Raw genomic sequence first — 280,929 nt, 5'->3', positions numbered from 1 at the left:
TAAGTCGCCTCAGCCAGAAGCCACAGGCCCTGATGTGGTGTAAGTGGCCCCAGCCGGTCACTCAGGCCCTGGTGTGGTGTAGGTGGCATCAGCTAGCAGCACAAGACATTGGAAAACAGCCAAAAGCAATGTCGTTAATGTGCCCTCATTAATGGGGAGCTGCTTTTGGTCTTTTAATACACCCCTTCTCTGGATCAAAAGCGGTTCAATGACATGAAAACGAAAGGCTTACAGCACCAGGTATTCCCAGGTAGTCTCCCATCCAAGTACTAACCAAGCCCAGCCCTGCTTAGCTTCCGAGATCAGACGAGGTCGGGCGTGCTCAGGGTGGTATGGCCGTAAGCTGCTGGCCCCAGCACAATGTCTCAATTTATGGATTCAAGTGATTAGGTGGCAAGTACCTGAAGTTACGAAGACAATCCTATAACCATACCTGCATGTTTGCATAATACCCTAACCCAAAGGCTCAGTTTGGCATTTATCCAACAGCACAGGCCCTGGATTGTTGAAGATGGCCTCAAGAACCAGCACAGGACCTGGTGTGTTTTACATGGCCACAGCAAGCAGCACAGGGCCTGGTTTGGTGAAGATGGCCTCAGCAAGCAGCCACAGGCCCTGGTTTGGTGTAAGTGGCCTCAGCCAGCAGCCACAGGCCCTGGTGTGTTGTAAGTGGCCTCAGCCAGCAGCCACAGGCCCTGGTGTGGTCTAAGTGGCCTCAGCCAGTGCCACAGGCCCTGGTGTGGTGTAAGTGGCCTGAGCAAGAGCCACAGGCCCTGGTGTGGTGTAAGTGGCCTCAGCCAGCAGCCACAGGCCCTGGTGTGGTGTAAGTGGCCTCAGCCAGCAGCCACAGGCCCTGGTGTGGTGTAAGTGGCCTCAGCCAGTGCCACAGGCCCTGGTGTGGTGTAAGTGGCCTGAGCAAGAGCCACAGACCCTGGTGTGGTGTAATTGGCCTCAATAGCAACTAATGCCCTGGTGTGGTGTAGGTGGCCTCAGCCAGCAGCCACAGGCCCTGGTGTGGTGTAAGTGGCCTCAGCCAGCAGCCACAGGCCCTGGTGTGGTGTAAGTGGCCTCAGCCAGAGCCACAGGCCCTGATGTGGTGTAAGTTGCCCCAGCCGGTCACTCAGGCCCTTGTGTGGTGTAGGTTGCATCAGCCAGCAGCCACAGGCCCTGGTGTGGTGTAAGTGACCTAAGCCAGAGCCACAGGCCCTGGTGTGGTGTAAGTGGCCTCAATAGCAAATAAGGCCCTGGTGTGGTGTAAGTGGCCTGAGCAAGAGCCACAGGGCCTGGTTTGGTGAAGATGGCCTCGGCCAGAAGCGCAGGGCCTGGTGTGATGTGAGTGGCCTGAGCAAGAGCCACAGGCCCTGGTGTGGTGTAAGTGGCCTCAGCCAGCAGCCACAGGCCCTGGTGTGGTGTAAGTCGCCTCAGCCAGAAGCCACAGGCACTGGTGTGGTGCAAGTGGCCTCAGGAACCAGCACAGGGCCTGGTGTGTTGTACATGGCCACAGCTAGCAGCAGAGGGCCAGGTTTGGTGAAGATGGCCTCGGCCAGAAGCGCAGGGCCTGGTGTGGTGTAAGTCGCCTCAGCCAGAAGCCACAGGCACTGGTGTGGTGTAAGTGGCCTCAGCCAGCAGCAAAAGGGCCCTGGTGTGGTGTAAGTCGCCTCAGCCAGCAGCCACAGGCCCTGGTGGGGTGTAGGTGGCCTCAGCCAGCAGCCACAGGCCCTGGTGTGGTGTAAGTGGCCTCAGCCAGCAGCCACAGGCCCTGGTGTGGTGTAAGTCGCCTCAGCCAGTGCCACAGGCCCTGGTGTGGTGTAAGTGGCCTGAGCAAGAGCCACAGACCCTGGTGTGGTGTAATTGGCCTCAATAGCAACTAAGGCCCTGGTGTGGTGTAAGTGGCTTCAGCCAGCAGCCACAAGCTCTGGTGTGGTGTAACTGGCCTCAGCCAGCAGCCACAGGCCCTGGTGTGGTGTAAGTGGCCTCAGCCAGAAGCACAGGGCCTGGTGTGATATGAGTGGCCTGAGCAAGAGCCACAGGCCCTGGTGTGGTGTAAGTCGCCTCAGCCAGCAGCCACAGGCCCTGGTGGGGTGTAGGTGGCCTCAGCCAGCAGCAAAAGGGCCCTGGTGTGGTGTAAGTCGCCTCAGTCAGCAGCCACAGGCCCTGGTGTGGTGTAGGTGGCCTCAGCCAGCAGCCACAGGCCCTGGTGTGGTGTAAGTGGCCTCAGCCAGCAGCCACAGGCCCTGGTGTGGTGTAAGTGGCCTCAGCCAGCAGCCACAGGCCCTGGTGTGGTGTAAGTGGCCTCAGCCAGTGCCACAGGCCCTGGTGTGGTGTAAGTGGCCTGAGCAAGAGCCACAGACCCTGGTGTGGTGTAATTGGCCTCAATAGCAACTAATGCCCTGGTGTGGTGTAGGTGGCCTCAGCCAGCAGCCACAGGCCCTGGTGTGGTGTAAGTGGCCTGAGCAAGAGCCACAGGGCCTGGTTTGGTGAAGATGGCCTCAGCCAGAAGCGCAGGGCCTGGTGTGATGTGAGTGGCCTGAGCAAGAGCCACAGGCCCTGGTGTGGTGTAAGTGGCCTCAGCCAGCAGCCACAGGCCCTGGTGTGGTGTAAGTCGCCTCAGCCAGAAGCCACAGGCCCTGGTGTGGTGTAGGTGGCCTCAGCCAGCAGCCACAGGCCCTGGTGTGGTGTAAGTGGCCTCAGCCAGCAGCCACAGGCCCTGATGTGGTGTAAGTGGCCCCAGCCGGTCACTCAGGCCCTGGTGTGGTGTAGGTGGCATCAGCTAGCAGCACAAGACATTGGAAAACAGCCAAAAGCAATGTCGTTAATGTGCCCTCATTAATGGGGAGCTGCTTTTGGTCTTTTAATACACCCCTTCTCTGGATCAAAAGCGGTTCAATGACATGAAAATGAAAGGCTTAAAGCACCAGGTATTCCCAGGCAGTCTCCCATCCAAGTACTAACCAAGCCCAGCCCTGCTTAGCTTGCGAGATCAGACGAGGTCGGGCGTGCTCAGGGTGGTATGGCCGTAAGCTGCTGGCCCCAGCACAATGTCTCAATTTATGGATTCAAGTGATTAGGTGGCAAGTACCTGAAGTTACGAAGACAATCCTATAACCATACCTGCATGTTTGCATAATACCCTAACCCAAAGGCTCAGTTTGGCATTTATCCAACAGCACAGGCCCTGGATTGTTGAAGATGGCCTCAGGAACCAGCACAGGGCCTGGTGTGTTGTACATGGCCACAGCAAGCAGCACAGGGCCTGGTTTGGTGAAGATGGCCTCGGCCAGAAGCACAGGGCCTGGTGTGATGTGAGTGGCCTGAGCAAGAGCCACAGGCCCTGGTGTGGTGTAAGTGGCCTCAGCCAGCAGCCACAGGCCCTGGTGTGTTGTAAGTGGCCTCAGCCAGCAGCCACAGGCCCTGGTGTGGTCTAAGTGGCCTCAGCCAGTGCCACAGGCCCTGGTGTGGTGTAAGTGGCCTGAGCAAGAGCCACAGGCCCTGGTGTGGTGTAAGTGGCCTGAGCAAGTGCCACAGGCCCTGGTGTGGTGTAAGTGGCCTAAGCCAGAGCCACAGGCCCTGGTGTGGTGTAAGTGGCCTCAATAGCAAATAAGGCCCTGGTGTGGTGTAAGTGGCCTGAGCAAGAGCCACAGGGCCTGGTTTGGTGAAGATGGCCTCAGCCAGAAGCGCAGGGCGTGGTGTGATGTGAGTGGCCTGAGCAAGAGCCACAGGCCCTGGTGTGGTGTAAGTGGCCTCAGCCAGCAGCCACAGGCCCTGGTGTGGTGTAAGTCGCCTCAGCCAGAAGCCACAGGCACTGGTGTGGTGTAAGTGGCCTCAGGAACCAGCACAGGGCCTGGTGTGTTGTACATGGCCACAGCTAGCAGCAGAGGGCCAGGTTTGGTGAAGATGGCCTCGGCCAGAAGCGCAGGGCCTGGTGTGGTGTAAGTCGCCTCAGCCAGAAGCCACAGGCACTGGTGTGGTGTAAGTGGCCTCAGCCAGCAGCAAAAGGGCCCTGGTGTGGTGTAAGTCGCCTCAGCCAGCAGCCACAGGCCCTGGTGGGGTGTAGGTGGCCTCAGCCAGCAGCCACAGGCCCTGGTGTGGTGTAAGTGGCCTCAGCCAGCAGCCACAGGCCCTGGTGTGGTGTAAGTCGCCTCAGCCAGTGCCACAGGCCCTGGTGTGGTGTAAGTGGCCTGAGCAAGAGCCACAGACCCTGGTGTGGTGTAATTGGCCTCAATAGCAACTAAGGCCCTGGTGTGGTGTAAGTGGCTTCAGCCAGCAGCCACAAGCTCTGGTGTGGTGTAACTGGCCTCAGCCAGCAGCCACAGGCCCTGGTGTGGTGTAAGTGGCCTCAGCCAGAAGCACAGGGCCTGGTGTGATATGAGTGGCCTGAGCAAGAGCCACAGGCCCTGGTGTGGTGTAAGTCGCCTCAGCCAGCAGCCACAGGCCCTGGTGGGGTGTAGGTGGCCTCAGCCAGCAGCAAAAGGGCCCTGGTGTGGTGTAAGTCGCCTCAGTCAGCAGCCACAGGCCCTGGTGTGGTGTAGGTGGCCTCAGCCAGCAGCCACAGGCCCTGGTGTGGTGTAAGTGGCCTCAGCCAGCAGCCACAGGCCCTGGTGTGGTGTAAGTGGCCTCAGCCAGCAGCCACAGGCCCTGGTGTGGTGTAAGTGGCCTCAGCCAGTGCCACAGGCCCTGGTGTGGTGTAAATGGCCTGAGCAAGAGCCACAGACCCTGGTGTGGTGTAATTGGCCTCAATAGCAACTAATGCCCTGGTGTGGTGTAGGTGGCCTCAGCCAGCAGCCACAGGCCCTGGTGTGGTGTAAGTGGCCTCAGCCAGCAGCCACAGGCCCTGGTGTGGTGTAAGTGGCCTCAGTCAGAGCCACAGGCCCTTGTGTGGTGTAGGTTGCATCAGCTAGCAGCACAAGACATTGGAAAAGAGCCAAAAGCAATGTCGTTAATAAGCCCTCATTAATGGGCAGCTGCTTTTGGTCTTTTAATACACCCCTTCTCTGGATCAAAAGCGGTTCAATGACATGAAAATGAAAGGCTTACAGCACCAGGTATTCCCAGGCAGTCTCCCATCCAAGTACTAACCAAGCCCAGCCCTGCTTAGCTTCCGAGATCAGACGAGGTCGGGCGTGCTCAGGGTGGTATGGCCGTAAGCTGCTGGCCGTAAGCTGCTGGCCCCAGCACAATGTCTCAATTTATGGATTCAAGTGATTAGGTGGCAAGTACCTGAAGTTACGAAGACAATCCTATAACCATACCTGCATGTTTGCATAATACCCTAACCCAAAGGCTCAGTTTGGCATTTATCCAACAGCACAGGCCCTGGATTGTTGAAGATGGCCTCAGGAACCAGCACAGGGCCTGGTGTGTTGTACATGGCCACAGCAAGCAGCACAGGGCCTGGTTTGGTGAAGATGGCCTCGGCCAGAAGCGCAGGGCCTGGTGTGATGTGAGTGGCCTGAGCAAGAGCCACAGGCCCTGGTGTGGTGTAAGTGGCCTCAGCCAGCAGCCACAGGCCCTGGTGTGGTGTAAGTCGCCTCAGCCAGAAGCCACAGGCACTGGTGTGGTGTAAGTGGCCTCAGCCAGCAGCAAAAGGGCCCTGGTGTGGTGTAAGTCGCCTCAGTCAGCAGCCACAGGCCCTGGTGTGGTGTAGGTGGCCTCAGCCAGCAGCCACAGGCCCTGGTGTGGTGTAAGTGGCCTCAGCCAGCAGCCACAGGCCCTGATGTGGTGTAAGTGGCCCCAGCCGGTCACTCAGGCCCTGGTGTGGTGTAGGTGGCATCAGCTAGCAGCACAAGACATTGGAAAACAGCCAAAAGCAATGTCGTTAATGTGCCCTCATTAATGGGGAGCTGCTTTTGGTCTTTTAATACACCCCTTCTCTGGATCAAAAGCGGTTCAATGACATGAAAAGGAAAGGCTTAAAGCACCAGGTATTCCCAGGCAGTCTCCCATCCAAGTACTAACCAAGCCCAGCCCTGCTTAGCTTGCGAGATCAGACGAGGTCGGGCGTGCTCAGGGTGGTATGGCCGTAAGCTGCTGGCCCCAGCACAATGTCTCAATTTATGGATTCAAGTGATTAGGTGGCAAGTACCTGAAGTTACGAAGACAATCCTATAACCATACCTGCATGTTTGCATAATACCCTAACCCAAAGGCTCAGTTTGGCATTTATCCAACAGCACAGGCCCTGGATTGTTGAAGATGGCCTCAGGAACCAGCACAGGGCCTGGTGTGTTGTACATGGCCACAGCAAGCAGCACAGGGCCTGGTTTGGTGAAGATGGCCTCGGCCAGAAGCACAGGGCCTGGTGTGATGTGAGTGGCCTGAGCAAGAGCCACAGGCCCTGGTGTGGTGTAAGTGGCCTCAGCCAGCAGCCACAGGCCCTGGTGTGTTGTAAGTGGCCTCAGCCAGCAGCCACAGGCCCTGGTGTGGTCTAAGTGGCCTCAGCCAGTGCCACAGGCCCTGGTGTGGTGTAAGTGGCCTGAGCAAGAGCCACAGGCCCTGGTGTGGTGTAAGTGGCCTGAGCAAGTGCCACAGGCCCTGGTGTGGTGTAAGTGGCCTAAGCCAGAGCCACAGGCCCTGGTGTGGTGTAAGTGGCCTCAATAGCAAATAAGGCCCTGGTGTGGTGTAAGTGGCCTGAGCAAGAGCCACAGGGCCTGGTTTGGTGAAGATGGCCTCAGCCAGAAGCGCAGGGCCTGGTGTGATGTGAGTGGCCTGAGCAAGAGCCACAGGCCCTGGTGTGGTGTAAGTGGCCTCAGCCAGCAGCCACAGGCCCTGGTGTGGTGTAAGTCGCCTCAGCCAGAAGCCACAGGCACTGGTGTGGTGTAAGTGGCCTCAGCCAGCAGCAAAAGGGCCCTGGTGTGGTGTAAGTCGCCTCAGCCAGCAGCCACAGGCCCTGGTGTGGTGTAGGTGGCCTCAGCCAGCAGCCACAGGCCCTGGTGTGGTGTAAGTGGCCTCAATAGCAACTAAGGCCCTGGTGTGGTGTAAGTGGCTTCAGCCAGCAGCCACAGGCTCTGGTGTGGTGTAACTGGCCTCAGCCAGCAGCCACAGGCCCTGGTGTGGTGTAAGTGGCCTCAGCCAGAGCCACAGGCCCTGATGTGGTGTAAGTGGCCCCAGCCGGTCACTCAGGCCCTGGTGTGGTGTAGGTGGCATCAGCTAGCAGCACAAGACATTGGAAAAGAGCCAAAAGCAGTGTTGTTAATGTGCCCTCATTAATGGGCAGATGCTTTTGGTCTTTTAATACACCCCTTCTCTGGATCAAAAGCGGTTCAATGACATGAAAAGGAAAGGCTTACAGCACCAGGTATTCCCAGGCAGTCTCCCATCCAAGTACTAACCAAGCCCAGCCCTGCTTAGCTTCCGAGATCAGACGAGGTCGGGCGTGCTCAGGGTGGTATGGCCGTAAGCTGCTGGCCCCAGCACAATGTCTCAATTTATGGATTCAAGTGATTAGGTGGCAAGTACCTGAAGTTACGAAGACAATCCTATAACCATACCTGCATGTTTGCATAATACCCTAACCCAAAGGCTCAGTTTGGCATTTATCCAACAGCACAGGCCCTGGATTGTTGAAGATGGCCTCAGGAACCAGCACAGGGCCTGGTGTGTTGTACATGGCCACAGCAAGCAGCACAGGGCCTGGTGTGGTGTAAGTGGCCTCAGCCAGCAGCCACAGGCCCTGGTGTGGTGTAAGTCGCCTCAGCCAGAAGCCACAGGCACTGGTGTGGTGTAAGTGGCCTCAGCCAGCAGCAAAAGGGCCCTGGTGTGGTGTAAGTCGCCTCAGTCAGCAGCCACAGGCCCTGGTGTGGTGTAGGTGGCCTCAGCCAGCAGCCACAGGCCCTGGTGTGGTGTAAGTGGCCTCAGCCAGCAGCCACAGGCCCTGGTGTGGTGTAAGTGGCCTCAGCCAGCAGCCACAGGCCCTGGTGTGGTGTAAGTGGCCTCAGCCAGTGCCACAGGCCCTGGTGTGGTGTAAGTGGCCTGAGCAAGAGCCACAGACCCTGGTGTGGTGTAATTGGCCTCAATAGCAACTAATGCCCTGGTGTGGTGTAGGTGGCCTCAGCCAGCAGCCACAGGCCCTGGTGTGGTGTAAGTGGCCTCAGCCAGCAGCCACAGGCCCTGGTGTGGTGTAAGTGGCCTCAGCCAGAGCCACAGGCCCTGATGTGGTGTAAGTGGCCTGAGCAAGAGCCACAGGCCCTGATGTGGTGTAAGTGGCCTGAGCAAGAGCCACAGGCCCTGGTGTGTTGTAAGTGGCCTCAGCCAGCAGCCACAGGCCCTGGTGTGGTGTAGGTGGCCTCAGCCAGAAGCCACAGGCCCTGGTGTGGTGTAAGTGGCCTGAGCAAGTGCCACAGGCCCTGGTGTGGTGTAATTGGCCTCAATAGCAACTAAGGCCCTGGTGTGGTGTAGGTGGCCTCAGCCAGCAGCCACAGGCCCTGGTGTGGTGTAAGTGGCCTCAGCCAGCAGCCACAGGCCCTGATGTGGTGTAAGTGGCCCCAGCCGGTCACTCAGGCCCTGGTGTGGTGTAGGTGGCATCAGCTAGCAGCACAAGACATTGGAAAACAGCCAAAAGCAATGTCGTTAATGTGCCCTCATTAATGGGGAGCTGCTTTTGGTCTTTTAATACACCCCTTCTCTGGATCAAAAGCGGTTCAATGACATGAAAATGAAAGGCTTACAGCACCAGGTATTCCCAGGCAGTCTCCCATCCAAGTACTAACCAAGCCCAGCCCTGCTTAGCTTACGAGATCAGACGAGGTCGGGCGTGCTCAGGGTGGTATGGCCGTAAGATGCTGGCCCCAGCACAATGTCTCAATTTATGGATTCAAGTGATTAGGTGGCAAGTACCTGAAGTTACGAAGACAATCCTATAACCATACCTGCATGTTTGCATAATACCCTAACCCAAAGGCTCAGTTTGGCATTTATCCAACAGCACAGGCCCTGGATTGTTGAAGATGGCCACAGCAAGCAGCACAGGGCCTGGTTTGGTGAAGATGGCCTCGGCCAGAAGCGCAGGGCCTGGTGTGATGTGAGTGGCCTGAGCAAGAGCCACAGGCCCTGGTGTGGTGTAAGTGGCCTCAGCCAGCAGCCACAGGCCCTGGTGTGGTGTAAGTCGCCTCAGCCAGAAGCCACAGGCACTGGTGTGGTGTAAGTGGCCTCAGCCAGCAGCAAAAGGGCCCTGGTGTGGTGTAAGTCGCCTCAGTCAACAGCCACAGGCCCTGGTGTGGTGTAGGTGGCCTCAGCCAGCAGCCACAGGCCCTGGTGTGGTGTAAGTGGCCTCAGCCAGCAGCCACAGGCCCTGGTGTGGTGTAAGTGGCCTCAGCCAGCAGCCACAGGCCCTGGTGTGGTGTAAGTGGCCTCAGCCAGTGCCACAGGCCCTGGTGTGGTGTAAGTGGCCTGAGCAAGAGCCACAGACCCTGGTGTGGTGTAATTGGCCTCAATAGCAACTAATGCCCTGGTGTGGTGTAGGTGGCCTCAGCCAGCAGCCACAGGCCCTGGTGTGGTGTAAGTGGCCTCAGCCAGCAGCCACAGGCCCTGGTGTGGTGTACGTGGCCTCAGCCAGAGCCACAGGCCCTGATGTGGTGTAAGTGGCCCCAGCCGGTCACTCAGGCCCTTGTGTGGTGTAGGTTGCATCAGCTAGCAGCACAAGACATTGGAAAAGAGCCAAAAGCAATGTCGTTAATGTGCCCTCATTAATGGGCAGATGCTTTTGGTCTTTTAATACACCACTTCTCTGGATCAAAAGCGGTTCAATGACATGAAAATGAAAGGCTTACAGCACCAGGTAGTCTCCCATCCAAGTACTAACCAAGCCCAGCCCTGCTTAGCTTCCGAGATCAGACGAGGTCGGGCGTGCTCAGGGTGGTATGGCCGTAAGCTGCTGGCCCCAGCACAATGTCTCAATTTATGGATTCAAGTGATTAGGTGGCAAGTACCTGAAGTTACGAAGACAATCCTATAACCATACCTGCATGTTTGCATAATACCCTAACCCAAAGGCTCAGTTTGGCATTTATCCAACAGCACAGGCCCTGGATTGTTGAAGATGGCCTCTGGAACCAGCACAGGGCCTGGTGTGTTGTACATGGCCACAGCAAGCAGCACAGGGCCTGGTTTGGTGAAGATGGCCTCGGCCAGAAGCACAGGGCCTGGCGTGATATGAGTGGCCTGAGCAAGAGCCACAGGCCCTGGTGTGGTGTAAGTGGCCTGAGCAAGAGCCACAGGCCCTGGTGTGGTGTAAGTGGCCTGAGCAAGAGCCACAGGCCCTGGTGTGGTGTAAGTGGTCTCAGCCAGCAGCCACAGGCCCTGGTGTGGTGTAGGTGGCCTCAGCCAGCAGCCACAGGCCCTTGTGTGGTGTAAGTGGCCTCAGCCAGCAGCCACAGGCCCTGGTGTGGTGTAAGTGGCCTCAGCCAGTGCCACAGGCCCTGGTGTGGTGTAAGTGGCCTGAGCAAGAGCCACAGACCCTGGTGTGGTGTAATTGGCCTCAATAGCAACTAATGCCCTGGTGTGGTGTAGGTGGCCTCAGCCAGCAGCCACAGGCCCTGGTGTGGTGTAAGTGGCCTCAGCCAGAGCCACAGGCCCTGATGTGGTGTAAGTGGCCCCAGCCGGTCACTCAGGCCCTTGTGTGGTGTAGGTTGCATCAGCTAGCAGCACAAGACATTGGAAAAGAGCCAAAAGCAATGTCGTTAATGTGCCCTCATTAATGGGCAGCTGCTTTTGGTCTTTTAATACACCCCTTCTCTGGATCAAAAGCGGTTCAATGACATGAAAATGAAAGGCTTACAGCACCAGGTATTCCCAGGCAGTCTCCCATCCAAGTACTAACCAAGCCCAGCCCTGCTTAGCTTCCGAGATCAGACGAGGTCGGGCGTGCTCAGGGTGGTATGGCCGTAAGCTGCTGGCCCCAGCACAATGTCTCAATTTATGGATTCAAGTGATTAGGTGGCAAGTACCTGAAGTTACGAAGACAATCCTATAACCATACCTGCATGTTTGCATAATACCCTAACCCAAAGGCTCAGTTTGGCATTTATCCAACAGCACAGGCCCTGGATTGTTGAAGATGGCCTCAGGAACCAGCACAGGGCCTGGTGTGTTGTACATGGCCACAGCAAGCAGCACAGGGCCTGGTTTGGTGAAGATGGCCTCGGCCAGAAGCACAGGGCCTGGCGTGATATGAGTGGCCTGAGCAAGAGCCACAGGCCCTGGTGTGGTGTAAGTGGCCTGAGCAAGAGCCACAGGCCCTGGTGTGGTGTAAGTGGCCTGAGCAAGAGCCACAGGCCCTGGTGTGGTGTAAGTGGCCTGAGCAAGAGCCACAGGCCCTGGTGTGGTGTAAGTGGTCTCAGCCAGCAGCCACAGGCCCTGGTGTGGTGTAGGTGGCCTCAGCCAGCAGCCACAGGCCCTTGTGTGGTGTAAGTGGCCTCAGCCAGCAGCCACAGGCCCTGGTGTGGTGTAATTGGCCTCAATAGCAAATAAGGCCCTGGTGTGGTGTAAGTGGCCTGAGCAAGAGCCACAGGGCCTGGTTTGGTGAAGATGGCCTCGGCCAGAAGCGCAGGGCCTGGTGTGATGTGAGTGGCCTGAGCAAGAGCCACAGGCCCTGGTGTGGTGTAATTGGCCTCAATAGCAACTAAGGCCCTGGTGTGGTGTAGGTGGCCTCAGCCAGCAGCCACAGGCCCTGGTGTGGTGTAAGTGGCCTCAGCCAGCAGCCACAGGCCCTGGTGTGGTGTAAGTCGCCTCAGCCAGTGCCACAGGCCCTGGTGTGGTGTAAGTGGCCTCAGGAACCAGCACAGGGCCTGGTGTGTTGTACATGGCCACAGCTAGCAGCAGAGGGCCAGGTTTGGTGAAGATGGCCTCGGCCAGAAGCGCAGGGCCTGGTGTGATGTGAGTGGCCTGAGCAAGAGCCACAGGCCCTTGTGTGGTGTAAGTGGCCTCAGCCAGCAGCCACAGGCCGTGGTGTGGTGTAAGTGGCCTCAGCCAGTGCCACAGGCCCTGGTGTGGTGTAAGTGGCCTGAGCAAGAGCCACAGACCCTGGTGTGGTGTAATTGGCCTCAATAGCAACTAAGGCCCTGGTGTGGTGTAAGTGGCCTCAGCCAGCAGCCACAGGCCCTGGTGTGGTGTAGGTGGCCTCAGCCAGCAGCCACAGGCCCTGGTGTGGTGTAAGTGGCCTCAGCCAGTGCCACAGGCCCTGGTGTGGTGTAAGTGGCCTGAGCAAGAGCCACAGACCCTGGTGTGGTGTAATTGGCCTCAATAGCAACTAAGGCCCTGGTGTGGTGTAAGTGGCCTCAGCCAGCAGCCACAGGCCCTGGTGTGGTGTAGGTGGCCTCAGCCAGCAGCCACAGGCCCTTGTGTGGTGTAAGTGGCCTCAGCCAGCAGCCACAGGCCCTGGTGTGGTGTAAGTGGCCTCAGCCAGTGCCACAGGCCCTGGTGTGGTGTAAGTGGCCTGAGCAAGAGCCACAGACCCTGGTGTGGTGTAATTGGCCTCAATAGCAACTAAGGCCCTGGTGTGGTGTAAGTCGCCTCAGCCAGCAGCCACAGGCCCTGGTGTGGTGTAGGTGGCCTCAGCCAGCAGCCACAGGCCCTGGTGTGGTGTAAGTGGCCTCAATAGCAACTAAGGCCCTGGTGTGGGGTAAGTGGCTTCAGCCAGCAGCCACAGGCTCTGGTGTGGTGTAACTGGCCTCAGCCAGCAGCCACAGGCCCTGGTGTGGTGTAAGTGGCCTCAGCCAGAGCCACAGGCCCTGATGTGGTGTAAGTGGCCCCAGCCGGTCACTCAGGCCCTGGTGTGGTGTAGGTGGCATCAGCTAGCAGCACAAGACATTGGAAAAGAGCCAAAAGCAGTGTCGTTAATGTGCCCTCATTAATGGGCAGCTGCTTTTGGTCTTTTAATACACCCCTTCTCTGGATCAAAAGCGGTTCAATGACATGAAAATGAAAGGCTTACAGCACCAGGTATTCCCAGGCAGTCTCCCATCCAAGTACTAACCAAGCCCAGCCCTGCTTAGCTTCCGAGATCAGACGAGGTCGGGCGTGCTCAGGGTGGTATGGCCGTAAGCTGCTGGCCCCAGCACAATGTCTCAATTTATGGATTCAAGTGATTAGGTGGCAAGTACCTGAAGTTACGAAGACAATCCTATAACCATACCTGCATGTTTGCATAATAACCTAACCCAAAGGCTCAGTTTGGCATTTATCCAACAGCACAGGCCCTGGATTGTTGAAGATGGCCTCAGGAACCAGCACAGGGCCTGGTGTGTTGTACATGGCCACAGCAAGCAGCACAGGGCCTGGTTTGGTGAAGATGGCCTCGGCCAGAAGCGCAGGGCCTGGTGTGATGTGAGTGGCCTGAGCAAGAGCCACAGGCCCTGGTGTGGTGTAATTGGCCTCAATAGCAAATAAGGCCCTGGTGTGGTGTAAGTGGCCTGAGCAAGAGCCACAGGGCCTGGTTTGGTGAAGATGGCCTCGGCCAGAAGCGCAGGGCCTGGTGTGATGTGAGTGGCCTGAGCAAGAGCCACAGGCCCTGGTGTGGTGTAAGTGGCCTCAGCCAGCAGCCACAGGCCCTGGTGTGGTGTAAGTCGCCTCAGCCAGAAGCCACAGGCACTGGTGTGGTGTAAGTGGCCTCAGCCAGCAGCAAAAGGGCCCTGGTGTGGTGTAAGTCGCCTCAGTCAGCAGCCACAGGCCCTGGTGTGGTGTAGGTGGCCTCAGCCAGCAGCCACAGGCCCTGGTGTGGTGTAAGTGGCCTCAGCCAGAGCCACAGGCCCTGATGTGGTGTAACTGGCCCCAGCCGGTCACTCAGGCCCTGGTGTGGTGTAGGTGGCATCAGCTAGCAGCACAAGACATTGGAAAAGAGCCAAAAGCAGTGTCGTTAATGTGCCCTCATTAATGGGCAGCTGCTTTTGGTCTTTTAATACACCCCTTCTCTGGATCAAAAGCGGTTCAATGACATGAAAATGAAAGGCTTACAGCACCAGGTATTCCCAGGCAGTCTCCCATCCAAGTACTAACCAAGCCCAGCCCTGCTTAGCTTCCGAGATCAGACGAGGTCGGGCGTGCTCAGGGTGGTATGGCCGTAAGCTGCTGGCCCTAGCACAATGTCTCAATTTATGGATTCAAGTGATTAGGTGGCAAGTACCTGAAGTTACGAAGACAATCCTATAACCATACCTGCATGTTTGCATAATAACCTAACCCAAAGGCTCAGTTTGGCATTTATCCAACAGCACAGGCCCTGGATTGTTGAAGATGGCCTCAGGAACCAGCACAGGGCCTGGTGTGTTGTACATGGCCACAGCAAGCAGCACAGGGCCTGGTTTGGTGAAGATGGCCTCGGCCAGAAGCGCAGGGCCTGGTGTGATGTGAGTGGCCTGAGCAAGAGCCACAGGCCCTGGTGTGGTGTAATTGGCCTCAATAGCAAATAAGGCCCTGGTGTGGTGTAAGTGGCCTGAGCAAGAGCCACAGGGCCTGGTTTGGTGAAGATGGCCTCGGCCAGAAGCGCAGGGCCTGGTGTGATGTGAGTGGCCTGAGCAAGAGCCACAGGCCCTGGTGTGGTGTAAGTGGCCTCAGCCAGCAGCCACAGGCCCTGGTGTGGTGTAAGTCGCCTCAGCCAGAAGCCACAGGCACTGGTGTGGTGTAAGTGGCCTCAGCCAGCAGCAAAAGGGCCCTGGTGTGGTGTAAGTCGCCTCAGTCAGCAGCCACAGGCCCTGGTGTGGTGTAGGTGGCCTCAGCCAGAAGCGCAGGGCCTGGTGTGATGTGAGTGGCCTGAGCAAGAGCCACAGGCCCTGGTGTGGTGTAATTGGCCTCAATAGCAACTAAGGCCCTGGTGTGGTGTAGGTGGCCTCAGCCAGCAGCCACAGGCCCTGGTGTGGTGTAAGTGGCCTCAGCCAGCAGCCACAGGCCCTGATGTGGTGTATGTGGCCCCAGCCGGTCACTCAGGCCCTGGTGTGGTGTAGGTGGCATCAGCTAGCAGTACAAGACATTGGAAAACAGCCAAAAGCAATGTCGTTAATGTGCCCTCATTAATGGGGAGCTGCTTTTGGTCTTTTAATACACCCCTTCTCTGGATCAAAAGCGGTTCAATGACATGAAAATGAAAGGCTTACAGCACCAGGTATTCCCAGGCAGTCTCCCATCCAAGTACTAACCAAGCCCAGCCCTGCTTAGCTTAAGAGATCAGACGAGGTCGGGGGTGCTCAGGGTGGTATGGCCGTAAGCTGCTGGCCCCAGCACAATGTCTCAATTTATGGATTCAAGTGATGAGGTGGCAAGTACCTGAAGTTACGAAGACAATCCTATAACCATACCTGCATGTTTGCATAATACCCTGACCCAAAGGCTCAGTTTGGCATTTATCCAACAGCACAGGCCCTGGATTGTTGAAGATGGCCTCAGGAACCAGCACAGGGCCTGGTGTGTTGTACATGGCCACAGCAAGCAGCACAGGGCCTGGTTTGGTGAAGATGGCCTCGGCCAGAAGCACAGGGCCTGGTGTGATATGAGTGGCCTGAGCAAGAGCCACAGGCCCTGGTGTGTTGTAAGTGGCCTCAGCCAGCAGCCACAGGCCCTGGTGTGGTGTAGGTGGCCTCAGCCAGCAGCCACAGGCCCTGGTGTGGTGTAAGTGGCCTCAGCCAGTGCCACAGGCCCTGGTGTGGTGTAAGTGGCCTGAGCAAGAGCCACAGACCCTGGTGTGGTGTAATTGGCCTCAATAGCAACTAAGGCCCTGGTGTGGTGTAGGTGGCCTCAGCCAGCAGCCACAGGCCCTGGTGTGGTGTAAGTGGCCTCAGCCAGCAGCCACAGGCCCTGGTGTGGTGTAAGTGGCCCCAGCCGGTCACTCACGCCCTGGTGTGGTGTAGGTGGCATCAGCTAGCAGCACAGGGCCTGGTTTGGTGAAGATGGCCTCGGCCAGAAGCGCAGGGCCTGGTGTGATGTGAGTGGCCTGAGCAAGAGCCACAGGCACTGGTGTGGTGTAAGTCGCCTCAGCCAGCAGCCACAGGCCCTGGTGTGGTGTAAGTCGCCTCAGCCAGAACCCACAGGCACTGGTGTGGTGTAAGTGGCCTCAGCCAGCAGCAAAAGGGCCCTGGTGTGGTGTAAGTCGCCTCAGCCAGCAGCCACAGGCCCTGGTGGGGTGTAGGTGGCCTCAGCCAGCAGCCACAGGCCCTGGTGTGGTGTAAGTGGCCTCAGCCAGCAGCCACAGGCCCTGGTGTGGTGTAAGTCGCCTCAGCCAGTGCCACAGGCCCTGGTGTGGTGTAAGTGGCCTGAGCAAGAGCCACAGACCCTGGTGTGGTGTAATTGGCCTCAATAGCAACTAAGGCCCTGGTGTGGTGTAAGTGGCTTCAGCCAGCAGCCACAAGCTCTGGTGTGGTGTAACTGGCCTCAGCCAGCAGCCACAGGCCCTGGTGTGGTGTAAGTGGCCTCAGCCAGAGCCACAGGCCCTGATGTGGTGTAAGTGGCCCCAGCCGGTCACTTAGGCCCTGGTGTGGTGTAGGTGGCATCAGCTAGCAGCACAAGACATTGGAAAAGAGCCAAAAGCAGTGTCGTTAATGTGCCCTCATTAATGGGCAGCTGCTATTGGTCTTTTAATACACCCCTTCTCTGGATCAAAAGCGGTTCAATGACATGAAAATGAAAGACTTACAGCACCAGGTATTCCCAGGCAGTCTCCCATCCAAGTACTAACCAAGCCCAGCCCTGCTTAGCTTCCGAGCTCAGACGAGGTCGGGCGTGCTCAGAGTGGTATGGCCGTAAGCTGCTGGCCCCAGCACAATTTCTCAATTTATGGATTCAAGTGATTAGGTGGCAAGTACCTGAAGTTACGAAGACAATCCTATAACCATACCTGCATGTTTGCATAATACCCTAACCCAAAGGCTCAGTTTGGCATTTATCCAACAGCACAGGCCCTGGATTGTTGAAGATGGCCTCAGGAACCAGCACAGGGCCTGGTGTGTTGTACATGGCCACAGCAAGCAGCACAGGGCCTGGTTTGGTGAAGATGGCCTCGGCCAGAAGCACAGGGCCTGGTGTGATATGAGTGGCCTGAGCAAGAGCCACAGGCCCTGGTGTGTTGTAAGTGGCCTCAGCCAGCAGCCACAGGCCCTGGTGTGGTGTAGGTGGCCTCAGCCAGCAGCCACAGGCCCTGGTGTGGTGTAAGTGGCCTCAGCCAGTGCCACAGGCCCTGGTGTGGTGTAAGTGGCCTGAGCAAGAGCCACAGACCCTGGTGTGGTGTAATTGGCCTCAATAGCAACTAAGGCCCTGGTGTGGTGTAGGTGGCCTCAGCCAGCAGCCACAGGCCCTGGTGTGGTGTAAGTGGCCTCAGCCAGCAGCCACAGGCCCTGATGTGGTGTATGTGGCCCCAGCCGGTCACTCAGGCCCTGGTGTGGTGTAGGTGGCATCAGCTAGCAGCACAAGACATTGGAAAACAGCCAAAAGCAATGTCGTTAATGTGCCCTCATTAATGGGGAGCTGCTTTTGGTCTTTTAATACACCCCTTCTCTGGATCAAAAGCGGTTCAATGACATCAAAATGAAAGGCTTACAGGACCACGTATTCCCAGGCAGTCTCCCATCCAAGTACTAACCAAGCCCAGCCCTGCTTAGCTTACGAGATCAGACGAGGTCGGGGGTGCTCAGGGTGGTATGGCCGTAAGCTGCTGGCCCCAGCACAATGTCTCAATTTATGGATTCAAGTGATTAGGTGGCAAGTACCTGAAGTTACGAAGACAATCCTATAACCATACCTGCATGTTTGCATAATACCCTAACCCAAAGGCTCAGTTTGGCATTTATCCAACAGCACAGGCCCTGGATTGTTGAAGATGGCCTCAAGAACCAGCACAGGACCTGGTGTGTTTTACATGGCCACAGCAAGCAGCACAGGGCCTGGTATGGTGAAGATGGCCTCGGCCAGAAGCACAGGGCCTGGCGTGATATGAGTGGCCTGAGCAAGAGCCACAGGCCCTGGTGTGGTGTAAGTGGCCTGAGCAAGAGCCACAGGCCCTGGTGTGGTGTAAGTGGCCTGAGCAAGAGCCACAGGCCCTGGTGTGGTGTAAGTGGCCTGAGCAAGAGCCACAGGCCCTGGTGTGGTGTAAGTGGTCTCAGCCAGCAGCCACAGGCCCTGGTGTGGTGTAGGTGGCCTCAGCCAGCAGCCACAGGCCCTTGTGTGGTGTAAGTGGCCTCAGCCAGCAGCCACAGGCCCTGGTGTGGTGTAAGTGGCCTCAGCCAGTGCCACAGGCCCTGGTGTGGTGTAAGTGGCCTGAGCAAGAGCCACAGACCCTGGTGTGGTGTAATTGGCCTCAATAGCAACTAAGGCCCTGGTGTGGTGTAGGTGGCCTCAGCCAGCAGCCACAGGCCCTGGTGTGGTGTAAGTGGCCTCAGCCAGCAGCCACAGGCCCTGGTGTGGTGTAAGTGGCCTCAATAGCAACTAAAGCCCTGGTGTGGGGTAAGTGGCTTCAGCCAGCAGCCACAGGCTCTGGTGTGGTGTAACTGGCCTCAGCCAGCAGCCACAGGCCCTGGTGTGGTGTAAGTGGCCTCAGCCAGAGCCACAGGCCCTGATGTGGTGTAAGTGGCCCCAGCCGGTCACTCAGGCCCTGGTGTGGTGTAGGTGGCATCAGCTAGCAGCACAAGACATTGGAAAAGAGCCAAAAGCAGTGTCGTTAATGTGCCCTCATTAATGGGCAGCTGCTTTTGGTCTTTTAATACACCCCTTCTCTGGATCAAAAGCGGTTCAATGACATGAAAATGAAAGGCTTACAGCACCAGGTATTCCCAGGTAGTCTCCCATCCAAGTACTAACCAAGCCCAGCCCTGCTTAGCTTCCGAGATCAGACGAGGTCGGGCGTGCTCAGGGTGGTATGGCCGTAAGCTGCTGGCCCCAGCACAATGTCTCAATTTATGGATTCAAGTGATTAGGTGGCAAGTACCTGAAGTTACGAAGACAATCCTATAACCATACCTGCATGTTTGCATAATAACCTAACCCAAAGGCTCAGTTTGGCATTTATCCAACAGCACAGGCCCTGGATTGTTGAAGATGGCCTCAGGAACCAGCACAGGGCCTGGTGTGTTGTACATGGCCACAGCAAGCAGCACAGGGCCTGGTTTGGTGAAGATGGCCTCGGCCAGAAGCGCAGGGCCTGGTGTGATGTGAGTGGCCTGAGCAAGAGCCACAGGCCCTGGTGTGGTGTAATTGGCCTCAATAGCAAATAAGGCCCTGGTGTGGTGTAAGTGGCCTGAGCAAGAGCCACAGGGCCTGGTTTGGTGAAGATGGCCTCGGCCAGAAGCGCAGGGCCTGGTGTGATGTGAGTGGCCTGAGCAAGAGCCACAGGCCCTGGTGTGGTGTAATTGGCCTCAATAGCAACTAAGGCCCTGGTGTGGTGTAGGTGGCCTCAGCCAGCAGCCACAGGCCCTGGTGTGGTGTAAGTGGCCTCAGCCAGCAGCCACAGGCCCTGATGTGGTGTATGTGGCCCCAGCCGGTCACTCAGGCCCTGGTGTGGTGTAGGTGGCATCAGCTAGCAGCACAAGACATTGGAAAACAGCCAAAAGCAATGTCGTTAATGTGCCCTCATTAATGGGGAGCTGCTTTTGGTCTTTTAATACACCCCTTCTCTGGATCAAAAGCGGTTCAATGACATGAAAATGAAAGGCTTACAGCACCAGGTATTCCCAGGCAGTCTCCCATCCAAGTACTAACCAAGCCCAGCCCTGCTTAGCTTACGAGATCAGACGAGGTCGGGGGTGCTCAGGGTGGTATGGCCGTATGCTGCTGGCCCCAGCACAATGTCTCAATTTATGGATTCAAGTGATGAGGTGGCAAGTACCTGAAGTTACGAAGACAATCCTATAACCATACCTGCATGTTTGCATAATACCCTAACCCAAAGGCTCAGTTTGGCATTTATCCAACAGCACAGGCCCTGGATTGTTGAAGATGGCCTCAGGAACCAGCACAGGGCCTGGTGTGTTGTACATGGCCACAGCAAGCAGCACAGGGCCTGGTTTGGTGAAGATGGCCTCGGCCAGAAGCACAGGGCCTGGTGTGATATGAGTGGCCTGAGCAAGAGCCACAGGCCCTGGTGTGTTGTAAGTGGCCTCAGCCAGCAGCCACAGGCCCTGGTGTGGTGTAGGTGGCCTCAGCCAGCAGCCACAGGCCCTTGTGTGGTGTAAGTGGCCTCAGCCAGCAGCCACAGGCCCTGGTGTGGTGTAAGTGGCCTCAGCCAGTGCCACAGGCCCTGGTGTGGTGTAAGTGGCCTGAGCAAGAGCCACAGACCCTGGTGTGGTGTAATTGGCCTCAATAGCAACTAAGGCCCTGGTGTGGTGTAGGTGGCCTCAGCCAGCAGCCACAGGCCCTGGTGTGGTGTAAGTGGCCTCAGCCAGAGCCACAGGCCCTGATGTGGTGTAAGTGGCCCCAGCCGGTCACTCAGGCCCTGGTGTGGTGTAAGTGGCCTGAGCAAGAGCCACAGGCCCTGGTGTGGTGTAAGTGGCCTGAGCAAGAGCCACAGGCCCTGGTGTGGTGTAAGTGGTCTCAGCCAGCAGCCACAGGCCCTGGTGTGGTGTAGGTGGCCTCAGCCAGCAGCCACAGGCCCTTGTGTGGTGTAAGTGGCCTCAGCCAGCAGCCACAGGCCCTGGTGTGGTGTAAGTGGCCTCAGCCAGTGCCACAGGCCCTGGTGTGGTGTAAGTGGCCTGAGCAAGAGCCACAGACCCTGGTGTGGTGTAATTGGCCTCAATAGCAACTAAGGCCCTGGTGTGGTGTAGGTGGCCTCAGCCAGCAGCCACAGGCCCTGGTGTGTTGTAAGTGGCCTCAGCCAGCAGCCACAGGCCCTGGTGTGGTGTAGGTGGCCTCAGCCAGCAGCCACAGGCCCTTGTGTGGTGTAAGTGGCCTCAGCCAGCAGCCACAGGCCCTGGTGTGGTGTAAGTGGCCTCAGCCAGTGCCACAGGCCCTGGTGTGGTGTAAGTGGCCTGAGCAAGAGCCACAGACCCTGGTGTGGTGTAATTGGCCTCAATAGCAACTAAGGCCCTGGTGTGGTGTAAGTGGCCTCAGCCAGCAGCCACAGGCCCTGGTGTGGTGTAGGTGGCCTCAGCCAGCAGCCACAGGCCCTGGTGTGGTGTAAGTGGCCTCAGCCAGTGCCACAGGCCCTGGTGTGGTGTAAGTGGCCTGAGCAAGAGCCACAGACCCTGGTGTGGTGTAATTGGCCTCAATAGCAACTAAGGCCCTGGTGTGGTGTAAGTGGCCTCAGCCAGCAGCCACAGGCCCTGGTGTGGTGTAGGTGGCCTCAGCCAGCAGCCACAGGCCCTTGTGTGGTGTAAGTGGCCTCAGCCAGCAGCCACAGGCCCTGGTGTGGTGTAAGTGGCCTCAGCCAGTGCCACAGGCCCTGGTGTGGTGTAAGTGGCCTGAGCAAGAGCCACAGACCCTGGTGTGGTGTAATTGGCCTCAATAGCAACTAAGGCCCTGGTGTGGTGTAAGTCGCCTCAGCCAGCAGCCACAGGCCCTGGTGTGGTGTAGGTGGCCTCAGCCAGCAGCCACAGGCCCTGGTGTGGTGTAAGTGGCCTCAATAGCAACTAAGGCCCTGGTGTGGGGTAAGTGGCTTCAGCCAGCAGCCACAGGCTCTGGTGTGGTGTAACTGGCCTCAGCCAGCAGCCACAGGCCCTGGTGTGGTGTAAGTGGCCTCAGCCAGAGCCACAGGCCCTGATGTGGTGTAAGTGGCCCCAGCCGGTCACTCAGGCCCTGGTGTGGTGTAGGTGGCATCAGCTAGCAGCACAAGACATTGGAAAAGAGCCAAAAGCAGTGTCGTTAATGTGCCCTCATTAATGGGCAGCTGCTTTTGGTCTTTTAATACACCCCTTCTCTGGATCAAAAGCGGTTCAATGACATGAAAATGAAAGGCTTACAGCACCAGGTATTCCCAGGCAGTCTCCCATCCAAGTACTAACCAAGCCCAGCCCTGCTTAGCTTCCGAGATCAGACGAGGTCGGGCGTGCTCAGGGTGGTATGGCCGTAAGCTGCTGGCCCCAGCACAATGTCTCAATTTATGGATTCAAGTGATTAGGTGGCAAGTACCTGAAGTTACGAAGACAATCCTATAACCATACCTGCATGTTTGCATAATAACCTAACCCAAAGGCTCAGTTTGGCATTTATCCAACAGCACAGGCCCTGGATTGTTGAAGATGGCCTCAGGAACCAGCACAGGGCCTGGTGTGTTGTACATGGCCACAGCAAGCAGCACAGGGCCTGGTTTGGTGAAGATGGCCTCGGCCAGAAGCGCAGGGCCTGGTGTGATGTGAGTGGCCTGAGCAAGAGCCACAGGCCCTGGTGTGGTGTAATTGGCCTCAATAGCAAATAAGGCCCTGGTGTGGTGTAAGTGGCCTGAGCAAGAGCCACAGGCCCTGGTGTGGTGTAAGTGGCCTCAGCCAGCAGCCACAGGCCCTGGTGTGGTGTAAGTCGCCTCAGCCAGAAGCCACAGGCACTGGTGTGGTGTAAGTGGCCTCAGCCAGCAGCAAAAGGGCCCTGGTGTGGTGTAAGTCGCCTCAGTCAGCAGCCACAGGCCCTGGTGTGGTGTAGGTGGCCTCAGCCAGCAGCCACAGGCCCTGGTGTGGTGTACGTGGCCTCAGCCAGCAGCCACAGGCCCTGGTGTGGTGTAAGTGGCCTCAGCCAGCAGCCACAGGCCCTGGTGTGGTGTAAGTCGCCTCAGCCAGAAGCCACAGGCACTGGTGTGGTGTAAGTGGCCTCAGCCAGCAGCAAAAGGGCCCTGGTGTGGTGTAAGTCGCCTCAGTCAGCAGCCACAGACCCTGGTGTGGTGTAATTGGCCTCAATAGCAACTAATGCCCTGGTGTGGTGTAGGTGGCCTCAGCCAGCAGCCACAGGCCCTGGTGTGGTGTAAGTGGCCTCAGCCAGCAGCCACAGGCCCTGGTGTGGTGTAAGTGGCCTCAGCCAGAGCCACAGGCCCTGATGTGGTGTAAGTGGCCTGAGCAAGAGCCACAGGCCCTGGTGTGGTGTAAGTGGCCTGAGCAAGAGCCACAGGCCCTGGTGTGTTGTAAGTGGCCTCAGCCAGCAGCCACAGGCCCTGGTGTGGTGTAGGTGGCCTCAGCCAGAAGCCACAGGCCCTGGTGTGGTGTAAGTGGCCTGAGCAAGTGCCACAGGCCCTGGTGTGGTGTAATTGGCCTCAATAGCAACTAAGGCCCTGGTGTGGTGTAGGTGGCCTCAGCCAGCAGCCACAGGCCCTGGTGTGGTGTAAGTGGCCTCAGCCAGCAGCCACAGGCCCTGATGTGGTGTAAGTGGCCCCAGCCGGTCACTCAGGCCCTGGTGTGGTGTAGGTGGCATCAGCTAGCAGCACAAGACATTGGAAAACAGCCAAAAGCAATGTCGTTAATGTGCCCTCATTAATGGGGAGCTGCTTTTGGTCTTTTAATACACCCCTTCTCTGGATCAAAAGCGGTTCAATGACATGAAAATGAAAGGCTTACAGCACCAGGTATTCCCAGGCAGTTTCCCATCCAAGTAGTAACCAAGCCCAGCCCTGCTTAGCTTCCGAGATCAGACGAGGTCGGGCGTGCTCAGGGTGGTATGGCCGTAAGCTGCTGGCCCCAGCACAATGTCTCAATTTATGGATTCAAGTGATTAGGTGGCAAGTACCTGAAGTTACGAAGACAATCCTATAACCATACCTGCATGTTTGCATAATACCCTAACCCAAAGGCTCAGTTTGGCATTTATCCAACAGCACAGGCCCTGGATTGTTGAAGATGGCCTCAGGAACCAGCACAGGGCCTGGTGTGTTGTACATGGCCACAGCAAGCAGCACAGGGCCTGGTTTGGTGAAGATGGCCTCGGCCAGAAGCGCAGGGCCTGGTGTGATGTGAGTGGCCTGAGCAAGAGCCACAGGCCCTGGTGTGGTGTAATTGGCCTCAATAGCAAATAAGGCCCTGGTGTGGTGTAAGTGGCCTGAGCAAGAGCCACAGGGCCTGGTTTGGTGAAGATGGCCTCGGCCAGAAGCGCAGGGCCTGGTGTGATGTGAGTGGCCTGAGCAAGAGCCACAGGCCCTGGTGTGGTGTAATTGGCCTCAATAGCAACTAAGGCCCTGGTGTGGTGTAGGTGGCCTCAGCCAGCAGCCACAGGCCCTGGTGTGGTGTAAGTGGCCTCAGCCAGCAGCCACAGGCCCTGATGTGGTGTATGTGGCCCCAGCCGGTCACTCAGGCCCTGGTGTGGTGTAGGTGGCATCAGCTAGCAGCACAAGACATTGGAAAACAGCCAAAAGCAATGTCGTTAATGTGCCCTCATTAATGGGGAGCTGCTTTTGGTCTTTTAATACACCCCTTCTCTGGATCAAAAGCGGTTCAATGACATGAAAATGAAAGGCTTACAGCACCAGGTATTCCCAGGCAGTCTCCCATCCAAGTACTAACCAAGCCCAGCCCTGCTTAGCTTACGAGATCAGACGAGGTCGGGGGTGCTCAGGGTGGTATGGCCGTAAGCTGCTGGCCCCAGCACAATGTCTCAATTTATGGATTCAAGTGATGAGGTGGCAAGTACCTGAAGTTACGAAGACAATCCTATAACCATACCTGCATGTTTGCATAATACCCTAACCCAAAGGCTCAGTTTGGCATTTATCCAACAGCACAGGCCCTGGATTGTTGAAGATGGCCTCAGGAACCAGCACAGGGCCTGGTGTGTTGTACATGGCCACAGCAAGCAGCACAGGGCCTGGTTTGGTGAAGATGGCCTCGGCCAGAAGCACAGGGCCTGGTGTGATATGAGTGGCCTGAGCAAGAGCCACAGGCCCTGGTGTGTTGTAAGTGGCCTCAGCCAGCAGCCACAGGCCCTGGTGTGGTGTAGGTGGCCTCAGCCAGCAGCCACAGGCCCTTGTGTGGTGTAAGTGGCCTCAGCCAGCAGCCACAGGCCCTGGTGTGGTGTAGGTGGCCTCAGCCAGCAGCCACAGGCCCTGGTGTGGTGTACGTGGCCTCAGCCAGCAGCCACAGGCCCTGGTGTGGTGTAAGTGGCCTCAGCCAGCAGCCACAGGCCCTGGTGTGGTGTAAGTCGCCTCAGCCAGAAGCCACAGGCACTGGTGTGGTGTAAGTGGCCTCAGCCAGCAGCAAAAGGGCCCTGGTGTGGTGTAAGTCGCCTCAGTCAGCAGCCACAGACCCTGGTGTGGTGTAATTGGCCTCAATAGCAACTAATGCCCTGGTGTGGTGTAGGTGGCCTCAGCCAGCAGCCACAGGCCCTGGTGTGGTGTAAGTGGCCTCAGCCAGCAGCCACAGGCCCTGGTGTGGTGTAAGTGGCCTCAGCCAGAGCCACAGGCCCTGATGTGGTGTAAGTGGCCTGAGCAAGAGCCACAGGCCCTGGTGTGGTGTAAGTGGCCTGAGCAAGAGCCACAGGCCCTGGTGTGTTGTAAGTGGCCTCAGCCAGCAGCCACAGGCCCTGGTGTGGTGTAGGTGGCCTCAGCCAGAAGCCACAGGCCCTGGTGTGGTGTAAGTGGCCTGAGCAAGTGCCACAGGCCCTGGTGTGGTGTAATTGGCCTCAATAGCAACTAAGGCCCTGGTGTGGTGTAGGTGGCCTCAGCCAGCAGCCACAGGCCCTGGTGTGGTCTAAGTGGCCTCAGCCAGCAGCCACAGGCCCTGATGTGGTGTAAGTGGCCCCAGCCGGTCACTCAGGCCCTGGTGTGGTGTAGGTGGCATCAGCTAGCAGCACAAGACATTGGAAAACAGCCAAAAGCAATGTCGTTAATGTGCCCTCATTAATGGGGAGCTGCTTTTGGTCTTTTAATACACCCCTTCTCTGGATCAAAAGCGGTTCAATGACATGAAAATGAAAGGCTTACAGCACCAGGTATTCCCAGGCAGTCTCCCATCCAAGTAGTAACCAAGCCCAGCCCTGCTTAGCTTACGAGATCAGACGAGGTCGGGCGTGCTCAGGGTGGTGTGGCTGTAAGATGCTGGCCCCAGCACAATGTCTCAATTTATGGATTCAAGTGATTAGGTGGCAAGTACCTGAAGTTACGAAGACAATCCTATAACCATACCTGCATGTTTGCATAATACCCTAACCCAAAGGCTCAGTTTGGCATTTATCCAACAGCACAGGCCCTGGATTGTTGAAGATGGCCTCAGGAACCAGCACAGGGCCTGGTGTATTGTACATGGCCACAGCAAGCAGCACAGGGCCTGGTTTGGTGAAGATGGCCTCGGCCAGAAGCACAGGGCCTGGTGTGATATGAGTGGCCTGAGCAAGAGCCACAGACCCTGGTGTGGTGTAATTGGCCTCAATAGCAACTAAGGCCCTGGTGTGGTGTAGGTGGCCTCAGCCAGCAGCCACAGGCCCTGGTGTGGTGTAAGTGGCCTCAGCCAGCAGCCACAGGCCCTGATGTGGTGTAAGTGGCCCCAGCCGGTCACTCAGGCCCTGGTGTGGTGTAGGTGGCATCAGCTAGCAGCACAAGACATTGGAAAACAGCCAAAAGCAATGTCGTTAATGTGCCCTCATTAATGGGGAGCTGCTTTTGGTCTTTTAATACACCCCTTCTCTGGATCAAAAGCGGTTCAATGACATGAAAATGAAAGGCTTACAGCACCAGGTATTCCCAGGCAGTCTTCCATCCAAGTACTAACCAAGCCCAGCCCTGCTTAGCTTCGGAGATCAGACAAGGTCGGGCGTGCTCAGGGTGGTATGGCCGTAAGCTGCTGGCCCCACCACAATGTCTCAATTTATGGATTCAAGTGATTAGGTGGCAAGTACCTGAAGTTACAAAGACAATCCTATAACCATACCTGCATGTTTGCATAATACCCTAACCCAAAGGCTCAGTTTGGCATTTATCCAACAGCACAGGCCCTGGATTGTTGAAGATGGCCTCAAGAACCAGCACAGGACCTGGTGTGTTTTACATGGCCACAGCAAGCAGCACAGGGCCTGGTTTGGTGAAGATGGCCTCAGCAAGCAGCCACAGGCCCTGGTTTGGTGTAAGTGGCCTCAGCCAGCAGCCACAGGCCCTGGTGTGTTGTAAGTGGCCTCAGCCAGCAGCCACAGGCACTGGTGTGGTCTAAGTGGCCTCAGCCAGTGCCACAGGCCCTGGTGTGGTGTAAGTGGCCTGAGCAAGAGCCACAGGCCCTGGTGTGGTGTAAGTGGCCTCAGCCAGCAGCCACAGGCCCTGGTGTGGTGTAAGTGGCCTCAGCCAGCAGCCACAGGCCCTGGTGTGGTGTAAGTGGCCTCAGCCAGTGCCACAGGCCCTGGTGTGGTGTAAGTGGCCTGAGCAAGAGCCACAGACCCTGGTGTGGTGTAATTGGCCTCAATAGCAACTAATGCCCTGGTGTGGTGTAGGTGGCCTCAGCCAGCAGCCACAGGCCCTGGTGTGGTGTAAGTGGCCTCAGCCAGCAGCCACAGGCCCTGGTGTGGTGTAAGTGGCCTCAGCCAGAGCCACAGGCCCTGATGTGGTGTAAGTGGCCTGAGCAAGTGCCACAGGCCCTGGTGTGGTGTAAGTGGCCTGAGCAAGAGCCACAGGCCCTGGTGTGTTGTAAGTGGCCTCAGCCAGCAGCCACAGGCCCTGGTGTGGTGTAGGTGGCCTCAGCCAGAAGCCACAGGCACTGGTGTGGTGTAAGTGGCCTCAGCCAGCAGCAAAAGGTCCCTGGTGTGGTGTAAGTGGCCTGAGCAAGTGCCACAGGCCCTGGTGTGGTGTAAGTGGCCTCAATAGCAAATAAGGCCCTGGTGTGGTGTAAGTGGCCTGAGCAAGAGCCACAGGGCCTGGTTTGGTGAAGATGGCCTCGGCCAGAAGCGCAGGGCCTGGTGTGATGTGAGTGGCCTGAGCAAGAGCCACAGGCCCTGGTGTGGTGTAAGTGGCCTCAGCTAGCAGCACAAGACATTGGAAAAGAGCCAAAAGCAGTGTCGTTAATGTGCCCTCATTAATGGGCAGCAGCTTTTGGTCTTTTAATACACCCCTTCTCTGGATCAAAAGTGGTTCAATGACATGAAAATGAAAGACTTACAGCACCAGGTATTCCCAGGCAGTCTCCCATCCAAGTACTAACCAAGCCCAGCCCTGCTTAGCTTCCGAGATCAGGCGAGGTCGGGCGTGCTCAGAGTGGTATGGCCGTAAGCTGCTGGCCCCAGCACAATGTCTCAATTTATGGATTCAAGTGATTAGGTGGCAAGTACCTGAAGTTACGAAGACAATCCTATAACCATACCTGCATGTTTGCATAATACCCTAACCCAAAGGCTTAGTTTGGCATTTATCCAACAGCACAGGCCCTGGATTGTTGAAGATGGCCACAGCAAGCAGCACAGGGCCTGGTTTGGTGAAGATGGCCTCGGCCAGAAGCGCAGGGCCTGGTGTGATGTGAGTGGCCTGAGCAAGAGCCACAGGCCCTGGTGTGGTGTAAGTGGCCTCAGCCAGCAGCCACAGGCCCTGGTGTGGTGTAAGTCGCCTCAGCCAGAAGCCACAGGCACTGGTGTGGTGTAAGTGGCCTCAGCCAGCAGCAAAAGGGCCCTGGTGTGGTGTAAGTCGCCTCAGTCAGCAGCCACAGGCCCTGGTGTGGTGTAGGTGGCCTCAGCCAGCAGCCACAGGCCCTGGTGTGGTGTAAGTGGCCTCAGCCAGCAGCCACAGGCCCTGGTGTGGTGTAAGTGGCCTCAGCCAGTGCCACAGGCCCTGGTGTGGTGTAAGTGGCCTGAGCAAGAGCCACAGACCCTGGTGTGGTGTAATTGGCCTCAATAGCAACTAATGCCCTGGTGTGGTGTAGGTGGCCTCAGCCAGCAGCCACAGGCCCTGGTGTGGTGTAAGTGGCCTCAGCCAGCAGCCACAGGCCCTGGTGTGGTGTAAGTGGCCTCAGCCAGAGCCACAGGCCCTGATGTGGTGTAAGTGGCCCCAGCCGGTCACTCAGGCCCTGGTGTGGTGTAGGTGGCATCAGCTAGCAGCACAAGACATTGGAAAACAGCCAAAAGCAATGTCGTTAATGTGCCCTCATTAATGGGCAGATGCTTTTGGTCTTTTAATACACCCCTTCTCTGGATCAAAAGCGGTTCAATGACATGAAAATGAAAGGCTTACAGCACCAGGTATTCCCAGGCAGTCTCCCATCCAAGTACTAACCAAGCCCAGCCCTGCTTAGCTTCCGAGATCAGACGAGGTCGGGCGTGCTCAGGGTGGTATGGCCGTAAGCTGCTGGCCCCAGCACAATGTCTCAATTTATGGATTCAAGTGATTAGGTGGCAAGTACCTGAAGTTACGAAGACAATCCTATAACCATACCTGCATGTTTGCATAATACCCTAACCCAAAGGCTCAGTTTGGCATTTATCCAACAGCACAGGCCCTGGATTGTTGAAGATGGCCTCAGGAACCAGCACAGGGCCTGGTGTGTTGTACATGGCCACAGCAAGCAGCACAGGGCCTGGTTTGGTGAAGATGGCCTCGGCCAGAAGCGCAGGGCCTGGTGTGATGTGAGTGGCCTGAGCAAGAGCCACAGGCCCTGGTGTGGTGTAAGTGGCCTCAGCCAGCAGCCACAGGCCCTGGTGTGGTGTAAGTCGCCTCAGCCAGAAGCCACAGGCACTGGTGTGGTGTAAGTGGCCTCAGCCAGCAGCAAAAGGGCCCTGGTGTGGTGTAAGTCGCCTCAGTCAGCAGCCACAGGCCCTGGTGTGGTGTAGGTGGCCTCAGCCAGCAGCCACAGGCCCTGGTGTGGTGTACGTGGCCTCAGCCAGCAGCCACAGGCCCTGGTGTGGTGTAAGTGGCCTCAGCCAGCAGCCACAGGCCCTGGTGTGGTGTAAGTGGCCTCAGCCAGTGCCACAGGCCCTGGTGTGGTGTAAGTGGCCTGAGCAAGAGCCACAGACCCTGGTGTGGTGTAATTGGCCTCAATAGCAACTAATGCCCTGGTGTGGTGTAGGTGGCCTCAGCCAGCAGCCACAGGCCCTGGTGTGGTGTAAGTGGCCTCAGCCAGCAGCCACAGGCCCTGGTGTGGTGTAAGTGGCCTCAGCCAGAGCCACAGGCCCTGATGTGGTGTAAGTGGCCTGAGCAAGAGCCACAGGCCCTGGTGTGGTGTAAGTGGCCTGAGCAAGAGCCACAGGCCCTGGTGTGTTGTAAGTGGCCTCAGCCAGCAGCCACAGGCCCTGATGTGGTGTAAGTGGCCCCAGCCGGTCACTCAGGCCCTGGTGTGGTGTAGGTGGCATCAGCTAGCAGCACAAGACATTGGAAAACAGCCAAAAGCAATGTCGTTAATGTGCCCTCATTAATGGGGAGCTGCTTTTGGTCTTTTAATACACCCCTTCTCTGGATCAAAAGCGGTTCAATGACATGAAAATGAAAGGCTTACAGCACCAGGTATTCCCAGGCAGTCTCCCATCCAAGTACTAACCAAGCCCAGCCCTGCTTAGCTTCCGAGATCAGACGAGGTCGGGCGTGCTCAGGGTGGTATGGCCGTAAGCTGCTGGCCCCAGCACAATGTCTCAATTTATGGATTCAAGTGATTAGGTGGCAAGTACCTGAAGTTACGAAGACAATCCTATAACCATACCTGCATGTTTGCATAATACCCTAACCCAAAGGCTCAGTTTGGCATTTATCCAACAGCACAGGCCCTGGATTGTTGAAGATGGCCTCAAGAACCAGCACAGGACCTGGTGTGTTTTACATGGCCACAGCAAGCAGCACAGGGCCTGGTTTGGTGAAGATGGCCTCAGCAAGCAGCCACAGGCCCTGGTTTGGTGTAAGTGGCCTCAGCCAGCAGCCACAGGCCCTGGTGTGTTGTAAGTGGCCTCAGCCAGCAGCCACAGGTCCTGGTGTGGTCTAAGTGGCCTCAGCCAGTGCCACAGGCCCTGGTGTGGTGTAAGTGGCTTGAGCAAGAGCCACAGGCCCTGGTGTGGTTTAAGTGGCCTCAGCCAGCAGCCACAGGCCCTGGTGTGGTGTAAGTGGCCTGAGCAAGTGCCACAGGCCCTGGTGTGGTGTAAGTGGCCTAAGCCAGAGCCACAGGCCCTGGTGTGGTGTAAGTGGCCTCAATAGCAAATAAGGCCCTGGTGTGGTGTAAGTGGCCTGAGCAAGAGCCACAGGGCCTGGTTTGGTGAAGATGGCCTCGGCCAGAAGCGCAGGGCCTGGTGTGATGTGAGTGGCCTGAGCAAGAGCCACAGGCCCTGGTGTGGTGTAAGTGGCCTCAGCCAGAGCCACAGGCCCTGATGTGGTGTAAGTGGCCCCAGCCGGTCACTCACGCCCTGGTGTGGTGTAGGTGGCCCCAGCCGGTCACTCACGCCCTGGTGTGGTGTAGGTGGCATCAGCTAGCAGCACAGGGCCTGGTTTGGTGAAGATGGCCTCGGCCAGAAGCGCAGGGCCTGGTGTGATGTGAGTGGCCTGAGCAAGAGCCACAGGCACTGGTGTGGTGTAAGTCGCCTCAGCCAGCAGCCACAGGCCCTGGTGTGGTGTAAGTCGCCTCAGCCAGAAGCCACAGGCACTGGTGTGGTGTAAGTCGCCTCAGCCAGCAGCAAAAGGGCCCTGGTGTGGTGTACGTCGCCTCAGCCAGCAGCCACAGGCCCTGGTGGGGTGTAGGTGGCCTCAGCCAGCAGCCACAGGCCCTGGTGTGGTGTAAGTGGCCTCAGCCAGCAGCCACAGGCCCTGGTGTGGTGTAAGTCGCCTCAGCCAGTGCCACAGGCCCTGGTGTGGTGTAAGTGGCCCCAGCCGGTCACTCAGGCCCTTGTGTGGTGTAGGTTGCATCAGCTAGCAGCACAAGACATTGGAAAAGAGCCAAAAGCAATGTCGTTAATGTGCCCTCATTAATGGGCAGATGCTTTTGGTCTTTTAATACACCCCTTCTCTGGATCAAAAGCGGTTCAATGACATGAAAATGAAAGGCTTACAGCACCAGGTATTCCCAGGCAGTCTCCCATCCAAGTACTAACCAAGCCCAGCCCTGCTTAGCTTCCGAGATCAGACGAGGTCGGGCGTGCTCAGGGTGGTATGGCCGTAAGCTGCTGGCCTCAGCACAATGTCTCAATTTATGGATTCAAGTGATTAGGTGGCAAGTACCTGAAGTTACGAAGACAATCCTATAACCATACCTGCATGTTTGCATAATACCCTAACCCAAAGGCTCAGTTTGGCATTTATCCAACAGCACAGGCCCTGGATTGTTGAAGATGGCCTCAGGAACCAGCACAGGGCCTGGTGTGTTGTACATGGCCACAGCAAGCAGCACAGGGCCTGGTTTGGTGAAGATGGCCTCGGCCAGAAGCGCAGGGCCTGGTGTGATGTGAGTGGCCTGAGCAAGAGCCACAGGCCCTGGTGTGGTGTAAGTGGCCTCAGCCAGCAGCCACAGGCCCTGGTGTGGTGTAAGTCGCCTCAGCCAGAAGCCACAGGCACTGGTGTGGTGTAAGTGGCCTCAGCCAGCAGCAAAAGGGCCCTGGTGTGGTGTAAGTCGCCTCAGTCAGCAGCCACAGGCCCTGGTGTGGTGTAGGTGGCCTCAGCCAGCAGCCACAGGCCCTGGTGTGGTGTACGTGGCCTCAGCCAGCAGCCACAGGCCCTGGTGTGGTGTAAGTGGCCTCAGCCAGCAGCCACAGGCCCTGGTGTGGTGTAAGTGGCCTCAGCCAGTGCCACAGGCCCTGGTGTGGTGTAAGTGGCCTGAGCAAGAGCCACAGACCCTGGTGTGGTGTAATTGGCCTCAATAGCAACTAATGCCCTGGTGTGGTGTAGGTGGCCTCAGCCAGCAGCCACAGGCCCTGGTGTGGTGTAAGTGGCCTCAGCCAGCAGCCACAGGCCCTGGTGTGGTGTAAGTGGCCTCAGCCAGAGCCACAGGCCCTGATGTGGTGTAAGTGGCCTGAGCAAGAGCCACAGGCCCTGGTGTGGTGTAAGTGGCCTGAGCAAGAGCCACAGGCCCTGGTGTGTTGTAAGTGGCCTCAGCCAGCAGCCACAGGCCCTGATGTGGTGTAAGTGGCCCCAGCCGGTCACTCAGGCCCTGGTGTGGTGTAGGTGGCATCAGCTAGCAGCACAAGACATTGGAAAACAGCCAAAAGCAATGTCGTTAATGTGCCCTCATTAATGGGGAGCTGCTTTTGGTCTTTTAATACACCCCTTCTCTGGATCAAAAGCGGTTCAATGACATGAAAATGAAAGGCTTACAGCACCAGGTATTCCCAGGCAGTCTCCCATCCAAGTACTAACCAAGCCCAGCCCTGCTTAGCTTCCGAGATCAGACGAGGTCCGGCGTGCTCAGGGTGGTATGGCCGTAAGCTGCTGGCCCCAGCACAATGTCTCAATTTATGGATTCAAGTGATTAGGTGGCAAGTACCTGAAGTTACGAAGACAATCCTATAACCATACCTGCATGTTTGCATAATACCCTAACCCAAAGGCTCAGTTTGGCATTTATCCAACAGCACAGGCCCTGGATTGTTGAAGATGGCCTCAAGAACCAGCACAGGACCTGGTGTGTTTTACATGGCCACAGCAAGCAGCACAGGGCCTGGTTTGGTGAAGATGGCCTCAGCAAGCAGCCACAGGCCCTGGTTTGGTGTAAGTGGCCTCAGCCAGCAGCCACAGGCCCTGATGTGGTGTAAGTGGCCCCAGCCGGTCACTCACGCCCTGGTGTGGTGTAGGTGGCCCCAGCCGGTCACTCACGCCCTGGTGTGGTGTAGGTGGCATCAGCTAGCAGCACAGGGCCTGGTTTGGTGAAGATGGCCTCGGCCAGAAGCGCAGGGCCTGGTGTGATGTGAGTGGCCTGAGCAAGAGCCACAGGCACTGGTGTGGTGTAAGTCGCCTCAGCCAGCAGCCACAGGCCCTGGTGTGGTGTAAGTCGCCTCAGCCAGAAGCCACAGGCACTGGTGTGGTGTAAGTCGCCTCAGCCAGCAGCAAAAGGGCCCTGGTGTGGTGTAAGTCGCCTCAGCCAGCAGCCACAGGCCCTGGTGGGGTGTAGGTGGCCTCAGCCAGCAGCCACAGGCCCTGGTGTGGTGTAAGTGGCCTCAGCCAGCAGCCACAGGCCCTGGTGTGGTGTAAGTCGCCTCAGCCAGTGCCACAGGCCCTGGTGTGGTGTAAGTGGCCCCAGCCGGTCACTCAGGCCCTTGTGTGGTGTAGGTTGCATCAGCTAGCAGCACAAGACATTGGAAAAGAGCCAAAAGCAATGTCGTTAATGTGCCCTCATTAATGGGCAGATGCTTTTGGTCTTTTAATACACCCCTTCTCTGGATCAAAAGCGGTTCAATGACATGAAAATGAAAGGCTTACAGCACCAGGTATTCCCAGGCAGTCTCCCATCCAAGTACTAACCAAGCCCAGCCCTGCTTAGCTTCCGAGATCAGACGAGGTCGGGCGTGCTCAGGGTGGTATGGCCGTAAGCTGCTGGCCCCAGCACAATGTCTCAATTTATGGATTCAAGTGATTAGGTGGCAAGTACCTGAAGTTACGAAGACAATCCTATAACCATACCTGCATGTTTGCATAATACCCTAACCCAAAGGCTCAGTTTGGCATTTATCCAACAGCACAGGCCCTGGATTGTTGAAGATGGCCACAGCAAGCAGCACAGGGCCTGGTTTGGTGAAGATGGCCTCGGCCAGAAGCGCAGGGCCTGGTGTGATGTGAGTGGCCTCAGCCAGCAGCCACAGGCCCTGGTGTGGTGTAAGTGGCCTCAGCCAGCAGCCACAGGCCCTGATGTGGTGTAAGTGGCCCCAGCCGGTCACTCAGGCCCTGGTGTGGTGTAGGTGGCATCAGCTAGCAGCACAAGACATTGGAAAACAGCCAAAAGCAATGTCGTTAATGTGCCCTCATTAATGGGGAGCTGCTTTTGGTCTTTTAATACACCCCTTCTCTGGATCAAAAGCGGTTCAATGACATGAAAATGAAAGGCTTACAGCACCAGGTATTCCCAGGCAGTCTCCCATCCAAGTACTAACCAAGCCCAGCCCTGCTTAGCTTCCGAGATCAGACGAGGTCGGGCGTGCTCAGGGTGGTATGGCCGTAAGCTGCTGGCCCCAGCACAATGTCTCAATTTATGGATTCAAGTGATTAGGTGGCAAGTACCTGAAGTTACGAAGACAATCCTATAACCATACCTGCATGTTTGCATAATACCCTAACCCAAAGGCTCAGTTTGGCATTTATCCAACAGCACAGGCCCTGGATTGTTGAAGATGGCCTCAAGAACCAGCACAGGACCTGGTGTGTTTTACATGGCCACAGCAAGCAGCACAGGGCCTGGTTTGGTGAAGATGGCCTCAGCAAGCAGCCACAGGCCCTGGTTTGGTGTAAGTGGCCTCAGCCAGCAGCCACAGGCCCTGGTGTGTTGTAAGTGGCCTCAGCCAGCAGCCACAGGCCCTGGTGTGGTCTAAGTGGCCTCAGCCAGTGCCACAGGCCCTGGTGTGGTGTAAGTGGCCTGAGCAAGAGCCACAGGCCCTGGTGTGGTGTAAGTGGCCTCAGCCAGCAGCCACAGGCCCTGGTGTGGTGTAAGTGGCCTCAGCCAGCAGCCACAGGCCCTGGTGTGGTGTAAGTGGCCTCAGCCAGTGCCACAGGCCCTGGTGTGGTGTAAGTGGCCTGAGCAAGAGCCACAGACCCTGGTGTGGTGTAATTGGCCTCAATAGCAACTAATGCCCTGGTGTGGTGTAGGTGGCCTCAGCCAGCAGCCACAGGCCCTGGTGTGGTGTAAGTGGCCTCAGCCAGCAGCCACAGGCCCTGGTGTGGTGTAAGTGGCCTCAGCCAGAGCCACAGGCCCTGATGTGGTGTAAGTGGCCTGAGCAAGTGCCACAGGCCCTGGTGTGGTGTAAGTGGCCTGAGCAAGAGCCACAGGCCCTGGTGTGTTGTAAGTGGCCTCAGCCAGCATCCACAGGCCCTGGTGTGGTGTAGGTGGCCTCAGCCAGAAGCCACAGGCACTGGTGTGGTGTAAGTGGCCTCAGCCAGCAGCAAAAGGTCCCTGGTGTGGTGTAAGTGGCCTGAGCAAGTGCCACAGGCCCTGGTGTGGTGTAAGTGGCCTCAATAGCAAATAAGGCCCTGGTGTGGTGTAAGTGGCCTGAGCAAGAGCCACAGGGCCTGGTTTGGTGAAGATGGCCTCGGCCAGAAGCGCAGGGCCTGGTGTGATGTGAGTGGCCTGAGCAAGAGCCACAGGCCCTGGTGTGGTGTAAGTGGCCTCAGCTAGCAGCACAAGACATTGGAAAAGAGCCAAAAGCAGTGTCGTTAATGTGCCCTCATTAATGGGCAGCTGCTTTTGGTCTTTTAATACACCCCTTCTCTGGATCAAAAGCGGTTCAATGACATGAAAATGAAAGACTTACAGCACAAGGTATTCCCAGGGAGTCTCCCATCCAAGTACTAACCAAGCCCAGCCCTGCTTAGCTTCCGAGATCAGACGAGGTCGGGCGTGCTCAGAGTGGTATGGCCGTAAGCTGCTGGACCCAGCACAATGTCTCAATTTATGGATTCAAGTGATTAGGTGGCAAGTACCTGAAGTTACGAAGACAATCCTATAACCATACCTGCATGTTTGCATAATACCCTAACCCAAAGGCTTAGTTTGGCATTTATCCAACAGCACAGGCCCTGGATTGTTGAAGATGGCCACAGCAAGCAGCACAGGGCCTGGTTTGGTGAAGATGGCCTCGGCCAGAAGCGCAGGGCCTGGTGTGATGTGAGTGGCCTGAGCAAGAGCCACAGGCCCTGGTGTGGTGTAAGTGGCCTCAGCCAGCAGCCACAGGCCCTGGTGTGGTGTAAGTCGCCTCAGCCAGAAGCCACAGGCACTGGTGTGGTGTAAGTGGCCTCAGCCAGCAGCAAAAGGGCCCTGGTGTGGTGTAAGTCGCCTCAGTCAGCAGCCACAGGCCCTGGTGTGGTGTAGGTGGCCTCAGCCAGCAGCCACAGGCCCTGGTGTGGTGTAAGTGGCCTCAGCCAGCAGCCACAGGCCCTGGTGTGGTGTAAGTGGCCTCAGCCAGCAGCCACAGGCCCTGGTGTGGTGTAAGTGGCCTCAGCCAGTGCCACAGGCCCTGGTGTGGTGTAAGTGGCCTGAGCAAGAGCCACAGACCCTGGTGTGGTGTAATTGGCCTCAATAGCAACTAATGCCCTGGTGTGGTGTAGGTGGCCTCAGCCAGCAGCCACAGGCCCTGGTGTGGTGTAAGTGGCCTCAGCCAGCAGCCACAGGCCCTGGTGTGGTGTAAGTGGCCTCAGCCAGAGCCACAGGCCCTGATGTGGTGTAAGTGGCCCCAGCCGGTCACTCAGGCCCTTGTGTGGTGTAGGTTGCATCAGCTAGCAGCACAAGACATTGGAAAAGAGCCAAAAGCAATGTCGTTAATGTGCCCTCATTAATGGGCAGATGCTTTTGGTCTTTTAATACACCCCTTCTCTGGATCAAAAGCGGTTCAATGACATGAAAATGAAAGGCTTACAGCACCAGGTATTCCCAGGCAGTCTCCCATCCAAGTACTAACCAAGCCCAGCCCTGCTTAGCTTCCGAGATCAGACGAGGTCGGGCGTGCTCAGGGTGGTATGGCCGTAAGCTGCTGGCCCCAGCACAATGTCTCAATTTATGGATTCAAGTGATTAGGTGGCAAGTACCTGAAGTTACGAAGACAATCCTATAACCATACCTGCATGTTTGCATAATACCCTAACCCAAAGGCTCAGTTTGGCATTTATCCAACAGCACAGGCCCTGGATTGTTGAAGATGGCCTCAGGAACCAGCACAGGGCCTGGTGTGTTGTACATGGCCACAGCAAGCAGCACAGGGCCTGGTTTGGTGAAGATGGCCTCGGCCAGAAGCGCAGGGCCTGGTGTGATGTGAGTGGCCTGAGCAAGAGCCACAGGCCCTGGTGTGGTGTAAGTGGCCTCAGCCAGCAGCCACAGGCCCTGGTGTGGTGTAAGTCGCCTCAGCCAGAAGCCACAGGCACTGGTGTGGTGTAAGTGGCCTCAGCCAGCAGCAAAAGGGCCCTGGTGTGGTGTAAGTCGCCTCAGTCAGCAGCCACAGGCCCTGGTGTGGTGTAGGTGGCCTCAGCCAGCAGCCACAGGCCCTGGTGTGGTGTACGTGGCCTCAGCCAGCAGCCACAGGCCCTGGTGTGGTGTAAGTGGCCTCAGCCAGCAGCCACAGGCCCTGGTGTGGTGTAAGTGGCCTCAGCCAGTGCCACAGGCCCTGGTGTGGTGTAAGTGGCCTGAGCAAGAGCCACAGACCCTGGTGTGGTGTAATTGGCCTCAATAGCAACTAATGCCCTGGTGTGGTGTAGGTGGCCTCAGCCAGCAGCCACAGGCCCTGGTGTGGTGTAAGTGGCCTCAGCCAGCAGCCACAGGCCCTGGTGTGGTGTAAGTGGCCTCAGCCAGAGCCACAGGCCCTGATGTGGTGTAAGTGGCCTGAGCAAGAGCCACAGGCCCTGGTGTGGTGTAAGTGGCCTGAGCAAGAGCCACAGGCCCTGGTGTGGTGTAAGTGGCCTGAGCAAGTGTCACAGGCCCTGGTGTGGTGTAATTGGCCTCAATAGCAACTAAGGCCCTGGTGTGGTGTAGGTGGCCTCAGCCAGCAGCCACAGGCCCTGGTGTGGTGTAGGTGGCCTCAGCCAGCAGCCACAGGCCCTGATGTGGTGTAAGTGGCCCCAGCCGGTCACTCAGGCCCTGGTGTGGTGTAGGTGGCATCAGCTAGCAGCACAAGACATTGGAAAAGAGCCAAAAGCAGTGTCGTTAATGTGCCCTCATTAATGGGCAGCTGCTTTTGGTCTTTTAATACACCCCTTCTCTGGATCAAAAGCGGTTCAATGACATGAAAATGAAAGGCTTACAGCACCAGGTATTCCCAGGCAGTCTCCCATCCAAGTACTAACCAAGCCCAGCCCTGCTTAGCTTCCGAGATCAGACGAGGTCGGGGGTGCTCAGGGTGGTATGGCCGTAAGCTGCTGGCCCCAGCACAATGTCTCAATTTATGGATTCAAGTGATTAGGTGGCAAGTACCTGAAGTTACGAAGACAATCCTATAACCATACCTGCATGTTTGCATAATACCCTAACCCAAAGGCTCAGTTTGGCATTTATCCAACAGCACAGGCCCTGGATTGTTGAAGATGGCCTCAGGAACCAGCACAGGGCCTGGTGTGTTGTACATGGCCACAGCAAGCAGCACAGGGCCTGGTTTGGTGAAGATGGCCTCGGCCAGAAGCACAGGGCCTGGTGTGATGTGAGTGGCCTGAGCAAGAGCCACAGGCCCTGGTGTGGTGTAAGTGGCCTCAGCCAGCAGCCACAGGCCCTGGTGTGGTGTAGGTGGCCTCAGCCAGCAGCCACAGGCCCTGGTGTGGTGTAAGTGGCCTGAGCAAGAGCCACAGGCCCTGGTTTGGTGTAAGTGGCCTCAGCCAGCAGCCACAGGCCCTGGTGTGTTGTAAGTGGCCTCAGCCAGCAGCCACAGGCCCTGGTGTGGTGTAAGTGGCCTGAGCAAGAGCCACAGGCCCTGGTTTGGTGTAAGTGGCCTCAGCCAGCAGCCACAGGCCCTGGTGTGTTGTAAGTGGCCTCAGCCAGCAGCCACAGGCCCTGGTGTGGTGTAAGTGGCCTGAGCAAGAGCCACAGGGCCTGGTTTGGTGAAGATGGCCTCGGCCAGAAGCGCAGGGCCTGGTGTGATGTGAGTGGCCTGAGCAAGAGCCACAGGCCCTGGTGTGGTGTAAGTGGCCTCAGCCAGCAGCCACAGGCCCTGGTGTGGTGTAAGTCGCCTCAGCCAGAAGCCACAGGCCCTGGTGTGGTGTAAGTCGCCTCAGCCAGAAGCCACAGGCACTGGTGTGGTGTAAGTGGCCTCAGCCAGCAGCAAAAGGGCCCTGGTGTGGTGTAAGTCGCCTCAGTCAGCAGCCACAGGCCCTGGTGTGGTGTAGGTGGCCTCAGCCAGCAGCCACAGGCCCTGGTGTGGTGTAAGTGGCCTCAGCCAGCAGCCACAGGCCCTGGTGTGGTGTAAGTGGCCTCAGCCAGCAGCCACAGGCCCTGGTGTGGTGTAAGTGGCCTCAGCCAGTGCCACAGGCCCTGGTGTGGTGTAAGTGGCCTGAGCAAGAGCCACAGACCCTGGTGTGGTGTAATTGGCCTCAATAGCAACTAATGCCCTGGTGTGGTGTAGGTGGCCTCAGCCAGCAGCCACAGGCCCTGGTGTGGTGTAAGTGGCCTCAGCCAGCAGCCACAGGCCCTGGTGTGGTGTAAGTGGCCTCAGCCAGAGCCACAGGCCCTGATGTGGTGTAAGTGGCCCCAGCCGGTCACTCAGGCCCTTGTGTGGTGTAGGTTGCATCAGCTAGCAGCACAAGACATTGGAAAAGAGCCAAAAGCAATGTCGTTAATGTGCCCTCATTAATGGGCAGATGCTTTTGGTCTTTTAATACACCCCTTCTCTGGATCAAAAGCGGTTCAATGACATGAAAGGCTTACAGCACCAGGTATTCCCAGGGAGTCTCCCATCCAAGTACTAACCAAGCCCAGCCCTGCTTAGCTTCCGAGATCAGACGAGGTCAGGCGTGCTCAGGGTGGTATGGCCGTAAGCTGCTGGCCCCAGCACAATGTCTCAATTTATGGATTCAAGTGATTAGGTGGCAAGTACCTGAAGTTACGAAGACAATCCTATAACCATACCTGCATGTTTGCATAATACCCTAACCCAAAGGCTCAGTTTGGCATTTATCCAACAGCACAGGCCCTGGATTGTTGAAGATGGCCTCTGGAACCAGCACAGGGCCTGGTGTGTTGTACATGGCCACAGCAAGCAGCACAGGGCCTGGTTTGGTGAAGATGGCCTCGGCCAGAAGCACAGGGCCTGGTGTGATGTGAGTGGCGTGAGCAAGAGCCACAGGCACTGGTGTGGTGTAAGTCGCCTCAGCCAGCAGCCACAGGCCCTGGTGTGGTGTAAGTCGCCTCAGCCAGAAGCCACAGGCACTGGTGTGGTGTAAGTGGCCTCAGCCAGCAGCAAAAGGGCCCTGGTGTGGTGTAAGTCGCCTCAGCCAGCAGCCACATGCCCTGGTGGGGTGTAAGTGGCCTCAGCCAGCAGCCACAGGCCCTGGTGTGGTGTAAGTCGCCTCAGCCAGTGCCACAGGCCCTGGTGTGGTGTAAGTGGCCTGAGCAAGAGCCACAGACCCTGGTGTGGTGTAATTGGCCTCAATAGCAACTAAGGCCCTGGTGTGGTGTAAGTGGCTTCAGCCAGCAGCCACAAGCTCTGGTGTGGTGTAACTGGCCTCAGCCAGCAGCCACAGGCCCTGGTGTGGTGTAAGTGGCCTCAGCCAGAGCCACAGGCCCTGATGTGGTGTAAGTGGCCCCAGCCGGTCACTCAGGCCCTGGTGTGGTGTAGGTGGCATCAGCTAGCAGCACAAGACATTGGAAAAGAGCCAAAAGCAATGTCGTTAATGTGCCCTCATTAATGGGCAGCTGCTTTTGGTCTTTTAATACACCCCTTCTCTGGATCAAAAGCGGTTCAATGACATGAAAATGAAAGGCTTACAGCACCAGGTATTCCAAGGCAGTCTCCCATCCAAGTACTAACCAAGCCCAGCCCTGCTTAGCTTCCGAGATCAGACGAGGTCAGGCGTGCTCAGGGTGGTATGGCCGTAAGCTGCTGGCCCCAGCACAATGTCTCAATTTATGGATTCAAGTGATTAGGTGGCAAGTACCTGAAGTTACGAAGACAATCCTATAACCATACCTGCATGTTTGCATAATACCCTAACCCAAAGGCTCAGTTTGGCATTTATCCAACAGCACAGGCCCTGGATTGTTGAAGATGGCCACAGAAAGCAGCACAGGGCCTGGTTTGGTGAAGATGGCCTCGGCCAGAAGCACAGGGCCTGGTGTGATATGAGTGGCCTGAGCAAGAGCCACAGGCCCTGGTGTGTTGTAAGTGGCCTCAGCCAGCAGCCACAGGCCCTGGTTTGGTGTAAGTGGCCTCAGCCAGCAGCCACAGGCCCTGGTGTGTTGTAAGTGGCCTCAACCAGCAGCCACAGGCCCTGGTGTGGTCTAAGTGGCCTCAGCCAGTGCCACAGGCCCTGGTGTGGTGTAAGTCGCCTGAGCCAGAAGCCACAGGCACTGGTGTGGTGTAAGTGGCCTCAGCCAGCAGCAAAAGGGCCCTGGTGTGGTGTAAGTCGCCTCAGCCAGCAGCCACAGGCCCTGGTGTGGTGTAGGTGGCCTCAGCCAGCAGCCACAGGCCCTGGTGTGGTGTAAGTGGCCTCAATAGCAACTAAGGCCCTGGTGTGGTGTAAGTGGCTTCAGCCAGCAGCCACAGGCTCTGGTGTGGTGTAACTGGCCTCAGCCAGCAGCCACAGGCCCTGGTGTGATGTGAGTGGCCTGAGCAAGAGCCACAGGCCCTGGTGTGGTGTAAGTGGCCTCAGCCAGCAGCCACAGGCCCTGGTGTGGTGTAAGTCGCCTCAGCCAGAAGCCACAGGCACTGGTGTAGTGTAAGTGGCCTCAGCCAGCAGCAAAAGGGCCCTGGTGTGGTGTAAGTCGCCTCAGTCAGCAGCCACAGGCCCTGGTGTGGTGTAGGTGGCCTCAGCCAGCAGCCACAGGCCCTGGTGTGGTGTAAGTGGCCTCAGCCAGTGCCACAGGCCCTGGTGTGGTGTAAGTGGCCTGAGCAAGAGCCACAGACCCTGGTGTGGTGTAATTGGCCTCAATAGCAACTAATGCCCTGGTGTGGTGTAGGTGGCCTCAGCCAGCAGCCACAGGCCCTGGTGTGGTGTAAGTGGCCTCAGCCAGCAGCCACAGGCCCTGGTGTGGTGTAAGTGGCCTAAGCCAGAGCCACAGGCCCTGGTGTGGTGTAAGTGGCCTCAATAGCAAATAAGGCCCTGGTGTGGTGTAAGTGGCCTGAGCAAGAGCCACAGGCCCTGATGTGGTGTAAGTGGCCCCAGCCGGTCACTCACGCCCTGGTGTGGTGTAGGTGGCCCCAGCCGGTCACTCACGCCCTGGTGTGGTGTAGGTGGCATCAGCTAGCAGCACAGGGCCTGGTTTGGTGAAGATGGCCTCGGCCAGAAGCGCAGGGCCTGGTGTGATGTGAGTGGCCTGAGCAAGAGCCACAGGCACTGGTGTGGTGTAAGTCGCCTCAGCCAGCAGCCACAGGCCCTGGTGTGGTGTAAGTCGCCTCAGCCAGAAGCCACAGGCACTGGTGTGGTGTAAGTGGCCTCAGCCAGCAGCAAAAGGGCCCTGGTGTGGTGTAAGTCGCCTCAGCCAGCAGCCACAGGCCCTGGTGGGGTGTAAGTGGCCTCAGCCAGCAGCCACAGGCCCTGGTGTGGTGTAAGTCGCCTCAGCCAGTGCCACAGGCCCTGGTGTGGTGTAAGTGGCCTGAGCAAGAGCCACAGACCCTGGTGTGGTGTAATTGGCCTCAATAGCAACTAAGGCCCTGGTGTGGTGTAAGTGGCTTCAGCCAGCAGCCACAAGCTCTGGTGTGGTGTAATTGGCCTCAGCCAGCAGCCACAGGCCCTGGTGTGGTGTAACTGGCCTCAGCCAGAAGCCACAGGCACTGGTGTGGTGTAAGTGGCCTCAGGAACCAGCACAGGGCCTGGTGTGTTGTACATGGCCACAGCTAGCAGCAGAGGGCCAGGTTTGGTGAAGATGGCCTCGGCCAGAAGCGCAGGGCCTGGTGTGATGTGAGTGGCCTGAGCAAGAGCCACAGGCCCTGGTGTGGTGTAAGTGGCCTCAATAGCAACTAAGGCCCTGGTGTGGTGTAAGTGGCCTCAGCCAGCAGCCACAGGCCCTGGTGTGGTGTAAGTGGCCTCAGCCAGCAGCCACAGGCCCTGATGTGGTGTAAGTGGCCCCAGCCGGTCACTCAGGCCCTGGTGTGGTGTAGGTGGCATCAGCTAGCAGCACAAGACATTGGAAAACAGCCAAAAGCAATGTCGTTAATGTGCCCTCATTAATGGGGAGCTGCTTTTGGTCTTTTAATACACCCCTTCTCTGGATCAAAAGCGGTTCAATGACATGAAAATCAAAGGCTTACAGCACAAGGTATTCCCAGGCAGTCTCCCATCCAAGTACTAACCAAGCCCAGCCCTGCTTAGCTTACGAGATCAGACGAGGTCGGGCGTGCTCAGGGTGGTATGGCCGTAAGATGCTGGCCCCAGCACAATGTCTCAATTTATGGATTCAAGTGATTAGGTGGCAAGTACCTGAAGTTACGAAGACAATCCTATAACCATACCTGCATGTTTGCATAATACCCTAACCCAAAGGCTCAGTTTGGCATTTATCCAACAGCACAGGCCCTGGATTGTTGAAGATGGCCACAGCAAGCAGCACAGGGCCTGGTTTGGTGAAGATGGCCTCGGCCAGAAGCGCAGGGCCTGGTGTGATGTGAGTGGCCTGAGCAAGAGCCACAGGCCCTGGTGTGGTGTAAGTGGCCTCAGCCAGCAGCCACAGGCCCTGGTGTGTTGTAAGTGGCCTCAGCCAGCAGCCACAGGCCCTGGTGTGGTCTAAGTGGCCTCAGCCAGTGCCACAAGCTCTGGTGTGGTGTAACTGGCCTCAGCCAGCAGCCACAGGCCCTGGTGTGGTGTAAGTGGCCTCAGCCAGAGCCACAGGCCCTGGTGTGGTGTAAGTGGCCTCAATAGCAACTATGCCCTGGTGTGGTGTAAGTGGCCCTAGCCGGTCACTCAGGCCCTGGTGTGTTGTAAGTGGCCTCAGCCAGCAGCCACAGGCCCTGGTTTGGTGTAAGTGGCCTCAGCCAGCAGCCACAGGCCCTGGTGTGTTGTAAGTGGCCTCAACCAGCAGCCACAGGCCCTGGTGTGGTCTAAGTGGCCTCAGCCAGTGCCACAGGCCCTGGTGTGGTGTAAGTCGCCTGAGCCAGAAGCCACAGGCACTGGTGTGGTGTAAGTGGCCTCAGCCAGCAGCAAAAGGGCCCTGGTGTGGTGTAAGTCGCCTCAGCCAGCAGCCACAGGCCCTGGTGTGGTGTAGGTGGCCTCAGCCAGCAGCCACAGGCCCTGGTGTGGTGTAAGTGGCCTCAATAGCAACTAAGGCCCTGGTGTGGTGTAAGTGGCTTCAGCCAGCAGCCACAGGCTCTGGTGTGGTGTAACTGGCCTCAGCCAGCAGCCACAGGCCCTGGTGTGATGTGAGTGGCCTGAGCAAGAGCCACAGGCCCTGGTGTGGTGTAAGTGGCCTCAGCCAGCAGCCACAGGCCCTGGTGTGGTGTAAGTCGCCTCAGCCAGAAGCCACAGGCACTGGTGTAGTGTAAGTGGCCTCAGCCAGCAGCAAAAGGGCCCTGGTGTGGTGTAAGTCGCCTCAGTCAGCAGCCACAGGCCCTGGTGTGGTGTAGGTGGCCTCAGCCAGCAGCCACAGGCCCTGGTGTGGTGTAAGTGGCCTCAGCCAGTGCCACAGGCCCTGGTGTGGTGTAAGTGGCCTGAGCAAGAGCCACAGACCCTGGTGTGGTGTAATTGGCCTCAATAGCAACTAATGCCCTGGTGTGGTGTAGGTGGCCTCAGCCAGCAGCCACAGGCCCTGGTGTGGTGTAAGTGGCCTCAGCCAGCAGCCACAGGCCCTGGTGTGGTGTAAGTGGCCTAAGCCAGAGCCACAGGCCCTGGTGTGGTGTAAGTGGCCTCAATAGCAAATAAGGCCCTGGTGTGGTGTAAGTGGCCTGAGCAAGAGCCACAGGCCCTGATGTGGTGTAAGTGGCCCCAGCCGGTCACTCACGCCCTGGTGTGGTGTAGGTGGCCCCAGCCGGTCACTCACGCCCTGGTGTGGTGTAGGTGGCATCAGCTAGCAGCACAGGGCCTGGTTTGGTGAAGATGGCCTCGGCCAGAAGCGCAGGGCCTGGTGTGATGTGAGTGGCCTGAGCAAGAGCCACAGGCACTGGTGTGGTGTAAGTCGCCTCAGTCAGCAGCCACAGGCCCTGGTGTGGTGTAGGTGGCCTCAGCCAGCAGCCACAGGCCCTGGTGTGGTGTAAGTGGCCTCAGCCAGTGCCACAGGCCCTGGTGTGGTGTAAGTGGCCTGAGCAAGAGCCACAGACCCTGGTGTGGTGTAATTGGCCTCAATAGCAACTAATGCCCTGGTGTGGTGTAGGTGGCCTCAGCCAGCAGCCACAGGCCCTGGTGTGGTGTAAGTGGCCTCAGCCAGCAGCCACAGGCCCTGGTGTGGTGTAAGTGGCCTAAGCCAGAGCCACAGGCCCTGGTGTGGTGTAAGTGGCCTCAATAGCAAATAAGGCCCTGGTGTGGTGTAAGTGGCCTGAGCAAGAGCCACAGGCCCTGATGTGGTGTAAGTGGCCCCAGCCGGTCACTCACGCCCTGGTGTGGTGTAGGTGGCCCCAGCCGGTCACTCACGCCCTGGTGTGGTGTAGGTGGCATCAGCTAGCAGCACAGGGCCTGGTTTGGTGAAGATGGCCTCGGCCAGAAGCGCAGGGCCTGGTGTGATGTGAGTGGCCTGAGCAAGAGCCACAGGCACTGGTGTGGTGTAAGTCGCCTCAGCCAGCAGCCACAGGCCCTGGTGTGGTGTAAGTCGCCTCAGCCAGAAGCCACAGGCACTGGTGTGGTGTAAGTGGCCTCAGCCAGCAGCAAAAGGGCCCTGGTGTGGTGTAAGTCGCCTCAGCCAGCAGCCACAGGCCCTGGTGGGGTGTAAGTGGCCTCAGCCAGCAGCCACAGGCCCTGGTGTGGTGTAAGTCGCCTCAGCCAGTGCCACAGGCCCTGGTGTGGTGTAAGTGGCCTGAGCAAGAGCCACAGACCCTGGTGTGGTGTAATTGGCCTCAATAGCAACTAAGGCCCTGGTGTGGTGTAAGTGGCTTCAGCCAGCAGCCACAAGCTCTGGTGTGGTGTAATTGGCCTCAGCCAGCAGCCACAGGCCCTGGTGTGGTGTAACTGGCCTCAGCCAGAAGCCACAGGCACTGGTGTGGTGTAAGTGGCCTCAGGAACCAGCACAGGGCCTGGTGTGTTGTACATGGCCACAGCTAGCAGCAGAGGGCCAGGTTTGGTGAAGATGGCCTCGGCCAGAAGCGCAGGGCCTGGTGTGATGTGAGTGGCCTGAGCAAGAGCCACAGGCCCTGGTGTGGTGTAAGTGGCCTCAATAGCAACTAAGGCCCTGGTGTGGTGTAAGTGGCCTCAGCCAGCAGCCACAGGCCCTGGTGTGGTGTAAGTGGCCTCAGCCAGCAGCCACAGGCCCTGATGTGGTGTAAGTGGCCCCAGCCGGTCACTCAGGCCCTGGTGTGGTGTAGGTGGCATCAGCTAGCAGCACAAGACATTGGAAAACAGCCAAAAGCAATGTCGTTAATGTGCCCTCATTAATGGGGAGCTGCTTTTGGTCTTTTAATACACCCCTTCTCTGGATCAAAAGCGGTTCAATGACATGAAAATCAAAGGCTTACAGCACCAGGTATTCCCAGGCAGTCTCCCATCCAAGTACTAACCAAGCCCAGCCCTGCTTAGCTTACGAGATCAGACGAGGTCGGGCGTGCTCAGGGTGGTATGGCCGTAAGATGCTGGCCCCAGCACAATGTCTCAATTTATGGATTCAAGTGATTAGGTGGCAAGTACCTGAAGTTACGAAGACAATCCTATAACCATACCTGCATGTTTGCATAATACCCTAACCCAAAGGCTCAGTTTGGCATTTATCCAACAGCACAGGCCCTGGATTGTTGAAGATGGCCACAGCAAGCAGCACAGGGCCTGGTTTGGTGAAGATGGCCTCGGCCAGAAGCGCAGGGCCTGGTGTGATGTGAGTGGCCTGAGCAAGAGCCACAGGCCCTGGTGTGGTGTAAGTGGCCTCAGCCAGCAGCCACAGGCCCTGGTGTGTTGTAAGTGGCCTCAGCCAGCAGCCACAGGCCCTGGTGTGGTCTAAGTGGCCTCAGCCAGTGCCACAAGCTCTGGTGTGGTGTAACTGGCCTCAGCCAGCAGCCACAGGCCCTGGTGTGGTGTAAGTGGCCTCAGCCAGAGCCACAGGCCCTGGTGTGGTGTAAGTGGCCTCAATAGCAACTATGCCCTGGTGTGGTGTAAGTGGCCCCAGCCGGTCACTCAGGCCCTGGTGTGGTGTAGGTGTCATCAGCTAGCAGCACAAGACATTGGAAAACAGCCAAAAGCAATGTCGTTAATGTGCCCTCATTAATGGGGAGCTGCTTTTGGTCTTTTAATACACCCCTTCTCTGGATCAAAAGCGGTTCAATGACATGAAAATGAAAGGCTTACAGCACCAGGTATTCCCAGGCAGTCTCCCATCCAAGTACTAACCAAGCCCAGCCCTGCTTAGCTTCCGAGATCAGACGAGGTCGGGCGTGCTCAGGGTGGTATGGCCGTAAGCTGCTGGCCCCAGCACAATGTCTCAATTTATGGATTCAAGTGATTAGGTGGCAAGTACCTGAAGTTACGAAGACAATCCTATAACCATACCTGCATGTTTGCATAATACCCTAACCCAAAGGCTCAGTTTGGCATTTATCCAACAGCACAGGCCCTGGATTGTTGAAGATGGCCTCAAGAACCAGCACAGGACCTGGTGTGTTTTACATGGCCACAGCAAGCAGCACAGGGCCTGGTTTGGTGAAGATGGCCTCAGCAAGCAGCCACAGGCCCTGGTTTGGTGTAAGTGGCCTCAGCCAGCAGCCACAGGCCCTGGTGTGTTGTAAGTGGCCTCAGCCAGCAGCCACAGGCCCTGGTGTGGTCTAAGTGGCCTCAGCCAGTGCCACAGGCCCTGGTGTGGTGTAAGTGGCCTGAGCAAGAGCCACAGGCCCTGGTGTGGTGTAAGTGGCCTCAGCCAGCAGCCACAGGCCCTGGTGTGGTGTAAGTGGCCTGAGCAAGTGCCACAGGCCCTGGTTTGGTGTAAGTGGCCTCAGCCAGCAGCCACAGGCCCTGGTGTGTTGTAAGTGGCCTCAGCCAGCAGCCACAGGCCCTGGTGTGGTCTAAGTGGCCTCAGCCAGTGCCACAGGCCCTGGTGTGGTGTAAGTGGCCTGAGCAAGAGCCACAGGCCCTGGTGTGGTGTAAGTGGCCTCAGCCAGCAGCCACAGGCCCTGGTGTGGTGTAAGTGGCCTGAGCAAGTGCCACAGGCCCTGGTGTGGTGTAAGTGGCCTAAGCCAGAGCCACAGGCCCTGGTGTGGTGTAAGTGGCCTCAATAGCAAATAAGGCCCTGGTGTGGTGTAAGTCGCCTGAGCCAGAAGCCACAGGCACTGGTGTGGTGTAAGTGGCCTCAGCCAGCAGCAAAAGGGCCCTGGTGTGGTGTAAGTCGCCTCAGCCAGCAGCCACAGGCCCTGGTGTGTTGTACATGGCCACAGCTAGCAGCAGAGGGCCAGGTTTGGTGAAGATGGCCTCGGCCAGAAGCGCAGGGCCTGGTGTGATGTGAGTGGCCTGAGCAAGAGCCACAGGCCCTGGTGTGGTGTAAGTGGCCTCAATAGCAACTAAGGCCCTGGTGTGGTGTAACTGGCCTCAGCCAGCAGCCACAGGCCCTGGTGTGGTGTAAGTGGCCTGAGCAAGAGCCACAGGCCCTGGTGTGTTGTAAGTGGCCTCAGCCAGCAGCCACAGGCCCTGGTGTGGTGTAAGTGGCCTCAGCCAGCAGCCACAGGCCCTTGTGTGGTGTAAGTGGCCTCAGCCAGCAGCCACAGGCCCTGGTGTGGTGTAAGTGGCCTCGGCCAGTGCCACAGGCCCTGGTGTGGTGTAAGTGGCCTGAGCAAGAGCCACAGACCCTGGTGTGGTGTAATTGGCCTCAATAGCAACTAAGGCCCTGGTGTGGTGTAGGTGGCCTCAGCCAGCAGCCACAGGCCCTGGTGTGGTGTAAGTGGCCTCAGCCAGCAGCCACAGGCCCTGATGTGGTGTAAGTGGCCCCAGCCGGTCACTCAGGCCCTGGTGTGGTGTAGGTGGCATCAGCTAGCAGCACAAGACATTGGAAAACAGCCAAAAGCAGTGTCGTTAATGTGCCCTCATTAATGGGCAGCTGCTTTTGGTCTTTTAATACACCCCTTCTCTGGATCAAAAGCGGTTCAATGACATGAAAATGAAAGGCTTACAGCACCAGGTATTCCCAGGCAGTCTCCCATCCAAGTACTAACCAAGCCCAGCCTTGCTTAGCTTCCGAGATCAGACGAGGTCGGGCGTGCTCAGGGTGGTATGGCCGTAAGCTGCTGGCCCCAGCACAATGTCTCAATTTATGGATTCAAGTGATTAGGTGGCAAGTACCTGAAGTTACGAAGACAATCCTATAACCATACCTGCATGTTTGCATAATACCCTAACCCAAAGGCTCAGTTTGGCATTTATCCAACAGCACAGGCCCTGGATTGTTGAAGATGGCCTCAGGAACCAGCACAGGCCCTGGATTGTTGAAGATGGCCACAGCAAGCAGCACAGGGCCTGGTTTGGTGAAGATGGCCTTGGCCAGAAGCGCAGGGCCTGGTGTGATGTGAGTGGCCTGAGCAAGAGCCACAGGCCCTGGTGTGGTGTAAGTGGCCTCAGCCAGCAGCCACAGGCCCTGGTGTGGTGTAAGTCGCCTCAGCCAGAAGCCACAGGCACTGGTGTGGTGTAAGTGGCCTCAGCCAGCAGCAAAAGGGCCCTGGTGTGGTGTAAGTCGCCTCAGTCAGCAGCCACAGGCCCTGGTGTGGTGTAGGTGGCCTCAGCCAGCAGCCACAGGCCCTGGTGTGGTGTAAGTGGCCTCAGCCAGCAGCCACAGGCCCTGGTGTGGTGTAAGTGGCCTCAGCCAGCAGCCACAGGCCCTGGTGTGGTGTAAGTGGCCTCAGCCAGTGCCACAGGCCCTGGTGTGGTGTAAGTGGCCTGAGCAAGAGCCACAGACCCTGGTGTGGTGTAATTGGCCTCAATAGCAACTAATGCCCTGGTGTGGTGTAAGTGGCCTCAGCCAGCAGCCACAGGCCCTGGTGTGGTGTAAGTCGCCTCAGCCAGTGCCACAGGCCCTGGTGTGGTGTAAGTGGCCTGAGCAAGAGCCACAGACCCTGGTGTGGTGTAATTGGCCTCAATAGCAACTAAGGCCCTGGTGTGGTGTAAGTGGCTTCAGCCAGCAGCCACAAGCTCTGGTGTGGTGTAACTGGCCTCAGCCAGCAGCCACAGGCCCTGGTGTGGTGTAACTGGCCTCAGCCAGAAGCCACAGGCACTGGTGTGGTGTAAGTGGCCTCAGGAACCAGCACAGGGCCTGGTGTGTTGTACATGGCCACAGCTAGCAGCAGAGGGCCAGGTTTGGTGAAGATGGCCTCGGCCAGAAGCGCAGGGCCTGGTGTGATGTGAGTGGCCTGAGCAAGAGCCACAGGCCCTGGTGTGGTGTAAGTGGCCTCAATAGCAACTAAGGCCCTGGTGTGGTGTAAGTGGCCTCAGCCAGCAGCCACAGGCCCTGGTGTGGTGTAAGTGGCCTCAGCCAGCAGCCACAGGCCCTGATGTGGTGTAAGTGGCCCCAGCCGGTCACTCAGGCCCTGGTGTGGTGTAGGTGGCATCAGCTAGCAGCACAAGACATTGGAAAACAGCCAAAAGCAATGTCGTTAATGTGCCCTCATTAATGGGGAGCTGCTTTTGGTCTTTTAATACACCCCTTCTCTGGATCAAAAGCGGTTCAATGACATGAAAATCAAAGGCTTACAGCACCAGGTATTCCCAGGCAGTCTCCCATCCAAGTACTAACCAAGCCCAGCCCTGCTTAGCTTACGAGATCAGACGAGGTCGGGCGTGCTCAGGGTGGTATGGCCGTAAGATGCTGGCCCCAGCACAATGTCTCAATTTATGGATTCAAGTGATTAGGTGGCAAGTACCTGAAGTTACGAAGACAATCCTATAACCATACCTGCATGTTTGCATAATACCCTAACCCAAAGGCTCAGTTTGGCATTTATCCAACAGCACAGGCCCTGGATTGTTGAAGATGGCCACAGCAAGCAGCACAGGGCCTGGTTTGGTGAAGATGGCCTCGGCCAGAAGCGCAGGGCCTGGTGTGATGTGAGTGGCCTGAGCAAGAGCCACAGGCCCTGGTGTGGTGTAAGTGGCCTCAGCCAGCAGCCACAGGCCCTGGTGTGTTGTAAGTGGCCTCAGCCAGCAGCCACAGGCCCTGGTGTGGTCTAAGTGGCCTCAGCCAGTGCCACAAGCTCTGGTGTGGTGTAACTGGCCTCAGCCAGCAGCCACAGGCCCTGGTGTGGTGTAAGTGGCCTCAGCCAGAGCCACAGGCCCTGGTGTGGTGTAAGTGGCCTCAATAGCAACTATGCCCTGGTGTGGTGTAAGTGGCCCCAGCCGGTCACTCAGGCCCTGGTGTGGTGTAGGTGTCATCAGCTAGCAGCACAAGACATTGGAAAACAGCCAAAAGCAATGTCGTTAATGTGCCCTCATTAATGGGGAGCTGCTTTTGGTCTTTTAATACACCCCTTCTCTGGATCAAAAGCGGTTCAATGACATGAAAATGAAAGGCTTACAGCACCAGGTATTCCCAGGCAGTCTCCCATCCAAGTACTAACCAAGCCCAGCCCTGCTTAGCTTACGAGATCAGACGAGGTCGGGCGTGCTCAGGGTGGTATGGCCGTAAGCTGCTGGCCCCAGCACAATGTCTCAATTTATGGATTCAAGTGATTAGGTGGCAAGTACCTGAAGTTACGAAGACAATCCTATAACCATACCTGCATGTTTGCATAATACCCTAACCCAAAGGCTCAGTTTGGCATTTATCCAACAGCACAGGCCCTGGATTGTTGAAGATGGCCTCAAGAACCAGCACAGGACCTGGTGTGTTTTACATGGCCACAGCAAGCAGCACAGGGCCTGGTTTGGTGAAGATGGCCTCAGCAAGCAGCCACAGGCCCTGGTTTGGTGTAAGTGGCCTCAGCCAGCAGCCACAGGCCCTGGTGTGTTGTAAGTGGCCTCAGCCAGCAGCCACAGGCCCTGGTGTGGTCTAAGTGGCCTCAGCCAGTGCCACAGGCCCTGGTGTGGTGTAAGTGGCCTGAGCAAGAGCCACAGGCCCTGGTGTGGTGTAAGTGGCCTCAGCCAGCAGCCACAGGCCCTGGTGTGGTGTAAGTGGCCTGAGCAAGTGCCACAGGCCCTGGTTTGGTGTAAGTGGCCTCAGCCAGCAGCCACAGGCCCTGGTGTGTTGTAAGTGGCCTCAGCCAGCAGCCACAGGCCCTGGTGTGGTCTAAGTGGCCTCAGCCAGTGCCACAGGCCCTGGTGTGGTGTAAGTGGCCTGAGCAAGAGCCACAGGCCCTGGTGTGGTGTAAGTGGCCTCAGCCAGCAGCCACAGGCCCTGGTGTGGTGTAAGTGGCCTGAGCAAGTGCCACAGGCCCTGGTGTGGTGTAAGTGGCCTAAGCCAGAGCCACAGGCCCTGGTGTGGTGTAAGTGGCCTCAATAGCAAATAAGGCCCTGGTGTGGTGTAAGTCGCCTGAGCCAGAAGCCACAGGCACTGGTGTGGTGTAAGTGGCCTCAGCCAGCAGCAAAAGGGCCCTGGTGTGGTGTAAGTCGCCTCAGCCAGCAGCCACAGGCCCTGGTGTGTTGTACATGGCCACAGCTAGCAGCAGAGGGCCAGGTTTGGTGAAGATGGCCTCGGCCAGAAGCGCAGGGCCTGGTGTGATGTGAGTGGCCTGAGCAAGAGCCACAGGCCCTGGTGTGGTGTAAGTGGCCTCAATAGCAACTAAGGCCCTGGTGTGGTGTAACTGGCCTCAGCCAGCAGCCACAGGCCCTGGTGTGGTGTAAGTGGCCTGAGCAAGAGCCACAGGCCCTGGTGTGTTGTAAGTGGCCTCAGCCAGCAGCCACAGGCCCTGGTGTGGTGTAAGTGGCCTCAGCCAGCAGCCACAGGCCCTTGTGTGGTGTAAGTGGCCTCAGCCAGCAGCCACAGGCCCTGGTGTGGTGTAAGTGGCCTCGGCCAGTGCCACAGGCCCTGGTGTGGTGTAAGTGGCCTGAGCAAGAGCCACAGACCCTGGTGTGGTGTAATTGGCCTCAATAGCAACTAAGGCCCTGGTGTGGTGTAGGTGGCCTCAGCCAGCAGCCACAGGCCCTGGTGTGGTGTAAGTGGCCTCAGCCAGCAGCCACAGGCCCTGATGTGGTGTAAGTGGCCCCAGCCGGTCACTCAGGCCCTGGTGTGGTGTAGGTGGCATCAGCTAGCAGCACAAGACATTGGAAAACAGCCAAAAGCAGTGTCGTTAATGTGCCCTCATTAATGGGCAGCTGCTTTTGGTCTTTTAATACACCCCTTCTCTGGATCAAAAGCGGTTCAATGACATGAAAGGCTTACAGCACCAGGTATTCCCAGGCAGTCTCCCATCCAAGTACTAACCAAGCCCAGCCCTGCTTAGCTTCCGAGATCAGACGAGGTCGGGCGTGCTCAGGGTGGTATGGCCGTAAGCTGCTGGCCCCAGCACAATGTCTCAATTTATGGATTCAAGTGATTAGGTGGCAAGTACCTGAAGTTACGAAGACAATCCTATAACCATACCTGCATGTTTGCATAATACCCTAACCCAAAGGCTCAGTTTGGCATTTATCCAACAGCACAGGCCCTGGATTGTTGAAGATGGCCTCAGGAACCAGCACAGGCCCTGGATTGTTGAAGATGGCCACAGCAAGCAGCACAGGGCCTGGTTTGGTGAAGATGGCCTTGGCCAGAAGCGCAGGGCCTGGTGTGATGTGAGTGGCCTGAGCAAGAGCCACAGGCCCTGGTGTGGTGTAAGTGGCCTCAGCCAGCAGCCACAGGCCCTGGTGTGGTGTAAGTCGCCTCAGCCAGAAGCCACAGGCACTGGTGTGGTGTAAGTGGCCTCAGCCAGCAGCAAAAGGGCCCTGGTGTGGTGTAAGTCGCCTCAGTCAGCAGCCACAGGCCCTGGTGTGGTGTAGGTGGCCTCAGCCAGCAGCCACAGGCCCTGGTGTGGTGTAAGTGGCCTCAGCCAGCAGCCACAGGCCCTGGTGTGGTGTAAGTGGCCTCAGCCAGCAGCCACAGGCCCTGGTGTGGTGTAAGTGGCCTCAGCCAGTGCCACAGGCCCTGGTGTGGTGTAAGTGGCCTGAGCAAGAGCCACAGACCCTGGTGTGGTGTAATTGGCCTCAATAGCAACTAATGCCCTGGTGTGGTGTAGGTGGCCTCAGCCAGCAGCCACAGGCCCTGGTGTGGTGTAAGTGGCCTCAGCCAGCAGCCACAGGCCCTGGTGTGGTGTAAGTGGCCTCAGCCAGAGCCACAGGCCCTTGTGTGGTGTAGGTGGCATCAGCTAGCAGCACAAGACATTGGAAAACAGCCAAAAGCAATGTCGTTAATGTGCCCTCATTAATGGGGAGCTGCTTTTGGTCTTTTAATACACCCCTTCTCTGGATCAAAAGCGGTTCAGTGACATGAAAATGAAAGGCTTACAGCACCAGGTATTCCCAGGCAGTCTCCCATCCAAGTACTAACCAAGCCCAGCCCTGCTTAGCTTACGAGATCAGACGAGGTCGGGGGTGCTCAGGGTGGTATGGCCGTAAGCTGCTGGCCCCAGCACAATGTCTCAATTTATGGATTCAAGTGATTAGGTGGCAAGTACCTGAAGTTACGAAGACAATCCTATAACCATACCTGCATGTTTGCATAATACCCTAACCCAAAGGCTCAGTTTGGCATTTATCCAACAGCACAGGCCCTGGATTGTTGAAGATGGCCTCAAGAACCAGCACAGGACCTGGTGTGTTTTACATGGCCACAGCAAGCAGCACAGGGCCTGGTTTGGTGAAGATGGCCTCAGCAAGCAGCCACAGGCCCTGGTTTGGTGTAAGTGGCCTCAGCCAGCAGCCACAGGCCCTGGTGTGTTGTAAGTGGCCTCAACCAGCAGCCACAGGCCCTGGTGTGGTCTAAGTGGCCTCAGCCAGTGCCACAGGCCCTGGTGTGGTGTAAGTCGCCTGAGCCAGAAGCCACAGGCACTGGTGTGGTGTAAGTGGCCTCAGCCAGCAGCAAAAGGGCCCTGGTGTGGTGTAAGTCGCCTCAGCCAGCAGCCACAGGCCCTGGTGTGGTGTAGGTGGCCTCAGCCAGCAGCCACAGGCCCTGGTGTGGTGTAAGTGGCCTCAATAGCAAATAAGGCCCTGGTGTGGTGTAAGTGGCTTCAGCCAGCAGCCACAGGCTCTGGTGTGGTGTAACTGGCCTCAGCCAGCAGCCACAGGCCCTGGTGTGGTGTAAGTGGCCTCAGCCAGTGCCACAGGCCCTGGTGTGGTGTAAGTGGCCTGAGCAAGAGCCACAGACCCTGGTGTGGTGTAATTGGCCTCAATAGCAACTAATGCCCTGGTGTGGTGTAGGTGGCCTCAGCCAGCAGCCACAGGCCCTGGTGTGGTGTAAGTGGCCTCAGCCAGCAGCCACAGGCCCTGGTGTGGTGTAAGTGGCCTAAGCCAGAGCCACAGGCCCTGGTGTGGTGTAAGTGGCCTCAATAGCAAATAAGGCCCTGGTGTGGTGTAAGTGGCCTGAGCAAGAGCCACAGGCCCTGATGTGGTGTAAGTGGCCCCAGCCGGTCACTCACGCCCTGGTGTGGTGTAGGTGGCCCCAGCCGGTCACTCACGCCCTGGTGTGGTGTAGGTGGCATCAGCTAGCAGCACAGGGCCTGGTTTGGTGAAGATGGCCTCGGCCAGAAGCGCAGGGCCTGGTGTGATGTGAGTGGCCTGAGCAAGAGCCACAGGCACTGGTGTGGTGTAAGTCGCCTCAGCCAGCAGCCACAGGCCCTGGTGTGGTGTAAGTCGCCTCAGCCAGAAGCCACAGGCACTGGTGTGGTGTAAGTGGCCTCAGCCAGCAGCAAAAGGGCCCTGGTGTGGTGTAAGTCGCCTCAGCCAGCAGCCACAGGCCCTGGTGGGGTGTAAGTGGCCTCAGCCAGCAGCCACAGGCCCTGGTGTGGTGTAAGTCGCCTCAGCCAGTGCCACAGGCCCTGGTGTGGTGTAAGTGGCCTGAGCAAGAGCCACAGACCCTGGTGTGGTGTAATTGGCCTCAATAGCAACTAAGGCCCTGGTGTGGTGTAAGTGGCTTCAGCCAGCAGCCACAAGCTCTGGTGTGGTGTAACTGGCCTCAGCCAGCAGCCACAGGCCCTGGTGTGGTGTAAGTGGCCTCAGCCAGAGCCACAGGCCCTGGTGTGGTGTAAGTGGCCTCAATAGCAACTAAGGCCCTGGTGTGGTGTAAGTGGCCTCAATAGCAACTAAGGCCCTGGTGTGGTGTAAGTGGCCCCAGCCGGTCACTCAGGCCCTGGTGTGGTGTAGGTGTCATCAGCTAGCAGCACAAGACATTGGAAAACAGCCAAAAGCAATGTCGTTAATGTGCCCTCATTAATGGGGAGCTGCTTTTGGTCTTTTAATACACCCCTTCTCTGGATCAAAAGCGGTTCAATGACATGAAAATGAAAGGCTTACAGCACCAGGTATTCCCAGGCAGTCTCCCATCCAAGTACTAACCAAGCCCAGCCCTGCTTAGCTTCCGAGATCAGACGAGGTCGGGCGTGCTCAGGGTGGTATGGCCGTAAGCTGCTGGCCCCAGCACAATGTCTCAATTTATGGATTCAAGTGATTAGGTGGCAAGTACCTGAAGTTACGAAGACAATCCTATAACCATACCTGCATGTTTGCATAATACCCTAACCCAAAGGCTCAGTTTGGCATTTATCCAACAGCACAGGCCCTGGATTGTTGAAGATGGCCACAGAAAGCAGCACAGGGCCTGGTTTGGTGAAGATGGCCTCGGCCAGAAGCACAGGGCCTGGTGTGATATGAGTGGCCTGAGCAAGAGCCACAGGCCCTGGTGTGTTGTAAGTGGCCTCAGCCAGCAGCCACAGGCCCTGGTGTGGTGTAGGTGGCCTCAGCCAGCAGCCACAGGCCCTTGTGTGGTGTAAGTGGCCTCAGCCAGCAGCCACAGGCCCTGGTGTGGTGTAAGTGGCCTCAGCCAGTGCCACAGGCCCTGGTGTGGTGTAAGTGGCCTCAATAGCAACTAAGGCCCTGGTGTGGTGTAGGTGGCCTCAGCCAGCAGCCACAGGCCCTGGTGTGGTGTAAGTGGCCTCAGCCAGAGCCACAGGCCCTGATGTGGTGTAAGTGGCCCCAGCCGGTCACTCAGGCCCTGGTGTGGTGTAGGTGGCATCAGCTAGCAGCACAAGACATTGGAAAAGAGCCAAAAGCAATGTCGTTAATGTGCCCTCATTAATGGGCAGCTGCTTTTGGTCTTTTAATACACCCCTTCTCTGGATCAAAAGCGGTTCAATGACATGAAAATGAAAGGCTTACAGCACCAGGTATTCCAAGGCAGTCTCCCATCCGAGTACTAACCAAGCCCAGCCCTGCTTAGCTTCCGAGATCAGACGAGGTCGGGCGTGCTCAGGGTGGTATGGCCGTAAGCTGCTGGCCCCAGCACAATGTCTCAATTTATGGATTCAAGTGATTAGGTGGCAAGTACCTGAAGTTACGAAGACAATCCTATAACCATACCTGCATGTTTGCATAATACCCTAACCCAAAGGCTTAGTTTGGCATTTATCCAACAGCACAGGCCCTGGATTGTTGAAGATGGCCTCAGGAACCAGCACAGGGCCTGGTGTGTTGTACATGGCCACAGCTAGCAGCAGAGGGCCAGGTTTGGTGAAGATGGCCTCGGCCAGAAGCGCAGGGCCTGGTGTGATGTGAGTGGCCTGAGCAAGAGCCACAGGCCCTGGTGTGGTGTAAGTGGCCTCAATAGCAACTAAGGCCCTGGTGTGGTGTAACTGGCCTCAGCCAGCAGCCACAGGCCCTGGTGTGGTGTAAGTGGCCTGAGCAAGAGCCACAGGCCCTGGTGTGTTGTAAGTGGCCTCAGCCAGCAGCCACAGGCCCTGGTGTGGTGTAAGTGGCCTCAGCCAGCAGCCACAGGCCCTTGTGTGGTGTAAGTGGCCTCAGCCAGCAGCCACAGGCCCTGGTGTGGTGTAAGTGGCCTCGGCCAGTGCCACAGGCCCTGGTGTGGTGTAAGTGGCCTGAGCAAGAGCCACAGACCCTGGTGTGGTGTAATTGGCCTCAATAGCAACTAAGGCCCTGGTGTGGTGTAGGTGGCCTCAGCCAGCAGCCACAGGCCCTGGTGTGGTGTAAGTGGCCTCAGCCAGCAGCCACAGGCCCTGATGTGGTGTAAGTGGCCCCAGCCGGTCACTCAGGCCCTGGTGTGGTGTAGGTGGCATCAGCTAGCAGCACAAGACATTGGAAAACAGCCAAAAGCAATGTCGTTAATGTGCCCTCATTAATGGGGAGCTGCTTTTGGTCTTTTAATACACCCCTTCTCTGGATCAAAAGCGGTTCAATGATATGAAAATGAAAGGCTTACAGCACCAGGTATTCCCAGGCAGTCTCCCATCCAAGTACTAACCAAGCACAGCCCTGCTTAGCTTACGAGATCAGACGAGGTCGGGCGTGCTCAGGGTGGTATGGCCGTAAGCTGCTGGCGCCAGCACAATGTCTCAATTTATGGATTCAAGTGATTAGGTGGCAAGTACCTGAAGTTACGAAGACAATCCTATAACCATACCTGCATGTTTGCATAATACCCTAACCCAAAGGCTCAGTTTGGCATTTATCCAACAGCACAGGCCCTGGATTGTTGAAGATGGCCTCAAGAACCAGCACAGGACCTGGTGTGTTTTACATGGCCACAGCAAGCAGCACAGGGCCTGGTATGGTGAAGATGGCCTCAGCAAGCAGCCACAGGCCCTGGTTTGGTGTAAGTGGCCTCAGCCAGCAGCCACAGGCCCTGGTGTGTTGTAAGTGGCCTCAGCCAGCAGCCACAGGCCCTGGTGTGGTCTAAGTGGCCTCAGCCAGTGCCACAGGCCCTGGTGTGGTGTAAGTGGCCTGAGCAAGAGCCACAGGCCCTGGTGTGGTGTAAGTGGCCTCAGCCAGCAGCCACAGGCCCTGGTGTGGTGTAAGTGGCCTGAGCAAGTGCCACAGGCCCTGGTGTGGTGTAAGTGACCTAAGCCAGAGCCACAGGCCCTGGTGTGGTGTAAGTGGCCTCAATAGCAAATAAGGCCCTGGTGTGGTGTAAGTGGCCTGAGCAAGAGCCACAGGGCCTGGTTTGGTGAAGATGGCCTCGGCCAGAAGCGCAGGGCCTGGTGTGATGTGAGTGGCCTGAGCAAGAGCCACAGGCCCTGGTGTGGTGTAAGTGGCCTCAGCCAGCAGCCACAGGCCCTGGTGTGGTGTAAGTCGCCTCAGCCAGAAGCCACAGGCACTGGTGTGGTGTAAGTGGCCCCAGCCGGTCACTCACGCCCTGGTGTGGTGTAGGTGGCCCCAGCCGGTCACTCACGCCCTGGTGTGGTGTAGGTGGCATCAGCTAGCAGCACAGGGCATGGTTTGGTGAAGATGGCCTCGGCCAGAAGCGCAGGGCCTGGTGTGATGTGAGTGGCCTGAGCAAGAGCCACAGGCACTGGTGTGGTGTAAGTCGCCTCAGCCAGCAGCCACAGGCCCTGGTGTGGTGTAAGTCGCCTCAGCCAGAAGCCACAGGCACTGGTGTGGTGTAAGTGGCCTCAGCCAGCAGCAAAAGGGCCCTGGTGTGGTGTAAGTCGCCTCAGCCAGCAGCCACAGGCCCTGGTGGGGTGTAGGTGGCCTCAGCCAGCAGCCACAGGCCCTGGTGTGGTGTAAGTGGCCTCAGCCAGCAGCCACAGGCCCTGGTGTGGTGTAAGTCGCCTCAGCCAGTGCCACAGGCCCTGGTGTGGTGTAAGTGGCCTGAGCAAGAGCCACAGACCCTGGTGTGGTGTAATTGGCCTCAATAGCAACTAAGGCCCTGGTGTGGTGTAAGTGGCTTCAGCCAGCAGCCACAAGCTCTGGTGTGGTGTAACTGGCCTCAGCCAGCAGCCACAGGCCCTGGTGTGGTGTAAGTGGCCTCAGCCAGAGCCACAGGCCCTGATGTGGTGTAAGTGGCCCCAGCCGGTCACTCAGGCCCTGGTGTGGTGTAGGTGGCATCAGCTAGCAGCACAAGACATTGGAAAAGAGCCAAAAGCAGTGTCGTTAATGTGCCCTCATTAATGGGCAGCTGCTTTTGGTCTTTTAATACACCCCTTCTCTGGATCAAAAGCGGTTCAATGACATGAAAATGAAAGACTTACAGCACCAGGTATTCCCAGGCAGTCTCCCATCCAAGTACTAACCAAGCCCAGCCCTGCTTAGCTTCCGAGATCAGACGAGGTCGGGCGTGCTCAGAGTGGTATGGCCGTAAGCTGCTGGCGCCAGCACAATGTCTCAATTTATGGATTCAAGTGATTAGGTGGCAAGTACCTGAAGTTACGAAGACAATCCGATAACCATACCTGCATGTTTGCATAATACCCTAACCCAAAGGCTCAGTTTGGCATTTATCCAACAGCACAGGCCCTGGATTGTTGAAGATGGCCTCAGGAACCAGCACAGGGCCTGGTGTGTTGTACATGGCCACAGCAAGCAGCACAGGGCCTGGTTTGGTGAAGATGGCCTCGGCCAGAAGCACAGGGCCTGGTGTGATATGAGTGGCCTGAGCAAGAGCCACAGGCCCTGGTGTGTTGTAAGTGGCCTCAGCCAGCAGCCACAGGCCCTGGTGTGGTGTAGGTGGCCTCAGCCAGCAGCCACAGGCCCTGGTGTGGTGTAAGTGGCCTCAGCCAGTGCCACAGGCCCTGGTGTGGTGTAAGTGGCCTCAGCCAGCAGCCACAGGCCCTGATGTGGTGTATGTGGCCCCAGCCGGTCACTCAGGCCCTGGTGTGGTGTAGGTGGCATCAGCTAGCAGCACAAGACATTGGAAAACAGCCAAAAGCAATGTCGTTAATGTGCCCTCATTAATGGGGAGCTGCTTTTGGTCTTTTAATACACCCCTTCTCTGGATCAAAAGCGGTTCAATGACATGAAAATGAAAGGCTTACAGCACCAGGTATTCCCAGGCAGTCTCCCATCCAAGTACTAACCAAGCCCAGCCCTGCTTAGCTTACGAGATCAGACGAGGTCGGGGGTGCTCAGGGTGGTATGGCCGTAAGCTGCTGGCCCCAGCACAATGTCTCAATTTATGGATTCAAGTGATTAGGTGGCAAGTACCTGAAGTTACGAAGACAATCCTATAACCATACCTGCATGTTTGCATAATACCCTAACCCAAAGGCTCAGTTTGGCATTTATCCAACAGCACAGGCCCTGGATTGTTGAAGATGGCCTCAGGAACCAGCACAGGGCCTGGTGTGTTGTACATGGCCACAGCAAGCAGCACAGGGCCTGGTTTGGTGAAGATGGCCTCGGCCAGAAGCGCAGGGCCTGGTGTGATGTGAGTGGCCTGAGCAAGAGCCACAGGCCCTGGTGTGGTGTAAGTGGCCTCAGCCAGCAGCCACAGGCCCTGGTGTGGTGTAAGTCGCCTCAGCCAGAAGCCACAGGCACTGGTGTGGTGTAAGTGGCCTCAGCCAGCAGCAAAAGGGCCCTGGTGTGGTGTAAGTCGCCTCAGTCAGCAGCCACAGGCCCTGGTGTGGTGTAGGTGGCCTCAGCCAGCAGCCACAGGCCCTGGTGTGGTGTAAGTGGCCTCAGCCAGCAGCCACAGGCCCTGGTGTGGTGTAAGTGGCCTCAGCCAGCAGCCACAGGCCCTGGTGTGGTGTAAGTGGCCTCAGCCAGTGCCACAGGCCCTGGTGTGGTGTAAGTGGCCTGAGCAAGAGCCACAGACCCTGGTGTGGTGTAATTGGCCTCAATAGCAACTAATGCCCTGGTGTGGTATAGGTGGCCTCAGCCAGCAGCCACAGGCCCTGGTGTGGTGTAAGTGGCCTCAGCCAGCAGCCACAGGCCCTGGTGTGGTGTAAGTGGCCTCAGCCAGAGCCACAGGCCCTGATGTGGTGTAAGTGGCCCCAGCCGGTCACTCAGGCCCTTGTGTGGTGTAGGTTGCATCAGCTAGCAGCACAAGACATTGGAAAAGAGCCAAAAGCAATGTCGTTAATGTGCCCTCATTAATGGGCAGATGCTTTTGGTCTTTTAATACACCCCTTCTCTGGATCAAAAGCGGTTCAATGACATGAAAATGAAAGGCTTACAGCACCAGGTATTCCCAGGCAGTCTCCCATCCAAGTACTAACCAAGCCCAGCCCTGCTTAGCTTCCGAGATCAGACGAGGTCGGGCGTGCTCAGGGTGGTATGGCCGTAAGATGCTGGCCCCAGCACAATGTCTCAATTTATGGATTCAAGTGATTAGGTGGCAAGTACCTGAAGTTACGAAGACAATCCTATAACCATACCTGCATGTTTGCATAATACCCTAACCCAAAGGCTCAGTTTGGCATTTATCCAACAGCACAGGCCCTGGATTGTTGAAGATGGCCTCAGGAACCAGCACAGGGCCTGTTGTGTTGTACATGGCCACAGCAAGCAGCACAGGGCCTGGTTTGGTGAAGATGGCCTCGGCCAGAAGCGCAGGGCCTGGTGTGATGTGAGTGGCCTGAGCAAGAGCCACAGGCCCTGGTGTGGTGTAAGTGGCCTCAGCCAGCAGCCACAGGCCCTGGTGTGGTGTAAGTCGCCTCAGCCAGAAGCCACAGGCACTGGTGTGGTGTAAGTGGCCTCAGCCAGCAGCAAAAGGGCCCTGGTGTGGTGTAAGTCGCCTCAGTCAGCAGCCACAGGCCCTGGTGTGGTGTAGGTGGCCTCAGCCAGCAGCCACAGGCCCTGGTGTGGTGTACGTGGCCTCAGCCAGCAGCCACAGGCCCTGGTGTGGTGTAAGTGGCCTCAGCCAGCAGCCACAGGCCCTGGTGTGGTGTAAGTGGCCTCAGCCAGTGCCACAGGCCCTGGTGTGGTGTAAGTGGCCTGAGCAAGAGCCACAGACCCTGGTGTGGTGTAATTGGCCTCAATAGCAACTAATGCCCTGGTGTGGTGTAGGTGGCCTCAGCCAGCAGCCACAGGCCCTGGTGTGGTGTAAGTGGCCTCAGCCAGCAGCCACAGGCCCTGGTGTGGTGTAAGTGGCCTCAGCCAGCAGCCACAGGCCCTGGTGTGGTGTAAGTGGCCTCAGCCAGAGCCACAGGCCCTGATGTGGTGTAAGTGGCCTGAGCAAGAGCCACAGGCCCTGGTGTGGTGTAAGTGGCCTGAGCAAGAGCCACAGGCCCTGGTGTGTTGTAAGTGGCCTCAGCCAGCAGCCACAGGCCCTGGTGTGGTGTAGGTGGCCTCAGCCAGAAGCCACAGGCCCTGGTGTGGTGTAAGTGGCCTGAGCAAGTGCCACAGGCCCTGGTGTGGTGTAATTGGCCTCAATAGCAACTAAGGCCCTGATGTGGTGTAGGTGGCCTCAGCCAGCAGCCACAGGCCCTGGTGTGGTGTAAGTGGCCTCAGCCAGCAGCCACAGGCCCTGATGTGGTGTAAGTGGCCCCAGCCAGTCACTCAGGCCCTGGTGTGGTGTAGGTGGCATCAGCTAGCAGTACAAGACATTGGAAAAGAGCCAAAAGCAGTGTCGTTAATGTGCCCTCATTAATGGGCAGCTGCTTTTGGTCTTTTAATACACCCCTTCTCTGGATCAAAAGCGGTTCAATGACATGAAAATGAAAGGCTTACAGGACAAGGTATTCCCAGGCAGTCTCCCATCCAAGTACTAACCAAGCCCAGCCCTGCTTAGCTTGCGAGATCAGACGAGGTCGGGCGTGCTCAGGGTGGTATGGCCGTAAGCTGCTGGCCCCAGCACAATGTCTCAATTTATGGATTCAAGTGATTAGGTGGCAAGTACCTGAAGTTACGAAGACAATCCTATAACCATACCTGCATGTTTGCATAATAACCTAACCCAAAGGCTCAGTTTGGCATTTATCCAACAGCACAGGCCCTGGATTGTTGAAGATGGCCTCAGGAACCAGCACAGGGCCTGGTGTGTTGTACATGGCCACAGCAAGCAGCACAGGGCCTGGTTTGGTGAAGATGGCCTCGGCCAGAAGCGCAGGGCCTGGTGTGATGTGAGTGGCCTGAGCAAGAGCCACAGGCCCTGGTGTGGTGTAATTGGCCTCAATAGCAAATAAGGCCCTGGTGTGGTGTAAGTGGCCTGAGCAAGAGCCACAGGGCCTGGTTTGGTGAAGATGGCCTCGGCCAGAAGCGCAGGGCCTGGTGTGATGTGAGTGGCCTGAGCAAGAGCCACAGGCCCTGGTGTGGTGTAAGTGGCCTCAGCCAGCAGCCACAGGCCCTGGTGTGGTGTAAGTCGCCTCAGCCAGAAGCCACAGGCACTGGTGTGGTGTAAGTGGCCTCAGCCAGCAGCAAAAGGGCCCTGGTGTGGTGTAAGTCGCCTCAGTCAGCAGCCACAGGCCCTGGTGTGGTGTAGGTGGCCTCAGCCAGCAGCCACAGGCCCTGGTGTGGTGTAAGTGGCCTCAGCCAGCAGCCACAGGCCCTGGTGTGGTGTAAGTGGCCTCAGCCAGCAGCCACAGGCCCTGGTGTGGTGTAAGTGGCCTCAGCCAGTGCCACAGGCCCTGGTGTGGTGTAAGTGGCCTGAGCAAGAGCCACAGACCCTGGTGTGGTGTAATTGGCCTCAATAGCAACTAATGCCCTGGTGTGGTGTAGGTGGCCTCAGCCAGCAGCCACAGGCCCTGGTGTGGTGTAAGTGGCCTCAGCCAGCAGCCACAGGCCCTGGTGTGGTGTAAGTGGCCTCAGCCAGAGCCACAGGCCCTGATGTGGTGTAAGTGGCCCCAGCCGGTCACTCAGGCCCTTGTGTGGTGTAGGTTGCATCAGCTAGCAGCACAAGACATTGGAAAAGAGCCAAAAGCAATGTCGTTAATGTGCCCTCATTAATGGGCAGATGCTTTTGGTCTTTTAATACACCCCTTCTCTGGATCAAAAGCGGTTCAATGACATGAAAATGAAAGGCTTACAGCACCAGGTATTCCCAGGCAGTCTCCCATCCAAGTACTAACCAAGCCCAGCCCTGCTTAGCTTCCGAGATCAGACGAGGTCGGGCGTGCTCAGGGTGGTATGGCCGTAAGCTGCTGGCCCCAGCACAATGTCTCAATTTATGGATTCAAGTGATGAGGTGGCAAGTACCTGAAGTTACGAAGACAATCCTATAACCATACCTGCATGTTTGCATAATACCCTAACCCAAAGGCTCAGTTTGGCATTTATCCAACAGCACAGGCCCTGGATTGTTGAAGATGGCCTCAGGAACCAGCACAGGGCCTGGTGTGTTGTACATGGCCACAGCAAGCAGCACAGGGCCTGGTTTGGTGAAGATGGCCTCGGCCAGAAGCACAGGGCCTGGTGTGATATGAGTGGCCTGAGCAAGAGCCACAGACCCTGGTGTGGTGTAATTGGCCTCAATAGCAACTAAGGCCCTGGTGTGGTGTAAGTGGCCTCAGCCAGCAGCCACAGGCCCTGGTGTGGTGTAGGTGGCCTCAGCCAGCAGCCACAGGCCCTGGTGTGGTGTAAGTGGCCTCAGCCAGCAGCCACAGGCCCTGGTGTGGTGTAAGTCGCCTCAGCCAGAAGCCACAGGCACTGGTGTGGTGTAAGTGGCCTCAGCCAGCAGCAAAAGGGCCCTGGTGTGGTGTAAGTGGCCTGAGCAAGAGCCACAGGCCCTGGTGTGGTGTAAGTGGCCTGAGCAAGAGCCACAGGCCCTGGTGTGGTGTAAGTGGCCTCAGCCAGCAGCCACAGGCCCTGGTGTGGTGTAGGTGGCCTCAGCCAGAAGCCACAGGCACTGGTGTGGTGTAAGTGGCCTCAGCCAGCAGCAAAAGGTCCCTGGTGTGGTGTAAGTGGCCTGAGCAAGTGCCACAGGCCCTGGTGTGGTGTAAGTGGCCTCAATAGCAAATAAGGCCCTGGTGTGGTGTAAGTGGCCTGAGCAAGAGCCACAGGGCCTGGTTTGGTGAAGATGGCCTCGGCCAGAAGCGCAGGGCCTGGTGTGATGTGAGTGGCCTGAGCAAGAGCCACAGGCCCTGGTGTGGTGTAAGTGGCCTCAGCTAGCAGCACAAGACATTGGAAAAGAGCCAAAAGCAGTGTCGTTAATGTGCCCTCATTAATGGGCAGCTGCTTTTGGTCTTTTAATACACCCCTTCTCTGGATCAAAAGCGGTTCAATGACATGAAAATGAAAGACTTACAGCACAAGGTATTCCCAGGCAGTCTCCCATCCAAGTACTAACCAAGCCCAGCCCTGCTTAGCTTCCGAGATCAGACGAGGTCGGGGGTGCTCAGGGTGGTATGGCCGTAAGCTGCTGGCCCCAGCACAATGTCTCAATTTATGGATTCAAGTGATTAGGTGGCAAGTACCTGAAGTTACGAAGACAATCCTATAACCATACCTGCATGTTTGCATAATACCCTAACCCAAAGGCTTAGTTTGGCATTTATCCAACAGCACAGGCCCTGGATTGTTGAAGATGGCCTCAGCAAGCAGCACAGGGCCTGGTTTGGTGAAGATGGCCTCGGCCAGAAGCGCAGGGCCTGGTGTGATGTGAGTGGCCTGAGCAAGAGCCACAGGCCCTGGTGTGGTGTAAGTGGCCTCAGCCAGCAGCCACAGGCCCTGGTGTGGTGTAAGTCGCCTCAGCCAGAAGCCACAGGCACTGGTGTGGTGTAAGTGGCCTCAGCCAGCAGCAAAAGGGCCCTGGTGTGGTGTAAGTCGCCTCAGTCAGCAGCCACAGGCCCTGGTGTGGTGTAGGTGGCCTCAGCCAGCAGCCACAGGCCCTGGTGTGGTGTAAGTGGCCTCAGCCAGCAGCCACAGGCCCTGGTGTGGTGTAAGTGGCCTCAGCCAGCAGCCACAGGCCCTGGTGTGGTGTAAGTGGCCTCAGCCAGTGCCACAGGCCCTGATGTGGTGTAAGTGGCCTGAGCAAGAGCCACAGACCCTGGTGTGGTGTAATTGGCCTCAATAGCAACTAATGCCCTGGTGTGGTGTAGGTGGCCTCAGCCAGCAGCCACAGGCCCTGGTGTGGTGTAGGTGGCCTCAGCCAGAAGCCACAGGCCCTGGTGTGGTGTAAGTGGCCTGAGCAAGTGCCACAGGCCCTGGTGTGGTGTAATTGGCCTCAATAGCAACTAAGGCCCTGGTGTGGTGTAGGTGGCCTCAGCCAGCAGCCACAGGCCCTGGTGTGGTGTAAGTGGCCTCAGCCAGCAGCCACAGGCCCTGATGTGGTGTAAGTGGCCCCAGCCGGTCACTCAGGCCCTGGTGTGGTGTAGGTGGCATCAGCTAGCAGCACAAGACATTGGAAAACAGCCAAAAGCAATGTCGTTAATGTGCCCTCATTAATGGGGAGCTGCTTTTGGTCTTTTAATACACCCCTTCTCTGGATCAAAAGCGGTTCAATGACATGAAAATGAAAGGCTTACAGCACCAGGTATTCCCAGGCAGTCTCCCATCCAAGTACTAACCAAGCCCAGCCCTGCTTAGCTTACGAGATCAGACGAGGTCGGGTGTGCTCAGGGTGGTATGGCCGTAAGATGCTGGCCCCAGCACAATGTCTCAATTTATGGATTCAAGTGATTAGGTGGCAAGTACCTGAAGTTACGAAGACAATCCTATAACCATACCTGCATGTTTGCATAATACCCTAACCCAAAGGCTCAGTTTGGCATTTATCCAACAGCACAGGCCCTGGATTGTTGAAGATGGCCTCAGGAACCAGCACAGGGCCTGGTGTATTGTACATGGCCACAGCAAGCAGCACAGGGCCTGGTTTGGTGAAGATGGCCTCGGCCAGAAGCACAGGGCCTGGTGTGATATGAGTGGCCTGAGAAAGAGCCACAGACCCTGGTGTGGTGTAATTGGCCTCAATAGCAACTAAGGCCCTGGTGTGGTGTAGGTGGCCTCAGCCAGCAGCCACAGGCCCTGGTGTGGTGTAAGTGGCCTCAGCCAGCAGCCACAGGCCCTGATGTGGTGTAAGTGGCCCCAGCCGGTCACTCAGGCCCTGGTGTGGTGTAAGTGGCCTCAGCCAGCAGCCACAGGCCCTGGTGTGGTGTAAGTCGCCTCAGCCAGAAGCCACAGGCACTGGTGTGGTGTAAGTGGCCTCAGCCAGCAGCAAAAGGGCCCTGGTGTGGTGTAAGTCGCCTCAGTCAGCAGCCACAGGCCCTGGTGTGGTGTAGGTGGCCTCAGCCAGCAGCCACAGGCCCTGGTGTGGTGTACGTGGCCTCAGCCAGCAGCCACAGGCCCTGGTGTGGTGTAAGTGGCCTCAGCCAGCAGCCACAGGCCCTGGTGTGGTGTAAGTGGCCTCAGCCAGTGCCACAGGCCCTGGTGTGGTGTAAGTGGCCTGAGCAAGAGCCACAGACCCTGGTGTGGTGTAATTGGCCTCAATAGCAACTAATGCCCTGGTGTGGTGTAGGTGGCCTCAGCCAGCAGCCACAGGCCCTGGTGTGGTGTAAGTGGCCTCAGCCAGCAGCCACAGGCCCTGGTGTGGTGTAAGTGGCCTCAGCCAGAGCCACAGGCCCTGATGTGGTGTAAGTGGCCTGAGCAAGAGCCACAGGCCCTGGTGTGGTGTAAGTGGCCTGAGCAAGAGCCACAGGCCCTGGTGTGTTGTAAGTGGCCTCAGCCAGCAGCCACAGGCCCTGGTGTGGTGTAGGTGGCCTCAGCCAGAAGCCACAGGCCCTGGTGTGGTGTAAGTGGCCTGAGCAAGTGCCACAGGCCCTGGTGTGGTGTAATTGGCCTCAATAGCAACTAAGGCCCTGGTGTGGTGTAGGTGGCCTCAGCCAGCAGCCACAGGCCCTGGTGTGGTGTAAGTGGCCTCAGCCAGCAGCCACAGGCCCTGATGTGGTGTAAGTGGCCCCAGCCGGTCACTCAGGCCCTGGTGTGGTGTAGGTGGCATCAGCTAGCAGCACAAGACATTGGAAAACAGCCAAAAGCAATGTCGTTAATGTGCCCTCATTAATGGGGAGCTGCTTTTGGTCTTTTAATACACCCCTTCTCTGGATCAAAAGCGGTTCAATGACATGAAAATGAAAGGCTTACAGCACCAGGTATTCCCAGGCAGTCTCCCATCCAAGTACTAACCAAGCCCAGCCCTGCTTAGCTTCCGAGATCAGACGAGGTCGGGCGTGCTCAGGGTGGTATGGCCGTAAGCTGCTGGCCCCAGCACAATGTCTCAATTTATGGATTCAAGTGATTAGGTGGCAAGTACCTGAAGTTACGAAGACAATCCTATAACCATACCTGCATGTTTGCATAATACCCTAACCCAAAGGCTCAGTTTGGCATTTATCCAACAGCACAGGCCCTGGATTGTTGAAGATGGCCTCAAGAACCAGCACAGGACCTGGTGTGTTTTACATGGCCACAGCAAGCAGCACAGGGCCTGGTTTGGTGAAGATGGCCTCAGCAAGCAGCCACAGGCCCTGGTTTGGTGTAAGTGGCCTCAGCCAGCAGCCACAGGCCCTGGTGTGTTGTAAGTGGCCTCAGCCAGCAGCCACAGGCCCTGGTGTGGTCTAAGTGGCCTCAGCCAGTGCCACAGGCCCTGGTGTGGTGTAAGTGGCCTGAGCAAGAGCCACAGGCCCTGGTGTGGTGTAAGTGGCCTCAGCCAGCAGCCACAGGCCCTGGTGTGGTGTAAGTGGCCTCAGCCAGCAGCCACAGGCCCTGGTGTGGTGTAAGTGGCCTCAGCCAACAGCCACAGGCCCTGGTGTGGTGTAAGTGGCCTCAGCCAGAGCCACAGGCCCTGATGTGGTGTAAGTGGCCTGAGCAAGTGCCACAGGCCCTGGTGTGGTGTAAGTGGCCTGAGCAAGAGCCACAGGCCCTGGTGTGTTGTAAGTGGCCTCAGCCAGCAGCCACAGGCCCTGGTGTGGTGTAGGTGGCCTCAGCCAGAAGCCACAGGCACTGGTGTGGTGTAAGTGGCCTCAGCCAGCAGCAAAAGGTCCCTGGTGTGGTGTAAGTGGCCTGAGCAAGTGCCACAGGCCCTGGTGTGGTGTAAGTGGCCTCAATAGCAAATAAGGCCCTGGTGTGGTGTAAGTGGCCTGAGCAAGAGCCACAGACCCTGGTGTGGTGTAATTGGCCTCAATAGCAACTAATGCCCTGGTGTGGTGTAAGTGGCCTGAGCAAGAGCCACAGGCCCTGGTTTGGTGTAAGTGGCCTCAGCCAGCAGCCACAGGCCCTGGTGTGTTGTAAGTGGCCTCAGCCAGCAGCCACAGGCCCTGGTGTGGTCTAAGTGGCCTCAGCCAGTGCCACAGGCCCTGGTGTGGTGTAAGTGGCCTGAGCAAGAGCCACAGGCCCTGGTGTGGTGTAAGTGGCCTGAGCAAGTGCCACAGGCCCTGGTGTGGTGTAAGTGGCCTAAGCCAGAGCCACAGGCCCTGGTGTGGTGTAAGTGGCCTCAATAGCAAATAAGGCCCTGGTGTGGTGTAAGTGGCCTGAGCAAGAGCCACAGGGCCTGGTTTGGTGAAGATGGCCTCAGCCAGAAGCGCAGGGCCTGGTGTGATGTGAGTGGCCTGAGCAAGAGCCACAGGCCCTGGTGTGGTGTAAGTGGCCTCAGCCAGCAGCCACAGGCCCTGGTGTGGTGTAAGTCGCCTCAGCCAGAAGCCACAGGCACTGGTGTGGTGTAAGTGGCCTCAGCCAGCAGCAAAAGGGCCCTGGTGTGGTGTAAGTCGCCTCAGCCAGCAGCCACAGGCCCTGGTGTGGTGTAGGTGGCCTCAGCCAGCAGCCACAGGCCCTGGTGTGGTGTAAGTGGCCTCAATAGCAACTAAGGCCCTGGTGTGGTGTAAGTGGCTTCAGCCAGCAGCCACAGGCTCTGGTGTGGTGTAACTGGCCTCAGCCAGCAGCCACAGGCCCTGGTGTGGTGTAAGTGGCCTCAGCCAGAGCCACAGGCCCTGATGTGGTGTAAGTGGCCCCAGCCGGTCACTCAGGCCCTGGTGTGGTGTAGGTGGCATCAGCTAGCAGCACAAGACATTGGAAAAGAGCCAAAAGCAGTGTTGTTAATGTGCCCTCATTAATGGGCAGATGCTTTTGGTCTTTTAATACACCCCTTCTCTGGATCAAAAGCGGTTCAATGACATGAAAAGGAAAGGCTTACAGCACCAGGTATTCCCAGGCAGTCTCCCATCCAAGTACTAACCAAGCCCAGCCCTGCTTAGCTTCCGAGATCAGACGAGGTCGGGCGTGCTCAGGGTGGTATGGCCGTAAGCTGCTGGCCCCAGCACAATGTCTCAATTTATGGATTCAAGTGATTAGGTGGCAAGTACCTGAAGTTACGAAGACAATCCTATAACCATACCTGCATGTTTGCATAATACCCTAACCCAAAGGCTCAGTTTGGCATTTATCCAACAGCACAGGCCCTGGATTGTTGAAGATGGCCTCAGGAACCAGCACAGGGCCTGGTGTGTTGTACATGGCCACAGCAAGCAGCACAGGGCCTGGTTTGGTGAAGATGGCCTCGGCCAGAAGCACAGGGCCTGGTGTGATATGAGTGGCCTGAGCAAGAGCCACAGGCCCTGGTGTGTTGTAAGTGGCCTCAGCCAGCAGCCACAGGCCCTGGTGTGGTGTAGGTGGCCTCAGCCAGCAGCCACAGGCCCTTGTGTGGTGTAAGTGGCCTCAGCCAGCAGCCACAGGCCCTGGTGTGGTGTAAGTGGCCTCAGCCAGTGCCACAGGCCCTGGTGTGGTGTAAGTGGCCTGAGCAAGAGCCACAGACCCTGGTGTGGTGTAATTGGCCTCAATAGCAACTAAGGCCCTGGTGTGGTGTAGGTGGCCTCAGCCAGCAGCCACAGGCCCTGGTGTGGTGTAAGTGGCCTCAGCCAGCAGCCACAGGCCCTGATGTGGTGTATGTGGCCCCAGCCGGTCACTCAGGCCCTGGTGTGGTGTAGGTGGCATCAGCTAGCAGCACAAGACATTGGAAAAGAGCCAAAAGCAGTGTCGTTAATGTGCCCTCATTAATGGGCAGATGCTTTTGGTCTTTTAATACACCCCTTCTCTGGATCAAAAGCGGTTCAATGACATGAAAAGGAAAGGCTTACAGCACCAGGTATTCCCAGGTAGTCTCCCATCCAAGTACTAACCAAGCCCAGCCCTGCTTAGCTTCCGAGATCAGACGAGGTCGGGCGTGCTCAGGGTGGTATGGCCGTAAGCTGCTGGCCGTAAGCTGCTGGCCCCAGCACAATGTCTCAATTTATGGATTCAAGTGATTAGGTGGCAAGTACCTGAAGTTACGAAGACAATCCTATAACCATACCTGCATGTTTGCATAATACCCTAACCCAAAGGCTCAGTTTGGCATTTATCCAACAGCACAGGCCCTGGATTGTTGAAGATGGCCTCAGGAACCAGCACAGGGCCTGGTGTGTTGTACATGGCCACAGCAAGCAGCACAGGGCCTGGTTTGGTGAAGATGGCCTCGGCCAGAAGCGCAGGGCCTGGTGTGATGTGAGTGGCCTGAGCAAGAGCCACAGGCCCTGGTGTGGTGTAAGTGGCCTCAGCCAGCAGCAAAAGGGCCCTGGTGTGGTGTAAGTCGCCTCAGTCAGCAGCCACAGGCCCTGGTGTGGTGTAGGTGGCCTCAGCCAGCAGCCACAGGCCCTGGTGTGGTGTAAGTGGCCTCAGCCAGAAGCCACAGGCCCTGGTGTGGTGTAAGTGGCCTCAGCCAGCAGCCACAGGCCCTGGTGTGGTGTAAGTGGCCTCAGCCAGTGCCACAGGCCCTGGTGTGGTGTAATTGGCCTCAATAGCAACTAATGCCCTGGTGTGGTGTAGGTGGCCTCAGCCAGCAGCCACAGGCCCTGGTGTGGTGTAAGTGGCCTCAGCCAGAAGCCACAGGCCCTGGTGTGGTGTAAGTGGCCTCAGCCAGCAGCCACAGGCCCTGGTGTGGTGTAAGTGGCCTCAGCCAGAAGCCACAGGCCCTGGTGTGGTGTACGTGGCCTCAGCCAGCAGCCACAGGCCCTGGTGTGGTGTAAGTGGCCTCAGCCAGAGCCACAGGCCCTGATGTGGTGTAAGTGGCCCCAGCCGGTCACTCAGGCCCTTGTGTGGTGTAGGTTGCATCAGCTAGCAGCACAAGACATTGGAAAAGAGCCAAAAGCAATGTCGTTAATAAGCCCTCATTAATGGGCAGATGCTTTTGGTCTTTTAATACACCCCTTCTCTGGATCAAAAGCGGTTCAATGACATGAAAATGAAAGGCTTACAGCACCAGGTATTCCCAGGCAGTCTCCCATCCAAGTACTAACCAAGCCCAGCCCTGCTTAGCTTCCGAGATCAGACGAGGTCGGGCGTGCTCAGGGTGGTATGGCCGTAAGCTGCTGGCCCCAGCACAATGTCTCAATTTATGGATTCAAGTGATTAGGTGGCAAGTACCTGAAGTTACGAAGACAATCCTATAACCATACCTGCATGTTTGCATAATACCCTAACCCAAAGGCTCAGTTTGGCATTTATCCAACAGCACAGGCCCTGGATTGTTGAAGATGGCCTCAGGAACCAGCACAGGGCCTGGTGTGTTGTACATGGCCACAGCAAGCAGCACAGGGCCTGGTTTGGTGAAGATGGCCTCGGCCAGAAGCGCAGGGCCTGGTGTGATGTGAGTGGCCTGAGCAAGAGCCACAGGCCCTGGTGTGGTGTAAGTGGCCTCAGCCAGCAGCCACAGGCCCTGGTGTGGTGTAAGTCGCCTCAGCCAGAAGCCACAGGCACTGGTGTGGTGTAAGTGGCCTCAGCCAGCAGCAAAAGGGCCCTGGTGTGGTGTAAGTCGCCTCAGTCAGCAGCCACAGGCCCTGGTGTGGTGTAGGTGGCCTCAGCCAGCAGCCACAGGCCCTGGTGTGGTGTAAGTGGCCTCAGCCAGCAGCCACAGGCCCTGGTGTGGTGTAAGTGGCCTCAGCCAGCAGCCACAGGCCCTGGTGTGGTGTAAGTGGCCTCAGCCAGTGCCACAGGCCCTGGTGTGGTGTAAGTGGCCTGAGCAAGAGCCACAGACCCTGGTGTGGTGTAATTGGCCTGAATAGCAACTAATGCCCTGGTGTGGTGTAGGTGGCCTCAGCCAGCAGCCACAGACCCTGGTGTGGTGTAATTGGCCTCAATAGCAACTAAGGCCCTGGTGTGGTGTAGGTGGCCTCAGCCAGCAGCCACAGGCCCTGGTGTGGTGTAAGTGGCCTCAGCCAGAGCCACAGGCCCTGATGTGGTGTAAGTGGCCCCAGCCGGTCACTCAGGCCCTTGTGTGGTGTAGGTTGCATCAGCTAGCAGCACAAGACATTGGAAAAGAGCCAAAAGCAATGTCGTTAATGTGCCCTCATTAATGGGCAGATGCTTTTGGTCTTTTAATACACCCCTTCTCTGGATCAAAAGCGGTTCAATGACATGAAAATGAAAGGCTTACAGCACCAGGTATTCCCAGGCAGTCTCCCATCCAAGTACTAACCAAGCCCAGCCCTGCTTAGCTTCCGAGATCAGACGAGGTCGGGTGTGCTCAGGGTGGTATGGCCGTAAGCTGCTGGCCCCAGCACAATGTCTCAATTTATGGATTCAAGTGATTAGGTGGCAAGTACCTGAAGTTACGAAGACAATCCTATAACCATACCTGCATGTTTGCATAATACCCTAACCCAAAGGCTCAGTTTGGCATTTATCCAACAGCACAGGCCCTGGATTGTTGAAGATGGCCTCTGGAACCAGCACAGGGCCTGGTGTGTTGTACATGGCCACAGCAAGCAGCACAGGGCCTGGTTTGGTGAAGATGGCCTCGGCCAGAAGCACAGGGCCTGGCGTGATATGAGTGGCCTGAGCAAGAGCCACAGGCCCTGGTGTGGTGTAAGTGGCCTGAGCAAGAGCCACAGGCCCTGGTGTGGTGTAAGTGGCCTGAGCAAGAGCCACAGGCCCTGGTGTGGTGTAAGTGGCCTGAGCAAGAGCCACAGGCCCTGGTGTGTTGTAAGTGGCCTCAGCCAGCAGCCACAGGCCCTGGTGTGGTGTAGGTGGCCTCAGCCAGCAGCCACAGGCCCTTGTGTGGTGTAAGTGGCCTCAGCCAGCAGCCACAGGCCCTGGTGTGGTGTAAGTGGCCTCAGCCAGTGCCACAGGCCCTGGTGTGGTGTAAGTGGCCTGAGCAAGAGCCACAGACCCTGGTGTGGTGTAATTGGCCTCAATAGCAACTAAGGCCCTGGTGTGGTGTAGGTGGCCTCAGCCAGCAGCCACAGGCCCTGGTGTGGTGTAAGTGGCCTCAGCCAGCAGCCACAGGCCCTGATGTGGTGTAAGTGGCCCCAGCCGGTCACTCAGGCCCTGGTGTGGTGTAGGTGGCATCAGCTAGCAGCACAAGACATTGGAAAACAGCCAAAAGCAATGTCGTTAATGTGCCCTCATTAATGGGGAGCTGCTTTTGGTCTTTTAATACACCCCTTCTCTGGATCAAAAGCGGTTCAATGACATGAAAATGAAAGGCTTACAGCACCAGGTATTCCCAGGCAGTCTCCCATCCAAGTACTAACCAAGCCCAGCCCTGCTTAGCTTCCGAGATCAGACGAGGTCGGGCGTGCTCAGGGTGGTATGGCCGTAAGCTGCTGGCCGTAAGCTGCTGGCCCCAGCACAATGTCTCAATTTATGGATTCAAGTGATTAGGTGGCAAGTACCTGAAGTTACGAAGACAATCCTATAACCATACCTGCATGTTTGCATAATACCCTAACCCAAAGGCTCAGTTTGGCATTTATCCAACAGCACAGGCCCTGGATTGTTGAAGATGGCCTCAGGAACCAGCACAGGGCCTGGTGTGTTGTACATGGCCACAGCAAGCAGCACAGGGCCTGGTTTGGTGAAGATGGCCTCGGCCAGAAGCGCAGGGCCTGGTGTGATGTGAGTGGCCTGAGCAAGAGCCACAGGCCCTGGTGTGGTGTAAGTGGCCTCAGCCAGCAGCAAAAGGGCCCTGGTGTGGTGTAAGTCGCCTCAGTCAGCAGCCACAGGCCCTGGTGTGGTGTAGGTGGCCTCAGCCAGCAGCCACAGGCCCTGGTGTGGTGTAAGTGGCCTCAGCCAGAAGCCACAGGCCCTGGTGTGGTGTAAGTGGCCTCAGCCAGCAGCCACAGGCCCTGGTGTGGTGTAAGTGGCCTCAGCCAGTGCCACAGGCCCTGGTGTGGTGTAATTGGCCTCAATAGCAACTAATGCCCTGGTGTGGTGTAGGTGGCCTCAGCCAGCAGCCACAGGCCCTGGTGTGGTGTAAGTGGCCTCAGCCAGAAGCCACAGGCCCTGGTGTGGTGTAAGTGGCCTCAGCCAGCAGCCACAGGCCCTGGTGTGGTGTAAGTGGCCTCAGCCAGAAGCCACAGGCCCTGGTGTGGTGTACGTGGCCTCAGCCAGCAGCCACAGGCCCTGGTGTGGTGTAAGTGGCCTCAGCCAGAGCCACAGGCCCTGATGTGGTGTAAGTGGCCCCAGCCGGTCACTCAGGCCCTTGTGTGGTGTAGGTTGCATCAGCTAGCAGCACAAGACATTGGAAAAGAGCCAAAAGCAATGTCGTTAATAAGCCCTCATTAATGGGCAGATGCTTTTGGTCTTTTAATACACCCCTTCTCTGGATCAAAAGCGGTTCAATGACATGAAAATGAAAGGCTTACAGCACCAGGTATTCCCAGGCAGTCTCCCATCCAAGTACTAACCAAGCCCAGCCCTGCTTAGCTTCCGAGATCAGACGAGGTCGGGCGTGCTCAGGGTGGTATGGCCGTAAGCTGCTGGCCCCAGCACAATGTCTCAATTTATGGATTCAAGTGATTAGGTGGCAAGTACCTGAAGTTACGAAGACAATCCTATAACCATACCTGCATGTTTGCATAATACCCTAACCCAAAGGCTCAGTTTGGCATTTATCCAACAGCACAGGCCCTGGATTGTTGAAGATGGCCTCAGGAACCAGCACAGGGCCTGGTGTGTTGTACATGGCCACAGCAAGCAGCACAGGGCCTGGTTTGGTGAAGATGGCCTCGGCCAGAAGCGCAGGGCCTGGTGTGATGTGAGTGGCCTGAGCAAGAGCCACAGGCCCTGGTGTGGTGTAAGTGGCCTCAGCCAGCAGCCACAGGCCCTGGTGTGGTGTAAGTCGCCTCAGCCAGAAGCCACAGGCACTGGTGTGGTGTAAGTGGCCTCAGCCAGCAGCAAAAGGGCCCTGGTGTGGTGTAAGTCGCCTCAGTCAGCAGCCACAGGCCCTGGTGTGGTGTAGGTGGCCTCAGCCAGCAGCCACAGGCCCTGGTGTGGTGTAAGTGGCCTCAGCCAGCAGCCACAGGCCCTGGTGTGGTGTAAGTGGCCTCAGCCAGCAGCCACAGGCCCTGGTGTGGTGTAAGTGGCCTCAGCCAGTGCCACAGGCCCTGGTGTGGTGTAAGTGGCCTGAGCAAGAGCCACAGACCCTGGTGTGGTGTAATTGGCCTGAATAGCAACTAATGCCCTGGTGTGGTGTAGGTGGCCTCAGCCAGCAGCCACAGACCCTGGTGTGGTGTAATTGGCCTCAATAGCAACTAAGGCCCTGGTGTGGTGTAGGTGGCCTCAGCCAGCAGCCACAGGCCCTGGTGTGGTGTAAGTGGCCTCAGCCAGAGCCACAGGCCCTGATGTGGTGTAAGTGGCCCCAGCCGGTCACTCAGGCCCTTGTGTGGTGTAGGTTGCATCAGCTAGCAGCACAAGACATTGGAAAAGAGCCAAAAGCAATGTCGTTAATGTGCCCTCATTAATGGGCAGATGCTTTTGGTCTTTTAATACACCCCTTCTCTGGATCAAAAGCGGTTCAATGACATGAAAATGAAAGGCTTACAGCACCAGGTATTCCCAGGCAGTCTCCCATCCAAGTACTAACCAAGCCCAGCCCTGCTTAGCTTCCGAGATCAGACGAGGTCAGGCGTGCTCAGGGTGGTATGGCCGTAAGCTGCTGGCCCCAGCACAATGTCTCAATTTATGGATTCAAGTGATTAGGTGGCAAGTACCTGAAGTTACGAAGACAATCCTATAACCATACCTGCATGTTTGCATAATACCCTAACCCAAAGGCTCAGTTTGGCATTTATCCAACAGCACAGGCCCTGGATTGTTGAAGATGGCCTCTGGAACCAGCACAGGGCCTGGTGTGTTGTACATGGCCACAGCAAGCAGCACAGGGCCTGGTTTGGTGAAGATGGCCTCGGCCAGAAGCACAGGGCCTGGCGTGATATGAGTGGCCTGAGCAAGAGCCACAGGCCCTGGTGTGGTGTAAGTGGCCTGAGCAAGAGCCACAGGCCCTGGTGTGGTGTAAGTGGCCTGAGCAAGAGCCACAGGCCCTGGTGTGGTGTAAGTGGCCTGAGCAAGAGCCACAGGCCCTGGTGTGTTGTAAGTGGCCTCAGCCAGCAGCCACAGGCCCTGGTGTGGTGTAGGTGGCCTCAGCCAGCAGCCACAGGCCCTTGTGTGGTGTAAGTGGCCTCAGCCAGCAGCCACAGGCCCTGGTGTGGTGTAAGTGGCCTCAGCCAGTGCCACAGGCCCTGGTGTGGTGTAAGTGGCCTGAGCAAGAGCCACAGACCCTGGTGTGGTGTAATTGGCCTCAATAGCAACTAAGGCCCTGGTGTGGTGTAGGTGGCCTCAGCCAGCAGCCACAGGCCCTGGTGTGGTGTAAGTGGCCTCAGCCAGCAGCCACAGGCCCTGATGTGGTGTAAGTGGCCCCAGCCGGTCACTCAGGCCCTGGTGTGGTGTAGGTGGCATCAGCTAGCAGCACAAGACATTGGAAAACAGCCAAAAGCAATGTCGTTAATGTGCCCTCATTAATGGGGAGCTGCTTTTGGTCTTTTAATACACCCCTTCTCTGGATCAAAAGCGGTTCAATGACATGAAAATGAAAGGCTTACAGCACCAGGTATTCCCAGGCAGTCTCCCATCCAAGTAATAACCAAGCCCAGCCCTGCTTAGCTTCCGAGATCAGACGAGGTCGGGCGTGCTCAGGGTGGTATGGCCGTAAGCTGCTGGCCCCAGCACAATGTCTCAATTTATGGATTCAAGTGATTAGGTGGCAAGTACCTGAAGTTACGAAGACAATCCTATAACCATACCTGCATGTTTGCATAATACCCTAACCCAAAGGCTCAGTTTGGCATTTATCCAACAGCACAGGCCCTGGATTGTTGAAGATGGCCTCAAGAACCAGCACAGGACCTGTTGTGTTTTACATGGCCACAGCAAGCAGCACAGGGCCTGGTTTGGTGAAGATGGCCTCAGCAAGCAGCCACAGGCCCTGGTTTGGTGTAAGTGGCCTCAGCCAGCAGCCACAGGCCCTGGTGTGTTGTAAGTGGCCTCAGCCAGCAGCCACAGGCCCTGGTGTGGTCTAAGTGGCCTCAGCCAGTGCCACAGGCCCTGGTGTGGTGTAAGTGGCCTGAGCAAGAGCCACAGGCCCTGGTGTGGTTTAAGTGGCCTCAGCCAGCAGCCACAGGCCCTGGTGTGGTGTAAGTGGCCTGAGCAAGTGCCACAGGCCCTGGTGTGGTGTAAGTGGCCTAAGCCAGAGCCACAGGCCCTGGTGTGGTGTAAGTCGCCTCAATAGCAAATAAGGCCCTGGTGTGGTGTAAGTGGCCTGAGCAAGAGCCACAGGGCCTGGTTTGGTGAAGATGGCCTCGGCCAGAAGCGCAGGGCCTGGTGTGATGTGAGTGGCCTGAGCAAGAGCCACAGGCCCTGGTGTGGTGTAAGTGGCCTCAGCCAGAGCCACAGGCCCTGATGTGGTGTAAGTGGCCCCAGCCGGTCACTCACGCCCTGGTGTGGTGTAGGTGGCCCCAGCCGGTCACTCACGCCCTGGTGTGGTGTAGGTGGCATCAGCTAGCAGCACAGGGCCTGGTTGGGTGAAGATGGCCTCAGCCAGAAGCGCAGGGCCTGGTGTGATGTGAGTGGCCTGAGCAAGAGCCACAGGCACTGGTGTGGTGTAAGTCGCCTCAGCCAGCAGCCACAGGCCCTGGTGTGGTGTAACTCGCCTCAGCCAGAAGCCACAGGCACTGGTGTGGTGTAAGTGGCCTCAGCCAGCAGCAAAAGGGCCCTGGTGTGGTGTAAGTCGCCTCAGCCAGCAGCCACAGGCCCTGGTGTGGTGTATGTGGCCTCAGCCAGCAGCCACAGGCCCTGGTGTGGTGTAAGTGGCCTCAGCCAGCAGCCACAGGCCCTGGTGTGGTGTAAGTCGCCTCAGCCAGTGCCACAGGCCCTGGTGTGGTGTAAGTGGCCTGAGCAAGAGCCACAGACCCTGGTGTGGTGTAATTGGCCTCAATAGCAACTAAGGCCCTGGTGTGGTGTAAGTGGCTTCAGCCAGCAGCCACAAGCTCTGGTGTGGTGTAACTGGCCTCAGCCAGCAGCCACAGGCCCTGGTGTGGTGTAAGTGGCCTCAGCCAGAGCCACAGGCCCTGATGTGGTGTAAGTGGCCCCAGCCGGTCACTTAGGCCCTGGTGTGGTGTAAGTGGCCTCAGCCAGTGCCACAGGCCCTGGTGTGGTGTAAGTGGCCTGAGCAAGAGCCACAGACCCTGGTGTGGTGTAATTGGCCTCAATAGGAACTAAGGCCCTGGTGTGGTGTAGGTGGCCTCAGCCAGCAGCCACAGGCCCTGATGTGGTGTAAGTGGCCCCAGCCGGTCACTCAGGCCCTGGTGTGGTGTAGGTGGCATCAGCTAGCAGCACAAGACATTGGAAAAGAGCCAAAAGCAATGTCGTTAATGTGCCCTCATTAATGGGCAGCTGCTTTTGGTCTTTTAATACACCCCTTCTCTGGATCAAAAGCGGTTCAATGACATGAAAAGGAAAGGCTTACAGCACCAGGTATTCCCTGGCAGTCTCCCATCCAAGTACTAACCAAGCCCAGCCCTGCTTAGCTTCCGAGATCAGACGAGGTCGGGCGTGCTCAGGGTGGTATGGCCGTAAGCTGCTGGCCCCAGCACAATGTCTCAATTTATGGATTCAAGTGATTAGGTGGCAAGTACCTGAACTTACGAAGACAATCCTATAACCATACCTGCATGTTTGCATAATACCCTAACCCAAAGGCTCAGTTTGGCATTTATCCAACAGCACAGGCCCTGGATTGTTGAAGATGGCCTCAGGAACCAGCACAGGGCCTGGTGTGTTGTACATGGCCACAGCAAGCAGCACAGGGCCTGGTTTGGTGAAGATGGCCTCGGCCAGAAGCGCAGGGCCTGGTGTGATGTGAGTGGCCTGAGCAAGAGCCACAGGCCCTGGTGTGGTGTAAGTCGCCTCAGCCAGAAGCCACAGGCACTGGTGTGGTGTAAGTGGCCTGAGCAAGAGCCACAGGCCCTGGTGTGTTGTAAGTGGCCTCAGCCAGCAGCCACAGGCCCTGGTGTGGTGTAGGTGGCCTCAGCCAGCAGCCACAGGCCCTTGTGTGGTGTAAGTGGCCTCAGCCAGCAGCCACAGGCCCTGGTGTGGTGTAAGTGGCGTCAGCCAGTGCCACAGGCCCTGGTGTGGTGTAAGTGGCCTGAGCAAGAGCCACAGACTCTGGTGTGGTGTAATTGGCCTCAATAGCAACTAAGGCCCTGGTGTGGTGTAGGTGGCCTCAGCCAGCAGCCACAGGCCCTGGTGTGGTGTAAGTGGCCTCAGCCAGCAGCCACAGGCCCTGATGTGGTGTAAGTGGCCCCAGCCGGTCACTCACGCCCTGGTGTGGTGTAGGTGGCCCCAGCCGGTCACTCACGCCCTGGTGTGGTGTAGGTGGCATCAGCTAGCAGCACAGGGCCTGGTTTGGTGAAGATGGCCTCGGCCAGAAGCGCAGGGCCTGGTGTGATGTGAGTGGCCTGAGCAAGAGCCACAGGCCCTGGTGTGGTGTAAGTGGCCTCAGCCAGCAGCCACAGGCCCTGGTGTGGTGTAAGTCGCCTCAGCCAGAAGCCACAGGCACTGGTGTGGTGTAAGTGGCCTCAGCCAGCAGCAAAAGGGCCCTGGTGTGGTGTAAGTCGCCTCAGTCAGCAGCCACAGGCCCTGGTGTGGTGTAGGTGGCCTCAGCCAGCAGCCACAGGCCCTGGTGTGGTGTAAGTGGCCTCAGCCAGCAGCCACAGGCCCTGGTGTGGTGTAAGTGGCCTCAGCCAGTGCCACAGGCCCTGGTGTGGTGTAAGTGGCCTGAGCAAGAGCCACAGACCCTGGTGTGGTGTAATTGGCCTCAATAGCAACTAATGCCCTGGTGTGGTGTAGGTGGCCTCAGCCAGCAGCCACAGGCCCTGGTGTGGTGTAGGTGGCCTCAGCCAGCAGCCACAGGCCCTGGTGTGGTGTAAGTGGCCTCAGCCAGAGCCACAGGCCCTGATGTGGTGTAAGTGGCCCCAGCCGGTCACTCAGGCCCTTGTGTGGTGTAGGTTGCATCAGCTAGCAGCACAAGACATTGGAAAAGAGCCAAAAGCAATGTCGTTAATGTGCCCTCATTAATGGGCAGATGCTTTTGGTCTTTTAATACACCCCTTCTCTGGATCAAAAGCGGTTCAATGACATGAAAATGAAAGGCTTACGACACCAGGTATTCCCAGGCAGTCTCCCATCCAAGTACTAACCAAGCCCAGCCCTGCTTAGCTTCCGAGATCAGACGAGGTCGGGCGTGCTCAGGGTGGTATGGCCGTAAGCTGCTGGCGCCAGCACAATGTCTCAATTTATTGATTCAAGTGATTAGGTGGCAAGTACCTGAAGTTACGAAGACAATCCTATAACCATACCTGCATGTTTGCATAATACCCTAACCCAAAGGCTCAGTTTGGCATTTATCCAACAGCACAGGCCCTGGATTGTTGAAGATGGCCTCTGGAACCAGCACAGGGCCTGGTGTGTTGTACATGGCCACAGCAAGCAGCACAGGGCCTGGTTTGGTGAAGATGGCCTCGGCCAGAAGCACAGGGCCTGGCGTGATATGAGTGGCCTGAGCAAGAGCCACAGGCCCTGGTGTGGTGTAAGTGGCCTGAGCAAGAGCCACAGGCCCTGGTGTGGTGTAAGTGGCCTGAGCAAGAGCCACAGGCCCTGGTGTGGTGTAAGTGGTCTCAGCCAGCAGCCACAGGCCCTGGTGTGGTGTAGGTGGCCTCAGCCAGCAGCCACAGGCCCTTGTGTGGTGTAAGTGGCCTCAGCCAGCAGCCACAGGCCCTGGTGTGGTGTAAGTGGCCTCAATAGCAAATAAGGCCCTGGTGTGGTGTAAGTGGCCTGAGCAAGAGCCACAGGGCCTGGTTTGGTGAAGATGGCCTCGGCCAGAAGCGCAGGGCCTGGTGTGATGTGAGTGGCCTGAGCAAGAGCCACAGGCCCTGGTGTGGTGTAAGTGGCCTCAGCCAGCAGCCACAGGCCCTGGTGTGGTGTAAGTCGCCTGAGCCAGAAGCCACAGGCACTGGTGTGGTGTAAGTGGCCTCAGCCAGCAGCAAAAGGGCCCTGGTGTGGTGTAAGTCGCCTCAGCCAGCAGCCACAGGCCCTGGTGTGGTGTAGGTGGCCTCAGCCAGCAGCCACAGGCCCTGGTGTGGTGTAAGTGGCCTCAATAGCAACTAAGGCCCTGGTGTGGTGTAAGTGGCTTCAGCCAGCAGCCACAGGCTCTGGTGTGGTGTAACTGGCCTCAGCCAGCAGCCACAGGCCCTGGTGTGGTGTAAGTGGCCTGAGCAAGAGCCACAGGCCCTGGTGTGTTGTAAGTGGCCTCAGCCAGCAGCCACAGGCCCTGGTGTGGTGTAGGTGGCCTCAGCCAGCAGCCACAGGCCCTTGTGTGGTGTAAGTGGCCTCAGCCAGCAGCCACAGGCCCTGGTGTGGTGTAAGTGGCCTCAGCCAGTGCCACAGGCCCTGGTGTGGTGTAAGTGGCCTCAGCCAGCAGCCACAGGCCCTGGTGTGGTGTAAGTCGCCTCAGCCAGAAGCCACAGGCACTGGTGTGGTGTAAGTGGCCTCAGGAACCAGCACAGGGCCTGGTGTGTTGTACATGGCCACAGCTAGCAGCAGAGGGCCAGGTTTGGTGAAGATGGCCTCGGCCAGAAGCGCAGGGCCTGGTGTGATGTGAGTGGCCTGAGCAAGAGCCACAGGCCCTGGTGTGGTGTAAGTGGCCTCAATAGCAACTAAGGCCCTGGTGTGGTGTAACTGGCCTCAGCCAGCAGCCACAGGCCCTGGTGTGGTGTAAGTGGCCTCAGCCAGAGCCACAGGCCCTGATGTGGTGTAAGTGGCCCCAGCCGGTCACTTAGGCCCTGGTGTGGTGTAGGTGGCATCAGCTAGCAGCACAAGACATTGGAAAAGAGCCAAAAGCAGTGTCGTTAATGTGCCCTCATTAATGGGCAGCTGCTTTTGGTCTTTTAATACACCCCTTCTCTGGATCAAAAGCGGTTCAATGACATGAAAATGAAAGGCTTACAGCACCAGGTATTCCCAGGCAGTCTCCCATCCAAGTACTAACCAAGCCCAGCCCTGCTTAGCTTCCGAGATCAGACGAGGTCGGGCGTGCTCAGGGTGGTATGGCCGTAAGCTGCTGGCCCCAGCACAATGTCTCAATTTATGGATTCAAGTGATTAGGTGGCAAGTACCTGAAGTTACGAAGACAATCCTATAACCATACCTGCATGTTTGCATAATACCCTAACCCAAAGGCTCAGTTTGGCATTTATCCAACAGCACAGGCCCTGGATTGTTGAAGATGGCCTCAGGAACCAGCACAGGGCCTGGTGTGTTGTACATGGCCACAGCAAGCAGCACAGGGCCTGGTTTGGTGAAGATGGCCTCGGCCAGAAGCGCAGGGCCTGGTGTGATGTGAGTGGCCTGAGCAAGAGCCACAGGCCCTGGTGTGGTGTAAGTGGCCTCAGCCAGCAGCCACAGGCCCTGGTGTGGTGTAAGTCGCCTCAGCCAGAAGCCACAGGCACTGGTGTGGTGTAAGTGGCCTGAGCAAGAGCCACAGGCCCTGGTGTGTTGTAAGTGGCCTCAGCCAGCAGCCACAGGCCCTGGTGTGGTGTAGGTGGCCTCAGCCAGCAGCCACAGGCCCTTGTGTGGTGTAAGTGGCCTCAGCCAGCAGCCACAGGCCCTGGTGTGGTGTAAGTGGCCTCAGCCAGTGCCACAGGCCCTGGTGTGGTGTAAGTGGCCTGAGCAAGAGCCACAGACCCTGGTGTGGTGTAATTGGCCTCAATAGCAACTAAGGCCCTGGTGTGGTGTAGGTTGTCTCAGCCAGCAGCCACAGGCCCTGGTGTGGTGTAAGTGGCCTGAGCAAGTGCCACAGGCCCTGGTGTGGTGTAAGTGGCCTAAGCCAGAGCCACAGGCCCTGGTGTGGTGTAAGTGGCCTCAATAGCAAATAAGGCCCTGGTGTGGTGTAAGTGGCCTGAGCAAGAGCCACAGGGCCTGGTTTGGTGAAGATGGCCTCGGCCAGAAGCGCAGGGCCTGGTGTGATGTGAGTGGCCTGAGCAAGAGCCACAGGCCCTGGTGTGGTGTAAGTGGCCTCAGCCAGAGCCACAGGCCCTGATGTGGTGTAAGTGGCCCCAGCCGGTCACTCACGCCCTGGTGTGGTGTAGGTGGCCCCAGCCGGTCACTCACGCCCTGGTGTGGTGTAGGTGGCATCAGCTAGCAGCACAGGGCCTGGTTTGGTGAAGATGGCCTCGGCCAGAAGCGCAGGGCCTGGTGTGATGTGAGTGGCCTGAGCAAGAGCCACAGGCCCTGGTGTGGTGTAAGTCGCCTCAGCCAGCAGCCACAGGCCCTGGTGTGGTGTAAGTCGCCTCAGCCAGAAGCCACAGGCACTGGTGTGGTGTAAGTGGCCTCAGCCAGCAGCAAAAGGGCCCTGGTGTGGTGTAAGTGGCCTCAGCCAGCAGCCACAGGCCCTGGTGGGGTGTAGGTGGCCTCAGCCAGCAGCCACAGGCCCTGGTGTGGTGTAAGTGGCCTCAGCCAGCAGCCACAGGCCCTGGTGTGGTGTAAGTCGCCTCAGCCAGTGCCACAGGCCCTGGTGTGGTGTAAGTGGCCTGAGCAAGAGCCACAGACCCTGGTGTGGTGTAATTGGCCTCAATAGCAACTAAGGCCCTGGTGTGGTGTAAGTGGCTTCAGCCAGCAGCCACAAGCTCTGGTGTGGTGTAACTGGCCTCAGCCAGCAGCCACAGGCCCTGGTGTGGTGTAAGTGGCCTCAGCCAGAGCCACAGGCCCTGATGTGGTGTAAGTGGCCCCAGCCGGTCACTTAGGCCCTGGTGTGGTGTAGGTGGCATCAGCTAGCAGCACAAGACATTGGAAAAGAGCCAAAAGCAGTGTCGTTAATGTGCCCTCATTAATGGGCAGCTGCTTTTGGTCTTTTAATACACCCCTTCTCTGGATCAAAAGCGGTTCAATGACATGAAAATGAAAGACTTACAGCACCAGGTATTCCCAGGCAGTCTCCCATCCAAGTACTAACCAAGCCCAGCCCTGCTTAGCTTCCGAGATCAGACGAGGTCGGGCGTGCTCAGAGTGGTATGGCCGTAAGCTGCTGGCCCCAGCACAATGTCTCAATTTATGGATTCAAGTGATTAGGTGGCAAGTACCTGAAGTTACGAAGACAATCCTATAACCATACCTGCATGTTTGCATAATACCCTAACCCAAAGGCTCAGTTTGGCATTTATCCAACAGCACAGGCCCTGGATTGTTGAAGATGGCCTCAGGAACCAGCACAGGGCCTGGTGTGTTGTACATGGCCACAGCAAGCAGCACAGGGCCTGGTTTGGTGAAGATGGCCTCGGCCAGAAGCGCAGGGCCTGGTGTGATGTGAGTGGCCTGAGCAAGAGCCACAGGCCCTGGTGTGGTGTAAGTGGCCTCAGCCAGCAGCCACAGGCCCTGGTGTGGTGTAAGTCGCCTCAGCCAGAAGCCACAGGCACTGGTGTGGTGTAAGTGGCCTCAGCCAGCAGCAAAAGGGCCCTGGTGTGGTGTAAGTGGCCTGAGCAAGAGCCACAGGCCCTGGTGTGGTGTAAGTGGCCTGAGCAAGAGCCACAGGCCCTGGTGTGGTGTAAGTGGTCTCAGCCAGCAGCCACAGGCCCTGGTGTGGTGTAGGTGGCCTCAGCCAGCAGCCACAGGCCCTTGTGTGGTGTAAGTGGCCTCAGCCAGCAGCCACAGGCCCTGGTGTGGTGTAAGTGGCCTCAGCCAGTGCCACAGGCCCTGGTGTGGTGTAAGTGGCCTGAGCAAGAGCCACAGACCCTGGTGTGGTGTAATTGGCCTCAATAGCAAATAAGGCCCTGGTGTGGTGTAAGTGGCCTGAGCAAGAGCCACAGGGCCTGGTTTGGTGAAGATGGCCTCGGCCAGAAGCGCAGGGCCTGGTGTGATGTGAGTGGCCTGAGCAAGAGCCACAGGCCCTGGTGTGGTGTAAGTGGCCTCAGCCAGCAGCCACAGGCCCTGGTGTGGTGTAGGTGGCCTCAGCCAGCAGCCACAGGCCCTGGTGTGGTGTAAGTGGCCTGAGCAAGAGCCACAGGCCCTGGTTTGGTGTAAGTGGCCTCAGCCAGCAGCCACAGGCCCTGGTGTGTTGTAAGTGGCCTCAGCCAGCAGCCACAGGCCCTGGTGTGGTGTAAGTGGCCTGAGCAAGAGCCACAGGCCCTGGTTTGGTGTAATTGGCCTCAGCCAGCAGCCACAGGCCCTGGTGTGTTGTAAGTGGCCTCAGCCAGCAGCCACAGGCCCTGGTGTGGTCTAAGTGGCCTCAGCCAGTGCCACAGGCCCTGTTGTGGTGTAAGTGGCCTGAGCAAGAGCCACAGGCCCTGGTGTGGTGTAAGTGGCCTGAGCAAGTGCCACAGGCCCTGGTGTGGTGTAAGTGGCCTAAGCCAGAGCCACAGGCCCTGGTGTGGTGTAAGTGGCCTCAATAGCAAATAAGGCCCTGGTGTGGTGTAAGTGGCCTGAGCAAGAGCCACAGGGCCTGGTTTGGTGAAGATGGCCTCAGCCAGAAGCGCAGGGCCTGGTGTGATGTGAGTGGCCTGAGCAAGAGCCACAGGCCCTGGTGTGGTGTAAGTGGCCTCAGCCAGCAGCCACAGGCCCTGGTGTGGTGTAAGTCGCCTCAGCCAGAAGCCACAGGCACTGGTGTGGTGTAAGTGGCCTCAGGAACCAGCACAGGGCCTGGTGTGTTGTACATGGCCACAGCTAGCAGCAGAGGGCCAGGTTTGGTGAAGATGGCCTCGGCCAGAAGCGCAGGGCCTGGTGTGATGTGAGTGGCCTGAGCAAGAGCCACAGGCCCTGGTGTGGTGTAAGTGGCCTCAATAGCAACTAAGGCCCTGGTGTGGTGTAACTGGCCTCAGCCAGCAGCCACAGGCCCTGGTGTGGTGTAAGTGGCCTCAGCCAGAGCCACAGGCCCTGATGTGGTGTAAGTGGCCCCAGCCGGTCACTTAGGCCCTGGTGTGGTGTAGGTGGCATCAGCTAGCAGCACAAGACATTGGAAAAGAGCCAAAAGCAGTGTCGTTAATGTGCCCTCATTAATGGGCAGCTGCTTTTGGTCTTTTAATACACCCCTTCTCTGGATCAAAAGCGGTTCAATGACATGAAAATGAAAGACTTACAGCACCAGGTATTCCCAGGCAGTCTCCCATCCAAGTACTAACCAAGCCCAGCCCTGCTTAGCTTCCGAGATCAGACGAGGTCGGGCGTGCTCAGGGTGGTATGGCCGTAAGCTGCTGGCGCCAGCACAATGTCTCAATTTATGGATTCAACTGATGAGGTGGCAAGTACCTGAAGTTACGAAGACAATCCTATAACCATACCTGCATGTTTGCATAATACCCTAACCCAAAGGCTCAGTTTGGCATTTATCCAACAGCACAGGCCCTGGATTGTTGAAGATGGCCTCAGGAACCAGCACAGGGCCTGGTGTGTTGTACATGGCCACAGCAAGCAGCACAGGGCCTGGTTTGGTGAAGATGGCCTCGGCCAGAAGCACAGGGCCTGGTGTGATATGAGTGGCCTGAGCAAGAGCCACAGGCCCTGGTGTGTTGTAAGTGGCCTCAGCCAGCAGCCACAGGCCCTGGTGTGGTGTAGGTGGCCTCAGCCAGCAGCCACAGGCCCTTGTGTGGTGTAAGTGGCCTCAGCCAGCAGCCACAGGCCCTGGTGTGGTGTAAGTGGCCTCAGCCAGCAGCCACAGGCCCTGGTGTGGTGTAAGTGGCCTCAGCCAGAAGCCACAGGCACTGGTGTGGTGTAAGTGGCCTCAGCCAGCAGCAAAAGGGCCCTGGTGTGGTGTAAGTCGCCTCAGTCAGCAGCCACAGGCCCTGGTGTGGTGTAGGTGGCCTCAGCCAGCAGCCACAGGCCCTGGTGTGGTGTAAGTGGCCTCAGCCAGCAGCCACAGGCCCTGGTGTGGTGTAAGTGGCCTCAGCCAGCAGCCACAGGCCCTGGTGTGGTGTAAGTGGCCTCAGCCAGTGCCACAGGCCCTGGTGTGGTGTAAGTGGCCTGAGCAACAGCCACAAACCCTGGTGTGGTGTAATTGGCCTCAATAGCAACTAATGCCCTGGTGTGGTGTAAGTGGCCTCAGCCAGCAGCCACAGGCCCTGGTGTGGTGTAAGTGGCCTCAGCCAGCAGCCACAGGCCCTGGTGTGGTGTAAGTGGCCTCAGCCAGAGCCACAGGCCCTGATGTGGTGTAAGTGGCCCCAGCCGGTCACTCAGGCCCTTGTGTGGTGTAGGTTGCATCAGCTAGCAGCACAAGACATTGGAAAAGAGCCAAAAGCAATGTCGTTAATGTGCCCTCATTAATGGGCAGATGCTTTTGGTCTTTTAATACACCCCTTCTCTGGATCAAAAGCGGTTCAATGACATGAAAATGAAAGGCTTACAGCATCAGACATTCCCAGGGAGTCTCCCATCCAAGTACTAACCACGCCAAGCCCTGCTTAGCTTCCGAGATCAGACGAGGTCGGGCGTGCTCAGGGTGGTATGGCCGTAAGCTGCTGGCTCCAGCACAATGTCTCAATTTATGGATTCAAGTGATTAGGTGGCAAGTACCTGAAGTTACGAAGACAATCCTATAACCATACCTGCATGTTTGCATAATACCCTAACCCAAAGGCTCAGTTTGGCATTTATCCAACAGCACAGGCCCTGGATTGTTGAAGATGGCCTCAGGAACCAGCACAGGGCCTGGTGTGTTGTACATGGCCACAGCAAGCAGCACAGGGCCTGGTTTGGTGAAGATGGCCTCGGCCAGAAGCGCAGGGCCTGGTGTGATGTGAGTGGCCTGAGCAAGAGCCACAGGCCCTGGTGTGGTGTAAGTGGCCTCAGCCAGCAGCCACAGGCCCTGGTGTGGTGTAAGTCGCCTCAGCCAGAAGCCACAGGCACTGGTGTAGTGTAAGTGGCCTCAGCCAGCAGCAAAAGGGCCCTGGTGTGGTCTAAGTCACCTCAGTCAGCAGCCACAGGCCCTGGTGTGGTGTAGGTGGCCTCAGCCAGCAGCCACAGGCCCTGGTGTGGTGTAAGTGGCCTCAGCCAGCAGCCACAGGCCCTGGTGTGGTGTAAGTGGCCTCAGCCAGCAGCCACAGGCCCTGGTGTGGTGTAAGTGGCCTCAGCCAGTGCCACAGGCCCTGGTGTGGTGTAAGTGGCCTGAGCAAGAGCCACAGACCCTGGTGTGGTGTAATTGGCCTCAATAGCAACTAATGCCCTGGTGTGGTGTAGGTGGCCTCAGCCAGCAGCCACAGGCCCTGGTGTGGTGTAAGTGGCCTCAGCCAGCAGCCACAGGCCCTGGTGTGGTGTAAGTGGCCTCAGCCAGAGCCACAGGCCCTGATGTGGTGTAAGTGGCCCCAGCCGGTCACTCAGCCCCTTGTGTGGTGTAGGTTGCATCAGCTAGCAGCACAAGACATTGGAAAAGAGCCAAAAGCAATGTCGTTAATGTGCCCTCATTAACGGGCAGCTGCTTTCGGTCTTTTACAGTTTTTTCTGAATGCTTAAACCCTAACTGTGATTCCTGTAGCACAATCTCTAAAACTATTCAGACTTATAGCAAAACCACTCACTGAGTTTGCAAAACTAAAAGCACAAAAACTGCTTTGCACTCAGTTTGCAATTTTGTAACACACACTTTGCAAAACTGTAGGCACAATTCACTGCACAACACTCAATTACCAAATTTCCAACATACTCCTAGCAAAAGTATACACATGTATGGCTATCATTAACACTAATTTGCCAACTGTCTGGCACACTTTCACATGTGAAAACTTTTTTAGATAATTAGTTCACTTTGCAATCAGCCTAAGCACTATAATCCAGGTAAGCTGTGTGTGCGGAGTACAATGGAGGGAGCAGAAAGAGTGAGAAGTAGAGGAGGCTGAGGAAGAGGACGTGGAGGTGAAGAAGTAGGATGAAGAGGACGACAAGGACAAGGAGGAGCAAGAGGAAGATGAGGAGGGAGGAGAGGAAGATGAGGAGGGGGGAGAGGAAGGGTAGGAAGAGTAAGAAATAGAATTGCTGATGACATCAGAGCTACAATAGTGGACCATGTAATCAACCGTGGAATGACCCTGAGGGTAGCTGGCCAACAGGTCCAGCCTAACTCGAGCCGCTACACTGTAGCAAGTACCATAAGGACATCTTGAAATGAGAATCGGTTAGTACAGTCACTTCGCACAAAGATTTGTAGCACTGCCATATGCCAATGAGAAACACACCAATACCATTGATGTAAAAATACTGAAATTGTTACTTTACAAAATTGCTAGATGACCAGATGCTGGGGGCAGAGGAAGCATGTTCACTGCAGACCAAGTAACCCATATAGTCATTATGGCGATTGCAAATAATCCTATACTTGGAAATAAACACTTGTGTTTGTTTTGATGTGTTTGAATAAACACCAGTACTTGAAGTTTGGATCCCTCTATGCTTATGGATCTATGACAGAAGTATGAGCTCAAACTGACATAGCCTACCTTGTGCACAGAGAAAGCAAAAGCCAGATGTGTTTTGTATTCATACCATCAGTGTGCAGTTGGCGCATTGTGTGCTTAGTAGATGATGGCTTGTGTGTACTGTTTGATACGGAAACACCATTTTTACGAAGTTGTGAAGAGTTAATCTAGCTGTGTTTGCTTTTGCAAGAGAACTACAATGTTTTGATTATTGGGTGACAGGTTTTCTTATTTGTGTGAAGAGTTTTGCAAAATTAGCCAATAGTTACAAAAAATGTGCTTACAGTTTTTTCTGAATGCTTAAACCCTAACTGTGAATCCTGTAGCACAATCTCTAAAACTATTCAGACTTATAGCAAAACCACTCACTGAGTTTGCAAAACTAAAAGCACAAAAACTGCTTTGCACTCAGTTTGCAATTTTGTAACACACACTTTGCAAAACTGTAGGCACAATTCACTGCACAACACTCAATTACCAAATTTCCAACACACTCCTAGCAAAAGCATACACATGTATGGCTATCATTACAGTTTTTACCGAATGCCTAAACACTAACTGTGAATCCTGTAGCACAATTTCTAAAACTAGTCAGACTTATAGCAAAACCACTCACTGAGTGTGCAAAACTAAAAGCACAAAAACTGCTTTGCACTCAGTTTGCAATTTTGTAACACACACTTTGCAAGACTGTAGGCACAATTCACTGCACAACACTCAATTACCAAATTTCCAACACACTCCTAGCAAAAGTATACACATGTATGGCTATCATTAACACTAATTTGCCAACTGTCTGGCACACTTTCACATGTGAAAACTTTCTTAGATAATTCGTTCACTTTGCAATCAGCCTAAGCACTATAATACAGGTAAGCTGTGTGTGCGGAGTACAATGGTGGGAGCAGAAAGAGTGAGAAGTAGAGGAGGCCGAGGAAGAGGACGTGGAGGTGAAGAAGTAGGATGAAGAGGACGACAAGGACAAGGAGGAGCAAGAGGAAGACGAGGAGGGGGCAGAGGAAGCATGTTCACTGCAGACCACGTAACCCATATAGTCATTATGGCGATTGCAAATAATCCTATACTTGGAAATAAACACTTGTGTTTGTTTTGATGTGTTTGACTAAACACCAGTACTTGAAGTTTGGATCCCTCCATGCTTATGGATCTATGACAGAAGTATGAGCTCAAACTGACATAGCCTACCTTGTGCACAGGGAAGGCAAACGCCAGATGTGTTTTGTATTCATACCATCAGTGTGCAGTTGGCGCATTGTGTGCTTAGTAGATGATGGCTTGTGGGTACTGTTTGATACGGAAACACCATTTTTACAAAGGTGTGAAGAGTTAATCTAGCTGTGTTTGCTTTTGCAAGAGAACTAAAATGTTTGGATAATTGGGTGACAGGTTGTTTTATTTGTGTGTAGAGTTTTGCTAAATTAGCCAATAGTTACATAACATGTGCTTAAGCAATCAGAAAAAACTGTAACACTAATTTGCCAACTGTCTGGCACACTTTCACATGTGAAAACTTCTTTAGATAATTAGTTCACTTTGCAATCAGCCTAAGCACTATAATACAGGTAAGCTGTGTGTGCGGAGTACAATGGAGGGAGCAGAAAGAGTGAGAAGTAGAGGAGGCCGAGGAAGAGGACGTGGAGGTGAAGAAGTAGGATGAAGAGGATGACAAGGACAAGGAGGAGCAAGAGGAAGACGAGGAGGGGGGAGAGGAAGATGAGGAGGGGGGAGAGGAAGGGTAGGAAGAGTAAGAAATAGAATTGCTGATGACATCAGAGCTACAATAGTGGACCATGTAATCAACCGTGGAATGACCCTGAGGGAAGCTGGCCAACGGGTCCAGCCTAACTCGAGCCGCTACACTGTAGCAAGTACCATAAGGACATCTTGAAATGAGAATCGGTTAGTACAGTCACTTCGCACAAAGATTTGTAGCACTGCCATATGCCAATGAGAAACACATCAATACCATTGATGTAAAAATACTGAAATTGTTACTTTACAGAATTGCTAGATGACCAGATGCTGGGGGCAGAGGAAGCATGTTCACTGCAGACCAAGTAACCCATATAGTCATTATGGTGATTGCAAATAATCCTATACTTGGAAATAAACACTTGTGTTTGTTTTGATGTGTTTGAATAAACACCAGTACTTGAAGTTTGGATCCCTCTATGCTTATGGATCTATGACAGAAGTATGAGCTCAAACTGACATAGCCTACCTTGTGCACAGAGAAAGCAAAGGCCAGATGTGTTTTGTATTCATACCATCAGTGTGCAGTTGGCGCATTGTGTGCTTAGTAGATGATGGCTTGTGTGTACTGTTTGATACGGAAACACCATTTTTACGAAGGTGTGAAGAGTTAATCTAGCTGTGTTTGCTTTTGCAAGAGAACTACAATGTTTTGATGATTGGGTGACAGGTTTTCTTATTTGTGTGAAGAGTTTTGCAAAATTAGCCAATAGTTACAAAAAATGTGCTTAAGCAATCAGAAAAAACTGTAAGCAATCAGAAAAGACTGTAAGATAAGAGATGTGAGGATGTATAGAGAGGCTGTAGGCAGTCTTATATACCTCACATCAGGTACCCGTCCTGACCTGAGTTTTGTGGTAAGCAAGTTATCACAACATTTCCATGAGCCTACAGAAGAACAGTGGGGAACTGCGAAACATGTGTTGAGATATCTCAAAGGGTCCAAAGATAAGAAGTTGTGTTTTAGGAGAAACACAGATGAAAATTCGGGTCTAGTGGCCTACAGTGATGCTGACTGGGCAGGTAACACTGCCGACAGTCGCAGCACTACTGGTTACTGTGTACGTCTATGTAACAACAGTTCTTTAGTTTCATGGAAGACCAAGAAACAGCCCACTGTGGCGCGCTCTACCTGTGAAGCAGAGTATATGGCTCTGGCTTCCACAATGCATAATTGCACAATGCATAATGCATAATATATTTAGAACAGCTTTTGAAAAGGTATAGATGACTACAGATACACTCAAACAATAGTGTATGAGGACAACCAGGGAACAATTGCCCTGGCTAAAAACCCTGTGAGTCGACAGAGGTGCAAACATGTGGACATTAAATATCATTTTGTAAGGTCCATTGTAAATTAAGGGAAAATGTGTCTGTTATATTGCACCACTGAAGAAATGGTTGCAGATGTTATGACCAGAGATGGGCAGTAACGCGTTACTTGTAACGCGTTACTGTAATCTGATTACTTTTTTCAAGTAACGAGTAAAGTAAGGGATTACTATTGCAAAAACGGTAATTAGATTACCGTTACTTTCCCGTAGGAACGCTGCGTTACTGCGTTACTAAAACCGGGATTTTTTGCGAGAATGTCTCACGACAGTGACGTAAGCGAGTGCGTCGTTAGTGACAACAGCTGTGTGCAGATCAACAATGGATCACATATCGATTGTGGGAGAGAGTATGAGCGTGCAGCGTTTAAAGCGTGGAAGTACTGACCTTACTTTGAGTTTGATTCCATAAAAAGTGACAAAAACATTAGCGTCCGTTGTGCGTGGGAAGAAAACTTCTTTTTATAGCGAAAAAAAACCCCTAAACTTCCAAGCAAGCACCGAGTGCGCAACGACGTAATGGGAAACTCACAGAGAAACTCGCGGATTCTTCAACTGACCGCGGCACACCTGCACCAGGGTAAACCTCCGCCTACCTCAGTCCTGCTTTACAGGTGAAAATAGAGCAACAGGACCACTGAGTCTTTGACTTTATTTATTTTCTGCTGTGTTTTACTTGCATCTATTTGAAAGAGTGAGTGTAAACACAAAAAATATTTTATTTTATGTGCTGGAATGTGCAGAAAATAGGTTTAAATGTTAAACTAATTTATTCAAGTCAGAGAATGTTGCATATAATAAAATTTTTGCTTGATGCATAAAGTTAAAAGATTAAAACTGATAAAACAAGTTAAAAAAAGAGACTTTTCCATTTGATTACATTTTATATGATGGATTATATAGAAAAAGTAGAATTGGGCTGAAAGATCCATCATTTTATCACCTATTCAGGTTGTAAATCGTGTTTTTAAAAAGTAACTAAGTAACTAAGTAATTAATTACTTTTGAAAATAAGTAATCAGTAAAGTAACGGGATTACTTTTGGGGGAAGTAATCAGTAATTAGTTACTGATTATCTTAAGGATTATCTTAAGGATAAAGGATAAAGGACACTCTTTCGAGGATGCCAATGTTCACATTTTGGACAGAGAGGACAGATGGTTTGAAAGAGGAGTGAAAGAAGCCATCTATGTCCACTGTGAGCGACCATCTTTGAACAGAGGCGGGGGTTTACGACACCAACTCTCCACCATCTATAATCCAGTTTTGAGATCCCTTCCCAGACGCCTTAACGCCCACTCACATCCTGGGCCATCTGACCTCAGGAATTCGCATGACAAGGTGGGGCCAGGTTTCACAATGAACACACCCGAAACTCTGGCTGATTGGGTCCCACACCCAATTTCACACCTTGGCTCAGGTGATTAGAGGATCATCAGGGGGTCCTTTTGTCCCTCTGTGGGGGGATACTCCCACTAGGTTTATATCTGGGACTCTCCACCATTTGACCTTAGATCTGAAGAAGCTTCTCGGATGAGAGGTGAAACATCTTCAAGCAACTTAAAGAAGTCCAGACGCTTTTCTTTGCAAGCTCCTTTGACTAGTTACTGATTACTTTTTTCAAGTAACTTGACCAACACTGGTTATGACCAAACCTGTTTCTAAGCTAAAACTTGCTTAGTTTGCTGACATTATGTTTGGTGCTTAAAAGAAAAAAAAGAGAGAAAAAGAAAAAAAAAGAAGTGTAAGTGTGGTAGAGATTGTACAACTGTTTATCAGAATCAGAAAGGGTTTTATTGCCAAATGTTGAGTGGGTTTACAACATTAGGAAATTGCTGCGGTGCTTCAGTGCAAACATACTGTTATAAATTAAGCTTAAATAGACATGAAAATAAAAATGAGAATAAGAATTAAAAGTGCTAAGTAGATAGATAGATATATACATGATATATACAGTGGGGCAAAAAAGTATTTAGTCAGCCACCGATTGTGCAAGTTCCCCCACCTAAAATGATGACAGAGGTCAGTAATTTGCACCAGAGGTACACTTAACTGTGAGAGACAGAATGTGAAAAGAAAAATCCATGAATCCACATGGTAGGATTTGTAAAGAATTTATTCGTAAATCAGGGTGGAAAATAAGTATTTGGTCAATAACAAAAATACAACTCAATACTTTGTAACATAACCTTTGTTGGCAATAACAGAGGTCAAACGTTTACTATAGGTCTTTACCAGGTTTGCACACACAGTAGCTGGTATTTTGGCCCATTCCTCCATGCAGATCTTCTCGAGAGCAGTGATGTTTTGGGGCTGTCGCCGAGCAACACGGACTTTCAACTCCCGCCACAGATTTTCTATGGGGTTGAGGTCTGGAGACTGGCTAGGCCACTCCAGGACTTTCAAATGCTTCTTACGGAGCCACTCCTTTGTTGCCCGGGCGGTGTGTTTTGGATCATTGTCATGTTGGAAGACCCAGCCTCGTTTCATCTTCAAAGTTCTCACTGATGGAAGGAGGTTTTGGCTCAAAATCTCACGATACATGGCCCCATTCATTCTGTCCTTAACACGGATCAGTCGTCCTGTCCCCTTGGCAGAAAAACAGCCCCATAGCATGATGTTTCCACCCCCATGCTTCACAGTAGGTATGGTGTTCTTGGGATGCAACTCAGTATTCTTCTTCCTCCAAACACGACGAGTTGAGTTTATACCAAAAAGTTCTACTTTGGTTTCATCTGACCACATGACATTCTCCCAATCCTCTGCTGTATCATCCATGTGCTCTCTGGCAAACTTCAGACGGGCCTGGACATGCACTGGCTTCAGCAGCGGAACACGTCTGGCACTGCGGGATTTGATTCCCTGCCGTTGTAGTGTGTTACTGATGGTGACCTTTGTTACTTTGGTCCCAGCTCTCTGCAGGTCATTCACCAGGTCCCCCCGTGTGGTTCTGGGATCTTTGCTCACCGTTCTCATGATCATTTTGACCCCACGGGATGAGATCTTGCGTGGAGCCCCAGATCGAGGGAGATTATCAGTGGTCTTGTATGTCTTCCATTTTCTGATGATTGCTCCCAAAGTTGATTTTTTCACACCAAGCTGCTTGCCTACTGTAGATTCACTCTTCCCAATCTGGTGCAGGTCTACAATACTTTTCCTGGTGTCCTTCGAAAGCTCTTTGGTCTTGGCCATGGCGGAGTTTGGAGTCTGACTGTTTGAGGCTGTGGACAGGTGTCTTTTATACAGATGATGAGTTCAAACAGGTGCCATTCATACAGGTAACGAGTGGGGGACAGAAAAGCTTCTTACAGAAGACGTTACAGGTCTGTGAGAGCCAGAGATTTTCCTTGTTTGAGGTGACCAAATACTTATTTTCCACCCTAATTTACGAATAAATTCTTTACAAATCCTACCATGTGAATTCATGGATTTTTTTTTTCACATTCTGTCTCTCACAGTTGAAGTGTACCTCTGGTGCAAATTACTGACCTCTGTCATCATTTTAAGTGGGGGAACTTGCACAATCGGTGGCTGACTAAATACTTTTTTGCCCCACTGTACATGAGTGCAGGTGGTGATCAGTGCCAAACATGGAATGATGCAGTGAACACAGCGTAGGGTCATGTGGTAGTGGTGGGAACAGTCATACGGTTATTGTTCATGTGTCCAACAGCAGAGGGGAAGAAACTGTTCTTATGGCGAGAGGTTCTGGTGCGAATGGACCGGAGCCTCCTGCCTGAGGGGAGCAGGTCAAACAGACTGTGTCTGTTGTACAATAAACTTATTGTTTATTGTACAACTTTTCTTTAGATTCCAGCAACCTGAGTACAAGAGGGGGTGTTAAGATATTCATTGTGTGTACTCATGTTGTACAGTGTTTACAGTTTTTTCTGATTGCTTAAGCACATTTTTTGTAACTATTGGCTAATTTTGCAAAACTCTTCACACAAATAAGAAAACCTGTCACCCAATCATCAAAACATTGTAGTTCTCTTGCAAAAGCAAACACAGCTGGATTAACTCTTCACACCTTCGTAAAAATGGTGTTTCCGTATCAAACAGTACACACAAGCCATCATCTACTAAGCACACAATGCGCCAACTGCACACTGATGGTATGAAAAGCTGCAGTGAATACAAAACACATCTGGCTTTTGCTTTCTCTGTGCACAAGGTAGGCTATGTCAGTTTGAGCTCATACTTCTGTCATAGATCCATAAGCATAGAGGGATCCAAACTTCAAGTACTGGTGTTTATTCAAACACATCAAAAAAACACAAGTGTTCATTTCCAAGTATAGGATTATTTGCAATCGCCATAATGACTATATGGGTTACTTGGTCTGCAGTGAACATGCTTCCTCTGCCCCAGCATCTGGTCATCTAGCAATTCTGTAAAGTAACAATTTCAGTATTTTTACATCAATGGTATTGGTGTGTTTCTCATTGGCATATGCCAGTGCTACAAATCTTTGTGCGAAGTGACTGTGCTAACCGATTCTCATTTCAAGATGTCCTTATGGTACTTGCTACAGTGTAGCGGCTCGAGTTAGGCTGGACCCGTTGGCCAGCTACCCTCAGGGTCATTCCACGGTTGATTACATGGTCCACTATTGTAGCTCTGATGTCATCAGCAATTCTATTTCTTACTCTTCCTACCCTTCCTCTCCCCCCTCCTCATCTTCCTCTCCCCCCTCCTCGTCTTCCTCTTGCTCCTCCTTGTCCTTGTCGTCCTCTTCATCCTACTTCTTCACCTCCACGTCCTCTTCCTCGGCCTCCTCTACTTCTCACTCTTTCTGCTCCCTCCATTGTACTCCGCACACACAGCTTACCTGGATTATAGTGCTTAGGCTGATTGCAAAGTGAACTAATTATCTAAAAAAGTTTTCACATGTGAAAGTGTGCCAGACAGTTGGCAAATTAGTGTTAATGATAGCCATACATGTGTATACTTTTGCTAGGAGTGTGTTGGAAATTTGGTAATTGAGTGTTGTGCAGTGAATTGTGCCTACAGTTTAGCAAAGTGTGTGTTACAAAATTGCAAACTGAGTGCAAAGCAGTTTTTGTGCTTTTAGTTTTGCAAACTCAGTGAGTGGTTTTGCTATAAGTCTGAATAGTTTTAGAGATTGTGCTACAGGAATCACAGTTAGGGTTTAAGCATTCAGAAAAAACTGTAACTGCATTATGGCTACTGTGGTTTAACAGAGACAGTATTTTAGTTGTCACCACAAGGAGGAACTGTTTCATTGTAAGAGCACGGATGCTGCGTCATCACGCCCCTAAGAAGAAAAAGGATACCACAACAAAATGGCACCCATGAGGCAAAGATTTGCCGCGTGTTGATGTGGAATAAAGTTATTATTATTTGCTATTATTTGCTCAGAGGGAATTTCTGGTTTTCTCTCTATCTCTAGCTTTGTGGAGGGCTTTCTCATAAAGCAGCAAACTTTTTCTCCAGGTTAAATGATGAAATCTTCTAAATTTGTGACACGCCATTTCCTCTCCAGCTTACGAGTTTTCGGCTTTAGGCTACGTGTTTGAGAATTATACCACGGAGTCAAGTACTTCTGAATTGAGGCCCTATTTTTCACAGGAGCTACAGTCTCCAGTCTCATATGTAATCAAGTGGGAAACTCAGTTAATCTATATGTTTTGTTTGCTGGGTACAGTGTGTCTTACAGTTTTTTCTGATTGCTTAAGCACATTTTTTGTAACTATTGGCTAATTTTGCAAAACTCTTCACACAAATAAGAAAACCTGTCACCCAATAATCAAAACATTGTAGTTCTCTTGCAAAAGCAAACACAGCTAGATTAACTCTTCACAACTTCGTAAAAATGGTGTTTCCGTATCAAACAGTACACACAAGCCATCATCTACTAAGCACACAATGCGCCAACTGCACACTGATGGTATGAATACAAAACACATCTGGCTTTTGCTTTCTCTGTGCACAAGGTAGGCTATGTCAGTTTGAGCTCATACTTCTGTCATAGATCCATAAGCATAGAGGGATCCAAACTTCAAGTACTGGTGTTTATTCAAACACATCAAAACAAACACAAGTGTTTATTTCCAAGTATAGGATTATTTGCAATCGCCATAATGACTATATGGGTTACTTGGTCTGCAGTGAACATGCTTCCTCTGCCCCCAGCATCTGGTCATCTAGCAATTCTGTAAAGTAACAATTTCAGTATTTTTACATCAATGGTATTGGTGTGTTTCTCATTGGCATATGGCAGTGCTACAAATCTTTGTGCGAAGTGACTGTACTAACCGATTCTCATTTCAAGATGTCCTTATGATGCTTGCTACAGTGTAGCGGCTCGAGTTAGACTGGACTCGTTGGCCAGCTACCCTCAGGGTCATTCCACGGTTGATTACATGGTCCACTATTGTAGCTCTGATGTCATCAGCAATTCTATTTCTTACTCTTCCTACCCTTCCTCTCCCCCCTCCTCATCTTCCTCTCCCCCCTCCTCGTCTTCCTCTTGCTCCTCCTTGTCCTTGTCATCCTCTTCATCCTACTTCTTCACCTCCACGTCCTCTTCCTCGGCCTCCTCTACTTCTCACTCTTTCTGCTCCCTCCATTGTACTCCGCACACACAGCTTACCTGTATTATAGTGCTTAGGCTGATTGCAAAGGGAACTAATTATCTAAAAAAGCTTTCACATGTGAAAGTGTGCCAGACAGTTGGCAAAATAGTGTTAATGATAGCCATACATGTGTATACTTTTGCTAGGAGTGTGTTGGAAATTTGGTAATTTGAGTGTTGTGCAGTGAATTGTGCCTACAGTTTTGCAAAGTGTGTGTTACAAAATTGCAAACTGAGTGCAAAGCAGTTTTTGTGCTTTTAGTTTTGCAAACTCAGTGAGTGGTTTTGCTATAAGTATCAATAGTTTTAGAGATTGTGCTACAGGAATCACAGTTAGGGTTTAAGCATTCAGAAAAAACTGTAATTACGTGTTCCCTGGTGTCTCCCAGCTGCAGTGTGTATTACTGCCAGTAGGTTTGGTAGTTCATGAAATAGAAGAGCTTTTGTTCCTGTAATATTGAATTGTCTTTTAAAAGATGCCCAAAAAAATAGAAAATACAGTATTTCAAAAGAAAAGGAGTATATCACAATGAATATATAATTTGAATGTATACAATTTAATTCATTCTGGTGTTAGCAATTAAATGTTATATACAGTGGCTTGCAAAAGTATTGAACCTTTCCACATTTTGTCACATTACAGCCACAAACATGAATCAATTTTATTGGAATTCCACGTTAAAGACCAATACAAAGTGGTGTAAACGTGAGAAGTGGAACGAAAATCATACATGATTCCAAACATTTTTTACAAATAAATAACTGAAAAGTTGGGTGTTCGTAATTATTCAGCCCCTGAGTCAATACTTTCTAGAACCACCTTTTGCTGCAATTACAGCTGCCAGTCTTTTAGGGTATGTCTCTACCAGCTTTGCACATCTACCGACTGAAATTCTTGCCCATTCTTCTTTGCAAAACAGCTCCAGCTGTCAGATTAGATGGACAGCGTTTGTGAACAGCAGTTTTCAGATCTTGCCACAGATTCTCGAGTGGGAAGGAAAAACTCCATTTGAAAAGGTTTGAAACATCTAGCAGAACCAGGCTCAAGGAGGGACTGGCTACTGTGACTGGCTGAGGTTGATGGGAAGGAGACAGGACAACATATAAACTATGGAAGAGAGCAAGCAATACATACTAAATAATGATTAAATGCAGAGAGGTGTATAAACACAGAGAGAGTGAAGAAGAAAAAATTATTATTATATAAGTAGTATTTGTCAAAACAGAAGGTTTTAAGGCTAATCTCAAAAGCTGAGATGGGTGTTTGTCTACTGAATTAATATTGGGAGCTGTATCCACAGAAGAGAGGCCTGAGTGCTAAAGATTCTGTCTGCCATTCAACCCTAAAATACTATAGGAACCACAAGTACGCCTGCAGTCTAAAAGAGATAAGCAGCCAATTAGCAATATATACAGTACTGTGAGGACTTTAACGTAAACTACAACCAGATTTCTCAAGACCTTGTATGTGAGAAAAAGATTCCAAAGTAAAATCTGTATTTCAAATGGAGTCAGTGAAGACAAGTAAATATGGGTGAAATATGCTGTCTCTTTATAGTCCTTGTCATGACTCTCACAGCAACATTTTTGATCCCATAAAATTGAAAAATTTTTGATGCAGCAGATTCAAATGAAACCTGGCCGAGAGGCGCAGTAGGTATCCCGGAGGAGGAATGTGTTGAAAGTTGGACATCAACTATTAAGGATGATTTTTAATGAATTTTTGAACATGATGCAACCAGGCTGTCCCAGTGCATTATGTGTGCACGCCGTGCATGTGTGAGTGCTTGTGTGTACGTGTGACATACATGTGCCGGCGCTGCGTAAAGGCCGGTGTAGAAGCCCAAGAAAATTTATGTGTCAGATAAGAGGTGACTGGCTTGACCACAGCTCACAAATGACGACTCACTTGACCCTGGTTTTCCGGTGGTTAGAGACAAATGCAGTCACGTGGCAGGATGCTGAAAAGGGACCAAACTTCAGTCAGGAGAACAACTGACATAATCCATCCACAGTACGAGGTTAGTCATTAATATACTGCAACAGCTTGGGAATGCAGCAATAAAGCACCTGTGAGAGAATTCACCATTAATGGTATGAAAGTGGAAGAAGCGACTTCATCGAAATTGTGCCTTATCATCCGGTGCGCCTTTTGGTCTGAAAAATACAGTATCAAACATTATAGCAATCTACTTTTTGTATGCCTTGTGTTTCTTAAGCCATTCCTAAATTCTTGTCCAAGAGATTTCAAACGTTATAAAATAAACTAGCTATGAGCTGAAAAAGTTACCTTAAAGTCTGATATCATTCTGAACCAAACTGTTGTACAGTGTGAGAAACTGTACAATTGTGAAATAACACCATGAAGTGGATACACCACTTTTCTTGGGTGACTAGGCATTCACCATAGCTTGTTATGGTAATCATAACTTTTAGACACACAGTGGAAAGGGCAACACAATCTAAATTCATTAAGTACCAAACGATAAGTCCAATGTTGATTTCTAGTCTTAACATGAAATTTCCCACTCGTGGGACTAATAAAGGTATCTTATCTTATCTTATATTAGTTGAAAGTGTACATCTTCCCCACCTCTGCTGCTTGTACAGTATCATCACTGTTATACCGGTCTCTTTCTCATTCACATTGCTTCTTCTGGCTTTCATTCCTCTTCTCTCCAGAGCATCCCTCCACCTTTCCAGGCTCTCCCACCTACTCCTCCCTACTCTCACTATAGATCACAATGTTATCTGTGAACATCATTATCCACAAAGACTCCAGCCTGATCGCATCTGTCAGCTTTTACTGTTGTTAACTCACCATTATCTGATATGTCAGGCACATAGCCTCTGGGCTGAGACGCATTCAGACGCACACACACACACACACACACACACATATATGTGTCGTCCAACTGACTCCAGTGATATAGGGTCGGGGCCAATGAAGGGTGTTGAGGGCAGCTCATATCTGATAGATTAGCCAGGGTCTATTTCCTTGCCACAGAGTTTTGATTTTTGTTGGCGGAGGCTGCCATCCCATAATGAAGTCTCTGAACAGTGACTTGAGGAGCAGAGCTCATCCACCACTCATACTAATAACAGCAGGTCAAATATCAGGAAAGCACAGACTAACAATGGGGACATACTGCTTTGTGAGATCATCAAATCACTTCTTTATGCTGCTTCTAAACCACTTGTAAAAAGTATAGTAGAAAAGTACATCACATTCTGTACTAAAACTCTCCTGAAAACAATTTACAAACATGTGTTTTCTCCTATTTACCTCTCTTTGTTTAACAAAGGGAGCTGTTAATGAGTTTCGATTTTTGTTCATGATCGGACTGTTGTTTGTGCACTAACAGAAAGCTTAATGCTCTGGAGTGCCCATTCAAAAGTAAACACAGAAAGAACTAAATTAACTCCACAGCTGGTGTGAATTAATGCACAAATGAAGCAATAAACTTTTTTTTGTTGATAAAGTACAGTAAACGGTTTGCAGTGACCCAGCAAAATGTAGATTACAAATTCATTCATCAAAAATTACTAAGGCTCTTCTCCATGTCCTCCATAGACTACGTATTGGATAAAAGACTCAAGTGTTTTTGGGCAGTTGTTGTGTTGTTGTTTTTTTAGTCAGAGGTACCGTATTTGGTCAAGAGGATCTGCTAAGCTATCTGCTAACACTAGCACAGACCCTGCTAACTGTTACTAAATAAAAGACTAAGAAATAAAAGACCACACAGCATAGCACAGGATATTTTTTTTTATCAGATAATTGCTTTAAAATCCTCCATGTTTAAATATGAATATATTTTATTCATTATTAATAGAATGTTTAAAAATGTTAATCATGCAAAAACACCTTTACCTCTGTCTTCAAGCAAAGTTCTAGTATACTTAACTGTACAAACTAGCTGTACTGTAACTCTACAAAATTGATGCTCCCATGACAACAGTGGGCTCTACAGTGGAATATTTGAGTGTCATGCACAATAAAATACGAGTGGGTAAAAGAAAGGAGATGGAATAAAAATCCACTGCTGGGAGTTTGAGAAAATCAGTGTCAGTGACTGAAGTGACAAGCAACAATAATGAAGTGAGAGAGAAAAAATAAGACAAAAAACGTTTGCCACATGTGAAAGGGGGCCATGGCTTAAATTGAAATTAGTTAAGAGACTTATATACAGTGTTGGTCAAGTTACTTGAAAAAAGTAATCAGTAACTAATTACTGATTACTCCCCCCAAAAAGTAATCCCGTTACTTTACTGATTACTTATTTTCAAAAGTAATTAATTACTTAGTTACTTAGTTACTTAGTTACTTTTTAAAAACACGATTTACAACCTGAAGAGGTGATAAAGTGATAGATCTTTCAGCCCAATTCTACTTTTTCTACATAATCCATCATACAAAATGTAATCAAATGGAAAAGTCTCTTTTTTTAACTTGTTTTATCAGTTTTAATCTTTTAACTTTATGCATCAAGCAAAACATTTAATTATATGCAACATTCTCTGACTTGAATAAATTAGTTTAACATTTAAACCTATTTTCTACACATTCCAGCACATAAAATAAAATATTTTTTGTGTTTTCACTCACTCTTTCAAACAGATGCAAGTAAAACACAGCAGAAAATAAATAAAGTCAAAGACTCAGCGGTCCTTTTGCTCTATTTTCACCTGTAAAGCAGGAGCAGGGTAGGCGGAGGGTTACCCTGGTGTAGGTGTGCTGTGGTCAGTTGAAGAATCCGCGCGAGTGTCTCTGTGAGTTTCCCATCACGTCGTAGCTACTCGGTGCTTGCTCGGAAGTTTAGGGGTTTTTTTCGCTGTAAAAAGAAGTTTTCTTCCCACGCACGATGGACGCTAATGTTTTTGTCACTTTTTATGGAATCAAACTCAAAGTAAGGTCAGTACTTCCACACTTTAAACGCTGCACGCTCATACTCTCTCCCGCACTCGATATATTATCCATTGTTGATCTGCACACAGCTGCTGTCACCAACGTCGCACTTGCTTACGTCCCTGTCATGAGACATTCTCGCAAAAAAAAATCACGGTTTTAGTAACGCAGTAACGCAGCGTTCCTACGGGAAAGTAACGGTAATCTAATTACCGATTTTGCAATAGTAATCCCTTACTTTACTCGTTACTTGAAAAAAGTAATCAGATTACAGTAACGCGTTACAAGTAACGCGTTACTGCCCATCTCTGCTTATATAGTGTTGAGCTTCACCTTTCTTTCTTTATTTTTAGTACATTTTTCCTTTATTATTAGGTTATTACTACATTACCAGCATCAGTTTGCCCTTTAAGCCACTTAATTGAGGGCAGTTAACCCTGAGCCTGGTTCTGCCAGATATTTCTTACTGTTAAATCGTGGCTCAAGAGTTGGGAGTTCGCCTTGTAATCGGAAGGTTGCCGGTTCGAGCCTCGGCTTGGACAGGCTCGCTTGTTGTGTCCTTGGGCAAGACACTTCACCCGTTGCCTACTGGTGGTGGTCAGAGGGCCCGGTGGCGCCAGTGTCCGTGTTCTGTCAGTGCACCCCAGGGTGGCTGTGGCTACAATGTAGCTGCCATCACCAGTGTGTGAATGTGTGGATGACTGGATGTGTAAAGCGCTTTGGGGTCCTTAGGGACTAGTAAAAGCGCTTAAAAGGGTTTTTTTCCTTCCCACTGTAACTAACTTATAAAGTATGTCAAATTTGGTCCTGTGAGTTCTATATAGTACTATACAGAAATAAATAGGAATTTTATTGATTAGAGCATGTGGAACAGGTAACAATGATAATTTTTGAAGGAAAACTCAAACTGAATTTCTGTTTTTATACCCAATTTTGATCCAGTACACTGGACTTCTCAATGAAGTCCAGAATTAATCAAGCAGTTAATCAAGCAATTAATCAAGCATAGAATTAAACCAAGTTTTCTTTTCAGGAAGGCAAGTATATTATTACTTTTTAATTATATAATAATGTGCTTTACTATTTTTTGTGAAATGGTACATTTTAAAAGTTTTGGTGTTACGCTAACAGTCAGAACCATAAGTCACAGGACACCGTCTAATACTATATATTGCTTTATGTCATATATAACAGTTTTATATAACTCTGAGTGGGCTTCCATATGTGTTTTCTTTTTTATCTCTTTTTTACCAGGTACTCATTCGGGTGTGGTCCTAAACATGAACCATGTTGACCATGGTGTTGGGACTCTATTGCAGTAATCCACCCTTCACTTTTTATGCCAGCCCTGGACACTCAGCAAGGACCAGTGGCTCAGCTTGAAGGCTCATCTGTGTGTACACTTTCTGTCTCTTTACACAGCTACAATCGGCAAGCATGTCTCACAAGACTGGTTTCCACTGATTCTGACAGTCAGAAAGAGAACACACGAGGGCAGTGTTGCACTTTTTGAAATCTCTACTCACAGGTACTCTGAGAGCTCAGCTTCTTTGGAATATACTGTATGTACACACAGATTTGTTTATTTTAAAAAAAAGAAAGAAAAGAAAAAGAAAAGAACATTTATCTCCATGTGTTCCTGTTAATTTACAGATGTGTGGTCTGTGATGTTTCTGATCAGTTTCACCTTTGTCTGTCCCATGGTGCCTCAAACAGCAGACGCAGATCTGCACAGTGACATTTCCTGTTATTTAGCTATTTCTGGAAACAGTACAGCCCTTTCTCCTAGTCCTCATCCCCGTCCTAACACTTTCTGGGTCAGAGCAGACCCCCCTAGAGACAAAGATTGTTGTCATTGGAGGGAAGCTGTAGTTGATATATTTTATTGCATCAGCCTATATTAGGCGTAGCCCGTGGTGGAATCACATCTCCTTAAACGTTTGGTTCATTGTAAATGTGTAAATATGAACGTTGATTCACTTTGTATGTGAGTGTTTTACACTTATACCAAATTACACCACTTTTTTTACCCCTCTTTGTCTGGAGTTTCCTGCCACAGAGTTTCCCAAGTTTGAACAACATCTCACTGTTTCCACTTTCCTCACCATCACTGCCTGCTTTACATGTATCTGTTTTGGGTATTTTCAGTATAATGTCACGAGTAGGGATATTTCACGGACTTCATTGTTAAAACTGGAAATGATTGTCTTGTCCTATAAATACTTTATACTCACAGTGACAGGGTGACAGCAACGTAGATTAATATTTTTGATATACTGTCAGTTTTTCTTTTCCAGCCCATGTAGAACACAAATTAGTGTTTGTGTTACCTTTTGTAGAAGTCTTTTATGTTTGTTTGATTGCACTAATGTGAGTAGTTGCTGTCACAATGCACCAGACAGCAGCTGAAGAAGTCTACAGATGTGTCAAGAGGTCTTTGAACGGCCTTTACAGTGCTACCATTGTCATCACCCTTTGGTCCATCTTGTATTTGATGCAGCAGATCATGTTCACTCCTCCTGGTTTTGTACATATTCTGCTCATGTTTCTGTTCTTTGTTTTCTAGTGATGTGTCATCTTTGTATCAATGTCCTCTTATACACAGGGGAAAATGGGGGTTATGATGTTCCAGTGTAGTAGTCAAGGAGTTTCACAGATGGTGGCACAGTGTAATACAGCAGTGTAATTATGACCACGCTGTTATCCTTTCATTATTTTTCTCTTTTCTGCTGGTTTGTTTGATCTTTTGGTTTTGCAATTAAAAACAACTGCTTTCTCTTCAGGAAGCACCTTGCACTCAACCCACATCCTAGAATAAATCACTCCCGTAACGTCTTTGTCTCCTTAATTTGTATAATATTGTCTGGTACAACTCCTACTGTTAAAGCTGATAGAATGGCTCAGCTAATCACCTGACCTGAATCCAACTGGAAATCTACGGAAAGAACTAAAGTTCAGAGTTCACAGAAGGAACCCTCAGGATTTAAAGTTTGTTTGTGTGGAACAAAGGGCCAAAATCAAGATCATGGCCAATAAAAGAATGACTAGAATTCAGGGATCACTTTCAGAATTTTTGAGTTTTCCAGTTGTGCGCACCTGCTGCTCATTGCCACCTCTCTACCTGAAAGTGAATAAGAACTGTTTGTGTGCAGTTTGTCACAGTGTTTTGTTACTTAAAGGTCCAGCTGCTTAATTCACAGGGAGAGAAAAAAAAGAACACTAACTCCACTCAGAGATGAAGAAAGACAAGAAAGACAGCACAGGAGAGGAAGAAGAGAGGTTGGATTTAAAGGTAAGGATTGCTCAGTGTGTAAAGCTCAATATCCAAGTAGTTTCTCAATTCTCAACCAAACCAAGTAGTTTTAAGCTGTGGCTCAAAATCTGGTCTCTGAATACAAATCATTACTTTTGAGGTTGTGGGAATATATTTCACCAACTCCTGTGCAAAAGTGTTGAGTGGTCAGGGCCTGTTCTGTCTTGCTGTTTAAGTGAGCATCTAGGTTGGTACTTTGAATTCTGTGCTCATTTTTATTTACTAGGCAATTCATTTACTGGGCAATTCATTTAAAGCGGTCTCGTCAAGTATCATGTGAAAATTATAATTCAACACCACAACATACACCTACTGTGATTTGGCACAGTATGAATAAAATTTAATTGAATTTCACAGAAAAGTTTAGACATGTACAAAGTTACCAGTCCATGTCGAGTGCCCTGCAGCCATTCAGAATAGATGCAAATTATGGGGGAATTTCCAAAGGATTTCACATTCCGACTGGGGTCTGGAATGTGGGGCCTCCCTGCTGCTGCGGAGTCGGGGCGGTCTGCTTCTCCCCACCCCAGGGAAAAGGGTAACACCACCTGGGTCTGGGTGCAGTTTCCCCCTCCAGGGGCAAGGGTACCTAGACCCGGGGCTTAGAGTACGCCTGGGGAGTGTGATCGTGTGTACAGTGTTTCTCTATGTCTGTCTCCACGTTGGGTGAGTTTTGAGTAATTGCATATGAGAGCATGAGGGGGGAATGGATGTTTGTATCTGTGTGTGCCTGTATGTCTGCTGAGTGAGCCCTCATCTGGGACTCTCCTCAGCTCTTTCTGGGACAGTGGCGCGGCTGCCCCTCTGTTGGTCTTCCTTGGTCTCTTGTGTTCTGGGGGCCTCTGGATGTCTGGAGTCTTGATCTCCTCCATACCTGCTTCATGCCCTGGAGGACGGGGCTGTGGCCCCCCCACACCCTCTAGCAGATCATTACATGAAGGAACCTTTTAAAAACAAGCGCGTTCATGCTCACAGGTGTACACACGGGTGCTCACACACACAAACAACACCCTTTTTGGCTCCTACCTCAAAGCACACTGTGCGCTGTCGATCTTACGTGCTGCACAATAATGTTTAATATTTAGTATTTACAGTCATAATGTTGTTTATTCTATTGCTCTCGTTTTCTTCTGCTTCTTTTAAAAATTAAAAAAAGTATCTACTGTTATCTATTATTAGCTAGTTTATTGTGATGGAGTTGTTTTTATTATGTTGCTCTTTGTTGTCTGTTTTCTCATCTCCATACAGGTGATCCAGGTGTTTTGTTTGTTTTTCCTCTTTTTTTCTTCCCCCCTTTCTCACCATCTCTTCTCTGCTCAATTTTTGTTTTTCTCCCTCTCTTTCTTTCATTCTTCATTCATCCCCCAGTCATGTCTGTCCCGTCTTTAAAAAACGAAAATAAAATAAATACATAATCATAATAAAGGTCAATCAAATGGACCAATATGGCAAGGCCATGATGATCCACTTGGTAAAGTAAATCCAGTTGGCAGTTGTGCAGACAGGTTGTGATATTTTACAACAAGGCATGTCAATACTAAATGTATGTTTTGTCTAACCAAATCACATTCAAATGACTTACATTCTTAAGTATGCTTCAGTGGTTATGTAAATGTTTTATCTCATGACCAAGAACAGCAGTATTTATGACTGACAAAACTGACAATAACATCTGTGGGGGGAAAAAAAGTTAAGTTGGATATTTGTTTCATTGAGCACTTTTTCATAAGAGCACATGTATTCCTGACCATGTAGCAGTTTTCAGTGTTGTAAACACTGCAAGATCGATGTGGTTTTTAGTATACTTACCTAAATTATACCTGCCATTCTTTCATTTAGACACTATAGGTAAGTGTAGCAACTGACAATTTTGGGGAGTTGAGCAGAACAGTTAATGAATTTTCTCCCCACTGCTACAAAGTGTTTGCTCATAAGGCGCTGCATGATAATTGAGTATTCTAATATTGCATTGTATACAATTCATATTTTCATTTTTAAAAACCCTAAAAACAACAGTCAAGCCTGCCTTTTAATTGTGGGCTGATCAATTAGATTTTGTCTTAGCACCTGAATATTCAGGATGTTACATATAAGGAGAATTAAATTCTGAATTCAAGCCAATGAAGATAAGTTGATATGAAAGCAACATCATCCTTCACGCTTGTCTCTGTCAATAATCCCACATCCATGTTTTGGTTCAGCCAAAGGTTTTTTAGGGAGCTTTCAGGGGCACCTGATAATGAGCAACTGCAGTAATCCAGCCTAGATGTAACAAACACATGGATTACATTTTAAGTTTTCACTTTGACCTCAAGATTTGCATAGCCTTTTAAGATGATAAAGTCATGAGACTTTGTTGAACCATCTTATAGGGATGGGTATATCTATAAGGTTACATTTTTAGAAGTAGCACACTCCACTTTATCATGTTGGCTCTCTTCTGAGCTTTAGAAGAAGGCATGTTCAAGTGAAACTTTTGTGTAACCAAATCACATTCAAATGGCGTAGGTTGTTAAGCTCATTTTTTTTCATATAAATTTGCTTTCCGTAAAACCAACAAGATTTACTTCTGGTTAATTAAACAGATACATAGTACACAATTAAATATCCAAAGTAAAGATGCCATAACTCATAACTTTATTACAAATTAATTATTATTTTTTTCTTGTCTTCAGTTTGATTCATAACATTAAAGAAGGCACTACGTATCTTTACATATAGTGCCATGAAAAAAATTATTTGCCTCCTTTCTGACAACTTAGTTGTTTGCATATTTGTCATGCTTAAATGTGTTAGATCATCAAAAGAATTTTGATATTATACCCAATATTTATCCATTTATGGCCCAAGGGAAGCCAAACTGATTTGTTGTAGACCTTGAGTTAATGATACAAGTGTATGGATTCCTGTTACCTGCTTTTTTGATTGTAATATCTACGATCTTAGTCAATGCAACAGAACTATGGATAAACTAAAATGTGCTATCTTTCATTCTTATCTTTAAAGGAATCTTTTTAGAAAATAATTAATAATAATAATTAAAAGACAAACTGCCAACTCTTGAGCCACGATCGCCCTTTAATTGAACTGTAGTTACAAGGTTTCGCTTTTGAAGTAGTGTAGAAGGTCTGTTCCCTGACATTTGAAAGAGATCAATTTGTCAGAACTACAAGCACACCAGGAATATTTGAAAGATGACCAGCAGGTGTCACACTCTGTCCTAGTGATGTGCGCATCATGAACAAATTGTTCAGTACTCGAAAATCACTTTACTGAAGCCCAACTGACTCACTGACTCATCCCTGTTGCTAATTTCATTAGTAGAAATATATCTAGCTTATAATTAAAATTAATATTATTTAATTAACTTTATTTTAATAAAGTTTTATTTTATCTAATCTAATCTAATAACTTTAATCTCAGCCAAACCAATTTCCTCACAAACAAACAAAACACTGAAAAAAGCCAAACAATAACATTTTTAGGTTGTCTAAGTGACTTCTATATCACATTTAACCTGAGTAGCGAATGTCCACGGTTATCTGAAAATGATTTGCCGGGAGTTGTGCCGTTCTCTGCGGCTCTAGTGAACCCTCGACCTCTCGGCTAGCTATTGAGCTGGAGGGTAACAGACGTCTCAGAAAACTGTGAATTATGGGATATGGTGGGCCACGAAGGACACACCCAACCCATCCTTCAAATTCGGGGAAAAGGAGGACACATTTGTCGGCTGCAGTCAGAGGAGTCTACGAATTTGGACAGCCTTCGGCGCATCACTGTAAATGGCCTGTATTTATATAGCGCTTTACTAGTCCCTAAGGACCCCAAAGCGCTTTACATATCCAGTCATCCACACACACATTCACACACTGGTGATGGCAAGCTACATTGTAGCCACAGCCACCCTGAGGCGCACTGACAGAGGCGAGGCTGCCGGACACTGGCGCCACCGGGCCCTCTGACCACCACCAGTTGGCAACGGGTGAAGTGTCTTGCCCAAGGACACAACGACCGAGACTGTCCAAGCCGGGGGTTGGAACCAGCAACCTTCCGATTACACGGCAAACTCCCAACTCTTGAGCCACGATCGCCCCACTGTGACGTAATCGGTCTACAAATGCGTCCTCAGGATGTAGCCCATGAATTTGGACACCCTCACTCACTCACCCCTCTCTCCTAGTTCACAGCTTCTTCTTCTTCTTCTTGGTTGGCAACGTTAAGGCGCATTACCGCCCCCTGGCTTACAGCTCAATGGACATTTAGATGAGAAAATATATATTTGACACATTTGAGGAAAATACTAATACAATAAAATAAAATAAAAATAAATAAAATAAATGTTCTTTTTTGCTCTATAAAAATAGTTGCTTTTCTTTTTCAATCATTCATCTTAGCAGTAGGATATACATGAAAAGAGAAAATACATTTTTTGCACTTTCTGGTCAACGGACTCAGTGACTCAAATGACTCAAAAAACCCGATTCACTTTGGTGGATGACTCATTCAAACTTGACTCAGTGAAAAGAATTGAATTTACCATCACTACTCTGTCCGCTACCTCATCAATTGTGGTGAGGTGTGAAAACCGGAAGAGAAATGTGAATATGTTGACAGGAACAACAGCTTCAACTGCTGCAACAGCTGCTCATATAGTGACTAATCTCCAACTAAATTTAATGTAATAATAATGTAAATTTTACATAACGTGGCAACATTTTTGCACTAAATGTGTGTATGCGTTGAAACCACTGTACAGGGAGTGCAGAATTATTAGGCAAGTTGTATTTTTGAGGAATAATTTTATTATTGAACAACAACCATGTTCTCAATGAACCCAAAAAAGTCATTAATATCAAAGCTGAATGTTTTTGGAAGTAGTTTTTAGTTTGTTTTTAGTTTTAGCTATTTTAGGGGGATATCTGTGTGTGCAGGTGACTATTACTGTGCATAATTATTAGGCAACTTAACAAAAAACAATTTGGTAGAGTGGATTGGAGCCAGGTGATGTTGTGGTGAGGATCATCCCCGTAAGTATTTTGTAACCTGGGTTGTCGGTGTTGTCTGCCGTGACGCATCAAGGTCCATACACCTATTGTATGTGTCAAGTTAATTTTTTTTTAACAAATAATCGTTTTTTTAAGAAAAAGGTTATCAGTTGAATTTCAAATAAAAATAGTTTTTTAAAACTTTTCTGAATTCTATAGTATTTATGCATAAATTTGTTTGTCTGTGCCTTGTTTAAATAATTACAGCTACTTTATTAAGTTGAACAAAAACAACTGATGTCACCGAGTCAATGCGTTTCTCGCCATTATAATGGTGAGAAACGCATGTATACATGCACTTGCAATGGGTTATAAGCAAACTTTCTCGACTAAAGAAAAACACTTCTTCATTTTGTGAATAATTAGAAGCGTTAATTGAGACTAACATAAATCTGCTTCCTCAGTCAAGGTATAAATAAGATAAGATAAGATAAGATAAGATAAGATAACCTTTATTAGTCCCACACGTGGGAAATTTGTTTTGTCACAGCAGGAAGTGGACAGTGCAAAAGTTATGACGCAAAAATTAGAATACAATAAGAATAAATACAGTACACAGCTGTACAGAATAGAATAAAATAATATACTATATACAGTAGAATAAAATAGAATAAAAATATACAATAAGATAAAAATAGAATACGAATGCTATATACAACTGAGTAAAAATACAACGATGCCAAAAAAGATTATTGCACTTAGTGTTATTGCACATGTGTGGATGTGTGTGTTTGTTCAGTTAAAGTCTTTGTTGTGGAGTCTGACAGCAGTGGGGAGGAAAGACCTGCGAAATCTCTCCGTCCCACACCGTGGGTGCCGCAGTCTCCCACTGAAGGAGCTGCTCAGTGCTGTCACAGTCTGCTGCATGGGGTGGGAGACGTTGTCCAACAGGGATGACAGCTTAGCCGCCATTCTCCTGTCACTCACCACCTCCACTGGGTCCAGAGGGCATCCTAGAACAGAGCTGGCCCTTCGGATCACCCTGTTCAGTCTCTTCCTGTCCCCAGCAGAGATGCTGCCGCCCCAGCAGACCACACCATAAAAGATAGCAGAAGCCACCACAGAGTCATAGAAGGTCTTCAGGAGTGGGCCCTCCACCCCAAACGACCTGAGTCTCCGCAGCAGGTACAGCCTGCTCTGCCCTTTCCTGTAGAGGGCGTCTGAGTTATGAGTCCAGTCCAGTCTGTTGTTCAGATGAACACCAAGGTACCTGTAGCTGTCCACAGCCTCAATGTCCATACCTTGGATGTTCAGTGGTTGCAGTGGAGAATGCTTGTGCCTGCGGAAGTCTACCACCAGCTCCTTGGTTTTACTGGCGTTGATCTGGAGGTAGTTCAGCTGGCACCAGTCCACAAAGTCTTGAGTCAGTCCTCTGTACTCCTTGTCGTCCCCATCAGTGATGAGGCCGACTATTGCAGAGTCATCAGAGAACTTCTGCAGGAAGCACTGGGTGGAATTGTGGGAGAAGTCTGCAGTGTAGATGGTGAAGAGGAACGGAGCCAGAACCGTTCCCTGTGGGGCCCCCGTACTGCAGACGACCCTGTCCGACACACAGCCCTGAGTCCTCACATACTGTGGTCGGTCGGTGAGGTAGTCCAAAATCCAGGTAGTGAGGTGATGGTCCACTCCAGAGTTCTCCAGCTTGTCCTTCAGAACCGAGGGAAGAATAGTGTTGAAGGCACTGGAGAAATCAAAGAACATGATTCTCACAGTGCTTCCAGCGGTCTCCAGGTGAGCGAGGGAACGATGTAGGAGGTGAATGACGGCATCATCCGCTCCAATGCCAGGCTGGTAGGCAAACTGAAGTGGGTCCAGTGATGAGCTTGTTAGGCGCCGAAGCTGAGCCAGGACCAACCGGAAGGAAATTACAAGGAAGGAAATTTTTGTTTACACAATGCTTGTACCCACTTACTCCTAATCAAAGGTGCTATATCCAAGCTTATATATGCACAAGGGGTCTAGTAGAGTGCATGTTTGGTGTTTGAAAGAGTCATTTTCAGTGCCTTTGGAATACACTTTGATTCATGCCAAGAAGATGCCTTCAATTCCAACAAACCACAGACAAGGACTTGAACATGTCATGGTCAAATTACTGCATTCTACTCTGTATTTGTGTCTGGTATATTAAAGAATCTTTCATCAGGTAAATTTTAAAGTTCAGTATTTCAAAGCAGGAGTTATGAAGAATCATACTGGCATTAGGACTGTAACAATATGTACTTACAAACTTAAAGTTTTTTAATTATGCTAGAATACTGGAAGACAATCAACTTTTAGTGTTTTCCCCATATTAATTATTCTGAAATAGAGACGGTGACCCTAACTGTACAGAAGCACTAAACAACTGACAATCTAACAGACATCATTGGCCTGAGCTGTCATGCACAGTGAGTCTGATCCTTTGCTGTGAGAGTATAACAAGCATGTTTCTGGTCAGATTGGAAGAAATAATATCACAGTGTTGATCGTTTTTTCCAATATTCCTTCTCTTTTACAACATGAACTGTGATCAAAGCTACTTATGTTCACAGCATGTAATAATACTGACAGTCCAGGGCATTGTGGTCTGTTGAGCTAGGGTTAGGGTTAGCAATTCAGACATATGTTATCAATATTAAACGTCTCTGACGTGGGCAACTGTCCACAGTGTTGGGAAATCCATACCAGGCTGGAACGAGTCAAGGTAGGTGAGCATCCACGAGAAGACACAGCAGATGCATCCTACTGACAGGACCAGGAGACTCCAGAAACCGAGCATCTTCTCTTCAGTGCCATCCTCTCCGGTCACCCTCTCTGCCCGCAGCTCTTTGAGTATGGGGTGGAGAAGGGCGCAGAGAAACCCTTATTACTAATTTGTATTATAATTCAATTTTCATGGAATATTCATATTCAGTATCGGTCCTTTTATATTATAACCACGTATCCACCCAGGCTCATGGTGGGGCAGGGCTCTGTCCTGGGATGCTTGAGTACAAGGTAATGTAGACCTGGCCAGGTATCCAGTCTGTCAGAATTGTTTTCAATATTTGGTTCAAAAACATGAGTGACAACAAAAATCCAACTAGGATTCTTGCATATGATGAATGAAGTCTGTCTTTGACTGTATTGTCCAGCTGATCATTCATGACATAACATGGCAACAATGTGTGACCCGTGGTCAGTACCTATTTAAAATAGGACAGAGCCGTAGGCGCACAGTCAGTTTAAAAAGTTAAATTTTTAATACAAAATAAAAGAAACAGTGTAACAGCAGCACCTAAAAACAATTAAAAACGTTACCTTATTTAAAAAACGATAAGACTATACGATTGCCCGTGAGGCAGGACAAGCGCTGCGGAGAACAGTTTAAAAACAAATCAACATAGCACACAGGTTAAAAATGGACGGCAACTCACACACGACCCCAAATGGGTAAAACACTATAGAAAAAAAAGGCAAATCTTCGGTGCCGTCTTCACTCGGGCCCCCCGCGGTGCATGCAAGAGCGGGGAGACAAAAAGAGATTTGTTTTCCCTGCAGCGCCTTCACCGCCTGCGAATCAATATCTGCGGTGCCTACTGATACAGAAAAAGTAAAACAAAAAAAACCAAAACCATCGACAGCCGCAGCAGTCAGTCTGTCGGCTTACACCAATTTAAAACAAATTAAAACCCACTGATGTGTCGGGTCCTTTGCCCGCAGCCAGAAATCCACCTGGCAAAGCAGCAGTTCGGTACTCTGTGAATAAAAGGCAGGAGATCACTAGCTGGACAATAAAACACAGGAATATTCCTCCACTGAATTGGTTTTGTTACCTGTCCACAAGTTCGTGTCACACCCTAATAAATGTGGGTCAGTGGCGATGAAGTCCACTATACCGTTCTCACGGGAGCAATGTTTCCCACCTACAAGGGTGCAAATAACTGTAAACCTCTGCCAACAGCCAGAGCTCAAGTGGTGTAAATATTGTGTAACCTACCGTTCTAACAGAAGTTTAGGGGAGGACGCGTATCAGACTTTCATAGTTAAGAAACACCAACGTGCCCAACTCGGACCACGCACTCACAGCTTCAGGTTTGCAAAGGAATACCCAATTGCCCACACCTGCGCTTATGAAAGGAGCGAAGACCAGCTCCGCCCACCAGGGGCGGTCCCAAGTCTCCAGGTCTCACCTGTCACAAATGTAAAAAATTAAACAGCAACAGTCTAAACGTAAAGTGCATTCTAAACTCCTTATATGCAAAGAGTCATTCAGGACTGTAAAACGTGAACTACAGAACCCATAGTATTCATCATTAAATCTCTGGTTGCTTCATTTTTCTATCCTATATCAGATACTTTAAGGTTAGGTTAGGTAAAGTTGCATTCTCATGGTGAGGCAAAGTGCTTTATGTGTGTGTGTGTGCGCGTGTCATGAACGGCTATAAAAGGCCTATAATTAAAGAACAAAGCGGGGTTTGAGTTCGAGTTGCGGCAGACTGTCACTACTTGTAAATGGAACGCAGCCTTCCTACGGCGGACAGCTAATAACAGGAATCGGACGCGGTCCACCCAAGTCCACAGCAACCACCATAGACCGCCTAGCATGACCTTAAAAACATATTCTGTCTTCATAACTATCAAAAACATGAAATGAGGGGGGTGTGGTTATGGCGCTGAACTAGGCACACGTATTTTTGTGAGCTCCTGGCGATATTTTAGTAAGTTCCTGAAAACTGTCCTTTAACTGCGTGAACAGTGATAACTATTGCTTGTAACGAGTTATTATCATATATAAACATACACTCCAGCTGTAGTCATAAATTGGACACCCCTTGTCAACTTTGAAGTTTTTCAAGAATTACCGTCTTTGGAAAATGGCAGGTAATAACAAAGCAAACTTTTTTAAGGGAGCTACCACAAGGAAGAAGCAAGCTAGCATTAGCCTCGCTCCGGAGCCGCCCGAAAATACACCTGCATCTGATGCCGCCTCTCCAGCAGTAGTTGAGGAAGGCATGGGGAGCGAGAGCAAAAAGGACATTTTTGAGGAAATTAAGAAAATGAATGCTACTCTTCAGGTCGTAGCAAAAGATGTCACCACTATTAAAGAAGCCACTAAAGAACTAAAAGATTCGGTGGAAGATATAAAAGTGAGGTTAGGAGAGGCGGAACAACGTATCTCAGACATGGAAGATGCCAGCGTGCTTACCGAGGCAAAAGTGGGCAAATTCCAGAAAAGGATGGAGGCGTTGTGGTCACGAGTGGAGGACCTTGAAAACCGTAGTAGGAGAAACAATGTACGGATTATTGGACTTAAAGAAGGTGTGGAGACACCTGGGAACGTGGACAAATATGTGACGGAGATTCTGGCCAAAGCACTTGAGCTTTCTGGAAGTGAATTTGAAATTGAACGTGCGCATTGTTCCCCTGTACCAATGCCGGAATCTAACGAGCCTCCCAGGGTGATACATGTCCGCTTTCTACGTTCATCTGCTAGGGAGAAAGTACTACGGGTGGCCAGAGAGAAGCGTGGAGTCGATTGGCAAGGCGCCAAGCTTTCCTTCTTTGAAGATGTTACAAGAGAGCTGGCGGAGAAGAGGAAGGCATTCAACCCGGTGAAGAAGCGACTCCGAGAGCTACAAGTGAAGCATAGGCTGATGTATCCTGCAACACTCATTTTTACGTGGAACGGACAGAAGAAAGCATTCAAAGAAGGAAAGGAGGCCGAGAAATTCCTGCAGGAGTCGACTTAGAGGAGTGCAGGACATGATGTAACAGATCGGAGAAGTGTATGTGAATTTTAAAATAAGGTAACAAATAAATAATGGGCACAACGGGGCTGCGGCGGCGGTGCTGCTGTCGGACGATTAGCGTGTCTCACGGACCAAGGACAGTTTAGTGTCTCAAGCTAAAGTTAGTTAGGCTTGGGTAGGAGGGGAGGGAGGGGGGTCTTAGCAACGTTGTTTTGGGTTGCTATGCAAAGAAGGGTGTCCGTTTTGTTCAGGTTTGTTTTTGGTTTTTTTTAATGACAGTTACTTACCTTCAGGTATGAAGTATTTAGGAATATTATTAAAACCCAAACTGGAGGATATTATGCTTTCAAATATGGAACCTCTCCTCCTAAAGATAAAAACAAATCTGGATAAATGGGGTAAATTGAATCTTACACTATGGGGTAAAATTAATGTGATTAAAATCATGGTGGCCCCACAGTTCAATTATGTTTCCATGAAGAATTCCTTTACACATATTTAGTCAATTTGAGAAGTTAATTAAGATAAGATAAGATAAGATAGAACTTTATTAATCCCTCGGGTGGGTTCCTCTGGGAAATTCGATTTCCAAAAAAGCACAGCAACGACCGAAGTTACAGTTACATTATTATTATTAAAGATATTTTAAAATCAGAATCAGAAAGGGTTTTATTGCCAAATGTTGAGCAGGTTTACAACATTAGGAAATTGCTGTGGTGCTTCAGTGCAAACATACTGTCATAAATTACGCTTAAATAGACTTGAAAAAATAAAAATAAGAATAAGAATTAAAGTGCTAAGTAGATAGATATATACATGAGTGCAGGTGGTGATCAGTGCCAAACATGGAATGATGCAGTGAACACAGCGTAGGGTCATGTGTTAGTGGTGGGAACAGTCATACGGTTATTGTTCATGTGTCCAACAGCAGAGGGGAAGAAACTGTTCTTATGGCGAGAGATTCTGGTCCGAATGGACCGGAGCCTCCTGCCTGAGGGGAGCAGGTCAAACAGACTGTGTCCAGGGTGAGAAGGGTCAGCTGAGATCCGAGCTGCACGCCCCAGTGTCCTGGAGGTGTACAGGTCCTGCAGAGATGGGAGTCTGCAGCCAATCACCTTCTCAGCAGAGCGCACAACACGCTGCAGTCTCTGTTTGTGCCTGATAGTGGCTCCAGCATACCACACGGTGATGGAGGAGGTGAGGATGGACTCGATGATTGCAGTGTAGAATTGCATCATCGTCCGTGTTGGCAGGTTGAATTTCTTCAGCTGCCTCAGGAAGTACATCCTCTGCTGGGCTTTCTTAATGACGGAGGTGATGGTGGGCTCCCACTTCAGGTCCTGGGTGATGGTGGTACCCAGGAAGCGGAATGAGTCCACAGAGGTGATGGGGGTGTCAGTCAGAATGATGGGGGGGAGTGGGGCTGTGTGCTTCCTGAAGTCCACAATAATCTCCACTGTCTTCTGGGCATTCAGCACCAGGTTGTTGTGGCTGCACCAGGACACCAGATGTTCAACCTCCCTCCTGTATGTCTGTGAAGGTTCTCAGTCATCCAGGTCATCGTAGTCAAAGGAGCTTGCAAAGAAAAGCGTCTGGACTTCTTTAAGTTGCTTGAAGACGTTTCACCTCTCATCCGAGAAGTTTCTTCAGTTCTAAGGTCAAATGGTGGAGAGTCCCAGATATAAACCTAGTGGGAGTGACCCCCACAGAGGGACAAAAGGACCCCCTGATGATCCTCTAATCACCTGGGCCAAGGTGTGAAATTGGGTGTGGGACCCAATCAGCCAGAGTTTCGGGTGTGTTCATTGTGAAACCTGGCCCCACCTTATCATGCGAATTCCTGAGGTCAGATGGCCCAGGATGTGAGTGGGCGTTAAGGCGTCTGGGAAGGGATCTCAAAAACTGGATTATAGATGGCAGAGAGTTGGTGTGGTAAACCCCCGCCTCTGTTCAAAGATGGTCGCTCACAGTGGACATCTATGTCCACTGTGAGCGACTTTGCAAGCTCCTTTGACTCCCTCCTGTAGGCAGACTCATCCCCGTCCGAGATGAGTCCAATAACGGTGGTGTCATCTGCAAACTTGATTAGCTTGACAGACTGGTGGGTGGAGGTGCAGCAGTTGGTATACAGGGAGAAGAGCAGAGGAGACAGAACACAGCCCTGAGGGGAGCCGGTGCTGATGGTCCGGGAGTCCGAGACATTCTTTCCCAGCCTCACATGCTGCTTCCTGTCCGTCAGGAAGTCAGTGATCCACCGGCAGATGGGATCAGGCACATTCATCTGGGAAAGCTTGCCTTGGAGATGGTCTGGAAGGATGGTGTTGAAGGCAGAGCTGAAGTCCACAAACAGGATCCTGGCGTAGGTTCCTGGGGAGTCCAGATGCTGCAGGATGAAGTGTAGGGCCATGTTGATGGCGTCATCTACAGACCTGTTGGCTCTGTATGCAAACTGCAGGGGGTCCAGGAGGGGGGCCGTGAGGGTCTTGAGATAGAAGAGAACCAGGCGCTCAAATGACTTCATGACCACAGATGTCAGAGCCACAGGTCTGTAGTCATTTAGTCCAGTGATCCTGGGTTTCTTGGGGACAGGGATTGTGGTAGAGGACTTGAAGCAGGCAGGCACATGACATGCCTGCAGTGAGGAGTTGAAAATGCCAGAAAACTCTGGGGCCAGCTCGTTTGCACAGTGTCTGAGGGTGGCAGGAGACACACCGTCTGGGCCGGGAGCTTTTCGAGCATTCAGACTCTTAAACTGCTTCCTCACATCTGCTTCATGAATATGAAGAGTTGTGGTGGGAGGAGGTGGTGTGAAATCCTCTTTTGTGTGGGGTGAGGAGGGGGGTGTTGTAGGTGAACAGTTTGAAGGTGGTGATGGCTCTATGGAGGGGGGAGAGGTGAGGGAATGAGTGTCCAAAGTGCCTCTATTGTTGGGGCCGTTGGAGGTGTGAAGGCTGCCTGATGGCTCGTCAAAACGGCAGTAAAAGTCGTTGAGGGTGTTGGCCAAGAGCAAGTCATCAGTGGAGTGGGGGTTTTAGGCTTGTAGTTGGTGATATTCCTAAAACCTTTCCACACAGAGGCCGAGTCATTCTCTGAGATCTGCTGCTGCATCTTCTCAGAGTGCTGATGTTTAGCAATGTCCACTTCTTTAGTGAACCTGTACTTGGCCTCTCTGTAGCAGTCCCTGTCTCCGCTTCTGAACGCCTTTCTCTTTTCCAGCCACAGCTTTTTGAGTTTAGGAGTAAACCAGGGTTTGTTGTTGTTATAACTCACCCTGGTGTGTGATGGCACAATGCTGTCCTCACAGAAGTGGATATAGGAGGTGACAGTGTCCGTAAACTCATCCAAGCTGTTAGAAGCAGCCTTCATTGTGTCCCAGTCTGTAGACTCCAAACACGTGCGAAGCTCCTCCACAGCCTCGTTGCTCCACAGTTTTTTGGTCCTCACGACAGGTTTGGAGAGCTTCAGCCTCTGTCTGTACGCGGGGATTAGGTGGATCATGACGTGGTCAGAAAGTCCGAGTGAAGCGCAGGGCACCGCGCAATAGGCCCCGCTGATCGTTCTGTAACAGTGGTCTAATGTCCTCTCCTCTCTGGTCGGGCATTTAATATACTGCTTGTATTTGGGAAGTTCATGGCTCAGATTGGCTTTGTTAAAGTCCCCAAGAGCAATAACGAGAGAGTCCGGGAATGTCCGCTCCATGTGCAGTATCTGCTCCGCGAGTGCGCACTGAGCTGCCTGCACATCCATGGCGGGATGTAAACAGCGGCCAGGATGAATGAAGCAAACTCCCGCGGAGAATAAAACGGTTTGCAGTGAATAAAAAGGTATTCCAGAGAGGAAGAGCAGTGCTGAGCAATCACTGTTACATCTGTGCACCAGCCACTATTAATGTAGAAGCAGACACCTCCACCTTTGGTCTTACCAGAGAGAGAGGCCTGCCGGTCCGTGCGCAGCAGATGAAAGCCCTCCAGCTTGAGCGCGCAGTCCAGGATGTCCTCACAGAGCCACGACTCGGTAAAACATAAGACACAGGAGGAGGCAAAGTCTCTGTTCATGCTTCTCATCAGGGCCAGCTCGTCTATCTTATTCCTGAGTGAGCGTACATTGGAAAGGAAGATCCCAGGAAGAGCAGTTCGCAGTCCGCGTCTCCTCAGACGCACGAGTGCGCCGGCTCGCTTTCCTCTCTTTCGGCATCTCACTTTCCTGATCAGAGTCTGCAGTAAATCTGCTGCAGATGCGACAAATATTGGAAGTAAATCCACAGGTGTTGTAGTCCTGTAGTTAAGAAGCTCTTCTCTGGTGTAAGAATATCCAGAGGAGTGCCCAGACACAGAAGTTATGCACAAAAACAAAACAGAAGTAACGCACTGAAGCACCAGGGCATCCATACGCGGCGCCATGTTGGATGTGTAATCGGGGAGATGCTACACTCTCTCCTGAAGCTATTCGATCAATTTGGCAGTTTCTCTGGGTTCAAAGTGAACCAAGAAAAATCATCCATTCTGTTTTTAAATATGAACGACAGGTTGAAACCAGTTGTATCCCACCCATTTGTGAATGCCGCAGAGGGATTTAAATATTTAGGCATCAGAGTAACCCCAACGATAAGCAATCTTAGTTCAGCCAATTATGAGCCCTTGGTCAAAGGGTTGTCGGATGAGATCACTAGATTAATATCATTGCCTCTTTCTTTACTGGGAAGAATAAACATAGTAAAAATAACTAAATTCCTAAATACCTAAATTCCTATATATCTTTCAGTCAATTCCGCTGGCCCCTCCTCCTTCTTTTTTTTCCAAGACCAGAAAGCTTCTTTCTAATTTCATCTGGAACAATAGGAAGCCAAGACTCAGACTCTCCCTCTTGTATTTACCATATGATAGGGGAGGACTACAATTTCCAAATTTAAAATGGTACTATTGGGCTGCTCAGCTGAGGACCACTATGTTTTGGTTTTCAAACGATATTTCCCTTCCCTGGTTAGCAACTGAAAGAATGTCCTCAAAGGGTCTGTCGTTAAATAGCTATTTATACTCAGCACCCTTCAAAACTTTAAAGAGAATTACTACTAATCCCTTTGTAAAAAAAACACTGTTGTTGTTTGGCATGAAGTACAAAAATGTTGAATGACTCTCCTGGGTTGTCCTGTTTCTCCCCAATTTGGGGTAATGAACTCTTTGCCCCGGCTAAGAATGACATGGGCTTTAAAGCTTGGCTGAACAAGGGCATTGCGAAACTACAGGACGTATATGAGGAATATTCTCTAATGCCATTCAGTGAATTAAGGGCAAAGTTTGATTTACCGCAGAAACACTTTTTTAAGTATCTACAACTTAGAAGTTTTATTCTGGCACACTTAAACAATGCAGTGCATCAACCCCCACTCTCCATCCTAGAAACTCATGTTACAAAAAACTGTTTTAGTAAAAGACTGGTGTCCCAGTTTTATAGCATGTTAGTTGAAAACCATAAGGACAACTCTGATAGTAAAAGACGGGAGTGGATTAGTGACTTACAAGAAGATATTTCATATACTGAATGGGGTAAAATATGTTCAAAAACACACACTCAAACCATTAACACTCATTTGGGGATGATACAATTTAATTGGATAATGCGAACATACATATCCCCTGTACAATGAAATTAATTTGATCCTAATATAATTGATCTGCACGGTGGCACGGTGGTTAGCACTGTTGCCGCACAGCAAGAAGGTCCTGAGTTCAATTCCAAAATCAGGCTGGGGTCTTTCTGTGTGGAGTTTACATGTTTTGCGTGGGTTCTCTCCGGGTACTCCGGCTTCCTCCCACCGTCCAAAGACATATGCAGCTTGTGGGGATAGGTTAATTGGATAATCCAAATTGCCACTAGCTGTAAATATGTGAGTGCGAATGGTTGTCTGTCCCTGTGTGTTAGCCCTGCGACAGACTGGCGACCTGTCCAGGGTGTACCCCGCCTCTCGCCCTATGACAGCTGGGATAGTCTCCAGCACCCCCCCCGCGACCCTGAAAAGGATAAGCGGAAGTGAATGGATGGATGGATAATTGATCTATGCTATAAGTGTAATAGACATCAGGGTACACTATACCACTGCCTGTGGAAATGTGAAGAGATCCAAAAATTTTGGAGCTCTGTGTTAAAATATATCTCTCAGATCACACCTTCTCCTGTACCGCTTTGCCCTAAGTTATGCATTTTAGGCTTGTATCCAGATGACTGCACTCTGGTCGATCTTTGTTTGCTACAGGCCAAACGCTGTATTGCCTTATGCTGGAAGAATGTTGGTTGCCCCTCTTTTAACCACTGGTTAAATAACTTAACATCGAGTTTAGCTCTTGATAAACTGACCTATATTGTTAGAAAGAAGGCTTCTGAATTTTACAACATCTGGAAGATATTTTTGGATCTACCGAGGAATGGGGATGTGGGGGGGGGGGGGAGTGAATAATGTCTGACTTGCTGTTGGGAATGTACTGTGTAACCTATATTATGATTTTTTTTTAAATTGTATTTATTTGTATGGTTTGCTATCTTAATTTATTTAATCATGCATTTATTTGGAATCTTTTAGGATTAACACTTCAATTATCGTTCTTACTATTAATATTATTATTATTATCATTATTATTATTAGTGTTGTTATTATTATTATTTTAATGACTGCCATACGTTCATTTTATGTTGGTGTTGATACTGTTGAAAAAACAAATAAACATACGTTTAAAAAAACAAAAAAACAAAACAAAACATGAAATGATTTGCAAAGTGTGAAAGTGTTACAGCTGCAGAGAGCTATGGCGGTATCTTTGGAAGCTGTTTACATAGCTAATAATATACGATGTAACCATGGAGACAGTCAGTCACGTGAGCTAGCGGTGAGTGTTTACTACGGTAAATAAGGTGATTGCGTGCACAGCGTCCACACACTGCAGAGAGTAAAGACATTACTTCAATATTGTTTTATATTGATATATATTTGCCTTCTGTTGACCATCACCTCAGGTTCACCATCACAGTTTCAGCATACAGATGCACACTGTGTAAATATGAACACATTCAAAAACTCATGTCTCAGAAATAAGCACAGCTGTTCATGTTTGTCATTAGTTTCATTTGTAAGTGATCAAAGTAGAAAACAGAACTGATGTTCAAGAACAAACCGTAGCTGCACTAATATTACAGATCTCCATTGTTGTGGTGAACAGACATGTTGCTTTTAAAAATACATGCAGTGTGTGACTGTTCACTGAGACCATGAACGCCACTTCGCTGAAGCATTCTTATTCTTCTTCTTCTTGCCATTAAATTGGAAGCAGAAGGAGCACGAGCTGATTTGATCTACTGAAAGGAAAAAACAGAACATCTGAGCTGAAACCAGTCAGCTGAAATCATTAAGACAGGAACAAATTCAATGCAGTGTCTCAAGTGGCTTAGCCTGTTACAACTGTTGATACAAGCTAAATACGGTTAACACACAGTGTCAGGGAGCTCCAGTGTGGGAACTAGTGGCTTTAGGTTTGTAGTCATTTAACTATCATCCATTCATTCATTTAATTCAGGAGGAAGAAATGCCAGGTTGGTGCAGGCATTTGGTCCCATGCTGTCTTTAACTAAATGACTTGGTTCATTTTATGGCTGGGCTGTATGTGGGGTTATATCATGTTATTTGGGCAGGAGTACCTGTCCCCTGTTAGACTTAGAAAGTTTCTCCATAAGTAGAGCTTCTAACTCTTCTAGCACATCTGTGGCTGACAGCTTTTTGGTGGCTCTTTTTACCCCACACTGGTTGTGAGTGTGTAAATAGCCCCACTAGTTCTTTTGGGTTGCAGTTAACTAGGGAGGAAGAGGTGGGTCTGCCATGACTAGATGAATAACAATTATCTGGGATACATAAATTTCATAATGCATGCATATATCTCTATCAATTAAACCTGGCCTGAGGGCTGCCGTTTTTTACATTCAGTTATTTCTCTTAGAAATGTTGAATCTAAATAATGAATGTGTTACAGTTAAAGTGAAACACTGGTCATTGTAAATGGCTCATTGGGACACAGAAACCTTTAAATTAAACCTGATATCGAGTGTCAAACAATATCAAAGCTGTAAAAGATGTTTACAGTCAGAATTTATAAAACTATGATTGTAAATAAATTCAAACAAGTGAGCTTTTCTCTTTGTGCTGAATATCAACACTGTGATTTCTTAGACTGTAAGCTTTACTTTAGCACAACCAGTTGTAGAAGCCGTCACTCCAAATGTCTTTGATAACAAGAAAAAAAGACCTTTTCAGTCCACGGCCTGAAGTTCTTCTCCGACATCTTCTGCCATCAGCTTTGTCTGCTGGTTTGAAGACAATAAACCACAAAAAATATGATTTAGTCACTTTGTCTGCGTCATGCAGCTCAAAATGTGTCGTGTAACGATGATGTTGAATAGCCGTCGTTATCCCTCTGCTGTGTCAGTAGGATTGTACTGTACAGCATCTCATTGATATGTGAGGAATGCTAATGTAACACGATAACAGACTTACATCATTAAAACATAAAGGACAGTAGATATTTAGATATTTTTATATTTATATTACATTTTATAGCTGACGGATATTACTAAATAGATAGAATTTACTAAATAGCTGGATGAAGATGAAAAATATGTCTATAATAACAAATGACCATGAGAGCCAGTAGAATTAATTCAACTGGACACTCAAAAGACGTCCTTAAATGCTCTTTAAGTGGCAGAACAGATGAACAAACAGTTAATTGCTTACTTGAGATGAAATCTGCTCAGCTACTTTGAAAACAGCTTCTAACTGGTTCCTCCTTTAACAGGATGACTGCTCAGGGGTAAGGCCATCATGCAATCCAGCAACCTTTATGGTTCTGCTTTGATTCAACAGGAGCTATTAGGGAAACCTTCCAGCGCCTCCTGTGAAAGACACAGGCATAAACACACAAACATTTATTAACATGTTCCACTGTCTCCCAGTTTGATTTTCTCATCCTGTGGACAACAACATACAGGGATGCAGGTTTATTGTTAACTTTTGTAAGGTTTATTTACTGAACATATCCAGCTGCAGCTCCACTGTGATCCTGAACTGGATAAGCACTTAAGAAAATGTGTCAATAAATGGACGTACATCAACTTACTATATTTATCCAAACAGACGGGACCAATAATGCTTCACTGAGTTAGAGACTTTAACGTCTCTTCTATGTAAGAATGTCTCGTGCTGATATACCTGCAAACTTGACAACAAAGGTTTTTCAGACTGCATGTAGCTGTCCTCTATGTCAGCTCACACATTTACATTCATGTCACACTTATTTCTGCTTTCCCATTTTATAATTATTACTTACAATTTGATTAGATACCTTGAGTTTGTAAATGATCAGATTACATAATTGGAATACAATGTATCCAATTCAGGATTGCGGGAGGATGAAGCCTATCCCAGCTGATACAGGACAGAGACAGGCTGCCAGTTTATTGCAGGGCTAACACAATATGTGTAACAGAAAATCCACTTAAATGTTTGATATTTCTTATAATAATCATAATTATGACTATTATTTAAAGGTTTCTTTATAAATACATTTTGATTTTTTTATAACACCTAAAATATAAACCTGAGCTGTTTCAGATTCTGACCTCTGACCTCAGTGACCTGGCTCTGTCCTCACTGCAGCTCCCTCTTGGAAGTACGTCTGCTTCTTGTCTTCCCTCAGTGTTGACCGCCTGCCCTTGATATCACGTACTGTAACTGAGGAACAAAAAAGGACAAACACTTGCCTTCATTTAAAAGTACATTCATACAGAGATAATCTATGGAAACACACTAGTTCACCCTTTGGGAGAAATCAGTTCCTGTGAAACATTTCTGTAAATGAACATCATGTGGAGAATGAATGAAATGAGTTCTTCAGGTGACTCAACAGTCCCACACTGACAAATGAAATCTAGTAAAACTATTAAGCATATTTGCTCTTCTGAAATCTGTGTTAAACAACAACAAACATAAATTAGTAACAAAAATACAGCTGAGTAGAGGCTTTACAAACTACCAGCAGCCATAATGCTAAATTTTAATCTTCAAATGTTTCTGAGCCGTCTTCAACCTGCTTTTAACACATTAAAGTCCCACAGTCAATGCAGCCTGACTCAATCCTAGATGTTCAGCACACAGAGGTGCCGTTTAAAGTTTAGTGTTAACCTGAGTCACTGATCATTTGCAGAATTACAGAGTCTGGCAGTCTTTGCATGATGTCCACGTCACTGTAAGTTTCTAGCTGACTCTCAGGTGTGACAGGTGTGCCAGCAGGAAAGAGTAATAATAACCTGCATCCTGAGGTTTGTCATGCAGGATTAAAGGAGCCAGGCTTTGTTCACACAGCTAGGATTGTATTTTACACTGACCCTGGGTCAGTATAAGTATCATACAGTTTAAACGAAGCACTGAAACTTGCACATATTTATTATAGATGCACTGAAGCTAATCGAGATATTTGCTGTCAATCTGTGGCTGCGATTAAACACTTTACTGGAAACTTTATTAACTAGTAACTTCATCAGTCATGACAGAAGCTAATATTTCTGTGCTAGCATCGTTTAAACAGTAACAGCTTTACTCCAATATAAGCTAACGTTTACACCGTAACTTTAAGCTAGCACCATAAAGACGGTAAAACACGTAATAATATCTACAAATGCATCTTAAAGCTGTTATATTAGCACTCGGTGTATTACTAACATAAGCACATTAACATTATTGACACTCGCTGACTTTTAAATGCTGTCCGTTTAAATGGTCTTACCTGTACACACTGCATATCCACCGGATTCCAGCCAGAGTGGATTCTGGAGTCTTCCACGCTCCTGTTAGTGATCCTCCATCTGGATGGATGATAACAACCTTCTGAACAATCTAGCAGGAGATGGCCCATATCTATGGGACTGATTTGTGCTAATAACGCCCATTGTATGGACTGATAACAGCCGAAGCGGGTGAATAAAGTCACCCAGTCGCTAGCTGTGCCATTACCCAGCATACATCACTCCCTCCATAAATGCAATAAACGATACAAAAGTATCGTTCTACCTGTTTTTCAGGTAGTTGTTTACATTATATAATTTATTGTGTTCAGTATACGTCACTACAATGTGATTTCGGAAATATATAAATATACAGACAACAGGCTCTACCACGGCAATCTCTTGTCGTCAATAAGCAACGTTTAGGGAGCTCTATAGTATTCAATGAGAGGACCCTGCACATCAATTCTCGACGCGAGGGGGGTACCCTGTGCGTCGATAAGTGAAGCAGAGGGAGCCTGACCATGCGTCACACGTTTGACGAGTTGGGAGTGAGAACGTGTTGGATAAAGCCATAAATATGTGTGTCTGAGTCTTCTATCAAAAGTTACAGCTATTTATATGAAGTTGTACAAAAATGCTTTATTTCGTCAAGACAGTGCGTTTCTCACTAATACATGCATTTGAATGGGGAACTCGCCCGAAACAAAGTATAGGTTTTCATTATGTGAATAACTTGAAAATCTTAGGTCAAACAGCTGCAAAACCGGGGACAACAGGACAACAGGGGACTGTGATGCCAGCTTCTACAATCCACATTACACCAGGGACAGTGCTTCCTGTGAGGCCATCTTCACCCCACCAGGGCCTGCTTGTTGATGCCATCCACATTAGGGCCTGTGGTGCTGGTCGATATCATGTACATTTCACCAGGGCCGGTGTTGTTGGCTGAGGCAATCCACATTACACTACTGCCAGTGTTTCCTGTGAGGCCATCATCACCACACCAGGGCCAGTGGTGCTGGCTGAGGCCATCCACATTGCATCATTGCCACTGCTCCCTGTGAGGCCATATTCACCACTCCAGGGCCTGTGCTCCTGGCTGATACCATGTACATTTCACCAGGGAGTATGTTGCCGGCTGAGGCCATCTACAATTCACCGGGGCTTGTGCTACTGTCTGAGGCCATCCACATTACACCAGGTCTTGTGTTACTGGCTGAGGCCAGCTAAATTTCACCTGGGCCTGTGTTGCTGGCTGTTGCCATCGACAATACACAAGGGAGTATGTTGCTGGCTGTTGGCATCCACAATGAACAAGGGCCTCTGCTAGTTGCTGATGCCAGCTAGGGCTGCTCAATTATGGCAAAAATGATAATCACGATTATTTTCACTGAAATTGAGATCTCGATTATTTGACGATATTTATTGAACCCTTTAAGACCTACTATAGAACCAAGTCCGCCAGAGCTTATATTATTTTTTTTACATGTTATAGTGCCATTGGGAGCATTTCAAGTTGCTATACATCAATACAACTGTTATAGCCCATATTTTAATAATATGTATGCATTAAGTCCATAGTAACTACATTAATTGCAAAAAAGTGCAATAAACTACAAAAAAATTGAAAATCATTTTTGTTTTTGTTTTTTACATATATTTCTACTTGGAGAAATTTAAGAGGTTTATCCCTCAAAACTTTAAATACAAAAAATAGTTTACAACAACAGGAGATTTATTTTGAGTGTCTTCATAGTTTTGTTTTGGAGATAAAGCAATTTTTATATACTGCAGGAAAAACAAAAAAACAATCCCATGATTCAAATTTGCAAAGAAAACAGCATGTGCATCAAAATAAACTATTTCCAGCAGTGCAATATGAGTTCTAAGCATCACAGAAACTATTCAGAAAAGTCAAACATGACTTATAAAAACACCAGTATAGGCTTTTAAGGCCTACAAGTAAAAAACTACATTTTCCGCGAAGATGACGTCACTTCCGGTTTCTGGCAGGAAATGGTGGACATGCGATCGTTCACGCTGACGTCTGTTTCACTGTGGGAAGTGTTACGAACAGCTGATCGGATCGGCAAAGTTTCTGGAATATTATGTTTTTGTTCCTGCAAGTGCTTTTTATGCAATTTTTGCAAAGCTTTATGTGGAAGGAAACCGTGACCGAGGACAAGCTGATGGCATAAGATGTAAGTACAACTCCTCCGGTTTCATATGCAAAAAAAAAATTATTGCGCCAGCTTACACGGTTCAGGTTCTACAGGGATTTAAAAATAGTTACACAAAATGGAGGGTGCTGCTCTGACTGGCTTTAAAGGGTTAACAATAAAATGTATTGAATAATGACTTTAAAAAATAATATAAAATAGTGTGCAAATACTGATAACAGTGCAAATGTTTGCAATATAAGAAATAAATGAAAAATGTAAACATCTATGTTTAGTGAACTTTGCAGTGCTGCTATGTGGTACAGCTACGACACCGTAGCAAAGTTTACACACTGTGTCTACTTGATCCACGTCTGACTCCGCGAACCCATAATGTTTCCACACCACTGAAGTTTTTTTTACCCCTCTTTTCAACCAACGGCAGTCACTCTCCTCTCCAAATACAGTGGGGCAAAAAAGTATTTAGTCAGCCACCGATTGTGCAAGTTCCCCCACTTAAAATGATGACAGAGGTCAGTAATTTGCACCAGAGGTACACTTCAACTGTGAGAGACAGAATGTGAAAAAAAAATCCATGAATTCACATGGTAGGATTTGTAAAGAATTTATTCGTAAATCAGGGTGGAAAATAAGTATTTGGTCACCTCAAACAAGGAAAATCTCTGGCTCTCACAGACCTGTAACGTCTTCTGTAAGAAGCTTTTCTGTCCCCCACTCGTTACCTGTATGAATGGCACCTGTTTGAACTCATCATCTGTATAAAAGACACCTGTCCACAGCCTCAAACAGTCAGACTCCAAACTCCGCCATGGCCAAGACCAAAGAGCTTTCGAAGGACACCAGGAAAAGTATTGTAGACCTGCACCAGACTGGGAAGAGTGAATCTACAATAGGCAAGCAGCTTGGTGTGAAAAAATCAACTGTGGGAGCAATCATCAGAAAATGGAAGACATACAAGACCACTGATAATCTCCCTCGATCTGGGGCTCCACGCAAGATCTCATCCCGTGGGGTCAAAATGATCATGAGAACGGTGAGCAAAGATCCCAGAACCACACGGGGGGACCTGGCGAATGACCTGCAGAGAGCTGGGACCAAAGGTCACCATCAGTAACACACTACAACGGCAGGGAATCAAATCCCGCAGTGCCAGACGTGTTCCGCTGCTGAAGCCAGTGCATGTCCAGGCCCGTCTGAAGTTTGCCAGAGAGCACATGGATGATACAGCAGAGGATTGGGAGAATGTCATGTGGTCAGATGAAACCAAAGTAGAACTTTTTGGTATAAACCCAACTCGTCGTGTTTGGAGGAAGAAGAATACAGAGTTGCATCCCAAGAACACCATACCTACTGTGAAGCATGGGGGTGGAAACATCATGGGGCTGTTTTTCTGCCAAGGGGACAGGACGACTGATCCGTGTTAAGGACAGAATGGATGGGGCCATGCATCGTGAGATTTTGAGCCAAAACCTCCTTCCATCAGTGAGAACTTTGAAGATGAAACGAGGCTGGGTCTTCCAACATGACAATGATCCAAAACACACCGCCCGGGCAACAAAGGAGTGGCTCCGTAAGAAGCATTTGAAAGTCCTGGAGTGGCCTAACCAGTCTCCAGACCTCAACCCCATAGAAAATCTGTGGCGGGAGTTGAAAGTCCGTGTTGCTCGGCGACAGCCCCAAAACATCACTGCTCTCGAGAAGATCTGCATGGAGGAATGGGCCAAAATACCAGCTACTGTGTGTGCAAACCTGGTAAAGACCTATAGTAAACGTTTGACCTCTGTTATTGCCAACAAAGGTTATGTTACAAAGTATTGAGTTGTACTTTTGTTATTGACCAAATACTTATTTTCCACCCTGATTTACGAATAAATTCTTTACAAATCCTACCATGTGGATTCATGGATTTTCTTTTTCACATTCTGTCTCTCACAGTTGAAGTGTACCTCTGGTGCAAATTACTGACCTCTGTCATCATTTTAGGTGGGGGAACTTGCACAATCGGTGGCTGACTAAATACTTTTTTGCCCCACTGTAACTTCTGCTTAGCTTTCCGAGCTTCCCTCGGGTCCTCTTAATTGTTGTGACGCATGTTCGAAACGAGAGGTGCGCTCGATTTGCCACACGGAGCAGCGCGAGAGTAAAGCACGAGGGAGGGGCTAATAATCGGCTCAGTCACTTTTAATGATTGTTAAAAGCCCAGATCGTAATCGTGATTAAAATTCGATTAATTGAGCAGCCCTAATGCCATCCACATTTCACCACGGCCAGTGCTCCCTGTGAGGCCATCTTCACCCCACCAGGGCCTCTGGTGCTCGTTGATGCCATCCACATTACACCTGGGCCTGTGGTGCTGACCGATATCATGCACATTTCACCAGGGCCAGTGGTGTTAGATGATGCCATCCACATTACAACAGGGCCTGTGCTACTGGCTGAGGACATTTACATTTCACCAGGGCCTGTGTTGGTGGCTGATCCCATCCACAATATACAAAGGCCTGTGCTACTGGCTGATGCAATCCACATTACACCAGGGCAAGTGGTCCCTGTGAGGCCATATTCACCACACCAGGGCCTGTGCTGTTGGCTGAGGCCATCCACATTACACCAGGGACTGTGATGCCGGCTTCTACCATCCACATTACACCAGTGACAGTGCTTCCTGTGAGGCCATATTCACCACACCAGGGCCTCTGCTGCTTGTTGATGCCATCCACATTACACCAGGGTGTGTGTTGCTGACCAATACCATCCATATTTCGCCAGGGCCAGTGTTGTTAGATGAGGCCATCCATATTACAACAGGGCCTGTGCTACTGGCTGAGACCAACTACATTTCACCAGGGTGCATGTTGCCAGCTGAGGCCATCTACATTTCACCAGGGCCTGTGTTCATGGCTGAGGCCAACAACATTTCGCCAGGGCCTTTGTTGCTGGCTGATCCCATCCACAATACACAAATGCCTGTGCTACTTGCTGATGCCATCCACATTACACCAGGGCCAGTGCTCCCTGTGAGGCCATCTTCACCACACCAGGGCCTGTGCTGTTGGCTGAGGCCATCCACATTACACCAGGGCCTTTGCTGCTGTCTGAGGCCATCCACATTACACCAGGGACTGTGATGCTGGCTTCTACCATCCACATCACATGCTGCTCTATAGACAATCCCACTCTCAGCAATCCTGCTCATGCTGGTCACTTTACTTTATCTCACTCAAGGTCACTTTCACTCACATTGTAAACTGTAAAGCTGCTATGTTGGCCATCTGAAACACTTCAAAGCCACTTTAAATCATGATTGTAAATTTTAAAATGTCATTTACCCTTTACCTCAAAGTGTATACAATTCTATTCTTGTTCTTGCTCTTACTGTATTTGTTGTTGTTCTTTTGCACTGAATGTAACTGGAGCCTCGTCATCTTGTCTCTCTATATACTGTACTGTGTATAGCAGGGATGACAATAAAGTTTCCTTTGACTTTGACAATGTCAATGTTTTATTGCACGTGATAAAATTTACTGTGACAGAAAGTTGACAGTTAAAACACTGTTTGCACTTTCAGTGTAACATGTGGTAATGTCCTCCCAACAAAGCAGAGGACCTGCAAAAAACGAGTCATTTGTGTTACATCTCAGTGTCCACTCTCTTCCCGGCAGGACAAAAATACACTGGAGTGACGGCGTTGCAGAAAAGACATTTTCCAGAGGAGGTGACGAAATCTTGACATATTCAGGACCAGAGATGGAAAAAAGTAATCGGATTACAGTAACGCGTTACAAGTAACGCATTACTGTAATCCGATTACTTTTTTCAAGTAACGAGTAAAGTAAGGGATTACTATTGCAAAAACGGTAATTAGATTACCGTTACTTTCCCGTAGGAACGCTGCGTTACTGCGTTACTAAAACCGTGATTTTTTTGCGAGAATGTCTCATGACAGTGACAATAGCAAGTGCGACGTTTGTGACAACAGCTGTGTGCAGATCAACAATGGATCACATATCGAGTGCGGGAGAGAGTATGAGCGTGCAGCGTTTAAAGCGTGGAAGTACTGACCTTACTTTGAGTTTGATTCCATAAAAAGTGACAAAAACATTAGTGTCCGTTGTGCGTGGGAAGAAAACTTCTTTTTACAGCGAAAAAAACCTCCTAAACTTCCAAGCAAGCACCGAGTGCGCTACGACGTAATGGGAAACTCACAGAGAAACTCACGGATTCTTCCACTGACCGCTGCGGCACACCTGCACCAGGATAATCCTCCGCCTACCCTACTCCCTCTTTACAGGTGAAAATAGAGCAAAAAGACCGCTAGTCTTTGACTTTATTTATTTTCTGCTGTGTTTTACTTGCATCTATTTGAAAGACTGTGTGTAAACACACAAAAAATATATATTTTATGTGCTGGAATGTGCAGAAAATAGGTTTAAATATTAAACAAATTTCTTCCAGTCAGAGAATGTTGCATATAATTAAATGTTTGCTTGATGCATAAAGTTAAAAGATTAAAAGTAATAAAACAAGTTTTAAAAAGAGACTTTTCATCTGATTACATTTTGTATGATGGATTATGTAGAAAAGGTAGAATTGGGCTGAAAGATCTATCGCTTTATCACCTATTCAGGTTGTAAATCGTGTTTTTAAATAGTAACTAAGTAACTAAGTAATTAATTACTTTTGAAAATAAGTAATCAGTAAAGTAACGGGATTACTTTTTTGGGGAAGCAATCAGTAATTAGTTACTGATTACTTTTTTCAAGTAACTTGACCAACACCAAAGAGAGTGAACATGAAAGCAGCATGCAGCTGTAGCTGGGGTATGGATAGAATTAAACCCAGAATTTTTTTCTTATTCTTATTTTATTAAATTATATTTTTATGTATGTACATGTTTAGAATTAATGTAATTATTTGGTAAAATATGTTTAAATGTTTTGTATTATGAAGTAAAAAAAAGTTTTTTGATTGTGTTTATTTTGTTTTATTTTGATCTTGAACAAACTTGGTGGCTGTAGGGCAAATTTTATTGGATGGTGAAAATGATTGGCTTTTATCAGTTTATTCTTTCCTGTATTCGTGGCTGTTTGGTTTGGAGCTCGGTTTTACTTTGGTGGTTCGGACCGGAAGTGGTTTCTTTTCCTGAGTATTTTGACGCTCGGATGAGTCTGTGAGGGAGGCACAGTTGAAGAACGCTGGCAGTGTCGAGGGTCACAGGAATGTATAGTAAACACAGGCAGAAAAATACTCACACATCCCTGGCACAGTGTGGACGTGTGCTCGCTCTTCTTTGTTTCTTGGTGCTGAACGGCGCAGTGGAAGGAGCCCCCAGACACGGAGAGCGAGGTAAGAGTACCGCCGAAGAAACTTCTTGTGCTTAACAGTTGCTGTTGACCCGCAAAAGCGCCTGCCTCTGTGAGAAGGCTTTAGTTTAAGCAAGAAACATGTCACTTTGACACACAGAAGACCGTATTTTTGGTCTGTGTGATGACGTTTCAGTGAAAAAAGATGTTATCAAAGCTGTTATTAACGGCCAACACATGACCTGCAGACCTTTGCTGGGTGTCCTGTACTCAAGAGTACGCCACTGACTGCAGCAGCAGTGCGATATCTGTTAGATGTGATGTTACTGTGATGTTAATGGGGGAGGGGGCTCTTCTACTGAAATCTACCAAAGACTCGCCATGTTTAGGAAATCAGAGGCCAGATGTGTTCCAGGCGTTATGCTGGGCAGACACTGTGCGATTTTTTTTCAGTCGCGCGATTCAGCTCCTGCTCAAACTGCACGATTGACTCGCAGGAGTTCGTAGATCACGGCACAGGGTCTCACACTATACGACCCGATGCTCTGATGCGACCTGAGTGCTCAAACTGTGCGTCCATAAAATGAAGGTTATAACAGAAATTCTGTCGCTCGCTCTCTCTCTCTGTCTTTCACTCACACAGACACACCACCACCATCAACTTTGTTAAATTGCTAATGAAAAACATTGATCAGGCAGCTGTGATTGAGCAGGAGTGTAGATCCAACTATTTTCATGGTTGTTGTGGTCGTGATAATTTTGTGAGGCCACATCGAAAAGGCTCGGGTGAGCTTGCCATAGTTCTACAAGTTGTGCCTCCATCGCTTGTGTCCAGATCACACGCCGCACTGCCGTGCTGCGCCGTCTTTTTCGCTGACATTTGTGTTTGCGCGTGCGCAGTGTGAGAAGCTGCGACGACACCCTCGCGACCAAGCGATTGATGATCGCACGACTCAAAAATCGGCTCAAATGGGCCAAAAATCGCACAGTGTAAGCCCAGCATTAACGAGTTATTGTGAGCAGGCCAGATTCTAACTGTGGCATCGTCTGCGTCTCCCCAACACGGCGAGGGAATTTATCCATGACCTCTTTTACAAGTGTGTTAAGTTTGTTACAACTCAGTGATGTCTTTAGGGGAACTCGCATGTGTGAGTTCAGTATGAGGCCGGTCCATCTTCGTGCGCTGCCCATAAAAGGCAGGCTCAGAGAGTCGCTGGAGGATAGGCAGACTGATGCAGCCCAGAGCCAACAGGCTGGCTCCCACACTGGATTTATGTATGATTAAGGATGATATGAGAGAAGAAACGGCTAATTTATTGGTAAATAAATCAATGATGATGATGATATGATGCATCCACTGTTACTACTAATTTTAGAAGTAACAATAGTAACTGAAATAAAATTATTAATGATGATGATAACAATCATGAATGATAAGTTATTAATACAGTGTAGCTGCCACGTTTGTAAAGTGGTATGGGAGTGGTTGAGTTAGTGGTATTTCGTTAAGTAACCGGGTGATTCAGTCTTTGATGTCTGAGTTTTTTCTTTCTTTTTTGTGTGGTGTAAATGTGGCATTTACATTACTGTGGCAAGTTTAGATTCTTCACCTGCAACTGATTATAAGTGATAAAGTGTCAATCTAAAGAACATGTAAAGTCACCGGTCTAAGTGCCTTTAATCAGTTCTTGCGTGCTGCTTACAGCTCTCATCCCTGCATATGTCTTCTGTTTGGAATTCTGTTCTGCAGGACAGTCACCCACTTCCTCTCTAACTCTGGTGCCCTCTCAGACCCTCACTTATTCTCTCATGAATTTTGAATTACTTTTCACAGAGTTAACATCACAGGTACAGAGATATCATATCATATCTGTCATATCACGGATCTGAGAGAAGAAGGGAAGGAGCTATATGAAAATGATTTGTGATGTTGCAGAGCTGGATGACTGCACTTCTGTTCTGTAAGTGCTGATTTATGACTAAAAATCTTAAATCCTGTAACAAATCACTAAAAGCTCACTTAAAAATATCTTAATTGGCTCCCCTGTGGGCTCTGAAAGGGAAACTCCAGCAAATACATATAACCGGTAGGAAAATCCTAACATCTATCAGCATGTCTACAGGTAATACAAATAAAGAAACAAAAAGAACAAAACAACAACATGCAGATCATAAAGAACTAGATTTCCATACTGGATCAGATTTACTGGACAGAAGAGGAATGAATGTTAACAGAAGCAAGACAGAATACTTATGTTTGTGCATGCAAGGGAAATGGTTGTAAAAGTGAACACCAAAGGAGTGGAGAGAGTGAAGTTAGATGTTCAAATATCTGGGTCAACCATTTAAAGCAACAGAGAGGTGAAAAAGAAAGTGCAGTTGAGTGGGTGGAGACGAGTGCCAGTGTTGATTGGTGAGAGAAGGGTAACAGCAAGAATGAAAGGGATTTAAAAGAACCTACCCACCACTTTAATCACACATTGTTTTAACATATGGTATAGAAACTGAACATTTAGAATAGAATAGAATTGAACTTTATTGTCATTGCACATGTCACAGGTACAAGGCAACAAAATGCAGTTTGCATCCATCCAGAAGTGCTTTAGCCATGATATAGATATATTACAAATATATTAGGGGTGTGTATTGGCAAGAATCTGGCGATACAATATCTGTCATAATACAGGGGAGACGATACGATATATTGCGATACTAAAAGCCAGGCGATATTTGTGTTTAGGACTGAATTTAATTAGGAAAACTCACAGTAAACAGTCCAAACTGTTAAATGCTTGACATGAGCCATCTAAAACAAAAACACTCTCTCTAAGTTCAAAATGAATGGAGAAATTAACATCTGCCTTATGAGAAGTCATGTTAAATAAACAAACAAAAACTACTTTACTGAAATATCAACTATTTCTTTAACATGAAAAAAGGTAAACAATGTAACACTGAGGTCTTACTTACTAAGTACTATGATTGTAAAAAACGAAAACAAAGCACTTTTTATGTGACCTTAACATAAACAAATATAAATCAAAAATGAAACTGCTTGAAGAATCCAAGTAAACATTAACAAACAATGTAAAGTGCTATTAAAATTAAGTGTTAATAAAATAAAGTACAGCTCTGCAATGTCCATCAATGGAACACTTTTAGTAAAAGCTGAAAAGGGGAATTTACTCATTCAAATAAGTGCTTATGAGACTCAACCAAAATACCAAGCATTCTCAAATCTGAGATTTTACATGTTATAGTGTTTTCTCAGTGCTTATTTTTCAATTTCCAGATTTTTGTGCAGGAATACAAGCTGGTCGACATGGTCAGCTCTCAGGACACTTCTCTGTGCATTTACCATGTCTCCTGCAGAGGAGAAAACTCTCTCTGCAGAGACACTTGTTCCAGGAATGCATAGGAAACTCCTTGCTACTTTGGATAGTTGAGGGTATTCCTGTTCATGGTCCTTCCACCAACTGAGAGGATTTCCTGTGAGAGGCAAAGGGGTCTCATCTCTATACCTCTTGATCTCAGCTGCAGCAACATCATGTTCTGATTTTGGTGCAGTATTGTCACAAACATAGCTCCAAGCAAGTCCACCAATGCACATGAGGTCCTCTGTCTCTTTAGAGGTGGCAGAGGGATCGAGTCAAAGCTGTTTTTGTTATGTGGGTGATAATCCTCCTCTGTGGTATTCTCTTCCTCCACTTGTTTGTCAGACTCCTTATTCTTTTGCTCCTTAAAAACATTAAATTAAAATAGTATTAATGTCACAAAGTCAAAATTTAAAACCAAGATTCACCCTGTTCTGCTCTAATATCTGATGACAAATGTCATCAATATACTTTTTTTTTTTAAACTTTATTCACTTTCTTATAAATTCAGTTGAATTTTTCCAAGTAAATTCATTCATTTATTTACTTCCTTTTCCCCCCCTTCTTTATCACAGCCACCACAGTGTCCAACAGTCTGGAATAGGTCTCACTGGCCTCTGCTTCAGACAGGAAGGGCAGGTCCTTAAACCGAGGATCAACAGTTGATGCCATCCATAGTGTCTCCCTCTCATTTACATATCTCTTTCCCAGATCTTCTGCTATGGCAGTCTTAATGTCCCTTACTGTCGGTGTATCATCAACACTTTCTTGTGCACCCATCACAAGCTTGGCATGAAGAGGAGCAATGATGGACAGGGTTGGCATGCTCCCCTCTCTCACCAGGGTGGCGTCCTTCATAGGCTTGAGTGCCCTGACAACTTCTGCACATATGATGTCAGACTCACTTAATGTGAAAATTTCTTTTTCACTCTTCCTAACTTCTGCAGAAAGCAGAGCCGCACAGATGGCTGGTTGCTGTTCTAAAAATCGATCTATCATACCATAGGAGCTGTTCCATCTTGTAATTACGTCCGTGATCAATCTGTGAGCTGGTAGCTGAAGGAGGCACTGTTTCTGCTTCAACTGATTGCTGGCTGTGGTGCTGCGCCTAAAAAAGGCTGTTACACGTCGGATCCTCCCGAGAAGTCGCACCACGGATTGTATTTTCATTGCTTTCTGTGAGGCGAGATTCAGACTGTGTGCAAAACATTGTATGTGCGTTATGCCTGCAAGTCTAGCCGTGAGAGCCATGTTTGGTGCATTATCGGTAACAACAACAACAAGGTCCTTTGCGTTCAATCCCCATTCAGCCACAGCGTCAGTTAGTAACGCTGCAATGTGTTCACCTGTGTGACTGTCATGCATGGCTCGGGTTTGTAGTACATGAGACTGAAGGTTCCACTGGTCCGTTATGTGATGAGCTGTAACAGTTACGTACGATTCAGTGGCTCTCGAAGTCCAAGAATCGCATGTCAAAGCAACTGTCTCTGCCGAGCTGAGAGAGTCCAGCACTGTCGCTTTGACTTCTTGGTACAACTTTGGCAGAGCGATGTCCGTGATGTGTTGTCGGGAAGGAACGGTGTAACGGGGCTCCAGCATTTTAATCCTATTACGAAATCCTTTATTCTCCACAACACTCAGAGGGCGCATGTCTTTGCAAATAAAAACAAGTACTGACTGCGTTATTTTTGTTGCACGAGTTGAAGTTGCTGGTAGTTTCAAAAAGTTAACTTCTTCAATTGTCCGTTGAGCGAGATCACCTCATTTCGTTTTAAAATTAGCATTTGACGCTACATCGCTATGGTGTCTACACACGTGTGTTCGTAAATTTGTGGTGTTACCCGAATATTTGACTCTATTTGTCATAAATCCAAAATAAGTCCACACATCAGCTTTGAAAGCTGCTGGGGCCGGCTGTATCCTCTCCTCTTCGGTCATCAGTTAGCTAGCACAATTGGCCACTCATCCACTGTTCTACTTCGTTGGTTTTTGGCAAACTAGACGCTTCTACAGTTATCGCGAGACCTCATTTTTCCGTAACGTAAAGGCGGTAAAAACGGCAAACAAGTGGCCGGAGTTTGAATTGCAACATACAAAAGAAATACACAGTAAATGCATGTAATTTTTCAATTAAAAAATCGATAACACTGATTTTGAATATCGATTCAGTATCATTACACAAAATATCGCGATATTTTAATGTATCGATATTTTCCTACATCCCTAAAATATATATTAGCAATAATATAGATATGTAAGTATATTACAGAAATGGGTCTATTATGGTATGTTATAATGTACACGGTATGAAGGTATGTTATGAATATGCTATAACTATAAGTATGTACAGGCTGTAGTGAGTACAAGCTATGTACAGGCTATGAACAGGATATAAATATGAAAAACTATACAGAATATGAGATGTACAGCTATACATAAATGTGAACTATGCAAGTAATAAACAGTTGTAGAATTAAAAATTATTGTATTTTACAGAATGATTATTTATACAGAATTATACAGTAGTGCAGTTAAGATAAGTGAGATATGTGGATAATTTCTACAGAGGCTATATAAAGTGCTAGTGGTTGAGATTGGTGGTTCAGACCATGTTATTATTGTGTCCGATACAGTTGTCCGTTGTGTGTGTGTGTGTGTGTGTGTGTGTGTGTGTGTGTCCAGTCCATGTGTTTAATGTGGGTCAGATGTCAGGAGGCAGAGTTCAGGAGTCTGGCAGCTGTGGGGAAGAAGCTGTTCCGGTACCTGGTGGTCTTAGTCCGGAGGCTCCTGTAGCGCCTCCCAGAAGGCAGGAGGGTGAAGAGTCCATGTGCTGGGTGACTGGGGTCTTTGATGATTTAACAGTGTTTCCTGAAAACCTTCTCTTTAAAGCCATAAAGCCTTTGAATGAAAACAAACGCTGTTGTGACAGTGATGTACAGTCTTGTGGTATTATTTCTATACATTTTACGTCAGATAAAAACTTTGGTTGTAAGCTTCAGATAATTATTTAATAAAAGCGAGACATTTTAAATGAGAATAAGAAAGTATTTCCTTGTGCCCACCTCTCCCTGTTAATTCCCTACCTGGCCCCTGGCAAAACTTTGCTAGATCCGCACCTGCACAGTTACCAGCTGTCAGCGTAAAAAAGGATCCTGGTGTTATTTGTCTCTCAGAAACTTCCCTTCAACTCATTCATGTCACCTAAAAGGTAAACCTGTTTCTCCATCACCTGTTCAGCTCTGATGATTCAGTAAGGACATCTCCTGGTTTCATCTTCATGTTTCCCTCTCACCAGATAACCAAATGATATCATGACCAGCAGTTTTACAGCTGTGGCTCCAGCAAACATAAGCTGATACTAGAAATTAATATTAAATAAATTCTAACAACAGCTGATCAAGCTTAAACGTGCTGCTGTTGCTGTTGTCCGGTGATTTCCTCTTTCTGGCGCAAAGTGGGCGATAAACAAACAAGAGAGACAGAACTTGCTCCAGAAAAACCGATCAGCTGATCATTGATCGGTTTCATGATTGAAGTAGCAACAGGAGAGGAGGGGGACAGAATGAGAGAAGAAGAGGCAGCTGTGCAGCGTAAAGACAGAATAACTCCAGCTTTGTGTCTTTTTCCATTCTAGCTGAAGTCCGGGACAAACTGTTCCTTTTCACCTCAATACGAAGCGCGTAATATTTTCTCTGAATGCGGGACGATTCCGTCTTTTTACAGGACGGTTGGCAACTCTACTAACTAACCTTATGAATAAAATAAAGTTCGCTCCAACAATTCTGATGAAAACTCCGTCATGCTAGCTAGTACGCAGTACGAGTTATTGTAACTGACTGTAAAAAGTCAGCACAACGAAAATAAACTCCACCTAAACTTGGTTTATATCTGACCCAGATAGACTGCAGGTCATAACTTCTTACCTGAAGTTCAATTCACCTGACACTCGGACCCGTGCTGCCTCGGGTCTCTCCTCCTCCTGCCTCCCCTCTCCCTCATCCACCTGCTGGCCTCCACCACTTGCTAATGTTACTGAATCTGTGGAAGCTCCGCCATAGCCACCACCAAACAAATGAGTTGTTTTTACACACCGGCCAGCATCTGGCCAATCCACCACCTCTCATTGTTTATACCGTTACAAAAAAAGAAAAAAAAAATCGGCCCACCGAGTTTGTCCGATGGCCAGTCCAGCTATGGTCATGCCATCACGCGTGCTTGCTCATAGGGGTCATATGTTTGTTGGGGTTTTCTGTTTCTTTATATTATTGTAGGGTTTTTATCTTACAACAACAGTTACCTTGAGATAGGGCTGCTCAATTAATCGAATTTTAATCACGATTACGATCTGGGCTTTCAACGATCATTAAAAATGACTGAGCCGATTATTAGCCCCTCCCTCATTTATCCGCGACACCTTATAAACCGGTCCTGGCGCAAAAAAGGTTGGAGACCGCTGATTAAGAGGACCCGAGGGAAGCTCGGAAAGCTAAGCAGAAGTTATTTGGAGAGGAGAGTGACTGCCGTTGGTTGAAAAGAGAGGTAAAAAAAACTTCAGTGGTGTTGCACACTATTTTATATTATTTTTTTAAAGTCATTGTTAACCCTTTAAAGCCGTCAAAGCAGCATGCTCCATTTTGTGTAACTATTTTTAAATCCCTGTAGAACCGGAACTGCTTAAGCTAGCGCAATAATTTGTTTTGCATATGAAACCGGAGGAGTTGTACTTACATCTTATGCCATCAGCTTGTCCTCGGTCACGGTTTCCTTCCACATAAAGCTTTGCAAAAATTGCATAAAAAGCGCTTGCAGGAACAAAAACATAATATTCCAGAAAGACGTTTTGCAGATCCGATCAGCTGTTCGTAACACTTCCCACAGTGAAACAGACGTCTGCGGGAACTATTGCATGTCCGCCATTTCCTGGCCGAAACCGGAAGTGACGTCATCTTCGCGGAAAATGTAGTTTTTTTTTAACTTGTAGGCCTTAAAAGCCTATACTGGTCATGTTTGACTTTTCTGAATAGTTTCTGTGATGCTTAACTCAAATTGCACTGCTGGAAATAGCTTATTTTGATGCACCTGCTGTTTTTGCATCATAGGATTGTTTTTTGGTTTTTCCTGTAGTATATAAAAATTGGTGTATCTCCAAAATAAAACTATGAACACACTCAAAATAAATTTCCTGTTGATGTAAACTATTTTTTGCAACTTTTTTGTATTTAAAGTTTTGAGGGATCTTAAATTTCTCCAAGTAGAAATATATGTAAAAAAAACAAAAACGATTTTCAATTTTCTTGTAGTTTATTGCACTTTTTTGCAATTAATGTAGTTACTATGGACTTAATGCATACATATTATTAAAATATGGGCTATAACAGTTGTATAGCAACTTGAAATGCTCCCACAAATGGCACTACAACATGTAAAAAAAATAATATAAGCTCTGGCGGACTTGGTCCTATGGTAGGTCTTAAAGGGTTAAATAAATATCGTCAAATAATCGAGATCTCAATTTCAGTGAAAATAATCGTGATTATCATTTTTGCCATAATCGAGCAGCCCTACCTTGAGATACCTATTGTTCTGATTTGTCGGTAATAAAAATGGAATAAATAATTGAATTCCTGCATCTTTTCCCCATTTTCCTGGCTTTGGTGTTTCATACAGCTTCGTGATTACTTCATTTGGGGGTGCAGTTAAAGGCTGAGCTCAGATTGATAAAAATGCTTGATTATGTTGTTGACAAAGCTTTAAAGGCTGTAACCTTCCAATTCTGGTTATAGTATTCCCGTATTTGGGAAAAGTCCTGTTCCAGATTATCTGTCTCTGTGTTTGGAAACTATCTAGTACTCCCTTTACATAGTTTCAGTTGTAAGGCCTTTTTTAAATTAGGAGGAAATTTTGTGTAATTCACTTTCAATGCGGTTTTGTTTATATAGAACCAAATCACAGCATCAGTCGCCTCAAGGCACTTTACATTGTAAGGTCGACACTACAATAATACCTACAGAGAAAAACCCAACAATCATATGACCCCCAATTAGCAAGCACTTTGTTGACAGTGGGAAGGAAAAACTCCCTTTTAACAGGAAGAGACCTGCAGAAACAGGCTCAGGGAGGATCTGCCATCCGCCACGACCAGTTGGGGTGAGAGAAGGAAGACAGGATAAAAGACATGCTGTGGAAGAGAGACAGATATTAATAACATAAAAAGAATAATATAAAATACATAGTAAAAAAAAAAATTATACTGGGTTTAAAAGCCAAACCCAAAAGGTAGGTCTTTAGAGCAGATTTAAGAGAGCCAGAGATTAATAACAAGTATGACTCAATGAAGAGAGGTCTATTAACAAACATTCTTTAATAATTACATTTTTTAGTAAGGAATGTGACTTTCTTTAGCTAAGAAACACAATTCCAGAATAACAAATATATTTTTCTGCAACATATCTGAATAACAAAAAAGCTTAACTTAAGAAATGTTAAACATGACATATTTCACGCAGTAAACATTAAAATTTTTACATTTTCAAAGCAATGAGTAACATATTCATACATGATGTATGTGATCATGTCATGTGATTCAACAAAGTGAAGTTAACTCTGAACTTTGGTTAACAAACAGAATTCCTCTGAAACTTCCTCAAACCAATGAGCACCATATTTCCTGCATGCTGTATGCACTCATGTTTTCCAAAACATTTTTTGTACTACTTAGCTGTGTTGTTTTTGAAAAAGTTGTTGTATCTCATTAATGTAAGTCTCTCAAAGCATTCACTTGACAGTCTGTTCCTTCTGGGTGTAAGCACAAGATTGCCGAGGCTAAAAAGCCTTTCGGCTGGTGCGCTTGATGGTGTGGCTGTGTTGTACCTCAGTGAAATTGCCTTAATCCTGGGAAATTGGCGAAGAACACCCAGCTCAGACCCAGCAGATTTCAAATATTCCATCACCTCTGTTTCAGCAGAGTAGGTACAGTCGTCCTCCTCAAATGAAAAAAAGTCATCAGTGGAGTTAGCAGGGTTCTTGTGATCTTGAGCAGGTTGTTGGTCTTCAAGAGACAACCCACGGCACTCTGTAGTAAGCATTGCCCTAACCATGTCTTTTTTCTCTTCTTCTCTGATCTAGCGTAGCTTAAATTTAGGCAAAGTGACTGCAGCCAGGAGAGCTTCTTTATTGTCCATCATTGAGGAAAAGCGCACCTTGATCGCCTATGAGAAAAAAATACATCAGACACTTCACATAAGAGCATGATAAATAAAACAAAAATTTATTTTAGGGTAAGGGTATATATAGATTACCTTAACAATGATATCAGGGAGGGATGCTATCAGCTTAAGCTCGTCCTGCAGTGCCAGCATCCTGGACATCCAAAATAGCAGTTCTCTTCTCCTTGCAATATGTCTAGTGCAACAGTGAGTGGCTTCAACACGATACAATACTCCTTTAGGAACAGATACTCCCGATCAGTGAAGCATTTGACTCCAAACTGAGTGCAGACCGTATTTAATTCAGCAAGGGGAATGTCAGTGATCCTGGACAGAGCGTCGTGAAATGAATTCCATCGTGTTGAAACAGGCACTATGAGTTTTTTCTTGAAAAAATTATCTACCAACTCTGAAGCAACAGAAGAACGGTTTGCTTTTGTCCACATTGCAGAACACTTTGAAGCCGAATGTACTTGCTCGATTTCATTGCCGATGACATCATATGTGTGTCTCCCTCGAACTCTTTTACATGCTAGCGCTGCATGTCCTCGTACAAAAGTAGAAGGAGCAATCCAGTGTGCCGTCATTCCGAGAAAACTTTTGTTATGGCTGGTCCAAATGTCAGCAGTCGTGGAAATATATTCCAAACTCTCGAATGTCTCTTTAAGCTCCATTTCCATGTCAGCATAACACTTAAGTAGAAAACGTTTTTCGATCATGCAGTGCTGCTTTTTTGCCACACACAGGTATTGTGTTTAATATGCACCTAAAAGACGGAGACTCTACAGTACGCAGCGGTAGCATCTCTTCCACAATCATTTTCTTAAGCTCACCTTCAGACACTTTCTGTGCTGCTGAAGTGAAATCAAGTTTCGTCAGCTTAGCAGTAGTTGCCGCGGTGTTATCCATGGATGATGAACAAGAATCACTCAGAAGGCTTTATCTGTGCTGCCGTGTCAGGTGCTTCAGCAGATTACTCGTGCTATTGACTGCGGCCGATAATTTTTTCTCCCCAGGACATAGCTTACATATTACCGTAATGTTCTTGTCTGCTTGTTTTAGAAAAGTGAAGTGACGGGAATATTTCCATTTCATAAAACAGGCCCCCGCTTCAGCCGAGTCCGACATCTTCCGCTGTAGGATACGACTATGCGGCAAACTGGCGCGAAATGACGTACAGCTGCACTACAGTGATGTTAAAGCGGCAGAGTTTATTTTTACCTTTAGAAGATAAATTATTGAAATTAAATAATGATTTTCAGCGAGTTCAGTTATTTTACAATGTAACGCAAGTACATTGCGTTACATTGTAACGCAAACTTCACATTTACCTAATGACTGACACTATCACCACTATTGGGCAGAGAGGTCAGTTTCATGATGATTCATATGCAAATTGTCATGACCATCGATCAGTGGTTATTGATCAATGACCATGAGTACCGTTCACAGAGAGTTGAGGAATGGCTGCAGTCACAGGATTGTAAGATGGTGAAAGATGTACCCTTAGGTCAGCTCCTCGATTCAGAGATGGTCTTTCCCAGTTCACATAAATGACAACAACAGTAGCAGACCCTGATCACAAGATGGCAGTAATTTATACTGGATTTAGTATAGGCTAGATGCATGCACCCGAGTGACACTGTTGTCTAAGATCAAAGGAGAGAGATCACTTTACTTTGGTATTTTTTCATTTGTCTATTTTTAGTTTCAACAAGATGAGCATTGCTTACCTTGCTTATCCTGCCAGAAGGCCACTGCTCCTATCTTGGTTGTTGTTGTATTTGTATTGTTCATGTTATATCAACCATAGTTTCTTTGTTTGATAAATCCCATCTAGTCCAAAAGTATACGTCAGGTGCAACTTTTTCCAGTCTGCATGCTGGTATAGCTTTGAATATCTTATAACCTACATTGCAAACACACTTACTCTCATGGTCCGGAGCAGAGATGGGCAGTAATGCATTACTGTAATCTGATTACTTTTTTCAGGTAACGAGTAAAGTAAGGGATTACTATTGCAAAAACGGTATTCAGATTACCGTTACTTTCCCGTAGGAACGCTGCGTTACTAAAACCGTGATTTTTTATTTTTTTTTGTGAGAATGTCTCATGACGGTGATGTAAGCGAGTGCGACGTTTGTGACAACAGCAGTGTGCATATCAACAATGGATTATATATCGAGTGCGGGAGAGAGTATGAGCGTGCAGCGTTTAAAATAGAGATGGCACGATACCACTTTTTTATGTCCGATACCGATACCGATATCATAAATTTGGATATCTGTCGATACCGATATGAATCCGATATAGTGTTTTTTAATCAACAAAACTGTTTTTTAAATATCTTGCTGCATTTTGTATAAGTTCATACTCAAGTTTAAAACAACAACTACACTAAAGCTATTCTGTTATACCTGTATGCAAAAAAAAAAATTTCATAGTTCAGCAATACTGATCAATCTAATAAACTTAAACCTACACCATCCTCCCTATTCTGGTATTTTAAAGAGTACTTATGGTAAATATTAAGCAACCTAACTAACAGGGTTCCAACTCCCAGCAACAACAAAAATAAATAAATAAAAAATAGGGAACCACCCCTCACGCTCCACCTCATGATGCTTAATCGACGTAATCAACCTTAATTTGATGCAGTGTGAAAAAAAATGCACAGAAATCAATTATTTTTCAAGAAATATTAAATAGATTCAACATCTTTCTTCAACAAAATTGCAGACTGCACAGATGGTACCTTCCCAAAGGAAAAAGTACTATAGCTTACTAGGGTATTTATATTAGACTTAATAGTCACTATATACAGTAATTGACTTCTATTCATTTTACATCAAATTAAAACTTTGGGTGTCAGATAATTATTTATTAAAAGCTCGACATTTTAAATGAGAATAAGAAAGAAAAGTATGTCTTTGCCCCCTTTTCCCTGTTAATGCCCTATCGGCCCCCCTGGCTAAACTTTGCTAGATCCGCCCCTGCACAGTTACCAGCCGTCAGCTACGTAGAAAAGGATCCTGGTGTAGAAAGTAATATTAAATAAATTCTAACAACAGATTATCAAGCTTAAACGTGCTGCTGTTGTTCAACCGCTGGTTTCCTCTTTCTGGTGCAAAGTGGGCCAAAAACAAACAAGAGAGACGGACTCACGACAGAAAAGCCGATCAGCTGATCATTAAGCAGTTTCATGATTTCATGATAGCAGCAGGAGAGGGAGGGAGAGAAGAGGCAGTCGCTCCATATATCGTTTGTTAAGCTTAACGCAGGAATGCTTTACAAACATTCAGAGATGGACTTACACACTTGCTTTACTTCTCTCGGAGATAACTTTGTCGGAGATGAAATGCCGGGTTGCTAGCGAAGCTCCACATGCTATCCAGACCACCGACAGGTCCCGCATGCCACAGCCGCTCTATCACGTGATGCATACTGCTCCGACGTGCTAACGTTCTGAGGTGAGTTACGGCGTGTTGCAAGTTTTGTGAGGTGCTTTCGTGCTATTTAATGGATCGGATTACATTTTTTATTTTTCTCCGATATCCGATCCAGTAATTTAGGTCAGTATCGGACCGATACGATACATAAATATCGGATCAGTCCATCTCTAGTTTAAAATGTTGAAGTACTGACCTTATTTTGAGTTTGATTCCATAAAAAGTGACAAAAACATTAGTGTCCCGTTGTGCGTGGGAAGAAAACTTCTTTTTACAGCGAAAAAACCCCCCTAAACTTCCAAGCAAGAACCGAGTGCGCTACCACGTAATGGGAAACTCACAGAGAAACTCGCGGATTCTTAAACTGACCACTGCGGAAAACCTGCACCAGGGCAAACCTCCGCCTACGCCACTGCTGCTTTACAGGTGAAAAAAGAGCAACAGAACCGCTAGTCTTTGATGTTATTTATTTTCTGCTGTGTTTTACTTGCATGTATTTGAAAGAGTGAGTGTAAACACACACACACACAAAAAATATTTTATGTGCTGGAATGTGCAGAAAATAGGTTTAAATATTAAACAAATTTCTTCCAGTCAGAGAATGTTGCATATAATGAAATTTTTGCTTGATGCATAAAGTTAAAAGGTTAAAACTAATAAAACAAGTTTTAAAAAGAGACTTTTCATTTGATTACATTTTGTATGATGGATTATGTAGAAAAAGTAGAATTGGGCTGAAAGATCTATCGCTTTATCACCTACTCAGGTTGTAAATCGTGTTTTTAAAAAGTAACTAAGTAATTAATTACTTTTGAAAATAAGTAATCAGTAAAGTAACGGGATTACTTTTTTGGGGAAGTAATCAGTAATTAGTTACTGATTACTTTTTTCAAGTAACTTGACCAACACTGGTCCTGAGTCTGCTGGCTCAGTGTTTTGTGTTTCTTTATGCTTTTGTTTATTCTGAGTATGTATTCTGTTATGATTTGCCATTTGTTAGGTTTCTGTTCTGTGCCTGCCCTGGCCCCACTTCTGTGTTCTGTCTGTCTATGGTGTCACTCTGTCTGTTTAGTTCACTGCCTTGTCTGGTTCTCTGTGTCTGAGTTTCCTGTTTTATTCTGAAGGTCCCCGTCTCATGTGAGTGTGTTCTGTTTTCGAAGCTTTTCAACACAGTCCTCTCTGGTGACATCTGGTGGCCAAAAATATGAAGAGCAGCTTGAATCCACAAAATAAAACCAACTGCTTCATTAAGATTGCTCACTCTACAGAGTGGAATTCTGTCTGATATTGGGCCACCGTTGTGTTGCTTTAAACGTGTATTTTTTGGGATGACAAAAATGTTATTTATTTCTTTAATAAATAATTTTGACCAGTAAACTTTCCTTGTTTAAACATGCATCATGGTGTGGTCTTTCTTTGCTTGTGACGTCTTGATGTTGGTAAATACAATCATTGAAAAATACCACGTTACATATAATAATATACAACACATTATGGAGTATGCTTCTGCTGTGAGGTCCCGCCTCCATGTACTTATGCAGTTAATCGCTAGATGGTTATTTTTATAAATAATATTACATTAGGGAAATTTCCCTATAATTTTAATAAATTTCCCTTTTTTGACACACACCGGAGCGTCAGCTTCAAGCGGGCCATCACTATTATTTAGTTTTCCCAGTTTAGGTTTCTTTAGTCATTTGTCATTCCTCACTGCCTCTTCCATCACCCTATTACTTGTAAATAAACGTCACTTGCATTATCAGTTAACTGCCTGCATTTTGGGTCCTTTTCCCTCCAACACAACACGGCCTCGCCTCGACAGCCGTGACACTGTCACCTGACCTCAAACAATAAAACAGAATACTGAAGTTTGTCTTATTCAACTTTCCTAAATTAGAAAGGAATGATATCTTTTATGCAGTCTGACTGCTATTTTTTTTCTTAGAGATGTAGTGATGCTACACTGTCAGCAAGCTGACCCAGTCTATGTAAGAAATCCCACATTATATTAATCTCCCTAATTATTTTGTGTCTCCAAGGACTGCAGCAGGGAAGGACCGTGATGGTGGAATGGATTTCTCCAAGTCAAACGAAGAGGCATACAGAACCTGCCACAAAGGTCAGATATATATATATATATATATATATATATATATATATATATATATATATATATATATATTACCGTACACCCTGCCCTATATGAGACAACTGTTGTTGTCATTTGACACCATATTAATAAATTTGAAGGGAAAGGGAAAATATCTCATTAACCTTTCACTTACCTTTTATTTATTGTCACTAAGCTCCATGGCAGCTTAAAATGAGGCTAAAAAAGTGGTATAATAATTGGTCTGTTGTCCATGGCCAGTCATTTAACTGTTTATTATTAGGCCAGTTTATGTGGCTGGTAACTACTGTAGAATGAAAGTCCATGTCTTAGTCCAGCCTCATATTGCTAATTATAGATCAGTTTGTAGTTGTACTTGGTAAGTATGTCTGTTGCTGGACTCCGCCACAGGTGGGATCCAATGTATGAAGATGAAACAAAAAGTCCCAAAACATTATCTATACTTATGTCCAAATATATGTACATAATGACTGCACAATTGCTTGGTATCTGTACTTGTACCTGATTTTTGACTTTGAATATTTAAGCATGGCCATGGATGTTAGTGGCAGCAATGTTGTTGTTGTTTTGTTTTTTTTTAACCACCTCTGTCATTAAGGACATCTGTTATCATGATGGGATGCTTTCCTCTGTGGATTCTTTATTCACTTGAAAGCTTTTACTGCCTTCATCGCCAGCCGACACATTGTTTCAACCTCCACAACCTTTACTGTTTCAGATGGACACAAACATACTAAAAGATACACATTCAGGTGGGAGAATGAAGCCACTAAAGTTTTAAACTCATCTGCTCATCTTGTTTGCATGAAATTGGTAGTTTGGAAACGGTTTTCAGTGACTTGCTGTACTCAATCTCTGTTTGGCCTGATGGTACCTTGATGCCAACCAAGGAGGAAAAAATTATTGTAAAAAAATTGTTAATTTACAGTTTGTCCTACTCTTATTAGCGTCAGCTGTATTTAGTCCGCACCTCTTAGAAATAAATAGAATAGATCCGTCACTGTTACAAGAACAACAAAACACAGTATGGCATCTCTTCATTAGCTGCGTGTAGATTTTTACATTAAAAATCCTTTAAAATAAACAAACCAAAAAAAGTTATATATATATAAAATAAATAAAATATAAGAAGCAATGTCATCAGTGGTAGTACACATTGAGTAAGAGGTAGGAATGTTGCAAAACTGTAAACGCTGGCAGCAAAACGTGAACACAACTTCAACACAGCTGTCATCTTTACACACAGCAACTCACAATTGAAAACACGTTTCTAATGGTGTGTTCAACCCCTTTGAACGAAACTGCAAGAGTTAAAGATCTACAATATCAGTATGTGCAAGTGTAACCTACACATACTTTCAGCAGCGACTCTTTGAGTACAATTCTATGTCCATAGGCCTACTGTTTGTATTCTAGATTGTTACAGATGGTACTCTTGCAGTACTGTAGACTATACTGTAATGCACATATATCTGGAGTGCATATACTGTAAATACACTATTTCACAAGTCTCTTTCTGCATCACTTACACACACTTATTTTTATAGAGAGTGTATTACATAGAAAATCTATGGATTACATAGAAAAGCCCCATGAATATATTTTCCATAGATGAAGTAGGGTTCAATCTGGCAAAAAGGAGGTGGAGAGGCAGGAACATAACTGGTCAATGTCCCTGGCCAAATCCCTCACCAACGTACTGGCAATTGTACCCTTTGTGCATTTTACACACCGGCCTGGGGGCGCTGGAGTGCAACACAAGAAAAATAATAAAAAGAAGTAAATCACACAGCGACAGTTTTACAATGACTAGTCGTTTTATTAACTTGACAGGTAGCGAGCGTCAGGGCGGGCATGGCCAAAACAACAAACAAAACACACTGGAAATGAATCAGAACTAACTTACCTATAGTGAATCAACCCCAAAAGAAAATACAAACCTCTAACCCAGGGGTGCCCAATCCCGGTCCTCAAGAGCTACCGTCCTGCAGCTTTTAGATGCATCCTTGTTCCCACACACCTGAATCAAATGAATGGCTTGTTATGAGGCCTTTGCCAAACATGATGGCATGCTGAAGAGATCAAACCATTTGATTCAGCTGTGTTGGAGTAGGGATGCATCTAAAAGCTGCAGGATAGTAGCTCTCGAGGACCGGGATTGGGCACCCCTGCTCTAACCTGTCTCCCTACCCGAAACAGGAGAAAAAGGTTGTAAAAGAAACGGCTTCCCACCCCTACAGCTACCATGTCCAGATACGACTCTCTAAACTGTTTTTACTGCAGCCCAGCTCTGTCACACGCCACGAAGGGCCCCAAACTCACTGGAAACAGGAAGTAGTAGGAGGGGCTGGCGGCCCAGTCAGGTCCCAATTTGTAGCTGGCCTCATTCCCTCTTCCACCAATGGTCAGCCTCCACCTGGAAACTTACATAACAGACATCACAGAGTACAAACAATGCCCCCCGCATGGTGTGGCAAGTAACAGCACCACACGGCAACAATGACCTGGGTCATAACATGCAGCTATAGGTAACTGGGGTGGGAAGCATATTGCATTACAAGCATGTTGATTGTGATGTGGATGAGGTGCTCTGGCAGACTGAAAGAGAAGAGAGGATGCAGCAAAGTTGTTTTTTTTTTTGTTTTTTTTTTACTGTAACTCTATGCAGTAGGTTCCTCTGTTGTATATGCAGACCACGGTATGCAGTGATGGGAGTACAAATAACGAGTACAAGTAAGTTACAAGTAATGCCGTTACTTTTTTCACTAACGGGTAATCTAACTAATTACTATTCCTATCGTTACAACGCCGTTACAGTTACTAACAAGAAAATGCGGTCCATTACTAATTTTTAAACAAACAGACGGTTGAAGCTGTGTTCAACTTACCGCATCTTATATCGGTTGTACGGAAGTAGCTGACTACGTAAGTAATCTGGACTCTACAGCTTTAAGCAGCTGCGCACGCTCCCAAGGACGGTAATCATGATCACTGTCTAGCACAACACCTGGAGCTCAGGGGGCAAAACTGAGCTCCAGGTGTTGTGCTAGACAGTGCTGGCATGAGTGCTTCGGCTCGACATCAGTAGCATCAAAGAACTTATGCACACAGGGACTATTCGGCACATCATATGGACATCTACCAAAGAGCAGCTCGCTAACTGCCTGACAAAAGTGGGGATATCAGCACTTGGACTGCTAAGAGCCCTGAGAGAAGGGGAATGGCAGCTAGAAAGCTGAAAGGACTAATGACAAAAAATAAAAAATTAACACTCATAAAAATGTTTCTTTTAAACACTAGTTTGGAATGTTAAATTATGTTTATGTTATATTGTTCAAAAAGAAAAAAAAATAAATTGTTCTAATCTGTTTTCCTTTCCTTAAAAGAAAAAGGGAAGATGTTAAGATGTATCTGTCCCACTGCGCAAGTGTCCGGTGAAGGGGGGCATGGCTACACGCAGGCGGGAAGGGGAAGTAGGAGTTTTTGGAGTGTCAGTTTTTTCTTGTGTGAAGGAACGAAAGAAGGCAACCATTAAAGTTGGAGTTAACATACCAGTTGTGTGATTATTGGACTAACACGTTTACTGTCTAGGACAGCGCAGCGAGCACTCTCTGCTTATGAGTAAAAAAAAAACAAAACAGGGGAAGTTTTAGGAGTGACGGAGGGAGAGAGCAGAAAAAGAAGGAGAGCAAGTTTTGCGATGTGAGAGATTTGTGACGTTTAGCGTGTTTGAGTGTGTAGTTAATGTGTTGTCTTGTGTAGTTAGTGTGTAGTGTTGTGAATAGTTTTGTGTTGTGTGTCAGAACAATGAGGCGAATGCTGTCTCCAGGTAGAAACAGGAGTGATACACCTGCTGCTTTCAGACCTGCAGGTATCAGGCTGTGATGTCTCCTTTATAGTGGACAGAAATAAATTTTTTGGAGTGGCGCAAATAATTTGTGTGGCATCTTATTGAAGAACAGCTGATTGTTCTGTAAATAGTTTGAAATGGTTATTTAAAAAATCAAGGTAAAAGGTAAATGGATGCAAATAACTTTGTTGTTTGCAAAACTTGTGCATAGGATTTTAAAATTGACAATTTATATTTGCATTTTAAGTTATGAAATATGATTCATTAAACATGTTTGTGGTTGTTACAGTAAAAAATATAACCTTTTCCACTCTGATTTTATGTTTTTTGTCTGATTTTAGATCAATTGCGTTAATACAGTATATCAAAATGAAAACATGACTGTAAATTCAGACACGTGAGGTTGTGCTGAAAAGGATGATACCAAACAAGGCAAAGGAAATAGTTTTTAAAGGTGAAATGTGGAGGAAACATCAAAAGTAGTTAAAAATGGCCAATTATACCCTGGACCCCAGAGGGTTAAACGTTTTCTTCAAAGTAACGCAATAGTTACTTTTTAAGTAATTAATTACTTTTCAAGTAATTAATTACTTTTAGAATCTTGTAACTCAGTTACTAACTCAGTTACTTTTTTTGAAGAAGTAACTAGTAACTAGAATTAATTACTTTTCAAAGTAACTTGGCCAACACTGATGGTATGCGCAACTTTGTTTTGGTTGGGATGAACACTGTACATTGTTTTTGTGGGAGAATACAGTAAAAATATATTTGGTACCATGTATTTGTGAGTTTTGTATACAAACATTCTGTAATCTTTTACAATGCACTCATGTAGGCCTATGTACTGTCTGTAGTAAGTGTTACACTGAACATAAAAAGGCTTACAGTAAGTCAATATGATGACTTTATTTTGCAGGTGAATTGAAGGGTTTTGCCCATTGTGTGTGTGTTTTTTGATTTGTGTTGAATTCTGACAATATGTCAGGGTCCCTGTGCCTACCCGGTCGGCTCAGTACGGCTACATATGTTTTGTATTCCTTTTTTTATTTTTTTCCTGCTCTCTCCTTTCCCCTCTTTCCCTCCTCCCTCTGCCTGGGCGGAGCTCACCTGCGGGCTCCTGCCCTTGGCCCACGCACCTGTGGCTCATCACGAGTGATCCAGCTCCTTTATAAGACGGCAGCCCTGTGTTTCTCGTCGCTGGACCGTTGCCGACCCTCGTCAGTGTAACCCCAGCTCAATGACTTCAGAAGTGTTTCATAGCGATTTACCTAACTACCCATTTGTGTCTCTGTGTACAGATTCCCTGGACCTACCCCTGTGTTACCCGAGTGAGTGGAGTGTGAGGAGGAGTGGACGGAGAGTGTGCGAGTGTGAAGAGGAGTGGACGGAGAGTGTGCGTGTCTTTCCCGTTCGTGTGTGGACCCCCGGAGCCCGGCTTTCCCCTCACTTTTGTAAATAATCACCTGGTGCATCATAATAAAGACTCTTGTGCTTTCAAGACCTAGAGCCTGCGCGTGAGTCCGTTCAGTCCCGTTGTGACAGAACGGTCCAGCCACAATGGACTCAGCAGGCTCGGCGTCACCCGCCCCAGCCCCGGTCTCGTTGGATGAGCTGTTGCAGCGACACGAGCATATGTTGATGCGGCTCAGTGTAGACGTTGCCGCTTTGTCTCTGGCTCTCGCCCAGCGGACCCCGTTGACTGACTCTCCGCCCCCGCCAGCCTCTCCGGCAGACGAACCCATCCCGGGCGCGAGCGCGTCTCAGCCCGCAAGCGCGGCCCAAACTACACCTGTGGTCGTCGGGCATCAGCCTCCCTCTCCTGAACTGTTTCATGGTGAGTTGGATAAGTGTGCAGGATTTCTCACACAACTCACTTATTTTTTTCGTCAGCAAATTCACTGGTACCCTGGCGATGGAGATAAGATTTCCTTCTTTGTGCAACTGTTACGTGATCGCGCTCTACAGTGGGCCCAGGCAGTGCTACGATCCCACCCCGACATCTCCTACCCCGAGTTTTTGTCTAAGTTTAAGAGCGTTTTTGACAAAGGATCCGAGGCTGCCGCCGCCGCTCAACGCCTGTTAAATCTTAAACAAGGTAGACGCAGGATGTCGGATTATTCTGTCAATTTCTGGGTTTTGGCTGAGCAAACGGGGTGGGGGCAGGAGGCGCTAAAGAGTGCCTTGCTTAATAACATCTGTGATGAATTAAAAGGCGAACTAATAATGCATGACCTGCCTGCCTCTCTTGACTCTCTAATGACTCTGTGCATTAAGTTAGATGATCGCCTTCAGGCTCGCAGAGACCTCTGGGGGTGGGCCTTTCAGGAGCCACGGGCGCTCTTGGGCCCACCAGCGGGGGAATGGAGGGCTAAACCCAGTGCTGCCCACAGTGGCGAGCTAAGCGAGGAAGGCGAGCAGCCCATGCAGCTGGGTCGCTCACGGCTAACACCCGCGGAACGTCAGCAACGCATGGTCTCTGGTGAGTGCCTGTACTGCGGCCGTAAGGGCCACTTCATTGCCACCTGTCCATCTCGACCAAAAGGGGGCGCCCGCCCGTAGTTAAGGGAGTACTGGTGGGCGACCTGTCTAGTAAAAGCTCCCTTCTGCGCTTAATGTTACCGGCCAAGTTAACAGTTCACACAAAAACCCATTCTGTGATGGCGTTAATTGACTCTGGCGCGGAACAGAGCTTTATCGATTCAGCCCTCGCGGAAAAATTAGGGGTTGGGTCTGACCCTCTACCTCATCGTTTACATGTCACCGCCTTATCTGGGCAGCGGCTGCCTGATATAACCCATGTCTCAGAGCCCGTGTCACTCACACTCTCCGGCAACCACACCGAGGTTCTAAGCCTATTCGTGTTTAAAGCTCCTCAAACACCGCTTGTCTTAGGTCACCCCTGGTTGCGACAGCATAACCCTCATATCGACTGGAAATCTGAATGCGTGGTGGGCTGGGGAGTGGATTGTCACATGAATTGCCTCCGGGCTGCAACTCCGCCCTCCGCGTCTCCTCCAAATAACCTGTCTGAGCCTCCGGATCTCACCTCTGTTCCACCTGTGTATCACGACTTGGCTGAAGTTTTTCGTAAAGATCATGCACAATCGTTACCACCTCATCGGCCGTATGACTGCGCCATTGATCTTCTCCCAGGCGCCACACTCCCCACCTGTCGCCTTTATAGTCTCTCCCAACCTGAGAGAGCGTCTATGGAGAAATACATCACGGACTCACTGGCAGCAGGCATAATCCGGCCGTCCTCTTCCCCTGTGGCAGCCGGCTTCTTCTTTGTAGAAAAGAAGGACAAGTCTCTCCGGCCTTGCATTGATTACCGCGGCCTTAATAACATTACGGTTAAGAACAAATACCCCCTACCGCTCCTTTCCTCGGCTTTTGAACTTCTGCACGAGACAACGATCTTCAGTAAATTAGACCTCCGCAATGTCTACCATCTAGTTCGGATCAGGGAAGGCGACGAATGGAAAACAGCTTTTAACACCCATCTGGGGCATTTTGAGTACCTGGTGATGCCCTTTGGGCTGACTAACGCCCCAGCAGTTTTCCAGGCCCTCGTGAATGACGTCCTCCGGGACTTTATCAATCGGTGCGCATTTGTCTACTTGGATGATATCCTTATCTTCTCTAAAACAGTGGCGGAGCACGAGACACACGTCAGACAGATTCTGCAGCGTTTGCTGGAAAACAGACTGTTTGTGAAAAGCGAAAAGTGTGACTTTCACGTGGACTCCGTGGCCTTTCTCGGATACATAATAGAGCGGGGTGATCTGAAACCCGACCCGGCGAAGGTCCAAACAGTGCTTACCTGACCCGAACCCCCAAACCGTCGACAGCTCCAGCGCTTTTTAGGCTTTGCCAACTTCTACCGCCGCTTCATCCGAGATTTCAGTAAACTCGCTCTGCCTTTAACCAGACTCACTTCTCCTAAAGTGTCTTTTCAGTGGGACCAATCCGCGCAGGAGGCCTTCCTACGTCTCAAAGAACGGTTCGCTACAGCACCTATCCTCTGCCAACCCGACCTCCAGCAACAGTTCGTCGTTGAAGTGGACGCATCGGATTCCGGGGTCGGGGCGGTGTTGTCCCAACGGAGGGAGGGTAAGCTCCACCCATGTGCCTTTTTCTCTCACAGTCTCTCCCCAGCAGAGCGCAATTATGATGTTGGAGACCGGGAACTTCTGGCTATCAAGTTAGCACTGGAGGAATGGAGACATTGGCTAGAGGGAGCCACTCAACCATTCATCGTGTGGACAGACCACAGAAACCTTGAGTATCTCCGAGCCGCAAAGCGACTCAATCCCCGGCAAGCTAGGTGGGCTCTCTTTTTCACGAGATTCAACTTTTCAATTACGTACAGGCCCGGGAGCCGCAATGTGAAGCCAGACGCCCTCTCCCGACTGTATGACTCCTCTGAAGCGGAACCCGAGCCAGGTCCGATTCTTCCTGCCTCCTGCTCCATCGGCACGGTGACCTGGGAAATCGAATCTCAGATTAAAGAAGCTCAGAAAACAGAACCAGATCCCGGGACCGGGCCCCCAGGTCAGTTGTTTGTGCCCTCCTCTGTTCGTTCTCAGGTACTGCAATGGGCACACGCCGCCCGGTTCACCTGTCACCCGGGAGTACACCGCACCATACGATTCCTCCAGCGTTACTTCTGGTGGCCCACTTTGGCTCGGGATGCACGGGAATACGTCGCCGCCTGCACGACCTGCGCCCGTAATAAGTCGTCCAACCAACCTCCCTCCAGTTTGCTACAACCGCTGCCCACTCCGGGACGGCCTTGGTCCCACATAGCCTTGGATTTCGTCACCGGATTACCGGCTTCAAAAGGTAACACAGTCATTCTAACCGTTGTGGACAGGTTTTCTAAAGCTGTCCATTTCGTTGCCTTGCCCAAGCTGCCTACGGCCCTGGAAACCGCTCACCTCCTCACCACGCATGTATTCCGCCTCCATGGAATTCCGGAGGACATTGTGTCAGACCGTGGCCTGGCCCCCAGTTCACTTCACGGGTCTGGAGGGAGTTTTGCTCTGCCCTCGGCGCTAAGGTTAGTCTGTCCTCTGGCTTCCACCCTCAGACCAACGGGCAGGCTGAGCGGGCGAACCAAGAACTGGAGGCTGCTCTGCGGTGTGTGGTGTCCACAAATCAAACGACCTGGAGTGACCAGCTGCCATGGATTGAGTACGCCCACAATTGCCTGACTTCCTCAGCCACTGGAGTTTCACCTTTTGAGGCGTCATTAGGATTTCAGCCTCCGCTCTTTCCGGCCATTGAGGGTGACCTCTCTGTGCCATCCGTCCAACACCACCTGCGTAGATGTCGCCGGGTGTGGAGAGCCACCCGAGCTGCCCTCCTCCGGACGACGGCACGTAACAAACAGCTCGCAGACCGCCATCGGACACCGGCTCCTGAGTATGCGGTCGGACAAAAGGTATGGCTGTCCACCCGCTATGTGCCCCTCCGGGCGGAGTCCAAGAAACTGTCTCCTACTTTTATTGGGCCATTCGAAATCGGTGCGCTTGTGAACCCTGTGTCTGTTCGGTTGAACCTTCCGCGCAACATGCGTGTCCACGACGTTTTCCATGTCTCCCAGATTAAGCCCGTGCTCTCCAGTCCTTTGTGCCCTCCTTCCGGGCCCCCGCCTCCCGCCCGGATCGTTGATGGGCTGCCGGCGTATGGGGTCTCCCGCATTATGGACTCTCGGCGCCGGGGGCGGGGGGTCCAGTATTTGGTCGATTGGGAGGGCTACGGGCCGGAGGAGCGCTCCTGGGTGCCTCGCTCGGCTGTTTTGTGTCGGCGCCTGCTCCGTGACTTCCATCGCCGGCACCCTGGTAAGCCCGGTGGGTCGCTGGGTGGCTCCCGTTGAGGGGGGGGTACTGTCAGGGTCCCTGTGCCTACCCGGTCGGCTCAGTACGGCTACATATGTTTTGTATTCCTTTTTTTATTTTTTTCCTGCTCTCTCCTTTCCCCTCTTTCCCTCCTCCCTCTGCCTGGGCGGAGCTCACCTGCGGGCTCCTGCCCTTGGCCCACGCACCTGTGGCTCATCACGAGTGATCCAGCTCCTTTATAAGACGGCAGCCCTGTGTTTCTCGTCGCTGGACCGTTGCCGACCCTCGTCAGTGTAACCCCAGCTCAATGACTTCAGAAGTGTTTCATAGCGATTTACCTAACTACCCATTCGTGTCTCTGTGTACAGATTCCCTGGACCTACCCCTGTGTTACCCGAGTGAGTGGAGTGTGAGGAGGAGTGGACGGAGAGTGTGCGAGTGTGAAGAGGAGTGGACGGAGAGTGTGCGTGTCTTTCCCGTTCGTGTGTGGACCCCCGGAGCCCGGCTTTCCCCTCACTTTTGTAAATAATCACCTGGTGCATCATAATAAAGACTCTTGTGCTTTCAAGACCTAGAGCCTGCGCGTGAGTCCGTTCAGTCCCGTTGTGACACAATATGCTTTTGGAAAATGTGTGTAAACAATTAGGAAAAACTGTAATGCTCATGATTATGCAAAGGGGAAACCCAAGTGAACAATAAAATTATGCATGAAATTATAAGTCAGGCTCACGTAACCAGCATACTAACGAGTGGCCAATGCTAACATAGAAGATGTGGGTACAGGTGAGATCTATGTAAATGACATATTCCAAGACATAGCAGGTCTGTTGCATTTGAAGCAGTTTACTCCTCACATGTGGAGTGATAAAATTCCTAATGACACATTTCCAGTTAAATGTCCTCCACCGCATGTTTTTAGTAGCCACACAAAAGCCTACCAAACTCTTTCTCATCAGTCATACGTCCCTGGTGTGAACCCATCGTCATTGGAAATCCCCCTTATTAATGTTTGAGCATTAATATTTAAGTTGTTTAGCAAGAGAATATAGTGACACAGGGTCTAGTTTACTCCTGAGTGAGGTGTTCAGATTCCCCTCCCCGACTATAGTTGGAATTTTATCCATCCATCCATTCGCTTCCGCTTATCCTTTTCAGGGTCAGAGGGGGCGCTGGAGCCTATCCCAGCTGTCATAGAGTGAGAGGCGGGGTACCATCCTGGACAGGTCGCCAGCCTGTCGTGGGGCCAACACACAGAGGCTGACAACCATTTGAGCTCGCATTTACTCCCACATTCACACCTGTGGGCAATTTGGATTAATCAATTAACTTATCTAAGTATATTTAGGGCTTTGGAGCGTGATGTCACGGGGGTGGGCGTGGAAAGGATTTTGGCCTGATGTGCCATTTTCCGGGTCCAAAGTGCAAGCGAAAAAAGAGCGAAGGCACACACAACAGCCATGGTTCGTATTTGCTGTATTGGCTGCACAGTTCGATCGCACGACCGGCAAGAGAATAAGCTTGAAAATGGTTTATCTTTTCACTCTTTCCCAACCTGGAAGCAACATGAGGCAGCTCGTGTATCGATGTTACCAAACGAAGGCGTTTGGTAACATTTTCATTCCGGTAAGTTCTAACTATGTTCATATCACTCTTTATAGCCTATTAGTTTTATTTTCAATGCACTCTGAGGTCACAGCAAATTAGAACAAACATCCTAATGAGTGATTTTGCAGAACTACCCTCTATTTATAGAGTTGCTAATTATTTGGCATTATTGCAGCAAACCAGCCTATGACAAGGATGACATTGTGACTGGGTTCCAGCGCTACACAAGGGACCTGCTTCAAACATACCACCATGCCAATCAGATTACTTCTTCATGTGAGGGTGAAGAGGTGACCCTCCTGGATAAGATGGTGAAGGTTTGCTGCGTTTGGTGAACAGTGTGGTAGTAAAACCAGGGGAAAATGAAACTTGCTCCTGTTAAATATTCTTAAGTCTTTTGCTGTATAAATAGTGGTATTTTTTCAAAAGATACAGTAAATAAAGTGCTGGTAGTGGGTGACATCATGTAAACACTGTCATGATTTTGTGTAAACATTTTGTCATTTGTAAACTATAAATGACATGGATTCTACACTGTTACTGATGTGATGTTCTATAAAGTGGTTTTAATTTTTTTTTAAAAAGAGGCAAAAATTAGTTTGTTTCTTTATTCCACTTTTGAACAGTGGTACTCAGTCGGGACATATTTGGTAAATGCAAATTATTTACACGGCAGTGCACTTCAGGCATAAATCTAGACCCCTAGATAAAACATTATTGGTCATTCCCACGACCCACAGCTTTACCGTGTTCCAGCAAAGTATCCAGTAGCAGTGACAACTCCTCCACAGTAGCAGGTGGGATTTTTCTGTTTTGAGGACGGCTCCTTTTACCTTTCAATATGGATGGTCTGTTTATGTTTTGATCAAGAGCCTTTTTTGGGCAGCTGAAGAGGAGAAGTATTATGGCCAACCTCTGGTCATATTACCCAGCAAAACCCAGTATGCATGTTCATCTGTAACAGTCCTTGTGCCACGGATCCGCACTGTTGCTTCTACATTAAACAGAAGAACAGTGACGTGGGTGCAGGTCTCCGCGACTCCGGCCATACAGCTGCAGTGGGCGGCTTCAACCTTCCCTGTGGTGCTCACAGTGACCCATGACTGCAATGCTGGTTCATTCAGTCTTTGAAAGTTGTCATGTATTTAATATATATTCTTAATGCTTATTTTCTGGTTATATTGTTTTATGTATAGGCCTTTATAAACCAGGCCCAGAGGTGACAAAGAACTAGGTCGCAGGCTGACAGGAAACTGCATGCTTTTGCAGAGCATATGAGGTGCAGACAGAAAGTGAAACTAAGCAGAGTGTTTGATTGAAACTTAAAGTGTGCGTGACGTCTAGAGAAAGTATATAACAATCAAGCTGGCTGCTGCTGCTTTAGACTTGAGCTGGTGTCTCTGTGTGCTCAGTCTCCTTTTCCGGAAATGTAAAATAAAGATCATTTTTTGAGTTAGACCACTTTGAGCCATGAGTTTTTCTTCGCCGCCAAAAGTGGGAGTGCAGGACCTGAAACACACGCAAAGTTCATTTAAAGACAAGAACTATGAGCCAAGGCCGACACAAATGTGTTTTATCTACTTTATCATAACTGTAACAAAGTGTTTAGAAAGTTAGCACATACATGTAATTTTTCATTTCTTTATGTGTCCATCTATAGAACGCTGCATGTTATAGTGTAAATATGCCTGTTATCTCTCAGAAACCTGCCTGCAGAAAATGAACCTAAAGTATGTAATGCAAGGATGTAATCACTTTCAAGATGGAGAAAGCATAAAGTGACAATTATGAATCACTTAATATGATAAGGAGATTCTGCAGGTCATTAATCAATGTATAAAACTAAAATAAAATGTATTTTTGTGACACAGGATACAAACATGGAAGCAAGATGTATAATTAGAATTATTTATAATAAATATGAATAAATCATTGCCATTTCTTTAACCATAAAGAAAAATTAAATCCTCCAGGACAATGTTACATCAATGCACAGAACTCACTATGTTTTCCATCTAACAGAGCCTCCACATGTTCTCACTGTAATTTCCCCCTCATGAGTGAATTTATGCTGCACTAATTTGAATGTTCAGGGGAAAATCAAATGCATTTCACTCGCAGTACTCAAGCTGACTTACCTTTGTTTGAATGACGACTTGTACACGCTGACTCCACAGACAAGGTACGAAATATGTCAGGCTATGCCAATAGCGGTTGGTCTTCAGGGTTTCTACTCCATGGCCGTATTTCATACTGGTCCACATTTTCTGCAAGTACTGCCGCTTCACCTCTGGACGCAATTGGTCTCTATATAGTTGATTCTCTTTTGAGCTGCTTTTAAGTATCTTGTATTCGTCGTTCCAACACAGTGTGTTTGTTTTGATTGTGGACCCGGAAAATGGCGCCGCGCTCCCACAATGCATTGCGGTGTCAACTCCAAAGGCCTATAGTTCCAAGAAGATGGAGAAAATGCCAGGTCAGCTGAGGAGATATATGGTCTCCTCAGCTGAACTGGAAAAAATGTTCATGCATTTGTGTCATCGCGTTTAGATTATTGTAATGCCCTGTTTACCAGCTTGGACAAATCATCTCTCTCGCCTCCAAGCCATACAAAATGCTTGGAGGCAAGGCTACTAACATGTTCTAGCAATCAGAGATGTTTTTTCATTCATATAGCACTATTGTAATCATACTGACCACTATAAACTTCAGGCACTTTATCTACCTCTAATTCATAGTAGATTTAAAATCACAAGTTAACCCAATAGGCATGGCTTTGAATAGTGAAAAGAAGCCAAAGCACCTGGAGCTAACCCAGTTTTCATCATGACCTTACAGGAGGAATATCCAGTCAGAGGAAAGATCTTGCTCTCGTCCAGTGACCTCCAGCTGGTGCTACAAGTGGAACATAATCAGTAAGTTCTCATGTCAGCCTAATCTCTCATATATCCTTCTGTGCCTCTGATGTTATTGGTACACAGTGCTATCTGGTTGACTGCTGTCCATTTGTTGTCTAGCTGTTTTATTTATTTATTTTTTTGCTTGCCTTTGGTTTATTATCTGAATAATTAGACGGCTAAGATTTAATGGGCCTGTTAGTGGTCTTTTGCTCTGATGACTCTAGATCTTGGTAAACACAAATGAATTCTACTCCAGAGGTCCAGCAATATCAGCTGTCACCAGTGCCTCTAGTTACCTTTACTTCTGGTTGCTCAGGTGTCTTTGACTTAGCCAGAAAGAAGTCAACCTGGAGCCAGCTAGGGTTACCTTTTCTGTGCTCAACACACACTGCCTCACCAGCACTCATTTTTCCTTGTGACTTGCCGTCACTCCATCACACCCTCTGTCAGTCTGGTGCTGATGCACACTAAAATCAAATCAAATCAATTTATTTATATAGCACTTTTCACAGGATAAAAACCACAAAGTGCTTCACAGTAATATAAAACAGAAATACATAAAATACATTAATAATAAAACACACAGCACAAATCTAATTAAAAGTAGTCTTAATACCAAATAATAACTAGAAAAGGTTGCATTTCCTGTGAAAATGCAGTGTGAATGCTGTGTATAAATATTTTTATTTATCAAAAGTACTACAAAATAGCAGAAATACTATTATTTAGCAGAAATACTATAACATAGCAGAAGTACTATGATTTGTCACAAATACTACCATTTAGCACAAATACTATAATTTAAAACAAATACAGTGGAACCCCGACTTAAAAAATTAATTTGTTCCAGAGGGTCTTTTGTAAGTCAAAATTTTCGTAAGTCGAAGCACCTTTTTCCATCGCCTTTTGAGTGAGATGATGCTGGCTGAAGATGAGGTTCTTGGTGGAGGAGGAGTGGCAGTTTTCTATTTTATCTATTTCGTAACGTGGACATTTTGCCATACCACGGGCAGAAATTTCCTACCCTCAAACAAATGTAAGTCATGGCCAAACGGTAATAGGTAAGAAAAAAATTGTTGACTCATGAGCGTCAGGAGTGTCTGAAGATATATTGACACAAGCCTCATGTCTTAACTTCGTTTCGTTAAGGAGACATGACAATTAGAAAATGTGTCTCATTGGAGAATTCCAGCGCTGATTTTGAACAAAGTGTCCATTGAGTTTCTATGGAGAGTTTTCAGACTTTGTGCTGCTCTGAGGAGATTTTCCAAAAATCTCTAACTCCCACAACAATGATAGTGACATTTTCTGAAAGCCATAGAAAATACCTATGTTTTGATGTGAAATTGGTGAGGGTACAGAAAAAAAACATGGCTCAGCCCAGCAAGCAAAGCTGGTGATCACACTGATAATGTTGTCCCATTCAGTAAAATGGGCCAAAAATGACATAAAAAGCTTAATATCTGAAAAAGTATAAAAGTTATGTGCACCAAAAGATATAGCACGCTTCACCTCTTTTTAGCACAATTTTCAGCCTCTTCTGCTCTTTTCAGCACAATTTTCAGGTTCTGTCTGTCTACTCTGTCTTTGCTGCACAGCTGCCTCTTCTCTCATTCTCTCCCTCTCTCTCGCCTGTTGCTACTAAAATCATGAAACTAATCAGTGATCAGCTGATCGGCTTTTCTCTCTTGTTTGTTTATCGCCCACTTTGCGCCAGAAAGAGGAAACCAGCGGATGTCGCGCTAAACAACAGCAGCACGTTTAAGCTTGATCAGCTGTTGTTAGAATTTATTTGATATTCATTTCTAGTATCAGCTGATGTTTGCTGGAGCCACAGCTGTAAAAGCTGTTGAACATTATGTCAGTTTGGATATCCTAGTGAGAGGGAAACGTGAAGATGAAACCAGGAGATGTCCTTACTGAATAATCAGAGCTGAACAGGTGATGGAGAAACAGGTTTACCTTTTAGGTGACATAAATGAGTTGAAGGGAAGTTATGAACTGTTTCTGAGAGACAAATAACACCAGGATCCTTTTTTAGGTAGCTGACAGCTGGTAACTGTGCAGGGGCGGGTCTAGCAAAATCTTTGCCAGGGGCCAGGTAGGGCATTTACAGGACAAGGGGGGCGCAAAGAAATAATTTTCTTTCTTATTCTCATTTAAAATATCTAGCTTTTATTAAATGATTATGTGGATCGGATCTTTCAACCAAAGTTTTTATAATAATGTACGAAATTGACTGTAGATCATTGTCAGTCAATCAGAACGCTGTGTAAAAATAACAAAAAACAAAAAGGTGCATGCAAAACATTTCTTTACTCCCAAGAAAATCAATCTGCTACACTGTTTACTTTAAACCACTCCAAATTTAAATGGTAAATTCTAAATTGTGCCTTGTCTTTATCCCCTGAGACTTAAGCATATATTTATTTTCTTACTTCTTTTATTTCTATTTATTAGTTTTTTGGCTGTGATGTACCTGCAGCCTCGTCCTCTCGTCTCTCTGTATGCTGCGCTGCATATAGGAGAGATCAAAATACAGTTTACTATGATTAGCGCCTTGACCTGAATTTTAAAAATATTTGGCAAAAAGCACTATGCTGCTAAAAAAGGAAAAATAAATATTTGCAAAATATCTGGATAAATATTTATTTTACGTGTTTGATGTGTGTGGCGGGGCGTGGTCTGCAGTGCTGCTGCAGGGGAGGCGGACCCACCTGAGCGGCATCTGCAATCACGCCTCTCCGGCTTAGAGACTCTCAGCTGTTGTGTTGGTGTGTCGGGCTGTGTGGGTCAATAAAGAAATGCTACAAAGCGTGTTCATGCAAACATCGCCATGTCTGCCGTGGTACAATGGGACTTCTGCTCCTGAACCTGTGCGCACAGCATCTGCAAATCGGGGCTGTACGAAGTCACTTCATCTTTACGCAAGACTGTAAGCTGTCATCTGTGAGGAGCGAGCGGTGTTTGTTTTTACCGTAGTTCATGGTGGAGAATAGCTGCTCTGCTGCGTTTTGCTCCCTGTAGCCGTATGAATGGCAAACTGCACTCATTGGCAGCGGCATAGGCACACTTAAAATTTCTTCTGAAATTTTCGCTCTCTAGTTTTTTGTCACATTTCCAACCCACTTCCTTTATCCAGTCTTGTGACCGGCAAAAGTGACCCAAAATGGGCACTCTAGGTGTAGTTACTGTTTGTTTGTGTATTTTTAAGTCGTTTTAAACCTTGTGATCAACAAAAAGTAAGAGTAAAACAAGAACTGACTGCATTGCAGTCAGGGCAGGAGCTTCGCTCATGCGCGATTTATTTGCAGTTTGGACCTATAGGTGTGAGCATCTCCTGCTCTGACAGCAGCTCGGGTGGACTTCTGCGTGAGGACTATCTGCCACCTGTGAGCCCAACTGACAGTAAGAGCGATACTTGCTTCCACGTCAAAAAGTCGTCATAAGTCTCCCGATAAGACCAGAAAAAGTCGCCAGATTTGTCGCTAGTCGCTTTTTAGAAAAAAGTTACTAAGGGGGTTTGAAAACTCGCTAAATATAGCGACAAAGTCGCTAAGTTGTCAACACTGCGGCACTGTCTGCCGACTTGCAGTTTTAAGGCTCAGGGAAACGAGCCCGCCAGCACTCTCTAGCGGCTGCGACCACTGGCGATAAGGAAAGGCTGCTTTTCATAGAGGACTCGCTTGGGGAGATGTCTTCTGGTTGACGCCAGCTCCCAGAAGAGCCTCGGGAACTCTCGTGTGATCTTTGGATACCTTCAGAATGGATTATTATTTAATCTGAAAAATTCTGTTAGATTTCCCACTTACCACTACAGGGAGCCCAAGTACCACCAGTGGTACGTGTATCACAGTTTGAGAACCAATGATCTAGACATAAAATTAAAGTCTTGATAACTCTAAAATCTGAACACAGAAAATAATTGGCTAGGACCTGTAGATCTGCCTTAGCAGTGATTGAATGTAATGGATAAGTGGCTGGATATCTGGCTGCTTTACACATTACAATCAATAAATACAGAGAACCAGATTTTAAAGGGGGAAGAGGACCCATACAGTCTATTCTAGATGAGAGTACTCTTAAAAAAGGTGTTTGACTTCACTGAGAATGCTTGTCTAGCACAGCACAGAAAGTCTAAGATCAGGCAACAAAGGAGGTTTGAATTACAGGGTGGGCCATTTATATGAATACACCGTAATAACATGGGAATGGTTGGTGATATTAAAGTCCTGTTTGTGGCACATTAGTATATGTGAGGGGGAAAACTCGTCAAGATGGGTGGTGACCATGGTGGCCATTTAGAAGTCGGCCATCTTGGTTACAACTTTTGTTTTTTAAATAGGAAGAGGGCCATGTGACACATCAAACTTATTGGTAATGTCACAAGAAAAACAATGGTGTGCTTGGTTTCAACGTAACTTTATTCTTATGCACCCTTACAAACTCCAGCTACTGCAGCATCTTAACGAGGATGACCCAGATCGGCGCACAGAATTTGCAGAATGGGCAAAACAAAAATTGGAACAGGACCCTCAGTTCATGCAGAAGATTGTGTTCAGTGATGAGGCAAACTTTTATGTGAATGGTGAAGTTAACAAACAAAACCACCGCTATTGGTCTGACACTAACCCACATTGGATGGATCCCTCCAAGACTGTTGGAACAACAAAAGTGATGGTTTGGTGTGGTATATGGGGTACAACGATAGTGGGCCCATTCTTCATCAATGGAAACCTCAAGGCCACTGGATATTTGAAATTGCTACATGATGATGTGTTTCCCTCTTTGTGCACTGAAGCTTGCACGTTCCCTGAGTTTTTCCAGCAAGATGGTGCACCACCACATTATGGGTGCCAGGTCCGAGCATTCCTAGATGAACAGTTTCCTGGAAAGTCGATTGGTCGTCGTGGACCAGTTGAATGGCCCCCAAGGTCTCCAGATCTGACCCCCTTAGACTTTTATCTTTGGGGTAATCTGAAGGCAATTGTCTATGGTGTGAAGATACGAGATGTGTAGCACCTGAAACTATGGATACTGGATGCCTGTGCTGGCATTTCTCCTGCGGTGTTGCTATCAGTTTGTGAAGAGTGGGAGAAGAGGGTTGCATTGACAATCCAACACAATGGGCAGCATATTGAACACATTTTATAAGTGGTGAGAAACTCACCACCCATCTTGAGGGGTTTGTCCCCTCACATATACTAGTGCCACAAACAGGACTTTAATATCACCAACCATTCCCATTTTATTATGGTGTATCCATATAAATGGCCCACCCTGTACTATGTCTTCTAATGATACTGCCTAGGGGAAGTATGTATAATGTAAACAGAATTGGTCCTAGCACTGAACCCCGTGGAACGCCATAATTGACCTTAGTGTGTGAAGAGGACTCTCTATTTACATGTACAAATTGGAGTCTATTAGATAGATATGATACAAACCACTGCAGCGCACTACCTGTAATACCTACAACATGTTCTAATCGCTCTAATAGGATATTATGGTCGACAGTATCGAACGCTGCACTAAGGTCTAGCAGGACAAGCACAGAGATGAGTCCACTGTCAGAGGTCATAAGAAGATCATTTGTAACCTTCACTAAAGCTGTTTCTGTGCTGTGATGAGCTCTGAAACCTGACTGAAACTCTTCAAATAAACCATTCCTCTGCAGATGATCTGTTAGCTGTTTGAAACTACTCTTTCAATGATTTTTGATATGAAAGGAAGGTTGGAGATTGGCCTATAATTAGCTAAGACTGCTGGGTCTAGAAATGCTTTTTGAGTAAAGGTTTAACTACAGCCAGCTTGAAGGCCTGTGGTACATAGCCGATTATTAGAGATAGGTTGATCATATTTAAGATCGAAGAATTAATTAATGGCAGGACTTCTTTGAGCAGTTTTGTAGGAATGGGGTCTAAAAGACACGTTGATGGTTTGGAGGAAGTAATTATAGAAGTTAACTCAGAAAGATCAGTTGGAGAAAAAGAGTCTAACTTAACATCAATGGTACTAAGAGTAGCTGTAGATAATATTACATCTGTGGGATGATTATTGGTAATTTTTTCTCTAATGATAAAAATTTTATTTGTGAAGAAGTTCATGAAGTCATTACTAGTTAACGTTAAAGGGATTGTTGGCTCAACAGAGCTCTGACTGTTTGTCAGCCTGGCTACAGTGCTGAAGAGAAACCTGGGGTTGTTCTTATTTTCTTCAATCGGTGATGAATAAGATAAGATAACCTTTATTAGTCCCACACGTGGGAAATTTGTTTTGTCACAGCAGGAAGTGGACAGTGCAAAAGTTATGAAGCAAAAATTAGAATATAATAAGAATAAATACAGTACACAACTGTACAGAATAGAATAAAATACTATATACAGTAGAATAAAATAGAATAAAATATACAATAGGATAAAAATAGAATACAAATGCTGTATACAACTGAGTAAAAATACGATGCCAGAAAAGAGTATTGCACTTAGTGTTATTGGACATGTGTGGATGTGTGTGTTTGATCAGTTGAAATCTTGAAGTTGGAGTCTGACAGCAGTGGGGAGGAAAGACCTGCAAAATCTCTCTGTCCCACACCGTGGGTGCCGCAGCCACTGAAGGAGCTGCTCATTGCTGTCACATTCTCCTGCATGGGGTGGGAGATGTTGTCCAACAGGGATGACAGCTTAGCCACCATTCTCCTGTCACTCACCACCTCCACTGGGTCCAGAGGGCATCCTAGAACAGAGCTGGCCCTTCTGATCAGCCTGTTCAGTCTCTTCCTATCCCCGGCAGAGATGCTGCCATCCCAGCAGACCACACCGTAAAAGATGGCTGAGGCCACCACAGAGTCATAGAAGGTCTTTAGAATAGTAAGATGTTCTGGCTTTGCAGAGGGCTTTCTTATAAAGCAAACAAAGGCTAAATGATGATCCTCTAAATTTGTGACACGCCATTTCTTCTCCAGCTTACGGGTTATCTGCTTTAGGCTATGCGTTTGAGAATTATACCACGGAGTCAGGTACATCTGTTTTGAGGCCTTAGTTTTCACAGGAGCTACAGTATCCAGAGTCGTACGTAGTGAGGAGGTAAAATTATTAACAAGATAATCGACCTCCGTTGGAGTAGCGTTCAGATAGCTGCTCTGCTCTATGTTGGTACAGGTCATTGAAGATGATAACAGTGAGTGGATTATATTCTTAAACTTAGTTACAGCGCTTTCAGAAAGACATCTACTGTGATAAAGTCTACTCTCCACTGCTGTGTATTCAGTTATTGTAAATGTAAATGTTATCAGGAAATGATCAGACAGGAGAGGGTTTTCAGGAAACACTGTTAATGTTACGTTTCTATTTCATATGTTAACACAGTGGTTAACCTGTAGATCCTATTTTTCTAGGCCCCCCTTTTGTTTTACAAGACAAATGTCCCCCCCCCCCGCACACACACGCACACACAAACACATCCTCCAACCACACACACCCATATTTTTCTCCATTGTGGTTTATTTCACACCTCAAACATTTAGCATTTAGTAGACAATTAAGTAAATACAAGTAAAAAGGAATAAATTACAGGTAGTAAGAAAATAAACTACTAACTTGTTTATGCTACATTCACACCTACACGGGTATTTTTGAAAACGCAGCTGTTTCGTCCACACGTAAATGAATTGCAGAATGGCAGATAGTCAGATTAACAGTATTTTGTCTCTATCTTCAGGTTTTACACGCTTACATACACACACCCAGTTACTGTCCCTCCATTTAGAAAGGCAGAGGCGTCATGATGTAATTATTTTATGTGTAGTTGTTTTTTTTTCCTGTGTAATAATATTCAACATTGCTATCTATACATTTTTCGAAAAATGCCTCTCTGTGGAAATTGGTTTAAAAACACAAAAAACTGTTTGTCCGTGATTTGAATCGAGGGAACAAATCGTGGCAGGATCAGCCTGATATTATTTGTATCCCACTGTAACTTTACTGTATAAAGAGCTAACGTCTCCAAAATGTCAGGAGTAGTTGGTCATTACAACAAGTGTTTGTGAACTAAAAATCAAGAATGTGGGATCCTGTTTGTCCGTGATTTGAAGAGCCCAGCGTGTGATCCCGACGAAGGGAAAAGCAATTCTGCAGGGGAGACCTACCTTGGCACTTGTGCAGGTGAAACCAAAGGGAAGATATGCTTCACCATATTTTCTAGTCTTTGGCTTAGAATGAAGTTGGTTTGGAAATATACTCAGCGATGCTTCATCTCCTGCTTTGTGTTTGTGTGGGAGCCCCGTCAAAAACCTGTCAATTATGCTATTATTTACTTGTATGTTATTTAATTTTTTTTCCCCTTTTCATACTGCGCCTCCCCTGCAATGGCTCTGTGCCCCCCCTAGAGGGCGGGCTCCACACTTTGGGAAGGTCAGAGTTAACACAAGATCTAGAGTGTGATTAAAGTGGTGGGTGGGTTCTTTTACAGTTTGAGAGAAGCCAATTGAGTCTAATAACAGATTAAATGCCATGTTGAGGCTGTCATTTTTAGCATCTACATGGATTAAAATCACCCATAATAATTATTTTATCTGAGCTTAGCACTAAATCAGATAAAAAGTCTGAGAAATCAGACAGAAACTCTGTGTAAAGCCCAGGTGGACGATAGATGGCATTGGTGGGGACGGATGATTCAACCACCGAACCCTGCCCTGTTTCTTTTTTTCCACCCTTTTTATGTTTTCTTCTTGATAAAAAAAAGAAGAGAAATATACTTGCCTACATATGCTATTCTACAAGCTTTTAAACCATTAAAAATTACAATTAGTAATTTATAGTTGTATATGTGAATTATATAATGTTAAATTACTATTAAACAAATGACTGACTAAGTATTTTAGGCTTTAGTTTACTTCAGCCATATTCCATATAAATCAGATATCATACAAAAGTAAAAATAGCTTCAAATACAGTCATAACAATAAAAGAATATGACTTTAAGGACTTAACAACATTACTTCAGCTATAGTACACCAACATCTCTGATACATTAGCACTAAGGGAACACTGAATGACCCGGTGGTTTTTGTCCATAAAACTACTCATCTAAGATTACCATAAAGTAAAAGATCTCTCAGCAACATTATGCAACATTTTAGGCACTATTGCCCCTATCAAATCAGTGAGCTGGGATGTTTTCTTCTAAACATGAACTACTGTTACAGCAACAGACATGGACTACTGGTGCCCCACACAACAACTCAATGTCCACTATGTGAAGGAGCCAAACACATGCCTGCTCCTCTCGTTAATCTGTAGCACCAAAACATCAGTCAGGTACCAGTTACCTTGCCTCTTCACCTCTGTCCGAGCTACAACATGGCAGAGCTGCCTCTGTCACCTGATAAATAACAGTGAGACATTCCACATACATGCAGTCACACATGTGCTTCAGATACAGTAATGAACCAATAGGTCATCATCCAATTTCACGTGTGATCTTGTATCATCATTACTCTCTAAGCTTTGTGCTGGTTCTTCTGTCATCTGACAAATAGGACATACATGACAATAAGAATAAAATGGGTAGCTGCTTCAGTGTTTCTGTCAATTTGTGCAGATCTTGCCTCATCTGTAATGTTTGTAGGGTGAGTGCATTTTTAAAACAATTTGTGCAAACTGCACTACAAGGTGGAATATTTGCAAAATCATGCCTACCTCATGATATTTTGTCTCAAAAATTAACCCTATGAATATGTCAGTGCCATTAGGATGAAATTATTGTGTCACCAACATTTTAACATTAGACATATAATTTTAACAGCCTCTGTAAACTAATATCCTGGCTTGCTCAAGGCTGCCGTTTTCTCTGACAGTTTCAATCAAAATTAGAAATGCTACTCTGAGACTGAGATAACTAATAGTGCTGCCTGTGGTGCAGTCAGTTTCCAAAACACGTTATTCATGGTTACATACAATTTTAGACTGTGGGCCAAAGCCTAGCATAGCCTGTAACGTTATTATGACGGAGACATTTTATGAGTGAACTTGACTTTAAATGACTTACAGGTTTCTTTGAAAAGTGCTTTCTTATATCCAGGTTCTTCCTTTTTGTGGCATCCTCCTCTCCTCCTTGGAGGGCCTTGCAGCGCAGGCTTGCCGCTGCTAAAACTAAACAGAGCTCCCTGAGAGGCACAGCCAATCACATTGGCCATATTTGTCACATGAGGTAGGACTCCAGTAGCGAACGTAATTTAACTCTTTCTGCACCGCTAGGTGAATGAGATGTTGACAGATCTTTTTTTTTCTTTCTATCGGGTTTGTTTTTCTTTACTCAAAGAGATCAAATTATTGGTGGGGACAATTCAATAATCGTTGGATATTGGTAGGGACATGTCCCTTCCGTCCATGCCAAATCTACGCCCTTGGATGATAACAAATAAGACTGGATTCTGAGTTTTACAGCTGGGGTGGACAATGTTAAGCATCAGGCTTTCAAATTAATTAAAAGTCTGTCTTGGTCTTTCATTAATTAATAGGCTGGTGTGAAAAATTGCTGCCACACCGCCCTCTCGACCTGTGCTTCGAGATTTCTGGTAGTTAGAATGACTAGGGGGTTTTTGATTCATTTAAACTGACATACTCATCCTGCTGCAACCAGGTTTCTGTAAGGCAGAGTAAATCGATTTGCTGATCAATTATTAAGTCATGTACTAACAGAGACTTGGAGGAGAGAGACCTAATATTTAATAATACACATTTCACTGTTTTACTCTTTGGTTCAGATGTGGATACTTTATTGTTCTTTCTTTGTGATTTTTTTTATGTTTAAGTTGTTTGTTGCTGGTTTTTAGTTTGTTTTTTGTCTGTTTAGGAGCTGACACAGTCTCAGTGGAGATGGGTTTTTTGGGGGAGTAGCAGGAGGAGAGAAGCTGCAGAAAGGCGTGTAAGACTGCAACTCTGCTTCCTGGTCCCAACTCTGGATAGTCATATTTTGGGGTTTTTAATAAATTTGTCCATATTTCTAGAAATGAGAGCTGCTCCATCCAAAGTGGGATGGATGCCGTCTCTCCTAACAAGACTCGGTTGCCTACAGAAGGTTTGCCAATTATCTATGAAGCCCACATCGTTTTCTGGACACCACTCAGACAGCCAGAAATTTAAGGAGAACATGCTGCTAAACATGTCACTCCTGGTCTGATTGGGGAGGGCACCAGAGAAAACTACAGAGTCCAACATTGTTTTGACAAAGTTACATACGATTCAATATTGATTTTAGTGACCTCCGATTGGCGTAACCGGGTGTCATTACTGCCGACGTGAATTATGATTTTACTGAATTTACGTTTACCCTTAGCCAGCAGTTTTAAATTTCCCTCAATGTCGCCTGCTCTGGCCCCTGGAAGACAATTGACTATGGTTGCCGGTGTCTCTAGCTTCACATGTCTGAGAACAGAATCACCAATTACCAGAGTTTGACCCCCGGCGGGTGTGTCGCCGAGTGGGGAAAAACGGTTAGACACATGAACGGGTTGGTGGTGTACCTGGGGCTTCTGTTTAAGACTATGCTTCCTCCTCACCGTCACCCAGCCACCCTCTTTCCCCAGCTGCTTGGGGTCTGCCGGGGAACAGCTAGCGGGGCCTACACTATCTTCGGCTGCAGCAGCTACAGGGGCCTGGCTAGCTACAGGTGAATGAAGCCGAGTCTCTAATTCAGTAATCCTGGCCTCCAGAGCTGCAAATATGCTACATTTGTTACAGATATCATTACTGCTAAAGGAGGCCGAGGAGTAACTAAACATCTGACACAATGAGCAGGAAAGTGCAGGAGGGACAGGTGAAGTAGCCATGGTGCTAGTGAGTCGGCTACGAGCTAAGCTAAGCTAGCGAAACAGTACAGACACAGCGAGTGAATACGTTGGCTATAAATTAGGTAGTGACTACACAGAAACTGTGCTTCGGATGAAACGTGAAAATTATACTATGAAAAATGAATGTATATAAAAGTTTTTATTTAAATTGCTAAGCAGATAAGCTACTCAAAAACACCACTGTGTTTGAGCAGGAACAGGAAGTGATACTCTACCGCAGAGAGAGCGAACACCAAGTGACAGTGCTACCAAGAGTTAGGAGCGATCCTTTTCAGTTTTTTCTTTCATCATCTCCAACTCTCTTTGCTGTTTAAATCTCTCATGGTTCAGCTGTAATGAAAATTCTTTCTGCTATTCAAATGTTAAGTTTGTGATTGCTGATACAAGTGTGTTTGGTAAAACCTTACCTTTAGTTCAAACCAAAATCCTTGCAGTGTTTTAATAGTTAAAACATTGAAATCCTGCCTCCAAGTATGGTTCCTGCAGGAAGACTGTGTGGATAGGGTCAATTCAGTAAAAATCTGTCACCAACCTTGACTTATCAAAGGATTATTAGCGAGTTCATTTAACTACATGTGTCTCAGATTTTGTGTGTCACTATCATTTTCTGTAGCACAGTTATGTGCTTTAGTCTCCTAAAATCCCCTGCTATATTCCAGTGTCTCATTCACATTCTTTTTGTACACATTGTTTTGTTGGTATAAACAATTATCAATTTTCACATATAAAGAGTGAAAAAAAGTTTATGACAAGAAAGTATTCTGTGTGATCTTGGCTTCAGGTTGTGTTTGATTTGCTGTCTGCCACTGATGCTGACACTTGCATTCAAAAGGGATTTTAAAAAATTAGGTATTTTATAATTACTTACACTTTCCTCTGTTTCTCTTTCTCTCCCCCCCCCCCCCTCCCCCCCTCTCTCTCAGTGAGCTTTTGGGTCAAGACTTTACAGAGACATACTACACAGAGGATGGGAAACCTGTTACTCTTACTAATCACAATTACACTGTAAGTATAAAGAAACAAGAAGGGGTAGATGCCTAAGAAAATTTCAGTTATATTATCAATCTATTCAGGCTAACTCATCTTAAAGAATTTCCTGATTGTAACATAAACTCAATTTATGTGCTCTAAACTTGGGTCTCTGTTTGTGAAGTTCATTGTTCCAAAAAGCAGGCAGATCAGTTCCCTCTCTTCATAGAATGATTCTTTTAACCCAGATTTTTGAGATAAAACTATATAAACAAACAGACTCTGGTAATGGTGCTAAAGTACTGAAACTTGTTTACTTCCTAATGCTAGCTGTTTCTATTTGAAGGGCAGTCTGAGATTATAGGAGAGCGAGAGGGTGAGATCACTTTACTTTGGTATGTTTGAATTTGTGTATTTTTAGATTTGACAATGCACGCACTGCTTCCCTTGGACCAGCTGGCGAGCACTGTGAGGGTCATGTTCTTTACTTTTCCAGCGCGTTCAGTACCACCAGGCTGACCCTCCTGGGTGATAAGCTGAGAGTGATGTGGGTGGATGCCTTTCTTGTTTCCTGGATTGTTGATTGTCTGTGATGACACAGTGTACCGGGCTGTGGTTGACTTCTTTGTCACGTGGTGCAAGCAGAATCATCTGCAGGTCAGCGTGACAAAGACCAAAAAAATGATTGTGGACTGTAACCTCTGGTACAATCCAGGGGGTCATTGTGGAGGACTATAAATAGCTCGGAGTACACATAGATAATAAACTGGAGTGGGTTAAAAATACCACTGCATTCTCAAGGAAGGGCCAGAGTCAACTCTATTTTCTGAGGTGGCTGAGAGGGTTCGACTTGGACAAAAAATTGGCCTGGGCATTTTGACTAGAGATTAGCTCACCAGGTATTATAGGAAAAGCCATGAAGCCTAATAAACTTAGACCTACACCATCCTCCCTATTCTGGTATTCTAACCCGTACTTAGTGGAAACCAAAAGACTGCTTTGTTAAGTTAAGCTCCTGAACTATCTATAGGGTGGGCCATTTATATGGATACACCATAATAAAATGGGAATGGTTGGTGATATCAAAGTCCTGTTTGTGGCACATTAGTATATGTGAGGGGGCAAAACCCTCAAGATGGGTGGTGACCATGGTGGCCATTTAGAAGTTGGCCATCTTGGATACAACTTTAGTTTTTTTCAATTGGAAGAGGGCCATGTGACACATCAAACTTATTGGTAATGTCACAAGAAAAACAATGGTGTGCTTTGCTTCCATGTCTGTGTTGTCCTCCCTCTGACTTGTCTGTTTTACAAATGTGTCTGCAGCTGCCTTCACAGTTGCGAAGTACCTGGCGATACTTTTGAGGCTATCTTGTGTGGCGGTCATCATATGATGGGCAGAGAAAATGTCTATCCCATTTGACTGGAGGTACTTCAACAGAAGAGTTGTATGCTCAAACACTCTAAGAAATCTGTGCTGTTAACACAGTTTCATGCTTCAAGAGACACTCTTTAAAGCCTTGTGCTTTGGCATAAACAGCTGGCTTTTCTTTTTCCCTCTTTTTAATCTTCCAGCGTGAGCACTGCATCAACAAAGAGGGCATCATCATCTGGTTTTCCAAAATGTCCACAAAGATTTTTTGGAGGGCATCATGCTTGGCGCACCACCATGTCTCACCTATTGGATTGAAGCATCTGTGTCTTGTCTCTTCTTGGGTTTGTTTCTCCTACAGATTAACCCTGTGATAGGACTCCTTGAACACTGTACTGCTCCGTTAGAGCTGGGCGATAGAACGATAACGATATGTATTGCGAAATAACTTTTTCTCGATAGAAAAGTTAAACTATTGCGATAGGCCTCATCTCTCTTGTCCTCTTAAAAAAAAAAAAAAAGAACAGCCAATCCAAATTAAGTAGCGCAGAGCCGAACCAATCACAGCCGCAGCGTCACGTCACGTGACTTGTTACGTACAGCACAAGTGCCAAGCCGCACATGTCAGGGCTCTGTGTGCGGGCAGGCAGAGATGAGGATCCAAATGCAGGACTCGAACACGGAATTGAAACTCAAAAACCTCAGTTTTATTGCTGGCAGGAAAACAAACATGAAGTGATGATGGAACACTGAGACCAAGGACACACAGGCATAATCTGATGGTACGACGCGACACCGAGCATGGGAAAACACAGGGCTTATATACACAGGGTAGTAACGGGGGAATCGGCAACAGGAGGGAGACACAGCTGGGAGAGATCAGGGCTAACGAGACAGGGGGAACAAAGCTGCACACACTAACATCAGACAGGAACAAGAACCTTCAAAGTAAAACAGGAAACAAAACACACTTTACTAAGACACAGACTAGACAGAGACAGACTTGACACTGACCAAAGGCTACTAAATGATAATCATAATCACAACAGTATCAGATCATAAATCATAATATGGAAAAACACCAAGAACCAGAGAAACAAAGGAAAATCCATGATGCAAAAGCACCAAAACATAATGAACTCAAAATACTGGGTCCAACGGACCCAGAACCGTGACAGCACATGTGTATTTGTTTGGGAAGCATATATATATATATATATATATATATATATATATATATATATATATATATATATATATATATATATTAGGGGTGCAATGATACTCGTATCGATATTGAACCGTTCGATACAGTGCTGTCGGTTCGCTATGCATATGTATCGAACAATACAACATTTTTAATTGATTAACTTTTCTTCTGACGATGCTGTCTGTGTTGAGCGTGGGCGGTGGATCTGCGTTCGACTACTCCGCTTTGGCTGCACTGTCGAGCGCAGATCCATTGAGCGCAGGGCAAGCTAACAAGACAGAAGCTAAGCTCGTTGCAACATGGCAAATTGAACCTCCCCCACCCTCATTCAGATCTGGCCTTTGGGACTATTTTGGTCTTCATGTGAAGCATGACCCTGAAGGTAAGCATCTCAGGGACAAAAGTAAAACAATATGTCGGATGTGCCACGCAATGCTCAATTACATGGGTGGGAACTACTGCGTTAGTGCAGTTTGCTCGTTAACACGCACGAGGCGATACGCCGTAGCTCGTTAACAGAGATTTGCCGTGTTGTGGCGTTAACGTCACGGGTGGGAACAAAATGAATATGACTGCACATTTACGCCGACATCATCCTAGTGTAAAGACAGGTGGAAGCAGACAAAAACAACAAGCACGCATGCTACAAACTTTACCCGAGTCATTTAGACAGCCGTTAGCATGTGATTCTCCTTATGGGGACCTGATATGTTTAATATGCTGCTGAGAATATAGCCCAGAAGAAGTGTATAGTATAGCTTTTATTTTGGAAAGAGACATTTCTCTGTAATAAACTCTCTTTTCCAAAGATGAGTGATGTCTCGATTAGATTGACTTATTATTTTATCTCTTTGTTGTTTCAGCAACATTAAATTTAAAAACTGTACGTTTGAGTTAAAATATATATTTATTATTTTAATAAATGACAAATTAAAAAAGCATGAACATTTTTTTGTATCGAAAACATATCGACTCTGGTGTCACAGTTCGATATTTTTTCGATACAAAAAAAATGCGCTAACGCACTAGTTCCCACCAATATAATTGAGCATTGCGTGGCACATCCGACATAGTGTTTTACTTTTGTCCATGACGCGCTTACCTTCAGGGTCATACGTCACATGAAAACCAAAATAGTTCCAAACGCCAGATCTGAATGGGGGAGGGGGGGGGGGGGGTTTCAATTTGCCATGTTGCAAGGAGAGCTTAACTTCGGTCTCCTAGCTTGCCCTGTGCTCAGTGAATCTGCGTTCTACTACTCCGCCTAGGCTGTACTGTCGAGCGCAGATCCACTGAGCACTCAACACAGACAGCATCGTCAGAAGGAAAGTTGATAAAATTAATTAAAAATTTTGTATTGTTCGATACATATGTGTACCGAACCAAAAGCACTGTATCGAACGGTTCAATATCGATACGAGTATTGTTGCACCCCTAATATATATATATATATATATATATATATATATATATATATATATATATATATATATATATATATATAAAAAACACCCAGCACGCCCCTGCGGGCGGTTTATCCTTCAAGCTCGGGTCCTCTACCAGAGGCCTGGGAGCTTGAGGGTCCTGCGCAGTATCTTAGCTGTTCCCAGGACTGCGCTCTTCTGGACAGAGATCTCCGATGTTGTTCCCGGGATCTGCTGGAGCCACTCGCCTAGCTTGGGAGTCACCGCACCTAGTGCTCCGATTACCACGGGGACCACCGTTACCTTCACCCTCCACATCCTCTCGAGCTCTTCTCTGAGCCCTTGGTATTTCTCCAGCTTCTCGTGTTCCTTCTTCCTGATATTGCTGTCATTCGGAACCGCTACATCGATCACTACGGCCGTCTTCTTCTGTTTGTCTACCACCACTATGTCCGGTTGGTTAGCCACCACCATTTTGTCCGTCTGTATCTGGAAGTCCCACAGGATCTTAGCTCGGTCATTCTCCACCACCCTTGGGGGCATCTCCCATTTTGACCTCGGGACTTCCAGGTTATACTCGGCACAGATGTTCCTGTACACTATGCCGGCCACTTGGTTATGGCGTTCCATGTATGCCTTGCCTGCTAGCATCTTGCACCCTGCTGTTATGTGCTGGATTGTCTCTGGGGCATCTTTACACAGCCTGCACCTGGGGTCTTGCCTGGTGTGATAGACCCCAGCCTCTATGGATCTTGTGCTCAGAGCTTGTTCTTGTGCTGCCATGATTAGTGCTTCTGTGCTGTCTTTCAGTCCAGCTTTGTCCAGCCACTGGTAGGATTTCTGGATATCAGCCACCTCCTCTATCTGCCGGTGGTACATACCGTGCAGGGGCCTGTCCTTCCATGATGGTTCCTCGTCTCCCTCCTCTTTCTTGGGTTTCTGCTGCCTGAGGTATTCACTGAGCACTCGGTCAGTTGGGGCCATCATATATACAGTGGGGCAAAAAAGTATTTAGTCAGCCACCGATTGTGCAAGTTCCCCCACTTAAAATGATGACAGAGGTCAGTAATTCGCACCAGAGGTACACTTCAACTGTGAGAGACAGAATGTGAAAAAAAAATCCATGAATCCACATGGTAGGATTTGTAAAGAATTTATTCGTAAATCAGGGTGGAAAATAAGTATTTGGTCACCTCAAACAAGGAAAATCTCTGGCTCTCACAGACCTGTAACGTCTCCTGTAAGAAGCTTTTCTGTCCCCCACTCGTTACCTGTATGGATGGCACCTGTTTGAACTCATCATCTGTATAAAAGACACCTGTCCACAGCCTCAAACAGTCAGACTCCAAACTCCGCCTTGGCCAAGACCAAAGAGCTTTCGAAGGACACCAGGAAAAGTATTGTAGACCTGCACCAGACTGGGAAGAGTGAATCTACAATAGGCAAGCAGCTTGGTGTGAAAAAATCAACTGTGGGAGCAATCATCAGAAAATGGAAGACATACAAGACCACTGATAATCTCCCTCGATCTGGGGCTCCACGCAAGATCTCATCCCGTGGGGTCAAAATGATCATGAGAACGGTGAGCAAAGATCACAGAACCACACGGGGGGACCTGGTGAATGACCTGCAGAGAGCTGGGACCAAAGTAACAAAGGTCACCATCAGTAACACACTACAACGGCAGGGAATCAAATCCCGCAGTGCCAGACGTGTTCCGCTGCTGAAGCCAGTGCATGTCCAGGCCCGTCTGAAGTTTGCCAGAGAGCACATGGATGATACAGCAGAGGATTGGGAGAATGTCATGTGGTCAGATGAAACCAAAGTCGAACTTTTTGGTATAAACTCAACTCGTCGTGTTTGGAGGACGAAGAATACTGAGTTGCATCCCAAGAACACCATACCTACTGTGAAGCATGGGGGTGGAAACATCATGCTATGGGGCTGTTTTTCTGCCAACGGGACAGGACGACTGATCCGTGTTAAGGACAGAATGAATGGGGCCATGTATCGTGAGATTTTGAGCCAAAACCTCCTTCCATCAGTGAGAACTTTGAAGATGAAACGAGGCTGGGTCTTCCAACATGACAATGATCCAAAACACACCGCCCGGGCAACAAAGGAGTGGCTCCGTAAGAAGCATTTGAAAGTCCTGGAGTGGCCTAGCCAGTCTCCAGACCTCAACCCCATAGAAAATCTGTGGCGGGAGTTGAAAGTCCGTGTTGCTCGGCGACAGCCCCAAAACATCACTGCTCTCGAGAAGATCTGCATGGAGGAATGGGCCAAAATACCAGCTACTGTGTGTGCAAACCTGGTAAAGACCTATAGTAAACGTTTGACCTCTGTTATTGCCAACAAAGGTTATGTTACAAAGTATTGAGTTGTATTTTTGTTATTGACCAAATACTTATTTTCCACCCTGATTTACGAATAAATTCTTTACAAATCCTACCATGTGGATTCATGGATTTTTTTTTTCACATTCTGTCTCTCACAGTTGAAGTGTACCTCTGGTGCAAATTACTGACCTCTGTCATCATTTTAAGTGGGGGAACTTGCACAATCGGTGGCTGACTAAATACTTTTTTGCCCCACTGTATATGATGGCCCCAATATATATATATATATATATATATATATATATATATAACTCTGTCATGCTAGCTACTACACAGTACGAGTCATTGTAACTGACTGTAAAACGTAACGTTAGCACAGCGAAAATAAAATACACCTAAGCTTGGTTTATATCTGACCCAGATTGGCTGCAGTTCATAACTTCTTACCTGAAGTTCAGTTCCCCTGCCCCTCTGCCCAGCGACCTTGGGTCTCTCCTCCTCCTGCCTTCCCTTTCCCTCATCTACCTCTTGGCCTCCACCACTTACTAATGTTACTGAATCTGTGGAAGCTCCGCCATAGCCACCACCTGCCTGAAGGGCTTGTTTCTTATTGGCCCTTATTTTTTCCGCACCTCCTTTTCACTTTTTGTTCACCATTTTCTTGTCTTTGTCTGTGATAAGATTGCTTTCAGAGCCGTTGCCCGAGCAAGGGGGGGGGGCTGTAATTGTGCCAGCCCAGAGTCGATCATGACCAATTAGCCAATCCACCACCTTTCATTTTTTTAAACCGTTACAACCCCCCCCCCCCCCCCCAAAAAAAAACAAAAACAAAACAAAACAAAAAACAAAACAAAAAACATCGGCCCATAACAACAAAAAATCACCAATGGCCCACCAGGAAAATGCCCGATGGCCAGTCCAGCTGTGCTGGGGTCCATTAATATCTATCAGACAATGCTCAGGAGATTTCTTTATGAGTCTGTTGTGGCCAGTGCCATCCTCTATGCTGTTGCATGCTGGGGCGGCAGGTTGACGGTCTCAGATGCCAATAGACTCAGTAAACTAATTCACAAGGCCAAGAATGTTGTTGGGACAGAGCTGGACTCCCTTAAGGTGATGTTGGAGAGGTGGATGTTGTCTAAGACAAGGACAATGCTGGACAAAACCTCCCACCCACTTCATGATATGCAGGACAGTCATAGGAGAACGTTCAGTGAGAGACAAAGGCTACGTTCACACTGCAGGTCTTAATGCTCAATTCAGATTGTTTTGATCAAATCTGACTTTTTTTGTCTGCTTGTTCACACTACAAATAAAATGTGACCGCAAACGCGCTCTAGTGTGAATCCTCAAAGCGGCCCACATGCCCAAAAGAAGACATCACACACAACACGCTCTGTTTAGACCCAGACCAAACAGTATTGTTTGACTGATGGCCCTTAATATAAAGACTTGTTGCGGACTTTACGTTTCCCAATTTTGCTTTAAGTTATAAAGTTATTTTGTTATTTACATATGGCCTACTACTATACTACTACTACTATCCTTATTGCTGTTTTAGAGGAGCGGTGCTGTTGGGTCTAAACTCAGACCCCGCTGTATCCAGGACTTATTCCCATGAAAGAAAAACAAGGCAACAGTGTTCGATCGATTTCTTGCGCAAGGGAGGCCCTTCCATCTGTGACCAGCACGTCGAAATGACCACAATGGTGGCCCTCCTCTCGCTGCCTTTTATTGACAAACTTCAAACAATAGTTTACAAAACACCTCCCCCTGCAACCCCGTTTGGTTACATAGACAAGGACTGTATGTAAATGTTAGAGATGGCACGATACCACTTTTTTATGTCCGATACCGATACCGATATCATAAATTTGGATATCTGCCGATACCGATATGAATCCGATATAGTGTTTTTTAATCAACAAAACTGTTTTTTAAAATATCTTGCTGCATTTTGCAAGTCTGCAAGTTCATACTCAAGTTTAAAACAACAACTACACTAAAGCTATTCTGTTATACCTGTATACAAAAAAATATTTCATAGTTCAGCAATACTGATCAATCTAATAAACTTAGACCTACACCATCCTCCCTATTCTGGTATTTTAAAGAGTACTTAGCGTAAATATTAAGCAACCTAACTAATAGGGTTCCAACTCCCAGCAACAACAAAAAGAAATAAATAAAAAATAAGGAACCACCCCTCACGCGCCACCTCATGATGCTTAATCGACGTAATCAACCTTAATTTGATGCAGTGTGAAAAAAAATGCACAGAAATCAATTATTTTTCAAGAAATATTAAATAGATTCAACATCTTTCTTCAACAAAATTGCAGACTGCACAGATGGTACCTTCCCAAAGGAAAAAGTACTATAGCATACTAGGGTATATATTAGACTTAATAGTCACTATATACAGTAATTGACTTCTATTCATTTTACATCAAATTTAAACTTTGGGTGTCAGATAATTATTTATTAAAAGCTCGACATTTTAAATGAGAATAAGAAAGAAAAGTATGTCTTTGTGCCCCCTTTTCCCTGTTCATGCCCTATCGGCCCCCCTGGCTAAACTTTGCTAGATCCGCCCCTGCACAGTTACCAGCGTCAGCTACGTAGAAAAAGATCCTGGTGTAGAAAGAAATATTAAATAAATTCTAACAACAGCTTATCAAGCTTAAACGTTCTGCTGTTGTTCAGCCGCTGGTTTCCTCTTTCTGGTGCAAAGTGGGCCAAAAACAAACAAGAGACACGGACTCGCGACAGAAAAGCCGATCAGCTGATCATTTAAGCAGTTTCACGATTGAAGTAGCAGCCGGAGAGCGAGAGGCAGTCGCTTGTTAAGCTTAACGTGGGAATGCTTTACAAACATTCAGAGATGGACTTACACACTTGCTTTACTTCTCTCGGGGATAACTTTGTCGGAGATGAAATGCCAGGTTGCTAGCGAATCTCCACATGCTATCCAGACCACCGACAGGTCCGGCATGCCACAGCTGCTCTATCACGTGATGCATACTGCTCCGACTGCTAACGTTCTGAGGTGAGTTACGGCGTGTTGCAAGTTTTGCGAGGTGCTTTCGTGATATTTAATGGATCGGATTACATTTTTTATTTTTCTCCGATATCCGATCCAGTAATTTAGGTCAGTATCGGACCGATACCGATACGTAATATCGGATCGGTCCATCTCTAGTAAATGTATACACTGTGTGTGTGTGTGTGTGTGTGTGTGTGTGTGTGTGTGTGTGTGTGTGTGTTAGACCTCCTGCTGACCAAAGGGTCGTAAACCCAGGAAGCTTACATCAAAAGAAACAGATCTTTCAGATAGGATGTACAGTGGGGCAAAAAAGTATTTAGTCAGCCACCGATTGTGCAAGTTCCCCCACTTAAAATGATGACAGAGGTCAGTAATTCGCACCAGAGGTACACTTCAACTGTGAGAGACAGAATGTGAAAAAAAAATCCATGAATTCACATGGTAGGATTTGTAAAGAATTTATTCGTAAATCAGGGTGGAAAATAAGTATTTGGTCACCTCAAACAAGGAAAATCTCTGGCTCTCACAGACCTGTAACGTCTTCTGTAAGAAGCTTTTCTGTCCCCCACTCGTTACCTGTATGAATGGCACCTGTTTGAACTCATCATCTGTATAAAAGACACCTGTCCACAGCCTCAAACAGTCAGACTCCAAACTCCGCCATGGCCAAGACCAAAGAGCTTTCGAAGGACACCAGGAAAAGTATTGTAGACCTGCACCAGACTGGGAAGAGTGAATCTACAGTAGGCAAGCAGCTTGGTGTGAAAAAATCAACTGTGGGAGCAATCATCAGAAAATGGAAGACATACAAGACCACTGATAATCTCCCTCGATCTGGGGCTCCACGCAAGATCTCATCCCGTGGGGTCAAAATGATCATGAGAACGGTGAGCAAAGATCCCAGAACCACACGGGGGGACCTGGTGAATGACCTGCAGAGAGCTGGGACCAAAGTAACAAAGGTCACCATCAGTAACACACTACAACGGCAGGGAATCAAATCCTGCAGTGCCAGACGTGTTCCGCTGCTGAAGCCAGTGCATGTCCAGGCCCGTCTGAAGTTTGCCAGAGAGCACATGGATGATACAGCAGAGGATTGGGAGAATGTCATGTGGTCAGATGAAACCAAAGTAGAACTTTTTGGTATAAACTCAACTCGTCGTGTTCGGAGGAAGAAGAATACTGAGTTGCATCCCAAGAACACCATACCTACTGTGAAGCATGGGGGTGGAAACATCATGCTATGGGGCTGTTTTTCTGCCAAGGGGACAGGACGACTGATCCGTGTTAAGGACAGAATGAATGGGGCCATGTATCGTGAGATTTTGAGCCAAAACCTCCTTCCATCAGTGAGAACTTTGAAGATGAAACGAGGCTGGGTCTTCCAACATGACAATGATCCAAAACACACCGCCCGGGCAACAAAGGAGTGGCTCCGTAAGAAGCATTTGAAAGTCCTGGAGTGGCCTAGCCAGTCTCCAGACCTCAACCCCATAGAAAATCTGTGGCGGGAGTCCGTGTTGCTCGGCGACAGCCCCAAAACATCACTGCTCTCGAGAAGATCTGCATGGAGGAATGGGCCAAAATACCAGCTACTGTGTGTGCAAACCTGGTAAAGACCTATAGTAAACGTTTGACCTCTGTTATTGCCAACAAAGGTTATGTTACAAAGTATTGAGTTGTATTTTTGTTATTGACCAAATACTTATTTTCCACCCTGATTTACGAATAAATTCTTTACAAATCCTACCATGTGGATTCATGGATTTTTTTTTCACATTCTGTCTCTCACAGTTGAAGTGTACCTCTGGTGCAAATTACTGACCTCTGTCATCATTTTAAGTGGGGGAACTTGCACAATCGGTGGCTGACTAAATACTTTTTTGCCCCACTGTATCTACAATAAAACCTCCCCCAGCACAGAGTGGCTGGAGAGGTGGTCAGAATCAAAGAGATGGCTTTGATCCTACTGCTTAAACTAAGACTATACAAATTTAAGAAACACAATGGCAACATTCAACAATTAGACTTAACAGGTGCTTCAAAGGATAGCTGCAGATTTCTGTCAGAATCTGCAGATTATACAGTACAAATAAAATGTTCACGTTTCTCCAGCGCTGTCTTCCCAGCAGTTTCACTAACATCTACACGGGATGGCCAGGAAGCATTCACAATGTCTTCTCGGGCGCTGATAATTGCCGTCTGTCAGTTGTGACATGGCCATTCAAACAGCAGTCGCTTTCTAAAACATCAGATGTGTATCGGATTCAGTACCACATACGAAAGTGACCCAGGTCGGATTTGAAAATATCGGATTTGTGCTGTTCACACTGTCATACCATGATCACTATCATACCATGGGTCACATAGGGTCAAAAAAGTCGGATTTGATGCGCTTTCGCCTGCAGTGTGAACGTAGCCTAAGATCACCCAAATGCACCACTAAATGACACATGAAATCATTCCTGCCTGTGGCTATCAATGCTAACTCTAACCCTGTACAACTCCTCCACCTAATGCACAGTGCAGTAGTTACACCCTATTGCATATGCTCTACAGGGAAAATAACAAGCTTATAGTTTAGAGTAAAATGTCAATCATATATTCACCTCTGTAATATTCTTGATATTAATTATTTAGCTATTTATATATATTTGAGCTATTTGTTATATTTTGTAAACTTTGTAATATATTGGTATCATTTATTTTAGTTCAGTCTTTTCCTGATATTGTCTTGGAGCAACTGTAACCACATAATTCCCTTGGTGATTAATAAAATATTCTGATTCTGATTACTTGTCCTGATGGAAAACCACTGCCATGTCCTCAAACCAGAGATGCCAGTGTGAAACTAGTCAAGGTTAGGATTGTGAATACAAAGCCAAGGGTCCCCGAGAATTAGAGGTGTCAGCAGGGCTTAGTTTTTAACACTTCTTGGCCCACCCTAAAGCTCTTCTTTGTAGTAATTCCACCAGGCAGGCCATTCTTATGCTGTCAGAAATACAACTGTGCTGTTGAAACACAGGGAAACACTGAAAATCCACTACTAGTCTCTATTAGGACTGGGCGATATGACCCAAAAATCATATCTTGATATTCTTTAACTGGATGGCAACATATGATATATATCTCGATATTTTTTTAAAGCCATAAAGTAAGAATAAAAAGAGGGTTCTTAGTCAAAGCTGTGTCTATAAGATGTTAAACTGTGTGTCTTTTTCATAACAGTGACATGGTTGTATTTTCCTTAACTGAACGAGTCGTCAGTCATTTTTGCACAATGGGAGGAGGTGCTGTCGCGTCGTCCATGTTTTCTACAGTCATTGGTAAAGACAAACGAGGCCCTGGTTGATGTGACTTCCTTGTTACGTGATTTGAATTGTTGAAAAGATGCAGGAAATACAGGAAATGTTTCGCATGATCTGGATCCAAGTTTAATGTAAATTAATAAAACACACCCTCCCAACTTGCCAAATGTCAGTTATGTCCAAGTCAGACAAGGACTTCCTGTAATTTTTGTGGACATATATAAATCAATATGTATTTATTTAAGTGTGTGTGTGTGTGTGTGTGTGTATTTCAATTGTCTAAGTATATATCTTTCCAAATGTGCTATTGGTATTAAATTCTCACCAGATGTAAGTAAAAAAAACCCATACATCCACACATACAAAAAAACCCCCCAAAAAACCATAGATATCTGTAAAAATGTGTAATAGTAGGAAATGACAGAAAAAGTATTGAACACATTAAAGGGAAATCAACATAAACCAGACATAACCAGAGGGAAAACTGTTCCGGTTGATGGAAAACACTGGGGAAAACTGTGGCGTCACAAGAACAGTTTTTTTACGAGAATGGGAGCAAACACTTGCTCAGGTGAGGAATTGCTACTCTTAATCCACTGCTGTGAGACCTGCCTTCCTGAACAGACAGAAAGAAGGATGGTTGCGGACAGGAGCTGGCTGGCAGTGGTGAGGATGGAAGCTGGTGAAAGGTACCCTTAACTGTACTGGTAATATGTCCATATACAGGACATGGGCGAGGTTGCAATGGAATGGGCGAGGTTGCAAATTTTCTGAGTTAAAGGAAACTAACAAACCTAAAATCAATCATACAGAACAATACAGAAATAGAACAATATGGGAATCAGGAAAAATCATAACCACAAGGAAAACAAATTATATTTATAGAAACTACAAGCATAAATGACTTCTCAAAACTCAAAACAGTGAAGACTTAAAAGACTTCTCTGATGTTGTGCAGCCAGATGCAACCAAGTGAAAGGAGGAGCTGTTCAACTTTGTCTATGGTGACATCCTGAATAACATCCAGAAGTCTCTCTAACAAAAGTAATCTAATCTCCAACAGGTCAATCCATCACACCGAAGAAACAATTCTGTATTTTTGTAGAGCTTTTTTGCTAATGAAAGATGGAGATAATGTTTCTAAATCTTTTCTCTTTCAGGATCATTGCTTTTACCATGGCCATGTAAGAAAACATCCAGATTCCTGGGTTGCACTCCGCACATGCTCAGGATTCAGGTACTGTCCCTACCTCATGATTAATTGTTGTTACACTGTATCAAGTGTTATTAGGTGAACATAAACAAACATTAATCTATCTTTTTTTCATTTATCTGGTGCCACGTCACTGGTGTTATATATGTGTTATACAAGCTATCGCCAGTAGTGGTCACCATGTAATGTGTGTGTATCTTCCTGAGGTATAATGAATAAAAAGAAGAAGCCTGAATGTAAACAGCTAACGTGTTTATCTGTCTGGCTCTGTATAACTCCTGCTTAGTTAATGACACAAACAGGGGAAAACATAACAGCGGGGATAACCTCCACCTTTAGGCGTGCTGGCATACTATCCGCCACCTGATCCAACTCACCACCTGGTTGGGATCAGCTGACAGTTCAGCTCTTTTCTTCATCTGTGTCCAGAACTTATGGGTATAGATCCGATGATACAATTACAAAAGCAATCGTGTATTCCACAAATAGGAATGCACATTGTATTGCCTATTGCTGCACCTGTAAGAGACAGAAAAAGCAAAACAAAACAAATGTACAGCACACAAAAAAATACAGAGATACATAAATCTACAATATTCCTATAGTGTGTGTGTGTGTCTGTGAGAGGGAGAGAGTGAGTGAGTGTGAGAATGCCTGTGTCTTTGTGACAAATGTACTTGATAATGAGGGTGAGAAGCTGCAGCAATGCCCTGCAGAAACCTGGGGCAGACAGAGATAAAACCAGTACAACCACGCTATCCGCAGCTTCCAAGAGTACCAAAGGCCACCACTAGCACCCCAGGGCCACATCTCAAGACCGTCAAGCAGCACCCACCCCAGTCCTCCACCACCACCAACTGAGGTAGATGCACAGGCCAAACAGCAACCGCAGCTCTCCAGCCCTCAGGAAGACCGCCAGTCACCTGCAGCCCAGGAGACCACCACCATCCACCTCCAATTCAAATAGGGAAACGAGACTACAGCAGATCACCCCCACTAAGTAATGGAATTGATCAGTGGGAACCAGAGAGAGATAAATTCATCCAGTTGGTGTTTTGAGGAGACAGACATTTTCTCCAGACCAATGTGGTCAAGAACTAAATCTTTATATTGAACACATAAGCATCAGGCTTTTCTTGGTGATGCATAAGGAAGTAAGGAGTACACATGATGTATTTGCTTCCATATCTAGTTCACTTATGTTAACTATGTTATGTTGCACAGTGAGGTTGAGATATAGCAACTAAACCACGTGGTTAGGTCTTCACATATCTTCTGCAAGAACTGTTGGACAGGCATGCAGAACCATATAGCATGCACATAGCTCTCAACAGAGTTGTCTTTGCAATAGGTGCATATGTTCGATTGTGTAAGACCCATTGGGAACAACCTTTGTCCCGTGTAGTGTGTTCTATAGAGATTATTGTGTAAGTTGTAAGTTGGGGCATTTAGTCATTTTTAAACAATAGCTTATAGCATTTTTGATCACCGTTTGGGCAGGTATTTAAAACATTTTGTTACCCAAGTAGGTATTTCTTGATTCAGTTGACCAGGGTTGAATGTTTCTTCTATGATGGATTTCAGTTGATGATATTCAAGAATGTCACATTTGCTCAGTCTATGTTTTGATAGTTCTTCAAATGAAATGAATTTTCCATCTTGTATAACATGTTCTAGATTTTTTAAATCCTTTTCTCATACCATGATAAAAAACTTAGTATACCCTTTTTCTGATAAACAACTGGATTGTTCCAAAAGGGTGTTAGTTTACATGGAATAAGCGAAGACTTAGTTGTTTTTAGGAATTCCCACCAGGCTGTCAGAAAAGTGTTTATGTTGAGGCTTTTAAAGTAGTTATGCTGCTTAATACTGGAGATGAGGAAAGGCAGATTACAGATTTTTGCTTTTGCACAGAATGCTTCTTCTAGGTCCAGTGAATGATTGTCTAATAATTTTATTTTTCAATTTTTCAAATTATTTTATTTATACAGCACCAAATCACAACAACAGTTGCTTTAAGGTACTTTATATTGTAAGGTAGACCCTACAATAACTCATACAGAGAAAAACTGCCTTCTGCGATGACCCGTTGGGGTGAGAGAAGGAAGACAGGATAAAGACATGCTGTGGAAAAGAGCCAGAGCATAACTAAGGGAGGATTCAGGGTCACCTGATCCAGCCCTAATTATATGCTTTAGCAAAAAGGAAAGTTTGAAGCCTAATCTTAAAAGTAGAGAGTGTCTGTCTCCTGAATCCAATGTGGAAGCTGATTCCACAGAAGAGGGGCCTGAAAACTGGAGGCTCTCCCTCCCATTCTACTTTTAAATACTCTAGAAACAACAAGTAACCCTGCAGTGTGAGACCAAAGTGCCCTAATGGGGTGATTTGGTACTATAAGGCAGCTGTTCCCAACCCCCGGGCCAAGGACCGATACCGGTCCATGAGTCGTTTGGTACCGGGCCGCAAAAGTTGAGGCTCGAGTGTGAAATATATGGTTTTCAGGGTTTTTATCGTTAACTTGGTTTCCCTGGGTCTTTCCCATGTTGTAATTGTGTGTCTTATTTTGAAAGAAATATTTGCATGTTACCATAGCAACCAGAGAGCATTAAAGGGCAAGAAGAGGATGTTACTCTCAATGTTGTTGCCGCATTTCAGGAGGACGCTGCTAACGGAGTTACACAATTACACAGTGATTTCGCGGTTATTATTATATTTACAAAATACCACAGTTTTTGTCTTGGTCGTATCATTTTATTTTGTTGTAATTATCCGTGACACCTTAAACGGCGGTCCGTGAAAATATTGTCTGATGTTAAATCTGTCCGTGGCACAAAAAAGGTTGGGGACTGCTGCTATAAGGTCATTAGCCCTTTAAACCCAAACCTGCAGGACACCGGCCCTCGAGGCCTGGAGTTGGACACCCTTGCTAAAAAGGGGTTAGGGTTTAAAGGGTTAAGATAAGATGGGGACTGATTATTCAGGACCTTGTATGTGAGGAGCAGGATTTTGAATTCAGTTCTGGATTTAACAGGGAGCCAATGAAGAGAAGCCAATATAGGAAAAATCTGCTTTTTCTAGCCTCTGTCAGTACTCCTGCTGCAACATTTTGCATCAACTGAAGGCTTTTCAGGGAGTTTTTAGGAAATCCTGATAATAATGAATTACAGTAGTCCAACATAGACTTAATAAATGCATGAACTAGTTTTTAGCGTCACTCTGAGACAGGATATTTCTAATTTTAGAGATTTTGCACAAGTGAAAGAAAGTAGTCCTGCATATTTGTTTAATATGTGCATTGAAGGACATGTCCTGGTCAAAAATGACTCCAAGGTTCCTCACAGTGTTACTGGAGGCCAAGGTAATGCCATCAAGAGTAAGAATCTGGTTAGATACCATAGTTCTAAGATTAATAATAAGCTTAGTTTAATCATTTTGAAACATATATCAATCTTTTGGATTGGATGTAGTGATAAATGTCTGTATTTTAATGTCTGAGTTGGCTGGAAGTTTCACTCACATGTAACTGCTTCACTTCTTGCATGCATTACCTGGCTACAAGCACAAGTTAACTGAGTAGGCTAGTAGCAGGTCAAATTAGCTTAGCCTTAAGAATGATGATGCATCTCCTTTTGTTTGCTGGTAGTATGGTGATGCTTTAGTCTTTAGTCTGGGATGTGATATCCTTCTTTTCCTAAATGGCAAGATTGGAGGGAGGTCTGAAGAGAGCCACAGATACTTCATCCTAATTTGTTCTGCTTCATGCCGTACTAGTTTATTAATCCTTATATGAGCAGCTGTTGTGAAGATATGGCAAATAAAATCCTTTTGGCTACAACAGGGGTCGGCAACCTTTCTGATGATGAGTGCCATCTAAAATATTCTCAAAAGCAAATGTGCTATGTCAACCGTTGCATAAACAATAAATTTAATAACGCTGCATATCAACAGTTAAACACTACATAGAGCAACTTTATTGAACTATATTTTTTGACACATGTTGGCAAAGTGCAGATCAGCTATTTTCAAAAAACACGTTTTTATACATAACAAGAACACCAAAGGAAGCATACAACAGAAAATGCAAATGCTATTTAAGGTCTCATCACAACAGTGACATGAAAAAATAAACTGGGCCTATATGACATTGGTTAATACAGGGATGTACATGTTAATGTGAATCCTGCCCCTGCTTTGCATTTGCCGGTTGTGTTATCTGGGGATCACATTTTGTAACTCACACAGGTCTTCAGCAGTCAGACTGCTATGGGAGGCAAAACAAGTCTGTATTTTTTGTCTATCTTTGTGCTTCAATTCAAACTGCAACACTTTTTCCCCCTTTTACACAGAGGGCTGATATCACTGAATTCTAGTGACACCTACTACCTGGAGCCAATCAGCAGTGTAGATCCAGTCTACCACTCACTGTTGAGTACCATGAAGCTGCCAATTAAGGGTGGAAGCTGCTACCACACGCATCACACCACACAGCCCAACCTTTTCTCTAATCTGCTCTCATCATTTCATTCAAGGGTGAGTCTTCCAGAAATCAGTGGTACACCTTTTCTAAACCAAATTGGGTTGATTAAGTCAAAAATTACATTAGGTTTATATAGACAGATCTGGAACAGAGAAAAATAATGAATTACTCCCCCAAAAGGGAGAAAGCACAACCAGAATATGTGTAGCCACCTCAAACAGGATTTAAACCAGAAACCTTCTCTCTGTGAGCGAATTTCTAAACCACTCCACCACCATTCAGTCTATTTTGTAGCTTTCATGTCTGTGTCAAAGCACTTTCTCTAAAGGTACCACTGGCGTCTATGTTCTCTTGCTAAAAGTATTTACTTACCTGCCTTCACACACGAATTACTTGAGTGACATCTCATTCTTAATCCATAGGGTCTAATAAAACGTTGGCCATCCCTTTGCAGCTATAACAGATTCAGTTCTTCTAGGAAAGCTTTTTACGAGGTTTAGGGGTGTGACACTGATGTTAGACAATAAGACCTAATTTATTTCAAAGATGTTTCATTGGACTAAGGCCAGGACTCACTGCAGGCAAGTCAAGTTTGTTTGTTTGTTTGTGATGCAACAACAAAGAAAAGAAAAAACACAATCAAACAAAGCATAAGGAAAACAGGAATATTTTAAATGTAATTCTTCCCTCAAATTGTATCCCACATTCCTTTTAGAAAACAGATTTATAATATTGTCAGGAAGGTTGTATATTGCTTAATACATAATTTGTTCAGTGTAAAAATGAACCAGAAACCAAGAAACTCATGATCTTTTTCTATTTCCACACCATCTTTGTGAATCTGTGCTTATGAGTTAATTTGAAAATTCCCAAATAACATGATTTTAGTTTTGCTTAGATTCAATCATATTTTGTTCTTGTCAAACCATGTTGTCTTTTTGTACATTTCTAAAGCTACCATGGAGGTGCTGTGTAGCAGTCAGAGGTAGGACTTAAATACAGGACTCCAATGAAACGGTTCAACTGAGAGAGGCAGCTTTTATTTGCTGTGGAAAACTTTAAATGGAACACGGAGACGAGTCACTAATACGAGAAATGTGGAATGCAGAGACCACACCCCTGCCTCACACCCCCACTGCCCAATAAGGCCGGGGCTCTGGGTCTCTTCCACAGTGTATGTTATGTTTAGCTTTGTCGTCCTCCTGTCAGCCCCAACAGGGCAGTTGGCAGCCTTCAACTGCTTGATCATAGGGGGTTAACTGTTGACTGTTGTTGCTATTTCATATAATATAATATAATATAATATAATATAATCATATAAATACAATTGATTGATTCAATATTTTGTTTTTGTTTACTGCTTTAAAGGATCTCTTTTAGTGCTGAGCAGTTATATCTTCATCCAGTGTTTTTCCCCATAGTTCACTGTCTAAATATGTATAATATTTCATGTCAAGTCTGTGACAGCCTTTTTACACCTTTTCTGCACATTCGTCCACTCTAATGGACTGACAAGTATGTGTCTCTTAACATTTTAGGTATTCCCTATCTCCTATCTTTGTTTGAGAGTGTTTTAGCCCATCAGTTTATGTTACTGTATTTATAAACATGTTGCTCCTTCCTTCTTCTCTTTAATGGCAGGTTAAAAGGAATACCTTGGGTACGACTAAGTACATCGAACTGTACATTGTGGCGGATAATACATTGGTAAGATGACTCATCACCTGCCTTATTCATGCCCAAGCCGATTATTCCTGTGCAACTACAGGAATAATCTACTACTACATTTGTCTGCTAAGATCAAACTCACACAGCAGGATGGACACTCAGTTACATACTAAACAATTATGTAATTCAAGATAATATGACTCTTTTATATGGACAATTCTAAGCTTATCTAGTAGTTGTACTGAGGCAAAAGTAAGTGGAGTTAGTATTTGTCTGCTTAATGTGGGGATAGATTTAGGTTGAATTGCCAGGTGGACGGACATTCAAATGGTTGTTCTGCAGTAATTAAATACTATGTCTCAATTGAAGTACACTTTGGGCTCCTGCCACATTTAAGGCGACTGGAACACAATTCATTAAAAAATACTGACAGTATTCTCGCCAGTATTCTTCTTGATGTTTATTAAAGGGAAAAACACATTTTAGTTGTAAACCACCATCAGCATTACTAAGATCCAGCAGTGTATACAATGTTCAGAGATTCTAAGTTGGGCAAAGTGTTATAAAATATATTTACCAATAAGAAGACTGAAGTCCTCTCCCACTCTAATTGGTATCAGTCGGGATTAATTGTTTCTAAAATGTTTTACATTTTCCCCTCATGGCTAACATTCATTTATGTAATCGTGCAGTTTCAACGGCAGAATCAAGATTATGAAAAGACTAAGGCGAGGATAATGGAAATTGCTAATTATGTGGATAAGGTAAGGATGAGGGCTTCTGCTGTTCACTCCTGTTCTCCAGAGAACAGACAGTTTGATTCAACAAGCTATTGTTGCTGGGTCCACATATATTTCCTTGTCATGTATTAGTTATCTACTTTGAGATAACTTTTATGTTCTAAATCCGTAGTGATTGAAAACACACAAATACAGTACTTAATATGACTTCACCTGTCAGTAGTTTTAATATTGTGACAGTCACTAGTAATAGTTGTTGTTGTTTTTTTTTATTTGCCATTTGGAAAAATGTAGAAAAATAATATCTGTTGTGTCTATGTTCAGTTCTACAGGGCTCTGAACATCCGTGTGCCTCTCATTGGTCTGGAGGTTTGGACTAAAAGAGATCAGTGCATCATCACCGAGGAGCCAAATGCAACCCTTTGGTCCTTCCTCCAATGGAGACAGAAGCTAAAATCACGCAAGAAGCATGACAATGCCCAGTTGCTTACGTAAGAAACATACCACAGCACTGAGCCAACACCAGACATGTAGAAAACAAAATCATGTTGTTTACATCGGGTCTTTCACCTCTGTCTGAAGCATTTTTGTATTTCAAGCAGGAACTTTAAATCATTTTCATACCTGTTGGAATCAAAATAATATTTTTCTTGTCAGTTCACAGCTACCTTTTCAGTGATCAGTTGGAAACAGAGTGGATATGCCGACTGTGGTTTTTCATTAAAAAAATAGTTATACTATACAGTCAAGGGAAAAATAATGTGTCAAGTATACCCAGTGATTTAACAGTGTGTAAAACCAGTAGCAAGTAGTAACTTGCAGTAATCACTTTCTGAATGACTCTCACATCATTGTGAAGAAATGTTTTACAGTTACTCAGGAAGATTGTGACATTTTGTTAACATACCACTGAATGCCAAAAATTCAGCTTCTATCGAGGTGACTACATTTTCTCAAAAATAATTAATGAAATGATTAGCAGCACCTGGCTGTTACTTATCCTTTAAATTCCTGTGTACTCAGTTTTACACATATATGCCTCTGCATAAGGTCCTGTGAAAACATATTTTCATGACTTTAGTATACAAATTCAGTATGGCTTCATTGCTGTCTGCGGAATAAATGCTAAATTTATTTTATGAATCCATTCAAGTGGTTTACATAATAGACATTTGTTCACTTTTTCATATTCTTAGTGACTTTACATGGACTTGCATGACAGAAAATGTGACCTTTTTTTCATTGACAAGAAGTTTAAAAAAAATATTATTTGTTAAAGGTCTATGAAAGAATGTGTGACTTTCTTTTGTCAAATAAGTCAAGAATTGGGGTGGCTGTGAAACTGATTAGGCTCCAACGTTTATCTTTTGTTTATCTGAAACTGGGTCACAGTGTCAGCAGACTAAGTGGAGTATTTCCAGCAAGCCTTTACAGTGTTGTGATACAATACTGCAATGGCAGGAAGTAATATCTCTTATTTCAACCACCTACAAATTATATTTTTAGTATTCTTAGAATTTACTGCTCCTATCACAAGACGACAAAACAAAAAAACAAGAGGAGAAAAACAACATCCAGGACTCAGACTCTGTAGAGGCTCTCTCAGTGAGGCCTGTGATTAAAATCACTGTTATTCTTCATTTTTAATTCAACATATTTATTGTTTATGTATTTTATTTATATTCAACATGCCAGTATTGAGCAATTGAGCCAAGCCAACTTTATTTATAAAGCACTTTAAAAACAGGGAGTACTGACCAAAGTGCTGAACATAATTCAGTTCAATTCAATTTTATTTATACACAACAACAGCAGCCTCAAGGTTCAAGAGAAGTAAGCCAGGATAAAAGAAATGCTGTGGAAGAGAGCCAAAAGATTAATAAAATATAAGTACTATAAATAAAATACATAGTAAAAAAAACCAGTAAAATTATAGAACATCAATATCAAAATGAACATTCTAGACTGGGTTTAAAAGCCAAACCGAAAAGGTCGGTCTTTAGACCAGATTAGAAAACACAAGCAAAACTTTAATCATGATGGAGAGGTGATGGCATCTCTGACCATGTTCAGTCTAATAAATCAGGGAAGTTGAGCAGGTGCAGGTTCAGCAGCATGTCTGAATGTAATACATTTAATTATTACATTTTTGTTGTTAAGCATTTTCACAGCGACTCTAAAGTGGCCTGCCGTCTGTCACTGCCATTTGTGTTTGTGTTTGTGCTGTTTCTGGCACTTGTTACTCAAATTGTAAAATCAATAATATTGGATCACCATTCACGGGGGAAACGCAGTGGTAAGCTGGAAAGTGGACATCTTCGTCTGCTTATGGATTGGCTCATCGCCTCTTTCCTTCCCGGTCTACACCTGGTAGGTACCTGCTGCCGGACCCAAAGAGCTATTCCGGCTGTCACAGCCCCGTTGCTTGGCACCAGAGAAAGCACCAGGTGATCCAGGAGAGAAGGACAATTGCTGCCTAAGCATCATAACATTGGTGTAACCTTGGTGTAACACTCCCACTTTCCCATGTGGTTACTTGGGAAAATGAATTACCCATCCATGCATTATACTGTGAAAGCATCCGATGTAACAGGATTGATCTGTAATTGTTTCACTGAATATCAAGCTCAGGAGAATTGTATTAAATCAGTTGCGCTCAACCTCTGTGATGTTTAGACCTGGGCTGATAATTAGCACAGTGCCATGTGTCTCTGCACTCACCATTGTATGATGAGCCTCTGGCAGTTGGTTAATATACAAAATAATAAATGCTTATAAAACAAACAAAAGATTTTGCTTCCAATAGAGCAAAAAACTCAAAATAGTAGCAGGAGCAGCACAAATGTTAATTAGAAAAATGTAGACTCGGTGATTAGATGTGCTGATACATTAGGATCTGTTTTGTTTTCATTATTCAGTCAGAGCTTGATTCTGTTTTAGCATGCCAAGAGACCAACTGCATTCAGTGCATCCACTGTGGACCCCGAAGTGAACAGGAAGAAGGTTGAGGTTAAGTCATAATTCACTCTGTTTCTCGTGTTTTTTCTCTGTGTGAAAGGGGTGTGACATTCAAGGGGACAACTATCGGCATGGCACCACTGGAGGGGATGTGCAGCCTGGAAAACTCTGGAGGCATCAATGTGGTATGTGGAAATACATTTCTACTTTTCTTTCCTTCTTCCTCCTCTTTTTCTCTGTCTTCACGTCATGTAATTTTTTCCTGCTCGCTTCACTGTCTGTTTTTGGGCATGGAGAGTATCCACTGAAATATCACTGACCATCTTATTTGTATTATCAGATGGTCAATGATCCAGGTTAAAAGCCCACTAATTAATAGGCTTATATAAACAGGTAAATTACAAATCCAGAGGGTTTTTTTTCTAATTTTTAGCTTTTTCATTTTCTTATAATAATTCACAGCTGACATCATTCTGCTTTCTAGCAACAGCTGAATTCAAAAGAAAAACTTGCTGTACTGCTCAGATAGCGAGACAGCCGCTGCTCCTAGAGAAGCCTTTAGTATCTGACTCAAAATAAATGTTGTTGATGTACCCCACATATTATTGGGATCACTGCAGTCTGAAATAATGGAATAAAAATCCCAAAAAAGTTTATTCTGTTCACCTGGACGTAGCGTTTTATGTGGGAGAAACATTTTGTCACTCATCGAAGTGATGATAAATGAGCCGCTCAGTCTCAACTGACTGCAGGTTTCCCTAACCTTTTAAACCATACATACTGACTGAAACTAGTACAACTGGCAAAAAATGGGCTATGAGGTCAGTTTCTTCATTAATATGCAAATTGTCATGACCATTTCCGTACCTGGTTGACTGAGCATCCATTTAGACACTAGAAAAATAATTTTATTTTGTTTATCAAGCTATTGTTAATGGGACATGGACATGCCCACGAATTGAGGCATGTGTAAACCGTGTGTAAATCGTATGTGCGTGTTATGCCTGTTGATGTCTACATTATTTTCTGACATGAAATTTTGAGACAGGAGAAAGTACTGGAGATGGTTCTTTGGTATTAACGAACTGTAATATAGAAGTTTTAAAAAAAATCAAGAGCTCTGTGTGTTGCGAGTCTTCTAGGCTTAGCACCCCTCTGGCCATGCTGGAAACACACTCACTCATTTTGTTACTTTAATAAAGATATAATTTAATGTATGTTAAAAGTAACAAATTCATTCTTTAAACATGTCAGTTTGAAAAGTTAACAATCAAAAAAATAATATATCACTGAAAAAGGAACACAAAGTTAGACAATCAGTCAAACAAATACAAATTTATAACCAGGAGTTTTGAGATACAACATACAAATCCACAGTTCAACTTTTAACTTAGATGCACTAAAATCATTTTAATAGACTTAACAATAACCATAATAACCTGGCCCAACCATGAAGTCAGCTTACTTTGACACACCCATATTAAATTAGTTTGAACATATTGTTGATAGACTGCATCACATAAGTGACAGCTCCTTTTGTTATTCCTCTACAGGACCACTCAGAGCTGTCCATTGGTGCTGCAGCCACCATGGCCCACGAGATTGGCCACAACTTTGGGATGAGCCATGACCATGACAGCTGCTGTGTGGAGGCCACTGCCGATCAAGGAGGCTGTGTGATGGCCGCTGCCACCGGGTTAGCCACGAGCTCTGCACAGGACTAAAGAAACATCCTAGTCACCCTCAGATGTTGTTACTAACACCTTGATTTCAACTCAAGTCAATTTTATTTATATAGCACCACAACAGCAATTCCCTCAAGCTTCCTTATAAAGACCCTACAATAATATAGTAAACATGACAAGGACGTGGCAACAACGAAAGGAAAAAACCTTTTAACAGGAAGAAATGTTTTATAGAACGAAGCAGCCATAACACACTGACACATTACATTACTTGACACATGAAAAACAGTTCTAGCTGCTGAAATACTAGCATGGCTGTTTAACAAACTATTCCCTTGATAATTTTTTATTAGATTTTTATATTTTGCCTTTGAATTTGTTTTTCTTGTGTTGTCCTGTAAATAGGTACTACAAATCTGAATGAAGGAAAACAAGTATTTGTGTGAAAGACTTTGTTCCTTGATAAACATGATAAACAACTTAGTTCAATAAAAATTACAATATAACAAACTGACATAATACAATACAATATCAGACAGAAAGCGTAGAATCAAAATATCATGTAAGCTTTTCACGGTTTACAATAAGTAGCAGTGGCTATAGTGGAGCTAAACTGAAACCTAAGGATTGCTTTCCTCCAGCACTGTCTAAGACAGGGGTCTCAAACCCGCGGCCCGGGGACCATTTGCAGCCCACGTCACCCCTACTTGCAGCCCGCATATTGAGGTGAAGAAATATATATATATACACTCAACAAAAATATAAACGCAACACCTTTGTTTTTGCTCCCATTCCCCATGGGATGGACGTAGAGACCTAAAATTCATTCCAGATACACAATATAACCATCCCTCCCAAACAGTGGTCACAAATCAGTCCAAATGTGTGGTAGTGGGCACATCTGCTATATTGAGATAATCCATCCCACCTCACAGGTGTGCCACATCAGGATGCTGATCTGACATCATGAGTAGTGCACAGGTGTACCTCAGACTGCCCACAACAAAAGGCCACCCTGGAATGTGCAGTTTTTTGCGCTATTGGGGGTCTGGGGACCCAGAACCGGTCAGTATCTGGTGTGACCACCATTTGCCTCATGCAGTGCAACACATCGTCGCATGGAGTCTATCAGATTGTCAATTGTGGCCTGTGGAATGTTGGTCCACTCCACTTCAATGGCTGTGAGAGGTTGTTGGATATTCGTGGGAACTGGTACACGCTGTCGTATACGCCGGTCAAGCACATCCCGAACATGCTCAATGGGTGACATGTCCGGTGAGTATGCTGGCCATGCAAGAACTGGGACATTCTCAGCTGCCAACTGCCCTGAACAATGTGAACCATGATTCATCCGTGAAGCGCACACCTCTCCAACGTGCCAGACGCCATCGAATGTGAGCATTTGCCCACACAAGTCTGTTACGGCGACGAGCTGGAGTCAGGTGAAGACCCCGATGAGGACGATGGGCATGCAGTTGAGCGTCCCTGAGACGGTTTCTGACAGTTTGTGCAGAAATTGTTTGGTTGTGCAAACCAATTGTTCCAGCAGCTGTCTGGGTGGCTGGTCTCAGACGATCTTGGAGGTGAACCTGCTGGATGTGGAGGTCCTGGGCTGGTGTGGTTACACGAGGTCTGCGGTTGTGAGGCCGGTTGGATGTGCTGCCATATTCTCTGAAACGCCTGTGGAGACGGCTTATGGTTGAGAAATGAACATTCAATGCACGGGCGACAGATCTGGTTGACATTCCTGCTGTCAGCATGCCAATTGCACGCTCCCTCATTGCTTGTGGCATCTGTGGCATTTTGCTGTGAGACAAAACTGCACATTCCAGGGTGGCCTTTTGTTGTGGGCAGTCTGAGGTACACCTGTGCACTACTCATGATGTCAGATCAGCATCCTGATGTGGCACACCTGTGAGGTGGGATGGATTATCTCAATATAGCAGATGTGCCCACTACCACACATTTGGACTGATTTGTGACCACTGTTTGGGAGGGATGGTTATATTGTGTATCTGGACTGAATTTTAGGTCTCTACGTCCATCCCATGGGGAATGGGAGCAAAAACAAAGGTGTTGCGTTTATATTTTTGTTGAGTGTATATATATATATATATATATATATATATATATATATATATATATATATATATATATATATATATATCCAGCAGATCCCGGGAATAACATCGGAGATCTCTGTCCAGAAGAGCGCAGTCCTGGGAACAGCTAAGATACTGCGCAGGACCCTCAAGCTCCCAGGCCTCTGGTAGAGGACCCGAGCTTGAAGGATAAACCGCCCGCAGGGGCGTGCTGGGTGTTTTATATATATATATATATATATATATATATATATATATATATATATATATATATATATATATATATATATATATCATTGGGAAGATGGCCCCAACTGACCGAGTGCTCAGTGAATACCTCAGGCAGCAGAAACCCAAGAAAGAGGAGGGAGACGAGGAACCATCATGGAAGGACAGGCCCCTGCACGGTATGTACCACCGGCAGATAGAGGAGGTGGCTGATATCCAGAAATCCTACCAGTGGCTGGACAAAGCTGGACTGAAAGACAGCACAGAGGCACTAATCATGGCAGCACAAGAACAAGCTCTGAGTACAAGATCCATAGAGGCTGGGGTCTATCACACCAGGCAAGACCCCAGGTGCAGGCTGTGTAAAGATGCCCCAGAGACAATCCAGCACATAACAGCAGGGTGCAAGATGCTAGCAGGCAAGGCATACATGGAACGCCATAACCAAGTGGCCGGCATAGTGTACAGGAACATCTGTGCCGAGTATAACCTGGAAGTCCCGAGGTCAAAATGGGAGATGCCCCCAAGGGTGGTGGAGAATGACCGAGCTAAGATCCTGTGGGACTTCCAGATACAGACGGACAAAATGGTGGTGGCTAACCAACCGGACATAGTGGTGGTAGACAAACAGAAGAAGACGGCCGTAGTGATCGATGTAGCGTTTCCGAATGACAGCAATATCAGGAAGAAGGAACACGAGAAGCTGGAGAAATACCAAGGGCTCAGAGAAGAGCTCGAGAGGATGTGGAGGGTGAAGGTAACGGTGGTCCCCGTGGTAATCGGAGCACTAGGTGCGGTGACTCCCAAGCTAGGCGAGTGGCTCCAGCAGATCCCGGGAACAACATCGGAGATCTCTGTCCAGAAGAGCGCAGTCCTGGGAACAGCTAAGATACTGCGCAGGACCCTCAAGCTCCCAGGCCTCTGGTAGAGGACCCGAGCTTGAAGGATAAACCGCCTGCAGGGGCGTGCTGGGTGTTATTATATATTATTTAAAAAAAATGATTTAACATGAAGGCAATATGAGCAGTGTTACAGGCATAGCCCTTTGTGACAGTGTATGGACAGTGTAGTCCGTGCTGCAAGGAGAATGTGTGGGACTGCCCCTCCCTTTGTGTGTGTGTGTGTGAGTGCGAGGCACGGAGGAAAAGGAGAGTTGAAAAGTACAAGTTGCTACTGGTGAGAAACAGAAGATGAAAGCATGTAAATATAATAATAATAACCACTGCAAGTGTAGAGTGCCTGACGAGCCCAGTTGTAAGTAAACTGTTAAGACTCGTCTATACACGGTTTGTGTTTTCCAATAACGTTCAGTCATAGGTTTTTTTGTCATATTTAAAATAAACAAAAACACTAAATTTTTGGAAATATTTGTGGACTTTCCCTCTGATGAGATGACAGTGCCAGCAGTGGCCCCCAGCTCCTCTGAGTTTGAGATCCCTGGTCTGTCAGCTTATACACGTGACTAGTTTACAAAGGAAGTGGCTTAAAAGTCTAGGCAATAGCTGAGAAGGCCACGGGATTAAGATAAGTGCAGAACTGTTCTAGAGTCAGTGCATCTTCTTTATATATCACCTTGATGATTATGATGACCATGGATTTAGCCTCTAGATGAGCATCTATGTTGAGAAGAGGGAGGTAGCTGAATAGTACTTGGAAGGTGTTTTGCCCATGCACGCTTTTTCCTTCTTTTTTTCTTACACCCATGTCCAAGATTACTGTGGTAGTCGTACATTCAATATTAATGGTTTCTGTGATGGGAGCAGGGATGGTAAAGAGCCATGTTTAAGCCTAACTGCAAAATATATTAAAATACTTCATCATTCACAGCTTCACCTTTGTTTTTTTATCTTTGAAAAAAAAATAGTTCAAGTTATACAAAGCAGTAACACACAGCTCATTCAGAACCTGTGACCTCTGTCTCTCACATGCTCTCTCTCTCCCTCTGCTAATTGCTAATGACTTAAATAGTATATCAGTCAAAATACTTACAGATTGAATAATTGTAAAATGTACAAATGCATGCATAACATTGATATTTTTTTACTTTCTGTTCAATGTTAATAATATGATAATGTCCCTGTCCAGGCACCCATTCCCTCGAGTCTTCAGTTACTGCAGCAAACGCGATTTGGACCGCTATTTCCAGAAGGGAGGGGGCATGTGCTTATATAACATTCCCAACATGAACGATCTGGTGGGGGGCAAGAAGTGTGGCAACGGCTTTGTGGAGGACGGAGAAGAGTGTGATTGTGGAGAACCAGATGTGAGGACAAGTATTCAATTTGAACTTATATTAACTTTCCCTACCAGATAAAAGGATAAATAAAGCAGAGGTGGGAAACTCCAGGCCTCAAGGGCTGGTGTCCTGTAGGTTGCAGATATATCACCCTGGGTCAATACACCTGCATCGAATGATTTGTTCATTACCAGGCCTCTGGAGAACTTCATGACATGTTGTGGAGGTCATTTAGCCATTTGAATCAGCTGTGTTGGACCAAGGACGCATCTAAAACCTGCAGGACACAGGCCGGACCCCTGCAATAAAGTAATGCATTATGTTTAATTCTCGTAAGTTAAAAAACTTTTTTGATGCTCATTTACTTTTTGTAACAGCTTTAAACCTTGGTTATGATTTACTTGTCCTATTATTAAATTATTTTGCAGACAATTGTCAGCTGATTTTCACACAAAACTTAGCTGAAGAGAAAATATCCAACTTTTGACAAAACCATCTCATCATCATGTCCATTCTGTAGTTTTTTCAGCTTTTAAAAACAGATGAAATGCTATGCTATGTTGTTATAGATAATCGGATTTTTAATTGTCATACCACTGTGCAGAGTTCTCATCTTTGTCGAATGTAGGTTTAAATAGAAGAGAAAAGCCAGAGTATTCTTATTATGAAAGTAATGACTTCACATCACTGCATTTCAGATGCATTTATTTACTGTATTGTTTAAAAAAATTAAACAGCACTTTTTTGAGACTGTGATACGACGCCCACTGCGGTGGCTGTACCTCAGGAGGTAGAGCAGATCATCTACTAATCAGAAGGTTGGTGGGTTAGGTTATCCCTAACCCTAAAGTTGGCATGCCTTAGGCATGAGGTTAACCCCAAGTCTGTTTCCGATGCATCCATTGGAGTAAGGAGTAATGTTAGATAGAAAGCACTTCTGCATAGAAATAGTGCTTGTGCCCATTGTGATTCAGCATACAAGCCTTTGTTAGGGAGTATGGATGTACTGCGATCACTGTTGTTTTCTACTGGTGCCAAAAGCGGTGGTCCACTGACAGTCTTGAAAGAAAATAAGGAGACTTCACACACACTTCTATACTTATTCACCACTATGCTAGTACTAATGCAGCTAGTTCATGTTATTTACACCAAATATTGATCCCGTCATCTGAATGTCAAAGTGGAAATCAAGACTCGAGTCCTGATTTCGGTGAGTGGATTAAAAGTGCGTTTTTAAGCCTTCCTTATGTGCAGATAAGATAAGATAAGAAGAACTTTATTTATCCCGAGGGAAATTCTTTTGTCATACACATTGCAGTCACACATTGCTCAACAATTTTGGAGCCGCAACTGCGAAGGCCTGTCCCCTCGAGTATCCATTATGTCTTTAGAACAAGGAAAAGCATTTGGTCTGCTGACCTGAGAGAACGAGGCAGAACAAGGCAGCAGCTCAGACAGATACTCTGAACAGAGAAGTATGTGTGTGTGTGTGCGTGTGTGTGCGCGCGTGTGTGTGTGTGTGTGTGTGTGTGTAGTTGCTTTTGCTTATTGGTTAAATATAGTTCTTTTTACATAACTGAGCTTACTCTGTAAAAAAGGTGATTAAACATAACCTTCAAATCATTTATGAAGTCCGTTTTATTCGAATCATTAAAGTTAAAGCAGAGGTTATTATTTTATTATTATTGTTTTTCGTTATATACGCTTCAGTGTTTAAACCTTGATATTGTATGTTATTGTATGATTGTCAACAGGAATGTGAAAACGACTGCTGCAATCCCAATAACTGTACCTTGAAGGAGGCGGTCCAGTGTGCCCATGGAATGTGCTGCGAGGGGTGCAAAGTAAGAGAAAGCCGAGAAAGACAAAGCTGATTCTGATGCGTCGGGTCTGTGTTTACATCTTTGTGTGGAATCCGTGTACCTGCTCTCATCTGCTGTTTGGTTGTTGTTGAAATGGTTTTGTGAGCTTTAATCTGAGAATCTGGCGTTTATCAGAATCAGAATCAGAATCAGAATGGGGTTTATTGCCAAATGTTGAGCAGGTTTACAACATTAGGAAATTGCTGCGGTGCTTCAGTGCAAACATGCTGTCATAAATAGCACTTAAATAGACATGGAAAAAAATAAAAGTAGGGATAAGAATTAAAAGTGCTACGTGGAAAGATATGTGCATGAGATATACATGAGATATATACATGAGAATAAGAATTAAGAGTGCTACGTTGAAAGATATATACATGAGTGCAGGTGGTGATCAGTGCCAAACATAGAATGATGCAGTGACACAGCGTAGGGTGTTAGTGGCGGGTACAGTCATATGGTTATTGTTCATGTGTCCAACAGCAGAGGGGAAGAAACTGTTCTTATGGCGAGAGGTTCTGGTGCGAATGGACCGGAGCCTCCTGCCTGAGGGGAGCAGGTCAAACAGACTGTGTCCAGGGTGAGAAGGGTCAGCTGAGATCCGAGCTGCACGCCGCAATGTCCTGGAGGTGTACAGGTCCTGCAAAGATGGGAGTCTGCAGCCAATCACCTTCTCAGCAGAGCGCACAACACGCTGCAGTCTCTGTTTGTCCCTGATAGTGGCTCCAGCGTACCACACGGTGATGGAGGAGGTGAGGATGGACTCGATGATTGCAGTGTAGAACTGCATCATCGTCCGTGTTGGCAGGTTGAATTTCTTCAGCTGCCTCAGGAAGTACATCCTCTGCTGGGCTTTCTTTCTTGTTTATGGCAAAACACAGTTATATTTAAAAGTTGATTCTGGATTTAATGAATTGATATCGCTTTATTCAAGCTACTCACCTCCCACTTCCACCTGCACTTTCAACTGGACCACGGCCAATCAGAGAGGTCCCGCCCCTGACTATCTCTGATTGGTTTAGTCCACGATAGGGGCATGATGTGTGTCTGTTGTTGACCACAGGGAAGGTTGCAGATTTTTTTTTTTTTTTTTTTTGCTACCTGAACAGTTGGTCGCACAGGTGCAACCAAATATTTTTTTTTTAGTCGCACCACTGAAAAATTTGGTCGCACTCTAGAGCCCTGTATTTGTTGTCTTGTGAGTATAATGGTTAACACACTCGCCTTACAAGTGAAGGATTAGTGTTGCAAGATAATCTCGTGTACTCCAAGTGCAGGTCCCGAGGTTGGATAAATGGTAGGGCTGTGTCAGGGGATGTGGGTTAAAAATCAGGTCCAAATCAGATGTGCTGGTCCATCCATTGTGGCAACAATTTGTTTGTTCTCCTTTATACGTTTGCATTTTAAACCTAATGGTTTTACTTAAAAACTCTTTTAATACTGTTTTTAGTTTTTCTTCTCATTTAGACTAAAGAGTATTTCATATAAACATTGGTTCAAATAACTATTTGTAATGTGTAAGTGTGCTTTTAGATTTAAACCACCTCCAGGATTTTGTTTTTTACATCAACAATGAACACACAAAGATATTTTCTAGAAAAAAGCTTTCATAAACCTTCTGTATATTGCCTACCCCTATGGTGATGGGAGGTAGAGCTGTCATTTGCTTGGGAAAATCTGTTTGCTTTGGGAAAATTCTAGTTAAACGCATCAGAAATCAAATTTGAAGTATTTGTAGGCAGATATTTACACTTTAATCCTTATATGTAGAAGGCTTCAGTGTGCATCATTTTGCTAAGTATCACTAAACTAAAGATGCTTCTCCATGTCTTGTGCTCCTTTCCTCCTTCCTCACCCTCTGTTCCCTACGCATGTCAGTTGAAGCAGGCGGGTACCATGTGCCGGCGCCCAGCAGGAGCATGTGACCTTCCAGAATACTGCACTGGGGCTTCTCCTTACTGCCCTGCCAACGTTTACCTGCTGGATGGCTCCTCTTGTCAATACGGAATGGCCTACTGCTACAATGGCATGTGCCTCACCCATGAACAGCAGTGCTTGCAGCTCTGGGGCTACGGTAATGAAAATGGTTTTACATGCACTTCATCACCTCCCTCAATATGACATTAATTTACTGCACATGCCTATAAACCACTAAGTCTTTGTTGAAGGTCAGTATTTAATAAAACTACAAATGAAATGTCTATACTGTCAGCTTACCAAGGTTAGTTAGTTGACATTGTATTCCAACTTATGTTTCCTAAAAGTGATGTCTTCAATTTCTTGTAACTCTTCCGTCTAGTCATCCAAACATCTGTGTTCTCTTCTCAGGAAGTTTAGTACATAGTAAATAGCCTGGTACTTGGAAAGGTCTATCCTTACTTTCACAAAGCACTCAAAGCACCAAACATTCACATATCCTTACATTTCTAATGTTACTCAACTTTTGATGTAGTGACTTTTGCCTTTGGGGTATTTTGGGAAAATAGAGTTAATTGGGTATGATATGTTTCCAGGAGCTCAACCGGCCCATGATGTCTGCTTTGAAGATGTCAATGCAGCAGGAAATGATTTTGGAAATTGTGGGAAAGATGAATATGGCACCTATGTGAAGTGTAAGAAAAGGTAAGTGAAGCTTCACATATCAGGTATCACCGCATGTGTTAAATAGCATCAGCTATTTACCGTAGGGTTATCCACACTGATAACAGATACAACTAATATTGGAAATGCTTTTGTTGAACATATCTTTACAGTACTATACTTTGACACATCATGGAGCCACACAGCTTTCAAATGTAGTGTAACAGTTTATTTTTAGTGTGTCAAAGAGTCTGATGGCAGCAGAAGGAACAACCTGCTGTAACGTTTCCTCAGACAGCCTTTCGTCCTGGGAGCTCAGCCACATAGCTTCCTGGTCGGCAACTCGACGCCTTTGGATAGCTTTCCAGCTGTTCCTGCACACACACACACACACACACACACACACACACACACACACACACACACACACACACACACACACACACACACACACACACACACCCTCTCTGGTCCTCAGCATCACTACAAAAAGAGAGAGCGTTCGTTAGTGAAATCCCCTCCACCTGGCCCTCAGCTTCCCTGTTCCCTGCTGCAGCACGCCTCCACTGCAGCAGAGCCAGGGACCACACCCCTGCCACCCACCCCCACCACCTGACTGAGGCTGGGGCTAGATCCTGCCGAACCTACTCCCCCACCGGGAGGAAATCGGCCACGACCATCTGCCTTCCCGACCTGTGGACCACCTTGAACTTAAATGGGTGCAAAGCCAGATATGAGGGTAGAAACAGAGTTATGATGAATATTAAGATAAATATTAAAATAAATAGATGAATATAGCAATATAGGTAAAAACATGTGGGCAAATATGTCATGGTGTACAAAAGTGATGGGGTGCATCAAAGTGTCATTAATACTGTTCCACATGTGTGGATCTGTGGATGAGTTAAAGAGTCTGATGGCAGCAGAAGGAACGAACTCCTGTGATGTTCCTGCGAGACTGCGAGGTTGAAGGAACCTGTTGCCGAAACTGCTCTTCAGATTGTCAGGTGTGTTATCAAGGGGGTGGGAGTCATTGTCCATGACTGCCAGCATTCTGTCACTGATCACCTCCTCCTCATGTCAACAACAGACGGATAAAACATATAGAGCAGGCTGCTGCATACATTGAAGGAGCTGAACCTTCATAAAACCCTTTTTGTAGGCAGCTCCGTGTCCAATCCAATAATGGCTGTGTCATCAGAGGCTTTCTGGAGGAGACAAGTTTTTGTGATGTACTTGAAGTTGGCCGAGTAGATGGTGAAGAGGAAAGGGGACAGAACAGTTGATTGGGATGCTCCTATTTTGCTGTTAAGACTCTCTGACACACAGCTCTGCAGTCTCACAAACTGTCGTCTGCCTGTCAGGTAGTCGGTGATCCACTGGACCAGTGGAGCCTCCGCCTGCATGTTCTCCAACTTCTCTCAGCAGCCCTGCCTGGATCGTATTAAAGGCACTAGAGAAGTCGAAGAACATTATCCGAACTGTGGTGTTGGGTCTGTCGGGGGAGGAATACCCTCTCTGCAGCAGATGTATCACTGCATCATCCACCCCTAAGTGGGGCTGGTATGCAAAGTGCAGAGGGTCTTGCTCACAAGGAGTCTGAGGTGTTCCAGGATAAGCTCTCTGTAACTTTCATAACATGAGAGGTTAGTGTTACAGGCCTGTAGTCATTTATTGCCCTGGATGATTTTCTTAGGCACTGGGACCACTCGTGATGTTTTCCATAGCACTGGGACTCTCTGGAGGTGCATACTCAGGTTGTATAGGTGATGAATTATTCCACACAGCTGGCTAGCACAGGCCTTCAGCATATAGTAGTAGATAGAGCAGTTACTTTAGACTCTAAGACCAGATTGACCAACCTGTGCGCCTCCTGGATTGATTACAAGAAAGCCTATGACATAATGCCCCACACATGGATACTAGATTGCATTGAACTTTACAAGGTCAACAGGATCCTTGGACTCTTTAAGAAAGCTGCTGATCTCAAACCTGCACAGCATCTGCTTTAAACACTAAATGTAGTTAAAGATCTTCACTTGTATGTTGATCTGTAATTATTAGAGATGGACCGATCCGATATTACGTATGGGTATCGGTCCGATACTGACGTAAATTACTGGATCGGATATCGGAGGGAAATAAAAAATGTAATCCGATCCATTAAATATCAAAAAAGCACCTCACAAAACTTGCGACATGGCGTAACTCGGCTCATAACCGTAGCACGTGGCAGCAGTGTGCCTCACGTGATAGAGCGGCTGTGTGTTTTTGTAGCCTCGTTACCAATGCGGCATTTCATCTCCGAGGAAGTTATCCCAGAGAGAAGTAAAGCAAATGTGTAAGTTCATCTCTGAATGTTTGTAAAGCATTCCGGCGTTAAGCTTAATAACGATATATGGAGCGACTGCCTCTTCTTGCTGCTACTTCAATCATGAAACTGATCAATGATCAGCTGATCGGCTTTTCTGTCGCGAGTCCGTCTCTCTTGTTTGTTTTTGGCCCACTTCGCACCAGAAAGAGGAAACCAGCGGCTGAACAACAGCAGAACGTTTGACCTTGATAAGCTGTTGTTAGAATTTATTTAATATTACTTTCTACACCAGGATCCTTTTCTAGCTGACAGCTGGTAACTGTGCAGGGGCGGATCTAGCAAAGTTTAGCCAGGGGGGCCGATAGGGCATGAACAGGGAAAAGGGGGCACAAAGACATACTTTTCTTTCTTATTCTCATTTAAAATGTCTAGCTTTTAATAAATAATTATCTGAATCTTACACCCAAAGTTTTAATCTGATGTAAAATGTATAGAAGTCCATTACTGTATATAGTAACTATTAAGTCTAATATACCCTAGTAAGCTATAGTACTTTTTCCTTTGGGAAGATACCATCTGTGCAGTCTGCAAATCTGTTGAAGAAAGATGTTGAATCTATTTAATTATTCTTGAAAAATAATTGATTTCTGTGCATTTTTTTCACACTGCATCAAATTAAAGTTGATTACGTCGATTAAGCATCATGAGGTGGAGCGTGAGGGGTGGTTCCCTATTTTGTTTTTTGTTTTTTTGCTGGGAGTTTGCAACCCTATTCGTTAGGTTGCTTACTCTTTAAAATACCAGAATAGGGAGGATGGTGCAGGTTTAAGTTTATTAGATTGATCAGTGTTGCTGAACTATGAAATATTTTGGGTGCAGTGTATTTTTTGCATACAGGTATAACAGAATAGCTTTAGTGTTTTTTTTTTGTTTGTTTGTTTTTACTTGAGTATGAACTTATACAAAAAGCAGCAAGATATTAAAAAACTGTTTTATTGATTAAAACACACTATATCGGATTCATATCGGTATCGGCAGATATCCAAATTTGTGATATCGGTATCGGACATAAAAAAATGGTATCGTGCCATCTCTAGTAATTATTTCACACTATGTTTTGCTAATAGTGTGTTATTTACCACAAGTGTTCAAAGTCATTCTGTGTAATCAGAGAGCATGCATAACTTATTCAATGCCATGTGCTAACAATAGGAGCAATAAGCTACATAGATGATGTTTCCTTTCCATGCTTGGATAACATGTTCTGCCATTTGTTAGATTAGAAAGTAAACAATATTATTGCACATGGTGGAGCTTATTCTTTGGGTTAACTCGTCTATGAACATTATACACTTTCAATACGTAGATATCCACATCATCATAAATTTACAGTGATGAGCAAGTAAAGTTAATCACAAGTACCACTATATCATTTTTTTTCAATCCCTCGAGGACATATTCATTCATTTATTCATAGGTTGTGTCTTAATCTTTATTCCAAGTTGTCACATTTAGTTTATAACCATGTCCTTTGGTGAAAGACTCTGAGCCTTTCCTCATTTGTTGCTAAAAGAAACTAGTTCTCACCACTACTTCCACTATATTTACTTTTTTATCCAGGGCTAGTTTTAATCCCATGTACAGAGCTATTCGTCCTACCATATGGCATCTCCCCTACCATTATATCTCAAGCAGTGGATAATTGATGTATTTTTGAACCCAACTGCGCTACTGTGGCTGTTCATCAACATTCAGAGGTTATTTGAAATGGTTTCTCAGAGGTTAAATGACTGGCCATTGAAAAATTAAGTCTTATGTGCTTGTATCTTTGTTTAGCGATGCCAAGTGTGGGAAGATTCAGTGCCACAGTGCTGCCACAAAGCCAAAAGGCACCAATGCTGTGTCAATTGACACTACCATCAAGACTGGAGGAACAGAGGTGAAATGTCGTGGCACATACGTCTACAGCACCCAGGATGGCCAGGGTGACCTGCCTGACCCGGGTCTTGTCATGACCGGCACCAAGTGCGGAGAGGGCAAGGTGGGTTCAGACCAAGCTGGAATTTTGTGGTCAGGCAAATATTGATTGAAAACATGAAAACTTGATACTTACTGCATGTTGAAGTTGCCCTGTGGCTGGGGCCCTATCCAGATCAGTCAAATGTGGCATGCATGGAGCAGACATCAACGGATCACTGGGTCATGGTCTGTGGTGTTGCTATTGAGGTGCCAAGCATGCACCCACTTGTCACCACCTAGAGTACCAGAAGCCCAAAACAATAGCAGGATAAGTTGTTTAGTATAACCACAAAAGATTTGGCAAACCACATACTCACCTCTATTCCTTAATACATAGATGTATTTTCCTTAAGAATATGGCAACATTCAAGAAGAAATAAACAGGCTTTCCAACGGTAGAAGATTCATTGCCAAGAAGCATTGTTAGAACAAGGAAACAAGTGTAAATTGCCATATATTTATCAGTTTTAATATAACCTCCTGCCAAATATAAAGTTAAATGTTTAGAGCCAGTTAGTCTGGCCCCAAGTGGTCTACACGTTGACTAATATGGCTTTAATGTCACTTACATCTCTTTGATGTTGGCTTCTGAATTGAACTGAATTAAATATTTTGTAATTTCGAGATTACACTTTATACCCAGATATAATATAACGGTATTAGGTAATAAATAATTTATTAAATGTTTTAAATGAAATTAACGAGCATTTAAATCATTATTGAAATATTTAATTAATGAATTCCATTTTTTATTAATTAATAAAATTGTAATTAATTAGTAAGTAGCATATTTAATTCATCATTTTGTCATTCCTGGCTCCCTTATAGGCCTAAGTTAACAGACTCATTCAGATGTGGTCTGAATGTAACTGAAACTTCAAGGAAAGTTTGATATCTCTGACTCTTTAAGTATAAGCTGTTTGTGGTTTTTATTTACTGTGTAAAGGAGCATGGTTTATAGTTGTCACCTGTTCCCTTTGTCAAAATTTACTGATCTAATATAATGCACTGATCATTCGATCAATGCATATTATTGATCTAATAAAAAGGGCTACTGGGGGTTAAGGAGGCCTGTTTGTGTATCTTGTTTATTTGGCACTTTGTCGAATGGAATATAAAGTTGTAAGTAAATTCCCCACATACACCCTACAAAATAAGAGCTGAATTATGTGTGAGATACAAATGGATGAAAATGTACCCATCTGCAAATTGTCTTTCTGTATATATTGCTTTCTCTCTGTAGTATCCCCACAAGAGTTAGGCCAAGGAGCCCCTTTAAACTCTGCGTGTACCTGCTCTGTAATCGTTATGTAATCTTTGTCCTTCTGTTGCCAAAGGTGTGCAGAGACCGCAGATGCCAAAATGCCTCTTTTACTGAGTTAGAGACTTGCCTTGCACGCTGTCACAACAATGGGGTAAGCATACAGACACACACACCAATATAAATGTATATATACACAATAATCACACAGAGTCACACAACAAAACATGGTGTCAAAACAGATGCTTACTCTGGATGGCATTACCTTGGCCTCCAGTAACACTGTAAGAAGTCTTGGAGTCAATTTTGATTGTCCTTCAGTGTGCATATGAAACACTGTCTTCTTCCATGTGTGGAACATCTTAAAACTAAAAACATCCTGATGCTGAAAAACTAGTTCCTGCACTTCCAATAATTCATTATTATCATGCACTCCTAAAAGCTCCCTGAAAAGCCTTCAGTTTGATTAAAAAATGCTGCAGCGAGAGTACTGACAGGGTCTAGAGAGAGAGACTATATTTCACCCATACTGGCCCCCTGTTAAATTCAGTAAGATTAAAAATTCTTCTCCTGACATACAAGGTCTTGAATTGTCAAGCCCCATCTTATCCTTGAGACCTCAAGTACTATATCACCCCAATACAGTACTTCTCTCAGAGACCACTTGTTTACTTGTTGTTCCTAGGATATTTAAAAGTACAATAGAATGGGAGGCAGCACCTTCAGTCTTTACAGGACGGAGGCAACGGAGCACCAGGGAGGAGGTCTATGGCACAGTCATAGGGCCTGTGCAGAGGAAGAAATAATGTTTTATCTTTATTAAAAACCTCATGTAAGTCATGATGTGCTAGTGGCACAGAGGATAAATCAGGCTTAGGCTCGGGTTCTGTCTGGGGACTATTTAAAGCAGGGGGCAGAGCTGATTTTAAATAGTGAGCCAGGCAAAACAAACTCCAGCTCTTCACTCGCCCTTTTGACCAGTCAGTATGGGGGTTATGTCTTGCTAACCAAGGAGTCTTGGAAACAGAAAAGGTGACAAAGGTGACAGATTCCCTGTGATTGCCAGAGACTAGGTCCAAGTGGACAGGTTCTGTCTGGTGTGTTATGGTTGCATAATGAAGGTGTTTGATAGATTTTGTTAGCGAGCCTAGAGGTGAATTGAGTCCAGAGGGCAGGCAAATAGGTGACTGCAAGGTAGCTTAGTCCAGACTTGTCAAAAACAAAATCATTTGGAGGCCAAGTTGCCAGTGATTAGCAGACAATCTGGCAGAGAATGGAGGCTGAAGCTGGTATTTGTGTACCCGTGCTTGATTGTAGCTTGGTGTGTCTTGACCAGGGCAAAGTTTTTCCAATGCCCAGTTTTACACATATGTTATGAGAATAACCCTAGTTGGCACAGCCTAGTTTGTGTTTTGAACTGCTCAGCAGCTTTTTCGAAGTGGATCCTGTCTCACCTGACAGAGTCTATTATATCAGGATTGAATTAGTATTTGAAACAATATGAGTAACAAGAAAATGCAAGCATAGAGTCTCCTTTAATCTCTTTCTTCCCCGCTGTCAGTGAAAATATTAGAAATTAGCTGAAGTCAGGAATATTTAAAATATTCAATATGCAGTTTTTTCTCCAGTATGAAAATTTCATAGTGTTGAGATAAATGCGCATATAAATAAATACAAGCACACAATGCCTTAATGCATTGACTAATACACCTCCAGGTAGTCACAAATATCCAAGCATGCACACAATCACACACACAGACATGTATACAAAGGGAGAGAAAGGGGTCAGAGACCAACTTAAGACATTTCTTTTGTGTGTATAATATTCAGGTGTGTAACAGCAATGGGAACTGCCACTGTAATCAAGGCTGGGCACCACCCTTCTGTGAGAAGCCAGGACTTGGTGGCAGTGTGGACAGTGGGCCGGTTCAGTATGGCAGTGAGTATACAACATAAACCTATGCCTTAAAGAAAATGTTTTTTCACCTTCAATATATTTGAACATTTTTGGTGTGCTGGATGGTAAAAAGCATTATCGCCATGATCCTGCAACACTGGGTGTTTCATCTCTGTTTGCTGTTTCCTTTCTTGATGGCTTCCTCTTATGTGCAGGGGTTGAGGGTAGCCTCCTTGAATGTGAATGGGTGCAGGGATGCAAATAAGAAGTAATCAAGCAGAAGAGACTAGATATAGTCTTCAAGAAACACATACTGACAGTACAAATGAAGTAGACGGGTCTGTGGTGGGGTAGCAGTTTTTTAGCCATGGGACAAATTTTAGCACAGGTGTTGCTATTTTATTTTCTCCTTCTCTAAATGCAAATATTACTTTCAGCATGGAGTAAAGCGCAGAGCTGAAATAGACGTTTTTATTTTTACTTTGATTAATGTCTATGCACCAAACTTAGGGTCTGAGCGTAAGGTTTTGTTTTTAAACATTAAAAGAGAAATTAAGAGGTGCTGATCAAGGGGACTGTGTTTTATTGGGTGGGGACTGGAATTGTTGTCTTGATTTTACTTTGGATGGGACTGGGGAGGACCCGCATCTTCAGTCGTCTTCTGATGATTCTGGTGATTTTAATTCCCTTACTCAATAGTGGGAAGTAGGAAAGGCCCAGATTTGTGTGTTTTGCAGCAGCAATATGGTTTTAATTTGACAGCCAATATCAAGAGAACTCTGCAGGAGTTAAAGAAGAGATAAAACATAAAAAGAATGTCTCTGGTTCACAGTTAGATCAGCAGAATAATGACTGTTGTAATGTAATGACTGTTTAAATTCTAAAAGACAAGAGCTTGATCATTTTCAATATGAGAGAGCTAAAGGAGCTTTGGTTCGAGCATGCTTCACCAGACTCCAGGACATGGACGCCTCAACCTTTTCTTTAATTTGGGGAAGTCTGTAGCCCAGAGAAAACAAATGGTGTGTCTTCGTCTTTCGAATGAAAATGTGATCACAGATCCAGCTGAGATGAGAAGGCATGCGGTGGACTTTTACACAGACTTGTTCAGGGCAGATAGCAGCGATGTAGACTCTGCTTCAGAACTTCTGCAGGGGCTTCCTCAACTCGGTCCAGAGGATCGGGACATCTTAAGCATGGATATAACTTTGAATGAGCCGTCTGCTGCTGTATCTCAGATGGCTTCAGGCAAAGCTCCAGGAATAGATGGTTTCCCGTCAGACTTTTTTAAGCACTTCTGGAGTCTTCTGGGTCTGGACCTTCTAGAAGTGTTTAAGGAATGTTTTAAAGAAGGGAAACTTCCAGCTTCCTGTAGGCATGCAGTTATTTCTCTCATACCAAAAAAGGGAGATTGAACCCTTCTTAAAAACTGGAGACGAGTGGCCCTGGTACAGATTATAAGATACTTTCCAAGGTCCTATCAGATAGACTGAAAATGGTCATTTAACTGTTGACTGGTGTGGATCAATCTTATTGTATTCCAGATAGGTCTATGATAGATAATTTATTTTTAATGAGAGATGTATTTGACATATGTAAACTACACTATACTAGAGTTGGCTTTTGACCGTGTAGACCATGCTTTTCTTTTTTCCACCCAGAAGACCTTTGTTGTTGGGCAGGGGTTCCAGACATGGGTGAAGCTGTGGTATAGCGACACTTGCTGTGTTGTGAAGGTGGGAGGAGGGTTGAGTTGCCCTGTGCCAGTTAGGAGAGAGATTAGGCAGGGTTGTGCTATCTCAGCCAGCTCTATAGCATTGCTATTTAGCCTTTTCTGTGCAGGTTGAGGAACAAGCTGAGGGGTTTCTCTTTGCCAGATCTGCCTCAGAGCCCTCCTGTTATTGTGTCAGCATACGCTGATGATGTTAATGTTTTATATGAAAAAGCTTCTTCAGCCAGGGTTAATTGGGAGAAGAGTGAGGTGTGTTTAGTGGGGCAGTGGAGTTTGGCATGTATTACTAGACTCCCTGGGAATCTTTGATGGGGTTAAAGGGCTATTAAAACTCTTGGGTTTTACTTGGGGAGTGATGACTTTCGCACAGACTCCTGACCCCAGACCTGGGATGTGGCTTTTTGAAGAGCCGCTGTTTTTTAATGACTTTTTTCCAAGTACTGTGTTTTCTACTGCCACTATAAGGAGCAAGTTTGTGGAGACTGGTATTATCAAACTGGGCCATCTCACAAGGATGTCAATGGGAACTCTTGGGTGTGTCACAGGCCTCCAGAGTGCTGGGAAGGATTGTGGAGGAAACTTGGCAATCCCTGTCGGCATCACTGGGAGAGTTTACTGGAAACTGTGTCCTAGCTGATCAATGGGCTGATGACAGCGGATATGTTTTTCTCTCCTTGATGGTCTTTAAGGAGCAGCCTGAGGGGAGCCTACTTCTCTCCCTGAGAACATCAGTGCTAGATAGTTTCAGCTCTTGTGGAAAGAAGCAGCTATATTACAGCTGTGTTACCTGCAGGTGGAGGGTCCATATAAGCCTCCTGTTGAAAAACGGATGGCTGACCTCCAGTGGAGGATTATACATTGAGCAATAGCCACAAACAGACACAGAGCCCACCTGGATCCAAGCACTGGGGAGGGATGTCCTTTCTGTTCACAAAGGGAGACGCTGGAGCACTTAGTGGTTCATACAGTGGAGCACTGTAACAAAAAATAATTTCCCCCAGGGATCAATAAAGTATTCTGATTCTGATTCTGATTCTGATTGTCTGCGGCTAGTGGGTTTATTTTCTTTGTTGCAGGAGTGGGTGGAATCTCTGCAGGAGAAATTCTCTGTACCCTTGTTTGTCTTTGGTCCTAAGTATTCAGTGAAGAAAGGACGGACTCTGGTTCGGATTAATTTTTTGTTTGGTACATCCAAGCTGGCAATATAGAAGACTAGGAAGAACCAGAAGTTAGGTCAGGGTTGGACTGATGCTGTGCATAGTTTAAAGGGATTGTTCAATTTCAACTCAGTTTTATTTATACAGCACCAAATCACAACAAAAGTCGCCTCAAGGCACTTTATATTGCAAAGTAGATACCCAACAATCATATGACCCCCTATGAGCAAGCACTTTGGCGACAGTGGGAAGGAAAAACTCGCTTTTAACAGGAAGAAACCTCTGGCAGAACCAGGCTCAGGGAGGGGCAGGGCCATCTGCTGCGACTGGTTGGGGTGAGAGAAGGAAAACGGGATAAAAATTGTTGGCATTGCGTCTGACAGTACAGCATGATTTTAACTCTCTGACTAAAGATCTGGATTCCTTTACAACTATGTGGGGGATTGGACAGGTTTTGTGTTCGATAGGAGCAGATGGGACATTTGTCCTTAATTTTTAAGTATGTGTGTGTGAGTTTGGTTGGGGTTAGTAAATGGTTAGTGCATATTGATGTTGCTGATGATGTAGTAGCAACTTTGTGTTAGGTTTGACTTTTTTGTGGTTTTTCTTTTTAATGTGGTGTAAATAAAGTTGTGTTAAAAGTCAAAGTCTCTCTCTCTCCCTTTCTCTTTCTCTGTCATGTCCATTTCTTTTTTCTATTCCTCCTCCTTTTTCTCCTCTTTCACAAGCCTGGGCTTTACCCGCTGCCTGCTACAGCTTAATACTCACTCTGAAAATAAACAAAACATAACTTTATAGTTAACATTGTTTTTCCCTCTGACTCGCTGACAGGCTCAGAATGTTCGATCACTAGAAGTAAACAGAAAATTTTGACATGGATGGCCCTTTTTCCTTGATACTTGCTGATCTAAATTAAAGTGTTTCAATTGCCATATAAATATACTAGTAAACACATTAGTGTGTATGTATATATGTGTTTGTGTATGTCAACAGGTCAGGTGGGGCTGGTGGCTGGACTGTTGTTTGCCTTCTTGGTGGTTTTACCTGCAGTGCTGCTGGTCTTCTACTGCCACAGGATCAAGACGTCTTATTACCATAAGTGGCTTTCCCAAAGAAAAAAGAACACATGCAAGAAGTACTGTCTGTCTTTCACTGTTTGTCTGTTTCTTAACACTACATTTTCTTGATACAACAAAAAGAGGAAAGCCTAGAATTTAAAAAAGTAGCATTTTCATTTTGGGGTCTAGCAAGTAAAACTATATAATATGCACTGATGTATTATGATGCTCAAAACTGAAAAATAATGTACATTTTAGAATGACAGAAAAATGCCTTTTTTCAGGGAACACAAAACGGGTTAACAATTTAAAGCAGTTCTGCAGCAGTGGAGGTTGATTGAGCGTTAAAAGCTGGTACTACTAATTCCTACAGGTGTTCGCAACTTTTCTGGATTACTTCCAACCCCCTCTGTCTGCATAAAAGTAGTGTTGGAACACACTGTGGTTTCTTTCACCATCAAAAGGCACTCAGAAGCAAACTGACAGGAAGAGATCTGCAGACCCAAAACCACAAATGAATCAGAGGACAAGTTTCTGAGAGTTAACAGCTTGCGTAATAGGTTGCTCACAGGAAAACAGCTTCAAGTACACTTTAACAGTGGTCTTCAAGCTGTAGGTTTCACAGGACGAGTTGCGGCAAGAAAGCCATTGCTAAGGCGTCAGAATAAGACAAAGAGGCTTGCCTCAGCCATGAAACACTGCAATTAGACTACTGAAGACCAGAGTATAATGGGCTAATGAATCAAAATTTGTAGTCTTCGATTCATCATACAGGATCTTTGTACACCGTCGAGTAGGGTGATTCCACAGTGTGTGGCATCAACTGTCAAACATGGAGGAGGAAGTGTGATGGTCTGGGCTGTTTTGCTGATCCAGGGTCAATGACTTGTACAGAATGAGAGGCAAAATGGTGCCAGTAAACCATTTTAATATGATTTGTTGATTGGTTCGCCTCTGTCTTTGTAACAGACCATAGTGCTGCCCCCTCCATTGGCGTACTTATCAATCGCTAATGTCTCACTTGTAAGCTGAAGGTTGTCAGTGTGATACAGCATGGGGCATTTTTAAGAATGAGGTTTTTTTTCTCTCTTTTTGTTTCTCAGTACAAACAGTAAAGGTATCACAAACACAAACACAAACAGAAATTCCATAGACTGGTTAGAACAAATTATTTCTAAGATGGTAGCTTAGTCAAAGAACCATCTCACTCAGTTAGACTTGTCTAATCACTGGATGGAAGCATTTGTTTAATTTCATTTCCACTAACATCAGCTGGATAAGAAGCTTCATGTTCCGTTCTAGTTTTCTTATCTCTCAATTTGGGCCATAAAACCAGAATGTCAGAATGAGCGAAGTGATGAAGCTGTACATCTTCCATGCAACAGGCTCTTGTTTATTTTTTTGTCTTTCTGTGCTCAGGATGGAGGGATCAGCAGATAAGCGAAAGAATGGCCATCTTAATCCTGCCTTTCACCTGAAAGTTGTAGGACCAATCAACACAGTTAATGGCCACAAGGGGGTGAGTGATATGTGTGTTTCTAGTGTGTTACAAAATAAAGCAAAAGAAAGGGAAGGAGGAAATGGGAGTAGGGTGATGACTGTTTTTCTGTGAATGAATAACTGAGTGTCCATGAGGTTAACCTTCATATTGAATTAAATATTCAGTTTGTCAAATTATTGTTTAAGCATCCTATGTCTTAATATCAGCCTGAAGTTAACATTTTAATATCTGACTTATAAGATACAAAATGCACACATGTACTGCACACATAACAAATTGGTATCTCAGAGTTTTTACCCCTCAGCCATAAATGGCCGATGGAGTTTTGGCATCACCCTGTCAGGTTGGTGGATGAACAGGCGGCATGAACACCCAAGTTTGTGAATGTGGTAACTTGAGAATGAGGTGGTATAAGAGTTTCAAATAGGAAAGTGGAGAAGGAGACTCCCTTACTGATACAGAGTGAGTAGAAGATTGATGATGAAAGCTTCCACTGCATGGATTTCATTTTTTTATGTTTTATGTTGCTTTTATCTAGCTTTAATTTCTCTTAGGAAATACTAACACAAAAATGTATACAAAAAAATACTTTAAAATGGTGAAATGATAAAATTACATGAGAGATGTGAAGAAGAACGTCAAAGGTGAGTAGATAAAGAGGACAGTGGCATTATTCATCACCGAAAGAGATGGAGCTACAAAGAACATTTCAAAAAGGACTGCTTTAATGAAAAAGAAGCAAGAAAATAAAAATGAAAATAATTATTTTTCAAACGTGTGTTTGGTTTGTTACTAAAATGACTACATTTTTTTTTAATGTTGCAAACTTTTCAATTTCTTTCCAATAATACCAGTAGTGACTAAAAACAAAAGGAGTTTTTACCTCTGAAAGGCTAAAAACATTAGCATGGAGTGTATAAATTAAACCAAAGAGTCATAAGCCAAATATCAATTACATATAGGGCACCAGTGAGTGCATAAAACAATATATAAATAAAAATAATATGCAAAAAAAAGCAGCTAGTAAATTATAAGATTAAAAAACCTCCTGAATCATGGGACAAATTTTGCAGCAGAATGGTAGATATCATTTAGTGATCCAAATTTTAATTTAAGATTATTGGATTTATGTTTCCAGAGTGTTTCTAGGACTACGAATTAACAAGTGGCAGTAGACAGAAATAAAAATATCAATTGAGAATATAAGTCTAAGATTTTGAGAAAAAAAGTTCAACTTTGGTTTTTCTGTGCTTTGCTATTCAGGGCACATCAAAGTACAGACAATGTTAATACAATCAAAATCGCCAAATAAAACTATTTTTGGCTTGTTTTCCCAATAATACATAGAATTAATATTACCTGAGAAAGAAGAAGGTACAGATGCGTGTACTTTCATGGAGAAGTTTATAGCGGACATTTTTAAACCCCCCCCCCCCCCCCCCCCGTCCTTGAGAGAGCACAAAGGATAACCACAAGTCAAAGTTCTATTGCAAACCGATCGAGAACTTTCATAATTAAGTGCTTAAGTTACAGAGATCGTGGAAGGCAGAGAAAATGTTGACATGTGAAAATATGCGTCCTATAAGCTTAGTCAATACAGATAATAAAATTCTCTGTAAAATTCTCTCCAAAAGATTAGAAAATGTTTTTCCAGTTATTATAGGAGATGATCAAAATGGATTTGTTAAATATAAGCAGGGTTTTCATAATGTAAGACGAGTCCTCAACATTCTTCATAATCAAAGTGAACAGGAAGATACAGCCATTCCCTCGCTCAAAGCGGAGAAGGATTTTGATCGAATCGAACAGCCATATCTCTTTGATGTCATTGTTAGATTTGGGTTTGGTAAATCATTTTTGCATTGGATCAAACTACTGCACTGTCATTCTGTTCCTCAGGTTATGACTAATGAGATAATTTCGGAACCATTTGAGATTAAAAGAGGGTGTCTGCAGGGTTCACCATTATCTCCACTTTTATTCCTTTTAGCTATTGAACCTTTGGGAATAGGTGTTAGAACCAGTGGACAAATACAAGGTGTTACGATTGGTAGAAAGGAGCATAGAATCGCTTTATTTGATGATGATGTCATATTATTTTTAAAGCAACTAAAATTTTCTGTGCCTGCAGTAAAGGATTTAATAGACCGGTTTGGGGCCTTCTCAGGGTAGAAAATAAATGTAACAAAATCATCATTAATGGTACTTAAACAAGAATATAGTCAAAACGTAAGTCAGAATATAACTGGCTTTACTGTTAATTCTGAATTCACTTATCTAGGCATTAAAATAGTTCCTTCACTAAAAGATGTGGCCCTACTTAACTATAATACAATTCTACAGAAAGTTTCCAACTATCTGGAGCGTTGTATAAGTTTACCATTATCTATTATTGGAAGGATAAGTGTTCTTAAAATGAATGTATTACCTAAACCAGGTGTCGGCAACCTGCGGCTCTTTAGTCCTTATACTGCGGCTCCGCGTGGTTTGGGAAAATAAGTTAGAAGTATTTAGCTGAAGTGTATTTTCTTTATGTTAGTTCTTTTTAACTTGTAGTTCTAAATTGGAAGATTATTGTGATATTGAAATATAAACATAAAATTATATTCTATTATTTTTTCATAGCTCAAAATTAGTCACACTCACAGAAGCCGGTATACCCGCAGAAACGCCGTGCATTTATCGAGACTTTCAACCACAGAGAGGCCAATTATGGATCTTCGGATCCACATTATGTCAGCAGCTGTTCTCCACCGTGAACTATGTTAAAGACAAACACCGTTCACGCCTGACAGATGACAGCTTACAGTCCTGCAGCATAGTGTCTTTTTTTTCCAATTATTTTTTAAAAGTCAGCTCAAGGCTCCAACAGCCCAAAGGCAATATAAGGGTGGCGGCTCACAACAGTTTTTGTTTGCTACATGGATCATTTTAGTTCAGCTGGGTGTCTTTTTTCTTTTGTTATATTTCTTTAAGAGTTCAAAATGTGTTAATTACATAAATAAAATGTAATTTTCTCTGTAGCACTTCATGGATTTCATAAGCAGCACACCTTAGTTGTTCACACAAAGCATAAAGGTAAAAAACAATATATAAAGTGTTATCTTCATTTTAGATGTTAAAAAGTATTTGCGGCTCCCAGTGTTTTCTTTTGCATGGAAACTGGGTGTAAAAGGTTGCAGACCCCTGACCTAAACTCTTGTATATGTTTCAGACTGAATTGTTTACCAAAGTAGCATGATTAATCAGAGAGTTTATTTGGAACAAGAAGCGTCCCCGCATTCGCTTGTCTTTGTTGTATCTTCCCTTCGATACAGGGGGGTTGAAATGCCCCAATTTTTACTGGTACTATCTGGCTATTCAACTAAGGACAATAATGTGTTATTTTTCATCCCAAAATATCCCTTCTTGGGTGGGGATGGAAGCAAATTCTCTTAAAATTCCATTAAACTTGTACTTATACTCTGCACAGCCAAAACAATTAAAGAAAGAAACAAATAATCCTATAGTCTGAAATATGATTGAAGTTTGATTTACAATAAAAGAAATGGTGAATATTAAGAACAATCTCTCTCAGTTTAGTCCTATTTGGGGAAATGCTTTATTTGTACCAGGAAAATGATCTTTTCTGTGATGGAATAATGGTTTCATTTGAGGATTTAGTCTCAAAATTTCAAATTCCAACAAAACATTTCTTTAAGTATTTACAGATTAGAAGCTTCATTTCTTCCATGCATGTTCCCCAGTTAACTAATTTAGAGGCGTTAATGGTGAAAAAATGTTGTAACAAAGACTTAATTTCAACATTTTATAACTGGATTGTCTCTGCCTCTCCAGAAACATCAGCTTCTCAGTTAGAAATAATCTAAATATTAATATTTCTGAGGAGACATGAAGTCAATTTGCTTAAAATCACAAAATCGGTTAATAGTAACCTAAAGCTATTACAAAACAACTGGATCATGCAGACATATGTAACACTGGTGAAATTGAATAAATATAACAACAAAATTCCAAATACATGCTTTCCACTGTATATGGGAATGCAGAATTGTCCGCGCATTTTGGCAGGAAGTGATAACCAAAATAAACCAAATTTTAACTACAAAGAATGCTTTAGATGCAGAAATGTTGCTACTACATATGTATCCTAAAAATCTTAAACTAAGAGCCCATCAAATTAAGTTTATGGATTATTGTACATTACAGGCAAAACGTATAATTGCATTAAACTGGAAAAAATCAGATCCTCCTGCTATTGGTGCTTGGATAAATTCTTTGGCACAATGTATGGCAATTGAAAGGATAACATATTTTCTTAAATACAAGTTAACATATTTTGATGATATTTGGAAGCCATTTAAAAACTTTATAAAAGAAGCAAATATCAGACAACTCCTGCAGGAGTGTCGATGAGGTGAAAATTGTTTTGTTTGTGCTAGCTATTTCTATTTTGTTTTTTGTTTTTTTTTCCTTCTTTTTGTTTCCTTCAATTGTATAAATGCCACATATTGTACTAATGTATGTATACTTCATGTGTTTTTATTTGATGTAGGTTTGGGAGAGAGCAGGGATGGGAGGTGAGGGGGTAAAAGTGTTCTTACTACTGCGGCATATTACTGTGAAAACAAATCTTTGTATGCTGTTGCAAAACCAATAAAAATATTGTAAAAAAAAAAGAAAAAAAGAATTAATATTACCATTATCATGAAAGTCATGAATTTAATCTGCACGCTTTACTTGATGATATCTCATTATGTAGCAAATGCCTCTGACAGAAACATGTCCAGGGGCCCATTGGTACACACATACAAGCTCATTCTCTAACCTCTGCTGGCTTTGAAATGGAATTTACATCGATCACTTATCATCATCAAACAAGCAAAAACGTCTCTGTGTTGACTTATTTTGCATAAAAGTGTTTTCACAGATCCTAGTTAATCTCTTAATAGTTTTATTTATAACTGTAGGTCTAAAGAAAAAGCAAAGAACCAAAAAATGTCATGAATTAATGTGAAGTCTATTATCTCACTGTTGTTTTATGAATAAGATTCTCCTATTGGTAAAGTATGCATTCTTTCTCTTCATGACCAAAGTAGGAAATGAATGCCCATATGAGTTCTTCTCTCTGTGAAATGATTTGAAGCTGTTTTTCTGTTAGGTTTGTTAACATTTGTTAACATAAATGCCTTGAAGTGACTGTTGTTGTGATTTGGTGCTATATATATATATATATATATATATATATATATGGGATTTAACTGAATTTCTTGTAATTGTAGATTTCTCACACCAGCAAAGAGGTCCCATCTCTTAGACCAGGCCCAAATGGCACCCACCCAGTCAACATAGTGCGACCTCTGAGACCTGCCTCATTTGCCAAGGGTGGTCCACGGACTCTTCCAACTGGCAAGCATCCAGTAGCACCACCCAAATCCCCATCAACACCTCAGAGACTGAGCCCGCCACAGAAACCTCTACCCCTTACTCCAGCACGATCTCCCCTGGTAAGGCCCTTTATAGAGTGTAAGGAAAAAGTCAGGGCATATAAACTCAAAATAGTCTACAGAGGACAGGAGCTTTAGACAAGCAAAAATGCAAAATTACCTAGACAAGGGAAGGTATCCTAGACAGATGCCCAAATCACCTCAATTGCCTCCTTTGATATGGAGGAGCAGCAGCTGTTTTCTGTAACCTTCTCAAATGACTGAATTCTTCACCCTCTCTCTAAGGGAGTGTCTAATCAACCTTTGGAGAGAGCTAATTTCTGCCGCATGTATCTGCAATCTCAATAAAAACTCCGGCAATGGAAGGAGCGGTGGGCTCTGTGCTTCATGACTGGTGTATTAACAGTAAAATTGTAGACCCTTACTGCTCACTGGACTTAAACGCTTTGTCTATTCAGTACAGGCCCTTTTCTCGACCTCGGAAGCTAACAGTAGCAATAATTACCATTGTTTAGCAGAGAGAGCACCCAGAGGGCATCCATGTTGTTGCTTGCGACTTTAATATGTTTGAAATCTGATAATACCTCCCACCCACTCCACGACGCGCCGGCTAGTCACAGGAGCACATTCAGTGGGACACTGAGATTCCAAAAAAGCACCACTGAACGAAACAGGAAATCATTACATCGTTACACCCTTTATTGCACACGCTCTTTTCTGCTCAGTAATATTCTTGTAAACATTCTTGAATATTTATTTATAATCACCTCCGTCAATTCTTGATTCCTTATTATTGAGTGATTTGTATATGTTGTGCTATTTCTTAAATTTGTAAAGCTGTAACATATTGTATTATATTGTTAAATAGTTTAGTCTGTTACTGTTTTACTATATTGAAGCAACTGTAACCCACATAAAGTAAAAATTCCCCTCTCGCTCCTGTGGGCGGTCTGTCCTTCAAGCTTGGGTCCTCTACCTGAGGCCTGGGAGCTCGATGGTCATACATATGTATGTATATGAGAGAGAGAAGATCTTAGTGCTGTTTTAAGTGCAAGAGCTAATAATGCTGCATTAAAGCATATTAGAAGAACAAAAATATACTTTATATAATGTTTACCTTTAGTCAGTAATTTTTTTGATTTATAAGTGGATATAAGCTACCAACCTCCAAAAACATTTTGCATGTCACTGTTCAGTAATGTACATAAAGCTAATATCTTTCTTTTAGTTGGTGTCTGAGCTGCAGCCCACACCCAAATTCCCTCCTCAGAGGCCTCTCCCCTTGAGCCCTACCAGAGCAGTCTCCCCCCAAGTGAGTCCAGTCCCGACCTCACTCTCCAAAGCCCCTCCAGGCCTACTGGTCATGATGCCCTCAGCAGCAGGACCGAAACCTGTGGGCAAAGTCTCTGCCATCCCACCTTTGAGAGCTATCAGGTGGGTTAACACAATGATTCTGCAGAGTCACGTACAGTGGGGAAAATAATTATTTGTTCATTTCTGTATATACAGGCCACTTATAAGTGAGCAAACTTACAATCAGTGGCTCAGTCTCTAATTTGTATCCAGTTTTATTTTATTGGAAAGACTGAATGTCAAAAAAAGTCTCTCTCTCGATTCAGAGATGGTCTTTCCCTTTTCACGTAAATGGCCGCTTAACAGCATACACTTAGTTTTACACTTGCGTACACTTGTTAAGTGCAGGAGGATTGCCAGGATTTATACATCGGGGAAACCAAACAACCTCTGGGTAAAACACAGAAGAGCCACCTCGTCAGGCCAGGACTCTGCAGTCTATTTACACCTACAGGCCAGTGGACACTCTTTCAATGATGAGTATGTAACATCCTGGACAGGGAGGAACGCTGGTTTGAGGGCGGAGTCAAGGAGGGCATTTACGTGAAAAGGGAAAGACCATCTCTGAATCCAGGAGGGGGCCTAAGGGTACATCTGTCACCATCTTACATGCTGTGATGGCAGCCATTCCCCAACTCTCTGTAAATGGTACTCATGGCCATTGATCAGTGGGTTTTGGTCAGTGGCTGTTGATCAATGGTCATGAGAATCTGCATGATTAAGATTAAGGAACTGACCTCCCAGCCCATTGTCCCTTCAGTGAGCTGGTTTCAGTCATTATGCAAATGTACTGTTTATAAGGTTTGGGGAAACCTGCAGTCAGCTGAGACTGAAGAAGTCACTTGGATGATGACGAAACGTTTCTCCCACAAAACGCTACGTCCAGATGAACAGAATCAACTTTTGGAGATTTACTTTCCTGGATGATTGAGAATGGATCAAGTAGAAGATAAAGAAATCTTAAATAGAAATGTGACTGCTGACATGTATTTGGGTGTGGGTGGGGTGGTATTACAAATGGGATAAAGTGGCAGGATTGAGCAGCAGTGCAGACTGAGCAGTACACGATTTTAGAGTGGCAGTTAGTACAGTAATGCACGGAGTAAAGGTTTTTATTTTTATTTAAATACTAATAAAAATTAATTTAAAGATCATCAGTTATACCACAATCTTTGTTTTTCTCTGCTCTTTTCAGACCGGTTCCAGGCACCAAATTAAACACAGCTTCACATCCAGCATGAAAATGATCTTCTTCTGGCCTCTCCTCTCTGTTTTGAGGTGGCAGTAGCTGACAGCCTATTTGCACTAAAGAGACTTTGGCTGTTGAACCACAGAGATCTCACAGAAGTTAGAGGAGAACAAAACACAAAACTGAAAATGGAGAGACAGAGGAGCAAACTAACTTAACCACAATGATTAAGTGGTCAAGTGGTTGTGCAAATAGGCCTTGCAGACTAACACAAGTGTAATTGTTGGGGGATGGTCAAATTTACCCAGTTAATTTTTAGGGTTTTGTTTTGTTTTTGCTAATGTCCGTCTATAAAAATGCATTTTGTACTGACTTATGTTTTGTTTACAGTTTGTTTCGTGTCACGTGGTATGATTTATTATATCCACCAAAGAGATCTCGTCATTCCTGAGTAGGGATGGGTACCGGTATCACATAAACGGTAATAACCAGACCGAAAAGCAGCGCACATTTCGGTGCTTTATTTCGGTGCTTTCTTTTCCTGAGATGTCATACACTTTAGATTCTAGCCAATCATTTTACGTTTCCGAGGATAGTAGGCGAGCCCAGGTACGTATGTTCTTTTAGAGCAGAGCTACAGATTAAAAACGCCCAAGGCGAAGCGGTCAAAGTCTGGCTGTACTTCACAGCAAAAGATGCAAACTCAGCAGCCTGCAACAAGTGCTTTAAGGTGATACTGTGCAAAGGAGGTAACACCTCGAATCTGATGAAACACCTGGCAACGCATAGCGTTTTTTTAAAAGCAGAGAAATGCACCGTATTTGATAGCTTGCTGCAAGACCTCACACCGTGCACATCTACTGCGGGTGTGGTGTCTGTTATCGGTCCCGGAGTTAGCAACATCCCCCAAGAACCCGAAGAGTAGAGTCCTGGCCCCTAGCCCTGCCAGTGTAGCAGAAATGATGAGGATGATGATGCAGCAGCAGCCGTTCTTCTCTGCGTGAGTAGCTTATTGTTGTTCGTGTGTAATTTACGTTGAGTAGGCTAACCACATTATTACATTAATGCATGTAAGGTGAACTAGCAAACACCGTCGTAGTTACATGAGGCTGTCTTCTTGTTTGATGGCAGATACTCCCTTCACCCTGGCCAAAAAGGCTAAAATGACCAAAGAAAAAGTGGAAAACAGTTAAACATGAAAGGTTTTTGGACAAAGTTGGTGTTTTTTTCCCCCCATTGATTAAGCACTGCTTCCAGCCAAGAGTGATACCATAAATCCCCTATAGCTGCAGAAAAGGCTAACATTGTTATCTTTTTACAAAAAAACAGCTGAACATGAGAAGTTTGTGTTCTTCATTCTTTAAGCACCGGTTTGAGCAACGTTTAAGCACCGGCACCGTTTCAAAACTATCAGTTTGGTACTGGTATTGGATAAAACCTAAACGATACCCATCCCTATTCCTGAGGTGTCCTGAAAGCTTGAAAATAAGTTGAAAAATAGTTTACTATGAGTCACCTCATCTATACTTCTAGGTTTTCTAATTTATTCTATCATAAGAGCAATGTTTGAGGTCTAAATTCAGAAATACTGGCACATGAGTTGATAGAAAAGCTAATGACACAGCAGCTTTTTATCAACACTGTTTACATGCTGGAGGGGTAGATGAGGCCTGCAGGACACACATGGGTGGTTTTTCTTGATTTAAATTTGTTTTCCTATCATAAAATTACATAAAATATTTTTTACAAAACTATCAAGGTTTATTTTTCTCCTTTTTTTTTTTTTTAACTTTCATGAATCTAAAATAAAGATTTTGTGGAAATATTACAAAGGATTTTTCTCTCTTTTGTCTGTTTGTAAGATCTGTTTCACGAATTCCCATGGCCCTCAAACTTATGCAGAGACAAAATCTACTTCTGTTTCAGCCTAATCCAAATATAGTGTAGATGGCTTTTATACTACCCCTATCTGTATATAATCTGCTCCTATTGCACTTACTTCTCTTGCACTTCTGATTAGATGCAAATTGTATTTCGTTACCCTGTATTTATACATGTGTAATGACAATAAAGTTGAATCCTAATCCTAAAGATCAGAGCTTAGTAAACAGGAAAGTTGGTTGTTTTCCTATTGTGGTAGACTGTTAACACTGAGGTCTTTTGTCACATCCTGAGATGTGTAACCATGCCAAAGTTCAACAAAAGAAAATACAATGTAGTGTTTCTCATGTTTACACATTTCCCATTGGATCAGGTAATTATTATAAACTGCTGATGGCAGTCAGGTGTCATTTAGGCTTAGCAGCAGAAGAGGACATAGCAAGATGACATATTTATAACCACTGCTGTCAAAGCTTTATTTCAGGAAAAGTTAATAGAATCCCATTGAAAAAGTGTATGAATACAGAGTTTTATATCTTAGGGTAAGGTCTTTGGCTAGTCCATTGAGCTCCAGTCTTTTGAGAAGTATTAGTAGTAGGGTCTACTTAAAAAGAAAATGGATAGAAAAATATCAAGGACAGGATTATGAAGATGTCAGCGTTTGAGTTGAAGAGCATCATAGGCATAGCAACACAGAATGTTAGAATAGTGATGAAGAAAAGATGTGGGTTTGAATCTCAGGTTACTATGAATAAAAATTAAAATCAATCAAAAATTTCAAAGTTAAATCAAAAGTAATTTATATTATTTCAGACTTTCTTTCAAATCAAGTTCAGAGTACCAGTGACATTAGCTTTGAGGAAAAAACAGTTGAAGTTGAATGTATCTATTGCAGTGAGTCTGCCAATTTGGTAGAGTGGATTGCAGCCAGGTGATGTTGTGGTGAGGATCATCCCCGTAAGTATTTTGTAACCTGGGTTGTCGGTGTTGTCTGCCGTGACGCATCAAGGTCCATCCACCTATTGTATGTGTCAAGTTAATTTTTTTTTTAACAAATAATCGTTTTTGAATTTCAAATAAAAATAGTTTTTTAAACTTTCTGAATTCTATAGTATTTATCTTTATTAAATTGAACAAAAACAACTGATGTCACCGAGTCAATGCGTTTCTCGCCATTATAATGGTGAGAAACGCATGTATACATGCACTTGCAATGGGTTATAAGCAAACTTTCTCGACTAAAGAAAAACACTTCTTCATTTTGTGAATAATTAGAAGCGTTAATTGAGACTAACATAAATCTGCTTCCTCAGTCAAGGTATAAATGAGTACAAGGAAGGAAATTTTTGTTTACACAATGCTTGTACCCACTTACTCCTAATCAAAGGTGCTATATCCAAGCTTATATATGCACAAGGGGTCTAGTAGAGTGCATGTTTGGTGTTTGAAAGAGTCATTTTCAGTGCCTTTGGAATATACTTTGATTCATGCCGAGAAGATGCCTTCAATTCCAACAAACCACAGACAAGGACTTGAACATGTCATGGTCAAATTACTGCATTCTACTCTGTATTTTTTTTATTCATTGCTGGTATATTGAGACTGATGCATCTCACATTTTCATTTCTAATTCTACTTGGAGTATCTTCTTTTTCATTTCATGCTCCTCCTTTAGATACTTCAACTTGTGTTAATGAAATTCAATAGCCAGCTTTTCATTCATCGTAAGTCTTCTGTTCGAGCAGTGCTGGCACACATCATAGCTTCTGAGGAAGCTATGCCTTGCAACTCTGCAGTTCTGTCCATTTCACTTCCACCTACACACAAGAACAGTTCATATGATCAAATGAACACATTAAACGAGACACCTGTTGATGAAAAACAATCTGAAATGAGAGAATAGCTAAATCAATGCACTAATATACTCAAATCAGGTGTGCTTGATCCCTCATCTGAACTGGCTCTCTGTCCTGGTCGTTGTGTCCCTGGGCAAGACACTTTACCCTACTTGCCTACTGGTGTTGGCCAGAGGGGCCGATGGCGCGATATGGCAGCCTCGCTTCTGTCAGTCTGCCCCAGGGCAGCTGTGGCTACAACCGTAGCTGCCTCCACCAGTGTGTGAATGTGAGAGTGAATGAATAGTGGTATTGTAAAGCGCTTTGGGTGCCTTGAAAAGCGCTATATAAATCCAATCCATTATTATTATTATTATTAACTGTCTAGATGGCCATTATAGGATATGTTCGCCAAAGGTTGTTGGTTCTCTATTATTCCTGTCAGCAATTCACTCAACTGCTCAGTGTCCTTATTTGCAGGTCCTTCAGCAGTCTTAAACCTCTCTCTTCAGGTTTCTGCAACAGTCTTTTTTAGATTTTTTTTTATATTCGTCCACAAAACTTGTATAACATAAAATATGAAATGAAAACCCTTTAACATCACATAACAGTAACAGAAGTAGGGCCGCTAACACGGTCACATAAAGTTAACAATCCTTACCTAAAGTTGGTGAATTACCCTGTAAAAATTTGTTCATTGCACTGAACTCATTACAGATGGATTGCCATGAAAAAGAAACTGATTCATCTCTGATAATATTTAATATTATGATCAGTCTGTCATAATGTTGAAATCAGCTGGAGATGCACTGATTACAACTCCTTTTCCAAAAAAGCTGGGGCACAGTAAAATGGAGATAAAAACCAAATGCAATTCACAGTGAACAACACATCATGAAGCTTTAATTAGAAGCAAAACCCAGACTGTAGAATGTAATCCAGTCTGATTTCAGAATCCCTTTTCTATTTGGAGTAACCATGTTCAGACCTCATGTGATCCTATAGCTAAAATTTGTTCAGATTAATTCTGGCGAACTCAGACTTAAACTCTAAAGAAAGTCTTTGTGGCAACAAGAACAGGAATATTTTCAAACAGGTATGCACAGGTGAGCTCAGCTGTAATTAATGGCAAGTATTCTGCATGGGTGTGGGTGTGCGTGGCTCATATTTAATTTACATTTCATTTCACTACATTTCACTGTGTGTCGCTACATTTCACTGTGTGTTATACTTGTATAACTATGCATGTGACAAATAAAGAACCTTGAAACCTTGAACCTGAACATAAGACCACACTCCAAATAAAATAAAGATGGCAACCCATTTCCATGTAGATTCCTTTAATGTTATAGTTTTTTCTGAAACGTTTGAAAACAAGGCCCTGATGAACAAAGCAGAGCCAACTAAATAATAAAACAGCTTTATATGGCATAGTTTGGTGGTGGACTATCAAAATAAATGAATCATAAATAATAAATAGCTGGACTGAAGAATGTCTTCCACAAGGAGGCTGAACAAAATAACAGCTGTAAAATGATCACCTGGCAAAAAAAGCAGTTAGAATAAAACCTGTGTACACAAATTACTTCATTTAGCCTCCAGATGATATTACTGGTTTATCCTCATGTAAGACAAGCACAGTAACTCTTTGCTTTATTTTTAGCAACCTCTAAAACCACATTCTTTAGCTACTCTTTTTTTTCCAGAGTTATTTGGGTGTCTAAGTGAAAACATGGGGCAGTGGTAACAAGATTGTTCATAAATTTTGTGTTAATCCTGATTCTTTTGGTTAACAGCTGCTTGATATCTGTCTTCTTTTTCATTACATTCATTCATTTCATGTCTTTGGGAATGTAAGCCTGGCTGCATCATAGTATTTCACATGTAGCTCTTGGCAGCCGTGTGGTCAGCTAGCTCCAGTTGGCTACACATAATTCAGCTAATTTGAACCTCAATCAAGCATACGAGAACCTAAACCATGTGTTTCACACAGTGCCATGACTGAAAGGAAACCATCACAATAAGGCAAAATTGCCTGCCACACTCCAGCCAGATCAAAGCCTTGTGGTTTTGCCATCCATAAGGTTTATTTTCTCCTATCATTCCCAATGAGCACTGATGGGCATTTTTAAAGTGAGATAGCAGCTTGATGTGTTGCCTTATAGCTTAGTTACAGCTCTTTTTCCCATAAGCGGGATGCTAATGCCCATAAGTGAAAGCAAATGTGAATTCCAAGAGAATCCAGGGTTTAAGTGTTCCCATGGCCCACAGGAGGGGAAATTTTGCAGAGAAAATAAGAATCTGATTTTCTATACTCTCAGCTGTAGCTCGAGATACTCGAGATGCCATCACCTGCGTTTTATGGTGAGAAATAAATTTGAGCTTAGCCAGGTAAATTCTGTTCCCATGGGTACAATCTGCCTGTAGACATAAATGACTGTGAATGAGCCAGTATCATAAACTGAAACTGACCTCACCTTCTTCACATTTATGGGGATTAAGAATCAAAAGAACCATGCTCATATCAGCATAAGCTGTGTACACAAATGCTGCTGTAAAAATTGAGTTAGTCTGAGGTCACAAGTTGGCGCTTGCAGAGAGAGGGGGATGTGCAAAGCAACCTGGCAGCCTTTCTTGGGGGAAGCCCTATTTTGATCCCTCAGATTGTACCAGATCCATGCATCTGGTTAACAGAGGATCTTCTAGGAAGTGGTGTACTTCGAGGCCATTTTTTGTTATTAAAATAGTTAAGTGGCTCATAAAAGTTTGATCAATCATATACTGGCAAAGCTTGCAATCAGCTCAAGTCAGTCGTAAGACTTCCAACTGTTTCCATGGGTGCCAAGCAACAGATGTATAAGAAAATATTGCTGTAAAGGTTGTATGTATGTGTGTTCACTTCATATAAATAGCTGCATTCTTCGTTTTTCTTCGATCCCAACTTCTTGTACAGTACACTCTAAGTGATGAGGGAGAGATTTTTTAAGGACTCCACAAAAGCAATTCACTTTTTACTCACCTGTAAAAGCCAAAATTACTGTATTTTCTATAAATAACTATACCCAGAAGCTGCCTTTCAGTTTCTAAACATGAAAAACATACACAAGGTTTTCAAATTACAAACGTAGTTGTTAGCAGAATAAACAAAATCAGGATATAGTAAAATGCAAGTAAAACAGAACTTGAAATGTTGTGTCTAGGGCTTTTATTTTGTTTATTTGTCTCACATTCAGTTTGGTTTGTGCTCAACCAGATATCATCTAAGAATAAGGGAACAAATGCTATTATCTTAAAGTTCACACTGGCTATGCTTATAAAAAACAACACACATCTACTTGCACATCTGTTTCCACAGTACCTTAGTGCTACAATCAACAACACAATAGAACTATGTTTTATTTTATTTGTCTGTCACCAAACATATATGGCAACTGTCTAGTGAAATTTGTTTTCTACTCTAAGTGAAACGTCAATCTATAAGAAAAATCTGACAACAGGTCAAGCATGCAACAGAATCTAGAAAAATAAACATTCTTTAAATGCCCTTGTCACTTACATGAGGTCTTAGTTTTGTCTGGGCATAGCAGTAGTGTTTGAACAACTGATCTTTTAATTGTTCTCTCGAGGAACTCTGAAAATGTCCATCTGCATTTTGTTCATACAGTATTTTCTGGAGTCAAGTTAAAACTACCTGGAATTAGAATGTCTGACAGCACAATCCTGTAAGAGTAAGCATTAATCCCTGAGTAAATATAACTTAAGGCATTCACAAACGTGGTATGTAATGTGCTACTCTTCTACTCTCTTCTCAACTTTGTGTTCTTTGATTTTTTTTCCCATCTTTTTTTACCGAGATGGTTGGTGAACAAGTTATTATACATCTCATCCTCTTCCTGCTGCTCCCTCATGTCTTTGTGCCAGGGTCCCCACACCCCACCGTTGTACTGAGGATTAGAACGCAGGTCTTTAGTTGGGTAGCACACCGGCACAGCAGTCTTGTTGTACTGAGCTAGCCGCATTAGCATCTTCTTTACTATATGCGGGTAGCGCTGAGACAAGTCCACTCTCTCATAGGGGTCCGCTGTAATGTTGAACAGCCAGATGGACTTACCTCGGTCCCAGCGGACACGTTCATTATGCAAGCGAGTGGTTAGCCGCTGATTCAAAAAAGTTTGTGGGGGGACCCAGTCACTGTAACCAGGCACACCTGTTAGTAGCTTCCAGTGGCCAACTCGGAGTGCAGCCTGAATAGCTGTGTTCCATAGGCCGTACCCAGCCTTCCACGATCCATTTTTGGCTTTGATGTAAATTGGGTCAATATTATGGAGAATGTCATGACGAGGTGATGGGCGGCCTTCACTAATAGTTTCCCAGACGTCATACCCATCCAGATTCAGATCTTCATCTAAAGTTCCCTCACCTAGGGTTACCAGTGTAGGGAACCAGTCAGTAATATGGATCAAAGATCGACATTTTGTTCCTTTGTTCATTAACAAGGGACTGTGAACAAAGCCCACTGCCTTGATCCCCCCTTCCCAGTATGTGGCCTTACTACCCCTCAAGGGCCAGTTACTTCCTCCTGCTAAAGGCTGGCCCCCATTGTCAGAAGAGTACACTATAACTGTGTTGTCATAATAACCATAGTGTTTTAGTGCTAATGTGAGGTTATGAATGGCTTCATCCAGGCAGGAAACCATGGCAGCATATTTACGACGGTACGGGTTTGGGATGCCCTTGTATCGCTCGAGGTAGCGAGCAGGAACTTGCAGTGGGGAATGAACCGCCTGGTAAGCCAAGTACAGAAACAAAGGTTGCTTACGAGGGTTGTGATTTGCTAAAATACTGACAGCCTTTTGTGTAAACATCACAGTAGAGTACAAGCCGCGGTCCTGTTCCCAAGCTGCTTCTTCCCCTTCATACAGATCATAGCCACACATGCTAGGGCCTTGGCATTTGTAATGACTGTAGTAGTCCCCACTTCCTAGCAGGGAGCCAAAGAACGTGTCAAAGCCACGCTGGGTAGGAAGGCATCCACGTTTGTAGAAGCCCAGGTGCCACTTCCCTACCATGTGGGTGGAGTAGCCTGCGTTCTTTAGCTTCTGGGGCAGAGTGATATTTTCCAGGGGTAGGCAGTTGGGCTGAGCAGCTCGGATGACAGAATGCTGAAGGCCTGTGTGGATCTGATATCTAAAGGAAAAAAGAAAAAAGAGATAAATTGTCATATATTAACCACAGTAGCCCTACACACCCCAATAGGGTGACTTTTCACAGAGAGGATCTCTGTACTGAAAATTTTACACCAATATGTTATTATCCAAAGCAGAAGAGGGCTTATAGGCCTGCAAGGGCAGGGTAATGTTGAGAAGTCCAGTGAAAAGAAGTTGATGGGTAATGGGAGGCAAAAATAACAGACCAAAGACCAGACAGTAAACTATGATTTGTAGCAAAGGGTGACCTGCAGCCAACTTGGCAGCAGGTCACCCTGTACTTCATCTGATAAATGAAGAACAGATACTATACTAAATGCAAATATAAACTCCTAATTTTGGTGTGCAAGGGAATTCATTTTTTTTAGATGGGTGATTTATTTGACTTTTAATGCTACTTTGCAAAAACTTGGACCTGCAGGAGTTTTATAGAATCGTTTATGAGTTCTAACTCAAAACACAGATTTTCCACGTGCAGAACTTCCAAGAATGTCCCAGTCATATGCCTCCACACAATCAGTTACTCAACAATTGAAAACATCACAACAGAGGAGGCTTGACATAAGTTTCCAAAGTGACATAAACACTTTCTTTATACACTTAAAAAATAAGTGAAAACACAAAGTGTTATTGTAATATGTCCTATAAATTATTATATCTGAATTCCCTTAGTATGCTACACTCCACCTTAAATGAAAGCAGTTTGCTTCATAATTGCTTCATTCCAGTATACTTCAATAATGTACACTCAGCAGACAATGGCTTAAATAGCAATCACTTATTATTGCTATGTAGTTTCAGTAAGTTTGTACTTCTCTACTCAGGTACATAAATAGCAGAGCTGTTGAATAGGTTCCCAGCTTCAAGTTCTTCAGAACCCCCAGATCTCTAAGAATCTGTCCTGGTCAACTAACACCTCCAGCCTGGTCAAGAAGACCCATCGGTGCCTCTTCTTCTTGAGGACATTGAAGAAGAACAACTGACATACTGGGTAATGTCTACCGCTGTGCGATAGAGAGCATTGAGAGCATGTCACAGTCTGGTATGGTAATTGCTCTGTCGCTGACCACAAAGCACTCCGGCAGGTGGTGAAAACTGCCTAACACATCACAGTGACTCCACTTTCCTGCCATTGAGGATGTCTACAAGAAGAGATGTCTATGCCGAGCACGCATCATTCTCAGGGATTCCTCTCATCCTGCCAATGAAGTCTTCCAGCTCCTCCCCTCTAGAAGGCGCTACAGGACCTCACAGACTAAAACCAGCAGGATTAGGAACAGCTTCTTCCCAACTGCTGTCACCCTACTGAACTCAGTCCCCCACTGAACCTTTCCATTCACACTCAACTTAACCCGTCTACACTGCTCCTCCCCCCTATCCCTCCCAATGACCACAATCATGACTGTCATTTATTCTAATCATTCACCGTATGCTCACACTGGTTACTGCTATAGTTTTAGGACACTGGCATAGCATAGTCTCTGTCATAGTGCGTACACTGTTCACTATTATAGTCTGTTCAGATCGCTAGGCTTTCACTACTGTAGATGTCTTGATGCATGCTCAATCATCCAGGTAAGTAAATCTCCAAAAGCGATTCTGTTCATTTGGCCGTAGCGTCACAATTAACCTTAACAAGCAACATGCAACTAACCATAACATGTCTTTAATATGATTGTGACGGAACTCACAATCATATTAATTGTGACGGAACTGGAAGTGGATTTGAAGAGGTGACAGTACAAACCACTGCACTACTCTACCAGTCCAAGTGAATATTTGTAGCAAATTGATTGGGATGAAGGGATTTCTGGGATATGGTTGGACGAAAAAATGGTACTTCCCTGCAAGCATAAAATACCAGACCTTTTCGTATAAAAATGTACTTCTGGCTGGCTATAGCACAACTGGAACACAAACTATTACATGACCTACATGCAAAACTGGTGTGGTTCTAAAGAGAAATGTTAAATCAGATGTACAATGAAAAACTGACTTTGTATCTAACACCATTTAACTTGCGACACAGCATTCTGTGTATTATGTAGAACTGCTTTTCAAATTTGTCTGATCTTTTCATTTTATCATTAAACAAAAAGTTGTGCATATTGCATTGCATATGGGTGTAACCTTTCAGCCATTTGATCATAAGCACAGAGCTTTCTAGGCTGAGCACATGTGTGATGAATTGATGGGATTATAGCTGTTATACAGTTTCATGGAGCCAACAGCTGAAGTAAATACTCTTCAGATGCTAAGGATTTTGCTTAAGTGGAGAATATTTGTATGATTATTTCTCACCATCTCTGCTAACTTGTTCCTGGGAAATCCTAACCTACCTCATCACCAGTGTTTCAGTGCCAGCTGCAGCTGGCAGAATTATGCTTTTGGCCTTACACTGTGCTTTGCTAATTCAAAATGTGTTTTTGGCCCTTTTCCAAAACTACTGGGGACTGCAAATGCAATCTTTATAACATAGAAAATATTTTTGACTCATATCCAAAGCTGGTTCCCATGACTTTTGAAATTTCAAACTTTACAGGATAATAGTAAGGCCCATATCTGAATCTGATGTTTCTAGGCATTGCAAGTCTTTGAGGTGGATTTAAAACGAGACCATACCAGACCTTATTGTATAATATGGCAATGGGTCGACTTTCTTGTCAATTGGTGGTCTAGGCAGGTGAAGCACTGTAACTGTAACCCAGCTACATTCAGTGTTCAGCTGACTGCATAAGGTATGATTTATGCAACCACTGCCTTAAACAGTCCTTGTAATTTTTGTTATCTGTGACTTTTCAGATTTACTGCTTAGATGCCAAAATACAGTTACTTGCATTAATAAACAGAAAAATTTGTGGTTGAGTGTTATACTTTCTGACATCTCAGAGAAGTCCAGTGTACCAGTTTAAATTTGGGTATAAAATGTGAATTCATTTTGCTGCCTAATAAATAAAATATATTGTCACAAATTAATCTGAAGGTCAAAAAAAATAATAACAATAATAATAGCACTGTCATTATGCTCTTAAATAGCATATTGACAGTGCTATTGAAGTTTGATTAAAACCATGTTTCCTACTGCCATTGTATTGAGAAAATATAGGAATATATTGATTGATATGTGGTATTTCCCCAAAGTACAGTGGTATTTCTTTCATATATATATATATATATATATATATATATATATATATATATATATATATATATATATATATATATATAATATATATACATACATGTATATATATTCAAAAGGCAGAAGGAGAAGAGTAATCTTTATTTAAATATATACATGTATATATATATATACATGTATATATATATATACATATATATACATATATATATATATATACACATGTATATATATATATACATGTATATATACATATATATATACATATATATATATATATATATATATATATATTGTTAAAAACTAACTGAGAACTTGGATCTAATACTCTAAATTATCTTCAATCTCTTTTAATTCTATTTAAATAAAGATTACTCTTCTCCTTCTGCCTTTTGAATCAGTCCCGATAGAACAAAAGAGAAAACTACAAAACAACAATGTCAAATGTATTTAGACATATACATGTGCGTTAAGACTTGACCCTAAAGAGCCCCAAAGCAGCTCCTGCAGGTTTGATGGTGTTCACATACCAAAAGGTTACAGCCGTGTAATTGGCATGTCATGCTAAGAGCAGCCTGGGCTCGCTCCACAAATCAGTAAAACCAGCTTGAGGTCTTGATGGAAAATGCTACAGAGGTAAAGACTTTCAAAGTATGTCTGTGTTGTTTCTTTTTGACATACACGAGGGTGAATATGATTTGACTTTATAGGTTTTGGAGCACCTGAAGGACATTTCTAGGTCTTTAGTGTTTATAAGGACTTAAATAATGACTGCAGTAACTACTGCTCTCTTGAGACCAGCAGGGCATAAGCCGAGGATCTAAAGCTTTGGGGGCTGGCTCTTTTATCTAGCCTGGACTCAAGCCTCACATAGCCAGAAAAATATTTCCAGCAAAGAGTGGCTCACTTCCAGTTCTTATCATGTACAGACAGCTGTTGTATTTGCCCAGGAAAATGCAAGTTCTGCTTTCAAACACAGCTATAATCATGCTATCTCTCTGGTTTATTTACACAACCACTAAGCCAAAACGCCAGCAAATCATACACGTCATTAAACTTGAATCACAGAGCCCTGACAATCGCTAAGGTCCCACATGGCAAGTGAATTGGTGACTCCTTCAACCACTGAGGTTGAGGAGGTTCCCGGACAGACTAGCTGCCCAAACTGGGAGCTTTTCCTAGTGTTTCTGCACAACTTTCTCATCAAACATGGCTCAAATAAGAAGCCTCAGCCTAATGATCTGCATTTAATCAAAGTCAGCCTCGAGTAGTTCATCTTACTTTGCTCTTCCTTATAGCAGCTTCTTTGTTAATTTCCTTGCTATCTCTGCAGTTCTATTGCTCCCTTGGCTTGGATTTTATGTTGTGTATCTTAGATTACTCTTGGAACTAACATTGCTGAGTCGTTCCATGCACTTGTACCATGCACTATCATAGATAACAGTCACATACTGAAAGTGTTAACTTGTGGCACTGACGATGTTTTAATATTGCCCATACGCTGTATATTTGCTCCAGACCAGTCGATTCCCAGTTATCATTTAACTTCCTTTGTTTGATTAACTTGAGCAAAGCTGTGATGGCTGGCAGTCCCTTGGGCAGTTTTGTTGGATTAAAAACATTCTGTCAACCTTGGCAGAATGTTTTTAATCCAGCGATACAGCCCAAGGGACGGCACACTTTCTGTAGAAATGTGAACATTAAATCAATAAATGCACCCATCTTTCCCTAGAAACAACTCCATTATCCTGCCCTTTTTACAAGTTTGCCTGGGTAGGTTATCTTGTCCAATTAGGACAACATCTCCTATATTCACCAGAGTAGGCGTAGGAGTTTCATACTTGTGACTAGATTTTACATCCATCAAGAAGTTTTTCCACCAGCAGTTCCACCCCCATCTTGGACCCATGTCCTCCTGGCTTTTGCTGGTCACCTGAGATGGCAGAAGAGAAATTAGTCTCCCACCAACCAGGAAATGAGAGGGTATAAGTAACTGGAGCTCTGACGCTTCACTGTATACAAAGAACAGAGGTCTGGGATTTAAAACTGCCTTTCCTCCTATCAGCGAACTCAGGGGATCCTATCCTATCAGGGGCGATCATGGCTTAAGAGTTGGGAGTTGGCCTTGTTCCTTGGGCAAGACACTTCACCCATTGCCTACTGGTGGTGGTCAGAAGGCCCGGTGGCGCCAGTGTCCGGCAGCCTCGCCTCTGTCAGTGCGCCCCAGGGTGGCTGTGGCTTGCCATCACCAGTGTGTGTGAATGTGTGTGGATGACTGGATGTGTAAAACCCTTTGGGGTCCTTAGGGACTAGTAAAGCGCTATACAAATACCATTTACCATTTAACTCCTCAAAGTTTAGTGAAGCCCTCCGTAGGACCCTCTTTAGACTTGTTTTATAGACCCCAAAAGTCTTTCCCACAAGCAGCCCCACAAAGCAGCATGCATGACAATAAATTTCTAGGTGATCCTGTTATCACTGAAAAATCTTGTAATCTCTGATTCTTTAATTGACTTCCAAAAACTTAAATCATAAAACTTGGTCTGCTCAAGCAAACGTTTTGGCATTGTCGCTCGGTAATGGAGATGTGACTTGCTATGCTAGTTTCACCTTCATTCACCTGCAACTCTAACAACATGACACTAACCATCTGCCCCTTAACAACCAGTACATCTCCCTCACTTGCAAAAGAGTATCTCTGACCCCATCACACAATACACTACTGAATAAGAAGCTGAGAGTATCTATTACTGGTAGGCAGTACCACTAGCTCAAACTAAAATCAGGATACTGCAGCCTGTCTCCCACTATCTGTGTTTATCTAATAATGGCTTCAAATCTTTGATTGTTGAGTCTCTCTTGACATCTTGCTCGTATTTCAGGTTTAAGATTTCCTTTGCTGAAATTATGTTCTTGGGTAACTTTCCTCTAAAAAACATCTGCCATGGTGAGCTACTCTGGAATTAGTGCTCCCTTTATTGTTTGACTACAGTGGGAATTGACCATGAGCCTTTTAACCCATAGTTATTCTCAGTACTGTTTTTAACCTTCTGTACTTCTCTAGGTCTAGCTGTGGTTCAGCTCATTCAGTGCTGGTAAGCTATACTGTAGCCTACAAGGTAGATCTTAGCTCAGAGTTCACCTCATCTTGAACACATCAATCCTTTTTAACTTCATCAGTGAAACATGTATTCCACCACAGCTTACTTTGAATAAGGTTCTGAACACTGTCATGTGGTGTTTAGCTCAGCAGGATTGCTTTTGCTAGCACAGTGTGACCACAGCTCTGGATTTGTGAAACTTTGTAATTGAGTCACAATGTTGAGGCAGCAGCACTGTCACTGGAATCCAGTGTTGGGGAGTAGCGGAATATATGTACCGGCATTATGGATTTAAAATACAAAATATGAGTAACTGTATTCTGTTACAGTTACCGTTTAAATGGGCGGTAATCAGAATACTTTATATTGTATTGTAATGCTCCTAAAACATCAGAATGATGCATCAAACACCACTCTTAATTTATCTCATAATGTGGCATGTAGTATTTCACAGTCAGGCTGTTTGCCAGTTGTCTCAGTGACACTTGATGCTGAAAGTGGTCCAAGCAATGTACATCCTAAACTGCTTTCAACAGCTATTAGTGATTTTGTTATTTTCTCAACCTTGCAACACACTACTTGCCATTAATAATTCACTCCTATTGATAATAAGAGTTCAGTGCCTTTTATTGTGAAACCAACAAGCTGCTCTGTCCTTTTCAACTCTTTGCTGTGTATTCACCACATTTTCCAGTGACACTCCCACATGAGCGGATGATCCGAAGTTGTGCCTCAGCAATGATAGCCAGAGGTGTGGACTCGAGTCACATGACTTGGACTTGAGTCAGACTCGAGTCATTAATTTTATGACTTTAGACTTGACTTGAAAAAATGTTCTAAGACTTGTGACTTGACTTGGACTTTTACACCAATGACTTGGGACTTGAATTGGACTTGAACCGGTTTACTTGAAAAGACTTGATATTTTACCCCAAATATAAAATTTAACACGCATATTATATAGAGATTGAAAATGTAACGTCATTCACGGGTAGAACCGCAAAGGATTCTGGGAACTCGTGGCAAGCGGTACTAGCGCACGCAGGCTTTCAATTAAAATCAGTTATACAGCGATAAAAAAGAAACACAAAAATGTCAAGAAGCTGTTGTATTATTAACTGCAATAGCCGGTCGCATGACAGCCACGGGAAGCCGACGGGTAAAGAGATCAGTTGTTATCGGATTACGTCGTTGAAGAGAAATTGTTCAAGCCATGTTTCCGAAGTAATAAAGAGGCGACTGGATTGCAGCCATTCAAAGACCAATTATAACGTCCCAGAACACCAGCTCACAGGTTAGTCTGCTCCAAGCATTTCCACACAGGTCAGTCTGCTGTTGTAGTTAATGCGTCATTTTTCTTAACATAATTGGTGATATAGGTTACAAGCAAGTCTGGCGCTGAACAGAAATTGTCGCGCTATGCTCCTTTATTTATTGTGTTTATTGTGCATAAATAGTGAATTGTCCTGACACAATATTGCGTTTCGCTTCTGTTATTATGGTACATTGACAAAAACATATACTTTTATTCACAGGATAAAACTGTTGTTTTGTATCACTAATTGCCCAGTGCGATTACAGCATACAGTATTATTGTCACTGCTACATTTCTGTGATGCTACCAGAAATTATTTCCACTGCTAATTAATTACCGTTGAGCTCAAAGGTTATATTAATAAACGGTTAACGAATGTGTATTTATGACGACGATTTGTGAGACTGGTAAACTTATGATACATACGATGGTCTTTACTTTCTACACGGTGCATTTCAAGGTCCTGCACCCATCCGTCGGTAAACTGTACCTGGGCTTGTTGCAGTGACCGGAAGTTACTAAACTTCATGAGTGTGTGCACTCACTCCAAGAAGCGTATAATTATAAATATGCATATAAATATGCTACGATGAGATAGCTGACTTCATCTAACTAGCAAATGTTGTCCAGGCTACGTTGGTGATACAGTTTTTTTTAATGTGTATGATATTTTTGTCATGCGATTTTAAAGCCGGTCCTACAAGCGCATCCAAGAATAACATGCAGCTTATCTCAGAACTGTCGGTGAAAATTATTCTTGGAGCTAGGTTTAATTGAGCTGCATTTTAAAGAGGTGCAATTTCACAATTTGTGTATATTTTCTAAGTTCACTATTTTGTCATGTGTTGAGAAAAACACAGATTTAAAAATTACATGGTCTAATATTTACATTTAGCATATAACTGCGACATGCTTTTTTTCGTTTTTTTTTTTAAAGACTCGAAAGGACTTGAAATTCAAAATTTCAGACTTGTGACTTTACTTGGACTTTTACACCAGTGACTTGAGACTCGACTCTGACTTGCCTGACATTACTTGAGACTTGACTTGAGACTTGAGGATAAAGACTTGAGACTTACTTGAGACTTGCAAAACAATGACTTGGTCCCACCTCTGATGATAGCATTAGCTCTTTCACTATGCTCTCATGAACTATGCGTTTTTGGCTGCCTCCATCTGGCAAGCAATGACACCAAAGCATTTGTTCTGCTACTATCAGTACTCAAATGTACTTCTTTTTGATCGCAAACTAATTGATGATGTCAGGAGGTGAAACACTCAACTCTGCAGAATTTCACTATGTGTTAAGGCAGACATAACACTATGCCAGTTTTCTTGCTTCCTCTTTGTGAGCAGTCACAGAATGTTCTGGATAATATTCTCTTTCATGTTTGTACTTGCACAATATATCCAGTGTGATAAACTCCATTTGCTGTGTGTAGCTCTATGTATGCCCTTAGGGCGACTTTTTCACTGGGGTACTGAATTTTGTTTATTGGTTCTGAAGAGGTTCTATTGGCGCTCTTGTTAATGTTCCAGTCAGATAGCTTCTCCCATTTACACAGTACATCACTGTTATGAATAACTGTTTTATACTGAGACCAGAATTCATGCCGCTAACTTGTTTTTCTATCAGCAACATAACTGATTGTTTGTCTGATGACCTGAGTGAACTTGAACTTGCATCACTACCCTGTACACTCGTAGATTTGCACGCCTTCTGAATTAATCTACTGGTGCAAGCTTGCCATGCAAGACTATGGTCGTGGTATCCCTGAATACTTGCAATCTCTACCTACAGATCATCCATTGGCATTATAACATCAGTGCCATGATCCATTAAACTTTCCTCCTTGGCTGACAAGACGGACAGCATTTTACAGTGATGTGGATTGTTCCCTGCTTTCTTCGAATCTATTCAATGTACTCGGCCACCTCTGCAGCTAGTGTAAGCTAATGTTAGCTTCTTGTGTCATGCAGAAGTCAGGTTTCTAAACAGCTCTCGACAACTGTTAGAATTCAAAAGGCAAGAAGCAATCAGCTAAGTAAAGAGAAACAGCTGTCCATCATTACTTTAAGAACTGAAGGTCAGTCAGTGAGGAAAATTGCTAAAACTTTGAATGTGTCCCCAAGTGCAGTCACAAAAACCATCAAAAAGGGAAAGGGAAAGGAAAACCAAGAGTCACCTCTTCTGCTGAAGATAAATTCATCTGAGTCACCAGCCTCAGAAATCGCAAGTTAACTGCACCGCAGGTTAGAGCCAAGATAAATGCCACACAGAGTTCCAGTAGCAAACACATCTCTACATGTTCAGAGGAGACTGTGTGAATCAGACCTTTATGGTCAAACAGCTGCTAAGAAACCACAACTAAGGAAAAGCATCAAGCAGAAGAGATTTGTTTGAGCCAAAAAACACAATGGACATTAGACCAATGGAAATCTGTGCTTTGGTCTAATGAGTTTGGTTCCACCTGCCATATCTTTGTGTGGCGCAGAAAAGGTGAAGGAATGGTCACTGCATTCATGGTTTCCACTGTGAAGCATGGAGCAGGAGGTGTGGTGGTGTGGCGGTTCTTTGCTGGACCATCATTCATTTTTCAGCAGGACAATGACCCCAAACACACCTCCAGGCTGTATAAGGCCTATTTGACCGAGAAGGAGAGTGATGGAGAGCTGCGCCAGATGGCCTGGCCTCCACAGTCACCTGACCTAAACCCAATTGAGATGGTTTTGGATGAGATGGACCGCAAAGTGAAGGCAAAAGGGCCAACAAGTGCTCAGCATATCTAGGAACTCCTTCAAGACTGCTGGAAAACCATTTCAGGTGACGACCTCATGAAGCTCATTGAGAGAATGCCAAGAGTGAGCAAAGCAGTAATCAAAGGGGTGGCTCTCTTGAACAATCTAAAATCTAAAAAATGTTTTGAGTAATTTTTAACTTTTCTGTTTACTTTATAATTCTATATGTGTTCATTCATAGTTTTGATGCCTTCAGTGAGAATCTACAATGTAAATAGTCATAAAAATAAGGAAAAACCATTAAATGGTTGCCCAAACTTTTGACTGATAGTGTATAATGTGAGTATGGTGAACAAGAAGATGGTTCAGATGCAGCTGGTAGCCAAGGTAACCAGTCTAAACAACCTGTAAAAACTCAGTCAGGAGCTTAAGAAGGTCTTATGTTTTGGATTCAGTCCTTTAGTGACTTAAATTTGTCATGACAAGTCTCTCCAAGTATGCCAGTGAGACTTGAGACAATTTTGTTTTCTGAGCTTTTGTGAATATCCAGTTTACACAGACATGTAATGTTTTAGTCTCAACACAGGAAGAGATGCTTTTCTTTCACCCATATTCAACCTCATCATGCTTATCTCGCCATCAAACTGTTTAACTCCTCACTGGAGGGGAGAGGGAGGAGAAACAGGGGGACAAGGGAGGGCGGGAACAACTGAGTTGTAGGTACTTTTCTACACTGTGCAATATTTGCAATATTTGTCTTTTGTTTTTTGTTTTGTCTTTTTTCTTATATTTGACTGTGCAATAATCGCTGTGCAATATACTCACTCAAATGAGCAATCCTATTTATCCATATTGTATATTCTGTATCTATATATGTGTATATATGGTGTATTTATGCTTATATCCTTACTCTCATTCCCCTTAATGTATCTGTAACATGCAACTTCTTTCGGTGCTTTGCTACTGGAAACTGAATTTCCCGGAGGAATCCACCCGAGGGATTAATAAAGTTTCATCTAATCTAATCTAATCTCTCTGTGACCACCTGCTCATTATCAGAAGCATGGAACCATAACTGAATCTACACCTAGATGGATCCTAAGGTCGCGGCTCCACTTGGTGATCAGAGCAGTGGGCAGCAGCCAGGGGTGCTACAGTTTTCTCATTATTGTCTTGGACACCCATCAATGTGATGCAAAACATTGTATAAACTCTTTTGTTAGCTCTTTTGGTTTGGGCCCAACAGGGCCTTCAAAGACAGCAATAGTTAGATCTGCAAATCAATGTTTAGGTGGAAAGTCTGAAAAAGTGTTATAGTTGAGTAGTAATGAAATTGTTACAATTCAAAGAAAGCATCAAACTATGTAATTGTTTGCCATATCCTTTTAATCTTCAAAGCTCTTCAAAGTTTGATTAATTTCCTGATGCTTAATTTCCTGCCTTGTGTCTTCTTTGTAAATTTAAAAATGTTTGGAAATAAAAGATTTATGGCATAATTTTTTTTTACTCTTACTGTAATCTTGTACTTGGAAGCGACTTACTTCACTTTAAAGTTAAGAAAAATGTAGAATGGGAAAATGCTGTTCCCAGAAAGGGGTGGTCAGGTGGCCTAATTCCTCCTGAAAGATGATTTGTCTCTAGACTACAGTACTTGAGTAATCTTGCCATAGGCATAGATTGGATAAGAGCATGTATATGACCAGTGCATGAATGTAACTTCAGTAATTGTTTTGGGGTACAACTTTAATGTACTTTAAGGTACTTTAAGGTACTTTAATTTTTTATATAATGTACTCTAGGTGTTTCTCTTATGCTGATATATGCTTCTAATGCACTATAATAATGGACTTTGTACCCCACACAATGTTTAAGCTTTAGTCAGTTATTATTTTTCAGATTTTAAGATACGAATATGACACTGTAATATTATAAAATAAAGCTACACTGCAGATAAGTAGTTATATTGATCCCCAGCTGCAGCAAGAATGTAATAAAAACAATAAAGATTATAACAATAAATATAGTATAATGTGTATATGTATTTATCACCGCTCACTCAAAACAAAGCACTTTTTCAGTGCACTTTTCGCGTGACAGATCTGTATGAGGGCACGGACAGCACATGAGCCTGGAGATCGTTTCCTCTAGTGTATTTATTTCTGACCAAACACGTCCTTGATCTTCCCAGACGCCAATAGTTTCTCCTCTAAACTCCACGACGCATGGTTACTACAACCGGGACAGAGCAGAGAACAGTCTCTATAATGCACTCTACCTTCCCGTCATGAGCTGGCTCCTGGACGGGCTGCAGAGAGGTTGGACGTAGTAATTCTCCAGTTTGACTCCCTCTGCTGCCAACCGGTCCAAGGTCGGGGTTTTGATCTCCGAGCCGTGGTACCCGACATCCCGGAAGCCTTGATCATCCACCAGGATAAAAATGATATGTGGCTGAGAGCTCGATTTCCCAAACTCATTCCCTTGGTTGTGCAGCTCAGCGTTCCAGTTTTCCCACGACATCTGAACGCTCCAGGTCTGCGAAATAATACAACCGAAGAATAAACTTAACGGTACCCACAAGATAAACATGTTTCAGGCAGATTTAGATTCAAGTCGGCGTTAACTGTTGGCCCATAACGCTGTGTATGCGGGCGGCGGCGTTTTGCACATGTTCAGGGGGAACGGCAACACTTGGAAATCGGGTTCAGTCTTTCTCTCCACGCCAACAATCCTCTGAGAGCTCCAGGATTTGAGGAAAGGTCCCAGAAAACAAACACATCTGGCGTAGCTGCTTTTTTCCTTTTACCGCGGGCGAAAACGTTCATACCGTGATAGACACACAAGCCCATGCTGAGGTTTGTCGCAGCACAGCTTTAGTCATTCTTCCGGTTGCGTAGTTTTTGTCAGAAGACGCGCTGGACTTCCAGAGCTAACTCGCAGCGTGTAACAGCTGCTCCACTGCAGATGTTCTCCATCCTGTGACTGAGCCGCGTTTCCAAGCTGTCAGCGCTCTGAGGACTGAATCCACACGCTGAGGAGGCAGGTCCTTCTCTCTTTGCAGCTCCCAGAGCAACGTTTTACCAAGAAACATCCAGGAGCGGCCCTTAACCCCCGTGTGTGTTAGCCACAACTACAAAAATTATGTTTGTAGTACTCATCTTTAAAGATGAACTAAAACTCGAAAAAATTACCCCCCCTCCCAAAGAATAATTAATAATTATATCTTAAGTTAATGCTCAACCCTGTTAAATCACATGCAAGTGAGACTAGCAAGATGAGGGCACGAAGACGACAGAAAAACTGATGAATACCAGTATTTTCAGCTGTATAACTACAGCTAATGAGGATTTGATAACTTGAAGGACTTTTGTAGGTAAACTAAAAAAGTAAGTAATGAAGTGCCGTGTTTCACTTACAGAAACAACAATATACGATCAAAATGTTCTGAGACTGTCTGGTTGCAATATGTTTATGCACATGCAACATCTACTGTTGGGATTCTGGGATAAACATAAAAGGACTGGTTCTTATACAACCCATTTCTACTTACTCTTTTTGAGCACTCAAAGTGCTTGATACAACTCGTCTCATTCACACCTATTCATACAAGCACTTTTTGATGGTTTTCTATTTAAATGCTTCCAGTCTAACATTCTCACATTCAAACTCTGAAGTATTGAAGTTGCCAGCATTCTTGCAAAAAACATTTTAGATGGTGAGTGTGTTACACTGACAGTTACATCTGGCTTCATCAAATTGCTGATAGGTTTCTGAAATTAATACATGATTTTTACATTTACATTTCTTATCTCTGTATTAAGACCATTATAGAAAAGGGCTGTGTCCTTTTTCAGAAAACAAGCTAGTAGGGTATTGAAATAGCGTTGCATTTTAGCAGGCGCTCAAAGTTCTATGAAAAATGTGCACTAGTGTTGTGACATCTAAATGAGGTGGGACTTGGCAGCCTGGTTAATTAGAAAATAAAACATTCTAATGTTATAAAGTTATTTTTGTAGGGTAACCTTAGACTAACCAAAAGAGGCTGAACCTTGAAAACACTCTTATAGAAAGGCAAGAAAAAAAACCCAAGCACCTGGCTAATAGTTGATATGTTTATTTGTAAAATTGTTGCTGTGAGTTTGACAGAAAAGTGAGGACTGTGCTGATGCAGGCAGAAGGTCTTAACTGTACCATGCAATTGTTCATTTGCCAAATGTAAAAGCCATTAAACTTATCCATAAATCCATTATCCATGACACATGGTGATGCACTGTCATGTAATGTGCTTGTGCAATCAAATTTTTTGTGATGTAGCGTTCTTCAAACATTATTCACTTACTCTCAGTTAAGTTAGGTTGGGGATGAAGATTTTTCCTGCTTTCACTGTCACCAGGACCTGAATTAAAAGCAGAAATGTCATACAAGTTGGTAGAAGGCATTCGAATTGAATAGAGGTTGCAGCTTTGCAAGCTAATAGTTCCCTCATAAATCCCAGAAAGAAATGTTTAGGTATCTAAGCTGAAAAATCTTAAAAGAATAAATTTAGCCTCAATGTAACCTTGACAGAAATAGGAGTGGGTTTTTTAAAAAACGTTTTTCTAAATATGAGACTCATTTAAGGTGTTTGTTTGCTCCCAGGTGATACAGCAGTCTCTATCTGGTGCTGACCTAAATCTCTCCATATGATCCAATTGTGCTATGTAAAGAAACCTGCTGTAAGTCAATGACCTGGGCCAGAGATGTTAGGAAAGACTGGAGGTGCTGTGAAAGGCCCTCACATTCTGTAACTTTAAGTATACAAAGTATACTTCACCTACCGCCTACTGGTGTTGGCCAGAGGGGCTGATGGCGCGATATGGCAGCCTCGCTTCTGTCAGTCTGCCACAGGGCAGCTGTGGCTACAAGTGCAGCTTGCCTCCACCAGTGTGTGAATGTGAGAGTGAATGAATAGTGGGATTGTAAAGTGTTTTAAGTGTCTTGAAAAGCGCTACATAAATGCAATCCATTATTATTATTATTATTATTATTATTATTGTATTCGCATGCACATACACACCAGTCAACAGAGTAGTGTGTAGACAAATTATTTTTCTTGTTAGAAAAAAAGCTGATAGATTTAAGCATCCAGAGCAAAGATTGTGCAGGAGAGTTCATTTAGCATGTCTGCACGTGTTACTAGAATAGAAATGATTTATGAATCATCAGTCCATGATAAAAATCAAATGTATTCAGTTTCCTAAATAACACAATTCACAAACTTAATGTTCAGCATTGAAAGAGGTACAATTACTTAGTCGTGCTATTACAAAGAGATGAATATAAGGTTCAGAAACAGGATGTGACCTCAAGTTCTTAGAATGTTTTAGGAACTGAGCTCATCAAAAGTCACTTTTACTATGTGGTGGGATAGTTTTCAAGCAACACCTCATTTGATAGTCTGAAACAAATAATAAATGGTTACAAAAAAGAACAGTCTCGCCACATTAAATGGACATTATGTGCAATTGCTAAGTTTTCATGAGTCTCTGCAACTGCATTATGCTTAGGAGCTATCAGACACAGCTATTAATTATGATGATAAATGCATTTGAGATGCAGTATTTTTTTTTTTTTACTTAGTGCTTCTTCCCCTAAAATCTAACCAGGCTTTATAATCTATACTGCAACAAGGCACTGAGAAGTCAGATATTAAATACTTTAATGTTCAGTTTAGAAAGTTGTTTTTATCTTTGAACATAGTTCAGGAGTCTGACCAAGAAAATATAGATGACTAAGTTAAAATAACTACCATTCGATGAACACTAGTGCAGTAGCCTGGAGCGCTGCAGGCACTGAAAATGAAAATGAAGATACTGGTGTCCCAGTCCAACCAAGTCATAGCTTATGTTTTCCAAGTGGAAGTTTGTTAGGCAGTTTGCTGACTTTAAGTTTGTCTAACCAAAACCTCAATAGCACAGGTGTTCAGTCTTATAAATTAGGTGACTTTTCAATCGTTTGATGGGAAATAATGCTTTGGAAGGATTAACATGGCATAATGTACTCATACCCTACAAATGGAAATGCCTACCTAGAGGTCATGTGCCATATAGGCCGCCAAGCTATTTCATTTTCTCCTGAAAAACATTATTCTTATTTTTTCCATGAACAAAAAGCAAGGAAAATCAGGGCAAATGTCAGATCTTGTAAAATGTATTCTGTGTTTCATCAAGAGTGGCAGGCTAAATTCTGTCAGGGAGCTGCAACTTTTTGTGCCAAGTGCGAACTACAACCACATTTTAATACTAAATAAACACTTCCAACACATGTAAAAACTGTAACCTTTTAGAGTGCTTTTGCCTGTATACAACAGCAATGTAGTGGATGATTTCATTGTGTGAGCAGAATGAGATCTGAAGTGGATTACCCATATGAGCTCCCACCCCAGCTCTGTTATTGTCTCACACATTCCAGAGTGAGTTGATGGTGAACCAGATGGAGTCTACAAAGCAACTGTGTCTCAGTGGAGAGAACCCATGATTAGCTGATAGAAGAGAAATGTCAGCAATGCTGAGAGCTGCCTTAGTTCAGCTTTTGGCCCATTTAAGTTATGTTAAACTTTATTAACTGTTTGAAAAGCAAAACATTGTTCAGAGACTTTCAGCTCTTTTTGGGGAATCTGAATTAGCAATTTTGGGCCACTGGGGATAATCCAAACAGGTACGCTGTGTTCACACTACAACTGTGGACACTGGTTGGACTGGCTTTCCAACCAAAAATGTATAAATAATGTTGTCAGTCTTTTTTGAGTGACCTTTCTAGAAAGTTGAGAATGGCTTTAATATACTCTTTGCTTTTAATTCTGTTTGGTCTTCACTACTTCTAAACACGATGTTTAGAAGTACACACTGTGTTTTCAGCTAACTTTTTTAAACTATACAGTATAATCCACTGGCTAGTTGCTGAGTTTTAACTTTGTACAGCAGTGTAAATTAGGTTACGTCAAAACAGTGAAACTGCTGATCATAAAATGAAATCTGTGGATAAGGATTGTTTTTGTCAGGATACCTTGGCATTACATATGAACCTGTTATGCACGCTTTAATGTTATTTTCGATGTTAAATGTACTGGGTTAACAATCTAAACAAAAGTAAGCAGCAAGAAACAAACAAACCAAGTCAACTAAGCTTCAAGGATGGGAAACACCATTAGAAGCCTTGTGATTTGCACTAATCCTCACCCGTTTATCTCCTTATTTGAACTTTGTCTCTCTTTAAAACCAGAGTTTGCTTTCAGTGCTCAAATTTGTCACAAGTATGGCATCAAGGGAACTATGTCAGAGGACCTTTTGTGTGTTTCTCAGAGACACTAGTGGGCGCTGAGTGATGGGTTTTAATGAGATCATCTATATATGGTCAAGAAAGAGAGATTCTGCAATATTTTAGTACAACCTTTGATGCATTTTCTTCTGTGTATAACACCATCTATCACCATCTGGAAACTTTTTCTCTCCCCTACAACAATCTAGCGAGTCAGCTTATCTTAAAAGGCTAAAGGCAATGCTTTGACCTTTCAGCAGATCCACTCCAAATCTGGGGTGAGTTAAAAGTTATAATGAACAGCAGGCGATCCCAATAAAGAGTGATTAGGAAAAACAACACAGCAGACGCCTCCACAATAAATTAGTATTCAGCTCTAGGCTCCTGGGTTTTACGGGACTGACTGGGCAGAAACAAGCTGTTTCTTGCTAACATTTCGTGTCTACCAGCCATTTTAGTTTAATAATAAGCTGTACCATTTTACACAAAGGACAATGTTGTTTAAAAGATCACTTTTTCCAGCTTGTGTTGTGTAGGTTCTGTTGTGTTTATTAACCAGATTCAGTAAAATGATGATGGCTGTAACACAATCTTAAAATGATATTCAGTGTATTGCTCCATCAAAGCCACAGTCCTAACCTGCTGTTGCCTGCATTGTCTGCACGTCAGACAAGCCACAGCAAAGAAACCTTACTGGGTTAACAGAAGGGGCCCTGTTTGTTTCTGCTTGGCTGACTTCAGACATACTCTTCTGTTCAGATACAATCGCTATCTGCTTGGTTTCCATGATGTTGCTCAGGTGAACAAGAATCAGAATTCTCACCTGTCACCCACAGTTGCAGATGTTTGAACAGCTTTAGTCTGTGCGGATGCAGATGGATGATAGATTGCAGTGAAGCAAATTCAGAGAACAAAAGACAGAGTGAAAATTCTTAAAGCACAAGAGCAGTCAAAGAGCATAGAAAGACTGTCACCATTTAGCATATACAATTACCATATAATTGTAAAGTGACTTTTCCCCCGATATTTAATTTATTTTAATTTTTGGAGATTGCTTAGATGGCTTAGCAGTTTCAATGCTTTCTATTCAGATCATTTGGGGGAGTCATGATCGAAGCTTGTTTCATCACACAGACCAAAACAGTCAGTAAATACCACTATGTTTAGTTTTATACCAGGATGTGTGCCTTAAATTTACAGGTGAAACATAATGTATGAATCCAAACAAAATAAAAGTGACAGGAAGTTTTTGTCCTTAATTTAATTTTTGAAATTCAAGTTTCATGGTCAATGCCAGGAATGTTTACACAGTCCCTAAGAGCAAGAAGCAAGAAGAAAGATCTGTGCCATTGTCTCCTCACTTGTGAAAACCACTAAAATTAAGGGGACATTCCAAGCCACAAAAGAGGCTGGAGAGATGAACACGATGATAGTTGTAATGGTGGCCTTGACACCCTGTTCAGATGAAGAACAGATAAGGACGAGCTGTTGAGAAAATCCTCCACACAGACCTGTTGCCTTTTGAAATGTGGGCAAGTGTTGATGCAAAGGTATGCATGGTAAGTGGAAACCCTTATTTCGTTCTTGACTTTCAGGTACATAACACAGCTAGAGGGAAGACGCTACACACACAGGCCACTGGGGCCAAGGGCAAAGGCAGACAAAACAGATTGTGAGGCAGATAGTGTATTGCAAAAAGAGATACAGTGGGGCAAAAAAGTATTTAGTCAGCCACCGATTGTGCAAGTTCCCCCACTTAAAATGATGACAGAGGTCAGTAATTTGCACCAGAGGTACACTTCAACTGTGAGAGACAGAATGTGAAAAAAAAAATCCATGAATCCACATGGTAGGATTTGTAAAGAATTTATTCGTAAATCAGGGTGGAAAATAAGTATTTGGTCAATAACAAAAATACAACTCAATACTTTGTAACATAACCTTTGTTGGCAATAACAGAGGTCAAACGTTTACTATAGGTCTTTACCAGGTTTGCACACACAGTAGCTGGTATTTTGGCCCATTCCTCCATGCAGATCTTCTCGAGAGCAGTGATGTTTTGGGGCTGTCACCGAGCAACACGGACTTTCAACTCCCGCCACAGATTTTCTATGGGGTTGAGGTCTGGAGACTGGCTAGGCCACTCCAGGACTTTCAAATGCTTCTTACGGAGCCACTCCTTTGTTGCCCGGGCGGTGTGTTTTGGATCATTGTCATGTTGGAAGACCCAGCCTCGTTTCATCTTCAAAGTTCTCACTGATGGAAGGCGGTTTTGGCTCAAAATCTCACGATACATGGCCCCATTCATTCTGTCCTTAACACGGATCAGTCGTCCTGTCCCGTTGGCAGAAAAACAGCCCCATAGCATGATGTTTCCACCCCCATGCTTCACAGTAGGTATGGTGTTCTTGGGATGCAACTCAGTATTCTTCTTCCTCCAAACACGACGAGTTGAGTTTATACCAAAAAGTTCTACTTTGGTTTCATCTGACCACATGACATTCTCCCAATCCTCTGCCGTATCATCCATGTGCTCTCTGGCAAACTTCAGACGGGCCTGGACATGCACTGGCTTCAGCAGCGGAACACGTCTGGCACTGCGGGATTTGATTCCCTGCCGTTGTAGTGTGTTAGTGATGGTGACCTTTGTTACTTTGGTCCCAGCTCTCTGCAGGTCATTCACCAGGTCCCCCCGTGTGGTTCTGGGATCTTTGCTCACCGTTCTCATGATCATTTTGACCCCACGGGATGAGATCTTGCGTGGAGCCCCAGATCGAGGGAGATTATCAGTGGTCTTGTATGTCTTCCATTTTCTGATGATTGCTCCCACAGTTGATTTTTTCACACCAAGCTGCTTGCCTATTGTAGATTCACTCTTCCCAGTCTGGTGCAGGTCTACAATACTTTTCCTGGTGTCCTTCGAAAGCTCTTTGGTCTTGGCCAAGGCGGAGTTTGGAGTCTGACTGTTTGAGGCTGTGGACAGGTGTCTTTTATACAGATGATGAGTTCAAACAGGTGCCATCCATACAGGTAACGAGTGGGGGACAGAAAAGCTTCTTACAGGAGACGTTACAGGTCTGTGAGAGCCAGAGATTTTCCTTGTTTGAGGTGACCAAATACTTATTTTCCACCCTGATTTACGAATAAATTCTTTACAAATCCTACCATGTGGATTCATGGATTTTTTTTTCACATTCTGTCTCTCACAGTTGAAGTGTACCTCTGGTGCAAATTACTGACCTCTGTCATCATTTTAAGTGGGGGAACTTGCACAATCGGTGGCTGACTAAATACTTTTTTGCCCCACTGTAGTTAAGATAGTCTTCATCCAAACATGGAATGTTGATGAGGGGGAAGAGAGGAAAGAGAAGATTCAACTTAAATGCTTTGATACACTGTGTTTTCAGCTAATCTTTTTGGTTTCATTGGTCTCTACAATATTTATTTAAAAAAAACTGTTCCCTTGCTACTGTAATTTGCTATCCACCTGTACTTTCACTGTGTGTGGATTAAGAGGAAATAATTACACATAAGTAATATAATGTTCTTCTGTATTATTTGAACCCACTAAGGATGAGCAGGAGATTAGAGTTGTAAGACGGCAGTGATCTGAATCGGGAACCAGCCTAAACCTAACTTTTGATCCCAAATTTTCTGGCCAGACATTATGGCAAAAGAACTGTCTCATAGATGGTCTAACATTCTTACCAAACCCCAACTAACTTATGTCCTACAAAACCAGCAATATTTCAAGACCACTGATAATCGATAAATTAGTGTCTCAGTGATGTACAGAACAGGGAATGTAATCTCTGTCAGTCTTAGCTTTTGCTATTATTTCACAGTGGTTTCTATTTGTTATGTATGGCTGGTCCCCTGCATGGTGCTCATTTAGTATTTAATTAAATAAAACAAAGAAAGTAAAATTCAGCAAACATTTAACAGTGTGTCTTGACGCCTACTCAATCACCTAGCAAGTAAACAGTACATTTCCACAAAGACTGAAACTAGCCCACTGAATGAACAATGGGCTATGAGGTCAGTTTCTTGATCATTAATATGCAAATTGTTGTGATACAGTCTAAAATCTAAGCAGCAGATCTAACAGGGACTTACCATGCTTCTAGATGAAAATACTCTTAAAAAGGTGTTTGAATTCACTGAGAAGGCTTGTCTATAACAGCATGAAAAGTCTAAGACCCAGTAACAAAGGAAGCTTGACTTAATTGTTGTGCGTCAGAAACCACAGTGATATAGGGAGAGTGTCCAAAGCGGCCAGACGAGAGAGGAGGATGCCACACCGAGGATGGGGACAAGTGGGTTAAAAATTTGTTTGACAAACCAGTCACCCAAGCAGAGAAAAACGACGCCACTTCGACGCCGAGCCAAATCCTGCTAGTGCAGTGGATCCCAAACTTTTTTTGCTAGGCCCCCCTTTGTTTTACAAGAAAAATGTCCCCCCCCCATGCGCACGTGCACAAACACACAGAGATTTTTTAAAACTCCTTTTTTGCATTTACGAGTGGACGAGGAATACAGAGTTCGTATGTGCCTTTTTTCACGTCATGCTGTGCGCCACGTTATTGTTTACATGAGATGAATTGCATATTCTGTCTTATTTTGGATATTTCTATTTTGTCTCTATCTTCAGGTTTTACATGCTTACACACACACACACGCAGTTACTGTCCCTCCATTTAGAAAGGCAGAGGCCTCATGGTATAATTATTTTACATGTAGTTGGTTTTTTCCTGTGTAATAATATTCAACATAGCTATCAATACATTTTTGCTAAATGGGTTTAAAAACATAAACAACTGTGGGATACTGTTTGTCCGTGATTTGAACCGGGGGAACAAATCGTGGCAGGATCAGCCTGATATTATTTGTATCCCACTGTAACTTCACTGTATAAACACCTAACATCTAGAAATGTCAGGAGTAGTTAGTCATTACAACAAGTGTTTGTGAACTAAAAATCAAGAATGTGGGATCCTGTTTGTCCGTGATTTGGCACTTGTGCAGGTGAAACCAAAGGGAAGATTTGCTTCACCATATTTTCTAGTCTTTGGCTTAGAATGAAGTTGGTTTGGAAACATATTCAGCGATGCTTCATCTCCTGCTTTGCGTTTGTGGAGGCACCCCGTGCTAGCAGTGTCCAAGCGTTGCTTCTTCTTTTTTTTTTTCCCCTTTTCATACCCCCCCCCCCCCCCCCCCCCCCCCCCCTGCAATGGCTCTGCGCCCCCCCTAGGGGGCGGGCCCCACACTTTGGGAAGGTCTGTGCTGGTGGAACTGATCACAGCCACAGAAACAGTGATTTGAAACATTATCATTACAGACATGGAAGCAGAGCAACTACAGCAACTATCGGCCTGTCTCAGCAATGCAAAGCCCCCAGCATCCAACATCAGCATGGAGGAGAGGAAGGCACTCACATCACTTAGTAATTACAATAACATTATCATCCTTCCAGCAGACAAGGGTAGGTGCACAAGAAAGACTATTATTATAAACTTTTGTCAAGTAAAAATACTTATGAGCCCCTGAAACGAGACCCAGGAAGTGGGTGATAGATTGTCTGAAGCAGTTAGAACAAGACAATGCTATTGATCGGACCTCATACCACAGGCTTTACCCAGGGGAATCAACACCAAGTCTGTATGGTTTACTGAAGATACATACACATATGATAAATGTACCAATTATCATACAGACAATTGGTACATTTAAGACCAATTGTCTGTATGATAAACTCGGTCACCTATAACATTTCAAAATTTCTGGCTTCTGTTCTCAACCCCTTGGTGGGCAGCAGAGATGGGCAGTAACACGTTACTTCTAACGCGTTACTGCCCATCTCAGTAACGCGTTACTGTAATCTGATTACTTTTTTCAAGTAACGAGTAAAGTAAGGGATTACTATTGCAAAAACTGTAATTAGATTACTGTTACTTTCCCGTAGGAACGCTGCGTTGCTGCGTTACTGCGTTACTAAAACCGGGATTTTTTTCCGAGAATGTCTCATGACAGTGACGTAAGCGAGTGCGACGTTCGTGACAACAGCTGTGTGCAGATCAACAATGGATCAAATATCGAGTGCGGGAGAGAGTATGAGTGTGCAGCGTTTAAAGCGTGGAAGCACTGACCTTACTTTGAGTTTGATTCCATAAAAAGTGACAAAAACATTAGCGTCCGTTGTGCGTGGGAAGAAAACTTCTTTTTACAGCGAAAAAAACCCCTAAGCAAGCACGAGTGCGCTACGACGTAATGGGAAATTCACAGAGAAACTTGTGGATTCTTCCACTGACCGCTGCAGCACACCTGCACCAGGGCAAACCTCCGCACCCACACCCAGAACACCTGGATTTTGTTGAGAAGGTGAGAGATGTCATTATGGAGGCAGATAAAACAATGATCTCGTACAATGTTACATCTCTCTTCACTTGCGTTCCAGTCGCTGATGACCCCAACCTCAGCAACAGGACCACTCTCAGCCCCGACCAAGTATGTTTGCTTTTGGAACTGTGTCTTAATTCCACCTATTTCACATGCAAGGGTCAGTACTAGAGGCAGAAACATTGGTGTGCCATGGGCTCCCCAGTTTCACTCATTGTACATGGAAGAAGTGGAAAAGAATGCTTTGCTATCCTACCCTGGAACACCACCAAGTCAATGGTTCACGTATGTGGATAAAACCTGGGTGAAAATCAAATTTCATGATGTACAACAATTCATGGAGTTGACCATGGATCAACTCGGTGGACCAACACATCAAATTCACCAGGGAGGATATGAAGTGGGAGGTTAGCCTTCTTAGACTTTGAGATTTCCATCAGTAATGGGCAGTGTTGGGTAAGTTACTTTAAATTAGTAACTTAGTTACATTACTAGTTACTTCTATCAAAAGTAACTCAGTTACTTCAAGTTACTCGTTACTTTCAAAGTAACTAGTTACTAGGGAAAGTAACTTTGATTTTACTCAGAATTCTCTTGTTAATGTGTTGCTTCCATAACTTTGCCAGTCTTCTAACTTGCTTACTTGCCACAAGTGCACTGTGCCACCTACCAATAGAAAGGAAAAGATAATGTGCATATTTCCACGAGAGAAATCCCACGCCTGGACCGTCATTGACTGCTGCCAAGACTCTAGCCTACGTCACAGCGTCATGTGCGCTTTTTACATCCAACACAAAAACTGCAGTCGTGGTGCTTTCAATTGTACTCAGAACTCGGAAATTCTGCCTTCTGAATAGGAAGATGTAGGTAACACCAGACTGCAGATGAGCTGCATACAGGGCTGGACTGGGACAAAAAATTGGCCCGGGCATTTTGACTAGAGGCCGGCCCACCATTATAGGAAAAATCTTAAAGCCTTTGAATGAAAACAAACACTGTTGTGACAGTGATGTACACTGTTTTGATGGTATATATATGTATCAATCTATCAATCGTTTGCTGTAAGATTCAGATAATTATTTTTTAAAAGCTAGACATTTTAAATGAGAATAAGAAAGAAAAGTATTTCCTTGTGCCCCCCTTTCCCTGTTAATGCCCCACCTGGCCCCCTGGCAAAACTTTGCTAGACCCGCCCCTGCACAGTTACCAGCTGTCAGCTACCTAAAAAGGATCCTGGTGTTATTTGTCTCTCAGAAACAGTTCATAACTTCCCTTCAACTCATTCATGTCACCTAAAGGGTAAACCTGTTTCTCCATCACCTGTTCAGCTCTGATGATTCAGTAAGGACATCTCCTGGTTTCATCTTCATGTTTCCCTCTCACCAGATAACCAAACGATATCATGACCAGCAGGTTTACAGCTGTGGCTCCAGCAAACATCAGCTGATAGTAGAAACTTCTTACCTGAAGTTCAGTTCACACTTGGACCGCCGGCCACCTCGGGTCTCTTTTCCTTCTGCGTCCCTTTTCCTTCATCCACCTGCTGGCCTCCACCACTTGCTAATGTCACTGAATCTGTGGAAGCCCCGCCATAGTCACCACACGAAGTAACGAGTAACGACCCTATCTAAATCGTAGTAACGACTAACGCGTTCCTGATTTTGGAATAATAACAAGTTACCGTGCTCGTTACCACAATAATAACGTAGTTACTGTAACGCGTTACTTAATAACGCGTTAGTCCCAACATTGGTAATGGGGGACATTTAAAAGTTTATGTGTACTGTAAATCTAGGCATAGGGTTCAGTATTTAAGATTTGAATCTCATCGTCCACTGGAGCACAAACTGGATGCCATCAGGACACTAGAACATAGAGCGAACACCATCCCCACAGACACAGTGGCCAGGGAAGCAGAAGGACATCACATCAAGAATCTCCAAAGGTTGATTCTGTTCATCTGGACGTAACGATTTCAGTGGGAGAATCTCTCCTTAAAAGCTGAGAAGCATTTAGAGAGATTCTCCCTCCCACTGAAAGTATTACGTTCAGATGAACAGAAACAACCTTTGGAGATTTAATTACCTGGATGATTGAGAATGCATCAAGATCACATCAAGAAGGCCCTGAGTAAAAGTGGTTATCCCAGTTGGACATTTTTCAAAGCTGGGAAAGAAAGCTCCAGTGAAGGACAATTGCTGCCTAAGCGAAAACCCTTAGTGATCCCTTATGTGTGAACAAGTAAACATGAGACAGAGCAACTGGTAAAGGACAAAACTGAGATTTGCACTGAGATTTTCCTTATTTTACTTCTCTTTAAGATGCTGCACCATCAGGTGGGACGAGGTTCCAGGCTGACTCCTGCAGATAGTTGTGTCAACATTTTGCATCGATCATTGCATGGAATCCCTTGATTTGAGCAAACCATAATCTTAATCATAATCTTGTTTTTCTTGCATATTTACTATGCTCAACATAACATTCTCTCCATGTTTCATCATTTTGCCATTTCAGAAAGTAGTTTTCTGTAGAGTGATGGAAAGTAACGGTATGAAGGTATAAAATCAGATGCTGGAAGTGAAGTGAAATAACTGTTTTGCTAATCATCAGTCAGAGTCAACTCTCAATTCAGTTTTAAGAACTTTGTGTCTTAAAATGAACTTTGTTGACAGATCTGTCAATTGAGTTTTTAAACGCCTTTGCATTGACCAGATGCTGAATCCTTATGATTAGATTCATACAAATGAATAGTTGTGGGCTCCTTACCTTTGTAGCTAAAAACAAAATTGCAAGTTGTGTGCAAGTAAGAATGATGAGTCAGCAGGGTTGATCAGAAAAACATCTGCTTTCATTATTCTTTAACCTGTCCCCACTTAGGAACAACCTCTTTGCTGTCCTAGATTCTAATCCAACTCATTCTCCAAATATACACCCACACACTGGGTGCAGCACCGGGAACCAATCAGGGATTTCTGTTGGCTCCAAGCCGGTGACCTGCAGTGAACAGAGTGATTCATATCCACAAGTAAGGTAGAAAAGTGTATAATAATTAATGTCTTAAATTAAATGTATTCATTGTGTGACTTAACTCTGAGGGAACAGACAGAATTGTACTTTTTACAAAGGAAGTCTCACTAGCAGGAACACTTTTGTTCCCTGATCTCTTTCTGTTAATTTACTTCACCATCTTCTTCTACCTTCGAGGTGCTCCCTATTGGTGGCTCGGTTCATCACCCTATCTCTTGCATCCTCCTCTTCTTTTGCTCTTACCTGGCCACTTCATCTTCAACATTCTTTATGCGCTATATTCACACTCTGTCCTCTGTGCATGTCCAGTCCACCTCAAGCTTGAGTCTCTGTCATAGTCCTGGGTTTTTAGACCTTGAGTTTAGAGTTCATCTTTAAACTCTAAACTTTTAGAGTTTAGAGTTTAACCTGTCAACAAATATTCTCTATTCTCTCTTGTCATTAGCTTGTTTGTTGTTTATATTTTAATCTTCTTGTATTTTCATAGCATTTCTTCCAGTTACAACTTACAATAGCATATTTTTCACAATTACCCAGGTGGAAAGAAATGTAGAGGAATTTGAATCATAGTCTGCCTGCACCCTCAATTTCACATTTCACAATTTACACTGCTGCCTGGCCTAATGGAGGTTGTGTTGCCCAGCCTGAAGGCCCAACAGAATTCTGGTCATATCTCCAACAGTGCCTGCATTTTCCCCAGGTGTGTTGGATAAAACTAGGCACCACTCTTTCTCACCACCCAGTTCTGAGGACACCTTAACCACCCTGTCTTTCTCCTTTGGTCTGAGGATGCCAAGCACCTACCTGCTACTCCACATAGGTCCACTGATGCGAGGCATCAGTCTGCTGGCTGCTCTGCCCAGGGCCAACCCAGAGACCGCTCCGCTCTGCAGCCTCCCCTGAGACCCCATTCACTGTAGTTCTGCCCCTTAGGTTCTGCTTCCTGAGATTAGCCTAACCTTGAAGCTGCTTCCTCAGAGCTTGCCACATCCATGACTGAGTGTTCTGACACTTCTGAGTTTCCTAGTTCTGACTCTTCTACTGAGACAGCTAACTGTATCTTTTGTGCCTGCTAATCGGGACTATCCTGAACCCAGTGAGTCCAAAATGACCTGCACAGCCCCAGCTAGTAAATCCAGTCTGTCCTGTGGAGCTCCAGCCAGGCCCTGAGGAACCATTGTGCTCCGTACAGCTCTAACAGCCTCTGCCTGTGGTCCTGCCTGAGGGTTCCTGTCACCTGAGGGAGGAGGTTCAATGTTGCCTGATTCAGGTCTGCTGCCCTCTCCACTCCTCTGCTTGCCTCCAGCAAGCCTGGGTTTCTACATCTTCATTGCTGGCCCCCCACTAAATCTGCAGTGCCTGTCACCTTCACTGCGGCTACGTCCACACTAGCCCGGATAGATTTATAAAATTGCGTTTTCGTCTGAAAATGCTCAGTGTCCACACTAGCATTTTCAGTTGTTTTCACAGAGTTGCGCGGCCACATTGAAACGGCCGAAAACGTTTCCGTTCCAGTACTGTGCATGCATGAAACGCAAGAAGATTTGACCTGCCTCATTTCTGTCTGCCGCTTATTTACTTTCCAGCTCTTTGAAATGCTGCGGCAAAATGTTGAGGAAAAGCACCGAGTTGTTTAAATGGACTAACAATGAGGTGGAGTTGTTGCTGCGAGTAACACAAAAGTACAAAGTTGCAAAAGCAAGTGAGAATTAAAGAATTTGAAGAAAAGCTATCTGGAGCATATACAGACCGATAGGGTTAGAGCAAAAACGCGGTCTCAGTGTGGACAGGAGGCTAAAATGAAGAGAAAACGATGTGTTTTCAAACGAAAACCCATTAGTGTGGACGTAGCCTGGTCTCCACCCCTGCTGTTCCAGGGGGGTCTCCAACAGCTGTTGGCTGTTTTCTGGACTGTTCTTTAGCTACCTTGGCATCAATTTTCATGCTCACTGTCGAGGGTTCGAACCCTGGACTTGCAGTCACAGAAAGTATAATCCCAGCCATCTGCAAAGAATTTACATTACAATACACCAACTATGCATATGCCTCATGGACTTTAAGTGTGACTGGAGCTCAAGAGGTAGAGTAGGTCATCTAATAATCAAAAGGTATGAGGCGCCTTGAGGGGACTGTTGATGTCCGTTGTCACCATATAAATAAAATGAATTGAAAATAGAATTGAAGGTTGGTGTTAAGTTTGCTGCCTTTTGTTTATTAATTTTACAGTCGGCATGACATTTATGATCAGAATGACTACACTATGTTGTGAAAAATTATACTTTGATGCCACCTGTCCAACAGAAAAAAATCCTCTTGAGAGTGAACCAAGTGCCCTTAAAGGCACGGGGCTGTGTATTTTGGGCCCTCTGGACTGTAACATTTTCACTCCACAGTTTGCACATTTCTTGTGTAGTAAATTTAATTAGAAATTGATATTATTTTTATCCACAAAGTACATTTATCAGGGCATGGTGGCGATCAAAAACAAGGAAAAACACACAATTTTATTTTTAAAATATGAAAAATATATAAAAAAAATTAAATACATAAAAATATAAAAAGGCCAACATCTAAGACCAAATACCTCAAAAATAAGCTGCTACAGTGCTCGCTATGTTATAAGTAATGAGATGTCCTAGTCATAACTTGGACTTGGGGCTATTTGTTGACAGAATGTCTTGCTCCAGTTAATGCAAATACACTCAAATTATGCACTGATAACAAAAGAAGGCAGTCTGGAGAGTGCTACTGGAGTTTTAAATAGTTCAGCCAGCAAGAAACTAATTACTGCTCAGCATTATAGACAATGGTGTCCTCTGCAGTGGCTTGGTCTCTTGGGAAGTTTCATTTTCCCTCTCCTTCCACCCCCTGACTGCCAGAGGTCAAAGACTCTACAGAGACAGAGACTCTGTTGTGTCACACCAAAACATGTCCTAGAGCTCCAGTTTTAAACAGCTGAATTTGAGTATAGATAACCTTTAAAGTCAGTCTGCATTCACTGAGGCATTACTGAGTCAGATTGCTGACTTTAAGACATTCTTATTCACTCTTATCCTACATTGCATTCATGTGAGATAAAAGACAGGACAAGATGCATTCAAACATGACAATAAAATAAACTTCAAAACAACAAAATTTAAAAGAGACAATATAAAAACACTGCATCAAAATCAAACAACCAAACAACCAAACAAAAGCAACATATGTAACTGGCTGACATGATGTGAATGTCGATATTATTCAGTCAGAAGAAAAACTTTGCTGTAATGCCAGTGAAATATGATGCAGAGGAAAGAAAAAGAATAGTTAAAAAACACTATGGTGGGCAAACAACATGTGGAGTGAAAAAAAGGGTATTTGTGTAATTTTGCAAATGATCATATTTCGGAATAAGAACACCTTAAAATACGGCTATGGAAAAGCTGACCTGACAGCTCTGGATTCTGAGCCATAGATGAGGAGAATGGATTTTGCTAGCTTGGAAATGGAGAAGGAGTTGAAATAAGGACATCGTCCCTCACAAAGGAAGCACTAATTTAGCAGTGTAGACTGGGAAAGTGACATTAACACATCCCGAGTCCCTGAGTTTTTCTTTTTACTTGATTTATTTTATTTTTTATTTTTAAACCCTTATAGGCCCACGCCAGGGAAATTTTGTAGTCCTCTGCATTTAACCCATTCACTGGGGAGCAGTGTGTAGAGACGGTACCTTTACGGTACCTTGCTCAAGGGTAACTCATACCTCAGGGTAGCCGTTCGGTGGATTCAAACCCCCTGACCCCAGCCTTCAAATCATGGGGCGAACACTCTACCTACTGAGCTAGCCCTGCTCAGTTGCATACAGGACTCCAAATAAAGATTCAGAAGCTAGATGTGTTACTTTACTGAAATAAATATAGGTGTCAGCATAGTCATTTTAATTTGAGTGTATGGGTTTAAATCACTGTAATTTTCATTAAGCTTGAAATATGCTATTTCAAGAAATTCTCTCATTTCATCAGATTTTCTAATTAAACACTCTTTATGCTTATATTCTATTTACATTCATTCCTTTTCATTGTGGACTTTTACATTTCTAGGCTTTCATATCAGCAATTGTCCCAATCATAGAGTAGTTTGATGGTGATTCAGTGTCTCTTAAAGGTCCCTGTTTTCTTGCAATCACTTCTTATTGTAAAATAAGTTTGTTTTTTGCAGAAACTTGAGAATTACATCTCGAAATCAAGTGTTAAACGCCTTTATTATGAAACCTGCTTTTATTATTATTTATTTATTATTATTTAGTGAACAGGAGAGGAACCTGACACACAAACTTGTTACCAATGTTCCCTCTAAGCTGCGTGCGTGCGCAATTGCGCACTGGTGGCACGACCTCTGCGTACAGAAAATCTGCGTTGCGCACAAAAAAAGAAAAAAAAAAACTAACCTGATTTGAAAATAAAACTTTAACAATTCTGTTTTGCAGTGTTAGTCAGTAAGTGACTGGCTGCTCCCGCATCGGATTAGAACGAAGCCACCTTATCCTGTAGTCCAGCCAGTAATGCGATCCACATTCGTATATAAGCAGTTAATTAACGTCGTTGACAGGCTATGACAGCGTCCTTATGTGCAACACCGGTGTTTTAGCTAGCAAAGCGGCGTGGCTGATGTGGAGTTTATGGCAACGTGTACAACCATTGGAGATGTGAGCAGGACAGACGGAAATTGACGGAAAAAGTGTGGACTTTATACCAGTTTTAAATTGTGTTGATAGGCCACGTAAAACCAGAGTTATGATAAAAAAATATCTGCAATGTTTGTTTTTCCTGAATACTATCGTTTATATTTACTGTGGTAAGAAACGGTAAAAACTGCATTTTATAAGGAAAACACTCTCCGCCTGTGAGCAAAACCAACCCCCCCCCCCCCCCCCCCCCCTTTCCTATTCGTTGGAAAAAGTACCCTGATGATCAATCAAAAAATGACATGGCGACATGGCATTTAGTTGTTTAGGAAAGGGGGAAGTTTTAGGAGTGACGGCGGTGTTTTGAGATGAGAGATTTGCCACGTTTAGCGCAAATCTTGTGTAGTTAGTGTGTAGTGTAGTCAATAGTTTTGTTGTGTGTGTCAGAACAATGAGGCAACTGCTGAATGTTACAGGTGTTACAGCAGTGATACATCTGTTGTCAGGCCTGCAGGTATCAGGCTGTTGTTCTCCTTTATCTCATAGTGGACAGAAATTATTTTTTGGAGTGACACAAATGATTTGTGTGGCATCAGATTTGATGCAGAAGTAACTATATAATTAATTACCCAACATTGGTCATTATATACTGTATTTTGCAGACAGAGTTACAGGACTCTCTCCCAGACCACAGACTCATAATACAAGACAGAGCTTTACTGAAGTTCAAGTTACTTTTACTTCCAATATTGTTAACATACTACACAGGTCATGAACAAGATTTTTAAAAAATTTCATGGTAAGTGGGCTAAAGCACTTAATTAAAAGTAGTCTAACATAAATGTAAATGCTGTAATTTTATTATTTTAATTAACCATGTAACTTGAATGGATTCGATGCTGCTGTGACCACAGTGCACACGTCTGCTGTTACTCAAAGTGGTCCAAGGGGCCGCTCAGGGAGTTTGTGTGTTCGCTCAGACACATGAAAAATTAGAGGGAACATTGCTTGTTACTACATTAAACAAGTGTAACATGAAGTTAAACTTGTGTAAATAACAAAGCAAAGTAAAAAGCTACCTATTCAGTGTACTTTTCACTCACATTTAGATTATATCGACTATGTACAGGGCACTGGAAACTGTAAATAAAGCTTTACTTATTTATATTATTTTGAAAAATAAAGCAATATTACATCACTCTTATTCTATATTTTATTTTATTTTTCTTTTCTTATTCTACTTTAAATGCTGCTTAATGTTCACATTAAGATTATATTTCTGGTTGTTTCCATAAATCTTGACTTAAAGAAAGTCCATCCATCCATCCATCTGGGACCCGGTCACAAAAACCCCAGTGGTATTTAATTTTTTTCTGGGGACAGCATGACAACAGCTGTAATGTTTCAGTTTCAGTTCCAGTTTTGATGTTGCAGATGCATTGTCAGTATTTTATCATTACTTTTTAATAACATAGCTCTTTTTTTCTGTGGGATAGTTCTTGAAGTCCTGCTGGTGCATTTAACTGAGACAGGTCTGAGGGTTGGTCGGTAATCAACCCCTCCCAAACACACACACACACACACACACACACACACACACACACACACACACACACACACACACACACACACACACACACACACACACACACACACACACACACACACACACACAGAATTTAATAACATCCCAGCCAAACTCACACAAAGGACGCTCACAGTAGCCCTGCTCAGTTATTTTTAGCAGCCTTATTTGCTGGCTGGTCGAAGTTGGAGTTGTGTGAAGTGGACTTGGCACTGCAGTCAGTACACATATAGCTATATATATGGATGTGTGTGGGTATGTGTGTGTGTGAGCCCTTGTTGACACAAAAAAGATGAGGAGTGTTTCAGGCAACACACTGACTTTCTTTCACCATGCATGAACTGTGCTGAAAAGAGCTTTTTCATTGCCGCTCACCTGCTCGCACTGGATACACAAAACTGCAACGATACCACGGCTCTGTGTGTATATGCCTACCTCAGGTTATGATGGATCTATGGATGTGTGGTTGAGATTCTGGTCAGACCGGAGTATGAGCATGACATATTCCTGAAAAAACACAGATCCCTGAATTTAAACAAACACATATACACAATTTTGATTGGGGTACATTTGTGGTACACTTAACATTTTAGACTAGTGAGTACTGTCTTAGTATGAACTTTATTTCATATGTTTTTGATATTGTCATATTTGCATTTGCTGTTGATTATCTTTGCATTTATGTTAAAAGACTGTAAGTGAAATAAAAAAAACAACACGATTGAGCAAGGTGATTTCATTTCAGCAGAGTGCACAGATGGTAAAATAGAGAACAGTAGAGAGAAGCTTCGGGCTTGAAGACACTTTCATTACAAAGAATCTTTTGTTAGTGTAGCAGGATAGTTAGGATAGCTAATATATTTTAGAATACGAGCACAGACTGGTGCTTGCTTGTGAAATGTTTTTAGTTATACAGCCTTTTAAGTTCTGTGCCTGAAATGCCAATTGGTTTTCAGTCTCTATAACATGATCTCAGACAGTTTTGAATTCTACTTTTTTATTTTGCTGT

At 46.3% G+C, this 280,929-nt stretch overlaps 2 protein-coding genes, 36 non-coding genes and 29 pseudogenes across 38 annotated transcripts; 1 reads left to right on the top strand and 66 right to left on the bottom strand.

Annotated features, from left to right (window-relative positions):
- Positions 1-225: 225 nt before the first annotated feature.
- LOC146637017 (5S ribosomal RNA) lies at positions 226-344 on the bottom strand. Its single transcript, XR_014906115.1, has one exon. It is a non-coding gene; the product is annotated as a 5S ribosomal RNA (ribosomal RNA).
- Positions 345-2,903: 2,559 nt separating this feature from the next.
- Positions 2,904-3,022, bottom strand: LOC146637016 (5S ribosomal RNA; annotated as a pseudogene).
- A 2,005-nt stretch (positions 3,023-5,027) lies between these two features.
- Positions 5,028-5,146, bottom strand: LOC146637015 (5S ribosomal RNA). The gene has a single exon (XR_014905701.1). It is a non-coding gene; the product is annotated as a 5S ribosomal RNA (ribosomal RNA).
- Positions 5,147-5,906: 760 nt separating this feature from the next.
- On the bottom strand, positions 5,907-6,025 carry LOC146637014 (5S ribosomal RNA; annotated as a pseudogene).
- A 1,254-nt stretch (positions 6,026-7,279) lies between these two features.
- On the bottom strand, positions 7,280-7,398 carry LOC146637013 (5S ribosomal RNA). The gene has a single exon (XR_014905700.1). It is a non-coding gene; the product is annotated as a 5S ribosomal RNA (ribosomal RNA).
- A 1,258-nt stretch (positions 7,399-8,656) lies between these two features.
- On the bottom strand, positions 8,657-8,775 carry LOC146637012 (5S ribosomal RNA; annotated as a pseudogene).
- A 982-nt stretch (positions 8,776-9,757) lies between these two features.
- On the bottom strand, positions 9,758-9,866 carry LOC146637011 (5S ribosomal RNA; annotated as a pseudogene).
- An 898-nt stretch (positions 9,867-10,764) lies between these two features.
- On the bottom strand, positions 10,765-10,883 carry LOC146637010 (5S ribosomal RNA). The gene has a single exon (XR_014905699.1). It is a non-coding gene; the product is annotated as a 5S ribosomal RNA (ribosomal RNA).
- Positions 10,884-12,918: 2,035 nt separating this feature from the next.
- LOC146637009 (5S ribosomal RNA) lies at positions 12,919-13,037 on the bottom strand. Its single transcript, XR_014905698.1, has one exon. It is a non-coding gene; the product is annotated as a 5S ribosomal RNA (ribosomal RNA).
- A 900-nt stretch (positions 13,038-13,937) lies between these two features.
- Positions 13,938-14,056, bottom strand: LOC146637008 (5S ribosomal RNA). Its single transcript, XR_014905697.1, has one exon. It is a non-coding gene; the product is annotated as a 5S ribosomal RNA (ribosomal RNA).
- A 1,017-nt stretch (positions 14,057-15,073) lies between these two features.
- LOC146637007 (5S ribosomal RNA) lies at positions 15,074-15,192 on the bottom strand (annotated as a pseudogene).
- Positions 15,193-16,605: 1,413 nt separating this feature from the next.
- On the bottom strand, positions 16,606-16,724 carry LOC146637006 (5S ribosomal RNA; annotated as a pseudogene).
- Positions 16,725-17,505: 781 nt separating this feature from the next.
- LOC146637005 (5S ribosomal RNA) lies at positions 17,506-17,624 on the bottom strand (annotated as a pseudogene).
- A 1,095-nt stretch (positions 17,625-18,719) lies between these two features.
- LOC146637004 (5S ribosomal RNA) lies at positions 18,720-18,838 on the bottom strand. Its single transcript, XR_014906104.1, has one exon. It is a non-coding gene; the product is annotated as a 5S ribosomal RNA (ribosomal RNA).
- A 778-nt stretch (positions 18,839-19,616) lies between these two features.
- LOC146637003 (5S ribosomal RNA) lies at positions 19,617-19,735 on the bottom strand (annotated as a pseudogene).
- Positions 19,736-21,853: 2,118 nt separating this feature from the next.
- On the bottom strand, positions 21,854-21,972 carry LOC146637002 (5S ribosomal RNA). The gene has a single exon (XR_014905696.1). It is a non-coding gene; the product is annotated as a 5S ribosomal RNA (ribosomal RNA).
- A 1,456-nt stretch (positions 21,973-23,428) lies between these two features.
- Positions 23,429-23,547, bottom strand: LOC146637001 (5S ribosomal RNA; annotated as a pseudogene).
- A 778-nt stretch (positions 23,548-24,325) lies between these two features.
- On the bottom strand, positions 24,326-24,444 carry LOC146637000 (5S ribosomal RNA; annotated as a pseudogene).
- A 1,338-nt stretch (positions 24,445-25,782) lies between these two features.
- Positions 25,783-25,901, bottom strand: LOC146636999 (5S ribosomal RNA; annotated as a pseudogene).
- A 623-nt stretch (positions 25,902-26,524) lies between these two features.
- Positions 26,525-26,643, bottom strand: LOC146636998 (5S ribosomal RNA; annotated as a pseudogene).
- Positions 26,644-27,937: 1,294 nt separating this feature from the next.
- On the bottom strand, positions 27,938-28,056 carry LOC146636997 (5S ribosomal RNA; annotated as a pseudogene).
- Positions 28,057-28,998: 942 nt separating this feature from the next.
- On the bottom strand, positions 28,999-29,117 carry LOC146636996 (5S ribosomal RNA). Its single transcript, XR_014905695.1, has one exon. It is a non-coding gene; the product is annotated as a 5S ribosomal RNA (ribosomal RNA).
- A 1,139-nt stretch (positions 29,118-30,256) lies between these two features.
- LOC146636995 (5S ribosomal RNA) lies at positions 30,257-30,375 on the bottom strand. Its single transcript, XR_014905694.1, has one exon. It is a non-coding gene; the product is annotated as a 5S ribosomal RNA (ribosomal RNA).
- A 1,412-nt stretch (positions 30,376-31,787) lies between these two features.
- LOC146636994 (5S ribosomal RNA) lies at positions 31,788-31,906 on the bottom strand. The gene has a single exon (XR_014905693.1). It is a non-coding gene; the product is annotated as a 5S ribosomal RNA (ribosomal RNA).
- A 1,139-nt stretch (positions 31,907-33,045) lies between these two features.
- On the bottom strand, positions 33,046-33,164 carry LOC146636993 (5S ribosomal RNA; annotated as a pseudogene).
- Positions 33,165-34,146: 982 nt separating this feature from the next.
- LOC146636992 (5S ribosomal RNA) lies at positions 34,147-34,265 on the bottom strand. The gene has a single exon (XR_014905692.1). It is a non-coding gene; the product is annotated as a 5S ribosomal RNA (ribosomal RNA).
- Positions 34,266-34,772: 507 nt separating this feature from the next.
- Positions 34,773-34,891, bottom strand: LOC146636991 (5S ribosomal RNA). The gene has a single exon (XR_014905687.1). It is a non-coding gene; the product is annotated as a 5S ribosomal RNA (ribosomal RNA).
- A 1,294-nt stretch (positions 34,892-36,185) lies between these two features.
- LOC146636990 (5S ribosomal RNA) lies at positions 36,186-36,304 on the bottom strand (annotated as a pseudogene).
- Positions 36,305-37,286: 982 nt separating this feature from the next.
- LOC146636989 (5S ribosomal RNA) lies at positions 37,287-37,405 on the bottom strand. The gene has a single exon (XR_014905681.1). It is a non-coding gene; the product is annotated as a 5S ribosomal RNA (ribosomal RNA).
- A 1,256-nt stretch (positions 37,406-38,661) lies between these two features.
- On the bottom strand, positions 38,662-38,780 carry LOC146636988 (5S ribosomal RNA). The gene has a single exon (XR_014905519.1). It is a non-coding gene; the product is annotated as a 5S ribosomal RNA (ribosomal RNA).
- Positions 38,781-40,270: 1,490 nt separating this feature from the next.
- Positions 40,271-40,389, bottom strand: LOC146636987 (5S ribosomal RNA). Its single transcript, XR_014905590.1, has one exon. It is a non-coding gene; the product is annotated as a 5S ribosomal RNA (ribosomal RNA).
- A 941-nt stretch (positions 40,390-41,330) lies between these two features.
- LOC146636986 (5S ribosomal RNA) lies at positions 41,331-41,449 on the bottom strand (annotated as a pseudogene).
- A 2,362-nt stretch (positions 41,450-43,811) lies between these two features.
- On the bottom strand, positions 43,812-43,930 carry LOC146636985 (5S ribosomal RNA; annotated as a pseudogene).
- A 3,223-nt stretch (positions 43,931-47,153) lies between these two features.
- On the bottom strand, positions 47,154-47,272 carry LOC146636984 (5S ribosomal RNA; annotated as a pseudogene).
- Positions 47,273-47,973: 701 nt separating this feature from the next.
- LOC146636983 (5S ribosomal RNA) lies at positions 47,974-48,092 on the bottom strand. Its single transcript, XR_014905680.1, has one exon. It is a non-coding gene; the product is annotated as a 5S ribosomal RNA (ribosomal RNA).
- Positions 48,093-49,781: 1,689 nt separating this feature from the next.
- On the bottom strand, positions 49,782-49,900 carry LOC146636982 (5S ribosomal RNA). The gene has a single exon (XR_014905629.1). It is a non-coding gene; the product is annotated as a 5S ribosomal RNA (ribosomal RNA).
- Positions 49,901-51,352: 1,452 nt separating this feature from the next.
- On the bottom strand, positions 51,353-51,471 carry LOC146636981 (5S ribosomal RNA; annotated as a pseudogene).
- A 701-nt stretch (positions 51,472-52,172) lies between these two features.
- Positions 52,173-52,291, bottom strand: LOC146636980 (5S ribosomal RNA; annotated as a pseudogene).
- A 1,683-nt stretch (positions 52,292-53,974) lies between these two features.
- On the bottom strand, positions 53,975-54,093 carry LOC146636979 (5S ribosomal RNA). Its single transcript, XR_014905679.1, has one exon. It is a non-coding gene; the product is annotated as a 5S ribosomal RNA (ribosomal RNA).
- A 982-nt stretch (positions 54,094-55,075) lies between these two features.
- On the bottom strand, positions 55,076-55,194 carry LOC146636978 (5S ribosomal RNA; annotated as a pseudogene).
- A 1,884-nt stretch (positions 55,195-57,078) lies between these two features.
- On the bottom strand, positions 57,079-57,197 carry LOC146636977 (5S ribosomal RNA). Its single transcript, XR_014905678.1, has one exon. It is a non-coding gene; the product is annotated as a 5S ribosomal RNA (ribosomal RNA).
- Positions 57,198-57,939: 742 nt separating this feature from the next.
- On the bottom strand, positions 57,940-58,058 carry LOC146636976 (5S ribosomal RNA; annotated as a pseudogene).
- Positions 58,059-58,996: 938 nt separating this feature from the next.
- On the bottom strand, positions 58,997-59,115 carry LOC146636975 (5S ribosomal RNA; annotated as a pseudogene).
- A 1,649-nt stretch (positions 59,116-60,764) lies between these two features.
- On the bottom strand, positions 60,765-60,883 carry LOC146636974 (5S ribosomal RNA). Its single transcript, XR_014905631.1, has one exon. It is a non-coding gene; the product is annotated as a 5S ribosomal RNA (ribosomal RNA).
- A 664-nt stretch (positions 60,884-61,547) lies between these two features.
- LOC146636973 (5S ribosomal RNA) lies at positions 61,548-61,666 on the bottom strand (annotated as a pseudogene).
- Positions 61,667-62,687: 1,021 nt separating this feature from the next.
- LOC146636972 (5S ribosomal RNA) lies at positions 62,688-62,806 on the bottom strand. Its single transcript, XR_014905602.1, has one exon. It is a non-coding gene; the product is annotated as a 5S ribosomal RNA (ribosomal RNA).
- Positions 62,807-64,182: 1,376 nt separating this feature from the next.
- On the bottom strand, positions 64,183-64,301 carry LOC146636971 (5S ribosomal RNA; annotated as a pseudogene).
- A 1,176-nt stretch (positions 64,302-65,477) lies between these two features.
- Positions 65,478-65,596, bottom strand: LOC146636970 (5S ribosomal RNA). The gene has a single exon (XR_014905677.1). It is a non-coding gene; the product is annotated as a 5S ribosomal RNA (ribosomal RNA).
- A 1,098-nt stretch (positions 65,597-66,694) lies between these two features.
- On the bottom strand, positions 66,695-66,813 carry LOC146636969 (5S ribosomal RNA; annotated as a pseudogene).
- A 1,100-nt stretch (positions 66,814-67,913) lies between these two features.
- LOC146636968 (5S ribosomal RNA) lies at positions 67,914-68,032 on the bottom strand (annotated as a pseudogene).
- Positions 68,033-69,525: 1,493 nt separating this feature from the next.
- LOC146636967 (5S ribosomal RNA) lies at positions 69,526-69,644 on the bottom strand. Its single transcript, XR_014905676.1, has one exon. It is a non-coding gene; the product is annotated as a 5S ribosomal RNA (ribosomal RNA).
- A 1,925-nt stretch (positions 69,645-71,569) lies between these two features.
- LOC146636966 (5S ribosomal RNA) lies at positions 71,570-71,688 on the bottom strand. Its single transcript, XR_014905675.1, has one exon. It is a non-coding gene; the product is annotated as a 5S ribosomal RNA (ribosomal RNA).
- An 821-nt stretch (positions 71,689-72,509) lies between these two features.
- Positions 72,510-72,628, bottom strand: LOC146636965 (5S ribosomal RNA). Its single transcript, XR_014906093.1, has one exon. It is a non-coding gene; the product is annotated as a 5S ribosomal RNA (ribosomal RNA).
- A 1,036-nt stretch (positions 72,629-73,664) lies between these two features.
- Positions 73,665-73,783, bottom strand: LOC146636964 (5S ribosomal RNA). Its single transcript, XR_014905673.1, has one exon. It is a non-coding gene; the product is annotated as a 5S ribosomal RNA (ribosomal RNA).
- Positions 73,784-74,842: 1,059 nt separating this feature from the next.
- Positions 74,843-74,961, bottom strand: LOC146636963 (5S ribosomal RNA). Its single transcript, XR_014905749.1, has one exon. It is a non-coding gene; the product is annotated as a 5S ribosomal RNA (ribosomal RNA).
- Positions 74,962-75,899: 938 nt separating this feature from the next.
- Positions 75,900-76,018, bottom strand: LOC146636962 (5S ribosomal RNA). The gene has a single exon (XR_014905672.1). It is a non-coding gene; the product is annotated as a 5S ribosomal RNA (ribosomal RNA).
- Positions 76,019-77,054: 1,036 nt separating this feature from the next.
- On the bottom strand, positions 77,055-77,173 carry LOC146636961 (5S ribosomal RNA). The gene has a single exon (XR_014905671.1). It is a non-coding gene; the product is annotated as a 5S ribosomal RNA (ribosomal RNA).
- A 1,059-nt stretch (positions 77,174-78,232) lies between these two features.
- On the bottom strand, positions 78,233-78,351 carry LOC146636960 (5S ribosomal RNA). The gene has a single exon (XR_014905591.1). It is a non-coding gene; the product is annotated as a 5S ribosomal RNA (ribosomal RNA).
- Positions 78,352-79,289: 938 nt separating this feature from the next.
- On the bottom strand, positions 79,290-79,408 carry LOC146636959 (5S ribosomal RNA; annotated as a pseudogene).
- Positions 79,409-81,211: 1,803 nt separating this feature from the next.
- LOC146636958 (5S ribosomal RNA) lies at positions 81,212-81,330 on the bottom strand. The gene has a single exon (XR_014905574.1). It is a non-coding gene; the product is annotated as a 5S ribosomal RNA (ribosomal RNA).
- Positions 81,331-82,901: 1,571 nt separating this feature from the next.
- On the bottom strand, positions 82,902-83,020 carry LOC146636957 (5S ribosomal RNA). The gene has a single exon (XR_014905521.1). It is a non-coding gene; the product is annotated as a 5S ribosomal RNA (ribosomal RNA).
- A 1,728-nt stretch (positions 83,021-84,748) lies between these two features.
- LOC146636956 (5S ribosomal RNA) lies at positions 84,749-84,867 on the bottom strand. Its single transcript, XR_014905670.1, has one exon. It is a non-coding gene; the product is annotated as a 5S ribosomal RNA (ribosomal RNA).
- Positions 84,868-86,710: 1,843 nt separating this feature from the next.
- Positions 86,711-86,829, bottom strand: LOC146636955 (5S ribosomal RNA). Its single transcript, XR_014905630.1, has one exon. It is a non-coding gene; the product is annotated as a 5S ribosomal RNA (ribosomal RNA).
- A 2,039-nt stretch (positions 86,830-88,868) lies between these two features.
- Positions 88,869-88,987, bottom strand: LOC146636954 (5S ribosomal RNA). Its single transcript, XR_014905547.1, has one exon. It is a non-coding gene; the product is annotated as a 5S ribosomal RNA (ribosomal RNA).
- A 1,141-nt stretch (positions 88,988-90,128) lies between these two features.
- On the bottom strand, positions 90,129-90,247 carry LOC146636953 (5S ribosomal RNA; annotated as a pseudogene).
- Positions 90,248-139,050: 48,803 nt separating this feature from the next.
- On the top strand, positions 139,051-239,489 carry adam19a (ADAM metallopeptidase domain 19a). Its single transcript, XM_085349753.1, has 23 exons — positions 139,051-139,226; positions 155,251-155,330; positions 169,479-169,555; positions 182,315-182,396; positions 196,220-196,296; positions 200,619-200,802; positions 202,391-202,456; positions 203,110-203,181; positions 203,482-203,648; positions 206,216-206,300; positions 207,669-207,811; positions 212,216-212,393; positions 214,121-214,210; positions 216,107-216,302; positions 216,742-216,850; positions 220,959-221,163; positions 222,479-222,556; positions 224,233-224,341; positions 228,182-228,323; positions 229,666-229,765; positions 235,030-235,254; positions 236,423-236,628; positions 237,743-239,489. Exons 1-23 carry the CDS (start codon positions 139,100-139,102, stop codon positions 237,786-237,788), a joined length of 2,844 nt encoding a protein of 947 aa, XP_085205879.1. The 5' UTR covers positions 139,051-139,099; the 3' UTR covers positions 237,789-239,489.
- Positions 239,490-245,249: 5,760 nt separating this feature from the next.
- Positions 245,250-259,542, bottom strand: arsj (arylsulfatase family, member J). Its single transcript, XM_085351140.1, has 2 exons — positions 259,232-259,542; positions 245,250-246,639 (listed from the first exon to the last, which is right to left on the bottom strand). The coding sequence occupies exons 1-2, from the start codon at positions 259,540-259,542 to the stop codon at positions 245,250-245,252; spliced, it is 1,701 nt and encodes a 566-aa protein (XP_085207266.1).
- Positions 259,543-280,929: the final 21,387 nt, after the last annotated feature.

Source organism: Diplotaxodon limnothrissa, linkage group LG3, assembly GCF_057381915.1.
Source record: "Diplotaxodon limnothrissa isolate DT_005_m linkage group LG3, D_limnothrissa_male_GT1.1, whole genome shotgun sequence".
NCBI lineage: Eukaryota > Metazoa > Chordata > Actinopteri > Cichliformes > Cichlidae > Diplotaxodon > Diplotaxodon limnothrissa.
Note: the sequence above shows the minus strand (reverse complement) of the source record. Positions and strands in the feature narration are given on the sequence as shown.

What these genes read in the sequence shown, in the direction of transcription:
- adam19a (XM_085349753.1), top strand. Translation starts at nt 139,100, where the DNA reads ATGTATAGTAAACACAGGCAGAAAAATACTCACACATCCCTGGCACAG. An exon ending in ACTCTGGAGGCATCAATGTG is followed by an intron (nt 206,301 to 207,668) that starts GTATGTGGAAAT and finishes ATTCCTCTACAG; the next exon opens with GACCACTCAGAGCTGTCCAT. An exon ending in GTGATTGTGGAGAACCAGAT is followed by an intron (nt 212,394 to 214,120) that starts GTGAGGACAAGT and finishes GATTGTCAACAG; the next exon opens with GAATGTGAAAACGACTGCTG.
- arsj (XM_085351140.1), bottom strand. Translation starts at nt 259,542, where the DNA reads ATGTTTATCTTGTGGGTACCGTTAAGTTTATTCTTCGGTTGTATTATT. An exon ending in AGCCAGCTCATGACGGGAAG is followed by an intron (nt 246,640 to 259,231) that starts GTAGAGTGCATT and finishes TTTTTCCTTTAG; the next exon opens with ATATCAGATCCACACAGGCC.